The 260,633-nt window shown below is 44.7% G+C and overlaps 1 protein-coding gene and 2 pseudogenes across 6 annotated transcripts; 2 read left to right on the top strand and 1 right to left on the bottom strand.

Annotated features, from left to right (window-relative positions):
• The first annotated feature begins 18,628 nt into the window (after positions 1 to 18,628).
• LOC140462764 (large ribosomal subunit protein uL10-like) lies at positions 18,629 to 23,326 on the top strand (annotated as a pseudogene).
• Positions 23,327 to 37,723: 14,397 nt separating this feature from the next.
• tox2 (TOX high mobility group box family member 2) lies at positions 37,724 to 254,886 on the bottom strand. Of its 6 annotated transcripts, XM_072556125.1 has the most exons (10): positions 254,727 to 254,827; positions 122,044 to 122,164; positions 114,999 to 115,064; positions 75,492 to 75,737; positions 61,126 to 61,377; positions 56,954 to 57,181; positions 42,821 to 42,901; positions 40,831 to 41,262; positions 40,218 to 40,357; positions 37,724 to 38,770 (listed from the first exon to the last, which is right to left on the bottom strand). In XM_072556125.1, the coding sequence occupies exons 2-10, from the start codon at positions 122,065 to 122,067 to the stop codon at positions 38,734 to 38,736; spliced, it is 1,506 nt and encodes a 501-aa protein (XP_072412226.1). In that variant the 5' UTR covers positions 122,068 to 122,164; positions 254,727 to 254,827; the 3' UTR covers positions 37,724 to 38,733. The 6 variants fall into 6 exon arrangements, with proteins under 6 accessions (XP_072412226.1, XP_072412224.1, XP_072412228.1 ...); XM_072556123.1 differs by lacking the exon at positions 122,044 to 122,164 and having other exon boundaries at positions 254,727 to 254,886; XM_072556127.1 differs by lacking the exon at positions 122,044 to 122,164 and having other exon boundaries at positions 61,249 to 61,377; positions 254,727 to 254,886.
• Positions 127,831 to 128,892, top strand: LOC140463206 (general transcription factor II-I repeat domain-containing protein 2A-like; annotated as a pseudogene).
• Positions 254,887 to 260,633: the final 5,747 nt, after the last annotated feature.

The raw sequence follows: 260,633 nt of genomic DNA, 5'->3' as shown, positions 1-260,633 counted from the left end.
AGATGAAGGAGCTTCACAAGAATTGTCCCAGGAATGAAAAGCTTTTGAGGACTCTGGGTTTATACTCGATGGAGTTTAGAAGGATGAGGGGTGATCTAATCGAAACTTACAGAATACTGAATGACCTGGACAGAGTGGATGTTGGGAAGATGTTTCCATTGGTTGGAGAGACTAGGTCCCGAGGGCATAGCCTTAGAGTAAAGGGAAGACCCTTTAGAACAGAGATAAGGAGAAACTTCATCAGCCAGAGAGTGGGCAATCTATGGAATTCATTGCCACAGAGGCTGTGGAGGTCAAGTCATTTAGTATATTTAAGATGGAGATAGATAGGTTCTTGAGTATTAAGGGTTACGGGGAGAAACTTAACAGCCATGATTGAATAGCAGAGCAGACTTGATGGGCTGAATGGCCTAATTTCTGCTCCTATGTCTTATGCTCTAAGAAGAGGGGTGGGGCATTGTCCTGAGGGAGCTGGTTAGTATTTAATCATAGAACCTGTACAAGTCCAGACTGACCTTCAGAAGAGTATCCCACCCAAACCCATTCCCCTACCCTATTACGATACATTTACCTGTGACTAATACACCTAATCGACACATCCCTGAACTCTATGGGTAATTTAGCATGGCCAATTCACCTGACCTGCACATCTTTGGACTGTGGGGGGAAACCAGAGCACCCGGAGGAAACCCACGCAGACACGGGGAGAATGTAAACTCCACACAGATTGTCATCTGAGGCAGGAATCGAACCACAATCCCTGGCACTGTGAGGCAGCAGTGCTAACCAATAAGCCACCCCTGCTCAATCAACAGCCCATTTAACATGGATCATCTGATAGTTACACATCGATGCTTGCCGGATTTTATAATGATACGTTTAATCTATTACAACAATGGCTGTACATAGAGTCATAGAGATGTACAGCATGGAAACAGACCCTTCGGTCCAACCCGTCCATGCCGACCAGATATCCCAACCCAATCTAGTCCCACCTGCCAGCACCCGGCCCATATCCCTCCAAACCCTTCCTATTCATATACCCATCCAAATGCCTCTTAAATGTTGCAATTGTACCAGCCCCCACCACATCCTCTGGCAACTCATTCCATACACGTACCACCCTCTGTTTGAAAAAGTTGCCCCTTAGGTCTCTTTTATATCTTTCCCCTCTCACCCTAAACCTATGCCCTCTAGTTCTGGACTCCCTGATCCCAGGGAAAGGACTTTGTCTATCTATCCTATCCATGCCCCTCATAATTTTATAAACCTCTATAAGGTCACCCCTCGGCCTCCGCCACTCCAGGGAAAACAGCCCCAGCCTGTTCAGCCTCTCCCTGTAGCTCAGATCCTCCAACCCTGGCAACATCCTTGTAAGTCTTTTCTGAACCCTTTCAAGTTTCACAACATCTTTCCGATAGGAAGGAGACCAGAATTGCACTCAGTCTTCCAACAGTGACCTAACCAATGTCCTGTACAGCCGCAACATGACCTCCCAACTCCTGTACTCAATACTCTGACCAATAAAGGAAAGCACACTAAATGCCTTCTTCACTATCCCATCTACCTGCGACTCCACTTTCAAGGAGCTATGAACCTGCACTCCAAGGTCTCTTTGTTCAGCAACACTTCCTGGGACCTTACCATTAAGTGTATAAGTCCTGCTAAGATTTGCTTTCCCAAAATGCAGCACCTCGCATTTATCTGAATTAAACTCCATCTGCCACTTCTCAGCCCATTGGCCCATCTGGTCCAGATCCTGTTGTAATCTGAGGTAACCCTCTTTGCTGTCCACTACACCTCCAATTTTGGTGTCATCCGCAAACTTACTAACTGTACCTCTTATGCTCTCATCCAAATCATTTATGTAAATGACAAAAAGTAGAGGGCCCAGCACTGATCCTTGTGGCACTCCACTGGTCACAGGCCTCCAGTCTGAAAAACAACCCTCCACCACCACCCTCTGTCTTCTACCTTTGAGCCAGTTCTGTCCAAATGGCAAGTTATCCCTGTATTCCATGAGATCTAACCTTGCTAATCAGTCTCCCATGGGGAACTTTGTCAAATGCCTTACCGAAGTCCATATAGATCACATCTACTGCTCTGCCCTCATCAATCTTCTTTGTTACTTCTTCAAAAAACTCAATCAAGTTTGTGAGACATGATTCCCCACGCACAAAGTCATGTTGACTATCCCTAATCAGTCCTTGCCTTTCCAAATACATGCACATCTTGTCCCTCAGGATTCCTTCCAACAACTTGCCCACCACTGAAGTCAGGCTCACCGGTCAAGAGATTAGGTTACTTACAGTGTGGTAACAGGCCCTTTGGCCCAACAAGTCCACACCGACCCACCAAAGCACAACCCACCCAGACTTATTCCCCTACACCTAACACTACGGGCAATTTAACATGGCCAATTCACCTGACCTGCACATTTTTGGACTGCGGGAGGAAACCGGAGCACCCGGAGGAAACCCACGCAGACACGGGGAGAATGTGCAAACTCCACACAGTCAGTTGCCTGAGGCGGGAATTGAACACGGGTCTCTGGCGCTGTAAGGCAGCAGTGCTAACCACTGTACCACCATGACGCCCACCTATAGTTCCCTGGCTTGTCTTTATCGCTCTTAAACAGTGGCACCACGTTTGGCAACCTCCAGTCTTCCGGCACCTCACCTGTGACTATCGATGATACAAATATCTCAGCAAGAGGCCCAGCAATCACTTCTCTAGCTTCCCACAGAGTTCCTGGGTACACCTGATCAGGTCCTAGGGATTTATCCACCTTTAACCGTTTAAAGACATCCAGCACTTCCTCCTCTGTAATCTGGACATTTTGCAAGATGTCACCATCTATTTCCCTACAGTCTATATCTTCCATATCCTTTTCCACAGTAAATACTGATGCAAAATATTCATTTAGTATCTCCCCCATTTTCTCTGGCTCCACACAAAGGCCGCCTTGCTGATCTTTGAGGGGCCCTATTCTCTCCCTAGTTACCCTTTTGTCCTTAATATATTTGTAAAAACCCTTTGGATTCTCCTTAACTCTATTTGCCAACACGATCTCATGTCCCCTTTTTGCCCTCCTGATTTCCCTCTTAAGTATACTCCTACTGCCTTTATACTCTTCTAAGGGGTTTTGAGGAATATGGACTGATGCTAGCTGGCTGGAGTTGATACACAGATTAACCATGATCTGACTGAGTGCTGTAAGAGTGGAGGGGCCGAACAGCCTCCGTGTATTTAATTTGAGAGCACCTTCTGCTGAATCAGGTCCCTTAGACACAGCTGATGAAATTTTCTCAAACTCTTTAGCAACAGAAAAAGTTGTTTACACAAAACAGCTAATGTATCAGAGATTATCCCAAAATCCTTCACTCAGGTAAGGCTGGATACTCCCAGCACCTTCCCCTGCAACCGCAAGAAATGCAAAACTTGCGCCCACACCTCCCCCCTTACTTCCCTCCAAGGCCCCAAGGGATCCTTCCATATCCGCCACAAATTCACCTGCACCTCCACACACATCATTTACTGCATCCGCTGCACCCGATTTGGCCTCCTCTATATTGGGGAGACAGGCCGCCTACTTGCAGAACGTTTCAGAGAACACCTCTGGGACACCCGGACCAACCAACCCAACCACCCCGTGGCTGAACACTTTAACTCCCCCTCCCACTCCACCAAGGACATGCAGGTCCTTGGCCTCCTCCATCGCCAGACCATGGCAACACGACGCCTGGAGGAAGAGCGTCTCATCTTCCGCCTAGGAACCCTCCAACCACAAGGGATGAATGCGGATTTCTCCAGCTTCTTCATTTCCCCTCCCCCCACCTTATCTCAGTCCCAACCCTCAGACTCAGCACCGCCTTCTTGACCTGCAATCTTCTTCCCGACCTCTCCGCCCCCACCCTCTCTCCAGCCTATCACCCTCACCTTAACCTCCTTCCACCTATCACATTCCCAACACCCCCTCCCCCAAGTCCCTCCTCCCTACCCTTTATCTTAGCCTGCTTGGCACACCCTCCTCATTCCTGAAGAAGGGCTTATGCCCGAAATGTTGATTCTCCTGCTCCTCAGATGCTGCCTGACCTGCTGCGCTTTTCCAGCAACACATTTTTCAGCTCTGATCTCCAGCATCTGCAGTCCTCACTTTCTCCTAAGGGTGGATACAGACAGTATCCTCCCAACATCCTTCACTCAGGTAAGGGTGGATACAGTGAACCGCACACCACAGGAGCTGACCCTTTGGCCCCCCCAAGCCTGCACTGACACATGATGCCTCTCTAAACTAAAAACCTTTTCCTCTATGTGATCCCTCTATTCCCTGCCTATTCCTGTATCTATCAAAATGCCTCTTAAATGTTGCTATTGTATTCTCCTCCTCTGGCAGCTCAATCCCAGGCACTTACCTCTCTCTGAAAAAACCTCTCACATCTCCTTTAAACTCTTCCCCAGTCCAAAGATGTGCAGGTCAGGTGAATTGGTCATGCTAAATTGCCCATAGTGTTAGGTAAGGGGTAGATGTAGATGTAGGGGTTTGGGTGGGTTACACTTTGGCGGGGCGGTGTGGACTTGTTGGGCCGAAGGGCCTGTTTCCACACTGTAAGTAATCTAATCTAATCCTTTTACCTTAAGTCTATATTCCCCCAGTAATTGACATTTCTATCTTTGGACTATCCATTCTGTCCATGCTTCTCACAATTTTATAAACTTCGATCAGGTCATCCCTCATTCTTCAACATTCACATGAAAACAAACCAAATTTATCCAATCTCTCCTCATAGCTAATACCCTTCAGTCAAGGCAAAATCCTGATAAACCATTCCTGTACTCTTTCCAAAGCCTCCACATCCTTCTGGTAATGTGGTGAAATATTCAAAATGTGGCCTAACTGAAGTGTCATACAGCCACAACGTGACAGGCTAATGTTTATACTCTATGCCGGATGAAGGTAACCATACAAACACCTTCTTGACCACCTTTATCCACTTATGTTTCCACGTTCAGGGAACTGTGGATCTATACGCCTAGATCCCTCTGTATATTGATACTCCTAACGGTTATGCCATTTCCTGGATACTTTTCTGCATTAGGCCTTCCAACATGCATCACCTCGCATTTGTCCGGATTAAACTCCCTCTGCCATTTCACTGCCCAAGTCTCCAGCCTATCTACATCCTGCTGTTTCCTCTGGCAATCCTCCACAAAAAGTCCACAGCTCCCCCAAACGTTGTGCCGCCCACAAACTTACTAATCAGGCCACCTGCATTCTATTCCAAATCATAATATCACTTATAACAGGAGTCCCAGCACTGATCCCTGCAGAACACCACTAGTCACAGATCTCTATTCTGAAAAGCACCCTTCCACCACGCTGTCCTCTATGAGTAGACCAGTTCTGTATCCGTCACACCAGATCACCACAGATCCTATGTAACTTCAGATTCTATATCAGCCCAGAGGGACCTTATCAAAGGCCTTGCTAAAGTCTACACTGACATCATCTACTGAGCTACCCTCATTCAACATCTCTGTCACTTCCTCAAAAAACCCAATCAACTTTGTGACACACGACCTTCCCTACACAGAGTCATGCTGCCTGGTGCTAATAAGTCCATATTTTTCCGGATGTGAGTAAACTCCATCCCTGAGAATTTTCTCCAATAATTTCCCTACCACTGACGCAATGTGCAGTCGTCTGTAATTTCCCGGATTATCCTTGTTGCCCTTAAACAAAGGAACAATGTTGGTCATTCTCCAGCCCTTGGGGACCTCTCCTGTGATTGAAGAGGATACAGAGATCTTGTACAAGGACCTGGTAATTTCCTCACCTGCCTCCCTCAGCATTCTGGGATTGATCCCGTCAGCTCCTGGGGACTTACCTACCTTCAAAACATGCAGCATCTTTTTTATATTGACATAATCCAGAATATCAACATACCCTCCTGAGACTCACCGTCTACCGCCCACTGTCCTTTCCTTGCTGAGGACAAATGCAAAATATTTGTTAAAGACCTCACCCACATCCTCCAACTCCAAGAATAAATTCCCTCCTTTGTCATTGAGTGGATCTATCTTTTCCTTAGCTATCCTCTTGCTCGTTATAAAGCGCCTTGAGATTTTCTTTAATCCTTACCTGCTTTCCTAAACCTTATGTATACCCCGTTTTCCTTTTTGACTAAGCTCACAATTTCTCTTGTCATCCAAAGTTCCTGAATCTTGCCACCCTTATCCTTCACCTTCACAGGAACATGCTGGTCCTAAACTCTAATCAAATGGTCTTTAAAAGATTCCCAAATGCCAGATGTAGATTTACCCCCAACATCTGCTCCTCCCCAATCTCAATTCCCAGTCCTCCCTAATATTGTGGTAGTTAGCCTTTCCCCAATTCCACCCAAGGATTCCTTTTATCCTTCCATAATTAACTTCAAACTTACAGAATTATGGTCACTGTTGCTAAAATGCTCCCCCCACTGAATCTTCGATCGCCTGGCCGGGCTCATTCCCCAGTACCAGGTCTCGCATGGCCATTCTCTTGTTGAGAATTTGAATATCATGATGTTATCAGATTAGACACAAGCCAGTTACTTGGATATTGTGACAGTGTCAGGTGTTATACCAGGATGGTTTCTGTCTACTCCCAGCCTCAGGCGGTGAGTTCCAGGGTCCCCAGCATCCTCTCAGTGAAAAGAGTTCTCCTTCTGCCAATGATCATGAATCACTCTCCCTGCACTACTGATCTCCATGCTGAGAGAAATGGATTGTCCCTATCCACTCAGAACATTACAGACGTCAACCAGATCTCCCCTCAACCTTTTCTGTTCTAAAGAGAACAGCTGTGTGTCTTGTATACCTTGGCATTACAAAGTGCACATCTAAATACTTCTTCAATGTTATGAGGGTTTCTCTCACCATACCCCCTGGTCACTGATCCCTCCACTAAGGGGAACAGTTTCTTCTGTGTACCCTGTCTAACTCCCTTATAATTTTATACAACTCAATCTTGTCCCCTGTCAATCTCCAATGCTCAAAGGGAAACTACCCTAGTCTATCCAATCTTACTTCATAACTGAAACTCTCCAGACAAGGCAACATCCTGGTAAATCTCTCTGCGCCCTCTCACATCCCTCCTATCATGTAGATTTCAAAGCTGCACACAATACTTCAGCTTGGTCTAAACATCATCTTATACAGTCCCAGCATCACCTCCCTGCTCTTAACCCCACACCTTGGCAAATGAAGGCAAGTATCCCATATTCCTTAGCCACTTTATCCAACTTAAGGAACAGGTCCTTACAATCCTCAGAGCTCCCCCAGGACCCTACCATGTGTCATGTGCTCCCTTGCCCTGTTTGTTCTCAAAGTGTTTGAAAGCCAATGAAATATATTTCAAGGGTAGTAAAGGAATCAAAGGAACCCACTTGCACACAACAAGAAATAAACTGAGGGACACAAACTGTCAAAGACACTTGCTCAAGTTCCAAAAAAAAGAGTCTTACTGACCTTGAAATGTTAACTCTGCAGACCTGCTGAGTTTCTCCAGCATTTGGGTGAAGAAGATGATCTTATCGAAATATGTGAAACCTCGAGGGACTGGGCAGGAAGAGCTCCGGACCTTGTTTCCAATCGTGGGTGAGATTGAATCCAGGGAAGATAGTTTTTTTAAAGACAGAGATGAGGAGCATGTTTTTTTTCTCTCAAAGGGCCAGTAAACTGGGCAGTTCTCTTTCCTAGAGAGCAGTGGGGCTGAGTCACTGAACTTAGTCAATGACAGAGACAGGAACTCGGCAGGTCTGGCAGCATCCGTGGCGAGAGAGACAGAGTTAACGTTTCAGATCCAGTGACCCTTCCTCAGAATTGCTTTCTCTGCTTCTCTCCTCAGATGCTGCCAGACTTGCTGACTTTTTCCAGCATTTTCTGACTTTGTTTCTGATTTCTAGCATCCACAGTTCTTTGTCATTTTGAAATCTAGCTCTATTGGACAGTTTATTGATGAACAAGAGAGAGAAGGATTTTCTGGGCAGACAAGTCAATCAGCCCAAATACATCGAGCTGCAGATCAGATTTCAGGGTCTAATGGCCTACTCCACTGTTAGCTCTTACACTCCTTGGCTGTCTTTTTCCATTTTTTTCTCTCTGCTTTGTGTTTTTAGAAATTAGAGTCATAGAGTTGTGGAAACAGACCCTTCGGTCCATCCCATCCATGCTGACCATGCTAAACTGATCTAGATCCTGAGGTAGCAGGAAGTATAGAGTCAATGGATGGAAGGCTGGTCTGTGTGATGGACTCTCTGTAATTTCTTGTGGTCTTGGAAAAAGCAGCTGCCATACCAAGCTATGATACACCTTGGTGGCTGGTGGGATGTAAATTGGCGGCTATGTTTCCTACATTGTGACATTGACTGCATTTCCCAACTACTTCTTCAGCTGTAGAAAGGTCCTGATTGCCCTGAAGTCATGAAATATATAAATGCAAGCCTTTTGTCCTTCGATTCTGCCTGGATGTGTAATGTGGAGCTACTGCCAGCAGGTGGGGCTCCTGCCTCAGGAGTGACGCAATGTGGGGAGAGTTAAAAATCACACAACACCAGGTTATAGTCCAACAGGTTTAATTGGAAGCACTAGCTCATTCATCAGGAGGTGAAGGAGTGGCGCTCCAAAAGCTAGTGTGCTTCCAATTAAACCTGTTGGACTATAACCTGGTGTTGTGTAACTTTTAACTTTGTACAGCCCAGTCCAACACCGGCATCTCCAAATAATGTGGGGAGAGCCGTATTGAGAAGGTTAACTCCAAACAGATCTCCATCTTCAGCAACTGTGACAGGATCTAAGGAATGGGAATATTCAGTATCACTGCAACAAGGTCCTGAGCTCTGAAAACAAACTCGCGGCTGGCAATGATTGGGGATTACAAAATACACAAGGCAGACATCAGAATAAAGCCATTCTCTGAATCTCAGGTTTAACTATTATAAAGGAAGGTCAAAAGTCACATGACACAGGTTACAGCCGAACAGGTGAACTTGAAATCACAAGCTTTCAGAGTGTTGCTCATTTGTCAGGCATGACTTTTGACCTTGTCCACCCCAATCCAACTCCAGCATCTCCACATCGTATTTTAAGAAAATGAGGGGAATCCAATTTGCAAATTTGTAGGTTTCCTGCTGTGGTTTACAAATAAGGTCTATTAAGACAAAGATGCAGAAACATGTCTTTTTCTCAGAGGCTTTTTGGAACTCCCCTCATCAAAAGGCAATGCATGAAGAATCTTTAAATATTTTGCAATGAATTGAATTGAATTTATTGTCACGTGTCATGAGACACAGTGAAAAGCTTTGTCTTGTGAGCAATACAGACAGATCCCAGAGTTAAGTAGCATAGATAGTAAATAATAGGTAAACAGCAGCAAAAACAAAAACACAGGTACAGGTGAATGTTAAGAGTTTGTGAGTCCATTCAGTATTCTAACAACAGGCTGTTACAAAACCGGCTGGTGCGTGTGTTCAGGCTTCTGTACCTTCTCCCCGATGGTAGAGGTTGTAGAAAAACGTTGCCAGGGTGGGATGGATCTTTGAGAATGATGGGGGTCTTTCCTTGACAGTGGGCCTGGTAGATGGATTCTATAGATGGGAGGTTGGCCTTTGTGATTGTCAGGGCCAAGTTCCCCACTCTCTGTAACCGTCTCCGATCTTGAATGGTACAGTTGCCATACCAGGTAGTGATACATCCAGACAGAATGCTCTCAATGGCACACCTATAAAAGTTGGCAAGGGTATTCGCCGTCATGCCAAATTTCCTCAGCTGCCTGAGGAAGAAGAGACATTGTTGGGCCTTTGTAACCAGTGCGTCCACATGAAGAGTCCAAGAAAGCTTGTTGTGGATGACCACTCCCAGGAGCTTGACACTCTCCACTCGTTCCACCTCTGTGCTGTTAATGTGTAAGGGGGGGCATGAGTAACATCCCACCGAAAGTCAATAATGAGTTCCTTGGTTTTGCCGGCATTGAGAGCTAGGTTGTTCTCAGTGCACCATTTTTCCAGGTCTTCCACCTCTGTCTGTAGTCTGTTTCGTCGCCATCTGAGATTCGACCGACAATGGTGGTGTCATCAGCGAATGTGTAAATGGCATTAGTCTGGTATTTGGTGACGTAGTCATGGGTATACAGTGAGTACAATAGGGGGCTGAGTACACAGCCCTGGGGGGCTTCAGTGTTGAGTGTTAGTGAGGATGAAATATTGTCTCCAATCTTCACTGATTGTGGCCTGTGGGTCAGGAAACTGAGGATCCAGTTGCAGAGAGTGAGGCTTAGTCCGAGATCACTAAGTTTAGTCATCAGTCTCGAGGGGATAATAATGTCGAAGGCTGAACTGTAGTCAATGAGTAGGATTCTTACGTAGCTGTTCTTGGTGTCAAGATGTTCTAGGGAGAAGTGAAGGGCAAGTGATGTGGCATCTGACGTGGATCTGTTGGTCCGATAGGCAAATTGGAGTGGGTCAAGATTAGTGGGGAGGCTGGAGTTGATTACTGCCATGACCAGCCTTTCAAAGCACTTCATGCCCACCGAGGTTAGGGTCACTGGGCAGTAGACATTGAGACATGCTGCATGAGCCTCCTTAGGCACAGGGATGATGTTGGCCCTATTGAAACAGGCCGGGACAGTGGCCTGCTGCAGGGAGAGGATGAAGATGTCCGATCTGTTGATCTGCGCATACTCTGAGTGCACAGCCTGGTACTCCATCTGGTCCCATCACTTTCCTTGGACTCACACAAAGGAAACCTGATCTGCCCTCTGATGCAGTGACTGTTGGGATAGGTTTGTCAGGACTTGTTAGAATAAGTATTACCTCTCCGCCGAAATTCTGCTCAAAACAAGTATAGAAGGCATTGAGGCAATCTGGTAGTGATATGTCATTGTCTGCTGTCTTGCACTGAAGGCAGAGGGAGATAGATTCTGGAGTATTAAACAGAGGAAGGATTATCAGGGAAATACAGGAATTAGAATTGATGTTACAATCAGATCAGTCACAATCTTATTGAATCACAGAGTAGGATTTGGGGGGTCAAGTTGCTTTCTCTCATTGCTTGTTCATGCTTTCATAATCGAGTGAACAGCAAAATTTACAACCAGTAAGAGTCAGTCTGGAGAATTGGTTCTGAAATAAGGAGAATGATCCAATATAGAGGGAAGTCATTCAACCCATTGTGCAAGTACTGACTCTTTAACAAAACAGTCCCAATCCTCCTGCTCTTTCTCCATGAACTTGGAAATTTAAATAATTGGCCTGTTAATTGCACATTAGCGGAATTCAAGATTGAATCTACTTTCAATTTACTTTCAGGTCACTGACCTAAAATAAACTCCTCACTCACTCTCTGGTTCTTTTGACAATTATCTTTAATTTTTTTTAACAAATGAATCACCAATTGTTCTTTCTGGATAACTTTGCACTTTTGAAGAAGTAACGAAGAGCATTGATGAGGGTAGAGTGGTGGAGATGATCTATATGGACTTCAGTAAGGTGTTTAACAAGGTTTTCCGTGGGAGACTGGTTAGCAAGGTTAGATCTCATGGAATACAGGGAGAACTAGTCATTTGGATACAGAACTGGCTCAAAGCTAGAAGACAGAGGGTGGTGGTGGAGGGTTGTTTTTCAGACTGGAGGCCTGTGACCAGTGGAGTGCCACAAGGATCGGTGCTTGGTCCACTACCTTTCATCATTTATATAAATGATTTGGATATGAACATAGGAGGTATAGTTAGTAAGTTTGCAGATGACATCAAAATTGGAGGTGGAGTGGACAGCTAAGAAGGTTACCTCAGCTTACAACAGGATCTTGATCAGATGGGCCGATGGGCTGAGGAGTGGCAGATGGAGTTTAATTTTGATAAGTGTGAGGTGCTGCATTTTGGAAAGGCGAATTTGGGTTGGAATTATACACTTAAATAGGTCCTGGGGGGTGTTGCTGAACAAAGAGACCTTGGAGTGCATATTCATAGCCCCTTGAAAGTGGAGTCACAGGTAGATAGGATAGTGAAGAAGGTGTTTGGTATGCTTTCCTTTATTGGTCAGAGTATTGAGTACAGGAGTTTGGAGGTCATGTTGCAGCTGTACAGGACATTGCAGTTTAATTTATCAGTCCTATTTTGCTCTCTGCTTTGTGCAAGCCTCCCTTGACTGTTTGACTTGTTCCTTTCCCAACTGTACCAGTCTCAGACTTATCCCTTTCTCCTCTATCTCCCTGGGCCTCCCATGCCCTGACCAGCTCTAGTAAATCTCCCTGCCAGTATATTAGTCCCCTTCCAATTCAGGTGCAACCCATCCTTCTTGTACAGCTCACTTCCACCCCAGAAGAGATTCCAATGATCCAAAAATGTAAATCCTTCTCCCATACACCAGCTCCTCAGCCATGCATTCACCTGCTCTATCCTCCTATTCCTGCCCTCACTAGCTCGTAGCACCGGGAGTAATCCAGATATTACTACTCTCGAGGACCTCCTTTTTAAATCCCTGCCTAATTCTCTATATTCTCCCTTCAGAATATCATCCTTTTGCCTTCCTATGTCATTGGTTCCAATGTGTACAATGATCTCCTGCTGGTCCCTCTCCCCTTGAGAACATTCTGCACCCTCTCTGAGATATCCTTGATCCTGGCACCAGGGAGGTAACACACCATTCTGATTTCTTGTTGTTGGATGCAGTAACATCTGTCTGTGCCTCTGACTAGAGTGTTCCCTATCACAATCAATCGCTTGAACCTGATGCACCCCTCGTTACATTAGAGCCAGTCTCAATACCAGAAACATGGCTGTCCGTGCTACATTCCCCTGAGAGTCCACCACCCTCTACATTTTCCAAAACAGCATACCTGTTTGAAATGAGGATAGCCACAGAAGACTCCTACACTAACCACCCCCCCCCCCCCCCCTTACCTTTCCTGGAGGTAACCCATATACCTGATTGTATCTGTGGTTTTCTCCCTTCCTATGACTACCATCCATCACACCCCTAGCTCCTGTAAATTCCTCATTGTTTCTAACTGCTGCTCCAACTGATCCATGCGATCTGATAGGATCTGCAACCAAAGAGACTTCCTGTAGACATAATCATCAGTAACATGGAAACTCTCCCTGATCTCCCACATCCGACAGGAAGGACACAGCACTGTACTATAGGCCATCTCTGCACCTTAACAACCTCCAGAAAATACCACACTCTTACTGCTCTAAGAAACACTACTCCAGCCTAGCTTAGTACCTTTGTTTTATATTTTTAAAGTTTAATCAAGAGACAGATCTCAGTAAAACATATAATCGAAAAAGACCCCACTCTACTCAGTATTGTACCTTTTAAAAATAGTAAAGTTACACTTTAAAAAGCCACTTAGCTGCTCTCCTGTTGTGAGCTTTCCCACACTGGGTTTTTCCAAAGTCAGCTGTGAATTTGTTGTTTGTTAGTTTTTCTTAGACATACTCCGATGTCCAGAGATATTTAAATCCAGTCGCAGAGGCAGCAGCTGTGCAGATTCACCGCTGGGTCAGACAGCAGTGCAGGTTTATTTCTGTTTGATTCACTTCCCATGTGGTCACTGCCTTTGTCTTGGAGACAGTGAGGATTATAGATGCTGGAGAACCAGAATGGATGAAGAGTGGAGCTGGAAAACGCACAGCAGGTCAAGCAGCATCAGAGGAGAGGGGGAGTCGACCTTTCAGAACCTAAGGAAAGGTTCCAACCTGAAATGTGGACTTTCCTCTCCTCTGATGCTGCTTGACCTGCTGTGCGTTTTCCAGCTCCACACTATATTCACACAGCCTTTGTCTTTTTAAAGTGCTGTTGCTTTGATCTTTTTTCCCCAAAGTTCCAAAACAATGTCACAGCATCTACTGCTTCTAGATTTTGAGGAAATCAGCTCCAAGACTGAAAATACCTCAAAAAGGAGCAGCTCTTAGGGCCACAAACTTCTCCTGTCCTCCATCTTAGATGATCCAGAGTCCTAAACTTGAAAGGGTTCAGAAACGATTTACAAGGATGTTGCCAGGGTTGGATGATTTGAGCTACAGGAAGAGGCTGAACAGGCTGGGGCTGTTTTCCCTGGAGCGTCGGAGGCTGAGGGGTGACCTTATAGAGGTTTATAAAATTATGAGGGGTATAGATAGGATAATTAGACAAGGCCTTTTACATGGGGTGGGGGAGCCCAAAACTAGAGGGCATAGGTTTAGGGTGAGAGGGAAAAGATATAAAAGGCACCTAAGGGCAACATTTTCACACAGAAGGTGGTACGTGCATGGAATGAGTTGCCAGAGGAAGTGGTGGAGGCTGGTACAATTACAGCATTTAAAAGGCATCTGAATGGGTATATGAATAGGAAGGATTTGGAGGGGTATGGGCCAAATGGGTTTAGATTAATTTAGGAAATCTGGTCGGCCTGGATGAGTTGGACCGAAGGGTCTATTTCCGTACTGTATATCTCTATGACTCTATGTCTTTGCATATTTATTTCACACTGACTTTGAAACATCTAAAACAAAAATCGAAAGTCTTTTCTGTGATGAATATAGAAACAATTTCCCTGCTTTTTCTTAAATAAACCAGTACACACTAGTCTCAGCTCTCAAAGGAAATTAACAAACAACAAAATCAAAACAGTGGAAAATGTGAAGAGAAACACCCAGTAAAACTGCCGTTTCTGTATTGCCCAGAAATATTTACAGAGAAACAATCATCACCTATTTGTGAACAGATTTTTCATGGTTTTAATTGATAATAATTTAGTTGAACAAATAATTTTTAACCATAAAAATACAAACATTCTGTGACTAACATTGCAAACAAGAAGCTAAACTCTGTCCCACTGATATCCGTGAATTTAGGTTGAACCAAAGATGGTTTATTATGACTTGCAATATAATTACTCTTCGCAAAGCACATTGGATCTTCCACATTGAATTCCAAGAATTATTTCCTTGTTTCATTCCGACAGGGTCATATCACTGGCAAGCTCTGGACGTGTTATCCATTCGAATTGTCCTTTGGAATGTGTTGGGGACTCGGGCCGGGTGGCTCACTAGCTTCAGATTCTTCCCAAATGACAATCATCCCAGATAGGAAGATTTACATTTATATATTTCCCTGTACTGATCGTGACAGTGCGGCACTCCCTCAGCACTGACCCTCCGACAGTGTGGCACTCCCTCAGCACTGATCCTCCAACAGTGCGGCACTCCCTCAGCACTGACCTTCCGACAGTGTGGCACTCCCTCAGCACTGACCCTCCGACAGTGTGGCACTCCCTCAGCACTGATCCTCCAACAGTGTGGCACTCCCTCAGCACTGACCCTCCAACAGTGTGGCACTCCCTCAGCACTGACCCTCCGACAGTGCAGCACTCCCTCAGCACTGACCCTCTGACAGTGCAGCACTTCCTCAGGACTGACCCTCCGACAGTGCAGCACTCCCTCAGCACTGACCCTCCAACAGTGCGGCACTCCCTCAGCACTGACCCTTCAACAGTGCAGCACTCCCTCAGCACTGACCCTCTGACAGTGCAGCACTTCCTCAGGACTGACCCTCCGACAGTGCAACACTCCCTCAGCACTAACCCTCTGACAGTGCAGCACTTCCTCAGGACTGACCCTCCGACAGTGCAGCACTCCCAAATGACAATCATCCCAGATAGGAAGATTTACATTTATATATTTCCCTGTACTGATCGTGACAGTGCGGCACTCCCTCAGCACTGACCCTCCGACAGTGTGGCACTCCCTCAGCACTGATCCTCCAACAGTGCGGCACTCCCTCAGCACTGACCTTCCGACAGTGTGGCACTCCCTCAGCACTGATCCTCCAACAGTGCGGCACTCCCTCAGCACTGATCCTCCAACAGTGTGGCACTCCCTCAGCACTGACCCTCCAACAGTGCGGCACTCCCTCAGCACCGGCCCTCCAACAGTGCAGGACTCCCTCAGTACAGACCCTCCAACAGTGCGGCACTCCCTCAGCACTGACCCTTCAACAGTGCAGCACTCCCTCAGCACTGACCCTCTGACAGTGCAGCACTTCCTCAGGACTGACCCTCCGACAGTGCAGCACTCCCTCAGCACTAACCCTCTGACAGTGCAGCACTTCCTCAGGACTGACCCTCCGACAGTGCAGCACTCCCTCAGCACTGACCCTCTGACAGTGCGGCACTCCCTCAGTGCGGCGCTTCCAGGGAGGTGTTGGCCTTGTGATGTTAGCACAAAATGATTAATTCAGAAAGGTAGCTGTTGTTCTGGAGAACTAGGTTCAACACCCACCATGGTCCTTCAATTAAAACAAACTTTGATGACTATGAATCCATTGCCAAATGTCAGAAAAACCCATCTGGGTCACTAATGTCCTTTATGGAAGGAATCTGCCATCCTTACCTGTTCTGGCCTACATGTGACTCCAGATCCACCAACCAAATGTGGTTGACTCTTGACTACTCTCCGGTCAATTAGGGATGGACAATAAATTGCCCTCAGAACTGGCCGAGGAAAAAGATGCCTACAATTAACTCTATCTGTACCTCTCATTATTTTATAAACTCCCACATCCACTGCTCTACCTTCATCAATATGTTAAAGAACAAAGAACAAAGAAGATTTACAGCCCAGGAACAGGCCCCTCATCCCTCCAAGCCTGAACCAATCCAAATCCACTGTCTAAACCTGTCGCCCAATTCCTAACCATCTGTATCCCTCTGCTCCCCACCTACTCATGCATCTGTCCAGACACATCTTAAATGAATCTACTGTGCCTGCCTCTACCACCTCTGCTGGCAACACGTTCCAGATGCCCACCACCCTCTGTGTGAAGTACTTGCCGCATGTATCCCCCTTAAACTTTCCACCTCTCACCTAGAAAGCATGATCTCTTGTTATTGAATCCCTCACCCTGGGAAAAAGCTTGTTTCTATCCACCCTGTCTGTACCCTTCATTATTTTGTAAACCTCAATCAGGTCCCCTCTCAATCTCCATTTTTCTAGTGAAAATAAACCCAACCTACTCAACTTCTCTTCATAGCTAGCACCTTCCATACCAGGCAACATCCTTGTAAACCTTCTCTGCACCCTCTCCAAAGCGTCCACATCCTTTTGGTAATGTGGCGACCAGAACTGTACACAGTATTCTAAATGCGGCCGAACCAATGTCTTGTACAATTTTAACATGACTTGCCAGCTCTTATACTCAATACCCCGTCCAGTGAAGGCAAGCATACTATATGCCTTCTTGACCACTCTATCCACCTGTGCAGCAACCTTCAGGGTACAATGGCCCTGCACTCCCAGATCTCTCTGCCCATCAACTTTTCCCAAGGCTTTTCCGTTCATTGTATAATTTGCTCTAGAATTAGCCTTGCCTAAATGCATCACCTCACATTTGTCTGGATTGAAATCCATCTGCCACTTTTCCACCCAACTCCCCAGTCTATCTATATCCTCCTGTATTGTCTGACAGTCCCCTATGCTTTTTGCTACTCCACCAATCTTTGTGTCATCTGCAAACTTGCTGATCATACCAACAGTGCCCTCTTCCAGATCATTTATGTATATTACAAACAACAGTGGCCCCAACACTGACCCCTGTGGAACATCACTGGTCACTTTTCTCCATTGCGAGAAACTCCCTTCAACTACTACTCTCTGTCTCCTGTTGCTCAACCAGTTCTTTATCCACCTAGCTAGAACACCCTGCACACCATGTAACTTCACTTTCTCCATTAGTCTACCTTGGGGAACCTTATCAAACACCTTACTAAAGTCCATGTATATGACATCTACAGCCCTTCCTTCATCTATCAACTTGATCACTTCCTCGAAGAACTCTATTAAGTTGGTAAGGCACGATCTCCCCTGCACAAAACCATGTTGCCTATCACTGATAAGCTCATTCTTTTCTAAATATAAATAGACCCTATCCCTTAGTACCTTGTTTTGTCACATCCTCAAACAATTCAATAAGGTTTGTGAGACATGACCTGCCCCTCACAAAGCCATGATGACAATAGGCAAGGAGGGCTGCAGACAAGTGGATCATTGGGATACCTTCTAGGGAAGAGGGGACCTGTACAGGAAGGATGGGTTGCACCTGAACAGCAGGGGAACCAACATCCTGGGTGGGAGGTTTGCTTGAGCTCTTTGGGAGGGTTTAATCTAGATTGGCAGGAGGGTGGGAACCGGAGCTACGGATCAGATGATGGAGTAGGAAATGAACAGCAAGACACAGTGTGCAGAGAGTCTGTGAGGAGGGATAGGCACTTGATAGGGCAAAGGTGCAGGCAGTGTGATGGGTTGAAGTGTGTCAATTTTATTGCAAGAAGTATCAGGAATAAGGGTGATGAACTTGGAGCATGGATCAATACTTGGAGCTGTGATGTTGCGGCCATTATGGAGACTTGGATGTTACAGGCACAGGAATGGTTGTTGAAGATTCCAGGGTTTAGATGTTTCAGAAGGAATGTGGGAAGGCAAAAGAGGTGGAAGAGGGTTGTCTAGTGAGTCAGTATGGGTGGACGTCAGAAATAGGAAAGGAACAGAGACACGGAGAAGCAGATCAGGAGGCAGATTTTGGAAATGTGCAGAAGTAACAGGGTTGTTGTCATGGGTAACTTTAACTTCCCTCATAATGATTGGAACCTCCTTAGTTCAAATAACTTGGATGGATCAGCTTTGTCAGGTGTGTCCAGGAAGGGCTCTTGACTCAATATGTAGATAGGCTGACTAGAAGGGAGGCCATATTGGATTTGGTGCTTAGCAATGAACCAGGTCAGGTGTCAGATCTCTTGGTTGGAGAGTATTTCAGTGATAGTGATCACAACTCCCTGACCTTTACTATACTCTTGGAGAGGGTTGGGAGCAGACAATATGGGAAAATATTTAATTGGGGGAGGGAAATTACAATGCTATTAGGCAGGAAATGGGACCTAGATTGGGAACAGATGGTCTCAGGGAAATGCACAACAGATTGTGGAGGTTGGTTAGGGAGCACTTGTTGATTGTGTTGGACAGGTTTGTCCCACTGAAACAAGGAAGGGATGGTAGGTTGAAAGAACCTTGGCGACTTGGGATGTGGAACATCTAGTCAAGAGAAAGAAGGAAGCTTACTTAAGGTTGAGGAAGCAAGGATCAGACAGGGCTTTAGAAAGTTAACAGGTAGCCAGGAAGGAACTGAAGAATGGACTTAAGAGAGCTAGAAGGGGACATGAGAAAACTTTAGTGGATAGGATTAAGGAAAACCCTAAGGCATTCTACACTTATGAGAGGAACAAGAGGATGGTCAGAGCGAGGGGAGTGCTGATCAGAGATAGTGGAGGGAACTTGCACGTGAAATCAGAGGAGGTAGGGGACATCCTTAATGAATACTTTGCTTCAGTATTCACTACTGAGAGGGACGTTGATGTTTTTGAGGGCTGTGTGAAACAGGCTGATATGCTCGAACAGGTTGATGTTAGTGAGGAGGATGTGCTGAAAATTTTGAAAAACAAAAGGATAGATAAATTCCCTGGGATATATCCACGGTTACTACAGGAAATGAGGGAAGAGTTACTGCGCCTTTGGCGATGATCTTTGCGTCCTCACTATCCATCGGAGTAGTGCCAGATGATTGAAGAGTAGCAAATATTATTCCCTTGTTCAGGGGTGACAGAGCTATGCAGAAGTCCAAGTATTTTTAGAAAATTATTCAAATGGTGGTTCAGCATCAAAAATGTTTCATTGTTGGTGCAGATGATGTTGGACCCAAACAGATGCAACATTTCTGGATATCATAGAACATAGAACATAGTAAAGTACAGCACAGAACAGGCCCTTCGGCCCACGATGTTGTGCTGAGGATTATTCCTAATCTAAATTAAAATAACCTATGCACCCCTCATTTCATTGCTGTCCAGTGTGTTAAGGTTGCTGTGTTGATGGGCAGAAAGACCATGATGCACAAAGCCATCTGAGGCCACCTACAAAGTAATCCTGCTCCGGCAAACCCTCTGCCACATCTCCGTAGAAACGCTGGTTTTGGATTCACCAGGGTGGATTTGTGTGAAGACCATAACCTGACCAACAAGGGGTCAGTTGCTGCATGTGTCGGTGTGATTGCTCCTCACAGGGCTCACTGTACCAAGGCAAAGGCTGAGGCCCTGAGAAGACCACCTTCTTCCAGGATTTGGGCATCACCATGAAGATCTCCTGAGATACCAGTGATGTCACTGACAAGGCAGGAGTCAGTGAAACCTGCTGAACAACTTAAATATCTCTCCCTTCTTCCATGGGTTAGCAATCATTCACCTTTATCACAATGGCATCATATACAAACCTCAGGTCCTGGATATTGCTGAAGAAGGCCATGCTTCTTCTCCCGGCTTACAGGCCAAAGCTCAAGCAGGAGACTCCCCCTCGCAGACACAGGTCCAGCGCTGGTCGGAGGAGGCAGAGGATCGACTCCGGGGCTGTCTGGGATCACCTGATTGGGCCGTGTTCAAACAGGCCACAGGTACCTTGGCCGAGTACACCACCACCATCACAGACGTGATCAGCAAGTGTGTGGAGGACTGCATACCGAGGAGGTTAATCTGGGTGTTCCCCAACAGGAAACCCTGGATGAATCAGGACATCCAGAACTTGCTAAAAACCAGGTGTGAGGCCTTCAGACCAGGAGACCCACTCAAATATAAGGAATCCAAGTATGACCTTCACAGAGCCATTAGTACAGCCAAGGACCAATACTGATCCAAACTAGAGACCCAGACAGACACCCAGCAACTACGGCAAGGACTGAACGATATCACAGGTTCAAAAAAGAGACAATGCAAGATAGTAGACGATGATACATCCCTCCCAGATCGTCTCAACACTTTCTATTCTCGCTTTGAGCAGAATTTCAGTGGAGAGGTAACACCTATTCCAACAAGTCCTGACGAACCGATCCCAACAGTCACTGCATCAGAGGGCAGATCAGTTTTCCTCCATGTGAATCCAAGGAGAGCGATGGGACCAGATGGAGTACCAGGCTGTGCACTCAGAGCATGTGCAGATCAACTGGCAGAGGTCTTCTCAGACATCTTCAACCTCTCCCTGCAGCAGGCCACTGTCCCGGCCTGTTTCAATAGGGCCAACATCATCCCTGTGCCTAAGGAGGCTCGTGCAGCATGTCTCAATGACTACTGCCCAGTGACCCTAACCTCGGTGGGCATGAAGTACTTTGAAAGGCTGGTCATGGCATCAATCACCTCCAGCCTCCCCACTAATCTTGACCCACTCCAATTTGCCTATCGGACCAACAGATCCACGTCAGATGCCATATCACTTGCCTTCACTCCTCCCTAGAACATCTTGACACCAACAACAGCTACGTAAGAATCCTACTAATTGACTACAGTTCAGCCTTCAACACTATTATCCCCTCGAGACTGATGACTAAACTTAGTGATCTCGGACTAAGCCCCACTCTCTGCAACTGGATCCTCAGTTTCCTGACCCACAGGCCACAATCAGTGAAGATTGGGAACAATATTTCATCCTCACTAACACACAACACTGGAGGCGACTGATCGCGTGAAGCTGACGCAGAGTCCAGTTCTCCGCCCACTGCAACACCTTGTGGTGGAGATGAGAATTCCTCCGACCTTCATATCAGCAAACGGTGGTTCACTTTGTAAAAAGAAAATGGTTGGCAAATCACGAATCATGTTGTAGACAAATCGCGTTTAATAAACACATTGTAGGAAAACCATCTGTGTGATTTAAATGGAAGAGCCTCCAAAAAAGTGCAGTGCAGAGGGATCTGGGTGTTTTTGTGTGTGAAACGAAAAGGTCAGCATGTCACTAAGAACACAAATGGAATTTTGGCCTTTATTGCTAGGGGTTGGAATTTTAAAAAGCATGAAGCCTTATCACAGTCTTACAGATACTAGGAAGACTGCAGATTGAGGACTGTGTACAGTTTTGATTCTCATATTGAACTAAGACATGGGCAGCATTTCACAAGAGGTTCACTAGGGCTAGTCCCTGGGACAAAGAGGTTGACTTGTTCACCCAGAGGATGATATAAATACAGAACATGCTGCCTGAGAGGGTAGTGGGAGGAGGTACTCTCACAGCATTTAAGGAACACCTTTATGCACACTTAAAGTACCAGAGCCCAGCAGGTAAAGGACCAAGTGCAGGTAAATGAGATTAGTGTAGTTTGGTGTTTGCTAGTCAGCATAGACGTGGTGGGCCGAATAGCCTGTTTCTATGCTGTGCGTCTCTATGAATTATCAAGAATAGTTAGACAGGTTAGGCCTTTATTCATCAGAGTTTAGAAGAATGAGGGGTGATCCTATTGATACATACAAGATTCTGAGATGGGATTGACAAGGTCAATGTTGAGAAGATGTTTCCACCAGTGGGGGAGTCTGGAACTAAGCGACTGAGTTACGGAATCAGGGAACACTCCATTAAAACTGAGATGGAAAGGAATTCCTTCTCTCAAAAGGTTATGAATGTCTGGAATGCCCTACTCAAGAGGGTTGTGGAGGCTAGGCATCTGAATTGGTACATGAGTAGGAAGAAGGGTTTAAGAGGATGTGGACCAAGTGCTGGCAGGTGGGACTAGATTAATTTAGGATACCTGGTTGGCATGGACGAGTTGGACCGAAGGGTCTGTGTTCATGCTGTATGTCCCCATGACTCCACAACTCACTGAAAGTATTTAAAGAGGAAATGGATAGATTTTGGAAATATCAGGATGTTGATGGAGATGCTGTATTGTTATGGAAGAGGAATCCAGACTTAGGGCAAGTCAGCCATTGATCACATTAAATGGTGATGCAAGCTTGAGGGACTGAACAGCATATTCCTGCTCTACTTCTTATGTTGGGTGTTTGTATAGATTCGAACTGTATTTCATGATCACCATTCGATGACTGAAGAATGATGCTAGATAATAACGACATACCAATGACAGATGACATACTTCAACCCATTATTGTACCAGACAGCACACTGTGGAGTGAGGCGACCGTCTCATCATGAAGACTATGTAAGGACTAGCTTAGGATGTACTGTACATCCACTAAAACATTATCTAAAAGAAACTCAACAGGTCTGACACTATCTGAAACAGAGAAACAGAGGTAACATTTCCAGCCTGAAATGGGTCTTCTCTGAGTTATCTCTTGCATTATCTAACCCAACAGATACACTCTACCTTTATATATCCTTGTGTATTTTATTAGATAAAAACTCCCATTCTTTAAAGGGGAAAGTTTCATTATGTCAGAGATTGCAGGCACTGAGAATGATATCAGGCACCGCAACATTTAACAGTTCAGTATAAAAGTTCCCACCTCATCTTCATGGAGTCAGTTTAATGTATTCAGTTATGTAGTTTTAACGTATTGTAATAATCAGTAAGCTCAAAACCTAGACTATATGTATATATATCATATACTATAAATATAATAGGCCTGTGTTATTATAGCAATTTAAATGGGTAGTGATATTACTAAACTTCATGACATCTGTCTCATTAAGTACTTGAAACTTGTGGTATATCTTACATGGGCTGACATATAGGACAGCACTCAGACTGTATCACACTGGGAATAATGTTCAACCCAAGAAACCATATCATGAGGGCATGCCGTGACCGCACTGTGAGTCACACATTGACGAAAGATGAATGGTGTGAGGACATGAGATATATCTTTATCCCCAGCTCAAGGAGAGTATTTTAGCACCATCTCAATGAAGTCTCATATCCACAGTGCATTATAAGAATATGTGAGTTAGGGAATGGAGCAGACTGTTTGTTCATTGAAGAGAAGGCTGAGAGGAGATTAGATGGAGGTTTCTAAAGCATGAATGGGTAGGGTAGAGTAGATAGGGAGAAGCAGTTCCCGCTCATAAAAGCAAGAAGAAAGAGGAATTGATTTAAAGCAATTTGCAAAAGAAGCAAGAGTGATGTGAGAAAATACATTGTCACTATGGGTCTGGAATGCATTGCCTGAAGGCAGGCTCAACTGAGGCATTCAAGAGGGCACAGGATGGTTTCTTGGTTTGAAGTAGTGTGTAGGGATTTGGAGAAAGGGCAAGAGATTGGCACGAGGTAATAGAACCAGTGCAGGTATGATGGGCTGACTGGCCTCCTTCCATGCTGTGATAGTACTGTGATTCAACCACTTCAGGCAGCTCCCCCACCATTGTCCCAGAGTACCATAGGGCCTGCTGGAACACTGGAGACTGATGTCTGGTAGTGAATTAAACCTGAGGGCTAGCACACCTCAGGTAAGGAATAAGAGGATAAATCCTTCAGGGTGACTTCAGCCAGGATAAGGATTGAAGCCACTCTGTTGGTGTCACCCAGCTTTACAAAGCCACCATCCAAATGAAATAACCGGGAGTTGGGGGGTGGGGGGGGGGGGTGCGAGGGCATGAGCAGGCAAGAACATGGTGGGCAGAATTACTTAGGGACCCAGGCATCTGATGAAAAGGCCATCAATGGTGGAGAAATTCTGGTTGCCCTTCTGTAGGAAAGATGCTGTTAAACTTGAGAGGGCGGAGAAAAGATTTACAACAATGTTGCCAGGGCTGGAGGGTTGGAGCTATAGGGAGAGGTTGAATAGGATGGGGCTGGTTTCCCTGAAGTGTCGGAGGCCAAGGGATAACATAATAGAGGTTTATAAAATCATGAGGGGCTTGGTTAGGATAAATAGACAAGATATCTTTTCCCAGGATAGGAGAGTCCAAAACTAAGGACATAGGTTTAAGGTGAGAGGGGGAAGATGTTAAAAAAACCAAAGGGGCAACTTTTTCACATGGAGGGTGGTGTGTGTATGGAATGAGCTGGCAGAGGAAGTGGTGGAGGCTGGTACAATGACAACACTTAAAAGGCATCTGGATGGGTATGTGAATAGAAAAGGTTTAGAGGGATATGAACAAAGTCCTGGCAAATGGGATATCTGGTCAGCATGAATGAGTTGGACTGAAGGGTCTGCTTCCATGTTATATGACTCTAAATGAAAGTGGGACCTGGACAAGAAGGAAACATCAAGAATGGTGAAGTCTCTAACAGGTAACCTGTGATCATTTCAATTCTTGTTGAAGACAGACCCTACTTCAAGAGAATAAGATATCTGGCAGCTTAATGCTGAAGGTTGGCTGGCTGCCCTTTAGTGAACATTCTTTGTCTGTGCACATATTTAATTCTGAGTGTGAGATAGCTCCTCATTCGCGTTGTGAACCTTTTTAGATGCTGGTGGAACATTTTTGTAACCACCCACTGATTTCCTGCTTGAGTTCTCGCCACAACGTTTGCAATAAACTGCCACGTAGTCATTCAGATTTTACAAATATAGCAGTGCATCAAGTTGCAAGAAAGGTTGTGATGACCTATAGATCACATGTGGTTAGAGAATGGTGTTGGTTTATCGCTGCTGCCTCCACCAAGCTGTGTGTTGTAACCGGATCTCAGTGGTTGGTTATTGCATAACCACGACCAAAAACAAAGGTATTTACAATAAACCCTTTCATTGATTGTTTACTGTAAGAATGAGTATTTTGCACGTTAAACCACACACTAACCCAAAGGAAAGTACACATGGAAACCTACCTTACTTTCAGATTCAGCATGAGCTCCCTTTGTAAGGAAGAAGGGCTTGTACCAGGGTATAGCTGGGGCCACAGTTAGAACTGTATGTGACACTAAGGGCAGTCCATTTGCAGAGAGAAATGGAAAGGTTCAATGTCAACTGATGGGTGATACCCGAGGAGGGGGAAGAACCTTTCATCCAACTTCAATCAGAGGAGATGAAGAAGGAAGGAGCAAAGGGTAAATGCTGAAGAGGACATTTCCAACAGTTTGCTGAATTGATTCCATGGACAAATACACACTCAATAACTTTAGAGAAGAAGAAAAGGGAACATTTTATTGCAAAGGGTTGGGGTTGCTGATGTCCATTGCCATTGAGTGCTCCTGCAGATGATCTTTCTGAATGGCAATTAAAGGAACTTAAGAACAGGAGGAGGCCATTCAGCCCTTGACCCCAATCCCAGAATTCAATGAGGGCATGATGACTATGATCCAACCTGCCTTCACCCCCATATCCCTTAACACCATTGAATAAAAAAAATCTACCAATCTCTGATTCAATGAACAATTGATCTTGCATGGATTGACGTTTGTAAAGTGTTCCAAACCTCTCAGTTTGTGTGTCAAAATGTTTCCTAATTTCAATCCTGAAAGGTCTGCCTTGATATATTTGCCTATGCCTCTACTTTTAGACTCAACCTACAGAAATACCTTCCTACCTCCTATTTGGGATATTCTCTCTTTGTAGATCTTTGAAAGGCTAGAGGCAGGGGTCAAGGGCTGAATGGCCTCCTCCTGTTCTTTGGCGGCATGGTGGAACAGTGGTTAGCACTGCTGCCTCACAGCGCCAGAGACCTGGGTTCAATTCCTGCCTCGGGTGACTGACTGTGTGGAGTTTGCACATTCTCCCCGTGTCTGCGTGGGTTTCCTCCGGTTTCCTCCCACAGTCCAAAAATGTGCAGGTCAGGTGAACTGGCCATGCTAAATTGCCCGTAGTGTTAGGTGAAGGGGTAAATGTAGGGGAATGGATCTGGGTGGGTTGCTCTTCGGAGGGTCGATGTGGACTCCTTGGGCTGAAGGGCCTGTTTCCACACTGTAAGTAATCTAATCTAGATGGGTCCCATTCTGGGGAACTGAGACACCTCTCCCTCCAAGATCAGTCTTTCCTTCCTGAGTGTGGGCCCAGAGCCTACTCTGATTCCAGGGTATGGCCTAACCAGGGCTTTGTATCACTGCAGGAGGATTTCTACTCCCTTGTCTTCTCGGCTTCCAGCCAAAGGCTAACATTCCAGTTACCTTTTCAATTATTTTCTGTAACTGTTCCTGACTTTTTAATGATCCACTCAATGGTGGACTCAACAACACAACCAGTTCTGGGGAGCGGTCACTTGACCCGTAACGTTAACTCTGATTTCTCTTCACAGATGCAGAGTTTTTCCAGCAATTTCTGTTTTTACAGCTGAGTTTTTCCAGTACTTTGAAACTCCACTGCCTCTAGCCTTTTATCTTTAGAAAATAGATTGATCCATTATTGAAGCTTCAACATAAAAACCTCCCATTTGCTGACATATAAATCCATTTGCCACAGTTTGCCTTTTTAATTTCAGAAACCTTCATCTTAATCTCTCTGTACCTTTCCATCTACATTTCTTGTATGCTAAAATTGGCAAGTAAAGTCTTGAGGTTTTCTCCTCCATCCTCTGAATCATTAATAAACATGATGAATAGTTGAGGCTCCAACACAGATCCTTGTGGGAGACCACACACAGGTTCAGCCAATTTGAAAATGTAGGAGACAGTGAGGTCTGCAGATGCTGGAGATCAGAGTTGACAGTGTGGTGCTGGAAAAACACAGCAGGTCAGGCAGCATCTGAGGGGCAGGAAAATCAATGTTTCAGGACTGGAGCCCTTCATCAGGAATGAGGAGAATTTGAGAAGGTGCCCATTCTATCCCATCTACCACCCCCTGAGAAAAAGAACAGGAAGTGACTTTACCACAGGAAATGACATCACCAACCCAAATAAATCCAAACATATGAATAGAAAGCAGGAATTTTCAGCATTGTTTCGCATGAGGCCCACTGAAGATGTTACCTAGTCAGGTAACGAAACGTCTGGAAATGAACCTTTCAGCTCAGCGAGCAAACCTACATCCAAAACCTCAACCTGAGCTACAAATCTTCTCAAAATTTGCTGTGCCCATTTTGCCTCTGTTTCTGTAACTCAGTCCCATTTCCAAACCTGCTCAATATGTCACCTTCAATCCCACGAGGAGAGAGTTGGGGTTGGAATGGAGAGTTCCTGTTGGGACAGAAGGAGGCGGTTAGAAATGCAGTTAATGTTTTTGTAAGAATCAGGAGTTGGAGAGTTTGAAACCTCTGAGTTTGTGCACTGTGCTGGTAATAGGGTCTGCAGGGATCAGGCACAGTCCAGCTTCAACAATGTCTCTGTCAATTTTCCACATATCATCCATTTCTCACATCATCTGTCCTTTATTTTTTCCCTTTATTTTGGCAAGATACCTGTGGTTGACTTAAGGCTGTAGGGATCATTTTATATATTTGTTCAGACATGCTCTGACACATTTCTGGAGCAGGTGGGACTTGAACCCACACCTTCTGGCTCAGAGGTAGGGACACTGTAACTGTGCCACAGAGTTCTTTCTTTTGACCTTTAAAAAAACTATTCTTCTAATCAACCAGTTCAATGATGTTATTACACACCCCTGGAGCAGGTGGGACTTGAACCCAGGGGGTAGGCAGTCCACCATTGCACCACAAGAGCGTCACCTTGCCATCTGTCTGAGTGAATGGACCCATTAGTATGAACTAATCTCTCATGACCAGAGGTTCTGTTCTTTGTTCTGACATCTGTTGGGGCCATGGCCCTAAACCTAGCACAACTCATTTCATTTGTAACAGAGGGTGTACCTTCAGGACTTCTGTCTGGGTTGGATCAAGAGCCAAGTCCCACAGTGAAGACAGTATTTACAGTGACTACAGAAAGCGTAACATTGAGTTTTGTTTTGTAACGTTGTGTAGAACACAAGGTGACAGAAATGTTCAGAGATTGTCTTGACAGAACAAAGGCCATGGGCTGAAGCTGCAGCAACAAATTTCTGATGGATTTTACAAATAATCCAAGATTCATTTTAAATGCTGCACTCTCCTGAAAATCCCAAATAGATCAGATCACTCTGCTCATGTTTTCTCCAGATTCCCATTTTATATCAAGCTCTCTATTTTAAAATTATCAGCGTACTTTCAAATCATAACAACATAGGAATTAGGAGCAGGAGGAGGCCATTCAACCCCTCAAGCTTGCTCCTATTTAATACAATCATTGCCTCATTTCGGCCTCAGCTCCACTGCTCTCTATTATCCTCCAACACATTAGTGATTAAAAATCTGTCCAGCTCCTCCTTAAATTTACTCAATGTCTTAGCATTCATCGCAGTCTGGGAGAGTGAATTCCACAGATTCACGACCCTTTGAGAGAAGTAATTTTTCCTCATCATGGTTTGAAATCTGCTACCAGTTGTCCTAAAACTGTGACCTCTCGATTACCCCCATGAGGAAACATCCTCCCCATGTCTATTTTGTCAAACCCCTTTAACAGCTTATTTACCTGTAAATCCCTCCAAAATCTCACCCTTCCCTCCAAAATCTCACAGCAAACGGGGAATGCAAATTCAATTTATAAAATAATTAAATCTTCAGTAATAGTGATCACCAGACGATTATTAGAAAAAATAATATACATAGTTCACGACTGTCCTTCAGGGAAGGAAATCTGCCATCCTTACCTGGTTTGCCCTACATGTGAGTCCAGACCAATAGCAATGGGACTGATTCTGCAATGGGAAAGCACACCTTTCAGTTGAGCCAGTTCCTTCCTGAGGGCAGTTCAGGGCGGGTAATAATGTCAATCCTTGACACAATGCACACAACCTATGAATAAATCTTTTAAAACTCTATTGCTTTGTGGGATGAACCATTTCCTAAGTTTTTTCCCTCAATGGCCTGTCTCTGATAATCAGATGATAAATCCTTAACCTAATCTCTTCATTACTGGAGGATGTTCCCCTCTACTACCTCATCAGTTCCTTCAAAAGTCCATAAAACCTCAATCAGCTCACTGTCCATATTCAGGAACTAAAGATCCAGCCTTTGTAGTCTGTCAAACCAAACCCTTAGATACTCACCGAATTTCAACACCCTTCCTCAATATCTTCCACTGCCTTTTTGCTGTCAAATTGCACATTCCAAATAAATGCAAGAAGTAATAGCTGTTGTTGAAATTAGTACTATTATTACAATGAGCAATTGAGAGAATGAGATGTGTCAACAATTTCAAGATTGTCAGAAAGAGAGCTAGGAATGTGAGATGAAGAGAAACTTCAGTACTCAGAGAATTGTTTGGATTTGGAATGCGCTGCCTGGGAGAGTGGTGGAGGCAGATTCCATCACAGGTTTCAGAAGAGAGCTGGAGATATATTTGAAAGGGATTAAATTAGAGGGTTACAGAGATAGGACTGGAGAGTGGGACTAGGTGGAAGTGGGTACTGCAGATGCTGGATATTAAGAGTCAAGATCAGAGTGGTACTGGAAAAGCACAGCAGGTCAGGCAGCATCTGAGGAGCAGGAAAATTAATGTTTCTGGCCTTTCATCAGGAATGAGGCTGGGGACCTCAGGGGTGTAGAAATAAATGGGAGGGGGGTGGAGCTGGCGGGAAGGTAGCTCAGAGTGTTATATGCGGATGGAGGTGGAGATGAAAGTGATAGGTCAGAGAGGAGGGTGGAGTGGATAAGTGGGAAGGGAGATTGGCAGGTAGGACAGGTCATGAGGGCGGTGCTGAGCTGGAAGTTTGGAATTGGGGTGAGATGGGGGGAGGGGAAATGAGGAAACTGGTGAAGTCCACATTGATGCCCTGGGGTTGAAGTGTTCCGAGGCGGAAGATGAGGCGTTCTTCCTTCAGGCGTCTGGTGGTGAGGGAGCGGCGGTGGAGAATGCCCAGGACCTGCATGTCTTCAGCAAAGTGGGAGGGAGAGTTGAAATGTTGGGCCACAGGGCGGTGTGTGGTTTCTTTGGCGTGGGTGTTCTGGAGATGTTCCCTAAAGTGCTCTGCGAGGAGGTGTCCAGTCTCCCCAATGTAGAGGAGACCACATCGGGAGCAACGGATACAATAAATGATATTGGTGAATGTGCAGGTAAAACTTTGATGGATGTAGAAGGCTCCTTCAGGGTCTTGGATGGAGGTGAGGGAGGAGGTGTGGGCGCAGGTCTTGCAAATCCTGCGGTGGCAGGGGAAGGTGCCAGGATGGGAGGGTGGGTTGAAGGGGGGGCGTGGACCTGACCAGGTAGTCACGGAGGGAACAGTCTTTGCAGAAGGTGGAATGGGGTGGGGAGGGAAATATATCCCTGGTGGTGGGGTCTGTTTGGAGGTGGCAGAAATGGCGGAGGATGATGCGATTTATGCGGAGGTTGGTGGGGTGGAAGGTGAGCACCAGGGGGATTCTGTCCTTGTTGCAATTGGAGGAGTGGGATTCGAGGGCGGAGGTGCGGGACATGGATGAGATGCATTAGAGGGCATCTTCAACCACGTGGGAAAGGAAATTGTGGTCTTTAAAGAAGGAGGTTATCTGGTGTTGGTCTGTGGTGGAACTGGTTCTCCTGGGAGCAGATGCAGTGGAGGCGGAGGAATTGGCAATAAGGGGTAGCATTTTTGCAGAAGCCAGGATGGGAGGAGGTGTAATCCAGGTAGCTGTGGGAGTCGGGTTTGTAGAAGATGTCAGTGTTGAGTCGGTCACATAGTTCACGAATGTCCTTCAGGGAAGGAAATCTGCCATCCTTACCTGGTCTGGCCTACACGTAACTCCACCCAATGTGGTTAACTCTTAACTGCCCTTTGGGCGATTAGGGATGGGAAATAAATGCTGGTCCAGCCTGTGATGTCACATCCCAAATCCCATTGAATTTAAAAAAGCTCATTGGCCGCAATTTTACATCAAGCTCTCTATTTTAAAGTTCTCATCCTTGCTTTCCTTCTGTCTATTTTCCATGATTGCTGTGTAACTGCTGCGGCTAACGTTGAGGGCACTGGTTGGAGACATGAGCCACTTTATTTTAAACTGAGTTTGACATTCTGCCATGTAATGATTGCTACCCCCCTGGAGGATTCTCTGGGAGCTCTTTATACCTGCCCTCGTTACCCATCACTAGGTCGGAAGGAGACTGGGTATTGGGTGCTTGTGCAATGCATTGTTCTCAGAAACAATCTGATGTACTGTAGAAATTTCTTCTCCATGTTACCCTTGCCCATTTGATTTTTCCTCCAATATGCAAATTAAAATTATTAATGAGAATGTTAGTCCCCTTCTTACTTGCCCCCATTATTTCCTGATTTATATTTTGACCTAGGTGAAGCAACTCTTTAGAGACCTTTAGGTAATTCCCACACCTGTATTCTTTCCCTTGCTATTCCCTTATCCACCCAAGCTGACTTCACCTCAATCTATGACCCAACATCAGCTCCCATTACCCATCACCAACTCCCATTACCCAACACCAACTCCCATTACCCAACACCAACTCTGATTACCTAAAACAAACTCCCATTACCCAACACCAACTCTCATTACCCAACACCAACTCCCATTACCCATCACCAACTCTCATTACCCAACACCAACTCCCATTACCCAACACCAACTCCCATTACCCAACACCAACTCCCATTACCCAACACCAACTCTCATTACCCAACACCAGCTCCCATTACCCAACACCAACTCCCATTACCCAACACCAGCTCCCATTACCCAACACCAACTCCCATTACCCAACACCAACTCTCATTACCCAACACCAGCTCCCATTACCCAACACCAGCTCCCATTACCCAACACCAACTCCCATTACCCAACACCAACTCTCATTACCCAACACCAGCTCCCATTACCCAACACCAACTCTCATTACCCAACACCAACTCCCATTACCCAACACCAGCTCTCATTACCCAACACCAACTCTCATTACCCAACACCAACTCCCATTACCCAACACCAGCTCCCATTACCCAACACCAACTCCCATTACCCAACACCAACTCTCATTACCCAACACCAGCTCCCATTACCCAACACCAGCTCCCATTACCCAACACCAACTCCCATTACCCAACACCAACTCCCATTACCCAACACCAGCTCCCATTACCCAACACCAACTCTCATTACCCAACACCAACTCCCATTACCCAACACCAGCTCTCATTACCCAACACCAACTCCCATTACCCAACACCAACTCCCATTACCCAACACCAGCTCTCATTACCCAACACCAACTCCCATTACCCAACACCAACTCCCATTACCCAACACCAGCTCTCATTACCCAACACCAACTCTCATTACCCAACACCAACTCCCATTACCCAACACCAACTCCCATTACCCAACACCAACTCCCATTACCCAACACCAGCTCCCATTACCCAACACCAACTCTCATTACCCAACACCAACTCCCATTACCCAACACCAGCTCCCATTACCCAGCACCAACTCCCATTACCCAACATCAGCTCCCATTACCCAACACCAGCTCCCATTACCCAACACCAGCTCCCATTACCCAACACCAACTCTCATTACCCAACACCAACTCCCATTACCCAACACCAACTCCCATTACCCAACACCAGCTCTCATTACCCAACACCAACTCTCATTACCCAACACCAACTCCCATTACCCAACACCAGCTCCCATTACCCAACATCAGCTCCCATTACCCAACACCAACTCCCATTACCCAACACCAACTCTCATTACCCAACACCAACTCCCATTACCCAACACCAGCTCCCATTACCCAACATCAGCTCTCATTACCAACACCAGCTCCCATTACCCAACACCAACTCTCATTACCCAACACCAACTCCCATTACCCAACACCAGCTCCCATTACCCAACATCAGCTCCCATTACCCAACACCAGCTCCCATTACCCAACACCAACTCCCATTACCCAACACCAACTCCCATTACCCAACATCAGCTCTCATTACCAACACCAGCTCCCATTACCCAACACCAACTCCCATTACCCAACACCAACTCCCATTACCCAACACCAACTCCCATTACCCATCACCAGCTCCATTACCCAACACCAACTCTGATTACCCAACACCAACTCCCATTACCCAACACCAACTCCCATTACCCAACACCAGCTCCCATTACCCAACACCAACTCTCATTACCCAACACCAACTCCCATTACCCAACACCAGCTCCCATTACCCAACACCAGCTCCCATTACCAACACCAGCTCCCATTACCCAACACCAACTCCCATTACCCATCACCAGCTCCATTACCCAACACCAGCTCCCATTTCCCAACACCAACTCTGATTACCTAAAACAAACTCCCATTACCTAACACCAGCTCCCATTACCCATCACCAACTCTCATTACCCAACACCAACTCCCATTACCCAACACCAGCTCCCATTACCCAACACCAGCTCCCATTACCCATCACCAGCTCCATTACCCAACACCAGCTCCCATTACCCAACACCAACTCCCATTACCCAACACCAGCTCCCATTTCCCAACACCAACTCTGATTACCTAACACAAACTCCCATTGCCCAACACCAGCTCTCATTACCCAATACCAGTTCCCATTACCCAACAGCAACTCTGATTATCCATCACCAGTGCCCATTGTCCATCACCAGCTCCCATTACCCATTACCAGCTCCCATTACCCATCACCAACTCCCATCACCCATCATCAGCTCCCATTACCCATTACCAGTTCCCATTACCCATCACCAACCCCCATCACCCATCACCAGCTCCTATTACCCAACACCAAATCTGATTACCTAACACAAACTTCCATTATCCAACACTAGCTCCCATTACCCAATACCAGTTCCCTTTACCCAACAGCAACTCTGATTATCCATCACCAGCGCCCATTACCCATCACCAGCTCCCATTACCCATTATCAGCTCCCATTACCCATCACCAGCTCCCATTACCCATTAGCGGTTCCCATTACCCAACACCAACTCCCATTACCCAACACCAGCTCCCATTACCCAACACCAGCTCCCATCATCCAACAGCAACTCCCATTACCCATCACCAGCTCCCATTATCCAACACCATCACCCATTACCCAACACCAACTCCCATTACCCATCACCAGCTGCATTACCCTACACCAGCTCCCATTACCCAACACCAACTCCCATTACCCATCACCAGCTGCATTACCCTACACCAGCTCCCATTTCCCAACACCAACTCTGATTACCTAACACAAACTCCCATCACCAGCTCCCATCATTCATTACCAGCTCCCATTACCCAACACCAGCTCCCTTTACCCAACACCTGCTCACATTACCCATTACCTGTTCCCATTACCCAACATCAACTCTAATTACCCATCACCAACTCCCATTACCCATCACCCATCACCAACTCCCATCATTAATAAAGCTTTCCCATATTTCTTTCCTTTGTGTCTGCTCTTTGGAAGTATTGAATACTGCGTTCCCAGTCTCGGTCACCTAGCTACCACATCACTGTAATAGCTCTCAAGTGATATCCATTTATTTCTACTTGTGCTGTCAAATCATCAATCCTGTGGCAAATGCTGCATGCCCTCAGGGGAAGAGCTTTAAACTTCGGGTTTTGCAGATGGCATGGTGGCTCAGTAGTTAGCACAGGTTCAAATCCATCTTCAGACGATTGTTTGTGTAAAGTTTGCATGTTGTCTACCTGGGTTTCCTCCCACAGTCCAAAGATTGTCGGCATGGACATGTGTTTCCGTGCTGTACATCTCTGTGATTCGACATGCAGGTTGGGTGGATTGGCCATGCTAAGTTAGGCAGGGATCTTCAAACTCAGTGGATTAGCCATGAGGAAAAAACAGGGTTACAGGGATAGAGTAGGTGTGGACTTGATGGACTGAATGGCCTGCTTGCATACCGTAGGGATTCTCGGTTTAATTTCTGCTGCACTCTTCTGTTTATATGTTCTGCTCCTTCCTGTCACACTTTGATTTCATTTGCCACTTTGGTATCAGGCATTTCTGATCTCACGTCTTTTTGATTTAAACAAAAAATTACCCTCAGTTGAATCCTCACTCCCCTCCCCCCACTGATCTGTTACCCATCTATTCATTTAAAGTTCTACCTATAACCGTACCTGTACAATTTGCCAAAACTGGTTCCATCATAGTTCACATTGTCGATCTCTTCAGAACCTTTCAAATTTATCATTACAGGAAATGCAAAAGAGTATTGAGTTTTGATCAGTTCCAACAAAGTTATGTGATTACACCTATTGTTAGAATTCTTTAGCTAACAAGTTGTGTCTCAATGATTTCATTCAGTCCACATTCCAATGTCTGTTAATTTCTGTATTAATTCCTTCCTGTAATGATCAGGAAGCTGTGTTTACTGTCTGAATGTGATTTAAATCTTTTCCTCTAATGCATTTAGTGATTTTTTTGAATATATGTGGATCTATAACTACTTCAGAATCTATATCTATGATTAGCTGAAGAACTCTAACTAAAACCTATTGTAAATATTATAACAGATTGATTAAATACTTCAAGAGAAACAACTAATTAGTGTGAAATGCTTTTATCATGTCTTATGCGTAAGCAATTGCAGCTGCACATTCTGTCTTGGCCAGTATCCTTGGGTCTACAGAGCTGCTGCTGTTCTACTTGTGAAGAAGTAAATATTTTCTCAAGTGCTCTATCTGCAGTCAGCCATGTTCTGCCTCATTAGCCATGGGCAGCACCAACCATTTTGTGCCACTCAGTCATGCGCAGCTCTAACACTGATTTTGGAACTCTCTGCCTCAGAGATAGTGGAGGCAGGGTCATTGAATATTTTTAAGTTGGTGATAGTTAAATTATTGTAAGGCAGAGGAATAGAAGCCTATTGGGGGTGGTTGGAAATGTGGAATTCACAGCCCAGTGAAACAGATTCAAGTTGTCAAACGTCCTTCACCTGTTCCATGTTTGTTTGTTTGTGTGTTTAATGATTTGTTACAGTAAAGATCATAAAATATGAAATCTTGCCACATCATCCTTTTAAACTGTTAATTGGAAGCTTAAAGTTCTTTTGTAATGTTATTGGTCTCTAAAGGGATTGTAAGTACTGAGTGAGATTGCTGGTTCAGGTCACCTGAGGGTAAACGATAAACTGGGCAGGTACTTGCCAGCAACTGCATTGAGACCTCTTCAAAATGATGTCACGCTGCATTCTGACAGGCCCACAACTGAGGAGACAGTCTCTAATCGAACTGACACTAAGGAGCTGAAACAACAGTGTACTAACCATTCTCTGCCATAGAAACTAGGGGCAGCAGTAGGCCATTCAGCCCTTCAAGCCTGCTCTGTCATTCAATGTGATCATGGCTGATCATCTAACTCAGTACCCTGTTCCTGCTTTCTCCCTTAGATCCTTTGATCCCTTTAGCTCTAAGAACTATATCTATCTCCTTCTTGTAAATATTCCACATTTTACCCTAAACCACTTTCTGGGGCAGAGAATTCCACAGGGGGAAGACATTTCTCCTCATCTCAGTCCTAACTGACCTACCCCATACCCTTATACTGTGAGCCCTGGTTCTGGAAACTCCCCCCCCACACATTGGTCATTGGGACCACCCTCCTAGTGTTTACCCTGTCTAGTCCGGTGCGAATATTTCTCCAGTGAGTATGGTCCTGACAGATCCAGCCCTCTTCATATGTCAGTCCCACTATCCTAGGGGGGGATGGGGTCCCAGTCTGACTGACCAATTCTCCAAAGAAAACAATGAGAATACCACAAACAATGTGAACAATCACTGCCTGATCTTGTAAAGTGTGTATTGCTCCCCTTTGCAAATGCCTCATCATAGCATAACATTTCTGTTCTTTTTAAGTTTAAATGGAGCTAAGAAAGCATTCCAGTGAATTAGTCTCAGGGGGACAAATGGTCTTAACACACAGAACAAAACATACAAAGTACCTTTAATATAATCGAGTGCAAGTGTTGAAAGGAAGAAGTGACCTTTACACATTCAATGAGTATAAAATTATTATTTTTATTTACTGACGGGGAAAATATAAAAATCAGACAAGAAACATAAGAACATAAAATCTGACAGTTGGTGCTAAACCTGATGGTAAAATACCTCCACAAGGTCACCAACCTATTAGGAACATACTGATGTGTCCTTTTTTAAATAGACTAAACATTGTCAGTCAAAAAATATTAAATAATTGAGCACATGGCAGAAAATTAATATTAAAAGCTACAGAATGCAACTATAAAAGGCCCCAGTCAGTGGTCTTTAAGGAAAACAAATACATTTGGCATTTTATACACAAATGTTACCTTCCCAGCTAAACAGTGATCCAAGTGTGCTACAATAAAATCAGAGACAAAAAAAAACTCTCTTTTCTATAAAGTAAATCACAGAATAATCTTCCAACACACAAAGCTTCTGTAATTATCAATACATCTAGAACATTTAATAAAACTACAGAAAACAATATCCTAAATATACGCTTTCTTCAACAAACTGTTTCACATTTAATATTTTACGTCCTCAGCATTTCAATTTATCAGGACTCTGGTGGTAGAAAAGGCATCTTGATCGTATTTAAGGATCCACTTTGTGGCAGGACCAATGTGGACTGTGTATTCAGTCTGCCTGCCTGCAGAGTCATCTTAATTATTGTAATAATGTCCCACACACATTAGGCCAAGGGTCCTATATTAACCACAAAAGCCAGTTTACTACAGTAGAGGGCCAGGCTTGGGGCAAGCAAAAAATATTTCCTTGATAGGATCCAATTTATTTTCCCCCCTTTACTTTAATTTAAACTTTTTTTTTTGGAAAGAAAGAGGGTGAGAATTGGATGATAACGTGAGGGAGCTCACAGGCTGGTGTTGTGTCAATGATTCCAAGTCCTTGGCAATTGGCTCAGCTAAAGTCCTCACTGCTACTGATGTGGGTGTTTGAGGGGTCGGGCATCTTTTGGGCTGGTGACTCCCTTGGGAAAGTCCAAATACAGGAGGTCGTGTGGGCTCAGGTGAGGTAGAGTGGCTTGTCCCTTGGTAACATGCTTCATCAAAAGAAGAAAAAGAAAATATTAGTTTCAGTGTATCTGAACAAAACCCAACAGAGATCTGTACCTCATGACCATACTGTGTTACCGTATGAACATTTCATTAGATAGGAACAGGAAGATGCCTTTCAGCCCCTTTGAGCCTGCTTTCTCATTCAAATAGATCATGGCTGATCTTCAATCTCAACCGTTCTCCTTCACTATCCCTGTATCCCATGATGTTTTTAATTTGTAAAATTCTATCAATCTCAGTCTTGAACATACTCAATGACAGAACCTCCACAGCTTCTGGCTCAGGGAACTGCAAACTTGCACCCCGATCTGATTGAAGAAATTCCTCCTCATCTCACCCGTGATCCTCATTCCGAGATGGTCTTTCCTGGCTTTAGACCACTTCCTCACCCCACCCAGGGAGAACACCTTGCTGATATTTACCCCATCATACTCTGTATGAATTTTGTTCATTTGAATGAGATCACCTCTTTCTTTGAAATTCCGAAGAGGATAGGACCAATCTCCTCAATCTTTCCTCATTGCAGAATTCCTCAATCCCAGCAATTATCATGCGAGTGTTCAGTTGCCCCTTTGTTGATATTTTAACAGAGGTTTTAATGCAATTATAAAATGCAGCAAAGATGAATTGACCACAGCCAGGAAGAAAGTAAGACTAATTGTTGCACTTTGTTGAAACAGCAGACTGTGTGAATTAGATTGGGAACGCAGTAAGTGCTCTTAGGATCAAGTTACAGACCAGCAGTTCCAGTCCATACTGTTAACCATTTCTACATTTTGGAGAGTCTTATTACATTAAATTTGTCACCACCTTCTGGTCATAAATATTACTCAGTGGATACCACAAAGAAGATATCTGGAAAACTGCAAATGAGTTCCTTATTGCCTTTAACAGTTAGTCTTTCTTAAAGATTTTCATCTTGCATTCAGCAGGTTAATCTTCAAGAACGCCATTGAGGTGGGAAGTGAACCATTTGTATGGCAAGTGGATTCTGATTGGTAGAGTTGCTATGAGGAATGCACCCAGTAATGAAGATTGATAGTTAACAGCCTGGTTTTGTTTACGTTTTGAATCAGGCAAGTTGACTGTGATTGGTCAGGCAGCATCCTGAGGAATCTCCTCTGCACTCCCTCCTGTGCAATCACGTCCTTCCTATAGCACGGGGACTGAAACTGCCCACAGTTTTCCAGCTGTGGCCTGACCAAAGTCCCATACAGCTCTAACATAAACTCCCTGCTCTTATAATCCAAGGCACGACTGATAGGCAAGTGTCCTGTATACCTTCTTAGCCACCCTATTACTCTATCCTTCAGAGATCTGTGGACAAGTATCCCAAGATCCCACTGTTCCTCTGTTCCCCTTGTCTAAGTCATTAATATAAATTGCAAAAAGGTTGATTGGATGACTCAGTCACTATTTACTGTCATTTACCTGCAGTGGTTAATGACACACTCATTGTTGCAGTATTCATTCTCCCACTCGCTGCTCTGTACGTTCGGATTCGAAACACTTGGACCAGGAGACTGGGCACTAACCGTGTTCTGAAATTCCGACTGCATGTGAGCATATCCCTGTAAGAGAACAAGAGGAATTTCAGAGACGTCAGCGTTTGTATTTCTGGAATTCCTAGTCATTGATACTTGATGGACCTTTGAGTAAGAAGAAAGGAGATCTTTGAGTCACTTGTTTTTGCTTGAGGAACATTTAAAACGTGTTTCAGTTGATGAATTGCATGCCTGGGGCTCTAAATCCATACAATCTTCCATGGTGAACAAATCCTGACACTTGCCTAATATCGAAGAAGGCTCCTGCCCGAAACGTCGATATTCCTACTCCTCGGATGCTTCCCAACCTGCTGTGCTTTTCCAGCACCACTCTAATCTAGACTCTGATCTTCAGCAACTGCAGTCCTCACTTTCACCCAATAATAGTGTGCAGCAGGTCAGAGAGTGGGGCTCCTGTTGAAGGGAGTTTCCCAGTCACTGGGCTGCAGCTGATGAAGGATATTCTCATAGCTCTCTCTCTACCATCCACCGAACCTCACCTGCTGGCCTGCTGGAGAATGAAGCTGCGATTGGACTTGCAATGGCATCTGGTGAGAGATGATTGGCTGGCTCTGCACTGACTGCATGGAGATAGGCTGCTGGAGGACGTTAGCCTGTTGCTGCTGTCCCTGATGGTGATGGTGCTGGAGGGAGAGCTGCTGGTGCAAGGGGGGGCTGATCTGCAGCGAGGGGGGTGGAGAGCCACTCAGGGGCATCTGTGACATGACCGACTTGGAGCTGAGGGTCCGAGAAAGGCCATGGTGGGAGGGGCCCGAGTACGTTTGCAACTCCGACTGAGGGAGGAAGGAATTTGGTCCAATGTAAGGCGCTGAGGTGTGGGGGGGCAGGCTATAGAGAGGCTGCTTAGGGGGAATCATGTGCGATTGTTGAGATGTCTGGCCATTCTTTGTTTCCACTTGGTCACCATAGCTCTGCAGAAGGGAGACAAATGAGAAAGGTTGTTAGATTACTGTGTCTTTTGAACAGGAAAACCTGTGGGTTACAGTGGACAATGATAATTCGATTCCTGTCAGGAGTTAGCCTGATGCTCTCCTCAATCAGAGAATGTTCTGGTACAGAGAATGATTCATTTTAAATCTTTCCCCTCTCACCCTAAACCTATGCCCTCGGTTTTGGACTCCCCCACCTCAGGGTAAAAAAAGTCTTGCAATTCACCTTATTCACGCCCCTCATGATTTTATAAACTTGTATATGGTCACCCCTCAGCCTCTGACACTCCAGGGACAAAAGTCCCAACTTATCCAGCCTCTCCTTATATCGCAAACCTTCCAGTCTCGCTAATATACTTATAAATCTTTTTTGCACTTTTTCCAGTTTAATAACATCCTTCCTACAGCAGGGTGACCAGAAATGCATGCAGTACTATAAATGTGGCCTCACCAGTGTCTTGTACATCTATAACATGACCTCCTAACTCCTGGACTCAACACTCTGACTGATGAAGGCAAGCATGCCAAACACCTTCTTCACCACTCTGCCTACCTGTGACACCACTTTCAAGGAACTATGTACTTGCACCCCTAAGTCTTTCTGTTGAGCAACACGCCCCAGGGCCCTACCATTAACTGGGCAAGTTGTGACCTGGTTTGTCTTCAGTGAACATTTATAATCAGCACAAGGCAATGTTTCCATTGGCTAGTCAACCTTGGCATTTCTGCTTGTTCCACAGGTGAAAGGACAAATTGTGTTGATTCACCTTCAACTGTAAAATACAACAAAGAGCTGTGGATGCTGGAAAAACTCAGCAGCTCTGGCAGCATTTGTGGAGAGAGAATCAGAGTTAATCTTTCAATTCCAATGATCCTTCTTCAGAAAGGGGTCATACCAGTCTCAAAACGTTACCTATTTCTCTCTCTCACAGATGCTGCCGGAGCTGTTGCGTTTCTCCAGCACTTTCTGTTTTTGTTTCAACTTCATCTTTTTAATTAAAAGGCATCAATTTGAAAGGACATTTCTTCAGAAAACTTAGTGTCTTTGAGTCCGGTGTAAGTACTTTCCCATTGAGGAGGTTATAGCCTAGAGGCATTGTCAGGGGACCAGAGACCAAACAAATATTCTGGGGCCCTGGGTTCAAATTCTGGTGAAATCTAAATTCAATTTAAAATAAACTGGAAAAACAAATTTCATGTTGACCATGAAACAGCTGTCATATAAACATATCTAGTTCGCTAATGTCCTTTGGGGAAGGGAATCTGCCATCCTTACCTGGTCTGGCCTTCATATGACTCCAGACCCACAACAATATATATAGCTGACTCATAACTGTCCTCTGAAATGGACTATAAAACAAATTGAAATTGCTCTCTGGAGTTCCTGATTGTATTTATTAGTGACTGTCTTGTGTTCATGGTCCTGATTTTTGACTCAGTGTGAGGTTTCTGCTGAAGCTTGAGGCTGTAGGAAAGCGGGGTTTTTTTCTGGCGAGTGACTCCTGTCTGTAATCTTGTTGAACTATCTGCCATTGCTTACCTTGGACACTAAACTGGCTCTATAGGCAGCAAGTGCTTTCAAATATTCCTTTTTCGCAGCCTCGGTTTTTCTCTTGTATGCCTGTAAAAACAACATAGAGTTCCATCGTCATCATTTTAGTTTCTACTGAGAAAACCATGACTCACAAGAGCAGGACAGAGACTGAGTTCAGTCTCACACAGTCTTTGGATGATTGAATGGATTGAGTTTTAATTAACTGGGAACAGGGAGGCCTGAGAAAGGAAGGACCCTCCAGCATTTTAACTTTAGGGAAGACAAACGGAAGAGAGGAACCAAAGGGAATAAGTTGGATAAAACAGCGGAGAAAAATTAATTAAGGTAAGACGGAGCATAAGAGAGTGAACAGAGTAAAACTATTAGAAGAGTATAAAGGAAGTAGGAGTATACTTAAGAGGGAAATAAGGAGGGCAAAACGGGGACATGAGATAGCTTTGGCAAATAGAATTAAGGAGAATCCAAAGGGTTTTTACAAATACATTAAGCACAAAAGGGTAACTAGGGAGAGAATAGGGCCCCTCAAAGATCAGCAAGGTGGCCTTTGTGTGGAGCCACAGAAAATGGGGGAGATACCAAATGAATATTTTGCATCAGTATTTACTGTGGAAAAGGATATGGAAGATATAGACTGTAGGAAAATAGATGGTGACATCTTGCAAAATGTCCAGATTACAGAGGAGGAAGTGCTGGATGTCTTGAAAGGGTTAAGAGTGGATAAGTCCCCAGAACCTGATCAGGTGTACCCAAGAACTCTAGAAGTACCCGGGAAGCTAGAGAAGTGATTGCTGGGCCTCTTGCTGAGATATTTGTATCATCAATAGTCACAGGTGAGGTGCTGGAAGACTGGAGGTTGGCAAACGTGATGCCACTCTTTAAGAAGGGCGGTAAAGACAAGCCAGGGAATAAGAGATGGGTGAGCCTGACCTCAGGGGTGGGCAAGTTGTTGGAGGGAATCCTGAGGGACAGGATGTGCACTTATTTGGAAAGGCAAGGACTGATTAGAGATAGTCAACATGGCTTTGTGTGTGGGAAATCGTATCTCACAAACTTTAGATTAGTTTACTTACTTACAGTGTGGAAACAGGCCCTTTGGCCCAACAAGTCCACACCAAACCGCCACTCACCCAGACCAATTCCCCTACATTTATCCTTCACCTAACACTACAGGCAGTTTAGCAAAGCCAATTCACCTAACCTGCACAGTTTTGGACTGTGGGAGGAAACCCACACAGACAATGTGCAAACTCCAAACAGTCAGTCGCCTGAGGTGGGAATTGAACACGGGTCTCTGGCGCTGTGAGGCAGCAGTGCTAACCACTGTGCCACTGTGCTGCCCACAAACTTGATTGAGTTTTTTGAAAAGGTAACAAAGAAGATTGATGAGGGCAGAGCAGTGTTGTGATCTATATGGACTTCAGTAAGGCATTCGACAAGGTTCCCCATGGGAGACTAATTAGCAAGGTTAGATCTCATGGAATACAGGAAGAACTAGACATTTGGACAGAACTGGCTCAAAGGTAGAAGACAGAGGGTTGTTTTTCAGACTGGAGGCCTGTGACCAGTAGAGTGCCAGAAGGATTGGTGCTGGGTCCTCTACTTTTTGTTATTTACATAAATGACTTGGATGCGAGCATAAGGGGTACAGTTAGTACGTTTGAGATGACACCAAAATTGAAGGTGTAGTGGACAGCAAAGAGGGTTACCTCAGCTTACAACAGCATCTGGACCAGATGGGCCAATGGGCTGAGAAGTGGCAGATAGAGTTTAATTCAGATAAATGCAAGGCACTGCATTTTGGGAAAGCAAATCTTAGCAGGACTTATACACTTAATGGTAAGGTAAAAACAATGACTGCAGATGCTGGAAACCAGATTCTGGATTAGTGGTGCTGGAAGAGCATAGCAGTTCAGGCAGCATCCAAGGAGCTTCGAAACCGACGTTTCAGGCAAAAGCCCTTCGTCCTAGGGAGTGTTGCTGAACAGAGACGTTGGAGTGCAGGTTCATAGCTCCTTGAAAGTGGAGCGCAGGTAGATAGAATAGTGAAGAAGGTGTTTGGTATGCTTTCCTTTCCTGGTCAGAGTATTGAGTATAGGAGTTCGGAGGTCATGTTGCGGCTGAACAGGACATTGGTGAGGCTACTGTTGGAATATTGTGTGCAATTCTGGTCTCCTTCCTATCGGAAAAATGCTGTGAATCTTGAAAGGGTTCAGAAAAGATTTACAAGGATGTTGCCAGGGTTGGAGGGTTTGAGCTATAGGGAGAGGCTGAACAGGCTGGGGCTGTTTTCCCTGGAGTGTTGGAGGCTGAGGGGGTGACCTTATAGTGGTTTACAAAATTATGAGGGGCATGGATAGGATAAATAGGCAAAGTCTTTTCCCTGGGGTCGGGGAGTCCAGAACTAGAGGGCATAGGTTTAGGGTGAGAGGGGAAAGATATAAAAGAGACCTAAGGGGCAACTCTTTCACGCAGAGGGTGGTACGTGTATGGAATGAGCTGCCAGAGGAAGTGGTGGAGGCAACATTTAAGAGGCATTTGGATGGGTATATGATTAGGAAGGGTTTGGAGGGATATGGGCCAGGTGCTGGCAGGTGGGACTAGATTGGGTTGGGATATCTTGTTGGCATGGACAGGTTGGACCGAAGGGTCTGTTTCCATGCTGTACATCTCTATGACACTATGACTCTATCAGCTCACTGATTGGTTTATGTTCTCAGTGTCTGTCATTCACACATGCCCAATCACATCCAAACACACACCCAAACAAACACACACAGACACACACCCACCCACTCACACATACCCACCCACTCAAACACACCACACACAACCACTCACAACCACTCACACACACACACCCATACACAACCACTCACACCCACATACCCACCCACTCACAGACACCCACTCACACTCACACCCACCCACTCACAAATACTCTCTCACACCCACCCACTCACATCCACCCCCACCCCCACACACACACACACTCATACACAGATGCACACACACAGCCCCCTCCTACACACTCACATATCCCCACAAACACTCCGCACAGACTCATTATTCTGAAGAAAACTACACCATTGAGTCCATCCAGGCTATGTTTATTGTAAAATTAAAACACAATTCACCCTATACATCCCAACAGTGGCACTCCAATGATACTGCTCCGCCCGGAGCCTCTGAAGGCAGTGTGGAGCTCTATAAGGTTTCTACAAGTTTTTATCTCACTCTCTGCCTCCCCAGGGATGCTGCAAAGTGATGTAACACCAGGAATGATCCATTATTCCAATTTCTCAGCTAGCACATGACTTCGTTCATTATTACAGGCCATGTATATATGATAATAAGTTCAAAGTTAAGGAGGGTGAGAGATGCTGTGATAAGGAGTGCCAGAGATTCCCAATGGTGTTAATAAGCAGTGCACTGAAGTATCTGTAATTGAGTGTGACATTTACTCTAAAATAAAACAAAGAACTGCAGATGCCAAAGATCTGAAACAAAAACATAAAGTGCTGGAGAAACTCAGTAGATCTGGCACTGTTTGAGGATCATAAGACCATAAGACATAGGAGTGGAAGTAAGGCCATTCGGCCCATCGAGTCCACTCCGCCATTCAATCATGGCTGATGGGCATTTCAACTCCACTTACCCGCATTCTCCCCGTAGCCCTTAATTCCTTGTGACATCAAGAATTTATCAATCTCGGCCTTGAAGACATTTAGCGTCCCGGCCTCCACTGCACTCTGCGGCAATGAATTCCACAGGCCCATCACTCTCTGGCTGAAGAAATGTCTCCGCATTTCTGTTCTGAAATGACCCCCTCTAATTCTAAGGCTGTGTCCACAGGTCCTAGTCTCCCCGCCTAACGGAAACAATTTCCTAGCATCCACCCTCTCCAAGCCATGTATTATCTTGTAAGTTTCTATTAGATCTCCCCTTAATCTTCTAGACTCCAATGAATACAATCCCAGGATCCTCAGTCGTTCCTCGTATGTTAGACCTACCATTCCAGGGATCATCCGTGTGAATCTCCGCTGGACACGCTCCAGTGCCAGTATGTCCTTCCTGAGGTGTGGGGACCAAAACTGGACACAGTACTCCAAATGGGGCCTAACCAGAGCTTTATAAAGTCTCAGTAGCGCAATGGTGTTTTTATATTCCAACCCTCTTGAGATAAGTGACAACATTGCATTCGCTTTCTTAATCACAGACTCAACCTGCATGTTTAGCTTTAGAGAATCCTCAACTAGCACTCCCAGATCCCTCTGTACTTTGGCTTTACAAATTTTCTCACTGTTTAGAAAGTAGTCCATGCTTGTATTCTTTTTTTCCAAAGTGCAAGACCTCGCATTTGCTCACATTGAATTCCATCAGCCATTTCCTGGACCACTCTTCCAAACTGTCTAGATCCTTCTGCAGCCTCCCCACTTCCTCAGTACTACCTGCCTGTCCACCTAACTTTGAGGAGAGAGAATCAGAGTTAATGTTCTGAGTCTGGTGATTCTTCCTCAGAAACTTTCTGAAGTTGAGTTTTTCCAGCACTTTCTGTGACATTGAAGCAGCTCACTCTGGCTGGAGAAACCATCTCACAGCAGCAGAGAATGGGAGCTTTATATTGAAGAACTAAGATTCTATGTTAACTTTAGACTGTTGGAGAGCTAATGACTGAAAATCATTTTCTGCTCTTAAAAGGACTACCTCCTTTCCAGAATTTTCTTTTGCTGCGTGGCACAGAAATAATGAGTACAGAATTAGAAAGAGCTCTCGAGGTATGGTATCAGATGCAGCAGAAACTTGAAGACCCTCTGCCACAGCCTGATACCCCTTGGGATTTGCTTGAAAGTCAATACTTTCAAAATCTGGTTTATGTGAGGGATGGGCTGAATTGGGACAAACATGCCACCATGTGGAGACCACTCCAGTCCTGAGTGATAGGTCTCCAATTCAATGAGATCATGGCTCATCTCTGGACTAACTCCATTTACCAACTGGAGCCTCGCATCTTCTTAAAACCATTAGTTGACAAGAATCTATCAATTAACAATTGCTTTAACGTCAATTGCCAATCATGAAAGTGGGTTCCAAACCTCTACCACCAATAATAGGAATGACCTCTTTTCGTTTTGGAAAGGACAGGGTCTAATTTTTAGATTGTACACCCCATAGTGCTGGGCGTACCAAGGTAAAGTAGTCTCCTCTCGACCTACCTGAGGACGAAAACCTCACAGCCTTCAGAAAGTCCTTGGATGAGCATTTGAAATGTCATTCTGGAAAGTGGGACCAGTGTAGATGGTCGTGTATTTTTGGCGGTACAGTCTTAATGAACTGAAAGGCCTCTTCTGTACTTTATTCGAAACACAATCTATTCAATGGCATGCCCTGTGACTCATCACAGGAGGGTCCTGGATGGCTGTTGAGAAGTTTAATCTCACATAAGCCATCTGTCACAGGAGTGACACAGAGGCTGTGGATTTGGATGAGCAGAGACCCACCCCCAGAGGTGGCTCTGATGGTGAGTGTGGGTACCTGCTGTTGTAGGTGACTCCTGGCTTGCTGGCAATCTGGTGATATCTCTTGAGTCTCTGAATGAACATTACTCATGTTTAGAAAGTGCCTGGTCACACTGAACCATCTCACATCACTTTCCACGACCATCTCCTTGCTGTCCTTTGCTTTTCTCCTATTGAGCGGATGTGGATGGTGAACACACACAGGGATAGTGTGTACTCAGAAACTTCACACCACAATGATCCAGCACTCCCGTCATAACACACAGGGTCACCACAAGGAACAGAAGCAAAGGAAAAGCTGACCAAATCAGGTTGAGTTAGAGCTCACTAACAAACAAGCACGGGGTGGGCCACACTGTCTCCTGAGTAGGGACTTATGCCCATTGGAATAGAGAAGAATGAAAGGTGACCCTATTGTAATGCACAGGATACTTAGGGGGCTTTAAAGGGTAGATGTGGGGAGGTTGTTTTCCCTTGTGAGAGAATCTAGGACCAGAGAGCATCATCTCAGACATTGAAGACAGAGATAAGGAGGAATATCTTCTCTCAGCGGGGAGTGAATCTGTAGAACCTGAGGCTGAGTCATTAAGTATATTCATGGCTGAGATAGGAAGAGGAATTGATAGTTATGAGGAAAAGGCAGGAAAATGGAGTTGAGTATGATCAGATCAGCCATGATCTCACTGAATGGCAGAGCAGGACTCGATTGGCTGAATGGTCTGGTTCTGCTCCCATATCCTATGGTCTGGAGAACTCATTGAGATCCATACTGCACCTCATGTGCTGGGATAGAGAGTGCCTGATCCACAATTAGTTTGAATGTAAGGATCTCCATCTCTCCAGCTGCCGAATGGACAGGACATTTTGTGATAGTGGTCATTTCCTGGCCACCATCATACCCAACAACCCCACACAGCCACAATATCCCTGAGGGTATACTGGTGCCTTCTGTCACCATCAACAGGGAGTCAGTGTCTGAAAAGGTTGGTTTTTTTGGATTGCTGAGGGTGACAGGTGGAAATCAAAGCTGATCAATTCTGAGCCCAATGTGGTCCATACACACAGTATCTGTTTGGGCTTATTATGTCCCTTCAACTTCTCTTCTCTGAGGGAACTATCTCCAATCTACCAAAGTCCCTCGAACCACGTTTGTAAATTTTTTTCTACATCCTCTCTGACGTCTTCCCTTGAGGGGTGTCAAGGTGGCTCAGTGGTTAGCACTGCTGCCTCATAGTGCCAGGGACCCAGGTTCGATCCCACTCTCAGGCGACTATCTGTGTGGAGTTTGCACATTCTCCCTGTGTCTGCGTAGGTTTCCTCCCACAATCCAAAGATGTGCAGGTCGGGTGAATTGGTTATGTTAAATTGCCCATAGCATTAGTCAGGGGTAAATATAGGGCTGGGTGGGTTCCTGTTTGGAGGGTTGGTGTGGACTTGTTGGGCCGAAGGGCCTGTTTCCATACTGTAGGGAATCTAATCTAATTCCTAAGTATTTCTCAGAATGCATTCTGCGACATGCAAGCGAGGCAAAGGTCACATAAACTGATGAACTCCACTCATCAAACTGTGCTCCTGACAGAGAACTGTCATCTGGCTGGTCAGCGGATGGATGGTTGAATCTTTACCATCAATGGATTCTTTTTTATCCAAAAGGACACTGAACCAAAATGAATAAATCGTGTTGCTACATTTGCAGACCAACAGGTCATCGTGGATGAGATTTGGGCACAGGTAATGAGTCCATGGATTGTGGGAGTGGGACAGACTGAACAGTGAAATTCTCCACATAGCCCCTCACAGTGCAGCGGTGGAAATAGTAGACGGTTTCCCATCCCATAACTGTTAGGAAATAAACACCAGCTCAATAAAACTGACATAAACTGAACACGTTTTAATTCCAAAATTGCACGGTGTAACTAATGAGATTCAGAATGACAGAATGTTCCCGTAAATTATCATGCCTGATGGTTTCTAATTAGAATGAAGCAATGCAAATCATCACAAGGAGCTCCACCACCAAAGGGTCACTGAGTACAGGGTAAAACACAGCTGAACTGAGCATATGCTGGGGTCACATTGCTGATCTGATAAAATCTCCATAGAATTACCTGTTAATTAGAGTTTAATGAAATGTTCTTGTTTTATGATATATTAATTAAACAGACAGTGTTTCTGGATCTGAAATAAAAGGTACATGACTTTGTGTGATGTGCTGCTGTCTGAAGTGGGGATTTAACATGCAGCCAGTCACCCTGTGCTGACAGGACATATCCAGTGAACGCAAAAGACAACTTACTAACTCTAAGATCAGACAACACTTGTGGAACCCCCTACATCTGAACTGAAGCCTTCAACCATTCTCTTCTGTTATTCTTTCAAACTGACTCAGTCCTAGGACTCATCAAGTTATGATTAACTTTATAATCTTTGGTCTAGTTCTCCAGAAGGAACACGTGTAGTTAGCAGCATGAGAGACCTGGGCTCAGAGCTGACAGCAGATGCACCGAGCAGCAATCACTTTAGTGGGGACTGAAGCCTCAATGATCACTTGGCTTGAGTTTGAGATGGACCAGGTGTGGGACAGAGACAGCAGAGAGCTCACTGCTCTCAGTATTAGGGAGGATTTTAACTTCTGGGTGAGCATTTGTAAAGTGTGTAGAATGACATTCCCCTATATCTGCTGTCTTTGTTTATCGAAGTGATACAGGCTACAAGATTGGGTTGTGTTTTCAGAGAAGCCTCAGGGAGTCGTTGCAGTGCATCTTGTAAGCAGAACACAGTGTGGTCACAGTGCATGGCGAGGGGTCTGGGGTGAATGTTGAAGGTAGTGGGTGGAATGCCAATCAAGTGGGTGGCTTTCATTTTGAATACTCTCAGTTTCTTGAGGAATGAGGAATTTCTTCCCTCGGGGGTAGTGAATCAATGGAATTCTTTACTTCAGAGGGATACAGATGGATCCAGAAGCATATCAAATGCTGAGATAGACAGATTTAATCAGGAAGGGAATCAAGGGCTACATGGAAAAGGGCTGATGCCCGAAACGTCGATTCTCCTGCTCCTTGGATGCTGCCTGACCTGCTGCGCTTTTCCAGCAACACATTTTCAGCTACATGGAAAAGGCAGGAAAGTGGATTAAAGGATTACCAGATTATTGAACGGTGGAGCAGACTAGATGGGCTGAATGGCCTATTACTGCTCAAATATCTTTAACGGTCTTATAGTTTAAAGGATATATTTGGTAAAGGATTGAATCTTTCATTTTGCTGTTTATGATAAGATCTTGCAAAATTATAATATATAGGTGTGCATATATGGATAGCTTTGTTTTTTATCTTTTATTTTGAGCAATAAACTAATGATTTTTCTTGATAAAAGTACAGTGGCAGCCTCTTGTGTTCAGTGATTGAGCACCGCCCTAATGAAATTTCAAAAATAAAAATGCTAATCTATCTGGCCAGGTTTTACTCTGGGATCAACATGTTCAATATGATCATCTGCTGGGAACATCACAGGTTAGAGAAAGACCGAGGAGCAAGTGTCTCAGAAGGAAAAGTCAGAGAAAGATCAGAGCACAAGGAATATTCGACAATAGAGACATGAGACAGTTACCAAGCTTCGGGTCCAAGCAGCTGAAGGCAGGCAGAGTGATTAAAAATGCAACAAGTGCAGGTTGCTCCAGAGAGAGTGAGATTCAGGAAGCTACCACTCGCCATTCTCTAGGGATGAAGATAAGGATAACGGAGCTCACACACAAACACACGACAGAGTCTCATTTACAGGTCATCACTCTGACTATTAGCTTCAGCGATCAACTATAACCAGCCTGACTGAAGGTCCAAATATTGTCAGTACATCTGCATCGCTGAGAGACGATGGACTTGGAGTAAACCCATTGATTAGGGGGAGCTTTGTAATGTTGGCAAACGCTCACTGATCAAAGCCAAAATGGATCCTTCAGAGGCAGCCTGTGCCAATACTGCTGCCCTTAAGCTAATACTGTTGGTGGTGAGGACTGAAGCCACACTGCAACATATTCTCACCATTGAGCTAACTGAGCTAACCGTCACTGGGAGCTGACTGAGCTAACCATCACTAGGAGGTAACTGAGTTAACCATCACTGGGAGCTGACTGAGCTTACCATCACTAGGAGGTGACTGAACTAACCATCACTGGGAACTAACTGAACTGCGCAGGCCTGAAATGGTTAAAAAGCTGCAGAGTGTAATTTCCAGAACAGGTGTCCTTGAAGAGAATGGAAGGGCAGGCAAATTGCTAATCCCGTATTCCTGAGCATGAATCAAATCACTAGGCAACAGCACAAATAAAAACCAGGGAATGAGGACATTAGCAGAGTCTCTCAGGACAAACTTGAATCTTTGGTGAGAAAGATTTGGCATGCTGGAGTATAAGTGAACAATGCATGGACGTGACTGTGCAAATCTACCCTGTGTAAACACAGCAGTTAATGAGGGGCAATGGACAATGTAGACAGACAGAAAAACAGAACACGCAGATTGGCCTCATTCTGCTTTCGAACAAAGACAGGTAAACATTAAATAGACACACTCAGTACCCAGCAGGCACTGGGAAAGTGGTTTTTGTGACTAAGACACATCGTCACACAGGGGTTGTGTACCTGCTAAACCAACTGGAAAATTCGAACAGAAATTGCTGGAGAAACTTAGCAGGATCGGCAGCATCTGTGGAGACGGTTAATGTTTTGAGTCCGGTGACTCTTGTTCAGAAAATTAATCTCTTCATTATGCGGTGGTTTCTCAAATGTGTGACTGAATCAACAAGGAAGGACTCAAAATCGGAATCATACCAAGACAATAGTCTGCTGATCACTGGGACCTGTGAGGCTTATCCAGTCAAACCCAGCTTCATACTGCTGACCTGGGTGATGGAAGCAACTGCCTCAGGAGTGGGACAGCTCAGGGATTGTGGGATTGTGGGGTTTCAGGGTGACAGTGAGCTGTATAACCAATGCTGGAGTTAGAGGTGGAGGCCAAACCCCGAGGTAATGTGTTGGTGGGAACAGAGCTAATGAGAAGAGAGAGTGTGATTGGACTGATTGAATATTGACCTGGTTTCTGTTCTGTTTTGGTCAGGTTCAGGTGGCATTTTGTGTCTGCTCAGTTACTCTCAGAGATATTCCACGGGGAAAAAGGCAGGAGCACCTAAATGCTTCAAACAGCTGTTTCAAAATAGTTTGAATAGCCATTTCTAAGATTGGAGGTGGACAGCGCCTAGAGCACCCATACCCTACCTTCACACCTTCACCCTGGCCCTATGCCCTCTTCCTGAGCTGGGACAGGTTAGGGAAGGAGCTCAGGGCTAGAATTACCTTGACCCCCCCCGCCACATCATGGCTTCTACCAGAGAGAGCTGGTTGCAAAGGCCATTGTCAGAACACTGGGGGAGGCGTGTCTCAAGTGTGAATCCCCTTCTCTCTCACTGTGAGCCAAGTGACACGCTTTTTCACTGGGGGAAAACTTCAGGATCCCCCAGATAAATCCCTCTCCCACATAAGGGGTGACCTTATTGAGGTGTATAAGACCATCAGGGGCATAGATAGGATGAATGCATATAGTCTTTTTTCCTCAGGGATGGATTATTTAAAACTCGAAGGCATAGGTTTAAGGTGAGAGAGGGGAATGATTTAAAAAGGACCAGAAGGGCAACTTTTTCACACAGAGAGTGGTGCGCATATGGAATGGGCTGCCAGAGAAAGTGGTTGAGGCAGGTACAGTAGCAACATTTAAAAAAAACATTTGGATAGGGACATGGATGGGAAGGGTTGAGAGGGATATGGACCAAATGTGGGCAGTTGGAACTAGCTGAGTGGGCACCATGGTTAGCACGGTCCAGTTTGGGCCGAAGGGCCTGTTGTACTACTCAATGATTCTATGTCATCACAGAGTTATGGCCAGGAATCACTCAGCTTTAAGTGAATTCCTTGCTTACTGTTTCTGCAGTCAGGTAGCTTCAGGATGATGGTGTCACTTCACTCCCACTCCTCACTCCCAGGAGGTCAGTCAACTGCCTTTGAATGTTGGTTCTGGGAGCTATGGTTTCCAGTGCTGGTACAGGACTGAGGGAGGACTGTGATTTGTAAGTGCCATTTTTCAGGTAGGACATTCAATTGAGATCCCACCAATCAGTGTTACTGAACACAGAACACCATCTGGTCATGCCTGAATGCTAAAATCCTCATTGTTGCTTACAAATCCCTCCATGGTCTTATCCTTCCCAAGAACTGTGATCTCCCTGGTTCTTCACCCCTACGAGACCCCCTCTGTGCTCCTGTAAGTCTGGCCTCCCAAGTAGCTGTAATTATATCACTCCAGTATTGGTTAAAAATCATACAACACCAGGTTATAGTCCAACAGGTTTATTTAGAAGCACTAGCTTTCAGAGTGCTGCTCCTTTGTCAGGTGGTCATCAGGCAACCACCTGATGGAGAAGCAGTGCTCTGAAAGCTAGTGCTTCCAAATAAACCTGTTGGACTATAACCTGGTGTAGTGTGATCTTTAACTTTGTCCACCCCAGTCCAACAGCAGCATCTCCACATCAGATCAAATATTAGTGCCTACGCTGCCAGTGTCTCAAACTCCTCCTTAAACCCCTCTGCCTGATGTCAAATGGTGCTTTGGGAAGCATCTTAGAAAGTTCCTTTGTAAGATAAGCACTTCATGAATGCAAGATTGCTTACTGTATATTCTCCCTTTGCTATTAATGCTCAGTAGCAGCAATGTGTACTATCTACAAGATGCACTGCAGAAATTCACACAAGATCCTCAGACAGCACCTTCGAAACCCACGTCTACTTCCATCTAGAAGGACAAGGGCAGCTGATACATGGAAACACCACCCTCTGTGTAGTGACTGTAATGAGGTTAGCCAGTTGGACCTCATAGAATGATTTCCCTGATCGGGGCTGTTAATCTGGTCCAATCGGGGAGCCCTGGCTGACAGATATAAGGAGGATCAGAGGTTCTGTTCACTCTGAGAGCTGGTTCTGAACAGACAGTACTAGAATTAGGGACCATTTTGTATAAAGAGTGATTTGGTAACAGAATACCAACCTCTGTCACAGGTTCCCCTCCAAGCCACTTACCATCCTGACTAGGAAATATATCACCATTCCTTCGTTGTCACTGGATCAAATTCCTGGAAATCCCTCCCCCAAGGGCATTGTGGGTGTATCTACATCCCATGGACTGCAATGGTTCAAGAAGGCAGCTCACCCCCACCTTCTACATACAAGATGATCAGAGGATTAGATAGGGTAGACAGTGAGTCTTTTTCTGAGGATGATGACGTCAGCTTGTACGAGGGGGCATAACTATAAATTGAGGGGTGATAGATTTAAGACAGATGTCAGAGGCAGGTTCTTCACTCAGAGAGTGGTAAGGGTGTGGAATGCCCTGCCTTCCAATTCAGCCACATTAGGGAGATTTAAACAATCCTTGGATAAGCATGTGGATGATGATGGGATAGTGTTGGGGATGAGCTGAGAATAGTTCACAGGTTGGCGCAACATTGAGGTCTGAAGGGCCTGTTCTGCGCTGTATTGTTCCATGTTCTATGTTCTCGAGGGACAACTAGAGACTTGCAATAAAATACTGTTCCAACCAGCGACACCTACAGCACATGAGTGAATTTTAAAGAAAACACGGCAGTCTTGTTTGCCCGTTGACTGTGAGGTTTGTGTTTTGGGATATGATATGATTTGATATTTAAATGTAACGCCTTCCATCTGTCTCCACTCCAGCTGAGGGAATAAGCTCAGTTCCTGCAACCTGAGGTCACCTCAGTCTGTGAGATTGCTGCTTCTCGTGATAGGCTCCTGTTATGGAATTAATTCTCAATCACATTTATGAAGATTATACAATGATGTTTCCTGTATCTGTCTCATTCATTCAACAGATGTAAGTGCTCATAATTTTGTAACCAATCCCTCTTATTGATTATTAAACACTTACACTCAAACAGATTCAACCACCACAGAGAGTATTGGTTGTACAATTGACTGGACTAATCCTTAGTTCACTTAGTGCATTATCCAGTCAGTTCGCCTCATGCTTCAATCTTTCCAAACCTTCATTCCTGTACTATCTGCTGAGTTGATGTATCAGGTTAATTTCATTAATGTGGACATTGGTTAATCGTTGATTTTGATATTTCCAGCATTGAAATACTCCAAGCACTGAAAACTCCTTTCTGTTTTCCTGTACCACAGGGCAGCTTGAATATTTCTGAGTGAGTGCCTTTGTTTTGTATCTCTTCATACCCTTTCTACTGCCTGGAGCACAGTAATGAGCGTGCAGATTGATCGACGACCCACATTCTGTGGCCAATAAGGGAACCTCAAATCCAGAGTCTTCTGCCTCAGAGAGCATAATCACATCGAACAGAGCAACTCAGAGACACTGGTGTCCATGTCTGAGGCTGACTGAGGGCAATGGGTGCAATGGCATTGAGCTTTTACTCTCCCAGTACCTGTTTTTAATACCTTTCCGTTTCCTGTTTTGCACAGATCTATAATAAGCGGAACCCAGAACAGAAGCTTAAGCATTCCTTCTTTTCTCTCCCTACCTGTTTTTGCTCCTCTCCAAGACCATCCCACATTGAGGCGACAATTTTAGAAACATCTCCGAAGGTGGCGTTGGGATTTTGTCCTTTAATTGCTGCTTGTGTATCTCGGAAGAAGAGAGCGTAGGCAGAGACTGGCTTCTGTGGCTCATTTGGATCCTTCTTCTTCTTCTTTTTCTGTGTCTTCATCTTCTTCCCGACGTCCATGGACGGTCTCTTCTCTCCGGTAATCTGTAAGGGAAGGAGTTGATTAATTTTGACCTGATCCCTTTCACTGTGATAGCTCTCAGTGGATGGGTTAGTTTATAATGCTGAGGTGGTCTTGCTCTCCACTGAGACACCAGCCTCCAACTTCCCTTCCACCCTCAATGCTCCCACTATTCAACCATTTCAACCCTGTCCGACTTCTAAAACCCACAGGAAAGTGAAGAGGTTCTTCATAAATTGAAGATCTAGGAGACTCCTTCCCTGGATAGGAGCACAGTCCTGTGAGGGGAGATCAGCTAACTTGAATCTGTAACCCCGGGAATTTTGAGGAATGAGCGGTGATCTCACTGACAGCTACAAAATACAGAAAGGGATTGACAGGCCTGATGCAGGTCAGAGGTTTACCGTTACCTTGGTCGAAGGGTCGAGAAGCAGGGGGCCCAAGATAAAAACAAGGAGATGCCATTTCAGATTGAGAAAGGTTTTTACTCAGAGAGTTGTGACACTTTGAAATGGTCTACCACAGAGAGTGTGGAAGCTCAGACCCTGAGGTATATGTAACCTTATGGTTAAAGAACAGATTGATAGATTCCTGACTATGGGAATAAACTGAGAGATTCCTGACTAATGGAATGGTGTGGGTAAGAGATATGTTTGATCAACCACGATCATGTTCTATGACATTGCATCCCCAAGGGGCCGAATGGTCTACTGATGTTACTTTGTTCATAAATTGATTGCTAATTGACTCTGCACTGTGGAGGGGAATCCATGAGTATATGGGATAGCCCTGTCACCCTCATCCCCTCCCATAAACCAATCACCCATAACCCCACCCTCATCAGCTCCCAACCTCAACCCATCACCACCATCCCCAATACATCACCCCACTCGCCTATCACCTACTTCCTCAACTCCACCCCTCATCACACCCATCACTCCTCATCCACATCAACCCACACCCCCACTCACACCCACCGCCCCCTCACCCATCAAAACCCACCCCGTCATCCCCCTTACCCAAAACCCCCTCACCCACCACCCACCTCACCCATCCCCCCGTCACCCATCACTCCACCACCCACCATCCCCTCACCCATCACCCCCTCACCCCATCACCCACCTCACCCATCACCCCACCCACCCCATCTTCCTCACCCATTACCCCCTCACCCAACACCCCTGCAACTCATCACCCCGCCCACACAACATCCCCCCATCCCACCCCCGCCCCCCTCCCCCCCCAACCCCTGGCAATTCTTAGAAACCCCTGGCCATTCTGAGAGGGCTGGCCACATTGATTGCATTTTAATCCCAGAAAAGGCAGGCCTTTCAAAACTGTGTCTCTGTTTCCACAGGTAGTGACTTCCCAGCCTCCAGTTTGCTGACATGTCAGGTTGGCACTGTCTTCCTCTGGTGTACCTAATGCTTTATCTTCACTGCTCCTGAGCCAGTAATGGAGCTGAATCAATCGCACACGTGGAGGATTTATGGTCTACTTTAATTTATCCTGCTCTTCCCCCATTCATCATGTGCTTTCCTCACTGTGGTCGGTGCTTTCTTATCCTCGTTTCTTGCCCCATGTACACTCCCCAACTTCAATTCACCCTGTCACCCTCAATCAAACCCATTACACAGAAGGCCAAATCTGATCACTTCCTTCCCCCAGTCTCTGCCCACATGGTGCAGGTGGGTGGTAGGTGAGGGTCAATGCAGAGAATCATGAGGTGATGAGGTTTTATAAAACAATGAGAGGTATAAATAAGGTGACATTCGGCCTGTCAGGTCCACACTGACATTTTGAAGAGCATCCCACCTAGAAGCTGCCCCCTACCCCATCCCTGTAGCCCTGCATTTTCCGTGACTAACCCACCTAACCTGCACATCCCTGGACACTATGGACAATTTCCCATGGTCAATCCATTCTGACCTGCACATCTTTGGACTGTGGGAGGAAACTGGAGCACCCGTGCAGACATGGGGAGAATTTGCAAACTCCACACAGACAGTCGCCCAAGGCTGGAATCGAACCCAGGTCCTTGGCGCTACGAAACAGCAGTGCTAACCACCCTATGAGTGTTTGGACAAAGTCATAGCAAATGGAGAGTGTAAACTGGGAAAATGTGAAATTGTCCATGTAGGCAGAAAGAATGAAAACATATATTATGGAAATGGTGAGATTGTAAAGTGCTGAGTTACAGAGTGATCTGAGTGAACTAATGCATGAATTACAAAACGGTTAGTACGCTGATGCAGCAAGTAATTAGAAAGCTAAAGGAATATTATCACTTATTGCGAGGGGAATTGAAGAATAGAGATTCTGCTTCAGTTATACAGGACATTAGTGAGACTGGGTACCGTACTGGTCTCATTGAGGGAAGGACACGAACATGTTGCAGGCAGCTCAGAGAAGGATCACCAGCCTAATATCCGGAGAGGGCGGGTTTTATGAGTAATGGTTGGACAGACTGGGCTTGGGTAAGAGTGACTAAGGGCCCAGGCAGATGTGGAAAGCATGCTTCCTCTTTTGATGGAATCCAGAACTAGGAATTAGAGTTTAAAAATATGGTGCCGTCCATTTAAAACAAAGATTACTCTGGCTAGTGTGCTAAAATACAAATATTCTTCTAAAAAGCAAAACTAATTTATTGAATTTGACAAAAAAATGCTCTATTTGCTACTTGCATGAATGAAGCTTATGGATTAGAAAATTCTCTCTGAGCAGCAGAAAATAATTTGTGACTGGAGAAAAGAGACACAGTTTTTTAAAGTGTCTAACAAAGAAAACGAAAGCACTAGCCTCTCCCTTTTCCCTCCTCTCCCTTTCCCTTCCCCTCTCTTTCCAACACTGGATCCCTTTCCTACTCTAATGATGTTGTTAGAGCTCCCCTCCAATAGGACATTCCTGCTCTGAGTGACTGCAGCTCGTGACTTGCAGCTCCTGGGAGATCCAGGTCAGGTGAGGGCTGACAGGAGAGACCGCACTAATCGACATCTGAAAGCCTGATGAATATGACACAAAAGCAAGAATTGTGAGAAAAGCTCAGCAGGTCTGGCTGCATCTGTGGAGAGAAATCAGAGTTCACATTTTGGATCGAGAGAACTCTAAGGAAGGGTCACTGGACCCGAAACGTAACTCTGCTTTCTCTCCACAAATGAGGCCAGACCTGCTGAGCTTTTCCATCGATTTCTGTGTTTGATTCTGGTTTCCAGCATCTGGAGTTCTTTCAGTCAGAGCTAGTGGATCTAACCAGCTGAAGAGTTAGCCCAGCAGTACTCACTACCAACACCAAACGGGAACTGTTCCAACCTGTGACATTAACCTCTGGTGTCTTACTCAGTATAAATTAGACACAACATAAAAAGAATCTGTCTTATTCAAATAATGTGTCAAAGAACAAAGAACAAAGAGATGCCCAGCACAGAAACAGGCCCTTCGGCCCTCCAAGCCTGTGCCGATCATCATGCCCAATTTAAACTGGGAAACAAACCTTCTGCCCTTATTCAGTCCATACCCCTCTATTCCCTCCCTATTCATGTAACCATCCAGATGCCTCTTAGATGTAGCCAACGTGCCTGCTTCCACCATCTCTTCGAGCAGTGTGTTCCAGACTTCTATCACTCTCCGCGTGAAAACCTTCCCTCGCACATCTCCCGTAAACCTTCCCCCCCTCACCTTGAACCTGTGTCCCCTTGTAATTGAAACTTCAACTCTGTTCCAATTTTGGAATTTAGACCCTAATGTATTATGAATATTTATAGCACTTTATTTCTGAGAAGAGATTTAACATTCTACACTCACGATGTTTACAAAGGATTCAGAAATGACTGAACTCAATTATGGAGTGAGCTAGAATAGCAGGCCTTGTCCTTGCCATATCCTCAGCATGGTGATGTTAGGACAGGTATGCACACAGTGGCTAAGGAACAAAGGAACGAGGCAGGTAGAAGCAAAGATTGAGTTGTACCTTGGACAGATGGTCAGACTCCTCTTCATGTGCTGAGCTTGAGGGCGAGGGAGTGGCAGAGTTGCTTCCAGGGGGCGAGGGAGAGCCGTGAGTCAGAACGCTCCTAGCTACATTCAGACTGACCTGTGCATTCAGTTGTGAATGGCTAATGGCAGACATGTGACTAGGCGGCATGATTCCTGACCGACTGACCAATGGGTGTTGAGGTCCTGAATCGTATTGAGGACCCTCTGGATGACCCATTCCATGCATCTGGAGAATAAAGATGAATTTTTAACAGCACATTAGTTGCGTGGGCTAGGAACTGGTTTCTACATGCTTCTGAAAAAAAATCATTATCGCAAAAAGTTCACAGCGATAAATTGAAATTCAAAATGATCACTAGCTCAATCCCAGAGTTGTCTGAGGTCAGGTCACTATCTGGACGATGGCTGAGGGATTACAGTGCTCTCTCTCAGGCTTCGGGATGGTTCAATCGATTGAAATTACCTTGGAGTTTTCAGGCTGCTATGACAATAGGTTCTGAAGAGGTTTCCAGAATTGGCCATTTTGCCTTCACAGTATGTGTTTGCAATTGGGATAAGCATTTGAGAAACATCTGACAGGATCTGGTGCCCAGTGTGAAACTTAACTGTTCATAACTATTCATCGATAGTCAATTGGTCGATTTTTAAAAATGGTATTGAAGCAGTTGGAAGAATGGTTTTAGGAAAAACATTTTGGACAATTAGCCTTTCCTAGATCTACCCCACACTGCCTGTCCCTTCATCAGTTCCCTCATTTCTTTCTCACACCTGAATACACCGACTCTCAGTGATACCTGCACCATCTAATTCCAACCTTTCGAGCACCTCCTTATTATAACGATCGAGCTATTTATGGCCATGCCTTCACTATCTCTGCCCTAAGCACAAGACCTCAGTCCCTAAATCTCTCTAGCTCCTTAAGAGCTAGCTCATTGTTTAAGCTTATTGTTCACTGTCCTAAATGAATATAATCTGTTGTTACTTCACTGAGCTGCCCTGAGACCTGGATCATTAATGCTGTAGCCCTTCATATAAATGACAATTTCCAGGCTCTACACTCTCCAGTCTGACTCTGCAATGTTGGGTTTGTGTTGTGGTCTTTCATCCTTTACCTCGGGAAACAGGTTCCTGGATTCACTTCAGTATCTCCCCCGTTGGTGGTGAGAATGGCCCTGACAACACCTTGACATCTGCTTTTTGTTGGCGTCTGCAGACTGAACACCTTTAGAAGCTGCTCATGACAGTCGATTCCTGCCTTTGATGTCCAGCTGAATACCTGACCTCTGTAAGCTCTCAAGGACCATCCTGTGATGAAGTGGTCAGAACTATGTACCACATTCCAGCCCAGGCTCTGATCCAAGCCTGAAGCATTATCAATGCAAACGGTTCTGATGTAACACTCTCTCGGTCCATAACCCAGCTGTTATACAGCTCAGTGACAATCAGCTTCCTGACTGACAACATCAATCACTGCTCTGATTCCCTCTTCTTTCAGAATATTACACACAGAAGTCAAAGCAGATGCGTCTGTTGTTATCTTGCTTGCATTAGTGTGCCTACAGTTGGCACAGTACAGGCAGACCCCATGTTATGAAAGGGATGTGCTCCAGTGTATGTGTGTAAGTGGGTTTGTACACAAGTTGGAACACTATATAGTAAACGATAAAATAGCCATTTGTAAATAACCGGAGAGCATTTGCATATTGGATCTTTAAAATTAATATTAATACACCCCTTTATGGGATCTTGTTCTTAAAAATGAGAGTTCTTAAGTAGGACAATTGCAAATCAGGGATCTCCTGTACACTCTAACAGAGGATTCATTAACAAACTGATAGTTTTTCAAATTTCTCCAAATATAATCTCTCAACCACTCCTCTATAACTGCTTCACTGAACACAAAAATGCTGCTTACCTCATTGTCTTTCCATTTGTAAATCTGCAGGGATATAATGTTTCTTCTTCAAAGTATAAATTGTCATTAGATTTGATTTGCTCGGATTTATTGGTGAATTATTAGTAAGGGGAGCGATGTTTATACATTGGGTCATCAATCTGAGTTTCAAGTTAAGGGTCAAAGACAATGTGGTCTTGTGAAAGGGGGATCATGTTTGAGGATGCAATAAGCAGAGTGGGGAAAAGGGAAACTGGTAGAGGTAGTACATTTGAATTTCCCAAAGGTTATTACACTAATTCAGAACTCAGGGTGCTGGGGGAATTTATATTGGCATGGATAAAGAATTCATTAACTAACAGGAAACAGAGTTGGGATAAACGGGTAATTTTCAGGTCAGCAAACTTTAATTAGATTAGATTCCCTACAGTGTGGAAACAGGCTCTTCAGCCCAACCAGTCCACACTGACCGTCCGAAGAGTAACCCACCCAAACCCATTTTCCTCTGACTATCAACTAATGGTAACAGCAAAGATATCGGAGCTGCAATTCCTTACAGTCTGCATCAATAACTTGGATGAAAGGCACAGCTCTACTTTATTCTTTCATGGGATATAGATTAGATTAGATTAGATTCCCTACAGTATGGAAACAGGCCCTTAGGCCCAACAAGTCCACACAGACCCTCCGAAGAATAACACACCCAGACCCATTCCCCTATCCTATATTTACCCCTGACGAATATACGTAACACTATGGGAAATTTAGCATAGCCAATTCACCTGACCTGCACATCTTTGGGTTGTGGGAGGAAACCGGAGCACCCGGAGGAAACCCACGCAGACATGAGGAAAATGAGCAAACTCCCAGCTGGGTCAGCAGCATTTATTTCCCACCTCCCATTGTCCTTGAGAAAGTGGGGGTGAGCTGCCTTCCTGAACTGCTGCAGTTCACCTGCTGTGGATTGACCCACAATGCCCTTAGGGAGGGAATTCCAGACTTTTGACCCAGTGACACTGAAGGAACAGGGATATATTTTCAAGTCAGGATGGTGAGTGGCTTGGATGGGAACCTGAAGGTGGTGGTATTCCCATGTATCTGCTGCCCTTGATCTTCGAGATGGAAGTGGGATAGGAAGTACACCACAGCATTCGAGATTACAGCAGTGCTGAAAATGGAATTGGAGCAGACAGGTGCTCAATGATCAGCACAAACATGACAGAGTCTCTTTCCATTCAGTAGCACTCTATGACACTTGCTGCTGGTGAGTGTGGAACCCGGGGTCACTGTCTCAATCATTTTTGACTGAGATGAGAAGGAATTTTGTTTTTGTAAATCTTTGGCATTCTCTCCCCAGAAAGCTGGCTGCCTGGCTGTGGAATTTGATCAAGACTGAGCCTGGTAACTGTGAGAAAACTGGCAGAATCAGTGGGTATGGGAAAAGGAGGTTGTCTGGAAGATCAGTCACAGTCTGACTGAGTCTAGATCAGAGTGGTGCTGGAAAAGCACAGCAGGTCAGGCAGTATCCGAGGAGCAGGAAAATCGACTTTTCAGGCAAAGGCCCTTCATCAGGAATGAGGCTGGGAGCTTCCAAGGTGGAGAGATAAATGGGAGGGGGGTGGGGCTGGGGGGAAGGTAGCTGAGAGTGTGATAGATGGATGGAGGTGGGGGTAAAGGTGATAGGTCAGAGGGGAGGGTGGAGCGGATAGTTGGGAAGGAAGATAGGCAGGGGTAGGACAGGTCATGAGGGCGGTGCTGAGCTGGAAGGCTGGAACCGGGGTAAGGTGGGGGAAGGGGAAATTAGGAAACTGGTGAAGTCCACATTGATGCCCTGGGGTTGAAGTGTTCCGAGGCAGAAGATGAGGCGTTCTTCCTCCAGGCGTCGGGTGGTGAGGGAGCGGCGGTGGAGGAGGCCCAGGACCTCCATGTCCTCGGCAGAGTGGGAGGGGGAGTTGAAATGTTGGGCCATGGGGCGGTTTGGTTGATTGGTGCGGGTGTCCCGGAGATGTTCCCTAAAGCGCTCTGCTAGGAGGCGTCCAGTCTCCCCAATGCAGAGGAGACCACATCGGGAGCAACGGATACAATAAATGATATTGGTGGATGTACAGATGAAACTTTGATGGATGTGGAAGGCTCCTTTAGGACCTTGGATGGAGGTGAGGGAGGAGGTGTGGGCGCAGGTTTTGCAATTCCTGTGGTGGTAGGGGAGGGTGCCAGGCCGGGAGGGTGGGTCGTAGAGGGGTGTGGACCTGACCAGGTAATCACGGAGGGAACGGTCTTTGCAGAAAGTGGAAAGGGGTGGGAGGGAAATATATCCCTGGTGGTGGGGTCACCCCTCCAACCTCAACAAGGACAGAATACACTGGTCCTCACCTTCCATCCTATCAATCTCTGCATAAACCGTATCATCCGCCAACATTTCTGCCACCTACGAATGGACCACACCGCCAGGGATATATTTTGCCAGCTCAGCACCGCCCCCGTGACCTGTCCTACCTGCCTATCTTCCTTCCCACCTATCCGCTCCACCCTCCTCTCTTACTTATAACCTTCACCTCCACCTCTATCCACCTATCACACTCTCAGCTATCTTCTCCCCAGCCCCACCCCCTCCCATTTATCTCTCCACCCTGGAGGTTCCCTGCCTCATTCCTGATGAAGGGCTTTAGCCCAAAACGTTGATTTTCCTGCTCCTCGGATGCTGCCTGACCTGCTGTGTTTTCCAGCACCACTCTGATCTTGACTCTAACCTCCAGCATCTGCAGTACCCACTTTCACACAGTCTGACTGTACTGAGCAGCAGGCTTGAGGGGCTGAATGGCCAATTCCTTCTGTGTCTTTGTTTCACACGATCCACCCATTAAATCTCTCACCGTTTTGTTGAGATAATTCAATGCATGGAATGCGTTACCAGCGGTGGTGGTGGAAGCAGAGTCATTAGGGATATTTAAGCAGCTGCTGGGCACAGGTTAAGTTATTGTATTTTACATTCGGATTAAACCTCGGCCAAACATCGTGGGCCAAAGGGCCTGTTCTATGTTCTAACGAGGTGAGTGAATGAGACTGGAGAATAATGTTCTCATGCAACACTCTCTAACCTGCTCAATCTTTACTGATAATGACCTCACTCTCTGATTCATTCCAATTGGAAAGTGTTTCAGTATTTTCCTTACAGTCTTTAAAACAATCACCATGGTGCCTAATTACTGTTAAAAATATTGTCTAGAAGCTGGTGTTGGACTGGGGTGTACAAAGTTAAAAATCACACAACACCAGGTTATAGTCCAACAGGTTTAATTGGAAGTACAAGCTCCGGAAGCTAGTGCTTCTAAGTAAACCTGTTGGACTATAACCTGGTGTTATGTCATCTTTAACACAGTTAAAAATGTTAACCTTGTTATAACATGTTGCCCATGGAAGGGAGAAAGCACTGGTACTTGGTATTACTGGGCAATATCTCCAAATATCTCAGGAGGGGAACTCCCTCAAGCAGCTTCCCAAGTTTTTAATTCCAATCAAGACAGGGCACAGCAAATCAGAATTGGGAATGAAGCAGCCTTGGAATGTCGGGCATCACAGAGGTTACCCTTTTCAATGCTGATGCACCCAGAATCTGGCTAAACCAGCACCTGGCTTCTTACTGAGCAGAACTAATCACACACCTACACACAGCTCCTCAGATACTGAACCAATCACACACCTTCATACAACTCCTCAGATACTGAACCAATCACATGCCTTCACACATCTCCTCAGATACTGAAGCAGTCCTTGTCCAAATGCTGGACAATATCTAGGTCTGGGCTGTCTAGTGGTAAGTAACATTCGCGCCACACAAATACCAGGCAATAACCATCTCCAATAAGAAACAATCTAACCACCACTCCTTGACATTCAAAGGTGTTACCATCACTGAATTCCCCACTATCAACGTATTGGGGATTACCAATGACCAGAAACTCAACTTGACCAGCCGTATATATATTTCTGGATCAGTGGTGCTGGAAGAGCACAGCAGTTCAGGCAGCATCCAAGCAGCTTTGAAATCGACGTTTCGGGCAAAAGCCCTTCATATTCCTGATGAAGGGCTTTTGCCCGAAACGTCGATTTTGAAGCTGCTTGGATGCTGCCTGAACTGCTGTGCTCTTCCAGCACCACTGATCCAGAATCTGGTTTCCAGCATCTGCAGTCATTGTTTTTACCTCAGCCGTATATATAGTGTGGTTACATGAACAGGTCAGAGGTTAGGAATACTGTGGTGAGCAACTCACCTCCTGAGTCCCCAAAGTCTGTCCACCATCTACACGACACAAGGCAGGAGTGTGATGGAATACTTCCCACTTGCCTGGTTGGGGGCAGCTTCAACAACACTCAAGAATTTTGAGAAGATTTGTAGCTCGGGTTGACATTCTGGATGTAGGTTTGCTCGCTGAGCTGGAAGGTTCATTTCCAGGTTCATCACCCTACTAGGTAACATCTTCAGTGGGCCTCTGGGTGAAACACTGTTGATAATTCCTGATTTCTATTTAAATGTGTGGGTTTCTTTGGGTTGGTGATATCATTTCCTGTGGTGATGTCATTTCCTGTTCGTTTTCTCAGGGGGGTGGTAGATGGGGGTCTAACTCGATGTGTTTGTTGATAGAGTTCTGGTTGGAATGCCATGTTTCTAGGAATTCTCGTGCATGTCTCTGTTTGGCTTGTCCGAGGATGGATGTATTGTCCCAATCAAAGTGATGTCCTTCCTCATCTGTATGTGAGGATACTAGTGAGAGAGGGTCATGTCGTTTTGTGGCTAGTTGATGTTCATGATCCTGGTGGGTAGGACAAACAGGCAGAAAACTAGCCACCAGGATACATGAACACCAACTCGCCACAAAACGACATGATCCTCACTCACTAGTATCCTCACATACAGATGAGGAAGGACACCACTTTGATTGGGACAATACATCCATCCTCGGACATGCCAAACAGAGACATGCACGAGAATTCCTAGAAACATGGCAGTCCAACTGGAACTCTATCAACAAACACATCGAGTTAGACCCCATCTACCACCCCCTGAGAAAAAGAACAGGAAATGACATCACCAACCCAAAGAAACCCAAACATATAAATAGAAAGCAAGAATTATCAACAGTGCTTCACCTGGAGGCCCACTGATGATGTTACCTAGTAGGGTGACGAAATGTCTGGAAATGAACCTTCCAGCTCAGTGAGCAAACCTACATCCAGAACACTCAAGGAGCTCGAGGCCATCCAAGACAAAGCAGCCACTTGACTGGCATCACATCCACAAACATTCACAAGCATCCAATCCCTCCACCAATATATAATGCCCACAGTAATCTTCAAGTAGCATCAACTTGTACACATCAAGATACAAGACACAGTCCAGCACCTGACCAAGGCTCCTTAAACAGTAAACCTGTAAGCTCGACCACAGGGAATGAGATACATCAGAACACCACAACCTCACGTTTCCATCTAAGTCATTCCCTATCCTGACTGTGGATTGTATCGCTATTCCCTCATTATTGGTGAATCATAATCCTGGAATGTTCTCCCGAACAGCATTGTGGTGTTCCTATACCACATGGACTGGGAGTTCAGACAAGCAGTTTGGCGGCTAACTATCAGCCATCATTAACCCATTCATTTTGAGCTGCAATCCCTCGAACAGTCAGTGGGCATTTTCCATCAATTCAGCTCTGTCCTCTTGTGCAGTGTGAATGCTGCTTTCCTGTTAATTTGGTATTTCTTGCCAATCATCCTGATGAGTACAAGATGGAAAATATAGACAAAATGTACCTTTCTTTCAGTAATACTCAGGTTCTGCACAAACAAGTGACTATCTGAATTTTCACTTAATACACTGTGTAAAGGGTAAAGCCCCATCAGGCTGTTCTCATGTTAGAGAGAGGGGGAGGGGACTGGTTTAACCTGGGGGTCAGCATGCCTCAGGTGAGGGGAGAGGTTGAGGGTGAGGTAACCTCAGCCAGTGCAGGAATAGAACCCACACTCTGTATCAGACACCAGCTGTCCAAGTGACCAGCAGTGGCTGAGGGATTGGCCAATCAAAATAAACTGCAATTTGCCCCAAACTAGTTTTTTTAAAAACTAAAACAATGTCAACAATGGTCTTTATCAAATGATGAGGTTGCAGGGTTTTAAATATTTATTTTATGGGGAGGTGTAATATTGAGTGTCCACCATCAGAGGGCAATGTTGTTGTGGATTGTCTAAAGAAGCTCCTCATGAATCTTCTCAGAGTTTTCAGGGGAGCCCAGTCAATGAGAAACCCTTCCCCCCAGTTCCAGTGAAAGAAGGAAGTGGGAAAATATATTAAACTAACACAGAACCTTAGTTACATCTCACAGGTGCACATTTATTGTTTCAGTACCATATTTTAAAATGTACAGGGGGGCACAGGGGGAATAGACTCACAAGAGTGAACTGAGAGAGAACAGGGTTTCTCTAGCAAACATTAAGGTTGAGGTTTGGAGATGCCGGTGTTGGACTGGGGTGTACAAAGTTAAAAATCACACAACATCAGGTTATAGTCCAACAGGTTTAATTGGAAGCACATTAGCTTTCGGAGCGATGCTCCTTCATCATGTGATAGTGGAGGGCTCAATCTTTTTTTTCAATGTATAATTTCAGTTACATCACACTGTAAATTTTTGCTATAAATTCTGTGTTAGGATTGAGCCCTCCAGTATCACCTGATGAAGGAGTGTCGCTCCGAAAGCTAATGTGGTGTTGTGTGATTTTTAAGGTTGAGGAGTGACTTTATGGAGGTCTTTAATACAATGAATCTGTTTGACAGGTAGATGAGGGGAGGATCTTTCCATTTACGGTGACCCTAATAAATCAAACAGGGAATTCAGGATAAACCCTCCCCCCCCCCCCACACCAGCCCCCCCCCCCCCCCCTCCCCCGGGGTGGGGTAATGAGTAATAAGTTTTCCCAGGGAATGGGTGAGGTGAATACTATGGATACATGTTAGGGAAAAGCTGGATAAATACATGTGGAAGGGAGGGACAGAAGGGATAGGGTGAGGTGAGGAGTGGGTGGGAGAAAGTACAGGAGAATGGAGCAATGGAGCAGGATGTGTTGTTTCTCTATAAAACAGCATAACCTGAATTGTTGAACCCCAATCCATTCAACCCCGCCCCACAGCCTGAATCAGTTAGGATTATATTCACTGGAGTTCAGAATATTGGGGGGGGGGGAGCACTGATAGAAACCTAGAACATTCTAACAGGATTAGACAGGATAAACACAGAAAGGATTGATGAATTGATTTATTCCCATGTGTACCAAAGTACAGTGAGAAGCTTGGTTTGTGATAGATCATGGGAAGCAAGGATATACAGATCTGAGAGATTTAGATATGTAGGGTACATTGCACAGGCTGCAGAGGAGAGATGAACATTTGCAAGATAAGCATTATTGGAGGCTAGAGAGTCTATTCAATAGTCTAATAACTGCAGGGAAGGAGCTGTTCCTGAACCTGCTGGTGTGTCCATTCAGGTTCCTGATGACCAGAACTAGAGGTCAGAGTTTACAGAAATGAGGTAGGCTGTTTAGGACCGAGATAAGGAGATATGTCTTCACCCAGTACGTGGGGAGCCTGTGGAATTCTCTGCCACAGAAACGGTTTGAGGCCCAAGTCACCGAATATATTCAAGAAGGAACCAGATAACAGTTCTTTGGCCTAAAGAGATCAAAGGGTATGGGGGAGAAAGCAGGAACAGGGGTCTGGGTTGGATGATCAGCCACAATCATATTGAATGGGGGAGCAGGCTCGAAGGGCCGAATGGCCTACTCCCGCTTGGATTTTCTATGTTTTGATCTAGCGTCAAATCATTGAGCTTTGTCCAGGATTGCCGTGGATGGGAAGTGGCCTGTCTCCTCATTCTGAAATAAGACGCTGAGTGAAGTGGTGAGGGATAGGACAAAGCTAAGCTGGACTTGGGCCATGTGAGAGGTCATTAACCCTCCTGGAGCTACATTATACATTCAGGTATATAGTATATCTTACCACAGATTTCTTTCTGAAACTCTGCTGTGTGTTCCCTGGAGGCTTTTCTAACAGTATTACATGGCGACAGTAGTTTAATTAATCATCTGGTGGGCTAACAGTCTCCAATAATTAAAACTGATATCTCATGAATATGGAAATCATAAAATGAAGGCTAATTGCAAATGCTCCTTAAAAAAATGTAACACGCAGCAACTTCCTAAGTCTGGACTCTTGGGAAGATGGGAATGTTGTTGAAGTGGAGAGCTGAGGAACTGCCGTCTTACCTCGTAGAATGTGCTGGCTACAAGTGAGGCTCAAACTGAGACGGCTGCAGCTTTAAAGAGGAAATTGGATCAATATCTGATGGATGCAGAAACGCAAAGATATAGAGGGGGGAGGCAGTAGTGGAGTGGTCATGTCACTGCGCTAGTGATCCAGAACCCCAGGGTAATGCCCTGATAACATGGGGGTTTGATGGTTAAAACTTGAATTCAATTTAAATATAGAGAGCTGATCTAATTGTCCGCGAAAAGTGAATCAAAGCTTAAGGGGAGAATGTAGTGAGGGAACATGAGGAATGCCAGACCAGCTTTGATCATATGGAATGGCATAGCAGACTCAAGGGACTGAATGGCCTACTCCTGTTTTGATGTCTAATGATGACTGTGAATCCATTGCTGATTGTCATAAAAACCCATCTGGGTCACTAATGTCCTTTAGGGAAGGAAACTGCCATCCCTACCTGGTCTGGCCTACATGTGACTCCAGACCCACAGCAATGTGGTTGGCACTTAACTGCCCTCTGGGTAATTAAGGATGGGAAATAAATGCTGGGCCTAGCCAGTGACACCCTCATTCTGTGTATTAATTGAAAAGAAAAGAGATCGCAGGACAGATTACTCCTTTGGAATGCTCCTGTAAGGAGATAGTATTGACACAATGGGATGAAGGGCCATCTTGAGTGCTTTGAACCTCTGTAGTTTTGTTCTGGATGACTTTAGACCATTTCAACCATTGTCCATGTCTAAACAAAGTCAGTGATTTTCAGCAGGTCAGCCAATCAGTGCAGCATCACGAATGGTGCCCGATCCTTTGCTTTGCCAGTGACGAATGTAAGCACCACAGTGTGCTTCCTGACACTTGGAAGGGAGAGACACTGAGACTCTGTGCAGCAGACTGAATATTCAAATAATCCAGAGATTTATCTTTGCACCAGTCCCACTCAGTCACTGAGACCAGCCACGCCCACCCCTATAGTAAAGCCTGAAGCTGTCCTATCTCCGTTTGCTGTATGAACACTCAGGACCGCCTTTGGACCCCATGCTTTTCTGATAGGCCTGCCCTTCTTGTCTCTGTAAAAATCCAATGCTCTTCTGACCATTATTTTCACCAGATCCTTTCTGTCCATCACCCCGGGTCTACTCCTTGCTGACCAACATTGGCTGCCAATGCACCAGTGCTTCCAATCTGAAATTCCCACTCTCATTTTCAAACAGCTCCCTGCTCTTGTACCTGTGTCCGATGCTGCAGCTGTCTGGAATTCTGACATTCCTCTACCTGTAGTCTTACAAACATCCTCCACTCCATCGTTAGTGTCCATGTTCCCAGCTGCCTGGGACCCCTGTATTCTGGAATTCCCTGACAAAGCCTCTTAGTCTCTCTATCTTGCTCAACCTCTTCAAAATATTTCTTAAAATTGGACTAACACCTGGAATGGGCTGGTTGTCTGCAGAAGATGGACATGACTTGGTTTATATCGATTGGGGTTTAGAGGAGTTGGAGGTGACTTGATTGAAACATAGAAGGTCCTGAGGGATCTCACAGCAAATCTAGAACTTAGGGTCACTGTTTAAAAACAAAGGGTAATTCATTTATGACAGAGATGGGGAGGATCGTTTCTCTCAGATGGTTGTGGATCTTTGGAACTCTCCATGTAAACACGGGAAGCAAATTCCTGGAAGACTTTTAAGGCAGAGGTGACTAGCTTATGATTAAACAAGAGGGTTGAAGGGAGTAGGGCCAGCCAGGGACGTGAATTTGAGTTTACAATCAGACCACCCACAATCCTGTAGAATGGAAGCAATGGCATAATGGTACCATCACTAGGCCCCCTGGTCTGGATAATATCCAGGATTCACATCCTACCATGTCAGATTGTGAATTCAATTTTTTTAACAAGTCTAGGATTAAGTGTCTAATGGTGACCATGATGGAATCATTATTAAAGAAACTATCGCTGATTGTTGTAAAAATCCATCTGTTCACTAACATCCCTGAGGAAAGGAAATCTGCCGTCCTCACCAAGTCTGACCTACATGTGACTCCAGACCCATAGCAATGTGGTTGACTGTTAACTGCTCTCTGGGTAATTAGGGATGGGCAATAAATACTGGCCTGGCCAGAGGTGCCTACATCTCGTGTATGGATAAAATAATGAATTGCCAACTCCTGCTCCCAACTTGTACAATTTTATCTGCCCTTTTGACCAAGTTTTTAATCGCCCTTCCTAATGTCTCCTCCCAGCCTTTTGTCAAATTTTGTTTGTGAATATTTCTATTGGATTGTTTTCCAACATTAAAGATGCTGTATAAAAGTGAATAACATGTATTGTATTATTTGTAGTAGAGTGTGTGCGTGTGTACGTGTGCATGTGTGTGTGTAAGTGCACAGGAGAGACAGACATTTTCCTAATCAGAATGATCACTGTCCTCTGTTGTTGCCCATGGTAACAAGAAAAAAATATTAATGTTGGCTTTTATAAGCAGACCCTTACTAACAAAGCAATAAAATGGAGAATATTAGCACTTAACCTAAATTTTCAGGACTCAGAGACTGCACACAGTCCTCTCTCTGTATTGGTAAATGATTTATTGGAGTGATGCTTCATTTACAATAAAGAGGAGCTGGAAATGAGAAAAGGTACATTACCCTGAGGACTGGGCTCCAATAAATGGATTCAAGGCAGAAAAAGGCTGTTACAGTGATGGAATATGTGTAGAAATCAGTTCATCCAGCTCCCCTTCTGTTCTGTTGTCTTAACTGTTGCTGGTCTCCAAAAGGTTGCTTTATTTTACATATAATTTGCATGAAACTTAAAACTGGGCCGTGTCCCTGTGTCAATGAAACTGGGGGGTGTGGGGAATGGGGAAAGGAGTGAATCACAGACCTGAGGGGAGCTCCCAAGCTTGGTTCATCAAACCAGAAATCGACTCACCTAAAAATGTCTTTTCATTCAGCATTTCAAATGAGGAATTATTACAGAAATATGTTATCTGACCTGACTTGTTTTCAGAAGCGGGTTTGAATTAAATAGTCAACACCCTATCAAGGGTCGAGAGAATGTAACAAGATCATATTTGCGGGGACATAGGAAATGGGAAATGAGAGCAGGGCCAAATTACCCAACCCCTCAAAGCTTATTTCATATTCAATTTAATCATCGCTGAACTTTGAACTCAACTTTGCAGGAATGTGCACTTACTGTCTGTATGGCACTGTCTCCAGGTAGGACTGTGCATATATTCATAGAGCAGTACAGCACAGGACAGGCCCTTCGGCCCACAATGTTGTGCTGAGCATTTATCTTAATCTAAGATCAACCAAACCTACACCCCCTGCAACTTACAGCTGTCTTTGTACTTGTCCAGCAGCTGCTTAAAGGTCCCTAATGTATCTGACTCTACTACCACCGCTGGCAGTGCATTCCATACCCACCACTTTCTGTATAAAAAACCCACCTCTGACATCTCCCCAAACCTTCCTGCAATCACCTTCAAATTCTGATCCCTCGTGACAGCCATTTTTGCCTTGGGGAAACGTCTCTGGCTATCCACTCTATCTCTGCCTCTCAATAACTTGTACCTCCCTATCAAGTTGCCTCTCACTCTTCTTTGCTCCAGTGAGAAAACCCAAGATCCCTCAACCTCTCTTCATAAGATATGCCCCTCCAGTCCAGGCAGCATTCTGGAAAATTTCCTTTGCACTCTCTCTAAAGCTTCCACATCCTTCCTATAAATGAGGCGCCCAGAACTGGACACAATATTCCAAATGTGGTCTAACCAGAGTTTTATAGAGCTGCAGCATAACCTCGCGGCTCTTAAACTTAATCCTCCTGTTAATGAAAGCCAAAACACCATATATGCCTTCTTAATAACCCTATCAACCTGGGTGGCAACTTTGAGGGATCTATCGGCATGGACCCCAAGATCCCTCTGTTCCTCCACACTGCCAAGAATCCCGTCTTTAATCCTGTATTCAGCATTCAAATTTGATCTTCCAAAATGAATCACTTGGCATTATCCAGGTTGAACTCCATGCTTGAAATCAATGTTTGAAATATTTCACACAAGCTTCCAAGAGAGATCCCACCAGCCCATCCCTCCTGCCCGCCAGTTCCTACGAAAGGGTTGACACTGACCATAGGTAGTTGGTTTGACAGCGGATGGCCATCCTGGCCCAGCATGTTGGATACCATGACTGCTGGGAGGTCGATGCCCTGGTAAGGGTACTGAGGAAGCAGCCCATTGGGAGGTACTGAATGACACAGTGAATGGTAACCCACATGAGGATCCATCAGATGAAGAAAGGATGGGTCTCCCAGGTTTGGAGGAGTGATTGGTGGAATCTCGTAGTCTTCATCACCAAGTCCCTGGCCAGCAAAGGACTACAAGAAGGAAAAAGAAAAGAAGTGACGATTTATAATAGAGCATATATCTGGAAATATCTTCACTAAGACAAAATTGTTTCAAATACAGAATTCCATAATTGAATTAAATTTAAAATTGTTCAATGTTTAAAAATATCTAAAGGAATAGAGCTTTAATTTTTAAAAAATCCATTAATGAGATGAAGATGTCACTGGCTGGGTTATCCTTAACTGCCGCTTGACTTGAGTGACTTGCCCGGCCATTTCAGAGGGCACTTAACAGGCAACCACATTGCTGTGGGTCTGGAGTCACGTATAGGCCAGATCAGGTAAGGAGGGCAAAGTATTAGAATCTCTATCTCTGAAGCAGAAAGACTAAGTTCAAGTCTCACCCATGCAAGAGGTGTGTCATAACACATTGATTGTTTTAAATTTCATACGAAGAAAAAGAATGTTTTTGTTTCTTTGAAATTTTCATTGAGTAAAAAATGTAAAAACTGAAAGAACTGTGGATGCTGTACATCAGAGACAAGAATAGAAATTGCTGGAAAAGCTCAGCAGGTCTGGCAGTATCTGTGGAGAGAAATCAGAGTTAATATTTCAGGTCGAGTGACCCTTCCCCAGAATGTCCCAAGGAAGGGTCACTCAGCCCAAAACATTAACTCTGTTTTCTCTCCACAGATGCTGCCAGACCTGCTGAGCGTTTCCAGCAATTTTTGTTTTGAATAAAACATGTACCAGTGCAAGATTTCTTATTCCATAACATTGCACACAGGAAATCAGAAATAAGCATACATATCAGGTGAAATGGATTCTAAATGTTGGATAATCATTGGACCCGATACACATTGTTAATCGGGTGCCATTTTTACCACTTTGTTCTTTGTGTTAATATATTCCCATTAGAAATGTCTAGAAACAGCCTCTGTAAATGCACCAGTACCTTGATCAGGGAAAGGTTGCAATCTCAGGGTGACATATATTCTTGTAATTCCCATTATAAATCTAGACTTAAGAATTTAAAATGGATCACAACAGAAGCATACAAAATAAGATAGTTAATATAGGAATATTAGGAGGAGAAGTCATGCTCCAGCCATTCAAAGTTACGTGCACACAGTTCTGGGCACTGCAACATTGCAAATACAAACTGGTCTTGAGCAGAGTGCAGTGTAAATTGGCCGGAATGATACCTAAGTGCAGTGTTAAATCACAAAGAGAACACACAAACTAGGGGTGTATTTCCTGGAATTTTAGTAAGTTAACGAGTGATTGGGTTGAAGATTTTTAAGATCTTAAGGCCAGTTGATAGTGTAAATCAGGAGAAGTTGCTTAGGAAGCCACGGATGAGGAGACTGTCCGAATTTTGGAGACTGTCTTTCAGGAGTGAAATTAAAAACATTTGTGCACACCGAGGGGGTAGTTTAAATAATCCACAAATATCAGTTGATATTAGATGAATAGAGTTTTGTTAGTCAAAGATATTAAGGGACATTGAACAAAGGTGTGGAAATGGGAGTTGGCACACAGATCAGTTATTACCTAAATAGCCTCCACTATTCCAACATTCCTAATGTTATTGCAAATCAGCCTTATTCATGGCAATACATTGAGAATATTTTTTATCATCCCTTGTGGGTGCACCACAGTTGTTTTTTTTATTGTAAAACATTGAGGGAATAACTTGTTGAGAAAACTGTGGTACAAACTGGTGAAATGATGTGTGTGGCTGTACAGGAATTAAACCACTTCCGGATTGTGAGGCTGTGTAACTGCCCGAGGTCGTGGTCTGAGGTTATTTCTTAAATTGATATTTCCTCAGAAACCCCACAATGATTCACATTCGATCTGCAGAATCCAGATTATAAGCAGCAATCTAATCCTTCTCAAATCATTCCTTTCCGATTTCTGTGCCTGACTTCAATGGTGTGTTATTATTGTGAAATGGACAGGCAAATGAATTGTGTTGAATCTCTGCTTGTGGAAGGGCACTTGGGATTCACATCTTTTGTGCTTGACAGATTGAGGCGCACTACATGAGAATGAAAACCTTTCACTCCTTATGTAGGTGTGTCCACATGTTCCAACAGACAGTTCTTGGTCAATTAGGAGAGAAATGACAAGTTAGTACTTGCAGAGAAGGGACTGAAAAAGTGCCCGACTACAGGCAACATTGATGAGAGAGATGGACACATGGGAAAGAGTAAGGAAACATCTGGGCGGTGCTTCGGCTTTGTTTTAGACTGAGACTATTCCTCAAAAGGATATATGCTGTAACTGAGCACTATTTTCAGAAGCAGCATGAGGGAGGGTGGCTCTAATGTCAAAGACTCTTGACCTGACGAGACAAAATATCATCCGAATGGTGTTGCTCAAGTGTGAATCTATCAGTGAGGGCCTCGTGTTCCTGATCACAGACAACCCACATCTATACAATGCCTGATTTTCTGGTGTTGCTCACTGACCGCTGCTCTGGAGCAGGGAATTCTAGTCGATTCCCATCTTTTGGCCCCAGGAGACATCTGGGTTTACTGACAACAGGAATCAAGGAATAAGCCTAACCCCTCCTTTTGTCTGAGACTCAGGGCAGAGTTTTCCTATTTTGCAGTTCGAGAGTTTTTTGTCGAATCAGCTTCACGAAAGGTCCACCAGGCTCAGAGTGACTCCCTCTCATTATCTGCCACTCATCACCTCCACGATAATCAGCCAGGCCCCTGGGTACCACTCTTCAGAGAATCGTGTGGTGGGGGGGGAGGAGGTGGGTATACTCACCTTCCCTGGTACCCTCCAGCGTTCACGCCTCTGGCACCATCTCGATAGCCCAGCTGGGGAACACATCAAACACTGCGATGCAGGAACAGCCCCTCCCTCTGTTCCAACCAAGGAGATGTCCCAGGGAAAGGGAAGCTCAGAGCCTGCTCCATGGACAGGGACCTGGAGGTTGGGATGGACAGCTGCTGGAGAAGAGGCCAGGACCTTTTCCTGTGGAGCACCACAGGAGGCCAGAGCCTCTGAGCCAGTCAGCTTGGATCCAGACTCCAACCTGGGTCGGTCCCTGCTGAGACCCAGGACAATCAGGACAAGTAGCAGACCAGGAGCAAGGTCACTGACCTTCCACACTCAGTAAGGGGAAGGGTCACTACCATCTCTCTCTCTCTCTCTCTGTCTTTCTCTGTCTCTGTCTCTCTCTGTCTCTCTCTGCTCGTTCCCACTCCTTCACTGGGACATCACTCACTGATACTCCCTCCTCACACCTCTCCCTAATCCTCCTGCACTCCCCCTTTCACTACAGAACAGTACTACAAATTTATTTTAAAAACAAAGTTAAGAACTAAGTAATTAAAACAGAGAGGCCAGATCAGGCAACATGTCGTGGCCTGTATGATGTGAGAGATGGTGAACCCCGTTGGGGTTCAGGGTGACCACAGCTGGAATAAGTGCTGAGTGCCTGAGGAACTCCGGCTCCAAGTGTATGAGCCGCAGTCTAAGCATCGAACTCTGCCACACATCAGGGAGGGGGAAAGAGTTACTTGGATGCTGTGTTTCAGGAGGCAGTTACATCCCTTACATTAACTACCTCAAATCCAGTCAGTGATCAGGGACAGGAGACTGCGACTACCAGCCAAGCAGGTAGAGGGATCCGGGAGGTAATGATGAAGGAGCCTCAGCTCTTGAGCTTGTCTGACAGGTTTGAGATTCTTGCCCCATGGGGGAGAGAGTAGGGGCTGCAGGGAGGATGAACAAACTGACCGCAGCAACAACATACAGGGAGTCATTCAAGAGGTGGGAGAAAAGAGAAATGATTTTGTGACCAGGGAGAGTATAGTCAGGGGAATAGGCACTGTTCGCTGTGGCCAGGATCGAGAGTCCCAAATACTGTGCTGCCTACTTAGTGCCCTGGTTCAGGATGTCTGATCTGGGCTGCAGAGGATCTTGGAGTGGGAGGGGGAAGATCCAGTTGTGGACCATGTAGGTACCAATGATATTGGCAGGAAGAGGAAAAAGATTCTGCTGAGGGAATATGAGTAGCTCAGACTAAATTAAAAAGCCGAACCAGAAAGGTAACTGTTGCTGGGTTACTACCTGCACCACAAACAAATTGGCAAATTTTAGGGAACTTAAGCAGTTGAGGTGGAGAAGTTGTTTCCCCTTTTGGGAGAGTCTTGGATCAGAGGATTTAAACTCAGTGTGAGGGGTGACCCATTTAAGACAGAGATGAAGAAGAATTTCCTCTCTCAGAGTGGAGTGAATCTGTGGAATTCTTTCTCATAGAGGGCTGTCGAGGCTGGCTCATTCAGGATATTCAAAGCTGAGAGACAGATGTTTAATCAGGAAGGGGAATCAAGGATTCTGGAGAAAAGACAGGAAACTGGAGTTGAGGGTTATTTAGTGTTGATTTACACTGTCTCTTTGTTTTGGATTTCCTTTCCTAGATAGCATGTAATCCACCTCTCATTCTTCTCTAGTCCAATGAGTACAAGCCCAAACTACTCAAGCCCACCTCACCAGACATGTCCTCCAGCCCTGGGGTAAGCTGTGTGCACCTTCTCTGGATTAGTGTTCTCTCAATTGATATTCATGTCTCACGTTAGTGAGGAAGAAGGAGGGTCATTCCCCACCAGGATAGCCCAAATATGGGGCAGAGTTATACTTTAAGTCTTTTTTAAATTCACTCTTGGGATGTGGGTAATGCTGGTTGGTCCAGCATTTATTGCCCACCCCTAGTTGCCCCTTGAGAAGGTGGGGTGAGCTGCCTTCTTGACCCACTGCAGTCCATGTGCTGTGGATTGACTCTCAATGCCCTTGGGGAGGGAATTCCAGGAGTTTGACCCAACAACAGTGAAGGAACGATGATATATTTCCAAGTCAGGATGGTGAGTGGCTTGGAGGGGAACTTGCAGGGGTTTCTGTTCCCATGTATCTGCTGCACTTGTCCTTCTAGGTGGAAGTGGCCGTGGGTTTGGAAGGTGCTGCCTGAGGATCTTTGGCGAATTTCTGCAGTGCATCTTGTAGATGGTACACACTGCTGCTACTGAGCATTGGTGTGGGAGGGAGTGGATGCTTGTGGATGTGGTGCCAATCAAGTGGCTGCTTTGTCCTGGATGGTGTCGAGCTTCTTGAGTGTTGTTGGGGCTGCCTCCATCCAGGCGAGGGGGGAGTATTCCATCACATTTCTGATTTGTTGTGGTTTTATTTTCATTGAATGCATACAGGGCAGGAATTAAATGAGTCATTGCTAGCATTGTAACTCACACGTTGGATTGAGGGACGCGAGTTCCAAAAATGGCAGAATTCTAAAGTTATTTTTGTTGGTATGTGCCAAATGTTCCCTGCATGAGCAGAGCTTCAAATTGCTGACAACAAAAAGGGAAAAGCCTTGGTTTGTAATTCCACCAAGTTATTTCTCGAATCCTATTGAAGTACATATTAAAATGTCCAAATTTAAAATAAGAATGTTAAGAATCTAGCACAGGTAAATTATTCATCAGCATCAACACGTTGGCTTTTAAAGAAGTTAAAACACATTAAAAATTCTGGAAAACTAAAAACAATGAAGCAAAAAATTTAGCATTTAGCTAATCTGAACCTTCCAGATCAAATGAAAATGCATTAAAATTGTGGAGAAGTCAAAAACTGCAAAGAATTATCATGAATCCAATTAATTCAGAGATACAGGGGTTAGCTTTTAAAAAGGTGTTCTAAAAATGTTAGAACTTAAAACTATAGTGAACAATTATTATAATTACAGCAAATTCTGTCCGGAACAGCTGAAATTGAAGAGAATCGGTTCAGAATTCAGCTCCAGGCATTCTGAACAGGTTCTGCTCCTCACAAGACTTCACATCTGAGTAAATTATTTTGGAGCTGGTCAATCAAGGATTACATATTTTAAAAAGTATATGATTTGCCATGAAGCTGTCGAGTTTAATGTTTAGTGTACAGTACTGTCTCAGTATATCAAACTACCAAAATTATCTTTATTGATTTAAAATCAGGTTACTCGCAGGTCAAGAACAGAATATGAGTTTAAATGCTTATTTTTTTGTGGTAAACCTATTTCCAGTTTCACTAATAAAGCCAAAGCAGGTTACTAATCTTAAATACATTAAGGAGATCGGTTTAGTGCAAATAACAAAACAGGAGTTGGGAGGTCATGTTGCGGCTGTACAGGACATTGGTAAGGCCACTGTTGGAATATTGCGTGCAATTCTGGTCTCCTTCCTATCGGAAAGATGTTGTGAAACTTGAAAGGGTTCAGAAAAGATGTACAAGGATGTTGCCAGGGTTGGAGGATTTGAGCCACAGGGAGAGGCTGAACAGGCTGGGGCTGTTTTACCTGGAGCGTCGGAGGCTGAGGGGTGACCTTGTAGAGGTTAACAAAATTATGAGGGGCCTGGATAGGATAAATAGAGAAAGTCTTTTCCCCGGTAGTCCAGAACTAGAGGGCATAGGTTTAGGGTGAGAGGAGAAAGATATAAAAGAGACCAAAGGGGTTTCCTTTTCACACTGAGGGTGGTACATATATGGAATGAGCTTTCAGAGGAAGTGGTAGAGGCTGGTACAATTGCAGCATTTAAAAGAATCTGGATGGGTATATGAATAGGAGGGGTTTAGGGGGATATGGGCCGGGTGCTGGCAGGTGGGACTAGATTGGGTTTGGATATCTGGTCAGCATGGACGGGTTGGACTGAAGGGGCTGTTTCCATGATGTACATCTCTATGACTCTATGCTCCTGTTGTGCTGAGAGAGCGCAATGGCTTATGGAAGATTTTAGGTTTGTGTTTTTGCTAATGGATATTCCAATTCTGAAGCTCAGCGTCACTTTTTTCTGGCTGTTCACAGAACTTGGCTGTTGTTGGCTAGGTCAGCATTTAATCCCTGTCCCTAATTGCCCCTTGAGAAGGTGGGGGTAAGCTGCCTTCTTGAACCGCTGCAGTCCATCTGCTGTGGGTTGACCCACAATGCCCTTGGGGAGAGAATTCTAGGATTTTGACCCAGTATCACCAAGAGAACGGTAATATATTTCCAAGTCAGGATGTAGGTTAAAAACAAGGACTGCAGATGCTGGAAGCCAGATTCTAGATTAGAGCGGTGCTGTGCTTTTCCAGCACTACGCAAGTCAGGATGTAAGTTAGTTTGATGTTAGAGTAAGATAAAAGGTTGGCACAATAACAAGGGCTGAAGGGCCTGTGCTGTGTTGTACTGTTCTATGTTCTATGTGAGTGGCTTGGAGGGGAACTTTCAGGGGGTGATGTTCTTGTGTATCTGCTGCTTGTCCTTCTGGATGGAAGTGGTCTTGGGTTTGGAAGGTGCTGGATGCTATTGTGATCTGTATTGGCCAGTCTCATTTTACATCCCTGGGCTCCAGGGTCTGAGAACAAAATAGTTGGGATGAAATTCAGAACCTGTCCTACGACAACACTAGCAGCTGGTCAAAGGGATACTGAACACATATGTTAGCTTCAAGGTTTAGTATTGAACTGGGCCTTTCTAAAGACTGTGTAAATACAGTTAGATTGAACACATCTTGCAGGGCTGCAGTGCTCAGGGAGATCTCAAAACCACTGCCTGTCACTCTCCAGTGACCGAAATGGAAAGATAGAGGCTACAAAATGTTAACCACAGCTCCCTGTGACTACGAGACCACAAGGAGATCAGATCCCAGTTTGAAACCTGAGTACAGACTGCCTGAAAGAAGGAAACATTCTGGCTTTTATTGTGAATATTTCTTTACTCTGTGTTCTGTCTCAATATCAGTACTCACTAAAGGGAGAGCTGTTTATCCTCCCTTGGTTGTGAATATGGGTTTGTTATCTATTGTTTTGAGACACTGTTGGTGTTGTTGTGTTTTTGTAGGTGCAGCACCATTGGACCTCCTTGCTTTGTTGGCCGTGCCTCTCTGACAGAGGTGCTGCAGTGTTGGTGTTGTCAGTTGTCCTCAGGCACCAGTGTGCCTCAGTGTTAAAGACCCTATTTCAGAGAGTCATGGGACAGACTCTGCATTGAGCTCTCATCAACTCTTCAACCGACTCACAGCTGGGGAGCACCTGACTCTCAGAAATTTGGTTTTCACATCACGGTGGCTCAGTGGTTAGCACTGCTGCCTCACAGTGCCAGGGACCCGGGTGCAATTCCAGCCTCAGCAACTCTGTGTGGAGTTTGCACATTCTCCCTGTGTCTGTGTGGGCTTCCTCTAAGTGCTCTGGTTTCCTCCCACAGTCCAAAGATGTCCAGGTTAGGGTGGATTGGCTGTGCTAAATTGCCCATAGTGTCCAGGGATGTGCAGGCTTGGTGGGTTAGCCAATGGGAAGTGCAGGGTTACAGAATAACGTTGGAGGGGTGGTTCTGGGTTGGATGGTCCTTAAAGGGTCAGTGTGACTCGATGGCTGAAAGGCAACCTCCACGCTGTGGGGATTCTATGATACAATGATCTGCCACAACCATGCAATTCATTGGTAACCCTTTCAATGCCAATTCAACCGGTTTGAATCTTCAATTTACAACGGCCCTCTGCCAGCCCTTCCTCATCCCAATATTTATTTTTTCCTTTAATTCAGTGTTTATTCTAAAGGTCCATTATTACAATGGACGAAACACTATCACACAACGACGCATGTGCAGGTTTGTACGGTACTAAGCTCTAGAATGCTGTGGTGTACAATGCTGAGGTGTACAGTGCTGAGGTATTCATTGCTGAGGTGTACAGTGCTGAGGTATTCATTGCTGAGGTGTACAGTGCTGAGGTATTCATTGCTGGGGTGTACATTGCTGAGGTGTACAGTGCTGGGGTGTACAGTGCTGAGGTGTACAGTGCTGAGGTGTACATTGCTGGGGTGTACAGTGCTGAGGTGTACATTGCTGGGGTGTACAGTGCTGAGGTGTACATTGCTGTGGTATACAGTGCTGGGGTGTACAGTGCTGAGGTGTACATTGCTGGGGTGTACAGTGCTGAGGTGTACAGTGCTGGGGTGTACAGTGCTGTGAAACCAGACTCCTCACCTTTCAATCCAGCTGTGTGGATTGTAATGGCTGTTGCTTAATTATTCATGTGCATTTGACATGGATTAGATTAGATTAGAGTCCCTACAGTGTGGAAACAGGCCCTTCAGCCCAACTAGTCCACACTGACACTCCAAAGAGTAACCCAAATAGACCCATTCCCCTTAATTAAGGCACTTAACACTACGGGCAATTTAGCATGACCCATTTGCCTGACCTGCACATCTTTGGATTGTGGGAGGCAACCGGAGCACCCAGAGGAAACCCACACAGACATGGGGAGAAGGTGCAAACTCCACACAGACAGTCGTCCAAGGCTGGAATTGAACCTGGATTCCTGGAGCTGTGAGGCAGCAGTGCTAATTACTGAGCCACTGTGCTGTCCCTGACAAAAGCAAGAAACAAATAAGAATAAACAAGAAAAGGGATTGACTTGCGGGAATGAAATTTACCATCCACCTAAGGAAGGGAGTTCAAAGCAATATATTGTGAGCTCAGACATTAAATAGGAGGAAGATCTCTAAGTCACATGAAGGGATGTATCAATATTGTTAAGTAAGAAAGGAAGTGAGACTATTCAGCCCATCGAGTCTGCTCTACCATTCAGTGAGGTCTTTTTAGATTACTTACAGAGTGGAAACAGGCCCTTCAGCCCAACAAGTCCACACCGACCCACACTTACCCCTTACCTAACACTACGGGCAATTTAGCATGGCCAATTCACCTGACCTGCACATCTTTCGACTGTGGGAGGAAACCGGAGCACCTGGAGGAAACCCACACAGAACATGCAAACTCCACACAGTCAGTCGCCTGAGGCGGGAATTGAACCTGGGTCTCTGGTGTTGTGAGGCAGCAGTGCTAACCACTGTGCCACCGCGCCGCCCACCATCTATCTTGGATATAGGATATCTTGGTGATCTGATCATCCTCATCTCCACTTTCCTGCTTTTTTCCCCTGACCTTCGATCCCCTTCCTGAATAAAAACCTGTCTCTTTCAGCCTTAAATAGACTGAATGACCCAGACTCGACAGCTCACTGTGGAAAAGCATTCTACAATTTGGGGTTTTCTGTACTATGTTGGGTACAGGTGACTCACTGTAGGGAATGCCCATTGATTTCGAATGTAAGGCTGTAGAGAATCCAGTGAACTCTGAGCCAACAGAATGAAGCGAAGTCATTGTTTCCTTGCTTTTACTCACCTCCCCTCCATGTCAGTCACCCTGTCACCCTTCCTGAGAGCTTGGTCTTTATGGTTTCACTTGGAATGTCCCTGGGTCAGTTAACAGCTGATCTGTATTCTCTCCTGTTTCTCACAACAGCATGGACCAGCTTTGTGTCATTGGCAGTTGGATAATGATCAAGTGCAGGAACATGAGAACATAAAAACAAGGAGCAGGAGGAGGCCATTCAGCCCCTTGAACCTCCTCCTTTTTAATGCAATCATGGCTGATCTCATCTCAGCCTCAACTCCACTTTCCTGCCCGTTCCCCATAACCCGTCACTAATTAAAAATCTGTTTATCGCCTCCTTAAATTTACTCAATGTCCCAGCATCCACTGCACTCTAGGGTGGTAAATGCCATCGATTCACAACCCTTTGGGAGAAGTAATTTGAGAGAACCCAGGTTGATATTGAAATTGACTCTACATGGGCTTTTGAGGATTAGATATAGTGGACAGTGAGGGCCTTTTTCCTTGGATAGTGATGGTGAGCACAAGGGGGCATAGGGATAGATATAGGACAGATGTCAGAGGTAGTTTCTTTACTCAGAGAATAGTAGGAGCATGGAACACACTGCCTGCTACAGTAGTAGACTCGCTAACTTTAATGGCATTTAAATGGTCATTGGAAAAACATATGGATGAAAATGCAATAGGGTAGGATAGACAGGCTTCAGATTTGTTCCACAGGTCGGCATAACATTGAGGGCCAAAGGGCCTGTACTGCACTGTAATGTGCTATGTTCTGTGCTCTATGATATCCTGTCACCCTGTATTTATACATGAATAGTCCCTGACGATAGTACTGCCTCACTCAGAGTCACAGTCACAAAGGTGTCAGAATCTCTGACTGTCAACCTTTTTATGTGTTAGCCAGGGCTCCCTGATTGGACCAGATAAATGCCCAATCAGGGAATGGCCAGCTGGCTGACCTTATTACAACCATCATGCCTTTCCTAACTTTACTCAGGGTCACTGATCCCAGACTGTCCACGTTACTATAGGCACTGTATACTGGCTGCTTTTGATTCTGTTATAGCCAAGTATCTGCAGAGGTCATTTCGGGTGGAGATTTGATCGTTTTGGGATGTTAGATTGTTTGTCTCCTTTCTCAAAAACACTGCTGTTGGCACTTTCTCAGAAGTTTCTGAGTAAGTGGATTCTACACTTTGCATCCACACTATCTGTGGACACAAGTCAAGGCCCACAATAACCAATTGCAGGAAAAAGCTGTTGGCTTTAAGAAGCCGTTGAATTGTGGAGTGGAATCAGCTGTTGCCATAGTGATTTCAGGCTCTTGATGCAGTGTGTGGACGTAATTGGAAAAGCAAAGCGAATGGGGGAGGTGCAGAGAAAAACAACAAAAAAACCCCAAACAGAACAGACATTCGGAGAGAGTCGAGAGTGAGGGCCCTCCCCACTACAGGCTTAAACAACAAGAACTAAATTAGTGGAAAATTGTCATCAAATGGAAAATTTAATTCTGTTAACACAGATCAATTCTCTGCTACATTGTCCGTTCCAATTGTGAACACTCCTCAAAATATGTATGCAAATTGGAGGCTCATTTGTGCATATATCAGGGCGCGGTTAAGATTTCAAATAATTCCCTGGGTTTTTCAGGAAAGACAGATGAATACAAAGAAGTCATTTTGTTGGTAACAATCTGACTCTTAATATTGGCTCAGTCACATAGATCACCAGCAATGAATTCTCTGCTCACTCATTCAAGTGTTTTTTAATAGAGTTTTTTCAATTCAGCCCACGCAGATTGGGAATTGCTGTGTATCACTGCAGAGCACATATCATTTCGATTGTGCCATCTTGTAGATGCCTGATATTGTTTTTCATTTTCGTTCCCAGATTATTTATATTTAGCCAGGCAGCTTTGATGTGCTCACTTGCCATTTAAGTAAATATGAATCGTAAATTTTAAAATCTTCAATTTAAGATTTAACCTTTTTGTTTGAAGGTCAGAGCTCTCCAGGGAGCTGAATCCGTTCTCTTTGCCCAGTGTAAGGCTTCCCGATGCTGCCCTGCTTGCTGTTTTAAACACTTTGCTCTCATTGTGCAGGAAACAATCTTTTCCCATTGTGTACCTCAAAAGAGATCCTGATGTTGGGAACTGAGAGGCTTGTGCAGGAGATAGTGGGAGTTAGAGAGGGATGGTTTTTTCATTTTTCAAACTCATCTCAAATTTGTTAAATTTGAAAATGAAACCAAACCAGGAGTACACTGGAAATGACAAGAAGAGTTCAGCGATGATAGAATACAGAGGGAGGTAGGGAATGGGAGGGAGAATGGCAGGTGGAATTTAGAGGGAGGAGTAAGCCATTTGACTGCTTGAGCTGACTGCACCATTCAATAAGGTCATGACCTGGTTGCAGGGCAAGTGTGGGTCCAGTGATAAAGAGTTAGTGACTGATGTAAGGCAACTCCTACATTGGGGGTGGGGGTGGGGGCTGGGGGAAGCAGGCAGTGGGGGTTTCCCTTCGGGCTCGGTGCTGGCACAGACAGGCTGCGAAAGACTGATATTCTGAACTTCTTCTTTATTTTTCTAATTTATTCTTATGACCTAAAATGCTAGGCTATTTATTTCTTTACTTCTCTAATTTGTTTTTGTTTCCCAGGAATTTAATCTTAAGTATCTGTAGCTAGGTACCTTTGTACCTAAGATGGTGCTATAATGCGACCTGTTCACTGTTCTCATCTGAGTACATGTGACAATAAAGTTAATTCTATTCAATTCGACTGATCTGATTGTGTCCTCAACTCCACATTCCTGTCAGTTCTCCATTGTCCTTGACTCCCTACTCGGTCAAAATTCTGTCTCACTCAAAATTACACATTTAGAGATGATGGAGGTAATGTCCCTGGACAAGTAATCCAGAGGCCTAGCTTAATGTTCTGGCGTCAATGGTCTGAATCACACCACAATCACTGGAAGTATTTGTTCATATAAATTATCTATATAAATTCAGTTAATAAATCTAGAATATCCCTCGGGGAAGAAACAGTAACATTTGTGAATGATGTGTACAGATCTAAATTACACTACATTCCTCAAAATGGAGGCCCAGTTTGACCAGTACATTCATTTCCAAGTTTTATCTTCATTTTTAAATCGGCTTTTTCCCTTGAGTATAAAAAAGCAGCTAGCCTCCACAATGATGATCATAAAGATAAGTTATTTAAAAAAAAAGCCCATCTAGTTCATTAATGTCCACTAGGGAAGGAAATCTCCATCCTTACCTGGTCTGGCCTACATATAATTTCAGACCCACAGCAATGTGGTTGACTGTTAATAGTCCCTTGGAATGGTTGAGCAAACCCACTCCATTCAAGGGGCAATTAGGAATGGGCAACAAACACTGGTCTTGCCAACGATACCCACATCCCATGAAAGAATAAAAATTTCTGTGATCTTAGCCCCCATTGCTCTCTGTGGAAGAGAGTTCCAGAGAGTAATGACACTCAGAGGAACTTTCTGCTGGGAGAACACTTATTCAGAAACTGTGCCCAGTTCAAGATACCCTCATGAGGAGCAAACAGCCCCTCAGCATCCATCCAGTCAGGGCTGGCTGAATTGTTTCAGCACAAAAAGACTCCATTCAGCCCATCTTGTCTACACCAATACTTCAGAGGGCTATTTCACTTAGTGCCATGATCCTGTGCATTGTACAAATCCTAGATGACATCCTTTAATGGCTTAATTGAACTGCCTCTCCCACACTCTCAAGACCTGAACCACTCACTGTGGGAGAAAGGGTTTCCACATATCACTTTAACTTCTTTGATTATTTCCTTTAAATCAGTGAAAAAACCTTAAATCTTCACTTTTTAAAGGTTCGTCATAACTTGCTTGTATTTGCACTCTGAGCCTTTAACAAGACAAGATGCCGCACAGGAGGCTGCTGAGTAAGGTAAGGGCCCATGGTGTTAGAGGCAAGGTGCGAGCATGGATAGAGGCTTGGTTGTCTGGTAGAATGCAGAGAGTGGAGATAAAAGGATCTTTCTCAGGATGGCAGCATGTGGTGTTCCACAAGGCTGTGTTGGGTTCACAACTTTTCACTTTATACATTAACGATCTGGATGAAGGAACTGAGGCCATTCTGGCTACATTTGCAGATGATACAAAGATAGGTGGAGGGACAGGTAGCATTGAGGAGGCAGGGAGGCTGCAGGATTTGGACAGGTTAGGAGAATCAACAAAAAAGTGGCAGATGGAGTACAAGGTGGGAAAGTGTGAGGGTATGCACTTTGGTCGGAAGAATAGAGGCATGGACTGTTTTCTAAATAGGGAGAAAATTCAGAAATCTGAAGTGCAAAGAGACATGGGGGAGTTCTAGTCTAGGATTCTCTCAATGTAAACTTGGAGGTTGAGTAAGTAGGAAGGCAAATGTAATGATGGCATTCATTTTGAGAGGACTTGAATATAAAAGCAGGGATGTACTTCTGAGGCTCTAGAAGGTTCTGGTCAGACCACGTTTGGAGTATTGTGTGCAGTTTTGGGCCCCATATCTCAGGAAGGATGTATTGGTGCTGGAGTGTGTTCAGAGGAGGTTCACAAGAATGGTCCCAGGAATGAAAAGCTTAACACATGAGGAACATTTGAGGACTCTGGATTTATACTCAGTGGAGTTTACAAGGATATGGGGGTGGGGGGAGGTCTAATAGAAACTTACTGAATAGCCTGGACAGAGTGGATGTTGGGAAGATGTTTCCATTGGTAGGAGAGACTAGGACCTGAGGGCACAGCTTTAGAGTAAAGGTAAGATCCTTTAGAATAGAGATAAGAAGAAACGTCTTCAGCCAGAGAGTGGGGAATCTATGGAATTCACATAGGCTGTGGAGGCCAGGTCATTGAGTATATTTAAGATGGAGATAGGTAGGTTCTTGAGTATCAAGAGGATCAAGAGTTACAGGGAGAAAGTGGGAAAGTGAGATTGAGAAATTTACCAGTCATGATTGAATGGAGGAAGAGACTCGATGGGCTGAATGGCCCAATTTCTGCTCCTATGTCTTATAGTCTTATGGTTTTAAAACAGTTATCAGCCTCTTTATCCAGTCCTCCACCCTTCCATACCACATTCAACAATTTGAGAAGTTTTTTTAATGCATTCATGGGTCATGGGCACCACTGGCTGGGTCAGTATTTATTGCCCATTACCAGTTGTCCCTTGAGAAGGTGGGGGTGAGCTGCTTTCTTAAATCACTGCTGTCCACCTGCTGTAGGTGGATCCAGAACGCCCTTAGGGAGGGAATTCCAGGATTTTGACCCAGTGACAGTGAAGGAATGGCGATATATTTCCAAGGCAGAATGGTGAGTAAATTGGAGGGGAACTTGCAGGGGGTGGTGTTTCCATGTATCTGCTGCCTTTGTCCTTCTAGATGGAAGTATTCTTGGGTTTGGAAGGTGCTGTCTTGAGAAACCTTGGTAAATTTCCACGGTGCATCTTGTAGATAGTGCACACTGCTGCTACCGAGCATCAGTGGGAGAGGAAGTAGATGTGGTACCAGTCAAGCAGGTTATTTTGTCCTGGATGGTGTTGAGCTTCTTGAGTGTTGTTGAAGCTGCCCCCATCCAGGCAAGTGGGAAGTATTCCATCACACTCCTGACTTGTGCCTTGTAGATGGTGGACAGGCTCTGGGGAGTCAGGAGGTGAGTTTCTCGAAGCACTATTCCCAGCCTCTGACCTGCTCGCGTAGCCAGTGTTTATGTGGCAAGTCCAGTTGAGTTTTTGGTCAATGTTAACCTCCAGTATATTGTTAGTGGAGGATTCAGTGGTGGTGACACCTTTGAATGTTAAAGGACAGTGAATAGATTATCTCTTATTGGTGATAGTCATTGCCTGGAATTTGTGTGGTATGAATCTTACTTGCCACGTCTCAGCCCAAGCTTCGATATTATCCAGATCTTGATACAATTGAACATGGACTGCTTCAGTATTTGAGGAGTAATGAGTGGTACTGAACATTGTGCAATCATCAGTGAACATCCTTATTTCTGACCTTATCTTGGATGGAAGGTCATTGATGAAGCAGCTTTTGAACAACAGTCCTTGAAGATCAGACAGTCCATTAGACTGACCAACTCCAGGCAACGAATCAGACAACACAAGGAATGTATTGAAGTGATGCAGACAATGAGAGAAGAGGCTGAACTACAGAGTGAGGAGGATGAATTATGGGAAAGGCCTGCAGAAATCAGGGCTATTCAGCCAGGAAAGGCACTGAGAGCATTTGGATAGAGTCCTTAGTCATTTCTCCCAGGCAGATGTACACCTTAGAAGGGAAAATGTGTTCAAGACACCTCAAGTGGTCCTACTTTTGGCTACAGAGTTGACAAGGCTGTGTTACACCCATTGGAATATAAAGTGAGGGTGATCAAAGGAGCCAGGTCTGTGCCAGAACTTAGGTCCCTCTTTGGTGAACTATAATGGAAAGTTCACATGTAGGTCTCTAACCCCGGCCTCCACCCCGGCCTCTAACCCTGGCCTCTAACCCCAGCCTCTAGCCCTGGCTTCTAACCCCGGCCTCCACCCTGGCCTGTAACCCCGGCCTCTAACCTCGGCCTTCACCCCGGCCTCTAACCTCGGCCTTCACCCCGGCCTCTAACCTTGGCCTTCACCCCGGCCTCTAACCTCGGCCTTCACCCCGGCCTCTAACCTCGGCCTTCACCCCGGCCTCTAACCTCGGCCTTCACCCCGGCCTCTAACCCGGCCTCTAACCCCAGCTTCTAACCCTGGCCTCTAATCTCAGCCTCCACCCTGGCCCTTTACATCTGCTATTGAAAAAGCTTCAGCCTTGGAAATGGTCTTGTAGCCAAGATATAGCCTTTAGAGAAATGAAGAAGCGGCTATTGTTGTCTAAGGTGTTGGCACAAAGTGATCTCAAGCAAGAAGTGGCGGGATAGTGTTGGCTCACAGATGGCCCATCAAAGAGGAACATCTCATAGCGTATTCTTCCTGACCTGCAGAGCGCAAATACACCCAGATAGAGAAGGAAATGGCCAAATCAGTATGAATAAAATTGTTAACACTGTAGAAAGCGTTAGTCTAGAATATTTCTTTGAGGTATAGGAGCAGAACTGGAGAACACAGATCCAAACGAATACACAGTAATCATAGACTAATAGAGTCATAGAGATGTACAACACGGAAACAGACCCTTCCAACCCATCCATGCCGACCAGATATCCCAACACAATCTACTCCCATCTGCCAGCACCCGGCCCATATCCCTCCAAACCCTTCCTATTCATATACCCATCCAAATGCCTTTTAAGTGTTGCAATTGTACCATCCTCCACCACTTCCTCTGGCATATACGTACCACACTCTGCTAAAAATGTTGCCCTTTAGGTCTCTTTTATATCTTTCCCCTCTCACCCTAAACCTATGCCCTCTAGTTCTGGATTCTGCCACCCACGGAAAAGACTTTGTCTATTTATCCTATCCATGCCCTTCATGATTTTATAAACCTCTATAAGGTCACCCCTCAGCCTCCAATGCTCCAGGGAAAACAGCCCCAGCCTGTTCAGCCTCTCCCTGTAGCTCAAATCCTCCAACCCTGGCAACATCCTTGTAAATCTTTTCTGAACCCTTTCAAGTTTCACAACATCTTTCCGATAGGAAGGAGACCAGAATTGCACGCAATATTCCAACAGTGACCTATCCAATGTCCTGTACAGCCACTTATCTGTTTCCGTGCTGTAACCTCTCCCAAACAGGTTCCTCCAAGATTAGTTGTGTATTTTACTGTTTGTTAATTTTCCTAGATGCACTCTAATGTCCAGTGATACATGAATTCAAACTGTGCAGGTTCACTGCTTTGTCAGTTAGCAGTGTGGGTTTCTTTCTTTCTCTCTCTCTCTCTTGCGTTGACTTCACCATGTACTGCCTTTGTCTGTACCTCTCCCTTTTAAAACTGCTGTTGTTTGGACTTTTTTTTCCAAAGTTCCAAAACAATGCAACAGCATGTAAAACAGTAATTACTGCTCCTGGAATTCGAGGAAATCACCTCCAGCACCTAAAATACCTCAAAAAAGGAGCAACTGTTACAGCCAGATATTTTTCCCATCCTCCATCTTGGATTACCCAGAATCTCTAGGACAGAAAGGAGGAGATTTCACACAAAAGCCAACGTTTCCAGAGACACCAATTTCTCTGCACAGATGCTGCCAGACCTGTGGAGCTTTTCCAGCAACCTCTGGTTTTATTTTCCCAGAAAGCTGCAGTGTTGCAGAGCCACATGCCCAGCAACACTGGGGATTTTTGATTGTATATCGATGGGAACTTGTGACTTACGTCAGGTTTTTGTTGAATTTCCACGCTAATATTTTGAAATCTTCACTGTAACCTTTGAGCACACAATTTCATTTTGGTGCAACTTGCAAGTTCCACCATTTTAGGAAATTCCTAGCCAGGGTGTGAAATCATAGCACAGAGAAGCTCCTGAATTCATACCAAGATCTAGTCGATGTTACAATGAAGCACAGATTGGGATCTAATGAATAATACAGGCCATATGGCGTTCATAATCTCTGTGCCTTATAAAGTCTGGGGCATAGTGAATGAAGGAGACATTTATGCTGCAGGCAAAATTCACTTTCAAATAGAATATAGCAGGAAACAGAATTACCCTGTTGCTTGTTTAAATTTCTAACAGAGAGGGCTACAGCACAGAAAACAACCCTTCAGACCAACCAGCCTCCACTAGTCAAAAAACAAGCAGTTACAGATAATGTGTGTTCATTGATACTTAATTAAAGTAGGCCATCCTCAAGTAACCTTTCTTACAAAACTGATGTTTATGAGATGGACCAAATTCTTTACGGCAGTTTCAAACTGGTGAAGTTTCAGACTTTCATCCAAACTCAGTGAGTCACTTCCCATGTCCTCAATCTGAATACGTTTCCAGTTTAATCAGCAGATTCTGTGCAAACACTTGCAGAGAGAGATTCCAGCTTTCAGCTGAAGAAAGATTGGCAAAGTGATGAGAATGTTTGCATACAACAGTGAGGTTATAATTCCGCTATAAAATGCCCTGGAATCGTGAAGGGAAGAGTCAGGCATATTGCACTCAAACACAGTTACTGTGTCATTTCCAGTTTGCTGCTGGTTTTTGATTAGTAAATTGGAAATGACATTAAGTGGGCTTTACCACAATGCATCATTGTGAAGGGTTCAGCAAGTGGCCATTTTGCTCACAAATTTCCCCTCTAAAACTCTCTCTCCTTGCTGTTTCCTAGTGCTCTCTGCTGTATTGTATTGGTCCTAATTTGTTTTTGTTCATTCATAGGATGCAGGTTTTGCTGGCTGGGCCCAGTTTTTATTGCGCGTCACTAGTTGCCCCTTGAGAAGGTGGGGGTAAGTTGCCTTCTTGAACCGCTGCAGTCCATATGCTGTAGGTTGAACTACAATGCCTAAGGGAGAGAATTCCAGGATTCTGATCCAGTGACAGTGAAGGAATGGCGATATATTTCCAAAGTTAAAAATCACACAACACCAGGTCATAGTCTAATAGGTTTAATTGGAAGCACTAGCTTTCGGAGCACTGCTCCTTCATCAGGTGCTCTGAAAGCTAGTGCTTCCAAATAAACCTGTTGGACTATAACCTGGTGTTGTGTGATTTTTAACTTTGTACACCCCAGTCCAACACCGGCATCTCCAAATCATGATATATTTCCGAGTCAGGAAGGAGAGTGGCTTGGATGGAACGTGCAGGGGGTGGTGTTCCCATGTATCTGCTGCCCTTGTCCTTCTAGCTAGAAGCGATGGTAGGATTGGAAAGTGCTGTCTAAGGAACCTGGGTGAATTACTTAATTAATTGCTTCACTAATAACTTCACAAACAGAATGTTGCTAAGGATTAAATAATTTATGTCCCAGTGTATGTTAAACATATCATAGAGTGTTTACTTCCAAACCCAACATTGGTCATGATGTTTTGGTTAAGCAGTAAATCTTTCCTGAGAATTGAAATATGATATCACAAAGGAGATTCTGGGATTAGTTTGACAGAGTTAATTATTCCCACTCCACCCACTCCACATGTCTACTGGTACTTTACTTGAAAAACTTGAAAGTTTTACATATAAAGGCATCAAAGTGTATAGGGAGATAGTGGGAATGGGGACTGAGTTGGATGATCAGGCATGATCCTGTTGAAGGGAGGAGCAGGCTTAAAGGCCAATGGCCTACTCCTGCTCCTATTTTCTCTGTTTCGAAAACATTGAGAAAGTGTACCTTATCAAAATGCTTTCAGAACTTTTCAAACCTGAAGTCAGAGGTTGACCTCTCTCTGACTATCCATCGGTCATCCAAAAAATCCTCCCCCAAAACACTGCCTCCCCTCCCCCAACACCCTGTCACCCCTCCCCCAACAACCTGCCTCCCCTCCCCCAACACCCTGCCTCCCCTCCCCCAACACCCTGTCACCTCTCCCCCAACACCCTGCCTCCCCTCCCCAACCCCCTGTCACCCCTCCCCCAACACATTGCGAACCCTCCCCCACCACCAGGCCTCCCCTCCCCCACCACCAGGCCTCCCCTCCCCCAACACCCTGCCTCCCCTCCCCCAACCCCCTGTCACCCCTCCCCCACCACCAGGCCTCCCCTCCCCCAACACCCTGCCTCCCCTCCCCCAACATGCTGCCTCCCCTCCCCACCACCAGGCCACCCCTCCCCCAACACCCTGCCTCCTCTCCCCCAACACCCTGCCACCCCTCCCCCAACACCCTGCCTCCCCTCCCCATTCACCTTGCCACCCCTCCCCCAACACCCTGTCTCCCCTCCCCCAACACCCTGCCACCCCTCCCCCAACACCCTGCCATCCCTCCCCCAACACCCTGCCTCCCCTCCCCATTCACCTTGCCACCCCTCCCCCAACACCCTGCCACCCCTCCCCCAACACCCTGCCACCCCTCCCCCAGCACCCAACCACCCATACCCTGCACTATCACACTCCCAGTTAACCCCAATGGCACTGGATATGGTTCACTTTCTCACCCTTAAATCTATTCACAAAGTACAAAAGCATAGGGAGAAGCTGATGTAAAATTTATATTTTGTGTTCTATGAAAATACTCCTTGGCATATGAATGTGAATTTCTCAGAAACGATTCAGTAATATCCTGGTAATCAGTCAGTAATTGTGAGGTGGGGGTCACTCAGAGGTTGCTTAGTCAATAGGCTCAGAGACGGTCAATGCTAGCAAGTCACATGACTGCAATTGTTGACATCATCTGTCAGTGAAGATGGATCTACATTAATGTGTCACTGCTGTCAATCACAAACACTGTCTCCATGGCAACATGCAAGCAATTTAGTTTTGGATGTGAATGAATGTCAGATATAAAACACTCCAATGGTCCAGTGAGCTCCTGATCAATGTCACAATGGAACAACTGCTGAACCTTCTCGAACTGAAATTTGCTCTTCAAAGTTGAATTTAAAGATAAACATTTCATAAAATGTCCTTCCTCAGAACACTGGCTAGAATTTATTATCCATCATTAATTGCCCAGAGGACAGTTAAGAGTTAACCACATTGCTGTAGGTCTGGAGTCACATGTAGGCCAGACCAGGTAAGGATGGCATTTTCCTTCCCTCAATAACATTAGTGAACCAGGTGGATTCATGGTCATCAGTAGATTCTTAATTCCAGATTTCAAAGTCCACTATCTGCCCTTGTTGGATTCGATCTCCAGTTAGAAGATTACCTGGGTTTCCGGATTAAGATCTAATGAGAATATCACTAGACCATCACCTCCCCATAAGCAACTGTGTTTACCTTTCAGTGTTAGGTAGACTCAGTGAATAGTGTAGTGCTGTAGGGGTTAGTGTTGTTGTTAATGTGTAGCCCCCAGGAAAATCCAGCCTGGGGGAAGGGTGGGGGGGGGGGGGGGGGGGGTGGGAGTGGGAACAAAGGCCAAGACGTTTCTGTTGAGGCTATTACTGAGAGTTGAGTAACTTTGAGTGGTCAGGGAGATTGGAGGTTGGCTAACATGGTGCCACAGTTTAAGAAGGGTGGTAAGGACAAGTCAGGGAACTATAGACCAGTGAGCCTGACATCAGTCGTGGGCAAGTTGTTGGAGGGAATCCTGAGGGACAGGATGTACATGTATTTGGAAAGGCTAGGACTGATTAAGGATAGTCAACATGGCTTTGTGCGTGGGAAATCATGTCTCAGAAACTTGACTAGGTTTTATGAAGAAGTATCAAAGAGGATTGATGAGGGCAGAGCAGTGGACATGATCTATATGGACTTCAGTAAGGCATTTGACAAGGTTTCTCATGGGAGACTGGTTAACAAGGTTAGATCTCATGGAATAAAGAGAGAACTAGCCATTTGGATACAGAACTGGCTTGAAGGTACAAGACAGAGGGTGGTGGTGAAAGGCTGTTTTTCAGACTAGAGGCCTGTGACCAGTGGAGTGCCACAAGGATTGGTGCTGGGTCCTCTACTTTTTGTTATATATGTAAATGATCTGGATGTGAACATAGGAAGTAATATTAGTAAGTTTGCAGATGACACCAAAATTGGCAGTGTAGTGGACAGTAAAGAAGTTTACTTCACCTTACAATGGGATCTTGATCAGATGGGCCAATGGGCTGAGGAGTGGCAGATAGAGTTAAATTTAGATAAATGTGAGGTGCTGCATTTTGGAAAGGCAAATCAGAGCAGGACTTATACACTTAATGGTAAGGTCCTGGGGAGTGTTGCTGAATAAAGAGACCTTGGAGTGCAGGTTCATAGCTCTTTGAAAGGGGAGTCGCAGGTAGATAGGATAGTGAAGAAGGTGTTTGGTATGCTTTTCTTTATCGGTCAGAGTATTGAGTACAGGAATTAGAAAGTCATGTTGTGGCTGTACAGGTCATTGGTTAGGCCACTTTTGAAATATTGTGTGCAATTCTGGTCTCCTTCCTATCGGGAAGATGTTTGAAACTTGAAAGGGTTCAGAAAAGATGTTGCCAGGGTTGGAGGATTTGAGCTATACGGAGAGGCCGAACAGGCTGGGGCTGTTTTCCCTGGAGCGTCAGAGGCTGAGGGGTGACCTTATAGAGGTTTATAAAATTATGAGGGGCATGGATAGAATAAATAGACAAGATCTTTTCCCTGGGGTGAGGGAGTCCACAACTAAAGGGCATTGGTTTAGGGTGAGAGAAATACACAAAATGTATGTAAGGGGCAACGTTTTCATGCAGAAGGTGGTGCGTGTATGGAATGAACTGCCAGAGGAAGTGGTGGAGGCTGGTACAATTGCAACATTTAAAAGGTACTTGGATAGGTATATGAATAGGAAGGGTTTGGAGGGATATGGGTCAAATGCTGGCTTAGGGACTAGATTAGATTAGGATATCTGGTTGGCATGGACGGGTTGGACTGAAGTGAATGTTTCTATGCTGTACATCTCTGATTCTATGACTGGAGTGACCTCTCCAGCCTTTAAGGCTTTTAATGTTTGTTTCTGTTGTAATTAACCAATAGATTTCCTCATTAAACAGATATTAATGACGGATTGGCATAACTGACAATGAGACAGTCACTCAATTTAAACTGTCCAGTTTCTGCCAGGCTAGAGAATCAATATCAATATCTCATCTTGGATCAGCAGTGAATAGGAATACACTGTCCGCACACCCATCAGCATTGAATTAAAATTACCTGCAGAACCATCACTCTCTGCTGAACAAATCCCAAACATATCCCTCTCTCCCCATAGCCATGTATCAATTCCAAACTAACCTCTCTGTCCTCACTCTCAGTATAGCCATGCACCATTCTCTGGCACACACATTTAGACAGATTTCTCTTTATGGTCTCTGCCTCAACTAGTTCCTCTGGCCTTACACACACAACATGCTTTTGATTTGTCAGTGTCTGTTCATTGAAACTTTGCATTTGCAATTTCAGATCTCGAAGTGTGTTTGAATATTGAGGTCAAACACAAACCAAGCACTGTCCCCAGTCTGTGCTACACTGTCTTACAGTCCTGTGGAAACTAATACACAGACACTTGGTTTCTTTGGCGAGAGAAATGGAGTTAACGTTTCAAATTTTGTTCTGAAGACGGAATCATACTAGACTCGAAATGTTAACTCTATTTCTCTCCACCAATGTTGCCACACTAGCTGAATTTCTCCACCATTTGCTGTGTTTGTTTTTGATATCTGGCATTCTCAGTATTTTGCCTTTATTACTTTGTTTCTTGTTCATCAAATAATTTCTATGCTCTTGATTAGAATTTTTATGTCTATCTACATTTATCTAAATAGCCTCTATTGAGATATCTCCCGAGATGCCATCTAAAATTGAATGTGTTCCATTCTGATGTCTGATAATTTCCTCGATCAATCTGATTACTTGTTTCTATGAAAGTGCTGTTAACACTTGTCAAGGTTTATGTATCTCCACTCCAAGCTAGCTGCTCATCCCCGCGTTTTATTTCAATTTTATTATCTAGAGTCTGCAAAACGCAGCAAGATTGACACAATTCCCTTTCTTATTTCTGAACACTATCTGGATAAACCCTGCCTTAATTCTGCACTCGAGCACAATGTGACATATAAGCCCCATGAAGAAAAGCCTTCACTAACATCAACTTCCTCCTTTTTGCTCCACCCTGGACACGGTGGTACACTGATTAGCACTGTTGCCTCACAGCGCCAGAGACCTGGGTTTGATTCCTGCCTCAGGTGACTCTCTGGGTGGAGTTTGCACGTTCTCCCCGTGTCTGCGTGGGTTTCCTCCGGGTGCTCCGGTTTCCTCCCACAATCCAAAAAAAAAATGCAGGTTAGGTGAATGGGCCATGCTAAATTGCCCGTAGTGTTAGGTGAAGGGGTAAATGTAGGGGAATGGATCTGAGTGGGTTATTCTTCAGAGGGTCGGTGTGGACTTGTTGGGCCGAAGGGCCTGTTTCCACACTGTAAGTAATCTAATGTAATCTAAATCTGTCCAAACCAGAGCCCTAAGGTTTAGTTAAAACCCCATAGAATGAAGTGCGTTTGAATGTATTAAAATCTCTCATACAGTCTCCGTTGTCATACCACCCTAGGGTTAGTATCGCCTGCACCTCTGCAGGTTTCATTTGTGCATTCATGCATAGAACTATAGAGTATACAGAATGCATAGAGTAGACAGTCAGAAACTTTTTCCCCGGGTACAACAGAGTGTTACAAGGGGACATAAATTTAAGGTGAAGGGTGGAAGGTATAGGGGAGATGTCAGGGGTGGGTTCTTTACCCAGAGAGTGGTGGGGGCATGGAATGCGCTGCCCGTGGGAGTGGTAGAGTCAGATTCATTGGCGACCTTTAAGCGGCATTTGGATAGGTACATGGATGGGTGCTTAATCTAGGATAGAAGTTCGGCACAACATCGTGGGCCGAAGGGCCTGTTCTGTGCTGTATTGTTCTATGTTCTATGTTCTAACTACTCAATCCTGACATCAATTCTTTGGAACATTGACTCCAGTTGTCTTCCTGTTATTTTAATATTCATTGTCCCTTACTGCAACAACTTTAAATAAAATCTCTTAGCATTCCCCCAGACCCTCTTTTTTCTTTTTCTTTATTTCCAGCTCATTCTCCTGCTTCTATCTCTTCAATATTATGAGCCCTGCTCCCCCTTTTGAGTCTGAGACTTTCTCCATCTCTCGCTCCATCATTTAAGTCCTCTCCACAGCTAGTTTTTGTTGGACTGTTGTAAGAACATCTGAGTCAATGTTGCCAGCCTCCTCAGTGGAAGTGGAGCTTTGAATCTGGGCATGTGATTCATTCGGAAATCATGAACTCTCAAATCACATCGGGTTGAGTTCACTTCTCTGGTCCATGCACCACTTGTGATGTACCCTGTCGTGAGAGGTGGCTGAGAGCAATTTCATCTTTTCTCTAATCATTGTTTGGGATCAGGGAAGCACTGAAGCTTGGCCCATGCTTTGTCCAGGGAAGGTGAAAATGGCCCATCTTCCCAAACAGTTAAAGTTTGCGTGTGCCATCAGGAACAAAGTTCTGGCTTTGGAAACTGACTGGACCAGTGTGAGCCAGCATTCTATGAGTGCTGGATTGTTGCATTGATGGAGAACTCAAGTTATTGGATTAATAACCCAGAGGCATGTAGTAATGATCTGGAAATCCTACTGTTGGAAAAAAAATGGATGAAAATGAAATAGTGTAGGGTAGATAAGCTTCAGATTGGTTCCACAGGTTGGCGCAACATTGAGGGCTGAAGGGCCTGTACTGCACTGCATTGTTCTATGTTCTATGTAAGTTCCCCTCCAAGCCACTCACCATCCTGACTTGGAAATATATTGCCATTCCTTCACTGTTGCTGGGTTAAAATCCTGGAATTGTCTCCCTCAGGGCATTGTGGGTCAACCAAGCACATGGACTGCAATGGTTCAAGAAGGCAGCTCACCCCCACCAAGAGATGGACAATGAAAACTGGGCCCAGCCAGAGATACCCTCATCTCATGAATGATTGAAGAGAAAAGAATATGAATGGAATGTGCCAATTAGTCACATGAAAGAGTTAATGGCAATAATGAAACTTAAAACTGCAACCAAACAAGAGGCAGGAAGTAAATCCTTTCACTTTATTCCCTGTCACATTGTCTGGAAGATATTTGAAGTCTCTCTCAGTAAAGTGGTTAACGTTGCTGTCGGACAGAAACCATTGTTTCATCTAATCCTGGAGAAAACAACATTTCCTGAGATTGAATTTTTCTCATAATTCTTGGAAGGAAATAGAACTTGCCCCTTGTGAGCACTTCCTGAAGAGCTTGTAGTGCCTCAGGTTCCGTTTGGCAGCTCTGAGCTATTTGTCTCTGCGGAGGGGAGCAGTTGGTCTCCCTGGAACTGGGGTCTCAGTGAGTTACAATCTCTCAGAGTGATTTCTGGGGTGGATCCCTATCCCCAGCAGAAAGGTGGAGAATGGAGCTTCGATCTGTGCCCAGAGACGATGGGCTCGCTAAAACAGAAGCGAGGCTCATTGGTGAATTCTCATGTCAATTCTGAATATCCTGAGCTGACATTTTGATTTCTGAGCCTCTGAAATATTTGCGAGGCTGGACATTCCACAGGGTTTGTTTGATAATCAGAGCCACATTAAAATTCAAACTTGGCATGTGAATGTCAAAGTCAAGGCTGTTCCTTATGCCCAAAACATTGACACTCCTGCTCCTCAGATGCTGCCTGACCTGCTGTACTTCTCCAATGCCACACTTTTCGACTCTGACTCTCAAGCACCTGCAGTCCTGGCTTCCTGTTTGGAAATATATCGGACATTCCTTCACTGTCACTGGGTCAAAATCCTAGAATTCCTTCCCTAGGGGCATTGTGGGTCTACCAAGAGCATACGGAAGGCAGCAGTTCCAGATGTCAGTGCATCACCACCTTCTTGAGGGGCAACTAGGGATGGGCAATAAATACTGGCCCAGCCACAACACCCACATCTTCGTGAATGAATTTTAAAAAACTACAAGATTTGTTTCTTGTCTCAGTCCCTGAAGCTCTCCCGCTGTTCTGCTGCATGGCCAGGCAATTTTTAAAAAATGTCTCCTGACTTGGACAATAATAATTAAAGTCTTGTGATGTGTAGAAGATTAGATTGTTTCATGTATGTTTTGAAAAACATGATCTCAGCTGAATGAGAAATGGATATTGTCTTTTGAACTGACATTTGACATTTCAAAGACTGATTTGCTGAAAATACCAGAGTCCCTCTGGGCAGGAACAGTGCTTTGTTTAACCCTGAAACCAGATCCGAGATGGAATGGAACTCCCAACTCAATATCCCATTTTCTGCTCACTCTGCTTGTCCTGCCACAATCTTGTCATCCCTGTAACATAGACTCTGATATCTCCCCACAGATGCTGCCAGACTTGCCGAGTTTCTCCAGCAATTTCTGTTTCTGTCCCTTATCTACCATGTTAATCTCATCCTCAAATTATGCAGTGAGGTTCATTTGGCTTAATTCATCCTTTACAAATCTGTGCTGATTCCAATCAGCTCCTACTTGTTCAAGTTTTCATTCACTATGTCCTAGAACAGTTACTGGACTAAAAGGTCTATCAATTCCTGGTTTATCTTTCCCACCTCCTTATACAGGGGGACTGAGGAGTTCTGAACACAATGGTGTAGAAGGAACCAATTGAACAATGAAATACAAGTGGCACAGAATTGGTAACATTAACTGAGATAAAACCTCCTTTTATTTGGATTAATTGGGATGGATACAGGGTAAGCTTCCATGATTGACATTGTTGTCATAGCAACCCTGCTCCAGCCTCAGATGCACTTCAATGACTATGGGTATCTTGGGGAGAGTGGGGTTAAAAGTTCACCTTAATTTGATCAGATGTCACTTCTGATACTATCAAGAGAGATTCTTTCTCAAACTGTCATATCTGATTTTACGAGTCAGTCAATTCAGAGACCCAAGATTCACAAAGACTTAATTGGGTTACTCGAGATGATATCATTGCCATTTAATCCTAGGATTGGTCGAGAAATAATCTTACAGTTCCTAATGTTTTGTGAGATAAACAGCGTTCTTCTCCATGTTAAGGTGACCATTCATCACAAACATGCTCTGGTGGAATAGTGGTAGTGTCCCTACCTCTCAGCCAGGTGGTCTTGGCTCATTTCACAATACCTCTGAACAGGGTGGTTTGGAAATATGCTTTTGGAAGGGCAACATTTTAATTAATTCCATTGTCTTACGAAGAGGGATTGAGCAGTTTAGGCCAATACTCCCTGAGGTTTAGAACAATAAGAGGAGGTCAAATTGAGAAAAAGGGGATGGTAAAGACAAAGTAGGTGCAGAGAGGATGGTTCCTCATGTGGGGCAATCAGAACAAGAGGTCATTGCTTTAGGACAAGGGGCAGTAGATTTCAAACCGAGATGGGGAGGAATTACTTCTCTCAAACAGGAGCGAATCTGTTTTAATTGATTACCCAGAGTGTGGTGGATGCCGGGAGATTGAGTAAATTTAAGAGAATTTACGGAGGTATGGCATTGAGGGTGAGTTGGAGGTTTGGATTAGGAATTGGCTCTCTGGAAGAAGACAGAGGGTAGTAGTTGATGGCAAAGGTTCATCTTGGAGTGCCGTTACTAGCGGTGTTCCACAAGGATCTGTTTTGGGACCATTGCTGTTTGTCATTTTTATAAATGACCTGGAGGAAGGGTTAGAAGGTTGGGTGAGCAAGTTTGCGGATGATACAAAAGTCAGAGGAGTTGTTGACAGTGAGGAAGAATGTGGCAGGTTACAGCGGGATATAGATAAGCTGCAGAGTTGGGCAGAAAGGTGGCAAATGGAGTTCAATGTGGGTAAGTGTGAGGTGATTCACTTTGGTATGAGTAACAAAAAGATGGGGTACTGGGCTAATGGTCGGATACTTGGTAGTGTGGATGAGCAGAGGGATCTTGGTGTCCATGTACACAGATCTTTGAAAGTTGCCACCCAGGTAAATAGTGCGGTGAAGAAGGCATATGGCGTACTGGCTTTTATTGGTAGAGGAATTGAGTTCCGGAGTCCTGAGGTCATGTTGCAGTTGTATAAGACTCTGGTGCGGCCGCATCTGGAGTATTATGTGCAGTTTTGGTCGCCATACTATAGGAAGGATGTGGAGGCACTGGAACGGGTGCAGAGGAGGTTTACCAGGATGTTGTCTGGTATGGTAGGAAGATCGTATGAGGAAAGGCTGAGGCACTTGGGGCTGTTTTCATTGGAGAAAAGAAGGTTTAGGGGAGATTTGATAGAGGTGTACAAGATGATTAGGGGTTTAGATAGGGTTGACCGTGAGAACCTTTTTCCACGTATGGAGTCAGCTATTACGAGGGGGCACAGCTTTAAATTAAGGGGTGGTAGGTATAGGACAGATGTTAGGGGTAGATTCTTTACTCAGCAAGTCGTGAGTTCATGGAATGCCCTGCCAGTAGCAGTGGTGGACTCTCCCTCTTTATGGGCATTTAAACGGGCATTGGATAAGCATATGGAAGATAGTGGGCTAGTATAGGTTAGGTGGGCTTGGATCGGCGCAACATCGAGGGCCAAAGGGCCTGTACTGCGCTGTATTCGTCTATGTTCTATATTCTATTAAGATAGATCTTTAATTAGAAATGGGTTAAAGGGTAATGGGAAGCAGGCTAGAAGGTGGAGTTGAGACTAAGATGAGATCAGCCATGATCGTATCAAATGATGGAACAGGCTTGAGGGGCTGAATGGCCTAACCCTTCTCCCAGCTCAGCAAAAGCTGGTCTTCCCTGCATTAACGAAAGATGGTGCTCACTCTGTATGTGTGAGGCTGGGCTGTGATGTTCTCGGAGTGGACACGTCAACACCAACGTCATTCCCGATCACATCCACAGATACATGATGATGTATTGATGAAGGTGAGGATTGCACCAAGGATGGATCTGGGGCTGATCAACACATGGGCACGGGAGCCAATACCACCAGCAGGAGGCAGCAGTTAGTCCCAAACCAGGCCTACCACACCATGGAGAGAGACTGTGCATGGGTTTCAATTTGGGTATGAGGGCAGGAGCATGGCTGATCAAAAAAGCAGCATATTCATAAGATGCAAGAGCAGAAGTAGGCCATTCAGCCCACCAAGTCTGTTCTAGCATTCACTGAGATTATGGATGATCTGATAATCCTTACGCCCACTCTCCTGCCTTTTCCCCATAACCCTCAATTCCCCTTCCTGATTAAACATCTGTCCATCTCAGTCTTAAATATATTTAATGACCTAGCCTTGATAGCGCTCTGCAGCAAAGACCTCGACAGATTCACTCCACTCTGAGAGATAGAAAATGTATGGCGATTTGTGAGCTTTTGTATGTAACTTATCATTAACCTGTTGAGATGCATGATGACAAAGATCTGGGGCAGGTGGGATTTGAACCTAGACCTTCGTCATAACAGAACACTACCATTGAGCACAAGATCCCTTTTGATTTCTCCTTTGATTATAATTCGTAGTGTTAGCTAGTTTTGAAAAGATTTGTAGTAAAGATTGAGGTTCTGGATGTAGGTTTGCTCGCTGAGCTGGAAGTTTCATCTTCAGATGTTTCGTCACCATACTAGGTAACATCTTCAGTGAGCCTCCGGATGAAGCACAGGTGGTATGGCCTGCTTTCCATTTACGTGTTTGAGCTTACTACGGTTGGTGATGTCATTTCCTGTGGTGACATCATTTCCTATGGTGATGTTATTTCCAGTTTTTTTTCTCAAGGAATGGTACTTGGGATCTAAGTCAATGTGTTTGTTGATAGAGTTCCGGTTGGAATGCCATGCTTCTAAGAATTCTCGTGTGTGTCTCTGTTTGGCTTGTCCGAGAATGAATGTGTTGTCCCAGTCGAAGTGGTGTCTTTCCTCATCCGTATGTAAGGATACTTGTGAGAGAGAGTCATGTCTTTTTGTGGTTAGTTGATGTTCATGTATCCTGGTGGGTAGTTTTCTGCCTGTTTGTCCAATGTAGTGTTTGTTACAGTTCTTGCAAGGTATTTTGTAAATGACATTAGTTTTGCTTGTTGTCTGTATCGGGTCTTTCAAGTTGATTAGCTGCTGTTTTAGTGTGTTGGTGGGTTGGTGGGTTACCATGATGCCAAGGGGTCGGAGTAGTCTGGCAGTCATTTCCGAGATGTCTTTGATGTAGGGGAGAGTGGCTCGGGTTTCTGGATGTGTTTTGTCTGCTTGTTTGGGTTTGTTGCTGAGAAATTGGTGGACTGTGTTCATTGGGTACCCATTCTTTTTGAATACATTGTATAGGGGATTTTCCTCGGCTCTTTGTAGTTCCTCTGTGCTGCAGTGTGTGTCGGCTCATTGAAATAATGTTCTAATGTAGCTTTGTTTGTGGATGTTGGGATGATTGCTTCAGTAGTTCAAGCACTTGGTCCGTATGTGTTGTTTTCCAGTAGGTGCTGGTTTGAAGTTCCCCATTGGCTGTTTGTTCTACTGCGACATCTAGGAATGGCAGTTTGTTGTTGTTTTCCTCCTCCTTAGTGAATTTTATGCCAGTAAGGGTATTGTTGATGGTCTTGAAGATTTCCTCAAATTTGTTTAATTTAGTGATAACAAAGGTGTCATCCACCTAGTGGACCCAAAGTTTGGGTTGGATGGTTGGTAGAGCTGTTTGTTTGAGTCTCTGCATTACTGCCTCTGCTATAGGCAGTGTACCTCCTCAACACAGCTCAGCTCACAAACCCTAAAACAAGCTGTCTGCTGTTAGAGATGGTTCCGTGACTGAGAACATTTGCCAAGTAATCCTAAATGCACTAAGAGCTACATTAACAACCAATTAAATATCTTTCGTCAAGCTCATTAACATGTGTTCAAAGTGATTTCTTTCAAACGTAGACACTCATTCTCTGAAAACAAAAGGAAAATGGCCAAGCCTTGCACTTATGTAAAAAGTTACCCTGCAGTTTGGGGAGTCCATAGATCCCCATTACTTTCGCCATAGTAACACCTTGGCCAATTAGAGCTGACCTGGTAACCATTCAGCATCCTTTTCTCTGGTATTATAACTTATAATGATGGTCTGAAATTTGGCATTCTTGTATTCGTCCTGATGAATGTAAGACAATTATTTTTGACAAGATGTCCCTTTTTTCAGTGAGCTTCAGTACATTTCTTAAAAAGGGATTCAAAGAGGGAAAGGTTTGCAGTGGGAGGGAACCAGGAAAGGAGGACTCATTGATGAGTTCCTTCAAAGGGCCAGCACTGACATAATGGACCAAATGGCCTCCATCGCCTATAATATTAATGGGAGCAGGCGATGACAGTGTCTTGGAGCTGGGCAGGAGAGCAGGGTGGGCCTCATGAAAGAAAAAGTCAAAAAGAATGAAGAGGAATGGCGAGCCCTCAGTCTCTGCTGGATGTTTTACACCAGGAGATTGTTGTTGCAAGAATAAACGTTTGGAACTGTTCCTACTTCCCAGCAAAAAGGTCAATCATTTTGGTTGAATTGCTTAAAGGAGAGAGAAAAGACTGCAGCAAGGTCATAGAAATAATTAGTAAGTCTCAGTGGGTTGCAATTTACTGAGATTTAATCACCCATTTTCCACAAGGTGGAGTTGAAGGTACATTAATGTCCCTTTCTGTCCCAGGAGAGAACAGGGAGTGGACCAGGAGGAGGGCTCTGTAGCACACTCTGGGTCTGCTTTATCCAAAGGAATTGCTATGATTTTTTTCAGCAGATAAGCAGGGTAACTGTTCCAATTTATTAACAATATCGATCTGATCATTTCTCACATTTTCCTGCCAATTTTTAAACCTGTGGACGGCCTGTATCTTTCGAAGTTGAGTGAAGTTTAAACGGTTGAATTGTGAGTCCAGGTGGTATTTGGAGATTGGGTGCCCAGGTCAGACATAGAAACAAAGGGTCAGCTCCAGGGGGAGGAAGGGCAAGGGTCTGTTTGATCCTCCAATGTTGTACTCTGTTTGCGCCAGATTCAAAGCAAGGCAAGGCAAGATCCCCAGCATGCCCTCTTCATTGTCTGACAAGTGCTGGTGAGGTTACCTCCAATCAGGCTGCCTGCCCAATCATCAACCCGTTTCATTATCCTTCTTATCCTGTTTCCCCCATTCTACACCCTTGTGTTGAAGGCACTATACAAATGCAGTTTGTACATTTGCCAACACAGGACCCTAGTGACACCGACTCCAGACTACACAAGCTCCTGATCTGGCAGAGTGTGGGTGGGGCTCTGGGGTTTGTAGGGTGGGTAATGTGGGGTGATGGTGGTGGTTGGGGGGTGGTGGTGGGGAGCAGGGGAATGCAGTCTCATTGGCCCAAAAGCTCTGGCAGCCTAGTGGTGAGTGCCAGGACTGCAGGCAGGCTCAGGAGACCATGGCCCCATGGATTCAGATCCATCGGGCTCTTTGGTCGGGGCTTGTTTCAGCATGTTGGGGGGGAGGAAGGGGGCAGGGGCACGTATGGAGGGTGCTGGGTGGAAGGAAGGGTTACCCTTCTGGGTAAGGACCATCCTTCAGTGATAGTACCCCAACTCATCTCATTGTTTTACAGTTTGAAATTAGTGGGCATGGATTTAACATAATGTGCAAAGGAAGCAAGGGAGATGTGGAATAAACACTTTCACGCAATGAGTGGTTAGGAAATACACTGCCTGGAAATACGGTGGAGGCAGCGAAAAAGGCATTGGATGGCTATTTGGATAGAAACAGTGAGCAGGAGCATGGGGAAAAGGCAGGAAATTGGTACAAGGTAACGATGCTAGTTTGAAGAGCCAGTACAATAGGACAATAGATCTCCTCCTGTACCACAAGATGACTGTGATTCGGAGATTCTGAAATGGATGGACTATTATTCAGATAGAACTGATGTTTAATCTTCAACACCAACAACAATCTTTATGAACATGCTTGTATTATTATTAAACTGACAACATGTCATAAAGTCATAGAGATGTACAGCATGGGAATAGACCCTTTGATCCAACACGGCGACCAGACATCCCAACCCAATCTCGTCCCACCTGCCAGCACTTGGCCCATGTCCCTCCAAACCCTTCCTATTCATATACCTATCCAGATCCTTTTAAATGCTGTAATTGTACCAGCCTCCACCACGTCCTCTGGCAGCTCATTCCATACACGTACCACCCTCTGTGTGAAAACGTTGCCCCTCAGGTCCCTTTTATATCTTTCCCCTCTCACCCTAAACCTATGCCCTCTGGTTCTGGACTCCCCCACCCCAGGGAAAAGACCTTGGCTATTTATCTTGCCTACGTACAACAGTGTACATTTGTTTGGGATTTTTTTTTATTTTTGGAAAATGGGAGAAGTGTTATATCTCACAGTCAGCATAACCAGTATATAGTTAAGAGACATGTTCATGATAACATTACTATATCTTAGCATGTGAACTGAGCATGTTAAAGGTCTCATTCTCCACCTTACCTCAGATCACTTGAAGCATGGAAAGTTGAGATTTTCTCAACAGCTGAGAAATTAGTTGAGAAGCCAACAAAAACTCAGACTAAAGCTTCAAGAAATTTGCACACATTTCCAGGCAATGTCAAAACAATTCAGAAATTACAAACCAGTTAGGGTGACGTTACTCTGTCTGGAATCTATTCTTAAGGGTGTTTTAATCTATTTTTGTTCATTCATGGGCATGGGTGTTGCTGACTGGACCCAGTAGTTATTGCCCGTCCCTAGTTGCCCCCTTGAGAAGCTGGTGGTGAGATGCCTTCTTGAGCCACTGCAGTCCACTTACTAAACCATTGTGCAACCAGTCAAAAATCAATACAGCTTTCCAAGGGGAGAATTATGTTAACTAAATTTATTAGCCTTTTGTTAAGGACGTAATAAGATGGTTAGATAAGGGGGAACCAGATGATGTAGTACACTTAGAAATCCCAAAAGATAATGGGTAAGGTGCCACAAAAGATTAATTCACAAGATATAGGTTCATGGACAAAACCAGAAATTGCTGGAAAAGCTCAGCAGGTCTGACAGCATTTGTGGAGAGAAATCAGAATTAATGTTCTGGGTCAATTGTGAGCTGAAACGTTAACTCTGATTTCTCTTCACAAATGCTGCCAGACCTGCTGAGCTTTTCCAGCAATTTCTGTTTTAGTTTCTGATTTACAGCATCCTCAGCGCTTTCGGTTTTTATTAAAGGTTCATGGAATTGGTGGTGGGGTGATATCTGAGCAAGACTAAGAGGATTGGTTAATGGGCAGGAATCAAAGAGCATAATAAATGGGCAGTTTCAGGTTTATAGGATGTGACTGGTTGAGTGCCTCAGGGAGCAGAGCTGCAGTCTGAGATACTGTTCGACGATAATAATGACACAGATGAAGCAGACACGAGTAATGCACCAGGTTTACTGGAAGACAAAGCCGTTAAGTACACACCTGTAAGGAGGCTGCAAAAAGAGATATCAGCAACTTAAATGAATGTGCGAAGTGAGTTGCCAGTAGAGAATAGTATGGGGAAATATGACTCGATTCACTTAGGCAGTAAAAATAAAAACGTAGACGTGGACTATTTTTCAAAGCTATAAATCTTCTAAATGTTGCTGTTCATATAAAGGTACATATAAGCAATACTGCAAATTTGCAAGCAATTACAGAAATAATCAGGAAAACAAACATCAGGTTTCTAAAGGATTTGAGTACAGATCATTCTGCTATAATGCGTGTTTCGTTAACATGAATTTGCTGTAACACGATTGATGAACTGGGGACACCGTTTCTAAAGTGTGAACTTTTAAAATGCACGCTGGCTGTAAGACAATTACTTCACGCTGTTTCTAAAGTGTGATTTTTCTATATCGCGTGGTTGCACAAGAACACAACTATCGCACTATAGAAGAACAGACTGTATGAGAAAAAGGAGGTCTTCCGACAATTATACAGTGTTATGAGCAGTCCTTGGCTTTCTCATCTTCCGGCTTGACAGAGTGGGCAGTTAACACTGTGATCATTCAATTGCACCCCCATGATTGGCACCACATTCACAAACTAAGGCAAGAGAGCCGGCCAGGCACCCACTGTTACATGCTCCCCCGTCCCTTGTCAAAATCACAGCTGACAACAGCATGGGGTATGCAGCCTGTCATCACAGTCAGATTCTGGCAGATGAATTCTCCAGGGTACTGCCAGCAACAGGATGTGACTGCATGGATGAAATGTTTGGGTATCCCTGTTTAATCTATGGGACCTCTGCCATTGTGGAACCTGTCATTCTCCCTCATTGGAGACAGAGGGAGAGAGGGACTCAGAACAGAAATCACTGTGTGAATGGGAACGGGTTCAATCCACATGAGGGACTGAATAAACTATCATCTCGACCCAAACTTGCAAAAATGCCATGTTTTTAAAGCCAAAGTCATAAAGTCATAGAGATGTACAGCACAGAAACGGACCCTTCAGTCCAACCCGTCCATGCCGACCAGATATCCCAACCCAATCTAGTCCCACCTGCCAGCACCTGGCCCATATCCCTCCAAACCCTTCCTATTCATATACCCATCCAGATGCCTTTTAAATGCTGCAATTGTACCAGCCTCCACCACTTCCTCTGGCAGCTCATTCCATACGTGCACAACACTCTGTGTGAAAAGGTTGCCCCTTAGGTCTCTTTTATATCTTTCCCCTCTCACCCTAAACCTATGCCCTCTAGTTCTGGACTCCCCCACCCCAGGGAAAAGATTTTGTCTATTTATCCTATCCATGCCCCTCATGATTTTATAAACCTCTATAAGGTCACCCCTCAGCCTCCGACGCTCCAAAGAAAACAGCCCCAGCCTGTTCAGGGTCTCCCTGTAGCTCAGATCCTCCAACCGTGGTAACATCCTTGTCAATCTTTTCTGAACTCTTTCAAGTTTCACAACATCTTTCTGATAGGAAAGAGACCAGAATTGCAATATTTAAAAAGTGGCCTAACCAATGTCCTGTACAGCCGCAACATGACCTCCCAACTCCTGGACTCAATACTCTGACCAATAAAGGAAAGCATACCAAACGCCTTCTTCACTATCCTATCTACCTGCGATTCCACTTTCAAGGAGCTAAGAACCTGCACTCCAAGGTCTCTCTGTTCAGCAACACTCCCTAGGACCTTACCATTAAGTGTATAAATCCTGCTAAGATTTGCTTTCCCAAAATGCAGCACCTCACATTTATCTGAATTAACTTCCATCTGCCACTTCTCAGCCCATTGGCCCATCTGATCAAGATCCTGTTGTAATCTGAAGTAACCCTCTTCGCTGTCCACTACACCTCCAATTTTGGTGTCATCTGCAAACTTACTAACTATATCTCCTATGTTCATGTCCAAATAATTTATGTAAATGATGAAAGGTAGTGGACCCAGCACCGATCTTTGTGGCACCCCACTGGTCACAGGCCTCCAGTCTGAAAAACAACCCTCCACCACCACCCTCTGTCTTCTACCTTTGAGCCAGTTCTGTATCCAAATGGCTAGTTCTCTCTGTATTCCATGAGATCTAACCTTCCAACTCTTCCAAATCTAAGATCTAAGTCTTAGATCTGAGTCTTAAATCTAAGATCTGAAATCTAAGTCTTCCAAATAAACTTTCTTAAGTGCAGAGGAGTACAGACAGCTCCCTGAAGGCAGTGTGTAAGCACAGAGAAGACGACCCAGAAACTCACATGGATTTTAAATTACTGATGATGTTAGTTGTTTGCACTAATCCCTAGAGGTGCACACTCCCCACCACTGACCCCACTGCCTCCCCCCCAACATCCCCGACACTGCCCCTCCAGCCATCAGTCACGCACGCCCCTTCCCTGGACATTGGAAACCAAGCCGACTGATTGGAAATCTTGTACTTTGGAGATAAGCGAGCTTTATTGGATTGCCAGTTTATTTATAACCACAAGCCAAAACTGTTTGGCGAAAAAAAGATGCCAGTTTCTTTAGTGCCTGATCTATGGTTTTCTTCACCATGTTTGTGGTTCCTGCAATGTATCTTTAACTCCTGGAGATTCCAGGGCAGTTCTGGAGAGTTAGCACCCTGATTAAGGAGAGAAAACCTGCAAATCTTGGTTCTGGAGGCTGGATTGATGAGCAAGTGCTGGAGACGATTCAACCGGGATACTGATGGAGATTGGTCCTTTTGTTTCACACAGATCAGGTCCTGTGCCTGTCTGGCCCATACACAGCCCCTTTCAGAGTGGGTTAGCTGAGCCGGTTCTTGGCTGGGTATGGACAGTAATTGTGGAGCGAGGTAACAGAGGGTCACAGAGGGTAACAGTGTGTGCAGCAATTTGCTGCACATTATCAAAGTGCTTTGAAGTTGCTTTTCTTTAAGGATGCAAAGCCCTGATCTTTAGGAACCTGCGGATTAATCTAAAAACAAGATGCATGAGTTGCAGCAGCTGGACTTGCTCCCAGTTGGACTGAATGTGGTGTGTCCCGCTGTGAAACTGATCCACACTCCAACCAAACAGGAAACAGGAACTCCTCGGAATTTACACAATGTGGATTCTACACGAGAGAAGGAAAGAAGACTTGGGAAGGATGGGAATGATGAGCTTCTGTTCACTCACCTGATTGGCAGGAAGGTAATCCTGGTTTGCATCAGTCAGACTCATGTACATATTGTCCCCATCAAACTGAAATTAGAATAGAAACAAAAAGGTTTCAGCATTTGAGGAACCACAAACACATCATGTTTCAGAGAATGAACATCATTAAAATTTTCCTGCTCCATTGAGTGACTGAGAACCACAAACAGCAGTTCACATGCAACTAACCCAGTGAATCATTACTCTCTCTGTAATATTCTCACTAAACACTTAGACAGATTACCTAGTGTTAAATAACTGTGAATCAATAATTGGAGTTCATTAAACAGCCATGTAATTACAAGCTTACAGAGCAACAATGAACAACTTCCCTGCAAGCAATTATCTACAGCGAGTGGGTAAGGTTGAGTCACAGTTTGCAAGGATTCCCATTGCAACTTTCTGAATCATGACAGGGGAATGAAGAAACACCTCTCACACAACAGAGAGGAACAAATCACAGGTATCATCAGGAAGAAGAGTGCGATCATAACATCACAGCAATCCCAACCAGGTATCACACACACACACAGTCTCTCTCTCACACACATACATAAACATACACTCTCTCTCTCACACATAAACACACACTCTCTCACACACACATACATTAACACACACTCTCTCTCACACACATAAACATACACATAAACACTCTCTCTCACACGCACATACATAAACACTGTCTCTCACACACACACACATAAACACTCTCTCTCACACGCACATACATAAACACTGTCTCTCACACACACACACATAAACACTCTCTCTCACACGCACATACATAAACACTGTCTCTCTCACACACACACACATAAACACACTCTCTCTTTCACACACAACACACACACACATGCATGTACAAAACCCTCACACCCTTACTCACCCACACATTCTCTTAGCCACACTCTCACACTCATATACACACACTTTCAAATATATATACACACACACACACTCATGCACTCACACACACATTCACACAGGATGGAGCAGAAACTTTGGATCGACCTGTGCATGCTGGAAATATGAAATCAAAACAGAAATTGCTGAAGATAGCCAGAACAATTCTGACTGGCTCACTATTTCCAGACTGTTTCATTTTTAACGTCACTACCTTGAAAGCAGCCTGACAGGAAAGCCTGGTTCTGTTTCTAGACTTTGACAGCTGTTTGGTTTGGGTCTTGTTTTCTATTGTATTAGTGGACAATAACTAGAGATAGTCCCTCTGATAAAGCAGCCATGTTCTGTGTAGTTTGTGGTTGGGCAAACATGCTGATTGTGTGGTGCCTGAGCTTGAACGATAATGAGAGATTTTACCTCCATGTTGGAATTCCCTTCCTACACCTCTCATTCTCGCCACACACTAACTCCCTCTTTGAGAAGATTTGATAAAACCTAAGCTCTTTAACCACACTTTTGGTCACCTCTCTTAATTTTTAAAAATTCATTCACAGGATAAGGGTGCTACTGGCTATGCCAACATTTATTAGGCAAAAGTGAGGATGAAGGGAATTTTGCCCGAAACATCGATTTTCCTGCTCCTCGGATGCTGCCTGACCTGCTGTGCTTTTCCAGCACCACTCTGATCTAAGCACTGATGCCAACATTTATTGCCCATCTAGAGGGTGGTTAAGAGAGAACCACATTGCTGTGAGTCTGGAGTCACATGTAGGCCCCACATCTGCCAGGTGAGAATGGCAGATTTCCTTCCCTAAAGGACATTAGTGAACCAGATGGTTTTTTTCTGACAATTGATAATGGATTCATGGTCATTGTTAAGACTGTTCATTCCTGAATTATTTTTATTGAATTCAAATTCCACCAACTACCATGGGAGGCTTTGAATCCATATTCCCAGAACATTCCTTCCATGTCTGGTTTAACAGTCCAGTGATTATAGCACTACACCATCTCCTCCCCAGTATGCTTTTATCTGTGACATTATATCATTGTTTGATTCATAATGTTTTATGAAACACTTTGGGATGTTTCCTTGTAATAAAACTGTGATATTAATATAAATTGTTATTGGTTTTAAGGATTAAACATCAGTCCTATCTGAACAGTAACTTATTCACATAGATGTGACTCACAAAAAGTGAGAAGGTTTAATTCCTGGAAATTGGAAACCCAGTGGGATGCAATGATTGACCTGTGAAGAGTTTCTAAGATGTCATTATTATAAGATTGTATTTTGAGTTTGTGAACAATGGTAAGGGTGAACAATGCCAGGGAGGCAAACAGATTTGTCCACCCCCCCCCTCAGATACATCTCTCTCCCCCTCTCTCCCACCCCTGGCTCTATGACAGTATATTTTGGGATACACTCAGACATTAAGGGGTAGCAGGAATCTCCCTCATGAGGCTTCATCAATCAGTCACCTTTTACTAGAATGGCAGTCCAAGCAGAATCTATTGACCTGTCAGGCTTGCCCTGCCCATTTTACTCTTGCTGTGCTGCTGATCATTCATAGAGAAATGCTGTGTGAGAAACTTGCAACTTGCGTGTGAAACTCATCGCAGAATGATAATTTACAGGATGGTGGCAGCAGATCCAACACTACCTTCCAAAGTACTAAGTACTTCAAGAGAAAGAATTCCCAGGGTAATTGAGAGAGAGCAGTGGGAGTGGGATAATTGGATGCCTCTTTCAAAGTGCTGGCACAGACACAAAGGGCTGAATGGTCACATGCCGTGCTGTAAGGTTCTTTGATGGAATATAAAATTTTGTTGAGGTTCCTGCAACCTTGCAGAGTTGGCTCACAACCAGATGAGCAAGCAAACACCCACGGAGTTGTGGGTTGGGTGAGCGGTAAACACTGATGGGTGCAGTACAATGTGGGAACATGTGGAGTGTTCACTTTGTCCGGAAGAATAAGAAAGTATTACTTAAACAGAGAAAGACTGTGAAATTCTGAGGTGCAGAGGGACCTGGATAATAGACAATAGACAATAGGTGCAGGAGTAGGCCATTCTGCCCTTCGAGCCTGCACCACCATTCATTATGATCATGGCTGATCATCCTCAATCAGTATCTTGTTCCTGCCTTATCTCTGTAACCCTTGATTCCACTATCCTTGAGAGCTCTATCCAACTCTTCCCAAAATGAATCCAGAGACTGGATATGTCAGTAATGAAGGGCTGGCATTGCATATGAGACCAGAAGGAGATGATGTGTGACTGGGAAGGGAACGTGGGTTGTGGCTGTTTCCACGTGACTGGTATATTGGGAGGCCAGAAACATGATGGGATTGGGAGATGCTGCCACAGATTCCACACTAGTCTGTACGACCATTCCCATTGCCTGGAGATAAGCGTGAGGGGACCAGCTGATTTAGACTGGGCTGTGTGTGAATTCCCCATGGTCTGAACTGCACGCTGGTTTCACAGTCAATGTAGTTTGGTGAGATTTACACCATTGCAACATGCTCTAGAAAGCAAACAAAATCCTTTGCACCAACTGCTTCCAATGCATTTTGTCATATTTAACCAGAAATTAGTAGAACCTGTCCTCCCAGGTATCAGAAACTATCAAGTAGTGAGCCACAGGTACAATGACTGCATTCTCTATATAACTTTATTTTCACACAGAGTTTGAAGTGTTTTTCAATTCTTTGTTCGATTGTGTGGAGTGGGGGTGACGAGTCATGCAGCTAGGTTTGTGGTTATACTCAACTGTGTTTTTTTGCAGGTATGTAGCAGCACCAATGAAGCATGAAAGCTTCTCTCATATTCATATTGGTTTCTACATGACTCAAGGTAACAAAGCCCTCAATGAGAGAGAGATTTTCACTTTTATGTCACCCCTCAGCCTTTTCCCCACTTCGTCTGAAGACAGTTACCCTTTGGTCCATCGTGCTGGTGATAGCTCTCTGAAAAAGCTCTCCAGTCAGACGTGTGTAGCCCTGCTCTTGCCTCAGAAACCTTCAAACATCTTTTTTTCTAAACCCCCACAGCAATTAGCGGCTCCAAGGCACCGATATTTGGGCATCACGTTAGGCAGAGAGAGCTACTGAAAGTGATTCTGCAAAACTCTCAGCCCAACTCCAACCTCTGCTGACAGATCTTTACTTTGCCATAGTGACAAACAGCTGGAAATATTCTGTCCAGCCACAAGCTGAGACAATTGGAGTTTGGAACAACACGATGCAGAATGGTATTGCTGAATGCTGAAATTAATCAAATGTTTCTTTTGAGAGTCTCACCATTAATCAGCACTAAAGCCCCAGAGGTGCAATATGCTGTTCTGCAAAGTTACATCTCCCTGAATATTGCAGAATAACGGGCTTTCTATTTATTTCAGCCACTATGTTGTATGTGTTGAAGTGAGTGTTTATCTGTAAGGATTCCATGTGTTGTGAGTATACAATGTTGAGACTCTGCCTGGCAGGTAGTCTAAGAGAGCTGTGTAATCTGCCGGAAGAGACAAGTTGGTTTTCTGTAATGTCTGCTTCATATCCTTACAACGTGTTTTACTGTTTCAAATAAACTAACGCACAGACTTAATCAATCCCTGATGAGCAATTGGTTATGAGCCAGTTATCACTAACCTGATAAATATAGGGTAGGTAATGTATCATACAAACTGTCAATGCATTTGCATTTATGTAGTACCTTTTGCATCCTTAGGACAATCTAAAATGCATCAAAACCAATGGGTTACTTTAGAAGTGTAATCACTGCTGTCTTTCAGGAAATAATTAAGAGATGTTTCTAAAAGGTAATTGTGTTCCTGAAACAGGAGTTTGATTGCAGGAAAGCCAATTGCCTCCAATATCATTTTGTGTTCAACTTTGCTGTGTGTCTGTTTTGGATTCAGGTCTGTGGTCTGTGATTAAGTTTATGATGACAAGGTAAATGGCTGGAAGAGTAATTTTCTCACATTTAAATTATAAGTTATTAAATAAAATAGCATCGCGCACAGCATGAATTGCTATGTGATAATTGGTTGTGGCGAACCACAGCTGAAAAAATATCCTAAAACACCAAGAACGACAGGCTGGTAAAACAGTCTGTTCCTGGAAAATACCTTAGAAGATGGAAAAGTCTGACTTTCTACCAAGAAACCAAGAGTGATAATTATGTTTTTGCTTCTTTATTCATGACAGAGGCACCCAATGTATGAAGAAAGTATGAATGTTTTTAATCAGCTTCCTTCCTCTCCTGAGTGGGTTGTGGTTGTTGGGTGTAGGTCCCATGGTCTGAGGCCATTCTGTAGTGTCTTGTTAGAGGAAATAATTACTGCTGAGTGCATCGCTAGACAGGTTTCCAGGAACAGGTATCCAACCAGGGGGCTGGAATGGGACTGTCTTCAGTTATTTGTGCCTGTTTCTCTGAAACTACAGCAATATCAACCAGCCCTGTCAAGCCCAGCCAGAATCTCCTGATAGATTACAATAAATCCATGCAGTTTGGGTGTTTGTGAGGGGAGGGGAGAAATTCCAGTAACTGGAAAATTCCCGATTATAAGCTGAAATTCCATCCGTTTGTTCACTCCCTTGACAATGGCTGCTCACGTCCACATTACTATCAACCTGATTAACAAACACTAGACTATAACAATGTACGGAAGAATGAGTATAACAGAATTGAATTTATTGTGGGTCTTCAGAGATCAACGTGAGCAAGCAGAAATTTGTGCAAATCATTGGGAAACCAGTGTGAGGAATTGGAAATCAGCAAGTAACTGAGAACCTGTGAGAATAATTTTAAAAAGCAGTGTGTATAATTGACAGCCAGTTTGAAAACTTAAAAAAGTGAATGATAGGAAATCAGTGTGAACAAGTGAAATAATGAAAAAATAAAGCACTGAAATTAGTGTGCTCAAATAGAAACAGCTGAACCCACATGCTTTCTTCCTTCAATTGGAGACTCCGATTAAAGCCATTCCTCATTCACATTAGGCACTATGTTCACAAAAATGTACAATTTATGACACTGTAACCCAAACCTTTTCTGAAGGGTCACATTCATAGAAACAGAAAGTTCTGAGTCTCTGTGAGAATCATTCTTTCTGAAATGCTTTAAATAGTAGCAATAAAATACCACAAGAATGTTTCAGTCTGTGTTATGATCTCTGCACTGATATCTGCACCTTTACAGCTAGTTCCCTGGAGGCAGAGTTCCTTGAGCCCAGTGTAATCAGGGGCAGGTCAACAGACAGGGGTCAAGGTGTAAACAGGAGATCTATCAGGCCGTAATAACAGGTGTAACTCACTTCCACCTGAATTTCCTTCATCTATAAATCGCACGACACCAGGTTAAAATCCAACAGGTTTATTTCAAATCAGAAGCTTTCAGACCCCTGCTTCACCTGACAAAGGGGTAGTGCATCGAAGGTTTGTGATTTCAAATAAACCTGTTGTCATGTAGCTTCTGACTTGGTCTACCCCAGTTCAACACCAGCACCTCCACATCATCCTTAATCCATGACATCGAGTATCTGCTTTACTTATGGATATCTCTGCAGGAGTCCCTCACGGTAGTGTCCTAGGCCCAACCATCTCTGGCTGCTTCATCAATGACCTTCCTCTACCGTAAGGTCAGAAGTGAGGATGTTTGACAATGATTGTACAATGTTCAGCACCATTTGTGACCCCTCAGATACTGAAGCAGTCCATGTTCTAATGTAACAAGATCTGGACAATATCCAGGCTGACGAGTGATAAGTAACATTCATGCCACACAAATGCCAGGCTATTGTCTTCACGAATAAGAAACAATTTAACCACCGCCCATTGACAATAGATGGCATTACTATCACTGAAATCCCCCACTATCAACATCCTGGGGTTTCGTATTGATAGTGAGAACACTGTGGTCCAGGTCAATAGGCTGGTTAACATCCTGGGGTTACCATTGACCAGACACTCAACTGGACTCACCACATAAACTCAGCGGCTACAAGAGCAGGTCAGAGGCTGGGAATACTGCGGTGAGTAACTCACCTCCTGAATCCCCAAAGTGTGTCGATTACCTACAAGTTACAAGTCAGGAGTGTGATGGAATATTCCCCACTTGCCTGGATAGGGGCTGCTCCTAACATTTTCTTATTTTAAAGGTAGACGTGAAGTGGTGTGTTTCCAATGCAATGCGACTGGTCAATCCACTCGACGTTAAACCAAACACAACTTATTTAAACCCTATTGTTAAAATACAAAGAAAAAAGAGGAATTTAGAATAACTTAACTATTAGAAAACCTGATCAAATAATAGATACGGTACTTATTACTAATTAATTGCGTGCAATACTCCAGGTGTGGCCTTAGCAGTGTCTTGTCCAGCTGAAGCATGACCTCGAGGCTCTGAAACTCAATCCCCCTACCAATAAACACCAACACACTACATGTCTTCTTAACAACCCCATCAACCTGGGTGGCAGCTTTCAGGGATTCATGCACCTGGTCAACAAGATCTCTCTGTTCATCTACACTACCAAGAATTTTACCATTAGCCCAGTACTCTGCATTCCTGTTACTTATTCTGACGTGAACTACCTCACACTTTTCTGCATTAAACTCCATTTGCCACTTCTCAGCCCAGCTCTGCATCTTATCTGTGTCCCTCTGTAACCCACAATATCTTTCAGCACTATCCACAACTCTGCCTATCTTAGTGTCATCTGCAAATTTACTAACCCATCCTTCTACACCCTCATCCAGATTATTTATAAAAATGACAAACAGCAGTGGCCCCAAAACAGATCCTTGCAGTACACCACTGGTAACTGTGCTCCAGGATGAACATTTCCCATCAACCACCACCCTCTGTCTTCTTTCAGTTAGCTAATTTCTGATCCAAACTGCTAAATCACCCTCAATCCCATGCCTCCGTATTTTGTGCAATAGCCCACTGTGTGGAACCGTATAAAACGCCTTACTGAAGTCCATTTACACCACATCAACTGCTTTACTTTCATCGTCCTGTTTGGTCACCTTCTCAAAGAACTCAATAAGGTTTGTGAGGCATGACCTACCCTTCACAAAACCGTGTTGGCTATCCCTAATCTAATTATTCCCTTCCAGATGACTGTAATCCTTTTCCAACACCTTACCCATAACCGAAGTAAGGCTTACTGGTCTATAATTACTAGGGTTATTTCTACTCCCCTTCTTGAATAAGGGAACAACATTTGCCATTGTCCAGTCTTCTGGCACTATTCCTGTCGACAACGATGACATAAAGATCAAAGCCAAAGGCTAAGCAATCTCTTCCCTGGCTTCCCAGAGAATCCTGGGATAAATCCCACCAGGCCCAGGGGTCTTATCTATTTTCAGATCTTCCAAAATTGCTAAAACCTCCTCTTTGTCAACTACAATCCCATTTAATCTTGTAGCCTGTATCTCTGTATTCTCACTAACATCGCCCTTTTCCAATGTGAATACTGACTAAAGGTATTCATTAAGCGCTTCCCCTATGTCCTCAGATCCTACACACAATTCCCAGAACTGTCTTTGATTGGCCATAATCTTACTCTAGTCAATCGTTTATTCCTCACATCGCTATAGAAGGCCTTAGGGTTTTCCTTGATCCTATCTGCCAACAACTTCTCATGTCCCTCTTGGCTCTTAGCGCTCTGTTTAGATCTTTTCTGGCAAACTTATAACTCTCAAGCCCCCTAACTGAGCCTTCATGCCTTATCCTCAAAAAAGCCTTCTTCTTTCTCTTGACAAGAGCTTCAACTTCTTTAGTAAACCAAGGCTTCTTCTCAACACCTACCTCCCTGCCTGACAGGTACATACTTACCAAGGACCCACAGTAGCTGCTACTTGAATAAGCTCCACATTTCAAGTGTGTCCATCTCCTGCAATTTCCTTCCTCATCCTATGCATCCTAAATCTTGCCTAATTGCACCATAATTATAGTCATCCCTGATCAGTGGATTATCTTTGTTAACTGCCCTCATTATCTCTTGATTTATTCTCTGTCCCCTTGTATAGTTACTGTTAGGGACCTATAGGCTATTCCGACTGGAGTCTTCTTTCCCTTTATACTTCTCACCTCCAACCATATGGATTCTACATCATCTGACGCAAGATCATTTCTTGCTGTTGTACTTATACCAACCTGTACCAACAATGCTACCCCTTTCACTTTTTCCTTCCTGCCTCTCCTTTCAAGAAATGACATGTCCCTGAATATTTATGTAAAGGCCAAGAGTGGGTCAACAGGTTTCCTTCCAAAATGAAAGTTAATGAGCAAGTTAGGTTTTAGCAATACTCTGGGAGATTGGGGAGGGGGGGGGCAGGGTTGAGTGGGGGTTGGGGGTTTGGGGCTGACTGGTGTCCAATTGCAGGGAAACATTGGCAGCAGAAAACTTCAACTTTGTGCAGCACTGAGAGAGAAAGAGTGAGTTGCAAATTCACTGAAAAGTCAATCAAGTTGTTTCCCTGATGAGGGAAAAGTGTATGGTATTCATTATTTCAGTTTTAATTATGCAAAACAAGGTGTTCAAATTGAACCAAGTCACTGCCATTGTAGTTGTAAAGTAAAACAACAGAACCAGTCTGTGTGAGTCACCTTCACAAAGAGGAAGAGGGATATTCAACAGACACTCAACACCCAGTCCCGAATCCAGGCGGGCCTTTTTGTTAAACCCCCATGTCACACAGTTGCACAAGACAGTGTGTGCCAAATCCCATAAAAGTCAGCTCCAGACTGTTTAAAGGAAAGCTTCATGTCACCAGGTGAGTGCAGAAACCTCTCTGTGGGAGTCCGCATTTGTAACAAAAAGTGTGACAAGTTAGCAATGAAAATATCAATCCGATTCCAGCCAAGTATAACATTTCAAAAGAGCCTCGTCTGGTTAACTTTGGCCAAAAAGTTAATGAAAACAGTTGGGTTAATTCTATTCAGTTGAAAACCTAGTTCCAGTGTTTGATGAAAATCTCCAGCCATGAAGACATCATAAATCATTGGTCATTTTGGCACTTGTCAGTTATCCAGTCGCTCCCCCTTGTGACGTTTATCTATTTAACTTCTGACCATGGCACATGCTCTGTATCAGCCTCATGACTGAGCCATTGCTGTCCTGGTCAGACAGAGACCACTAGTCAGGGCCAGGCAGGGGCTGTGCTGATGAGGCATTATTCTGCTGCTTTCAGAATCCTTCAAAGTCAGCATCAATTTGTCAGGATTCAGCAGAAACCTGTGATTCTTTTCTGGAAAGACCTCTCTGAAATGGTTTGTGCCATCACGGTTTGGCTTTGCTAAGAGTCTAGGTTTGCTTCCACTTCGTCAACAATGGCCCACGCCTACCAGCCCTCCCTCGTCATACAAGGTGACAGCGTTCCCTCATGCTACTTTCACACGGGCAGTGGTCTCATGGCAGAAGGTGCCTTTCAGTGCTAATTACCCCCCTTACATCCCGAAGGGCAAAAGGAGAGAATTCTTCACCAAAGAAAGGGGGGAGCCTTTGGAATTCTCTACCATAGAAAGCAGCTGAGGCCAAAATATTGAATGTTGTTCCAGAAGGAGGTAGATACATTTCAAAGGAATCAAAGAGAAAGTGGTAACTGGCTACTGAATTGGATGATAACCAAAGTTCCTTAGATTGTAGCTTTCAAATCTAATTTCATCTGGAAGGAGACACATGGGAACACCACTCAAATTCCCCTACAATTCATTCACCAGCCTGACTTAGAAATATTTCGCCGTTCCTTCAATTTCACTGGGTCAAAATCCTGGAATTCTCCAACTGTCTCCAACACTCAAGAAGCTCGACACCATCCAGGACAAAGCAACCCACTTGATCGGCACCACATCCACAAGCATCCCCTCCCTCCCCCACTGACGCTCAGTAGCAGCAGTGTGTATCATCTACAAGACGCACTGCAGAAATTCACCAATGATCCTCAGGCAGCACCTTCCAATCCCAAGACCACTTTCATTTAGAAGGACAAGGTTGGCAGATACATGGGAACATAACTCCCTGCAAATTCCCCTCCAAACCACCCACCATTCTGACTTGGAAATATATCACCATTCCTTCAGTGTCACTGGGTCAAAATCCTGGAATTCCCTCCCTTGGTGCAGTGTCTACCAATAGCAGTACAAGAAGGCAGCTCACCTCTACCCTCTCAAGGGGAAACTAGGAATGGGCAATAAATGCTGGACCAGCCAGAGACACCCACATCCCATGATCATATTGAATGGCAGGCCAGACTCAGAGGGCTGAATGGCCTACTCGTGCTCCAAGTTTCTGTTTCCATGGCTTTTAGAATGGCTGCTGTCCAATCAAAATCCAAGATTACCAGCTTGAAATCACAGACACAACTAACTTTCAGAGTTTTACTCTTTCTCATGAAGTCCATTTGAAAGTTCAGATATTCTCAACCATTCTCTCCCTGAATGTCCAGGCTAACAGACCCAACAGCCTAACTGCACTGGTACTGTCTCCATGCTTGATCGGCCATGGTTTTATAAGTACTGACTTTTCAGTTGGACGTTGTGTTCATCAGCTGGGGAGCAGTGCTGAATTTCACAAAACACCTTCAGAGTGAAAGCTGCCCCAAGGTGATGCTGGATGGGAAATGAGGCAGGAATTGAATGTAAAGCAATGCAGACGGGTTACTACAGGCTGAAGGATGTGATACACTTTATCTGCATCACATGGACAGGATGGTGTTTGGTTTGAAAGTGACAAGAGTGAGTCATTCTGCAAATCAAATCACTAAATTCAGAACTGAATTTTTTAAAAAATCTGATGGATAGATTTCAAACCCATTTGACACATAGAAACATTTCACAGCCACACAAACACACACACAAACATATACACGCACACACTCACAGACACATACTCACACTCTCACAGCAACATACACATACTGCACAAACACACACACAGACCCACACTCACAGACACACACACACAGTCACACATGCACTCACTCACAGACAGATACATACACAGACACAGACAGATTTCCTGTCAACTTCTTCCACTTTCAGTTCCAACCTTTGCATTGATAATGGATATTGCTATGTAAATATGTCACAGTGCAATTACATCTTCCTGCCAGTGTGGTCACCACAGCATCATTATGACATAAACTGGGAATTACAGCTGACAATCTAACACCGATGATTTCCATACACACAGGAATTCATATTTTAAACCAGACCTGGGCATTTTACAGCCCACGGGCCATATCCGGCCCTTTGGTCATTCCTGTCCGGCCCACATGAGGTCAATCTTAAATTAGAACATAAATGAAAAAGTATTTCTGCCATGCACACAATACAACTGTGTTGCTTTTGTTTTGAAAAGGATGTTTTTTAAATTTATGTATGGACGCACATGCGCGTGTATGTGCGCGAACAGCTAAAAGTGATGCTTGCTGGCTAGTCCTCAAAATGTCAGCTCACACCAAGACAAGTCATGTCATATCCCACAAAATCGGCAGAAACAGTAAACCGTTTTCTGATGGAGAGTTTATTTAGGAGCGCTTGTTGGACTCTGCAGAACTAATATGCCCGGAGAAAAAGGAGGCATTTGAGAATGTGCCCCTCTCCTGATGCACTGTAACGAGAAGGACTGGGGACATCGCGAGAAATCTGGAGCTTCAGCTGCAGCACACAGCGGTCAACTTTGACTTTTTTTCCTTGGCTTTGGATGAGCGCTGTGACGTACGTGACACAGCCCAGTTACTCATCTTCGTACGTGAGATAACTACGGACTTTAAAATCACGGAGGAGCTGGCAGCCATGCAGTCAATGAAAGGAACAACAACTGGTAATGATTTGTTCAAGGAGGTAAACGTTGGACACGTTGGGACTAAAATGGGACAAGCTGGCGGGTGTGACAATGGATGGTTGTCCAAATCTAACGGGAAAAAATGTTGGACTCTTAAAGAGAATGTAGGATAAAGTGACAGAAATTGACCCTGAACAGAAATTGGTATTTTTGCATTGTATTATACATCAGAAAGTGCTGTGTAAGTCAGTGTTAAAAATGAACCATGTGGTTGATATTGTAACTAAAATAGTTAACTTCATCAGGGCAAGAGCTTTGAATCACAGGCAGTTTGTTGCAGTTTTGAAGGAAAATGAGACTGAACATCGTGACATAGACTACCACACAGCTGTCAGGTGGTTCAGCCTGGTCAAAATGCTGAAAAGTGTATGGGACCTGAGAGAAGAGATTCAAGATTTCTGTGTGAAGAAAGGGAATGGCATTCCACAGCTTTCAGATGCAGACTGGATTGCAGACCTTGGTTTTGCTGTTGATGTGACTGCACTTATGAATGAACTAAATGTGAAACTGCAGTGGAAGGGCCTTTTTGTGCATGAAATGTACAACTTGGTGAAGGCTTTTAGGAGAAAGTTGCACCTTCTCTCAAGCCAAATGGAGGACAACATTCTCACTCACTTGCCAACACTGAAGGAAGCTGCACCTTCAGCTGATCACCTCCACAGGTACGCATCTCTGTTAGAAGCACTGCATGGTGAATTTTCAAGGCGATTTCAAGACTTTAAAACGGTTAAGAATGAAATGCACATGACTTTTTCCCCATTTACATGCAATGTGGAGAATGCACCTAGTGATGTTCAGCTTGAACTCATTGACCTGCCGTCTGACACACTTCTGGCAGAGTACTTTAGGTCAGTCTCACTGCTTGATTTTTACTCTTCCCTCAAAGAGGAGAACTTTCCCCACATGAGCAGGCATGCTCAGAAGATTCTAGTCCTCTTCGGATCTACCTATATCTGCGAGCAGACATTCTCAGTGATGAAGTTCAACAAATCCAAATCCCCATCCTCTATCACTGATAATCACCTCTCAGCTGTCCTTCGCATATCCACCTCAGACATTCAGTGCACTTGTTCAAGCCCAAAACAGACAGGAGTTTTCTCACTAAACAAGTAAAATGAACTGAAAAATGTCAAAAGCACTTATTGCTTTTTGTATAGAGTTGTTTGTTGTTTGTGATACTGAACAATAATGAAACAACTTTTCAATATTGATTTGTGAGATTAACATGTTAAAAATAAAATGAAATACTGAAATTATTGTTTTTACTACTTATTTCTTCTATATTTGACCTACTCCACAATTTCATATCTTTATTGTAACAGAATATCCTTATTCTTTTGATTATAAGTTTCAGTGCAAAACAATATAATTTAGTACTTTTTACAATGGGAGAAAATTAATACTGAGCAAAGTTATGTTTAACTTATTGTTGTTTCAGCCCTCCAACACAACTCAGGTTTCTCATGTGGCCCCCTTGGAAGAATTAATTGCCCACCCCTGTTCTAAACTAAGGTAACAAAGTAAGACTTTAAACTAAGGCCTACAATTTATCCACACACCCTGGAGCAATTGTTCCCCCACTTCTTCAATCTTGCTTTACCTGATTGGCTGCTACAGGAAGTCAGACTGGGTTCCAATCTATCTCCTGAAGATCAGGCAGAGAGGATGGAGGAGCAGACCAGTTGAGTTACATTGCTTTAAGATACAATCTGTCAGTATCCATTCAGATGGTGCAGGTTGAATCCTTCACAGCCCAATGATCAGACACACACACACACACACATACAGGCACGCACACACACAGATACAGGCGCACATGCACACACATACAGACGCACACGCGTGCGCACACACACAGATACAGGCGCACATGCACACACACACTCACGAATACAGACGCACACACACACACACACATAGAGGCGCGCGCGCGCAGACACATACAGGCGCGCGCACAGACGCACACACATACAGGCGCGCACACACACACACCACACACAACAAACATACCACACATACACACGCATATACACACACACCACAGCATCAGGCATTCAGAGAAAATCAAATGAGACTCAGGTTGAAAGGGATGGTGTAAGATGCAAAAGCTGAGAATCAACATCTTCAGCACAGGTTCAGGCAAAGGCACAAACAGCTGTCCCCCATTGTTCGCAACCGTAAAATGAACAAGAATGTTATAAGTACAGGTTGTACTGGTGTAACACGTGTGTTGTCAAAGCAAATTGGCTTTAATACGATTCACAAATTGTGGACACTTTGGAATAATGCAAACGTCCTGCTGAAAAAGTATCGTGATTTTCTACAGCGGGGTTTTTACAGAGGGGTTTTAACAGCGGGATTTTTACAACATGGTTTTTAGAGCACGTTTTTTACAGTGGGGTTTTTACAGCACAGTTTTTAGAGCATGACTTTTTACAGCGGAGTTTTTACAGCTCGTGCTTAATGGTGGGGTTTTTACAGCACGGGTTTTATGGCGGGGTTTTTACAGTGGGGTTTATACAGTGTGCTTGTTACAGCACGGTTTTTACAACGGTGTTTTTACAGCACAGTTATTACAGCGGGGTTTGTACAGCACAGGTATTATAGCGGGGTTTTTACAACGGGGTTTTACAGCATGGTTTCATGGTGGGGTTTTTACAGCGGGGTTTATACAGCACTGTTTTTACAGCGGGGTTTTACAGCACGGTTTTTTCAGTGGGGTTTTTACAACGGGGTTTTACAGCACTGTTTTTACAGCGGGGTTTTTACAACGGTGTTTTTACAGCACTGTTTTTACAGTGGGGTTTTTACAGCATCATTTTTACAGTGGGGTGTTTACAGCACAGTTTTAACAGTGGGGTTTTTATAGCACAGATATTATAGCGGGGTTTTTTTCAACGGGGATTTTACAGTGGGGTTTTTACAACATGGTTTTTACAGCACAGTTTTTATGACACGAGTGTTACAGTGGGGTTTTTACAGTTCCTGTTTAATAACGGGGTTTTTACAACAGTGTTTTTACAGCACAGTTTTTACAGTGGGGTTTTTACAGCATGGTTTTTACAGCACGGTTTTCAGAGCAGGGTTTTTATAGCACGGGTATTATAGCAGGATTTTTACAATGGGATTTATACAGTGGGGCTTTTACAGCACGTATTTTGCAATGATATTTTTACAGCGGGGTTTTTACAGTGGGGTTTTTGCAGCACAGTGTTTACGACACGCGTGTTACAGTGGGGTTTTTACAGCTCGTGTTTAATAGCGGGGTTTTTACAATAGTGTTTTTACAGCACAGTTTTTACAGTATGTATTTTGCAACGGTATTTTTACAGCGGGGTTTTTACAGTGGGGTTTTTGCAGCACAGTTTTTACGACATGAGTGTTACAGCATGCTTTTTACAGCACGTATTTTGCAATGGTATTTTTACAGCGGTGTTTTTACAGCACGGTTTTAAAGCGGGTTTTTAACAGCATGGTTTTTTACAGGACTGTTTTTACAGCGGTGATTTCACAGCATGGTTTTGAGGCCAGGTTTTTACAGCGGGGTTTCTACAGCACGAGTATTACAGCAGGGTTTTTACGACGGGGTTTTTACAGTGGGGTTTTTACAGCACAGTTTTTAGAGCATAATTTTTTACAGCGGAGTTTTTACAGCTCGTGCTTAATAGTGGGCTTTTTACAGCAGGGATTTTACAGCGGGGTTTGTACAGTGTGCTTGTTACAGCACGGTTTTTACAACGGTGTTTTTACAGCACTGTTTTTACACTGGGGTTTTTACAAAGGTGTTTTTACAGCGGGGATTTTACAGCATCATTTTTACAGTGGGGTGTTTACAGCACGGTGTTTACAATGGTGTTTTTACAGCACTGTTTTTACACTGGGGTTTTTACAAAGGTGTTTTTACAGCGGGGATTTTACAGCATCATTTTTACAGTGGGGTGTTTACAGCACGGTTTTAAAGCGGGGTTTTTACAACACGGTTTTTACAACAAGGTTTTTACAACAAGGTTTTTATAGCACGGGTATTATTGCGCAATATTTGCAATGGGGTATATACAGCGGGGTTTTTACAGCACGGTTTTCAGAGCACGGTTTTTATAGCACGGGTATTATAGCGGGATTTTTACAACGGGATTTATACAGTGGGGTTTTTACAGGACGGTTTTTACGGCACAAGTGTTACAGTGGGGTTTTTACAGCTCGTGTTTAATAGCGGAGTTTTTACAGCAAGGGTTTTAAAGCACTGTTTTTACAGAGGGGTTTTTACAGCAAGGTCTGTACAGTGGGAATAGTACAGCCCGGTTTACAACGGTGTTTTTACAGCGGGGTTTTTACAGCGGGGTTTTTACAGTGGAGTTTTTGCAGCACAGTGTTTACGACACGCGTATTACAGCGGGGTTTTTACAGAAAGGTTTTTACAGCACTGTTTTTACAACACGTATTTTGCAACGGTATTTTTACAGCGGTGTTTTTACAGCATGGTTTTTACAGGACTGTTTTTACAGCGGGGATTTCACAGCATGGTTTTGAGGCCAGGTTTTTACAGTGGGGTTTTTGCAGCACGAGTATTACAGCAGGGTTTTTACAACGGGGTTTTTACAGCAAGGGTTTTATGGCAGGGTTTTTACAACGGGGTTTTTACAGCACAGTTATTACAGTGGGGTTTGTACAGCACGGGTATTATAGTGGGGTTTTTACAATGGGGTTTAACAACACGTTTTCATGGTGGGGTTTTTACAGCAGGGTTTATACAGCGTGCTTGTTACAGCACGGTTTTTACAACATTGTTTTTACAGCACTGTTTTTACAGCGGGGTTTTTACAGCATCATTTTTACAGTGGGGTTTTTACAGCACGGTTTTTACAATGGTGATTTTACAGCATCATTTTTACAGTGGGGTTTTTACAGCATCATTTTTACAGTGGGGTGTTTACAGCACGGTTTTTACAATGGTGATTTTACAGCATCATTTTTACAGTGGGGTTTTTACAGCATCATTTTTACAGTGGGGTGTTTACAGCATGGTTTTTACAATGGTGATTTTACAGCATCATTTTTACAGTGGGGTTTTTACAGCATCATTTTTACAGTGGGGTGTTTACAGCACGGTTTTTACAATGGTGATTTTACAGCATCATTTTTACAGTGGGGTTTTTACAGCATCATTTTTACAGTGGGGTGTTTACAGCACGGTTTTTACAATGGCGATTTTACAGCATCATTTTTACAGTGGGTCTTTACAGCACAGTTTTTACAGTGGGGTGTTTACAGCATCATTTTTACAGTGGGGTGTTTACAGCACAGTTTTAACAGTGGGGTTTTTATAGCACAGATATTATAGCGGGGTTTTTTCAACGGGGATTTTACAGTGGGGTTTTTACAACATGGTTTTTACAGCACAGTTTTTACAACACGAGTGTTACAGCGGGGTTTTTATAACAGTGTTTTTACAGCACGGTTTTTACAACATGGTTTTTACAACAAGGTTTTTACAGCAGGGTTTTTATAGAATGGGTAATATTGTGCAATTTTTGCAACGGGATTTATACAGCGGGGTTTTTACAGCTCGTGTTTAATAGCGGGGTTTTTACAACAGTGTTTCTACAGCACGGCTTTTACAGCACGTATTTTGCAACGGTATTTTTACAGCACTGTTTCAAAGAGGGGCTTTTACAGCTCGTGTTTAATTGCGGAGTTGTTACAGCACATATTTTGCAACGGTACTTTTACAGCGGGATTTTAACAACATGGTTTTTACAGCACTGTTTTTATAGCACGGTTTTTACAGCACGGTTTTTACAGCACGTATTTTGCAACGGTATTTTTACAGCACTGTTTTTACAGTGGGGATTTTACAGCACAGTTTTTACAATACGCTTTTTACAGCATGGTTTTTACAGGACTGGTTTTACAGCGGGGTTTTTACAACAGTGTTTTTACAGCACGGTTTTTACAGTGGGGTTTTCACAGCTCGTGTTTAATAGCGGGGTTTTTACAGTGGGGTTTTTGCGGCACAGTTTTTACGACACGTGTGTTACAGCACAGTTTTTACATCAGTGTTTTTACAGCACGCTTTTTACAACAAGATTTTTACAGCACAGTTTTTACATCACGGTTTTTGTAGCACGGATTTTACAGCGGGGTTTTTACAGCACGGTTTAAACAGCGGGGATGTTACAGCATGATTTCTACAGCGGACTTTTGCAGCACGGTTTTTACAGCACGGTTTAAACAGCAGGGATTTACAGCAGGGTTTTAACAGCAAGGTTTGTACAGTGGGGATATTACAGCACGGTTTACAACAGTGTTTTTACAGCACGGTTTTTACAGTGGGGTTTTTGCAACACAGTTTTTACGACACGAGTGTTACAACGGGGTTTTAAAGCACAGTTTTTACAGGGGGGTTTCTACAGCATGGTTTCTACAGCACAGTTTTTATAGCATGGGCATTAGAGTGGGGTTTTTACAGCGGGATTCTTGCAGCATGGTTTTTACAGGGGGGTTTTTATAGCATGGTTTTTACAGGACTGTTCTTACAGCGGGTTTTCTACAGCACAGTTTTTATAGCACAGGCATTACAGCAGGATTTTTACAACGGGATTTATACAGTGGGGTTTTTACAGCAGGGATTTACAGCACGGTTTAAACAGCGGGGATTTTACAGCATGATTTCTACAGTGGACTTTTGCAGCACGGTTTTTACAGCGGGTTTTTAGCAGCACGGTTTTTACAGCAAGCTTTTTACAGCACGGTTTTAAAGCGGGGTTTTTACAGCTCGGTTTTTATAGCACGGGCATTAGAGCGGGGTTTTTACAATGGGATTCTTACAACACGGTTTTTACAGCATGGTTTTTACAGTGGGGTTTTTGCAGCACAGTGTTTACGACACGCGTGTTACAGCGGGGTTTTTACAGCGGGGTTTTTATGACACGTGTGTTACAGCGGGGTTTTTACAGCAGAGCTTTTACGACACGCGTGTTACAGCGGGGTTTTTACAGCAGGGTTTTTACGACACGCGTGTTACAGCAGGGTTTTTACAGAAAGGTTTTTACAGCACTGTTTTTACAGCACGTATTTTGCAACGGTATTTTTACAGCGGTGTTTTTACAACATGGTTTTTACAGGACTGTTTTTACAGCGGGGATTTCACAGCATGGTTTTGAGGCCAGGTTTTTACAGTGGGGTTTTTGCAGCACGAGTATTACAGCAGGGCTTTTACAACGGGGTTTTTACAGCAAGGGTTTTATGGCAGGGTTTTTACAACGGGGTTTTTACAGCACAGTTATTACAGTGGGGTTTGTACAGCACGGGTATTATAGTGGGGTTTTTACAACGGGGTTTAACAACACGTTTTCATGGTGGGGTTTTTACAGCAAGGTTTATACAGCGTGCTTGTTACAGCATGGTTTTTACAACAGTGTTTTTACAGCACTATTTTTACAGCGGGGTTTTTACAGCATCATTTTTACAGTGGGGTTTTTACAGCACGGTTTTTACAATGGTGTTTTTACAGCTCTGTTTTTACAGTGGGGTTTTTACAAAGGTGTTTTTACAGTGGGGTTTTTACAGCATCATTTTTACAGTGTGGTGTTTACAGCACAGTTTTAACAGCGGGGTTTTTATAGCACAGATATTATAGCGGGGTTTTTTCAATGGGGATTTTACAGTGGGGTTTTTACAACATGGTTTTTACAGCACAGTTTTTACAACACGAGTGTTACAGCGGGGTTTTTATAACAGTGTTTTTACAGCACGGTTTTTACAACATGGTTTTTACAACAAGGTTTTTACAGCAGGGTTTTTACAGCATGGTTTTTATAGAATGGGTATTATTGAGCAATTTTTGTAACGGGATTTATACAGCGGGGTTTTTACAGCACGGTTTTAAAGCGGGGTTTTTACAGTGGGGTTTTTGCAGCACAGTTTTTACGACACGCGTGTTACAATGGGGTTTTTACAACAGTGTTTCTACAGCATGGCTTTTACAGCATGTAGTTTGCAACGGTATTTTTACAGCGGGGATTTTACAGCATGGTTTCAAAGCGGGGCTTTTACAGCTCGTGTTTAATTGCGGGGTTGTTACAGCACGTATTTTGCAACTGTATTTTTACAGCGGGATTTTAACAACATGGTTTTTACAGCACTGTTTTTATAGCACGGTTTTTACAGCACCTAATTTGCAACGGTATTTTTACAGCACTGTTTTTACAGTGGGGATATTACAGCACGGTTTTAAAGCGGGGTTTTTACAGTGGGGATTTTACAGCACAGTTTTTACAACACGCTTTTTACAGCATGGTTTTTACAGGACTGGTTTTACAGCGGGGTTTTTACAACAGTGTTTTTACAGCACGGTTTTTACAGTGGGATTTTCACAGCTCGTGTTTAATAGCGGGGTTTTTACAGTGGGGTTTTTGCGGCACAGTTTTTACGACACATGTGTTACAGCACAGTTTTTACATCAGTGTTTTTACATCACGCTTTTTACAACAGTGTTTTTACAGCGGGGTTTTTACAACAGTGTTTTTACAGCGGGGTTTTTACAGCATGGTTTTTACAGCGGGGTTTTTACAGCATGGTTTCTACAGCACGGTTTTTATAGCACGGGCATTATAGCGTGATTTTTACAACGGGATTTATACAGTGGGGTTTTTACTGCACGGTTTTTACAGCAAGATTTGTACAGTGGGGATACTACAGCACGGTTTACAACAGTGTTTTTACAGCACGGTTTTTACAGCGGGATTTTTACAGCATGGTTTTTACAGGACTGTTTTTATAACACGGTTTTTACAGCGGGATTTTTACAGGACTGTTTTTACAGCGGGGTTTTCACAGCATGGTTTTAAGGCCGGGTTTTTACAGTGGAGTTTTTGCAACACAGTTTTTACGACACAAGTGTTACAAGGGGGTTTTAAAGCACAGTTTTTACAGGGGGGTTTCTACAGCATGGTTTCTACAGCACAGTTTTTATAGTATGGGCATTAGAGTGGGGTTTTTACAGCGGGATTTTTGCAGCATGGTTTTTACAGGGGGGTTTTTATAGCATGGTTTTTACAGGACTGTTTTTACAGCGGGTTTTCTACAGCACGGTTTTTATAGCACAGGCATTACAGCAGGATTTTTACAACGGGATTTATACAGTGGGGTTTTTACAGCAGGGATTTACAGCACGGTTTAAACAGCGGGGATTTTACAGCATGATTTCTACAGCGGACTTTTGCAGCACAGTTTTTACAGCGGGTTTTTAGCAGCACGGTTTTTACAGCAAGCTTTTTACAGCACGGTTTTAAAGCGGGGTTTTTACAGCTCGGTTTTTATAGCACGGGCATTAGAGCGGGGTTTTTACAATGGGATTCTTACAACAGTGTTTTTACAGCATGGTTTTTACAGCACGGTTTTTACAGTGGGGTTATTACAGTACGGTTTTTACAGCACCGTTTTTACAGTGGGGTTTTTACAGTGGGGATTTATAGCAATGTTTAAACAGCGGGGATTTTACAGCACAATTTCTACAGCGGACGTTTTGCAACACCATTTTTTCAGCACGGTTTTTGTAGCACGGACTTTACAGTGGGATGTTTACAGTGGGGTGTTTACAGCGGGGTTTTTACAGTGGGGATTTACAGCACAGTTTAAACAGCTGGGATTTACAGCACGATCTCTACAGCGGACTTTTGCAGCACGGTTTTTACAGCGGGGATTTACAGCAGGGTTTTAACAGCAACGTTTTTACAGCGGTGTTTTTACAGCACGGTTTTTACAGCACAGTTTTTACAGCATGGTTTTTACAGTGGGAATTTTATAGCATGGGTATGATAGCGGGGTTTTTCAGCACGTGCTTTTACAGAGTGGTTTTTACAGCGGGCATTTACAGCAGGGTTTTTAGAGCACTTTTTTACGGCGGGGTTTTTACAACTCGTGCTTAACAGCGGGGTTTTTACAGCACAAGTTTTATGGTGGGGTTTTCACAGCATGGATTTTATGGCGGGGTTTATACAGCGGGGTTTTTACAACATGGTTTTTACAGAGGGATTTTTATAGCATAGTTTTTACAGCACGGTTTTTATAGCACGGTTTTTACATCGGGGTTTTTAACAGCGGGGTTTTTATAGCACGCGTATTGTAGCTGGGTTTTTACAATGGGGATTTTATAGCCCAGTTTTTACAGCATGTTTTTTACAGCACAGTTTTTACAGCATGGTTTTTACAGTGGGGATTATACAGGGGGTTTTTACAACGGGGTTTTTACAGCGGGGATTTTTACAGCACGTGTTTTATAGTGGGGCTTTTATGGCGGTGTTTTTTACAGCACGGTTGTTACAGCGCAGTTTATACAGCGGGGTTTTTACAGCACGGTTGTTACAACACGGTTTTTACAGAGGGATTTTAATAGCACAGTTTTTACAGCACAGTTTTTATTGCACGGTTTTTACAGCAAGGTTTTTACAGCACGGGTAATATAGCGGGACTTTTACAGTGGGGTTTTTACAACACAGTTCAAACAGCATGTTTTAAACAGCACGATTTTTACCTCGCTGTTTTTACATCAGGGTTTTTCAAACTAGATTTTTACAGCACGGTTGTTACAGCGGGGTTATTACAGCACGGTTTTCACAACACAGTTATTAGAACAGGTATTTGTACAGCAGGAGTTTTACAGCACTGTTTTAACATCATGGTTTTCACAGCATGGCTTTTACAGAATGGTTTTTACAGCGTGATTTTTACAGCATGGTTTTTACAGTGGGGTGTTTACAGCGGTGTGTTTACAGCGGGGTGTTTACAGTGGGGTGTTTACAGCGGGGTGTTTACAGTGGGGTGTTTACAGTGGGGTATTTACAGTGAGGTGTTTACAGTGGGGTGTTTACAGTGAGGTGTTTACAGTGGGGTGTTTAAAATGGGGCGATTACAGTGGGGTGTTTACAGTGGGGTGTTTACAGTGGGGTGTTTACAGCGGTGTGTTTACAGTGGGGTGTTTACAGCGGTGTGTTTACAGCGGTGTGTTTACAGTGGGGTGTTTACAGTGAGGTGTTTACAGTGGGGTGTTTAAAATGGGGCGATTACAGTGGGGTGTTTACAGTGGGGTGTTTACAGTGGGGTGTTTACAGTGGGGTGTTTACAGCGGTGTGTTTACAATGGGGTGTTTACAGCGGTGTGTTTACAGCGGTGTGTTTACAGTGGGGTGTTTACAGCGGGGTGTTTACAGTGGGGTGTTTACAGTGGTGTGTTTACAGCGGTGTGTTTACAATGGGGTGTTTACAGTGGGGTGTTTACAGTGGGGTGTTTAAAATGGGGCGATTACAGTGGGGTGTTTACAGTGGGGTGTTTACAGTGGGGTGTTTACAGTGGGGTGTTTACAGCGGTGTGTTTACAATGGGGTGTTTACAGCGGTGTGTTTACAGCGGTGTGTTTACAGTGAGGTGTTTACAGCTGGGTGTTTACAGTGGTGTGTTTACAGTGGGGTATTTACATTGGGGTGTTTACAATGGGGTGTTTAGAAATGGGGCATTTACAGCGGGGTGTTTACAGAGGTGTGTTTACAGTGTTCTGTTTACAGTGTGTGTTTACAGTGGGGTGTTTACAGTGGGGTATTAACAGCAGTGTGTTTACAGTGAGTGTTTACAGTGGTGTGTTTACAATGGGGTATTTACATTGGGGTGTTTACAATGGGGTGTTTACAAATGGGGCGTTTACAGCGGGGTGTTTACAGAGGTGTGTTTACAGTGTGTGTTTACAGTGAGGTGTTTACAGCGGGGTGTTTACAGTGGGGTGTTTACAATGGGGTGTTTACAGTGGTATGTTTACAGTGGGGTATTTACATTGGGGTATTTACATTGGGGTGTTTACAATGGGGTGATTACAAATGGGGCGTTTACAGCGGGGTGTTTACAGAGGTGTGTTTACAGTGTGTGTTTACAGTGAGGTGTTTACAGCGGGGTGTTTACAGTGGGGTGTTTACAGTGGGGTGTTTACAATGGGGTGTTTACAAATGGGGTGTTTACAGTGGTGTGTTTACAGCAGTGTGTTTACAATGGGGTGTTTACAGCGGTGTGTTTACAGTGAGGTGTTTACAGCGGGGTGTTTACAGTGGTGTGTTTACAGTGGTATGTTTACAGTGGGGTATTTACATTGGGGTATTTACATTGGGGTGTTTACAATGGGGTGATTACAAATGGGGCATTTACAGCGGGGTGTTTACAGCGGTGTGATTACAGTGGGGTGTTTACAGAGGTGTGTTTACAGTGGTGTGTTTACAGTGGGGTGTTTACAAAGGGGTGTTTACAGTGGGGTGTTTACAAAGGGGTGTTTACAGTGGGGTGTTTACAGTGTGTGTTTACAACAGGGTGTTAACAGTGGGGTGTTTACCGCAGTGTGTTTACAGTGGTGTGTTTACAGTGGGGATGTTTACACTGGGGTGTTTACAGTGGTGTGTTTACAATGGAGTGTTTACAGCGGGGTGTTTACATTGGGGTGTTTACAGTGGGATGTTTACAGTGGTGTGTTTACAATGGAGTGTTTACAGCGGGGTGATTACATTGGGGTGTTTACAGTGGGGTGGTTACAGTGGGGCATTTACAGTGGGATGTTTACAGCGGTGTGTTTACAGTGGGGTGTTTACAGCGGTGTGTTTACCGCAGTGTGTTTACAGTGGGGTGTATACAGTGGGGTGTTTACAGTGGGGTGTTTACAGCAGTGTGTTTACAACAGGGTGTTTACAACAGGGTGTTAACAGTGGGGTGTTTACAGGGGTGTGTTTGCAGTGGGGTGTTTACAGCGGTGTGTTTACAGTGGTGTGTTTACAGTGGGATGTTTACAATGGGGTGTTTACAGCAGTGTGTTTACAGTGGAGTGTTTACAACGGGGTGTTTACTGCGGTGTGTTTTCAGTGGGGTGTTTACAGCGGGGTGTTTACAGCCGTGTGTTTACAGTGTGGTGTTTACAGTGTGGTGTTTACAGTTTTGTGTTTACAGTGGGGTGTTTACAGCGGTGTGTTTACAGTGGGGTGTTTACAGTGGGGTGTTTACAGTGGTGTGTTAACAGTGGGGTGTTTACAGCGGTGTGTTTACAGCGGGGTGTTTACAGTGGGGTGTTTAAATTGGGGGTGTTTACACTGGGGTGTTTACAGTGGTGTGTTAACAGTGGGGTGTTTACAGCGGTGTGTTTACAGCGGGGTGTTTACAGTTGGGTGTTTAAATTGGGGGTGTTTACACTGGGGTGTATTTACAGTGGTGTATTTACAGTGGGGTGTTTACAGTGGGGTGTTTACAGTGGGGTGTTTACAGTGGGGTGTTACAGCAGTGTGTTTACAGTGGTGTGTTTACAGTGGTGTGTTTACAGTGGGGAGTTTACAGTGGGGATGTTTACACTGGGGTGTTTACAGTGGTGTGTTTACAATGGAGTGTTTACAGCGGGGAGTTTACATTGGGGTGTTTACAGCGGGGTGTTTACAGTGGTGTGTTTACAGTGGGGTGGTTACAGTGGGGCGTTTACAGTGGGATGTTTACAGCGGTGTGTTTACAGTGGGGTGTTTACAGCGGTGTGTTTACCGCACTGTGTTTACAGTGGGGTGTTTACAGTGGTGTGTTTATAGCGATGTTATTACAGTGGGGTGTTTACAGTGGGATGTTTACAGTGGTGTGTTTACATTGTGTGTTTACAGTGGGTTGTTTACAGCGGTGTGTTTACAGTGTTTGTTTACAGTGGGATGTTTACAGTGGTGTGTTTACAGTGTGTGTTTACAGTGGGTTGTTTACAGTGGGGCGTTTACAGCAGGGTGTTTACAGCAGTGTGTTTACAGTGGGGCGTTTACAGTGGGGTGTTTATAGCATTGTGTTTACAGTGGGATGTTTACAGTGGTGTGTTTATAGCGATGTTATTACAGTGGGGTTTTTACAGTGGCGTGTCTACAGTGGGGTGTTTACAGTGTGTTGTTTACAGTGGGGTGTTTACAGTGTGTGTTTACAGTCGGGTGTTTACAGTGGGTGTTTACACTGGGATGTTTACAGTGGTGTGTTTACATCATTGTGTTTACAGTGGGATGTTTACAGTGGGGCGTTTACAGTGTGTGTTTACAGTGGGGTGTTTACAGCAGTGTGTTTAAAGTGGGGTGTTTACAGTGGGGTGTTTACAGTGTGTGTTTACAGTGGAGTGTTTACAGTGATGTGTTTACAGTGGGTTGTTTCCAGCAGTGTGTTTACAGTGAGGTGTTTAAAGTGGTGTGTTTACAGTGGGGTGTTTACAACGGTGTGTTTACAGTGGGGTATTTACAGTGTGTGTTTAGAGTGGGGTGTTTACAGTGGTGTGTTTACAGCGGTGTGTTTACAGTGGGGTGTTTACAGTGGGGTGTTTACAGTGTGTGTTTACAGTGTGGTGTTTACAGTGATGTGTTTACAGTGGGTTGTTGCCAGCAGTGTGTTTACAGTGAGGTGTTTAAAGTGGTGTGTTTACAGCGGTGTGTTTACAGTGCGGTGTTTACTGTGGGGTGTTTACAGTGGGGTGCTTGCAGCGGTGTGTTCACAGCGGGGTTTTTACAGCGGTGTGTTTACAGTGGGGTGTTTACAGCGGGGTGTTTTCAGTGGGGTGTTTACAGTAGAGTGTTTATAGCGGTGTGTTTACACCGGAGTGTTTACAGTAGGGTATTTAGAGTGAGGTATTTACAGTGTGTGTTTACAGTGGGGTGTTTACAGTGGGGTGTTTACAGCAGTATGTTTACAGCGGTGTGTTTACAGTGGGGTGTTTACAGCGATATGTTTACAGTGGGTTGTTGCCAGCAGTGTGTTTACAGTGAGGTGTTTAAAGTGGTGTGTTTACAGCGCGGTGTTTACTGTGGGGTGTTTACAGTGGGGTGCTTGCAGCGGTGTGTTCACAGCAGGGTTTTTACAGCGGTGTGTTTACAGTGGGGTGTTTACAGCGGGGTGTTTTCAGTGGGGTGTTTACAGTAGAGTGTTTATAGCGGTGTGTTTACACCGGAGTGTTTACAGTAGGGTATTTAGAGTGAGGTATTTACAGTGTGTGTTTACAGTGGGGTGTTTACAGTGGGGTGTTTACAGCAGTATGTTTACAGCGGTGTGTTTACAGTGGGGTGTTTACAGCGATGTGTTTACAGTGTGTGTTTAAAGTGTGTGTTTGCAGTGGGGTGTTTACAGTGTGTGTTTACAGTGATGTGTTTACAGTGGGTTGTTTCCAGCAGTGTGTTTACAGTGAGGTGTTTAAAGTGGAGTGTTTACAGCGGTGTGTTTACAGTGGGGTGTTTTCAGTGGGGTGTTTACAACGGTGTGTTTATAGTGGGGTGTTTACAGTGGGGTGTTTACAGTGTGTGTTTACAGTGGGGTGTTTACAGTGGTGTGTTTACAGTGGTGTGTTTACAGTGGGGTGTTTACACTGTGTGTTTACAGTGGGGTGTTTACAGTGGTGTGTTTACAGCGGTGTGTTTACAGTGCGGTGTTTACAGTGGGGTGTTTACAGTGTGTGTTTACAGTGGGGTATTTACAGTGGTGTGTTTACAGTGGGTTGTTTACAGTGGTGTGTTTACAGCGGTGTGTTTACAGTGGTGTGTTTACAGTCGGGTGTTTACAGTGGGTTGTTTACACTGGGATGTTTACAGCGGTGTGTTTACAGCAGGGTGTTTACAGTGTGTGTTTACAGTGGGGTGTTTACAGTGTGTGTTTACAGGGGGGTGTTTACAACGGGTGTTTACAGTGGTGTGTTTACAGTGGGCTTTTTACAGAGTGTGTTTACAGTGGGGTGTTTACAGTGTGTGTTTACAGTGGGGTGTTTACAGCAGTGTGTTTACAGTGGGGTGTTTGCAGCAGTGTGTTCACAGCGGGGTTTTTACAGTGGTATGTTTACTGTGGCGTGTTTACAGTGGGGTGTTTACAGTGGAGTATTTACAGTGGGGTGTTTACAGTGGGGTGTTTACAGTGGGGTGTTTACAGCGGGGTGTTTACAGCAGTGTGTTTACAGTGGTGTGTTTACAGTGTGTGTTTACAGTGGGGTGTTTACAGTGGGGTGTTTACAGTGGGATGTTTACAGCGGTGTGTTTACAGTGGTGTGTTTACTGTGGGGTGTTTACAGTGGTGTGTTTACAGCGGTATGTTTACAGTGCGGTGTTTACAGTGGGGTGTTTACAGCGGTGTGTTTACAGCAGTGTGTTTACAGTGTGTGTTTACAGTGCGGTGTTTACAGTGCGTCTTTACACTGGGGTGTATAACGCAGTGTGTTTACAGTGTGTGTTTACAGCGGGGAGATTACAGTGGGGTGTTTAGAGTGTGTGTTTACAGTGGGGTGTATAACGCAGTGTTTTTACAGTGTGTGTTTACAGTGGGGCGTTTACAGTGTGTGTTTACAGCGGTGTATTTACACTGGGGTGTTTACAGTGGGGTGTTTACAGCAGTGTGTTTACAGTGGGGTGTTTACAGTGTGTTTACAGTGGGGTGTTTACAGTGAGGTGTTTACAGCGGTGTGTTTAAAGTGGGGTGTTTACAGTGGGGAGTTTACAGTGGTGTGTTAACAGTGGGATGTTTACAGTGGTGTGTTTACAGTGGTGTGTTTACTGTGGGGTGTTTACAGTGGTGTGTTTACAGCGGTGTGTTTACAGTGCGGTGTTTACAGTGGGGTGTTTAAAGTAGGGTGTTTAAAGTAGGGTGTTTAAAGTAGGGTGTTTACAGCGGTGTGTTTACACTGGGGTGTTTACAGTGGGGTGTTTACAGTGGGGTGTTTACAGAGGGGTGTTTACAGCAGGGTGTTAAGAGCGGGGTGTTTACAGTGGAGTGTTACAGTGGGGTGTTAACAGTGGGGTGTTTACAGTGGGGTGTTACAGTGGGATGTTTACAGTGGGGTGCTAACAGTGTGTGTTTACAGCGGGTGTGTTTACAGCGGTGTGTTTACAGTGGGGTGTTTACAGTGGGGTGTTTACAGTGTGTGTTTACAGTGGTGTGTTTACAGTGTGTGTTTACAGTGGGGTGTTTACAGTAGTGTGTTTACGGCGGTGTGTTTACAGCGGGGTGTTTACAGTGGATTGTTTAGAGTGGAGTGTATAAAATGGGTTGTTTACAGTGGGGGTTTACAGTGGGGTGTTTACAGTGGAGTGTTTACAGCAGTGTGTTTACAGTGGTGTGTTTACGGCGGTGTGTTTACAGTGGGTTGTTTACAGTGGAGTGTATACAATGGGTTGTTTACAGTGGGGGCTTTACAGTGCGGTGTTTACAGCATTGTGTTTACAGTGGGGGGTTTACAGTGTGGTGTTTTCAGTGGAGTGTTTACAGCAGTGTGTTTACAGTGGTGTGTTTACGGCGGTGTGTTTACAGTGGGTTGTTTACAGTGGAGTGTATACAATGGGTTGTTTACAGTGGGGGCTTTACAGTGCGGTGTTTACAGCATTGTGTTTACAGTGGGGGGTTTACAGTGTGGTGTTTACAGTGGGGTGTTTATATTGGTGTGTTTACAGCGGGGTGTTTACAGTGGGGTGTTTACAGCGATGTGTTTACAGTGGGGTGTTTACAGTGGGGTGTTTACAGCGGGGTGTTTACAGCGGTGTGTTTACAGCGGTGTGTTTACAGTGTGTGTTTACAGTGGGGTGTTTACAGTGGGGTGTTTACAGTGTGTGTTTACAGTGAGGTGTTTACAGCGGTGTGTTTAAAGTGGTATGTTTACAGTGGTGTGTTTACAGTGGGATGTTTACAGCGGTGTGTTTACAGTGCGGTGTTTACAGTGAGGTGTTTACAGTGGTGTGTTTACAGCGGTGTGTTTACAGTGTGTGTTTACAGTGGGGTGTTTACAGTGCGTCTTTACACTGGGGTGTATAACGCAGTGTGTTTACAGTACGTGTTTACAGCGGGGAGATGACAGTGGGGTGTTTAGAGTGTGTGTTTACAGTGGGGTGTATATCGCAGTGTTTTTACAGTGTGTGTTTACAGTGGGGCGTTTACAGTGTGTGTTTACAGCGGTGTATTTACACTGGGGTGTTTACAGTGGGGTGTTTACAGCAGTGTGTTTACAGTGGGGTGTTTACAGGGGGGTGTTTACAGTGAGGTGTTTACAGCGGTGTGTTTAAAGTGGGGTGTTTACAGTGGGGTGTTTACAGTGGTGTGTTTACAGTGGGATGATTACAGCGGTGTGTTTACAGTGGTGTGTTTACTGTGGGGTGTTTACAGTGGTGTGTTTACAGCGGTGTGTTTACAGTGCGGTGTTTACAGTTGGGTGTTTAAAGTAGGGTGTTTACAGCGGTGTGTTTACACTGGGGTATTTACAGTGGGGTGTTTACAGTGGGGTGTTTACAGTGTGTCTTTACAGTGGGGTGTTTACAGTGGGGTGTTTAGAGTGTGTGTTTACAGTGGGGCGTTTACAGTGTGTGTTTACAGCGGTGTGTTTACACTGGGGTGTTTACAGTGGGGTGTTTACAGCGGTGTGTTTACAGTGGGGTGTTTACAGCAGGGTATTTACAGCGGGGTGTTTACGGTGGTGTGTTTACGGTGGGGTGTTTACAGTGGGTTGTTTACAGTGGGGTTTTTACTGTGAGGTGTTTACAGTGGGGTGTTTACAGGGATGTGTTTACAGCGGTGTGTTTACAGTAGGGTGTTTACAGTGGGGTGTTTACAGTGTGTGTTTAGAGTGTGTGTTTACAGCGGGGTGTTTACAGCGGGATTTTCTACAACGGGGTGTTTACAGTGTGTGTTTACAGTGGGGTGTTTACAGTGGGGTGTTTACAGTGGGGTGTTTACAGTGTGTCTTTACAGTGGGGTGTTTACAGTGGGGTGTTTAGTGTGTGTGTTTACAGTGGGGCGTTTACAGTGTGTGTTTACAGCGGTGTGTTTACACTGGGGTGTTTACAGCGGTGTGTTTACACTGGGGTGTTTACAGCGGGGTGTTTACGGTGGTGTGTTTACGGTGGGGTGTTTACAGTGGGGTGTTTACAGTGGGGTTTTTACAGTGAGGTGTTTACAGTGGGGTGTTTACAGGGATGTGTTTACAGCGGTGTGTTTACAGTGGGGTGTTTACAGTGTGTGTTTACAGTGTGTGTTTACAGTGTGTGTTTACAGCGGCGTGTTTACAGTGGTGTGTTTACGGCGGTGTGTTTACAGTGGAGTGTATACAATGGGTTGTTTACAGTGTGGTGTTTACAGTGGGTTGTTTACAGTGGAGTGTATACAATGGGTTGTTTACAGTGCGGTGTTTACAGTGTGGTGTTTACAGTGGGGGTTTTCAGTGCGGTGTTTACAGTGGGGTGTTTACAGCAGTGTATTTACAATGGTGTGTTTACGGCGGTGTGTTTACAGTGGGTTGTTTACAGTGGAGTGTATACAATGGGTTGTTTACAGTGGGGTGTTTACAGTGTGGTGTTTACAGTGGGGGCTTTACAGTGCAGTGTTTACAGCATTGTGTTTACAGTGGGGGATTTACAGTGGGGTGTTTACAGTGGAGTGTTTACAGTCGGGTGTTTACAGTGGAGTGTTTACAGCAGTGTGTTTACAGTGGGGTGTTTACAGTGGGGTGTTTACAGTGCGGTATTTACAGCGGTGTGTTTACAGTGGGTTGTTTACAGCGGAGTGTATACAATGGGTTGTTTACAGTAGTGTGTTTACAATGGGGGGTTTACAGTACGGTGTTTACAGTGGGGTGTTTACAGTGGGGGATTTACAGTGGAGTGTTTACAGTGGTGTCTTTACAGTGGGGTGTTTACAGCGGGGTGTTAAGAGCGGGGTGTTTACAGTGGGGTGTTACAGTGGGGTGTTTACAGTGTGTGTTTACAGTGGTGTGTTTACAGGGTGTGTTTACAGTGGAGTGTTTATATTGGTGTGTTTACAGCGGGGTGTTTACAGTGGGGTGTTTACAGTGTGTGTTTACAGTGGGGTGTTTACAGTGGGGTGTTTACAGTAGTGTGTTTACGGCGGTGTGTTTACAGCGGGGTGTTTACAGTGGGTTGTTTACAGTGGAGTGTATACAATGGGTTGTTTACAGTGGGGGCTTTACAGTGTGGTGTTTACAGCATTGTGTTTACAGTGGGGGGTTTACAGTGTGGTGTTTACAGTGGGGTGTTTATATTGGTGTGTTTACAGCGGGGTGTTTACAGTGGGGTGTTTACAGTGGGGTGTTTACAGTGTGTGTTTACAGTGTGTGTTTACAGCGGCGTGTTTACAGTGGTGTGTTTACGGCGGTGTGTTTACAGCGGGGTGTTTACAGTGGGTTGTTTACAGTGGAGTGTATACAATGGGTTGTTTACAGTGCGGTGTTTACAGTGTGGTGTTTACAGTGGGGGTTTTCAGTGCGGTGTTTACAGTGGGGTGTTTACAGTGGAGTGTATACAATGGGTTGTTTACAGTGGGGGCTTTACAGTGCGGTGTTTACAGCATTGTGTTTACAGTGGGGGGGGTACAGTGTGGTGTTTACAGTGGGGTGTTTACAGTGGAGTGTTTACAGTCGGGCGTTTACAGTGCGGTATTTACAGCGGTGTGTTTACAGTGGGTTGTTTACAGCGGAGTGTATACAATGGGTTGTTTACAGTGGTGTGTTTACAGTGGGGTGTTTAAAGCGCAGTGTTTACAGCGGGGTGTTTACAGTGGGGTGTTTACAATGGGGTATTTACAGTGGGGTGTTTACAGTGGGGTGTTTATAGCGGGGTGTTTATAACGGTGTGTGTACAGTGGGGTGTTTACAGTGAGGTGTTTACAGCGGTGTGTTTACAGTGGAGTGTTTACAATGGGGTATTTATATTGGCGTGTTTACAGTGGGGTGTTTATAACGGTATGTGTACAGTGGGGTGTTTACAGTGAGGTGTTTACAGCGGGGTGTTTACAGTGGAGTGTTTACAGTGGTCTGTTTATACCGGTGTGTTTACAGTTGGGTGTTTACAGTGGGGTGTTTAAAGCGCAGTGTTTACAGCGGGGTGTTTACAGCGGGGTGTTTATAGTGGGGTGTTTATAACGGTGTGTGTACAGTGGGGTGTTTATAGCGGGGTGTTTATAGCGGGGTGTTTACAGTTGGGTGTTTACAGTGGGGTGTTTAAAGCACAGTGTTTACAGCGGGGTGTTTACAGCGGGGTGTTTATAGCGGGGTGTTTATAACGGTGTGTGTACAGTGAGGTGTTTACAGTGGGGTGCTTACAGTGGGGTATTTACAGAGGGGTGTTAACAGCGGGGTGTTTAAAGTGGAGTGTTTACAGCAGTGTGTTTACAGTGGGGTGTTTACAGTGTGGTATTTACAGCGGTATGTTTACAGTGGGTTGTTTACAGCGGAGTGTTTACAGCGGAGTGTTTACAGTGGTGTCTTTACAATACGGTGTTTACAGTAGGGTGTTTACAGTGGGGTGTTTAAAGCACAGTGTTTACAGCGGGGTGTTTACAGCGGGGTGTTTATAGCGGGGCGTTTACAGTGGGGTGTTTATAGCGGGGTGTTTATAGCGGGGTGTTTACAGTTGGGTGTTTACAGTGGGGTGTTTAAAGCACAGTGTTTACAGCGGGGTGTTTACAGCGGGGTGTTTATAGCGGGGTGTTTATAACGGTGTGTGTACAGTGAGGTGTTTACAGTGGGGTGTTTACAGTGGTGTGTTTACAGTGGGGTGTTTACAGCGGGGTGTTTACAGTGGGGTGTTTACAGTGGTGTGGTTTACAGTGGTGTGTTTACAGTGGGATGTTTACAGTGAAGTGTTTTCAGTGGGGTGTTTACAGTGGGGTATTTACAGAGGGGTGTTAACAGCGGGGATTTTACAGCGGGGTGTTTACAGTGGGGTGTTTACAGTGGGGTGTTTACAGCGGGATTTTTTCAACGGGTTGCTTACAGAGTGTGTTTACAGTGGGGTGTTTACAGCAATGTGTTTACAGTGGGGTGTTTACTGCGGTGTGTTTACAGTATGGTATTTACTGCAGTGTGTTTACAGTTGGGTGTTTACAGTGGGGTGTTTACAGCGGGGTGTTTACAGCGGGATTTTCTACAACGGGGTGTTTACAGTGTGTGTTTACAGTGGGGTGTTTACAGTGGGGTGTTTACAGTGGGATGTTTACAGTGGGGTGTTTACATTGGGGTGTTTACAGTGGTGTGTTTACAGTGGGGTGTTTTAAGTGGGGTGTTTACAGTGGGGTGTTTACAGTGGGGTGTTTACAGTGGGGTGTTTACAGTGGTGTATTTACAGTGGGGTGTTCACAGTGAGGTGTTTACAGCGATGTGTTTACAGTGGGGTGTTTAAGGTGGAGTGTTTACTGCGGTGTGTTTACAGTGGTGTGTTTACAGTGTGGTATTTACTGCAGTGTGTTTACAGCGGGGTCTTTACAGTGGGGTGTTTACAGTGGGGTGTTTACAGTGGGGTGTTTACAGTGGGGTGTTTACAGTGGTGTGTTTACGGCGATGTGTTTACAGTGGGTTGTTTACAGTGGGTTGTTTACAGTGGAGTGTATACAATGGGTTGTTTACAGTGGGGTGTTTACAGTGTGGTATTTACAGTGGGGGCATTACAGTGCGGTGTTTACAGCATTGTGTTTACAGTGGGGGGTTTACAGTGTGGTGTTTACAGCGGGGTGTTTACAGTGGAGTGTTTACAGTCGGGTGTTTACAGTGGAGTGTTTACCACAGTGAGTTTACAGTGGGGTGTTTACAGTGGAGTGTTTACAGCGGTGTGTTTACAATGGGTTGTTTACAGTGGAGTGTATACAATGGGTTGTTTACAGCGGTGTGTTTACAGTGGGGGGTTTACAGTGTGGTGTTTACAGTGTGGTGTTTACAGTGGGGGGTTTACAGTGGGGTGTTACAGTGGGGTGTTTACAGTGGTGCGTTTACAGTGTTTTTATACAGTGGGGTGTTTATATTGGTGTTTTTACAGCGGGGTGTTTACAGTGGGGTGTTTCCTGTGGGGTGTTTACAGCGGGGTTTTTGCAGTGGGTTGTTTACAGTGGAGTGTATACAGTGGGTTGTTTACAGTGGGGTGTTTACATTGGGGGTTTTCAGTGCAGTGTTTACAGTGGGGTGTTTACAGCAGTGTGTTTACAGTGGTGTGTTTACGGTGGTGTGTTTACAGTGGGGTGTTTACAGTGGAGTGTATACAATGGGTTGTTTACAGTGGGGTGTTTACGGCGGTGTGTTTACAGTGGGGTGTTTACAGTGGAGTGTATACAATGGGTTGTTTACAGTGGGGTGTTTACAGTGTGGTGTTTACAGTGGGGGCTTTACAGTGCAGTGTTTACAGTGGAGTGTTTACAGCGGGGTGTTTACAGTGGAGTGTATACAATGGGTTGTTTACAGTGGTGTGTTTACAGTGGTGTGTTTACAGTGGGGTGTTTACAGTGGGGTGTTTACAGTGGAGTGTTTACAGCGGGGTGTTTACTGTGGGGTGTTTACAGTGGGGTGTTTATACCGGTGTGTTTACAGTTGGGTATTTACAGTGGGATGTTTACAGCGGGGTGTTTACTGTGGGGTGTTTACAGTGGGGTGTTAACAGCGGGGTGTTTAAAGCGGGGTGTTTACAGTGGAGTGTATACAATGGGTTGTTTACAGTGGGGTGTTTACGGCGGTGTGTTTACAGTGGGGTGTTTACAGTGGAGTGTATACAATGGGTTGTTTACAGTGGGGTGTTTACGGCGGTGTGTTTACAGTGGGGTGTTTACAGTGGAGTGTATACAATGGGTTGTTTACAGTGTGGTGTTTACAGTGGGGGCTTTACAGTGCAGTGTTTACAGTGGAGTGTTTACAGCGGAGTGTTTACAGTGGAGTGTATACAATGGGTTGTTTACAGTGGTGTGTTTACAGTGGGGTGTTTACAGCGCAGTGTTTACAGTGGGGTGTTTAAAGCGCAGTGTTTACAGCGGGGTGTTTACAGTGAGGTGTTTACAGCGGGGTGTTTACAGTGGAGTGTTTACAGTGGGGTGTTTACTGTGGGGTGTTTACAGCGGGTGTTTACTGTGGGGTGTTTACAGTGGGGTGTTTATACCGGTGTGTTTACAGTTGGGTGTTTACAGTGGGATGTTTACAGCGGGGTGTTTACTGTGGGGTGTTTACAGTGGGGTGTTAACAGCGGGGTGTTTAAAGCGGGGTGTTTACAGTGGAGTGTTTACAGTCGGGTGTTTACAGTGGAGTGTTTACAGTCGGGTATTTACAGTGGAGTGTTTACCGCGGTGTGTTTACAGTGGGATTTTTACAGTGGAGTGTTTACAGCAGTGTGTTTACAGTGCGGTGTTTACAGTGCGGTATTTACAGTGCGGTATTTACAGCGGTATGTTTACAGTGGGTTGTTTACAGTGGGTTGTTTACAGCGGAGTGTTTACAGTGGTGTCTTTACAGTGGGTGTTTAAAGCGGGGTGTTTACTGCGGTGTGTTTACAGTGTGGTATTTACTGCAATGTGTTTACAGCGGGGTGTTTACAGTTGGGTGTTGACAGTGGGGTGTTTACAGCAGGATTTTCTTCAACGGGGTGTTTACAGTGGGGTGTTTACAGTGAGGTGTTTACAGTGTGTGTTTACAGTGGTGTGTTTAAGGTGGAGTGTTTACAACGGGGTCTTTACAGTGGGGTCTTTACAGTGGGGTGTTTACAGTGGGGTGTTTACAGTGAGGTGTTTACAGTGTGTGTTTACAGTGGTGTGTTTAAGGTGGGGTGTTTACAGCGGGGTCTTTACAGTTGGGTGTTTACAGTGGGATGTTTACAGTGGTGTGTTTACAGTGGTGTTTACAGTGGGGTGTTTACAGTGGTGTGTTTACAGCGTTGTATGTACAGTGGTGTGTTTACAGTGGGGTGTTTACAGCGGTGTGTTTACAGTGTGGTGTTTACAGTGGGGGCATTACAGTGCGGTGTTTACAGCATTGTGTTTACAGTGGTGTGTTTACAGTGGGTTGTTTACAGTGGGGTGTTTACAGTGGTGTGTTTACAGCGATGTGTTTACAGTGGGGTGTTTACAGTGGGGTGTTTACAGTGGGGTGTTTACAGTGGGTTGTTTACAGTGGGGTGTTTAAAGGAGGGTATTTACAGTGGCGTGTTTACAGTGGGGTGTTTACAGTGGTGTGTTTACAGTGGGGTGTTTATAATGTTGTGTTTACAGTGGGGTGTTTATAACGGTGTGTTTACAGTTGGGGGTTTACAGTGGTGTGTTTACAGTGGGATGTTTATAACAGTATGTTTACAGCGGGGTGTTTACAGTTGTGTGTTTATAACGGTGTGTTTACAGCGGGGGGTTTATAGTGGGGTGTTTACAGCGGTGTGTTTACAGTGGGTTGTTTACAGCGGGGTGTTTACAGTGGGGTGTTTACAGTGGGGTGTTTACAGGAGGGTATTTACAGTGTGGTGTTTACAGTAGTGTGTTTACAGCGGTGTGTTTACAGTGGGGTGTTTACAGTAGTGTGTTTACAGCGGTGTGTTTACAGTGGGGTGTTTACAGTAGTGTGTTTAGAGTGGGGTGTTTACAGTAGTGTGTTTACAGCGGTGTGTTTACAGTGGGGTGTTTACAGTGGGGTGTTTATAGTGGGGTGTTTATAATGGTGTGTTTACAGTGGGGTGTTTATAACGGTGTGTTTAAAGTGGGGGGTTTACAGTGGTGTGTTTACAGTGGGGTGTTTACAGTGGGGTGTTTACAGTGCGGTGTTTACAGTGGGGTGTTTATAGTGGGGTGTTTACAGTGGGGTGTTTACAGCGGTGTGTTTACAGTGTGGTGTTTACAGCGGGGTGTTTACAGTGGGGTGTTTATAATGTGTTTACAGTGGGGTGTTTACAGTAGTGTGTTAGAATGGTGTGTTGACAGTGGGGTGTTGACAGTGGGGTGTTTACAGTGGGGTGTTTACAGTGGGGTGTTTACAGCGGTGTGTTTACAGTGGGGTGTTTACCGCGGAGTGTTTACAGTGGGATGCTTAGTGGGGTGTGTACAGCAGTGTGTTTACAGTGGGGTGTTTACATTGGTGTGTTTACAGTGGGGTGTTTATGACGGTGTGTTTACAGCGGGGTGTTTACAGTGGGGTGTTTACAGTGGGGTGTTTATAACAGTGTGTTTACAGTGGGGTGTTTACAGTGGTGTGTTTACAGTGGGGTGTTTATAACGGTGTGTTTACAGCGATGTGTTTACAGTGGGGTGTTTACAGCGGAGTGTTTTCAGTGGGGTGTCTACAGCAGTGTGTTTACAGTAGTGTGTTTACAGTGGGGTGTTTACAGTGGGGTGTTTACAGTGGGGCATTTACAGCGGGGTTTTTACACTGGTGTGTTTACAGTGGGGTGTTTAATGTTGGGTGTTTACAGTGGGGTGTTTACAGCGGTGTGTTTACAGTGGGGTGTTTACAGTGGGATATTTGCAGTGGGATGTTTACAGCGGTGTGTTTACAGTGGTGTGTTTACAGTGGTGTGTTTACAATGAGGTGTTTACAATGAGGTGTTTACAATGAGGTATTTACAGTGGGGTGTTTACAGCGGAGTGTTTATAGTGGCGTGTTTACAGTGGGGTGTTTACAGTAGTGTGTTTACAGTGGGGTGTTTACAGTGGGGCATTTACAGCGGGGTTTTTACACTGGTGTGTTTACAGTGGGGTGTTTAATGTTGGGTGTTTACAGTGGGGTGTTTACAGCGGTGTGTTTACAGTGGGGTGTTTACAGTGGGATATTTGCAGTGGGATGTTTGCAGTGGGATGTTTACAGTGGTGTGTTTACAGTGGGGTGTTTATAGCAGTGTGTTTAAAGCAGGGCACTTACAGTGGGGTGTTTACAGTGGTATGTTTACAGTGGGGCGTTTACAGCGTTGTATTTACAATGGGGTGTTTACAGTCAGGTGTTTACAGTGGTGTGTTTACAGTGGGGTGTTTACAGCGGGTTGTTTACAGTGGTGTGTTTACAGTGGGGCGTTTCCAGTGGGGTGTTTACAATGGTGTGTTCACAGTGGGGTGTTTACAGCAGGGTGTTTACAGTGGTGTGTTTTTACAGTGGGGTGTTTACAATGGGGTGTTTACAGCGGGGTGTTTACAGTGGTGTGTTTTTACAGTGGGGTGTTTACAATGGTGTGTTCACAGTGGGGTGTTTACAGCAGGGTGTTTACAGTGGTGTGTTTTTACAGTGGGGTGTTTACAGTGGTGTGTTTACAGTGGGGTGTTTACAGCGGGGTGTTTACAGTGGTGTGTTTACAGTGGGGTGTTTACAGTGGGGTGTTTACAGTGGTATGTTTACAGTGGGGCGTTTACAGCGTTGTATTTACAGTGGGGTGTTTACAATGGGGTGTTTACAGTGGTGTGTTTACAGTGGGGTGTTTACAGCGGTGTGTTTACAGTGGGGTGTTTACAGTGGGGTGTTTACAGTGGGGTGTTTATAGCAGTGTGTTTAAAGCAGGGCACTTACAGTGGGGTGTTTACAGTGGTATGTTTACAGTGGGGTGTTTACAGTGGGGCATTTACAGTGTTGTATTTACAGTGGGGTGTTTACAATGGGGTGTTTACAGCAGTGTGTTTACAGTGGGGTGTTTACAGCGTTGTTTTTACAGTGGGGTGTTTACAGAGGAGTGTTTATAGCGGTGTGTTTACAGTGGGGAGTTTACAGTGGAGCGTTTACAGTGGTGTGTTTACAGCGGTGTGTTTACAGTGGGGTGTTTACAGCGTTGTGTTTACAGTTGGGTGTTTACAGTGAGGTGTTTAAAGTGGGGTGTTTACAGCGGTATGTTTACAGTGGGGTGTTTACAGTGGGGTGTTTACAGCGGGGTCTTCACAGTGCGGTGTTTACAGTGGGGTGTTTATAGCGATGTGTTTACAGTGGGGTGTTTACAGTTGGGTGTTTACAGAGGTGTGTTGATAGTGGGTTGTTTACAGTGGGGTGTTTACACTGTGTGTTTACAGTGGTGTGTTTACAGCGGGGTGTTTACAGCGGTGTGTTTACAATGGGGCGTTTACAGTGGGGTGTTTACTGCAGTGTGTTTTCAGTGGGGTATTTACACTAGTGCATTTACAGAGGTGGGTTTACAGTGGGGTGTTTACACTGGTGTGTTTACAGTGGGGTGTTTACAGTGGTGTGTTTACAGAGGTGTGTTTACAGTGGGGTGTTTACAGTGGGTTTTTTTCAGCGGTGTGTTTACAGCGGGGTGTTCAGTGGAGTGTTTACAGTGGGGTGTTTACAGTGCGGTGTTTACAGTGCGGTGTTTACAGTAGGGTGTTTACAGTGGGGTGTTTACAGTGGGGTGTTTACAGCGGTGTGTTTACAGTGTGGTGTTTACAGCGGGGTGTTTACAGTGGGGTGTTTATAATGTTGTGTTTACAGTGGGGTGTTTACAGTAGTGTGTTAGAGTGGTGTGTTGACAGTAGTGTGTTTACAGTGGGGTGTTTACAGTGGGGTGTTTACAGTGGGGTGTTTTCAGCGGTGTGTTTACAGTGGGGTGTTTACCGCGGAGTGTTTACAGTGGGATGCTTAGTGGGGTGTGTACAGCAGTGTGTTTACAGTGGGGTGTTTACATTGGTGTGTTTACAGTGGGGTGTTTATGACGGTGTGTTTACAGCGGGGTGTTTACAGTTGGGTGTTTACAGTGGGGTGTTTATAACAGTGTGTTTACAGTGGGGTGTTTACAGTGGTGTGTTTACAGTGGGGTGTTTATAACGGTGTGTTTACAGCGATGTGTTTACAGCGATGTGTTTACAGTGGGGTGTTTACAGCGGAGTGTTTTCAGTGGGGTGTCTACAGCAGTGTGTTTACAGTAGTGTGTTTACAGTGGGGTGTTTACAGTGGGGTGTTTACAGTAGTGTGTTTACAGTGGGGTGTTTACAGTGGGGCATTTACAGCGGGGTTTTTACAATGGTGTGTTTACAGTCGGGTGTTTAATGTTGGGTGTTTACAGTGGTGTGTTTACAGTAGTGTGTTTACAGTGGGGTGTTTACAGTGGGGTGTTTACAGTAGTGTGTTTACAGTGGGGCATTTACAGCGGGGTTTTTACACTGGTGTGTTTACAGTGGGGTGTTTAATGTTGGGTGTTTACAGTGGGGTGTTTACAGCGGTGTGTTTACAGTGGGGTGTTTACAGTGGGATATTTGCAGTGGGATGTTTGCAGTGGGATGTTTACAGTGGTGTGTTTACAGTGGTGTGTTTACAATGAGGTGTTTACAGTGGGGTATTTACAGTGGGGTGTTTACAGTCAGGTGTTTACAGTGGTGTGTTCACAGTGGTGTGTTTACAATGAGGTGATTACAGTGGGGTATTTACAGTGGGGTGTTTACAGTCAGGTGTTTACAGTGGTGTGTTCACAGTGGGGTGTTTACAGCGGGGTGTTTACAGTGGTGTGTTTACAGTGGGGTGTTTACAGTGGGGTGTTTACAGCGGGTTGTTTACAGTGGTGTGTTTACAGTGGGGTGTTTCCAGTGGGGTGTTTACAATGGTGTGTTCACAGTGGGGTGTTTACAGCGGGGTGTTTACAGCAGGGTGTTTACAGTGGTGTGTTTTTACAGTGGGGTGTTTACAATGGGGTGTTTACAGCGGTGTGTTTACAGTGGGGTGTTTACAGTGGGGTGTTTACAGTGGGGTGTTTATAGCAGTGTGTTTAAAGCAGGGCACTTACAGTGGGGTGTTTACAGTGGTATGTTTACAGTGGGGCATTTACAGCGTTGTATTTACAGTGGGGTGTTTACAATGGGGTGTTTACAGCAGTGTGTTTACAGTGGGGTGTTTACAGCGTTGTTTTTACAGTGGGGTGTTTACAGAGGAGTGTTTATAGCGGTGTGTTTACAGTGGGGAGTTTACAGTGGAGCGTTTACAGTGGTGTGTTTACAGCGGTGTGTTTACAGTGGGGTGTTTACAGCGTTGTGTTTACAGTTGGGTGTTTACAGTGAGGTGTTTAAAGTGGGGTGTTTACAGCGGTATGTTTACAGTGGGGTGTTTACAGTGGGGTGTTTACAGCGGGGTGTTTATAGCGATGTGTTTACAGTGGGGTGTTTACAGTTGGGTGTTTACAGAGGTGTGTTGATAGTGGGTTGTTTACAGTGGGGTATTTACAACGGTGTGTTTACAGTGGTGTGTTTACAGCGGGGTGTTTACAGCGGTGTGTTTACAATGGGGCGTTTACAGTGGGGTGTTTACAGTGGGGTGTTTACTGCAGTGTGTTTTCAGTGGGGTATTTACACTAGTGCATTTACAGAGGTGGGTTTACAGTGGGGTGTTTACACTGGTGTGTTTACAGTGGGGTGTTTACAGTGGTGTGTTTACAGAGGTGTGTTTACAGTGGGGTGTTTACAGTGGGTTTTTTTCAGCGGTGTGTTTACAGCGGGGTGTTCACAGTGGAGTGTTTACAGTGGAGTGTTTATAGTGGGGTGTTTACAGCGGGGTGTTCACAGTGGAGTGTTTACAGTGGAGTGTTTACAGTGGTGTGTTTACAGTGGTGTGTTTACAGCGATGTGTTTACAGTGGGGTGTTCACAGTGGGGTGTTGACAATGGGGCGTTTACAGTGGGGTGTTGACAGTGGGGTGATGACAGTGGGGTGTTTAATGTGGGGTGTTTAATGTGGGGTGTTTACAGTGGGGTTTTTACAGTGGTGTTTCTCCAGCAGTGTGTTTTCAGTGGGCTGTTTACAGTGGGGTGTTTACAGTGGGATGTTAACAGTGGGGTGTTTACAGTGGGGTGTTTACAGCGGGGTGTTAACAGTGGGGCATTTACAGTGGGGTGTTTACAGTGGGGTGTTTACAGTGGGGTGTTTACAGCGGGGTGTTAACAGTGGGGTATTTACAGTGGGGTGTTTACAGCGGGGTGTTTACAGTGGGGTGTTTACAGTTGTGTGTTTACAGCGGTGCGTTTACAGTGGTGTATTTACAGAGGTATGTTTACAGTGGGGTGTTTACAGTGGGGTGTTTACGCTGTGTGTTTACAGCGGTGTGTTTACAGTGGGTTGTTTACAGTGGGGTGTTTACAGCGGGGTGTTTACAGTGGGATGTTTACAGCGGGGTGTTTACACTGTGTGTTTACAGCGGTGCGTTTACAGTGGGGTGTATACAGTGGGGTGTCTCCAGCGGTGTGTTTACAATGGGGCGTTTACAGTGGGGTGTTGACAGTGGTGTGTTTACAGTGGTGTGTTTACTGCAGTGTGTTTTCAGTGGGGTATTTACAGCGGTGCATTTACAGTGGGGTGTTTACAGTGCGGTATTTACAGCGGGGTGTTTACACTGGTGTGTTTACAGAGGGGTGTTTACAGTGGTGTGTTTACAGTGGTGTGTTTACAGTGGAGTGTTTATAGCGATATGTTTACAGCAGGGTGTTTACAGTGGAGTGTTTACAGTGGTGTGTTTACAGAGGTGTGTTTACAGTGGGTTGATTACAGTGGGGTATTTACTGCGGCATGTTTACAGCGGGGTGTTTACAGCGGGGTGTTTACAGTGGGGTGTTTACACTGTGTGTTTACAGTCATGTGTTTACAGTGGGGTGTTTACAGCGTTGTGTTTACAGTGGGGTGTTTACAGTGGTGTTTCTCCAGCGGTGCGTTTACAGTGCTGTGTTCACAGTGGGGTGTTTACAGTGGTGTGTTTACAATGGGGCGTTTACAGTGAGGTGTTGACAGTGGGGTGTTTACAGTGGTGTGTTTACAGCAGTGTGTTTACAGTGGGGTGTTTGCAGTGGGGTATTTCCAGTGGGGTGTTTACACTGGTGTCTTTACAGAGGGGTGTTTACAGCGGTGTGTTTACAGTGGTGTGTTTACAGCGGAGTGTTTACAGCCGTGTGTTTTCAGTGGGGTGTTTATAGAGGGGTATTTACAGTGGGGTATTTACAGTGGTGTGTTTACAGTGCGGTGTTTACAGTGGGGGTGTTTACAGCGGGGTGTTTACAGTGCTGTGTTTACAGTGCTGTGTTTACAGTGGGGTGTTTACAGTGGTCTGCTTTTACAGTGGGGTGTTTCCAGCAGGGTGTTTACAGTGGGGTGTGTACAGTGGTGTGTTTACAATGGGGTGTTTACAGTTGCGTGTTTACAGTTGCGTGTTTACAGTGGGGTGTTTACAGTGGGGTGTTTAGAGCAGGGAGTTTACAGCGGGGTGTTTACAGTGGGGTGTTTACAGTGGGGTGTTTATAGTGGTGTGTTTACAGTGGTGTTTTTACAGTGGTGTGTTTACAGTGTGGTGTTTAGAGTTGGCTGTTTACAGTTGGGTGTTTACAGTTGGGTGTTTAGAGCAGGGTGTTTACAGTGGGGTGTTTACAGTGGGGTGTTTACAGCGGAGTGTTTACAGTGGTGTGTTTACAGTGGGGTGTTTACAGCGGAGTGTTTACAGTGGGATGTTTACAGTGGTGTGTTTACAATGGGGTGTTTACAGTGGAGTGTTTACAGTGGGGTGTTCACAGCGGGGTGTTTATAGCGGTGTGTTTACAGTGGTGTGTTTACAGTGTGGTGTTTACAGTGGGGTGTTTATAGCGGTGTGTTTACAGTGGGGTGTTTACAGCGGCGTGTTTACAGTGAGGTGTTTACAGCGGTGTGTTCACAGTGGGGTGTTTACTGCGGGGTGTTTACAGTGGGGTGTTTACAGTGGGGTGTTTACAGCGGTGTTTTTACAGTGGGGTGTTTACAGTGGGGTGCTTAAAGTGGGGTGTTTACACTGAGTGTGTACAGGGGGGTGTTTACAGTGGTGTGTCTCCAGCAGTTTGTTTACAGTGGGGTGTCTCCAGCGGTGTGTTTACTGCGGTGTGTTTACAGCGGGGTGTTTACAGTGGGGTGTTTACAGTGGGGTGTATACAGTGGGTTGTTTACAGCAGGGTGTTTACAGTGGTGTGTTTACAGTGGTGTGTTTACAGTGGTGTGTTTATAGTGGTGTGTTTACAGTGGTGTGTTTACAGCGTTGTATTTACAGTGGGGTGTTTACAGTGGGGTGTTTACAGCAGTGTGCTTACAGTGGGGTGTTTACAGTGGTGTGTTTACAGTGGTGTGTTTACCGTGGGGTGTTACAGTGGGGTGTTTATAGCAGTGTGTTTAAAGCAGGGCACTTACAGTGGTGTGTTTATAGTGGTGTGTTTACAGTGGGGCATTTACAGCGTTGTATTTACAGTGGGGTGTTTACAATGGGGTGTTTACAGCAGTGTGTTTACAGTGGAGTGTTTACAGCAGGGCGTTTACAGCGGGGTGTTTACTGTGAGGTGTTTACACTGGGGGTGTTTACAGCGGGGTGTTTATAGTGGAGTGTTTACAGTGGGGTGTTTACAGCGATGTGTTTACAGTGGTGTGTTTACAACGATGTGTTTACACCGGGGTGTTTACAGTTGGGTGTTTACAGTGGGGTGTTTACAGTGGGGTGTTTATAGCAATGTGTTTACAGTGGGGTGATTGCAGTGGGGTGTTTACAGTGATGTGTTTACAGTGTGTGTTTACAGTGGGGTGTTTACAGTGATGTGTTTACAGTGGGGTGTTTACAGCGATGTGTTTACACCGGGGTGGTAACAGTGGGGTGTTTACAGTGGTGTGTTTACAGAGGTGTGTTTACAGTGATGTGTTTACAGTGTGTGTTTACAGCGGGGTGTTTACAGTGATGTGTTTATAGTGGGGTGTTTACAGTGGTGTGTTTACAGCGGTGTGTTTACAGCGGGGTGTTTACAGTGGTGTGTTTACAGCGGTGTGTTTACACCGGGGTGTTTACAGTGCGGTGTTTACAGCGGGGTGTTTACAGTGGTGTGTTTACAGTAGGGTGTTTACAGCGTTGTATTTACAGTGGAGTGTTTACAGTGGAGTGTTTACAGTGGAGTGTTTACAGCAGGGCGTTTACAGCGGGGTGTTTACTGTGAGGTGTTTACACTGGGGGTGTTTAAAGTGCGTGTTTACAGTGGAGTGTTTACAGTGGGGTGTTTACAGCGATTGTTTACAGTGGTGTATTTACAACGATGTGTTTACACCGGGGTGTTTACAGTGGGGTGTTTACAGCGGGGTGTTTACAGCGGGGTGTTTATAGCAATGTGTTTACAGTGGGGTGTTTACCGTGGGGTGTTTATAGCGATGTGTTTACAGTGTGGTGTTTACAGTGATATGTTTACAGTGGGGTGTTTACAACGATGTGTTTACAGTGGTGTGTTTACAGCAGGGTGTTCACAGTGGGGTGTTTACAGTGGGGTGTATATAGCGATGTGTTTGCAGTGGGGTGTTTACAGTGATGTGTTTACAGTGGGGTGTTTACAGCGGGGTGTTTACAGTGGTGTGTTTACAGCGGTGTGTTTACAGCGGGGTGTTTACAGCGGGGTGTTTACAGTGGTGTGTTTACAGCGGGGTGTTTACAGCGGGGTGTTTACAGAGGTGTGTTTACAGTGGTGTGTTTACAGTGGTGTGTTTACAGTGGTGCGTTTACAGCGGGGTGTTTACAGTGGTGTGTATACAGCGGGGTGTTTACAGTGGTGTGTTTACAGCAGGGTGTTCACAGTGGGGTGTTTACAGTGGGGTGTATATAGCGATGTGTTTGCAGCGGGGTGTTTACAGCGGGGTGTTTACAGCGGTGTGTTTACAGTGGTGTGTTTACGGTGGTGTGTTTACAGTGGTGTGTTTACAGTGGGGTGTTTACAGCGGTGTGTTTACAGTGGTGTGTTTACGGTGGTGTGTTTACAGTGGTGTGTTTACAGCGGGGTGTTCACAGTGGGGTGTTTACAGTGGGGTGTATATAGCGATGTGTTTGCAGTGGGGTGTTTACAGTGATGTGTTTACAGTGGGGTGTTTACAGCGGGGTGTTTACAGTGGTGTGTTTACAGCGGGGTGTTGACAGCGGGGTGTTTACAGTGGTGCGTTTACAGTGGTGTGTTTACAGCGGGGTGTTTACAGTGGTGTGTTTACAGTGGTGTGTTTACAGCAGGGTGTTCACAGCGGGGTGTTTACAGTGGGGTGTTTACAGTGGGTTGTATATAGCGATGTGTTTGCAGTGGGGTGTTTACAGTGATGTGTTTACAGTGGAGTGTTTACAGCGGGGTGTTTACAGTGGTGTGTTTACAGCGGTGTGTTTACAGCGGGGTGTTTACAGCGGGGTGTTTACAGCGGGGTGTTTACAGTGGTGTGTTTACAGCAGTGTGTTTACAGTTGGGTGTTTACAGTTGTGTGTTTACAGTGGTGTGTTTACAGTTGTGTGTTTACAGCGGTGTGTTTACAGCGGTGTGTTTACAGTGGTGTGTTTACAGTTGTGTGTTTACAGTGGTGCGTTTACAGCGGGGTGTTTACAGTGGTGTGTTTACAGCGGGGTGTTTACAGTGGGGTGTTTACAGTGGGGTGTTTACAGCGCTGTGTTTACAGTGGTGTGTTTACAGTGGGGTGTTTACAGTGGTGGGTTTACAGAGGTGTGTTTACAGTGGTGTGCTTACAGTGGTGTGTTTACAGTGGGGCGTTTACAGTGGGGTGTTTACAGCGGGGTGTTTACAGTGGTGTGTTTACAGTAGGGTGTTTACAGTAGGGTGTTTACAGCGCTGTGTTTACAGTGGTGTGTTTACAGCGGGGTGTTTACAGTGGTGGGTTTACAGTGGGGTGTTCACAGTGGGGTGTTTACAGCGGGGTGTTCACAGCGAGGTGTTTACAGTGGGGTGTTTACAATGGGGTGTTTACAGCGGGGTGTTTATATTTGGATGTTTACAGAGGTGTGTTTAAAGTGGTGTATTTACAGTGGGGTGTTTACAGCGGTGTGTTTACAGCGGGGTGTTCAAAGTGGGGTATTTACAGTGGGGTGTTTATAGCATTGTGTTTACAGTGGGGTGTTTATAGCAATGTGTTTTTAGTGGGGTGTTTATAGCGATGTGTTTACAGTGGAGTGTTTACAGCGGGGTGTTTACAGTGGTGTGTTTTCAGTGGGGTGTTTACAGCGATGTGTTTACAGCGATGGCTTTTGCCCAAAACGTCAATTTCGCTGCTCCTTGGATGCTGCCTGAACTGCTGTGCTCTTCCAGCACCACTAATCCAGAATTTGGTTTCCAGCACCTGCAGTTATTGTTTTTACCCTGTTTGCAGTGGTGTGTTTACAGTGGGGTGTTTACAGTGGTGTGTTTACAGCGATGTGTTTACAGTGGGGTGTTTACAGCGGGGTGTTTACAGCGATGTGTTTACAGCGATGTGTTTACAGTGCTGTGTTTACACCGGGGTGTTTACAGTGGTGTGTTTACAGTGGGGTGTTTACAGTGGGATATTTACAGTGGTGTGTTTACAGCGATGTGTTTACAGTGGTGTGTTTACAGAGGGGTGTTTACAGCAGGGTGTTTACAGTGGTGTGTTTACAGTGGGGTGTTTACAGTGGTGGGTTTACAGAGGTGTGTTTACAGTGGTGTGTTTACAGCGGGGTGTTTACAGTGGTGGGTTTACAGAGGTGTATTTACAGTGGTGTGTTTACAGCGGTGTGTTTACAGTGGGGTGTTTACAGTGGGGTGTTTACAGCGATGTGTTTACAGTGGTGTGTTTACAGAGGGGTGTTTACAGCAGGGTGTTTACAGCGGGGTGTTTACAGTGGGATGTTTATAACGATGTGTTTACAGTGGGGTGTTCACAGTGGGATGTTTATAACGATGTGTTTACTGTGGGGTGTTTACAGCGATGTGTTTACAGTGGTGTGTTTACAGCGGGGTGTTTATATTGGGATGTTTACAGAGGTGTGTTTAAAGTGGGGTGTTTACAGTGGGGTGATTACAGCGATGTGTTATAGTGGGGTGTTTATAGCGATGTGTTTACAGTGGTGTGTTTACAGTGGGGTGTTTACAGCGGGGTGTTTACAGGAATGTTTTTACAGTGGGGTGTTTATAGCGATGTGTTTACAGTGGGGTGTTTATAGCGATGTGTTTAAAGTGGGGTTTTTATAGTGATGTGTTTACAGTGGTGTGTTTCCAGCGGGGTGTTTCCAGCGGGGTGTTTACAGTGGGGTGTTTACAGTGGGGTGTTTACAGTGGGGTGTTTACAGCGGCATGTTTACAGCGGGGTGTTTACAGTGGAGTGTTTACAGTGGTGTGTTTACAGCGGTGTGTTTACAGCAGGGTGTTTACAGCAGGGTGTTTACAGCAGGGTGTTTACAGTGGTGTGTTTACAGCGGGGTGTTTACAGCGGGGTGTTTACAGTGGTGGGTTTACAGTGGTGTGTTTACAGCAGTGTGTTTACAGTGGGGTGTTTACAGTGAGGTGTTTACAGCGATGTGTTTACAGTGGTGTGTTTACAGAGGGGTGTTTACAGCAGGGTGTTTACAGTGGTGTGTTTACAGCGGGGTGTTTACAGTGGGATGTTTATAACGAAGTGTTTACAGTAGGGTGTTCACAGTGGGATGTTTATAACGATGTGTTTACAGTGGGGTGTTCACAGTGGGATGTTTATAACGATGTGTTTACAGTAGGGTGTTCACAGTGGGATGTTTATAACGATGTGTTTACAGTGGGGTGTTCACAGTGGGATGTTTATAACGATGTGTTTACAGTGGGGTGTTTACAGCGATGTGTTTACAGCGGTGTGTTTACAGCGGGGTGTTTATATTGGGATGTTTACAGAGGTGTGTTTAAAGTGGGGTGCTTACAGTGGGGTGATTACAGCGATGTGTTATAGTGGGGTGTTTATAGCGATGTGTTTACAGTGGTGTGTTTACAGTGGGGTGTTTACAGCGGGGTGTTTACAGGAATGTTTTTACAGTGGGGTGTTTATAGCGATGTGTTTACAGTGGGGTGTTTATTGCGATGTGTTTAAAGTGGGGTGTTTATAGTGATGTGTTTACAGTGGTGTGTTTCCAGCGGGGTGTTTACAGTGGGGTGTTTATAGCAATGTGTTTACAGTGGGGTGTTTACAGTGGGGTGTTTACAGCGGTGTGTTTACAGTGATGTGCTTACAGTGGGGTCTTTACAGTAGTGTGTTTACAGCCATGGCTTTTGCCCGAAACGTCAATTTCGCTGCTCCTTAGATGCTGCTTGAACTGCTGTGCTCTTCCAGCACCACTAATCCAGTATTTGGTTTTCAGCATCTGCAGTTATTGTTTTTACCCTGTTTACAGTGGGGTGTTTACAGTTGGGTGTTTACAGTGGTGTGTTTACAGTGGGGTGTTTACAGTGGTGTGTTTACAGTGGGGTGTTTACAGTGGGGTGTTTACAGTGGGATCTTTACAGTGGTGTGTTTACAGCGGTGTGTTTACAGTGGTGTGTTTACAGCGGTGTGTTTACAGTGGGGTGTTTACAGTTGGGTGTTTACAGTGGTGTGTTTACAGTGGGGTGTTTACAGTGGGGTGTTTACAGTTGGGTGTTTACAGTGGTGTGTTTACAGTGGGGTGTTTACTGCGGTGTGTTTACAGTGGGGTGTTTACAGTGGGGTGTTTACTGCGGTGTGTTTACAGTGGGGTGCTTACAGTGGGGTCTTTACAGTTGGGTGTTTACAGTGGGGTGTTTACAGTGGGGTGTTTACTGCGGTGTGTTTACAGTGGGGTGTTTACAGTTAGGTGTTTACAGCGGGGTGTTTACAGTGGGGTGTTTACTGTGGTGTGTTTACAGTGGTGTGTTTACAGCGGTGTGTTTACAATTGGGTGTTTAAAGTTGGGTGTTTACAGTGGTGTGTTTACAATTGGGTGTTTACAGTGGGGTGTTTACAGTGGGGTGTTTACAATGGGGTGTTTGTAGCGATGTGTTTACAGTGGGGTGTTTACAGCAGTGTGTTTACAGTGGGGTGTTTACAGTGGTGTGTTTACAGTGGGGTGTTTACAGCGGGGTGTTTACAGCGGGGTGTTTACAGCGGGGTGTTTACAGTGGGGTCTTTACAGTTGGGTGTTTACAGTGGGGTGTTTATAGTGGGCTGTTTACAGAGGAACACACCTGCCGTGTTTTGGCGGAACAATTTGTCCAAAGCTGATGATCAATCAGTATGTTTAATGCTGATGGTTCCAGGTGTGTTCGCAAAACCTTGTCTCAAACTATTGGAATGGAAGGTCCTTAAAGTCATTCAAAGGCAAGAGTGTGACATGGTGAGAGTGTGATGCAGATTGAAGCCCAGATTCAGGGTTCAGTCCTTGTTCAGATTGTAGCCATTCATAGACACCCTAGCTCCTCACTTTGCCACATCAATGATCTGGAGTTGTCGGTTACCAATTGTCAGACTTGGCTCTGCCTGTTGTGGACTATAGCTCATCCCTGTGATCATCTCACAGCGTCTGGTACGGCACTCTTAGACTGAACGAAACAAGCCAATGGTTTCCCGTTAATTGAATGATAATTGGGTGGGAACTAGGTGTATGAGGAGGGGATTTTGTGGCACAGCAGTAGTATCCCTATCTCTGAGCCAGAGGACATCAAGTCCAAACATTTGTCTGAAGGTGTGTCTTACCATGCCCCAATAGATTAAACAAATAGAAAATCAATATAACTAAGAACAGTAAGTAAACATTATGTTGGAGTTCTATGATGCATAGGTCAAAATACAACTCAGACTGGAAAAGTACCTGCTCACACTCTGTCTAAGCGACCTTTCACCTCTACTGTTTAACACGCCACCTCATCCAGAATCATCTTTACACAACCTGTCCGGAGCAGCCATTTACACTTGGTATGACTGTGGGCAGTGTGCACCTTTTTTCCTATTTCCAATGTGAAACAATTGAATTTAAAAAGATTCACAAAGACTCAGAAAATAGGAGCAGGAGTAGGCCATTCGGCCCTTTGAGCCTGCTCCTCCATTCAATAGGATCAATTCCTCTGATCCTGCTCTCTCCCCCCCCATACCCTGATCCCTTTAGCCCTAAGAACTATATCTACCTCCTTCTTGAAACATATTAATGTTTCGGCTCAGCCACTTTCTGTGGCAGAGAATTCCACTGGCTCCCCACTCCCTGGGTGAAGACACTTCTCCTCATCTCAGGGTGAGACAGATACAGAGAATAAATTAATAAAATTGAACAGTGACAAACACTGTTGTCCTAATATGCAAAACACCAATTGTAAACAGCATGAAAGCAACAGCCTTATGATGTTAGTGTGATCAACAACCAGCTGGATTACCCTCTCACACAGCAGTGTCCATCCTTAGACACTGAAAACAAATCAGACATTCATTCCAAATAACTGTTTGGAAAGCACAAGCTCATTCTAATCTGACGTACTGTTCAATGAAAGGGTCACCCTCCAGGTTGAATAGCATTTTGTAAAAAAAAAAGTTGCACTTTGGTTATGAATATATTTGCACAAAGATGGTGCCACACTTAGTAAGAAATGACCAGAACATTGTTCGAATCTCTGAACCACCAAGCAACCTGATGGATTGCCCCCACCCTATTTGGAGTCAAGCTTGTCTCTGGGATATTACAACAGAGAGACAGCACAATCCCTAGTGAGATTGAATACTGCACTGTCTCAGTAAAGTTTTGGAGCCTTCTGAAAGGCCGTCCTGCTCGGGCTGCTTTTGAAATGACTGCTCACTGTGTGAAATCAGAGGGCTTTGTGAGGGGTCAGTCCCAGCTATTAGGTCAATGTACTTAAATAATGAGCAGCACAGAAGGTCTTTGAGATCATGACACCTAGATGAGCTATCCTAATGAATTCAATAATTTATTGTCGCATATACTTTACAGTTAGAACGCCTAACCAATTCCTTCAAGTTTTTTTGCTTCAGTAACTACTTATGGTTAAAAACAATTATGAGACTTCTCAAGTTATTAAATTCTCTGATGTTAACGATTGTCATTTTACCTTGGCACAATTTTTCCTGCTTGATTTCTCCTGGTGGTTATTACTGGCCAATGACCAGTCAGTACATGTGACAAGCTATAGCAATGCTAACTGGAACTCAGAACGTACCATCATTACCCTGAATATAACAAGTCTTCCAGGGTGTTGTGGTGCATGAGGCAGTGTCCCTGCTTCTAGGCCAGAGGTCTAGTCTTAATCCTCACCTGGCATAGTGGTGTGTCATAACACATCTAAATAGTCAATTAAAAACACCTGAAGAGCTTTCTACTGTCACTGGAGGGTTTAATACATTTAGCAGAATCCCAGGCTGGTATTACAACATCAACTTTCACTTTGGTGCCTGCTATCTTTCTCCATGCGTGAGAGGGACTGCAGTTATCAGTAAATCATTGGAATATCCGGGATTAACAACTAAAACCAATCCTATTGTTCCCCAAAAGGATTTTTAATTGCTTTCTGAACATTAGTGTCCTCAGCTCAGGTCTGGACTGTGTGTGTCAGATAATCTCAGCCACAGCGAGATTTCAACACTCAGTGTCTTAAGGAGAGAAAGGACACTCCCGGAATCTTGTCCCTGAGCATTACCCCATGAACACCTTCTGAAAATGTTCAGCTGTGTGGTGCACTAGAACAATGTGACAGCGACAGACAAAACATACACACACATGCATGTGCACAGACATACGCACACACGCACGCACACACACACGTACACATGCACACACACACACAGTAGCTTTCCTGCGTAAATCATTATCTTTCTGAGAGCAAAGCAGAAGAAATGTAATCTAATCTGTAAAATGACTCATTGCAGCTTATTCTGAAACAGCAGTGGCATGGGTTGAAATGACAATAAATTTTCAGAAGTTTATGCGCATGGTTTATGATATTAACTTAACCTTTCAAATGATCACAAACAAGGAACTAAGAGAATGCCCACCAGAGGTAAAGTTCATCTTGTTTGGAAGTACATTCTGGACATCAGTAATTCAGGAGCTCAATACAGGCTGAAAGGAGCCCCCTCCCCCTGATCACAATTGATGCTGGATCAATTTCTAATTTGAAATCTGAGGTCAATAGATTGTAGGTACCAAGAGTTTATTGTGGGATAAGAGACAGAGGGAGTGATATGAGGTAACTTTGCAAATTAGCCATCATACTTTTTAATATTAGAACAGGGTGGAACAGCCTCTGATGTTACTAATGCGATTGTTTATACAATGATATCGGGTTAGTGTTATAGGCCAGGCATTACTGGGGGAGGGGCAGGGTGGAGAGCGGCAGGAATGTTGGAGGGGCAGGTTAGTCAATGGGCAGATTGGGGGAGGGGCAGGTTGGTGTGGGGCAGTTTGATGGAGGAGCAGGTTGGGGGATGGGCAGTTTGGGAGAGGGGCAGAATGGAGAAATATTTAAACCATCAAATGATTCGAAGAAGACAAATGGTGAACCTCTGAATAAAAGCAAAATCCTGCAGATGCTGGAAAACTGAAACCAATGCAGAGAATGCAGGAGAGACTCAGCAGGTCTGGCAGCATCAGTGGTGAGAGAAACAGAGTTAACATTTCGAGTCCACCACTGGGTTCTCCAGTCGTGGGGAAGAATTATACCAGACTTGAAACATTCATTCTGTTTCTCTCCACAATCACTGCCAGACCAGAACATTCGTTTTTTTTAATGATGGCTGGGAGCAGAGGCTCAAAATCAAAATCCATCAGAGTTCAATCATTCGACGGAAACAAAAGTTGATAAATTCCTGAAATGTATCTTCAGCTGGATGCAATGAAATGCAATTCTCCAGCCAAAGTGAACAGCAACAGCAAACGACCTTAACTTTGGCTTCAGGTTTTTTTTATCCAACGCAGAACTTTGTTTTAAAAATTAAACCAAAGCTCTCAATTTTGATTGAAATTCAGTCACAAAGACTGAAAGGGTGAGGCTGGTGGGGAAGATTGTGAATGACATTCAATACCGAGCACTCAGTCTCTGCAAAGCAGATGGGCTTTGTTGCAAGCTGTAAACAATTGCGTTTACTCCAAAGAGTTAACTGGTCAGGGAAAAGATGTCGACAAACCACTTTAACTGAATTTGGTAAACAGAGATGCTGTGATAAGCACAGAGGGTGACTGTGATGGCACTTGGAGTTACTGTGTATTGGGTTGTTAACCACACACATCTGATAAACTAAATGGAAAAAGTTTTGGTTTCCTTTAACATATAATTGGTTATCTTAATATGATCTGCACGTTTTACAAAAAGCTGAAAGATTAGCTGCACAGTTACACTGTCACGTGATTAACATGATTGCAGCTGAGCTGTTTTTGTTGCGACTGTTTTGAGTGAAGAGTGAAGCAGTTTAATTGAGTTTTAGTCAGGGACAGTACCGTAATATTCCCTGGGAGCTCTGCAACCGCTGCCAGTTGAAGAAAAATACTGAAAAAACGCTGAAAATGCTGTAATATTGAAAATGCTGTAATATTGAAACAAAATCCATCAGTATGTCAGCCTCCATCTCTCTCTCTAGGGAACAGACTGTCAAAGTTTAGGATTGGATCTTTTTTATTTGTCAAAGTTGTGTATTTCAATGTAGAGAATGACTCTGAAAAGGTGACAAACTTACTTCCTTCTCTCAGCAGGTGACTGATCTATTGAGTGTTTCCTGCTCTTTTGCTGTTTTTCTGGTTTGGACACCACCTTCTCAAGGGGCAATTAGGGATGGCCAACAAATACTGGTGCAGCTAGTGACACGTAACTTCCAGAAAGAATAGCAAAAGATGCAAATCTGTTGGATCTGATGGAACCAGAGATCATGTCCTATTGGCACAGACAGCACCAACAACTGGTCCCAGACACTTCTGAGTCCACTCTTGGTTAAAGACTATAAGCTCCATCAGAAGTCAAATGACACCAGGTTATAGTCCATCAGATTTATTTGGAAGCACTAGCTTTCAGAGCACAGCTCCTTCATCAGGTGACAAACAAGCAGCGCTCTGAAAGGATATGATTTCAAACAAACCTGTCAGGCTATAACCTAGTCCACTCCAGTCCAACACCAGCACCTCCACATCATATAAACTCTGGGGCAGCCTGGAGTGAACAGGGAAAATCCCTTTGCTTGCACTCACCCACAGAAGCATTCTCGAGTCGATGTGCTGGTCTCTGCCACTTCAGAGATCACAGAACACAGGGCTATAAATGAGTCACTTCTTAATTGCACATCCAAGCTGTGTCAGTGCCTGATTTAATTGGTCGGTTATACCTGTTCCCTTCGATAGACATCGCCAGTTGGAGATGTTTGACCTTTTACACCCACTCCCTCAGTTTAGGTTATGTTAAAAAAATAACAATTCCTTCAGTTTCTTCCATAGTCTCTCAGTGTCAGAGTTATGTTGGTATATTAGCTGGGAACTGACCAATCAGACATGAGCTTGCTTTTCTATGTAACAGGATTATGACTGATCTTGCCTTCACTTCCATTTGATCTCTATCCTACATTCTTGATGCCCTGACAAACCACAAATCTACCAATTCCCAACCGTTTTGGAGCTTGGGAGGGGCTTATTGAATGATGTTCCTCTGAGATATTCCTAAACACCGCATCATCATTCATGTCACATGTTTTCCATTTGTTTCTCTTTCTGGATCAGAAAAACTGAGATAGTGTCTCAGCCCCAAAATGTGTTCAGAGAAAGGGTCACTCAACCCAAACGGTAACTCTGATTTCTCTTCATATATACCAGATCTAGTGTGCTTTTCCAGCAATTTCTAATTTTGTCTCTGACTTTCAGCATCTGCATTGTTTCCATTTTTATTTAGTGTCTCAGCCCAGTCAGCGCCAAAACAGAACCCAAGTTAATCCTTATTTGATCTTATTTTCAACATTTTTAATGGTCAATGGCAGGTTTGAGCTTGATGATATTATAATAAATGTAAATGTAGGGGAATGGGTCTGGGTGGGTTGCGCTGCGGTGGGTCGGTGTGGACTTGTTGGGCCGAAGGGCCTGTTTCCACATTGTAAGTAATCTGATCTAATAATGTAACCTCTGGTAAATATATTCTATCCATGATTTGGAGTGACTGAGTTGGGAACTCTCTCATTCCTGGGTCAGATGTTTTGGATTGAAGCTGCCAGTGCAGGATTTTAACTTCTCAATTCTCTGTGCTCATGGAGGGGTGAATTGTAAACAGTTTCGGTCTCTACATAAGATGCTCAGTTTTAATACAAGAGAGAGAGATTAATCTTATATATGCAGTCAGGGAATCAAGGATTATGGGAAAACACAAGAAAATAAACTTGAGGAATGTCACATCAGCCATGATCCCATTGAATAACAGAACAGGAGTGAAGGACCGAATAGCCCACTCCTGTTCCTATTCCCTGTGGTCTTATTGGAGGTGTTCATCCAGTTCCATTGTCCAATCACAGATGATCTAAACAGCTGGAAGAATGAGATCAATCCAATCCATTGGGAATATAGATTGACCAGTGGGTATGATTAATTCCATAATTTTCAATCCTAGTCCTCAAAAAATGCTCTTCGTTACTCCTGAGACGGTATGAAGTCTACTTTTGAAACAAAGCAAACATTTACAAATTGGAGGCAAGAGCCTGAAAAATGTCGGAGGATTATGGAACCATGAAATAAAGGAGTATTCAGCCCATCAAGTCAGATGCCAGCGTACTTCAGCAATAATCGGCTTAAAGACCCTGATGAGAGTGATGTACAGGCCTTTGATCAGTAGGCAAGATGTGGGCAAGAAAATAAATCAAGAGATAGAAAAGGCAGATAAGAAAGGCATTATTACAGTAATCAATATGCAGCTGGACTGGGAAAATCAGGTTGATTAGGAGATCCCAGGAAAAGGAATTTGTGGAATGAATACATGATGTTTTTTTGCAGCAGCTTTAGATTAGATTCCCTATAGTGTGGAAACAGGCCCTTCAGCCCAACAAGTCCACACCAACCCTCCGAAGAGCAACCCACCCAGACCCATTCCCCTACATTTACCCCTGACTAATCTACCCAACACCACAGGCAATTTAGCATGGCCAATTCACCTAACCTGCACATCTTTGGACTGTGGGAGGAAACCGGAGCACCCGGAGAAAACTCACACAGACACATAGCAAAATCCACATAGACAGTTGCACAAGGCGGGAATTGAACCTGGGTCCCTGGCGCTGTGAGGCAGCAGTGCTAACCACTGAGCCACCATGCCACCCTTTTTTAAAAGTTTGTATCTCATCATCCATGTTCCCCAGTTAATGTGAACATTTTGTTTTCATTTACCTTATCTGCACTAATCATAAGCCCATAAACTCTGTCAAATCTCCCTTCAACTCCAGTTTTTAGGTTAGATTAGTTGTAGAGCCCAACAGGGAACAGGTAATTCTGGATTTGGTGATATATAATGACTCAGAGCTGATAAAGGAGCTTAAAGTGAAGGAACCCCGAGGGGGCAGTGACCGTAACATGATAGACATCCCCCTGCAGTTTGAGAGGGAGAAGCTGGAATCAGATGGGACGGGATCACATTTGAGTAAAGACATGAAGGAGGAGCTGGCCAGAGTTGACTGGAAGGGAAGCCAAGCAGGGAAGATGGTGGAGCAGAAATGGCAGGGGTTTCTGGGCGTAATTTGGGAGGCCCAGCAGAAACTCATCCCGAGGAAGAAATAACACACTAAGGGGAGGATGAGGCAACCGTGGCTGTCAAAGGGAGTCAGAGACAGCAAAACTGAGGGCTGTGCAGGACGAGTCATTGAGTGTGTGTAAGACAGAGATACATAGGGTCTTCATTAATAAATGGATCAAGGGTTACAGGGAGAAGGCAGGATAATAGGGTTTGAAACATATCAGCCATGATGGAATGGAGACAGACCTGATGGGCCGAAAGGCATAATTCTGCACCTGTATCTTATAGTCTTACTCCCAGCCATTTATTGTTTAGCAAATATAAATATATGTATAATTTATAAAATTTATAAATATACAAATCCCAAAGCCAAGCAGTAACCTTCTAATTTGCTGGGTATTGGAGTTGGGTGTGCAGAAGGGATAGTACTCAGTAAAGAGCAGCATTATCTGTGTCTGTCCACACCGGGCCTGTGCAGGGGCCCAGCTTGTCCTGAGGCTGTTTAGCAATGACCACTCTCACTGAGACAGACCCATAGCACAACTACAGCTCTGAGTGTGCACTGAGAGCCCATAGATCCTGGCTAAAATCTCAGCTCTTCGTCACAGAGCCCATTATCATGCCCACAACAAACAGCAAAGGTAGCTCACGGTGATGACGGTGAAGCAATTCTGTCTTTGGAATTTCCTGTTGGCTCACACGGTTAACGTGTGCTGAGGGTTGAAACAAATGCTGGAATCTGGAAAAGGTGCTTCCGTGAAAGCCAGAGGAAACAAGTAAAGAAAAGCTGGAATAAGATGAGAAAATGGAGCAACTAATGTTATTGCAGAGGTTTAGCATTCCTTTGTAAATGCATTTTTAATCATCTTACAAGGCAGTGAGTCATGTTGGTGTATAATTAATTAACTCACCTTTGTTGACTACAAGATAATATTAATCAGGGACATTGTACAACTAAAGGATCAATTAGATTACATGCTTCTCGGAACAAAGCCAGAAGCAAAATATTAAAACAGGACTCCAGAGAAACTGATGACAAGCACTAGGCCTGTCAGTCACTTCTTGCCTGGGAATCACTCCTGTTCGGTATAGTTGGACGTTGAACACAGTTATTCCATCCCGTTCTCTCTATGAGAATCAGCTAATTTCTTCCACTTTGTCCAAATGGTTACATTGGAAACCAGGCAGCAGGGAGTCATCGGGACATTTCACCAGGGAATTTCACAGCTCAACCCACTGGTTGCTGTTTGTTAGGGACGATCTGGGTTAATACAACCCTTTCACTGGCCTGTGTTCTGTGGGGAGTGTCCACCACATCGCTACAACTCAGTGTCCTCCATGTATAGGGAGGGTTTTCAAGAGTAAGTTCCTGCCTCCAACTCCGAGGACCACACTTTGGGAACAAAGGAATGGAAATCCGTGGACAGGAAGGATTTGAAAATGAGCTTTCCTGTTTTGGGAGAATTGAGAACAAGGGATCACTGTTTAAAAATCAGGTGTTCCCCATTTCAAATAGAGTTGAGACAATCTTTTTTCTCAGGGTCATGAAACTTTGGAACTCTCCTCCTGAAAAGATGGTGGAATCAGAATGTTTGAATGTTTTTAAGAGAGAGATGGAAGATGATCTGGTGTAGGTGGCAATGAAGAGTAATCAGACCAGCACACAATTTCAAGGGGCGGAGTGGCCCAATCCTAATTTGCCTATTTGCATATGGTGTCATTCTCTGTTTGCTGTCAGGTGATTTTATAAGAATATATACTTGCTACATGTGGCTCAATGACATGTAGCCTAATAAACCACATAGTCATAGAGATGTACAGCACGGAAACAACTCTTCAGTCCAACCTGTCCATGCCAATCAGAAATCCAAACCCAATCCAGTCCCACCTGCCAGCACCCGGCCCATATCCCTCCAAACCCTTCCTATTCATATACCCATCCAAATGCCTTTTAAATATTGCAATTGTACCAGCCTCCACCACATCCTCTGGCAGCTCATTCCATACACGTACCACCCTCTGTGTGAAAAGGTTGCCCCTTAAGTCTCTTTTATATCTTTCCCCTCTCACCTTAAACCTACGCCCTCAACTTTTGGACTCCCTTACCCCAGGGAAAAGACTTTGTCTATTTATCCTATCCATGTCCCTCGTGATTTTATAAACCTCTATAAGGTCACCCCTCAGCCTCCAACGCTCTAGGGAAAACAGCCCTAGCCTATTCAACCTCTTAGAGTCATAGAGACATAGAGATGTACAGCATGGAAACAGACCCTTCAGTCCAACCTGTCCATGCCGACCAGATATCCCAACCCAAGCTAGTCTCACCTGCCAGCACCCGGCCCATATCCCTCCAAACCCTTCCTATTCATATACCCATCCAAATGCCTTTTAGATGTTGCAATTGTACCAGCCTCCACCACATTCTCTGGCAGCTTATTCCATACATGTATCACCCTCTGTGTGAAAAGGTTGCCCCTTAGGTCTCTTTTATATCTTTCCCCTCTCACCCTAAACCTATGCCCTCTAGTTCTGCATTCCCCCACCCCAGGGAAAAGACTTTGTCTATTTATCCTATCCATGGCCCCCCATAATTTTGTAAACCTCTATAAGGTCACCCCTCAGCCTCCGACGCTCCAGGGAAAACAACCCCAGCCTGTTCAGCCTCTCCCTATAGCTCAAATCCTCTAACCCTGGCAACATCCTTGTAAATCTTTTCTGAACCCTTTCAAGTTTCACAACATCTTTCTGATAGGAAGGAGACCAGAATTGCACGTAATATTCCAACAGTGGCCTAACCAATGTCCTGTACAGCCGCAACATGACCTCCCAACTCTTGTACTCAATTCTCTGACCAATAAAGGAAAGCATACCAAACGCCTTCTTCACTGTCCTATCCACCTGCGACTCCACTTTCAAGGACCTATGAACCTGCACTCCAAGAACTCTTTGTTCAGCAGCACTCCTTAGGACCTTACCATTAAGTGTATAAATCCCGCTAAGATTTGCTTTCCCAAAATGCAGCACCTCACGTTTATCTAAATTAAAATCTATCTTTCACTTCTCAGCCCATTTGCCCATCTGACCAAGATCGTGTTATAATCCGAGGTAACCCTCTTCGCTGTCCACTACACCTCCAATTTTGGAGTCATCTGCAAACTTACTAACTATATGCTCACATCCAAACTATTTATATAAATGATGAAAAGTAGTAGACCCAGAACCGATCCTTGTGGCACTCCACTGGTCACAGATTCATTTTCATCCTGTGGATGAACTGGAAAGGTTGACCAAGTGGTACTTTGACTGGTCTAGCAATTCAGAGACCCTGGTAATGGCCTGGGATCATGGGTTCAAAACCCACCACAACAGATGATGAAATGTGAATTCAATGAAAAGCTTCCTTAGAAAAACTGTCCCTAATGTAATCAGGAAACTACCATCAGGTGGTGCAAAACCTCTTGGGTTCATTAATGTCCTTCAGGGAAGGAAACTGCCATCCTTACCTGGTCTGGCCTACTCATGACTCCAGACCCACGGAAATGTGGCTGACTCTTAACTGCCCTCTGGGCAATTAGGCATGGGGCAGTAAAGGTTGGGCTGGATAAATGGTGCCCACATCCCAAGAACAAATGGAATAAAGTTTGGACAATTTTTCTGACAGCCAGATAGATATTGACGTTAGGAGGGGGTGCTGATAAAGGAGGAACAGTTTTCCCCAGCAGGACGATCGGTAACCCAGACAACACAGGGGGAGTGGGAATGATTATTGCACAGTACACATACTGCAAGGTGACAAAATAAGGCTGTGAATGGGGTAGAGAGAGTAGAGGGCTCTTTCCAAAGGTCAGAGATGATATGAAGCATGAGTTGTTCCCGTCCGTGTTTTATGATTGCTTAAGGCAGACGATACCATTTTGAGACAATCTCCTCAGTTCGACAGGATTACAATGGAATCCACAGGACAGAGTCAAAAAAGTCTGGTGCTGGAAAAGCACAGCCGGTCAGGCAGCATCCAAGGAACAGGAGAGTCGATGTTTCGGGCATAAGCCCCTCATTGGGATTCCTGATGAAGGGCTTATGCCTGAAACATCGATTCTCCTGCTCCTTGGATGCTGCCTGACCAGCTGTGCTTTTCCAGCACCACACTTTTTGATTGTGATCTCCAGCACCTGCAGTCCTCACTTTCTTGTATACATAGGACAAAAATAGGCCATTCGGCCCAGCTATTCCATGCTTTTTTTAATGTTCCACTCCAGTCCCTCCTGTCTTTCCTCATCAAAACCTACCTTGAAACCATCTGCTCTCTTCAGCCTACTGTGCACTTGTCTTGTTTCCCCATAAATGGATCAACAGAATTCACTTCAAACCTTCAGATACTGGAAAAGTCCATGTCCAGATGTGACCAGACTTGGACAATATTCAGATTTGAGCAACAAACATTCACACGACACAATGACCATCTTCAATAAGAGAGAATCTATTCATCATCCCTTAACATTCAATGATGTTATCAGCACTGAATCCCCCACTAGCAACATCCTGGGGCTACCATTGACTAGAAACTGAACTGTCTGCCATATTATTACTGTAGCTGCAAGAGCTGGTCAGAGGCTGGGAATTCTGTGGTAATTATGTCACCTCCTGCCTCCCCAAAGCTTGTCGACCAGGCACAAGTCTTGGAATACTCCTCTCTTTGAGACATCTCCAACAACATTCAAGAAGCTCGACACCATCCAGGACAAAGCAGCCCACACTTGATCAACACCCCCATCCACTACCTTCAGCATCCCCTCCCTCCCCTCCACCCCGATGCTCAGTCGCAGCAGTGTGTACTATCAACAAGCTGCACTGCAGAAACTCACCAAAGACCCTCAGACAGCACCTTCCAAACCCACGACCACTTCCATCTAGAAGGGCAAGGGTAGCAGGTACATGGGAACACCAACCCCTGCAAGTTCCCTTCCAAGGCACTCACCATCCTGACTTGGAAATACATTGCCATTCCTTTACTATTGCTGGGTCAAAATCCTAGAATTCCCTCCCTAACAACACTGCACACTGTTATACGTCCCGTGGACTAGTATCCAGGAGACTACTCACACCACCTTCTTAAGGGATGGACATAAATGGCACCCACATTCCATGATTTAAAACAAAGCCCCTCCCTGTGGGTTCTGCTGTCTGGGTAATAAAGCTTTTGTTAGATTAGAATAGATTCCTTCCAGTGTGGAAACAGGCCCTTTGGCTCAACCAGTCCACACTGACCTCTGAAGAGTAACCCACCCCCTCTGACTAATGCACCTAATACTATGGGCAATTTAGAATGGCCAATTCACCTAACCTGCACATCTTTGGATTGTGGAGGGAAACCCACACAGAGAATTCGCAAACTCCACACAGGCAGTCGCCCGAGGTTAGAATCGAACCTGGGACCCTGGCACTATGAGGCAGCAGTGCTAACCACTGAGCCACCATGCCACCCTCTTTTTTTTTTTGAAAGCTTCTTTTAAATTAGAACCTAAAACAGAAAATAGAATTGCCTGCTGGATTTCTTGCTGACTATCTTATCTTGATGGCCTCTAGATTCATCCTTCCCCTCGCAGGGAAACATTCCCTCTGTATCCACTTGATAAAATCTTTTCACCACTTTAAAGGCCTGTGTAAGCCAGCCCTCAGCCTTTATTTTGAGAGAAGAGGGAGCCAGTCTGTCAGTCCTGATAGGTGTACCCACACATTACTGCTATCAATGTCGTTAATCTTCACTGCACCCTCTCCAGTGCCCCACATCCTTTTTATAATAGAATGAGTCGACCTGTACTCAGTATCTAAGTGTGGTCTAACCAAGCTTTGATACAGATTTAGCACAACTTCACCACTTTTGAATTCTTTTCCATTTCTATATCATTGTGTCTAAATTCAGCAGATTCTTTTTTTGTGCTCAGAAGTATTCTGTTCCTTGATTTTCCTGATGTGTGGCATGGGGGTCACTCAATTACAAAGTATTGATTAAATGCAGAGAGCAAATGAGGGCTATTGGGTATGCATTAGAGTGTGATAGTAGGGTCTAAAAGCAATGGGAATTTTAAAAGAGATGTTACTCCAGTAATTAGATGATTCTATAAATTGTCTGACCACACATTACTGTGATGACAATAGACCAAATCCCTGGGACATTGGTTGAATGCAGTCTGTTAGAATTTAGATGCTCCATTATCTTCATCAGGAAGGGTTATAGTGGTAGGATACAACTCATACCTACCTGGCGTGTCCACACCATCATTAACAGACCCAGAAACTACACAGCTAACACAGTCAGTCTTTCAATCTCATCCTCTTCCAATGCAAACTCAGGCAGGTGTTCCGTAGCCAGGCAACCGCAAACAAATAGCATGGAAAAAGGTCACATTGAAAACCCATCAAAAATAAGTTATTTGTGAGGATTTCATAAGAGCAAGGAGACAAACAAAAAAAAAATTCAATCAGTGGATCAACGGTTTTACTGGACATTGTGTTGTATAAAGAAATGACTTTGTACAGGTTGCCTCTCCCTGCATCTCAAAATAAATACACTCATTCCAAAACTATTGCATTCTCTCTGATTTGATATCAGATATTTGAAACAAGCTTTTGGAAGTTAAATAAAATATTCAATCTCCTGCCTTTTACAATTTCACCTCCAGTGACTCTTGTTTTGGAAAGCCAGTTGTATTTATGACCTTAGTCTTTGTCATCAGACCCTTTCAGTTGCCCGGCTCTAATCAATACAATTATGTTCATTGTCACTCTGAAATCTCCTCCCATTCTCCCCTGAGGATAAAACCATACCAACTGACATTTTCTTGGTGTTTCTCTGTCTTCTCAATAGTATTAAAACCAAGATTGTTCATTGTTCTGTCCTCAAACTCATTCTTTCACAAGATGACAAAACTGTCCATTCATTTCTTTCAGATTTTTCTTCATTTCACTGACTTGGAAAAACAAATCATGGAGCTGATGTATTCTTCATATTTACTTGTCTTTTCTTTCAATTTCCTTTGGGAATCAAAAATGGCCAAAAGTTGTGACTTTGCTCGCCCTCAGGTGTTGTCATCATCAATCATCCTTGTTTAGCTCTGACACACAATCTGAGGTCGTGCTGGAGTTAGGGACTGGATGAGAGATTGAAGAGATGGTGTGACTACCTTCTCACTTATTTCTATCACATGACCAACCTCCTTCACCCTCAGCCTTCTTAAAAATTCCCCCGAATAAACCAATTGGCATGTGAAGGTTTCTTCTTCTTCGGTCTCTTTATCCAACTATCATTGTCTATCTTAGCAGTTTTCCAACAGAAATTCATGGGGTTATAATATTTTGCTTTTTAGCAAAGGGTTACCATGATTGGAGTAATATTCTGAATGATGTCTGGTAAGTCATCATTTTGTCCTGTTATTTTCTTATTATAAAGCCAGATGTTTCTCAGCTCCACGTTATGTTTAAGTATTTGAAATCACGTTTTTTGAAGGGAAGTTATCAGTGCAACCTTTTATTGACCAAACTCTTCTTCACTGATAGGGTCTACCAACATACAAACTTCCTCTTTCTGTGGCTTCAGCTCATTTCCTTATCAGAGGGGGGTGTACCTGATGATGCAGATAAGGCCAAGGTACTTCCCATTACAGTGGCTCGGCAGCTTAGGACATACCCCCAGTTTAATATCAAAAGTAATGCGAGCTCAGGGTATGCTAGTACCAGGGTATCTCTCCATTGTTAACACTGGGAGATTGCAACATCAAGTAGCCATTCCTTGCATTGAAATGGCATGAGCTTTGAAACCAGGGTGGCTTTGGGGATCTGGGGATGTGTGCTCCGGTGGAACACGGAACACAAAGAAATATTCATTCCTTTGAGGAATTGTGATTCTGCAGCCACTGATGGTTTCCCCAGCTGGGAGTCAGGCTGAAAGTCAGCAGGGCATGGCCTCCAGTCTGAGGGGTTTGGAACAGATTGTAGGATCAGCTAGCTTCAACACTTGACACTGCAGGCTAAGTTGGGGGAAGCTGAGTCAAACACTGTGTGAGGGTCTGAGAGATTTTCCAAAGGCTCTCAACCTCTACCTGCAATTTCAGCACTTTCTGAAGCAGGTTAACCCTCAGGCTTTCAGAGTACCAACAAATATAAACTGATGTGGAACTGCCAGTGTTGGACTGGGGTGGACAAGGTCAGAAGTTACATGACACCATGTTATAGTCCAACAGGTTTACTTGAAAACACTCCGCCTTCACCTGACAAAGCAGCAGTGCTCTGAATGCTTGTAATTTCAAATAAACCTGTTGGATTATAACCCAGTGTGGTGTGACTTCGGACTTTGGAAAAATGTTCGAGTCCATTATAAAGGATGGAGTAGCAGAACATTTAGACAGACATCGTATGATCTAGGTAAAAACAATGACTGCAGATGCTGAAAATCAAATACTGGATTAGTGGTGCTGGAAGAGCACAGCAGTTCAGGCAGCATCCAACGAGCAGCGAAATCAACGTTTCGGGCAAAAGCCCTTCATCAGGAAAGGCTTGATGAAGGGCTTTTGCCCGAAACGTTGATTTCGCTGCTCGTTGGATGCTGCCTGAACTGCTGTGCTCTTCCAGCACCACTAATCCAGTATCGTATGCTCAAACAGAGTCAGCCTGGCTTTATTAAAGGGAAACCATGTTTGACAAACATATTAGAATGTTTTGAGGAGATCACATGCAGGGTAGATAAAGAGGAAGCTGTGGATGCAATATATTTGTCTGTAATATTACATTTATATTGTAAATTAATACTTGTAATAGCAATGTAGAGTTTGGAAACACAAGCTGCTCTGAAAGCTTATGATTTCAGCTAAACCTGTTGGACTGTAACCTGGTGTCATGTGACTTCTGATCAAAGCTAAATTGGTAGCACACCTCCTGGGTGTGGGTTAGCTGCCCCCAGCACATTGGTCCACCTCAGGGGAACATTGGTCATTTGGATACTGCTTGCTATGTGCTTGAATTTTCTGCCTATTGATCTCCCCAGCCAAATCTGATCCACCCAACTCCTTGCCCCCATTACTCATCTATATTAAAAATCCTTCCTGCTCTCAAGTCTATGCTCTGGGACTGCCAGTAGAATGCAAACTCTCCACACATCTTCACCCAATCAGAAGAGACAACAAAGGGTAAAATGTTCACAAATTTCCTTGCACGAATGAGGTCCTGCAAAAGCTGCCTGACTCCAATATCCAGTTCATTTTCCTCATTGGCATAAGGATTGCCTGTGACTCTGAATGACAAGCTTCTTTCCATTAGACAGCAAAACCGCCACCAACTATTTGATGGAATTGTAAAGGACTTCACTCAATCAAACATACATTATAACTTGTTGTCCTTGACATTTAGATATCTGTTGCTTTTTCACAGGAGATAAAATCCACAAGATAAAACTGTCACTGAGCACTCGCAAGGGCAGAAAGGACAAGGGATTTCAGTTTTACTGTTGTGCTTGCTATAGTGGCTCAGTGGGTATCACTCTTACTACAGAGTCAACACCTTGTGAGATTGCATCCCATTCCAGACAAGAACACCAAACGATTCCTGACATTTGAGCACAGTACTGAGGATGCGTTGCGTGGTCAGAGCCACTGTTCTTTAGATGAAACATTAAACGGAGATTATGCTTTATCAAAGACCTCATGGCACCTCATGGAGAACAGCAGGGAACTTCCTGTCTTGCTCTCCCCACTAGTTAGCTCTGTGTAAATTGACAACCATTCTAGACTCCACCAGTGACTACACTTAAAACATAATTCACTTCAAAACCTATGAAGCACTTTGGGATCTCCAAAGGTCATGAAAGAAGTGAATATAAAAGCAAGCCTGTTACTTCAATGATTTAAGCTTCCACACCGTCTCTTTAGATTAACCTTACTGGTAATGTAGAGAACACATCAATCAGTATTTACATCTTACACTCATCAGTCACCCATATTAAACATCTAGGTTGTTACCATCTTAAAAGTGAAATTATATTTATTCTCTATTTTATCTTTCTGATTCATTGCTCACCTCATCGTTCCCTCTTGTTTAGTTTCTTGTCTTGCAGCCTTCTGATTACACTCCCTCATCATCCATATCTTTCATGCCACAGCTGCCTCAGGGTGTGTGTGGCAATTTTTTCCACATGCCATGTTTAATTATCTTTTATGACCTTCCATTAGCCTGTTCCTGCACTGTTCTCACAGAGAAATTGCTCTATTAATCGGAGGTGATCTTTCCCTGTCTCCCCATCATTTGTCATTGTGTAATTTTTCCCTGAATATGTTTTTGTATTAAACAATCATAGTTGAACATAGTTGCTCTTGATCTGCTTAATGTCAGAAGCTTTGTTTCTGTCCCTTTCCACAGGGGAATGATGGGATTGAATATCCTGTTCAAAAGATCTCCATATCATCATTTTAAGTGTGTATCTTCTTTATAGCTGTTTCTCACCAGGTGATTCAACCTTCTTATGCTGTTATATCAGAGCATTTCACTCTCACCTCAGGATATTGCACATAAGTTGAGATGAAATACCCAATTCCTTTCAAACTAACAACAAACACAAACCAGCTGCTCAATTGTAACTGCTCTGCTCAATATCGATAGGCCCAGGAAATGCACACTGAGGTTGTAGGTAATCCCAGCTGGACAGGATCTCCTCAGCCATGATCATTAACCTGAGAACCTGACCGTGTGCCTTCCCCTTGAACACTCTATAGCAGCTTGATAGAACCTTGAGGCTTATTGGGAGACTTTTACCAGAAGACCATATGACATAGAAACAGAAGGAGGCCATTCAGCCCATCAAGTCTGTTCTGCCATTCAATAAGATCAGCATTTTAAAAAAATTCAACCACGGGAAGTGGATGTCGCTGGTTGGGTCAGCATTTATTTCCTGCCCCTAATTGCCCTTGGGAAGGTGGTGGTGAGCTGATAAATTCGCAATTCCACTTTTCTGCTTTATTGCCATAATCCTTGATGCCCTTACTGATTACAAATCTGTCTCTCTCAGCCTTGAATACCCATTATGAGCCAGCCTTGACAGCCGTCTGTAGTAAAGAATTTCACCATCCTCTGAGAGAAGAATTTCTCCTCATTACTGTCTTAAATCTGTAACCGCTTACTCTGAGGTTATATGCTCTGATCCGAGATTCTCCCATCAGGGAAAACAACCTCTCCACACCTACTCTGACAAGTTCCCATAGAACCATGTATGTTTCAAAAAGGTCACCTCGCGTTCATGAGTGGCCTACCATCTACAAGGCACAAGTCAAAAGTCTGATGGAATATTCTCCACGTGCCTCCAACAACACTCAAGAAGTTTGACATCACCCAAGACAAAGAAGCCACTTGATTGGCCCCACATCCACAAGCATCCATTCCCTCCACCACTGACACTCAGTAACAGCAGTGTTTACTACTTACAAGATGTACTACAGAAATTTACCAACGATTCTCAGGCAGCACCTTCCAATCCCAAGACCACTTTCATCTAGAAGAACAAGGGCAGCAGATACATGGGAACACCACCCCCTGCAAGTTCCCCTCCAAACACGGCCCATTCTGACTTGGAGATATATCGCTGTTCCTTCATTGTTGCTGGGTCAAAATCCTGGAATTCCCTCCCTAAGGGCAATGTGGGTCCACCTACAGCAGGTAGACTGCAGCAGTTCAAGAAGGCAGCTCATCCCCACCTTCACAAGGGCAACCAGGGATGGGTAATAAATACTGGCCCAGCCAGTGGCACCCACATCCCTCTCTGTCAGCAACAGACAGGACCCTGTATCATAATACATTCAGCTCCCAAGATGTGCCGGTGAACAATATTTGACAGTTAACTATCAGCGTGCATGGAACTGTTGTAATCTCCATCTCTTCCACTAGACAGAGTCATCTTGCCAAACAGTTGGTACTCTCTTCTCAGTCAGTTGAAAAGGTCCATTTGCCTTTACATTGATATTTCTTGCAAAGTGTCCTGATGAGTTGCAGATGAAAATCTCAGCAAAATCCTTCTGTTTAGCAATATCTTATTAAGGTTAAGGATAAAAAGGGATGTTGATTGATCGATTATGTTGAGCACATATTAAAAGGGCAGTTTGCAGACAACATTACCTTTTGGTGGAGTTATGGACAGTAGGAAAGATCGTCAAGGGATACAGCAAGATATGGATCATTTGGAAAGTCGGGCGGAGAAATGACAGATGGAGTTTAATCCAGAGCAGTGTGAGGTGATCCATCTTGAGAGGTCAAATGCAAGAGGAAAGTATACAGTAAAAGGCAGGATCCTTAGGAACATTGATATACAGAGGGATCTTGCGGTGTGAGACCTGAGCTCCCTGACAGTGGCAACACAAGGGAATGATGAGGTAAAGAAGGCACACGGCATACTTACCTTCAATAGTCAGGGGATAGAGAATAAAAGTTGACAAGTCGTGCTGTAGCTGTATGAAACTTCAGTCAAGAGTGTGCTGCTGGAAAAGCACAGCAGGTCAGGCAGCGTCCGAGGAGCAGGGGAATTCGGGTAAAAGCCTCAGGAATGAAGCTGGGAGCCTCGGGGATAGACAGATAAATGGGAGGGGGGTGGGGCTGGGGGAAAGGTAGCTGAGAGTGCAATAGGTGGATGGAGGTGGGGGTAAAGGTGATAGGTCAGAGAGGAGGGTGGAGCGGATAGGTGGGAAGGAAGATTGGCAGGTAGGACAGGTCATGAGGGCAGTGCTGAGTTGGAAGGTTGGAACTGGGATAAGGTGGGGGAGAGGAAATTAGGAAACTGGTGAAATCCACATTAATGCCATGGGGTTGAAGGGTCCTTAACAGTAACCCTAACCCTCCAACCCTATCACTTTCATCCCCACCTTCGTCTACCTATCACATTCCCAGCTACCTTTTCCCCAACCCCAACCCCTCCCATTTCGATTCTCCTGCTCCTCAAAGTTTGAGAGAAGATTTGTAGCTCGGGTGCTCGTTGTTGTGGTTCTGTTCGCCGAGCTGGGAATTTGTGTTGCAGACATTTCGTCCCCTGTCTAGGTGACATCCTCAGTGCTTGGGAGCCTCCTGTGAAGCGCTTCTGTGACCTTTCCTCCGGTATTTATAGTGGTTTGAATCTGCCGCTTCCGGTTGTCAGTTCCAGCTGTCCACTGCAGTGGTCGGTAATGAATACCGAAAGAATCGAATCCTTCTACCATGTGTCAGATACAGACCACCAGTCATCAATCCACAAGCCAGGGACACAGCCAGACAGAACGGATTCAGGATGATCCAGGTAATGATTACAGACGCTCACAACAGACTACACAAATACAGATAAGAAATTGCACGCCAAAAATCGTTAATCTCAAAAATCACCAATCAGGAATGGACCTGAACCATAGAACAGGCCGTCACCATAGGACAGAACAGGACAACACACCGCAAAAAAACGGCACTAAAAGAAAAAATGGCCAAACTAATACACAATGAAGAGGACACCACAACACACACCTGGGTTAAAAACCTCTCCCACAGACAGCTCACAGACACAGAAAGAACAATACTGGCCAAGGGACTCAACTACAACCACAGGGATGCCAAGACAGCAGACTTCCTAGCAGCACTAGAATGTACACTAAGGAACAATGGATTGACAGAAGAGACACAACAAACAGTGAGACAAAGTATCGTACCTCTTATAACAAGGAAAAGACAAACACATAACCTCAACACCAAGGAGAGGGAAGCACTAAATTCACTCAGAAACGATAAGAACAAAATTATACTACCAGCAGACAAAGGCAGAATGACGGTCATCCTGGACAACACAGACTACATCCAAAAAGCGCAACAACTACTTGCAGATACCAACATCTACCAAAAGAGGGAGTTTGACCCCACCCCACAGCTCACCAATAGGATAAACAACACACTGAGGAATTTACAAAAAATCGGACAGATAACCAGGTCTGACCTACAAAGAATGAAAACTGAAAGCAACAACACCCCCAGATTCGATGGACTACCCAAAGTGCACAAACCAGACATCCCACTCAGACCCATAGTATCACTACCAGGGACACCATCACACAAACTGGCTAAAGAACTACAGCAGAAACTGAAACACCTGATCAGCGGATCCAGACACTCTATACAGTCAACACAGGAATTCTTGGACATCATCAGAAATATACACATAGACAAGGAAGAAACTATGGTCTCATTCGATGTAACGGCACTGTTCACCTCTATCGACAAAACCCTAGCCAGAGAAACAATAGCCAACCTGCTGGACATACAGAACAAACAGGACGGTGAATCCATCAACCAAGACAGCACACTCAAACTACTGGACTTGTGCCTCACAACACACTTCACATTCAACAACCAGATATACAAACAAATCAACAGAACACCCATGGGCTCACCCATCTCTGGACTCATAGCAGAAGCAGCAATGCAAAGGTTAGAACAAACAGTCTTACCGCAAATTCAACCCAAACTCTGGGTCAGATATGTGGATGACATCTTTGTAATTATTAAAAACACAGAAATAGAGAACACACACCGGATCATCAACGCCACACTCACAGGAATCCGATTCACTCGAGAGGAAGAAAAGGACAACCAACTCCCATTCCTGGACGTGATGGTACAGAGAACACCGAACGGAGAATTCACCACAAAGGTCTACAGGAAAGGCACACACACAGACCAAGTCCTAAACTACGAAAGCAACCACCCAACACATACAAACGAAGTTGCATCAAGACACTATTCAAAAGGGCCACAACACACTGCAAAAAGAGGAAGAAGAACACCTTTACAATGTATTCGCCAAAAACGGATACCCTCGCAATTTCATCAACAGATGCCGAAGGGAAAGACAACGGAACGAGGACATGCCGCAACCCAAAGGACTAGCCACACTACCATACATCAGGAGCATTTTCGAACTGACAGCCAGACTACTGCGACCACTAGGACTCATAACAGCACACAAACCAACAGCCACTCTCAGACAACAACTCACCAGGACAAAGGACCCGATACCCAACATGAGCAAAACCAATGTCATGTCCAAAGTCACATGCAAGGACTGTACAAAACACTACATAGGACAAACAGGAAGACAGCTAACGATCCGCATCCATGAACACCAACTAGCCACAAAACGAAACGACCAGCTATCCCTAATAGCCACACACGCAGATGACAAGCAACATGAATTTGACTGGGACAACACTACTATTAAAATGACAAGCCAAACAGAGAACAGCCAGGGAATTCCTAGAGGCATGGCACTCATCCACAGATTCAATCAATAAGTACATCGACCCGGACCCAATATACCGACCACTGCAGTGGACAGCTGGAACTGACAACCGGAAGCGGCAGATTCAAACCACTGTAAATGCCGGAGGAAAGATCACAGAAGCGCTTCACAGGAGGCTCCCAAGCACTGAGGATGTCACCTAGACAGGAGATAAAACGTCTGCAACACAAATTCCCTGCTCCTCGGATGCTGCCTGACCTGCTGTGCTTTTCCAGCACCACACTCTCTACTCTAATCTCCAGCATTTGCAGCTCTCACTTTCTCCTGTATGAAACTTCAGTCAGGCCATATCTGGAATACAGTGTTCTGGTCACCACGATACAGGAAGGATGTGGAGGTTTTGGAGAGGGGGCAGAACAGGTTTACCAGGAAAAAGCCTACATTAGAGGACATTAGCTATAAGGAAACCTTGGACAAACTTGGATTGCTTTTGCAAAAGTGGTGAAGGCTGAGGGCGACTTGATAGAAGATTATAAAATTATGAGAGGCACGGACAGGGTAGATAATTGGGGTCCTTTTCCCAGGGGCATAAAATTAAGGTGAGAGGGGCAAGATTAAAGGAGATGTGCAGGGCAATGTTATTACACAGAGGATGGTGGTGCCTGGAATATACTGCCAGGGGAGATGGTAGGAGCAGATACAATAGCAATGTTTCAGGGGCATTTAGACAGAGATTTAAACAGGCAGGAAATAGAGGCAAATAGACCATGAGCAGGCCAGTGGGATTAGGTTAGAATGACATCACAGACACGGTGGGCCGAAGGGCCTGTTCCATGGCTGGTAGCCTTGTAGAGCGAGCACAGGATGTCTGCTAGCCCCACCTTCCAACAACATCACAGAGTGGGACCGGTGATGTTGTAACAATGTCACTGGGCTAGAAATTCAGGTGCTCAGGTTGATGCTCTGAAGGCATGGATTCAAGTTCCCACCACAGGTAGATTTGAGTTCAATTTTTAAAAATTGGCAATTTAAAAAAAAGCTGCCCAATAGTGACAAGGATACAGAAGTTATGCTGCAGTTATACCAAACCCTGGTTAGGTCTCACTGGGAGTACAGTGAGCAGGTCTGGGCACCACACCTTAGGAAGGGAAATTTGCCCTCAGAGAGAGTACAATGCAGGTTTACAAGAATGACTTCAGGGGTTAAGTTTTGAACAGAGATTAGATAAATTTTTCTCTAGAATTTAGAAGATTAACGATTAATCTGACCATAGTCTTCAAGATATTAGCAGGAAAAGGCAGAGTCAATAAAGATAAATTATTTCCACTGGTTGGGGATTCTAGAACTAGGGGAGCAGTCTGAGAATGAGGGCCAGACCATTCAGGAGAGGCATTAGGAAGCACTTCTACACACACAAAGGGCGGGAGAGGTTTGGAACTCCCACAAACAGGAGTGGATAATGGTTCAGTTGTTAATTTTAAATCTAAGGTAGATAAACATTTGTTAAGCAAAGGTATTAAGGGATATGGGTCAAAGGCAGGTATGTGGAGTTAGGCTACAGATCAGCCATGATCTCATTGAATGGTGGGACAGGCTCAAGGGGCTGAATGGCCTACTCCTGTTCCTAAAGTCCTTTTGGCATGGAAATCTGCCATCCTTATCCAGCCTGGCCTACATGTGCCTACAGAACCATGCCAATGGCATTGACTCTTAACCTCGCCCTGAAATGGTATAGCAGGTCATTCAGTCCCAAGGCAATTAGGGATGGATAAGAGATGCTGTCCTTATACCAGTGATGGCCCACAACCCAGGAACGAACAGAGGAACAATAAAAAGCACTTGGAGAAACATTGTTTCCGAAAAATAAACTCTGGTTAACCTTGCTACAGCGTTGTTGGATATTAGAACTTCAGGAACAAAGCATTACAGTATTACAGCAACACATTTATCACACTGCACATTAACTGCTGCACAGTGTCAGATTCTGTAAATGTAACCAGCAATGGAAAGTGACTGGGAGAAAGCATTAACCAATGTTCTTTTGTTTTTAAAGTGCATGAATCTTTTATAACTGATTGGAGCAGCTTTTAACGGCCCCACAAGGCAGTTGACCCAGTTTCTTCATTCTTGCTTTCGTCAATTTGATTATCTGTCCCAGTTCCCAAGCTGGCTTCTGTCATGCTGTGTTAGAACATTGTCCTTTAACCTGCCTGAACTTTCTGGGGTACGAGAGAGCCCAGTTGTGACAAGAGGATGAAAGCGGTAGAAAAGTGATCAAGTGGCAAACAAGCAGAAAATCCACTTTAATTAACTTGACAATTCTATTCACAAAAGTAAGATGGATAAGTTAGCCTAGCAATCTTGTGGTGCAGTGGTAGTGGCCATACCTCTGGGCTAGAAAGTCTGGGTTCAAGTTCCACATAAATAGGAGGTGTGTAATAATGTGTCTGGTTACAAATAATAATTGTTGTGAGGTGTGGTGGATGTCAATTGTTGAGGTAATGCTGCACCATTATAGTTTTAAAACTGAGTCTAAGTTCTGTAAAAAGGTTTAATTATTAATGACAAAATGTCCTTTTCAAAAATGAATCATTCATTTCTTGAAAACACTTTGTTCAGTAAACCGAAGTAGACCATTGACTTCGCTGAGGAGCAGCCGGGAGAATTTGTTTTGGTTGATGAAGTGATGGAGATAAGAGCTGGCTGGTTCATCTGAGCTTCACCATCCAGAGCAACCTCAGGCCCTCACCCCAAGTGTTGCTTTTAATTGTTTCCTGAATATTGCATGAGTTTTGCCTCTATCTGAGAGACTATTCTGAGTATTGGTTGCTCTTGGTGTGAAGAGGCATCTCCTGGTATCAGTTCTAAATTTGCTCTCTATGGTTACCGAGTTTGCCTCACTGTCTGCTTTCATGGATATTTTAAAGATCATTTACCAGAATATACCATTGTTGCCTCTCACCTGCTCTCATTACTTGGACTTATGACATTAACTGATGGTGCTTGCCTCTAATGCCTGGATGCTCTGGCAACTGAACAAAACACAGCATACTCAATATGTTTCCCATATTCCACTTTGGGAATATTTCATTGGCTACAAAGTGCTGAAGTACATCCCGAGATCGTGAAAGGTGCTATGCAAACACAAGTCAACCTTTCCTTTTCACTGACTCACTAAAACACTATCCAGTTTGCATTTGTTTAACTCTGACATGCTGTACTGTACATGTGATTACATAGAATTTACAGAAAAGGTCATTGAGCCGAATCAATCTATTTTCAATATTCCATTCATGTAATTTGTTTTTCTGTTCTGATATTTTGAGAATTCTGACTCTCTCCATTCCTTGACTTCAGTACTTCACATCATTCATAAAGTGCACATGTTGTCAATATTTTTCCTTTCAATACTTTACCTTCACCTGCATTGAACTGCATCTGCCACAGATCTGCCCACCTATACTTTCCATTTCAATTGCTGTTGTATTTCTCAAGTTGTCAGGCCCCAGCCCTTGATTGGTTCTGATGCCGAATTTGACTTTGAGAGCGGTTCTGACAGATTTCCCAAATGAAAAGTTCTGTAAATTTTCTTGAACCTCAATTTTGGAAAAAAAATTAACAAAGCCAACCTAACATTACGTGTAAGGTTAAATTCTGCGGTGCACATCCCCCCCACTCCCAAGGGATGGTATTTAATGGGAGAATACTTACTTAAAAATACCAATATCTAAAGCACAAATCATAGAATCTCTCCAAAAGTACATAGAATCCCCAGACCATTCAGCCCATCAAGTTCACACCAACTCTCCAAAAATCATCTCACCTAGATACCATAACCTTGCATTCTCCATGGCTAGTCCGCCTGGCCTGCCCATCTGTGCACACTATGGGCAATTTCCCATGGCCAATGGACCTAATCTGTACATCTTTGGACTGTGGGAGGAAACCAAAGTGTGCAGACAAAAGACAGACACAGGAAAAATGTGCAAACGCCATACAGGCAGTCACCTGAGGCTGGTATCAAACCCAGGTCCCTGGCGCTGTAAGGCAGCACTGTTAACCACTGAGCCTCTGTGCCACCCAAAATGAAGTGCAAGGTACCCAGTTCTACCACATGATGCTCAGTTCTCTCACATGACGCTGAGAACTAAATGGAAATTGAATGAACTGTACACTGAGGGCACTCAATCAGTTGGGAGGTACCATGACATGATACATTGAAGCCCCAAATATAGGTTGAGCAACAAAGTAATGATTGAATTATACAGCTTTTCCAACACAATTCAGATGCCCATACCTCCTCAAAACCATCTTATGAAAGGATGCATACTGTCTGCAAATGTTAGAGTCTTAGAGTCATAGAGATGTACAGCATGGAAACAGACCCTTCAGTCCAACCTGTCCATGCCGACCAGATATCCCAACCCAATCTAGTCCCACCTACCAGCACCCGGCCCATATCCCTCCAAACCCTTCCTATTCGTGTACCCATCCAAATACCTCTTAAATGTTGCAATTGTACCAGCCTCCACTACATCCTCTGGCAGCTCATTCCATACACATACCACCCTCTGTGTGAAAAAGTTGCCCCTTAGGGCTCTTTAATATCTTTCCCCTCTCACCCTAAACCTATGCCCTCGAGGTCTGGACTCCCCGACCCCAGGGAAAAGACTTTGCCTATTTATCCTATCCATGCCCCTCATAATTTTGTAAACCTCTATAAAGGTCGCCCTTCAGCCTCTGACGCTCCAGGGAAAACAGCCCCAGCCTGTTCAGCCTCTCCCTGTAGATCAGATCCTCCAACCCTGGCAACATCCTTGTAAATCTTTTCTGAACCCTTTCAAGTTTCACAACATCTTTCTGATAGGAAGGAGACCAGAATTGCACGCAAGATTCCAACAGTGGCCTAACCAATGTCCTGTACAGCCGCAACATGGCCTCCCAACTCTTGTACTCAATTCTCTGACCAATAAAGGAAAGCATACCAAACGCCTTCTTCACTATCCTATTTACCTGCGACTCCACTTTCAAGGAGCTATGAACCTGCACTCCAAGGTCTCTTTGTTCAGCAACACTCCCTAGGACCTTACCATTAAGTGTATAAGTCCTGCTAAGATTTGCTTTCCCAAAATGCAGCACCTCACATTTATCTGAATGAAACTCCATCTGCTACTTCTCAGCCCACTGGCCGATCTGGTCCAGATCCTGTTGTAATCTGAGATAACCCTCTTCACTGTCCACTACACCTCCAATTTTGGTGTCATCTGCAAACTTACTAACTGTACCTCTTATGCTCGCATCCAAATCATTTATATAAATGACAAAAAGTAGAGGGCCCAGCACTGATCCTTGTGGCACTCCACTGGTCATAGGCCTCCAGTCTGAAAAACAACCTTCCACCACCACCCTCTGTCTTCTATCTTTGAGCCAGTTCTGTAACCAAATGGCTAGTTCTCCCTGTATTCCGGGAGATCTAACCTTGCTAATCAGTCTCCCATGGGGAACCTTGTCGAACACCATACCGAAGTCCATATAGATCACATCTACTGCTCTGTTCTCATCAATCCTCTTTGTTGCTTCTTCAAAAAACTCAATCAAGTTTGTGAGAAACGTAAAAAAAACGTGGGTGGCACGTGGCACGTGGTTAGCACTGCTCCCTCACAGCGTCAGAGACCCGGGTTCAGTTCCTGCCTCAGGCAACTGACTGTGTGGAGGTTGCACATTCTCCCCGTGTCTGCGTGGGTTTCCTCCGGGTTCTCCGGTTTCCTCCCACAGTCCAAAGATGTGCAGGTTAGGTGAATTGGCCATGCTAAATTGCCCGTAGTGTTAGGTGAAGGGGTAAAATGTGGGGGTATGGGTAGGTTGTGCTTCAACAGGTCGGTGTGGACTTGTTGGGCTGAAGCACCTGTTTCCACACTGTAAGTAATCTAAAGGAGTGAGACATGATTTCCCACGCACAAAGCCATGTTAACTATCCCGAATCAGTCCTTGCCTTTCCAAATACATGTACATCCTGTCCCTCAGGATTCCCTCCAACAACTTGCCCATCACTGAGGTCAGGCTCACTGGTCTATAGTTCCCTGGCTTGTCCTTCCTAAACAGTGGCATCAAGTTTGCCAACCTCCAGTCTCTAGCTTCCCACAGAGTTCTCAGGTCCACCTGATCAGGTCCTGGGGATTTATTAACTTTTAACCGTTTCATGACATCCAGCACTTCCTCCTCTGTAATCTGGACATTTTGCAAGATGTCACCATCTATTTCCCTACAGTCTATATCTTCCATATCCTTTTCCACAGTAAATACTGATGCACGATATTCATTTAGTATCTCCCCCATTTTCTGTGGCTCCGCACAAAGGCCAGCTTGCTGATCTTTGAGGGGGCCTATTCTCTCCCTAGTTACCCTTTTGTCCTTAATATATTTGTAAAATCTCTTTGGATTCTCCTTAACTCTATTTGCCAAAGCTATCTCATGTCCCTGTTTTGCCCTCCTGATTTCCCTCTTAAGTATACTCCTACTTCCTTTATACTCTTCTAAGGATCCACTCGATCTCTCCTGTCTATATGTGACATATGCTTCCTTCTTTTTCTTAGCCAAACCCTCAATTTCTTTAGTCATCCAGCATTCCCTATACCTACCAGCCTTCCCTTTCACCCTGACAGGAATATACTGTCTCTGGATTCTCGTTATCTCATTTCTGAAGGCTTCCCATTTTCCAGCCGTCCCTTTACCTGTGAACATCTGCCTTCAATCAGCTTTCAAAAGTTCTTGCTTAATACCGTCAAAATTGGCCTTTCTCCAATTTAGAACTTCAACTTTTAGATCTGGTCTATCCTTTTTCATCACTATTTTAAAACGAATAGAATTATGGTCGCTGGTCCCAAAGTGCTCCCCCACTGACACCTCAGTCACCTGCCCTGCCTTATTTCCCAACAGTAGGTCAAGTTTTGCACTTTCTCTAGTAGGTTCATCTACATACTGAATCAGAAAATTGTCTTGTAAACACTTAACAAATTCCGCTCCATCTAAACCTTGAGCACTATGGCAGTCCCGGTCGATGTTTGGAAAGTTAAAATTCCCTACCATAACCACCCTATTATTCTTACAGATAGCTGAGATCTCCTTACAAGTTCGTTTCTCAATTTCCCTCTGACTATTGGGGGGTCTATAATACAATCCTAATAAGGTGATCATCCCTTTCTTATTTCTCAGTTCCACCCAAATAACTTCCCAGGATGTATTTCCGGGAATATCCTCCCTCAGCACAGCTGTAATGCTATCCATTATCAAAAATGCCACTCCCCCTTCTCTCTTGCCTCCCTATCCTTCCTGTAGCATTTGTATCCTGGAACATTAAGCTGCCAGTCCTGCCCATCCCGAGCCATGTTTCTGTAATTGCTATGATATCACAGTCCCATGTTCCTAACCATGCCCTGAGTTCATCTACCTTCCCTGTTAGGCCCTTGCATTGAAATAAATGCAGTTTAATTTATTAGTCCTACCTTGTCCCTGCCTGCCCTGACTGTTTTGACTCACTTCTGTTCTCAGCTGTACCCGAGTTAGATCGATCTCTTTCCTCACTATCTCCCTGGGTCCCACCCCCCACCTTACTAGTTTAAATCCTTCCAAGCAGTTCTAGCAAATTTCCCTGCCAGTATATTAGTCCCCTTCAAATTTAGGTGCAATCCATCCTTCTTGTACAGGTCACTTCTACCCCAAAAGAGATTCCAATGATCCAAAAAAGTGAATCCTTCTCCCATACACCAGCTCCTCAGCCATGCATTCATCTGCTCTATCCTCCTATTCCTGCCATCACTAGCTTGTAGCATTGGGATTAATCCAGATATTACCACTCTTGAGGACTTCCTTTTTAAATTTCTGCCTAACTCTCTGTAATCTCTCTTCAGAGTCTCCACCTTTTCCCTTCCACTGTCGTTGGTTCCAATGTGGACAATGACCTCCTGCTGGCCCCTCTCCCCCATGAGAACATTCTGCACCCTCTCTGAGACATCCTTGATCCTGGCACCAGGGAAACAACACACCATTCTGCTTTTTCTCTGCTGGTCACAGAAACGCCTGTCTGTACCTCGGACTACAGAATCCCCTAACACAATTGATCTCTTGGGAGCAGACGTACCCCTCGTTGTACTTAAAGTAAAAGATTGAAAGCTTAGCCCTGGGAATAAAATATTTCTGTTTGAGCTGAGCAATGTCTGCAGGATGCACTCATGAGACTGGACAGAGGGGTCAGTGAGTCTGGACAGAGGGGTCGGTGAGACTGGACAGAGGGGTCGGTGAGACTGGACAGAGGGGTTTGTGAGACTGGACAGAGGGGTCGGTGAGACTGAATGGAGTGGCCGATGAGACTGGACAGAGGGGTCTGTGAAACTGGGCAGAGGGGTCTGTGAGACTGGGCAGAGGGGTCTGTGAGACTGGACAGAGGGATCAGTGAGACTGAATGGAGTGGTCAGTGAGACTGGACAGAGGGGTCAGTGAGACTGAATGGAGTGGTCGGTGAGACTGGACAGAGGGGTCTGTGAGACTGGACAGAGGGGCCTGTGAGACTGGACAGAGGGGCCTGTGAGACTGGACAGAGGAGTCTGTGAGACTGGACAGAGGAGTCTGTGAGACTGGACAGAGGGGCCTGTGAGACTGGACAGAGGGGTCTGTGAGACTGGACAGAGGGATCGGTGAGACTGAATGGAGTGGTCAGTGAAACTGGACAGAGGGGCCTGTGAGACTGGACAGAGGGGCCTGTGAGACTGGACAGAGGGGCCTGTGAGACTGGACAGAGGGGTCTGTGAGACTGGACAGAGGGATCGGTGAGACTGAATGGAGTGGTCAGTGAAACTGGACAGAGGGGCCTGTGAGACTGGACAGAGGGGCCTGTGAGACTGGACAGAGGAGTCTGTGAGACTGGACAGAGGGGTCTGTGAGACTGGACAGAGGGGTTTGTGAGACTGGACAGAGGAGTCTGTGAGACTGGACAGAGGGGTCTGTGAGACTGGACAGAGGGGTTTGTGAGACTGGACAGAGGGGCCTGTGAGACTGGGCAGAGGGATCTGTGAGACTGGACAGAGGGATCAGTGAGACTGGACAGAGGGGTCTGTGAGACTGGACAGAGGGGCCTGTGAGACTGGACAGAGGAGTCTGTGAGACTGGACAGAGGGGTCTGTGAGACTGGACAGAGGGGTTTGTGAGACTGGACAGAGGGGCCTGTGAGACTGGGCAGAGGGATCTGTGAGACTGGACAGAGGGATCAGTGAGACTGGACAGAGGGGTCTGTGAGACTGGACAGAGGGGCCTGTGAGACTGGACAGAGGGGCCTGTGAGACTGGACAGAGGGGCCTATGAGACTGGACAGAGGGGTCTGTGAGACTGGACAGAGGGATCAGTGAGACTGGACAGAGGGGTCTGTGAGACTGGGCAGAGGGGTCTGTGAGACTGGACAGAGGGATCAGTGAGACTGGGCAGAGGGGTCTGTGAGAAGGGTCATTTACTCTGCCTCGTATCCAGGTCATAATCCTTCTGAACAGGCACAATTTGAACCAAGGGACACGTCAGCATTGTTGAGTTACAACATGCATTTTGTATTTACACGGTGTGTACTAAGTGAGATAGCTTCTCATTTACAGTCAGAACTAATTATATCTGAATGGCATATGAACGTTCCAGTTTGACAATTAATATTCCATTTGATTTTCCAGGAAGTGTGCAATTCTGCTGAGATTAACTGACCTTTCATGTTATTTTGCAATGACTCATGTGGATTATTTAAGGTGAGCTGCAATTGAAGAGACACAGATAATTTTTAAAGTGTGTTCCTGAAATGGGCATTTAACCAACCTTTCAGACTTTTTCATTGTTAAAGTTACAATCATCCTGGCTGGGTGAGAATCGATTCTCTTCCTAACGTCACAGTGCATGCACCTATCCCTCAGGGACCACAGCAGTTCAAGCAGATTTACTCTTATAGGATGGACTATTAGTTACTTTCAAGAGGCACCCCATCAGATATTCTTCTGCACACAGTCACTGAGAATCAGTAACATCTTGGCTGTAAGGAACTGCCTATGAGTATCCTGTAGGCAGTTTCCCACTGGCACTAGCACAAAACTGCTTACACAGAGGGTGGCACGGTGGGCATGGTGGTTCAGTGGTTAGCACTGCTGCCTCACAGCGCCAGGGACCTGGGTGTGATTCCACCTCAGGTGACTGTATGGAGTTTGCACATTCTCCCCGTGTTTGCATGGGGTTCCTGCGGGTGCTCCAGTTTCTCACACAGTCCAAATGTGAGTAGTCACGGGGAGTGCAGGGTTATAGGGTGGGTCTGGGTGAGATGCTCCTTCAGAGCATCAGTGTGGACTCGCAGCCAGTTGGCCTAGTTCCACATTGTAGGGTGATCTAACAACACAACCAAATTACTCACAATTACAACCTACTCAGAACCTTATGAAAGTTCAGAAAGGATCTGTGAAATGACCCCAAGGTTTGGGAATCTCAGCATTGGTGCTGCCTTTTCCAGATCATACAATCATAACCTACAGACAGCCACTCATCCCATTGTGTCTGTGTTGACTCTATGGAAGATGTTACCAATTATTCCAAATATCTTCTCCCTACTTACTCTCCCTGAACTCTTCAATCATTTTGAACTCCTCAATTGAATCTCCCTTTCACCTTCTTATCTCTAATGATAACAATCTCAGCTTCTCTGGGTGCTGAAATCTCTCATCCCCATGACCATTGTAGTCAATCTCTGCCGCACATTCTCCAAGGCTTTGACATTCTTCCTCCATTCTCTGACTCCTCTGAAGATGGACACAATTCTCTGGACTGGACCAGATCAGTGATTTATAAATGTGCATCCTAACTTTCATGCTTTTGTACTTTATATCTTTGCAAATAAAGTCAAACATCCTGTAACTACCTCATCAACCCATCCTGCTCCTCTCTCAATGATTTGTTTACATACACCAATCCATATCACCCACAGACAAGGACTGCAGTCAGTCAGCTCAGTCAGTTGGATAGCTGGGTATGTGTTCCAGTGTGACACTAACAGCATGGGTTCAATTTCTGCTTCGTAAAGTCTCTCCTTCTTCGCCCCTCCCCTTGCCTGAAGATTGCTGATCCTCCAATTAAACCACCACTAGTCATCTCTCTTTACTGGGGGGACTGTGGCTATGGTGAAGTCACTGTTCCTGAGCTCACTATCCATATTAACCTTGGCATCTCTGGAACAACAGTATACTTGCCATTAATACTAAGAGGCAAATGTAACTGGGACATGTGCAGAGAAGTGTTCCACTCCACTACCATTGAAAATAAGGTGAATCGATGTTACTTGTCAGCAATAACATTGAGAAGAGTTTTGAGAGGATTATTAACTAAGGCCTAAGCCAATCAGACCTGTTGTGATATATAGATGGGTGGAGCAATCTCTACATCTTGTTTTATATCCAGTCAGTCAACAAATATCCTTTTGAGGTGATCAAATTATCTCTCATTTTCTCCCCACCAAATTTCGCCCCTCCCCTCTCCTCCCCAGAGTCATTTTGTCACATGGTTCTAAATATCAAAGGCTCATCCTATCTTATAAGTGTATGGAGACTGGAAGTCCTTTAAGACCTTACTGACATGATCATTCTTCTCAGAAGAACACTGACAGAGATTGCTGTTGAGCTTATCATCGACAGGGTATTGAGATGAAGAGGTTCCCTGTCTTCACCCAGTGTTTATTTTCCAATATAGAATGGCTCACAGTCGACAGGTAAACATGTTAGTGAGTGGTCCCTCTTTATTCCAGGACCAAAGGCTGATTTTAGCAACCTCCTTAACCAGTCTGGATAAAACTGGACTCATCCCATCCCTCAACATGTCAAAGATCTCAAGATAATGCAACTTACAGCAACAAGAAGCTCAAAACGCTATCATTATCCTAGAGGTCACTATTAATCAGATCTGAATTGGACCAACCACATAAACAGTGTCTACAAGAGCAGGTCAGAAGCTAGGAATACTGCAGCCAGTAACTCACCTCCTGACTCCCAAAAGTGTGTCCACCATCTACAAGGCACAGGTCAGGAGTGTGATGGAATACTCCCCCCTTGCTCTGGATGGGGGCAGCTCCAACAACACTCAAGAAGCTCAATACCATCCAGGACAAAGCAGCTACTTGATTGGCACCACATCCACAAACAACCACTCCCTCCACCACCGATGCTCAGTAGCAGCAGTGTATACTCTCCACAAGATGCACTGCAGAATTTACTAATGATCCACAGAAAACACCTTCCAAACCCATGATCACTTCCATTTAGAAGGACAAAGGCAGCAGATATATGGGAACACCACAACCTACAAATTCCCCTCGAAGCCACTCACCCCCTCTGGAAATATATCAGCCATTCCTTCACTGTTGTTGGGTCAATATCCTGGAATTTCCTCCCTTAGGGAATTGTGGGTCATCCTACAGCAGGTGGACTGCAGTGGTTCAAGAAGGCAGCTCAAGGGGGCAACTAAGGACGGGCAATAAATGCCAGTGACACCAATATGATGTAATTGAGTAAAAACAAATATTGTTGGAACCTTAGCATATGAGGAAATGTCACACTGAATCATCAACAATGATCAGTGAAATATAAATCATGCTAGTTTTCTCATTAAGGCAACTTAAGCAAACATCAATTACACAACATGTTCATCACTTACCTACAAGAACACCAGGTAAATGTGTCAGTAAATGCTTGGGTTAACTGCACTAACCTTTCTCTCATCTCTCATAAACAGCAATGAAAATTGAGCAATGAGTGATTGTTGAATTGCCACTTGCTGCAGATACCTAAACGGTGTAAAGCTACCACTGACTATATATAAAACTTCTAAAAATAACAACATCCTCTTGCAAAGCAGCAACAAGCCCTGTGACACAACTGCTGCCCTCTATCTGGTCTATATAATGACATAGATTTCTTCTGAAACCTTCAGAAAGCTTTGCCATTTATTCCAATTGTATAAATATAGGTTTATTTAAACACTCACTGTTCACTGAAAAGTATTTCTCTTTGTCAAAAAGCAACACAACTCTGCTTTTATTTATCTGGGACTATAAGAGTCAATGTTAATTCTGAATTTCATTTCCCGTAGCCAATTGTGAAACCTATTTGTGTCTCAAAATATGAAAACCAAAAGGCAAATGGTGACCAGTTTGAGTGATGGGTATATTGGTGAGTGCAAATAAAAGCAAAATATTGTGGATGCTGGAAATGTGAAATAAAGACAGAGAATGCTGGAGAAACTCAGCAGGTCTGGCAACATCTGTGTAGAGAGAGAGAGAGACAGAGTTAATGTTTCAAGACTGATATGAAGCTCTGAAGAATTACACAGTTGTGAAATGTTAACTCTGTTTCTCTCGCCACAGATGCTGCCTGACCTGCTGGATTTCTCCAATATCATTAAGTTCAATGGCAAGGTATGTCATAGATTCACTCTGTGACCTTCCAGAAGTGCTGTTCCCAAACGTAGTTGTGTTCCCATGAGGTGAGAGCATGGACTGTCTATTGGAAGATCAAATTAAGGGGATGTTATCTGGGATCAATCCTAGTTCCTCTTCTCACAGTGAGATTGATAAGAAAGGGGATTACTGCTTACCATCCACTACCCACCTACTCCCCTCTCCCTGGTCAGAGATGGGGATTCAACAAAATGAAAGGGAAAAGCAGTGACTCAGTTTGACATGCCTCAATAGAGTTTTGTTTATCAGTGATCCAGCAATAAGAAAGAACATCACTCACTGAGTTGATGTACAATTTTTACAGATGCTGTACATGTTTTACAATTTTTAAACAGGACCTACACAAATAAACTCAAGAGTTCAATATTGAATTAAAACTTCCACAATGCACCTTATTAATTGTTGTTGTTTAACAAGTAAGTATCCCATTAAACTACAAATCCCAGCCCTGGGTTACTGACTAACCACTCTCACCTCAGAGGCACGTGGTTGTGGCTGAAGTTTTATTCTGTGAGAGTTGAGTTCACTGTTCCAGCTCAACTTTCAGGTAGCCTTGACAGAGTCACTGCTAACATAGGGACCCAGCGTTCAAATGGACAACAAACTAAAGCCCTGTCTGTCTGCTTAGCTGGCCAGTTTTTAAAAATTCTTTCAACAGATGTGGGCTTCATTGAGTGGGCCAGCATTGATTTCCCCTCAACTGCCCTGGAGAAGGTGGTGCTCAGCTGTGCTCTTGGATTATTTCGGTGTGTGTGGTGTAGGGACCCATTACAGTGCCAGGGACAGGGACAGAGGCAGGGACAGCAAAGGCACATTCCAAGTCAGGAATGTTGGTTCAAGTTGGTGGTGTTCCCATGCGTCTGCCAGGCTGGAAAGGTCAGAGGCCCGGCAGGCTTTGTTGAGGGAACGTTGATGAACCATCTTGGAAATGGTAAACACTGCTGCCACTTTGCGCTAGAGGTGTTGAGAATGCCAGACAAGCGGGGGCTGCTTTGCCCTGGATGGTGTCAAACGTCTTGAACGTTGTTGGAGTTGCTTCCATCCAAGTAAGTGAGGAGTATTCCATCACACTCCTGACTTGTACCTTGTAGATGGTTTGGGGATTTGGGGATCAGATCCCGTGTAACTATTTCAGCGGGAGGAGTTTTCCCTGCTGCCCCAGAGTCTGACAATGATATTAGTTGGGTGATAAAGCAGTTCTGGACATTCTAAATTACTGCTAGGAGGACAAATTCATTCTTTCTGCTGTTTGAATTTCCTTTTGGTGACATCATCCATTCAATCAGTACTTTCCCAAGTTAGCAAACCAATGAAACCAAATAAATTAAATTATCAGAACACGTTTCCTTCCATGTGACTGGTTATAGACAACATTCTCACCTTCAACTACACTAAATAAAGAGTGAGGAACACTAAATTGGAACCTTCTGTGCACAGAAAGTTGCTGAACTGTTATTTTTGCTTCTGGTTTTGATAGCACTACACGTTGCATGCAGCAGAAGATCCATCCAGGTTTGCTGCAGATAGATTAACGCTGTTGTGGCTTTTCTTACTGAATCATGAAGTAACTGTGGACGATTTTAAATAAACAATTGGAGTTCAGAGGGCAGACCCTGACCTTTAGTAAGCATGTGCCTTTACTGAACAAACAGGAGGTAGCCATGAAGCCTAATCTGACAGCATCTTCCAAATCCACGACCACTTCCACCTAGAAGGACAAGGGTAGCAGGTACATGGGAACCCCACCCCCTGCAAGTTCCCCTCCAAGCCACTCACCGTCCTGAACTGGAAATATATCGCCGTTCCTTCACTGTCACTGGTGCAAAATCCTATAATTCTCTCCCTAAGGGTATTGTGGGTCAACCTACAGCACATGGACTGCAGCAGTTCAAGAAGCAGCTCACCCCTTACCTACTGAAGGGGCAACTAGGGACAGGCAATAAAGATTGACCCAACCAGCACAACCACGTCCCATGAATGAATTTTAAAATCTGCCGTCAGAAATGGTGCCAACAAAATGAGTTGGCAGTTGAGAGGGGAAGAGCAGTGCTGTGACTGCATAGGTACATTTACACTTTCCTCTGTTGGCTGCTCATTTTAGCAACATTAACTGAGTGGCGAGGAGCAGGGAATAGGGACAGATCAGTCTGACACAATTTGGGTCACTTTCTGCTGCAGCTTCCACTCCCTCCCCCTTCCCCCACCAAGAACACGAATAGTTAAACCATTGGACTTTGGCTGAAGCTTCCTTTTCACAGGACAAAGATTGTAAATGCACGTGGAAGGGGCTGCCTGCGTTTAGCTCATGGCTGAGAGTATCTTCACTTGGTGAAGCTGAATCAACTGAAACAAGACTCAAACTCTCGACCCCAGGTGAATATTTAAGGCTCATTCCTGGAAGCTGAGCTTGAATGGCCACACATTCAGGGGTGAAAGAGTTAACTTTCTTATCTCAGGCAAGCAGAATAAATTCCAGTAAAAAAAACAGCAAAGATTTCCTGCTCTCGTACCATACATCCTATTTTTACTCAGTCCTGTGACAGCTCTTTCCTTCACATTGTGGGGTTTTCCTGGTACTTTATCTCGAATGGTCATAGTGTTGCTGCCAGGAGGGAGTCTCTCAGAGTGAGAGGACTGAACCTCAAATATAACAATAATCTGGTTACAAATTGAAAACCACAGGTTGCCTTTCCTTAGGTTCCTCAAATTTTGAGAATAGAACAGGAACTGCTTGACAATGTCTAAACAGCAGTAAAACTACACGAAGGCACTTGGTCCCTTTACACTGCGCAACAAATAATCTGCAGCAGAACAGTGACAGATTTTGGTTTGCAACCCTCAATACCAATTTCGGAACAATCGTTTCTCCGTGATGTAAAAAAGAAAGAACACCTGCTTCACTAGAAATGTTTCTCACATTGGAATTGATCTGAATCCATTATCAGACAAACGTCTGAAAATCCCAATGTTCATTCCAGGGACTGGACACTCGGATTAGCAGCTGAGTTATCCAGGGCGAAAGTGGGTACTGCAGATGCTGGAGATTAGCGTCAAGATTAGAGTGGTGCTGGAAAAGCACAGCTGGTCGGGCAACATCTGAAGAGCAGAAAAATTAACATGTCAGGCAAAGGGCTTTTACTCCTCAGATGCTGCCTGACCTGCTGTGCTTTTCCAGCACCACTTTAATCTTGACTCTGTTGAGTTATCCAGTCACCTCTGGGAGCTGGCTTTAAATGCAAGGCATTATATAAATGCAAATCCTTCCTTCCTTTCTCCGTTTTAAATACATCAGCACACAGTCAATGGGCAAAGGGCCTTTCTCTGAGTTGTAGACCTCTCTAACTCAATGAGCTCCACATACACTGGCAGTAAGATTAGGCCTTTGGAGAACATCGATGAGAAAAAATGGCCAGGGATTGGAAATTTGCCAAAAAAGGTTCTCATGTTGCAGTGGTAGTGCTCCTGCCTCTGGCCAAAAAGTTCAAATCCCATTTGCTCCATGAATGTGCTGTAACATGTCTGAACAGGTTGGTTAAAAATAATGGTGCAACATTGGAACTCTGCCTCTGATGTGAAGCCTTTGAACAGTTTAGCTGGGCTATGGTGGTGCAGAGGAACAGGAGTAGCAGTAGGCCATTCGGCCTCTCAAGCGTGCTCCCCCATTCAATACGAACAGGGCTGATTTGACAACATTCCTCACAACCACTTTCTTGATCTTTCCCCATAACCCTCGATTCCCCGACTGATCAAGAATCTTTCTCGGCCTTAAATCTGCACAAGGATTCTGCCCCCACAGCTCTCTCTGTGACAAGGAATTCCAAAGACTCACAAGCCTCTGGGAGAAGAAATTCCTCCTCATTTCAGTCTTAAATTGGTGCTCTTGTATTCTGAGACGATGTCCTCTGGTCTTTGACTCCCCTAAAGAGGTACTTAATCTGTTGTTGTCTTGCTGTAAACATTTTGTATCCCTCTAGCAACTTGCCTTTCCACCTCTTTCTGCAAATTTGGCTTCAGTACATTCACTTCTCTCCTCCAAGTCATGGAGGCCTGGTAGTGTCCCTACCACTGGACCAGGAGGCCTGGGTAGACGTCCCACCTGCTCCAGAGGTATGTAGCATCTCTGAACAAGTTGATAAGAAAATATCTAGAAGTTGACAAAGCAATTCTGAGACTAAGAGCATGTAGCACCAGTACAGTGTCACAACTACAGTTACAAGCCCATCTCAGAGTGGACAGCATAACTGAGAGGCCAATATCTTTTTTCCCTGTCAGTATCCCAACAGGAAGTTCAAATCACCTTTAAGGGTCAAATGCTTCACTGCTACTTTGAACAGAACCAGGTGTTCCACTCAAAGTCCATCATTTTGGAATTCCTCAGAGAGTGACTGTGTTCCGATTTGGAAACTTCTAACTGTGCGGTTGCATGTGGCACTTGAAATCCCAGAACATGCTGTAGAACAGAAGCATCATTCAATTTGTTTAATCAGTCCTTGATTTTGAACATCAGTGACAGTAATCTCGAGATTAAAAGAATGAGTGAAGCTCTCTGAATAGTCATTGCTGTGCACCCATGAAAGAAAGTAATAAAAAACCTGACAATTTATAATTTTAAATCCATTTACTGTCCAATTAAATCCATTAATAATATGAGCATGCAAAGATGTAAATGATTGGAGCGAATTTGCATTTTTTAATAACAGAATGTGGTTCCAAAACTCTGGAATGGATCAGAATAATTCTGATGGACAACCACTCTGCTACTAAAATGTAAATGCAATTTGCTTTTAAACAGCAAGAAAACTGTAAAGGACAGAAAATTAAAGCTATAATGATTTTTTTTTGAAAAGCACAATATTTGAATAAACTCTGCTATAATCTCAAATATGTCATATTCATATTTTCCAATTTGGAGTGAGCTACAAATGCAGCCTGTGTAACAGCCCCTAGGGGAGGGGCAATGGTGGCATTGTGGCTATATCACTGGGCTAGTAACTAAGCAGCCCAGGCTAATATTCTGGGAGCATGAACTCAAAGCCCATCTTGGCTCATGGTAAAACTTTAATTCAATGGAAATCTGGATTGAAGAGCTCACCTCCTAGTAACCACATTATTGCCACTGATTGTCATACAAACCCTCTGGGTCACAGATGCCCTTTAGAGAAGGAAGCCTGCCATCCTTACCCAGTTTGTATGTGACTCCACACCCAAAGCAACATGATTGGCAAAGCCACTCAGTTCTTGGAAACAACTCCTGGCCTCACCCAACGACTCCCACATCCCATAAACAAATCTTTTAAAAAATATCCCAAATTTGAAGTAAAATGGTTTGTGCAATGTGCCACTATCCAATGACAATACAATTGAATCCATATATAGATCAGAGGAAAATATCTCCTGAATGATATTAATCTTCATGTACAATAACTTTCCTGTTTTTGCTCAGTTAATCCGTTTGCCCTTTCCATGCTTCTGTTAGTAAACAGCACAGCAATCAGATGCCATTTGTTGAGAAAGAGCAGCATCTGAGAAAACTTAGATTCACCCCATTTCAATGCCCTGAGCAGGTTTAATAACCTCACAGGAAATTTCAAAGCTTGGCAGCATTTGAGAAAAAGTGAGTGAAATGAAATAAATTACCTATCGCGATTTAGATCTCAGCTTTCTACTGCCTCTCTATCTGACAGCAACTGTTGCTGTGGTTGCACCTGATTCTCTCTTTACCTCATGTCCAGCTTTACAACCGGCTCTGGGCACTGTGGCCATTCAGCCCATTGTCCAGCCTAACTGGTACAGCACAGCTCTGAGTGGCTCCTGATCTGTGCCATCCTCAAGAATACGTGGACCCCTTTTGGATTTATGCTGCAGTTGGAACCTGACTGTTTCTTTACTAACCTTCAGCTTTGTAATCATCTGAATGATGGGAAATACTCAATAAACTCATTGACTGGTATCCAACCAATCTGTCCTCTTCCAACACTTACCATAAATATCAAATATGTCAAAAATTACACATGCCGTTGTAGTGTGTTTATTTCACTTTACTGTCAAATTAAATGGATTGCAATAGACCCTATTAGTAATTATTTAAAGAGGTGATGACTTTGCTAAAATCAGATGTCTAAACCTTCCCTTCAATTAGAAAAAGGGAGAAGAGGTTAGTGACAGCTCTCACCTCAATGATATCACCAGTAACCAAATTGGTGTTGGGTTTTAAATTAACTTGAATTATTTTTTTGTGCATGAAAGTTGATGGACAAACATTTGACTTTTTTCTGAGGAAGGCATCTGATTAATTTCCTTTAAAAGCTGTTATTATTAAAACAGGTGATTGATAAGAATCGGTCACATCTTGAGTTTGCTGTATCTCTCACACCCACTCTCTTCAATCTTTTATACAATGTCAGACATGAGCTAATCACTGCCACCACCAGGTGGGGCCACACTCACTCCTGGTGCTGAAGTAAGACTCATGCTATTCAACAGCGCTGGAGGTCATCTGGCCAATGTAAAGTAGGGAGGCAATGGTCCACTGGCATTATTACTGGAAACTGTTAATCTAGAAACCCAGGTAATAAGCAGGGGCGGCACAGTGGCTCAGTGGTTAGCACAGCTGCCTCACAGCACCAGAGTGCCAGGTTCGATTCCAGTCTTGGGCGACTCTCTGTATCTGCGTGGGTTCCTCCGGGTGCTGCGGTTTCCTCCCACAGTCCAAAGATGCGTAGGTCAGGTGAATTGGCCATGCTAAATTGCCTATTGCAATAGGTGTATTAGTCAAAGGAAAGTGAGTCTGGGTGGGTTATTCTTCAGAAGGTCGGTGTGGACTGGTTGGGCCGAAGGGCCTGTTACCACACTGTAGGGAATCTAATCTAATCATGATCAGCAGAACTAGATTCAAGTCCCACCATGGCAGCTGGTGGTATCGAAATGCCATAAAACCTTGGAATTAAAAGTCGAATGGTGACCATAAAGCGATTGTCAATTGCAGGAAAAACCCACCAGCTTCACTAAGGTCCTTTAAGAAGGAAATCTTCCATCCTTGACACGTCTGGCCTATATGTGACTCCAGACCCACAGCAATGTGGTTGACTCCTAATTGCCTCTGGAAAAGTCAATACTCACTTTGACCAATAAAACTGACATCCTGTGAATGAGCGAAACAAAGTACCATTCATAGGATCAGGAGTAGGTCATTCAGCTCCTCCAGCCTGTTCCACCATTCAGTGAGATCATGGCTGCTCTGTGGCCTAACTCCACATACCTGCCCATGGTCCAGATCCCTTAATACCTTTGCTTAACAAAAATTATCTCAAATTTACAATTAGCAACTAATCCAGCAAATCTGTCATTTGTGGAAGAGAGTTTCAAACCTCCCCCACCCTGTGTGTGTCGAAGTGCTTCCTCACATCGTTCCTGAACGGTCTGGCCCTCATTCTCAGACTCTGCTTCTAATTCTAGAATCCCCAACCAGTGGAAATGGTTTATCTTTGTCTACCCTGCCTTTTCCTGGCAAGATCTTGAAGACTTCGATCAGATTAACCCTTAACCTTCTAATTTCTAAAGAAAACAGATGTAATTTGTGTAATTCCACCTCCTAACTTAACCCCTGAGGTCCAGGAGTCATTTTCTTGTACTATGCTGTGGTACCTCCAAGGCCTGTATATCCCCTTCCTAAGGTGTAGTGCCCAGATCTGCTCACAATACTCCAAGTTGGGACTGACCAGGGTTTTGTATAACTGCAGCATAACATCTGCATCCTTTCTTTCCAATGCTCTAGATGTAAAGGACAGTGTTCCACTAGCTTTCATGATTATTTTCTACACCTGTTTGTGACATTTGAAAGATCTCTGCACCTGAATCCCAAAGTGTCTTTGGACATCCATTGTATTTAACTTCACACCATCCAGAAACTACCCTGATCTATCTTGTTTTTGCTCCAAAATGGATAGCCTCTACATACATTGAACTCCACCTACCACAGTCCTGCCCATTCACTTCGTCTATCAATATCTATGTAATTTCATGCTGTAGTCTACATTATCTCTCATGCCTAACTTTATATCATCTGCAAATTTGTATATATGACTTTCTGTACCATTATCCAAATCGTTAATAAATAATGTTATTAATAAGTCATTAATAAAATTAATGGGACTCCACTGGCCACACCCTGCCAATTGGAGTACTTACCTGTTATCCCTACTTTCTGTCACCTGCCAGTCAACTAATTTCCCAACCAGGTCAGTATTTTGCCCTCAATCCTGTGGGCTTCTATCTTTGGTAACAATCTCTCATGTGGGACTTTATCAACTGCCTTCTGGAAAGCCATATAGACAACATCCGCCCATCACGTCTCACCAACCTTTCGAAGGGGTTATCCAATTGGTTGCACTCCCTATGTTTTTCCTCCATAGCCCTTCAAATTTCACCTCTTCATCAACTGGTCCAACTGCCCTTTGAAGATAATATTCCTGGACCAGGAACTGTGATTGATTGATTGATTGATTGTTATCACATGTACCGAGATACAGTGAAATGTGTTGTTTTACATGCTATCCAGGCAGATTGTACAGGTGGACAATCCTTTATCCAAAACCCGCGGGACCAGCTATCCTTCGGATTTCAGAAATTTTCAGATAAAGGATTAAATGACATTTTCATAGTAAAATAAAAGAAAAATGACCAACCAGCAGACCCACCTGTGATTACTACGAGCACTGAGACAGAATTGACACCTGCTAGTGCTGGGCCACACTGCTATGTCACATGTGAGTGATGTGGGCCGAGTGAGTGTGGAGTTGCGTTAACTGCACGCCAAACAACCTTGTTAATGAGAAAAAAATACTTTAGGACAAAACTTCGGATTTTGAGCTTTTCGGGTTTTGGAATTTTGGATAAAGGATTGGCTATCCTTAAGAACAGAGTGTAGAATACAGTGCTGCAGCTGCAGAGAAGATGCAGAGAGAGAGATCAGAATTAACATTTAAGAAGTCCATTCACAAGTCTAATAATAGCGGGGAAGAAGCTGTTCTTGAATCTGTTGGTATGTGTTTGCAAATGTTGTATTTTCTGCCCTGGGGACGAGGTTGGATGAGAGTATAACTGTGGTGGGAGGGGTCTGTGATGATGTTGGCTGCCTTCCCGAGGCAGTGGGAAGTGTAGACGGATTCAATGGATGGAAGGTTGGCTTGTGTGGTGGACTGGGCTGTGCAGTCTCAGGCAGAACAGTTCCCATACCAAGCTGTGATACGTCCGGATAGGTGGCTTTCTATGGTGCATCTCTAACAATTGATACGAGTAATTGTGGACATGCTGAATTTCCTCAGCCTCCTGAGGAAGTAGAGGCATTGCTGTGCTTTCTTAACCATCGTATCGACATGGCTGGACCAGGATAGATTGTTGGTGATTGTCTCTCCCAGCAACATGATGCTCTCGATCAGCTCCACCTCTGGCTCATTGATGTAGTCAGGGGCTGTCCTCCACTCCACGTCTGGGAGTAGATTCTGTAATCTCGAGGCCTAGATTTGAACTCGTACACCAGCACAGCAGCTGGAATCGAAACCTAGTTTTAATGATAGTGAGGAGAAAGTGAGGACTGCAAATGCTGGAGATCAGAGTCGAGAGTGTGGTGCTGGAAAAGCACAGCAGGTCAGGCAGCATCCAAGGAGAGGGACAATCGACGTTTCAAGCATAACCCCTTCATCAGGAATGTGGCTGTGACCTGAAGGGGTTAACCTGAGAGATAAATGGGAGGGGGTGGGGCTGGGGAGAAGGTAGCTGAGAATGTGATAAGTTGATGAAGGTGGGGGGGGGCAAGGTGATAGGTCGGAGAGGAGGGTGGAGCGGATAGATGGGAAAGGTGATGGACAGGTCACGAGGGCAGTGCTGAGTTGGAGGCTTGAGACTGGGATAATGTGGGGGAGGGGAAATGAGGAAACTGGTGAAATCCACATTGATCCCGTGTGGTTGCAGGGTCCCAAGGTAAATGTGAGCTGTTCTTCCTCCAGGCGTCGGGTGGTAAGGGTTTGGCGATGGAGGAGGCCCAGGACCTGTATGTCCTTGATGGAGTGGGAGGGGGCGTTGAAGGGTTCAGCCACTGGGCAGTGGGGTTGGTTGGTGCGGGTGTCCCAGAGATGTTCTCTGAAACAATCCGCAAGTTGGTGTCCTATCTCCCTGATGGAGAGGATACCACATCGGGAGGAACGCATACAGTAGATGACGTAAGTACAGGTAAATCTCTGTCGGATATGGAAGGATCCTTTGGGACTTTGGAAGGAGATAAGGAGGGAGGTGTGGGTGCAGATTTTGCACTTCTTGCTTTGGGAAGGGAAGGTGCCAGGAGTGGAGGATGGGTTGGTGGGGGCCTGGATCTGACAAAGGAGTCGCAGAGGGAATGATCTCTCCAAGCACAAATAGGGAGAGAAATATATCCCTAGTGGCGGGGTCCGTTTGGAGGTGGTGGAAGTGGCAAAGGATGACGCAATGTATCTGGAGGTTGGTGGGGTGGAAGGTGAGGACCAGGGGAGTTCTGTCCTTGTTGCGATTGGAGGGATGGGGCTTGAGGGCGGAAGTGTGGGAAGTGGAGGAGATGTGCTGAAGGGTATTGTCAACCACATGGGAGGGGAGATTGCAGTGGTGACCATGACAACGATACTTAATTGTCCTAAAAGCTGATCTAGTTCTTTAGGGAAGGAAATCTGCCACTCTTACCTGGTCTGGTCTACATGTGACTCCAGACCCATAGACAGTAAGACATGGGCCACATTCAGTTCCTTTGTTACAGGTGCCAACAGTACATGTGTACTGGCACAAAATATTCAAACACCCTGCTGGAGGCAACATCCAGTGGGCCCACAATGCTCACACCACGGTGGCAGATCAAGAGGCAAACAGGTGCCCCTCTGAATGGCATTGCCCGAGCACAACAAAGTACATAATTTATTTAAATATTCTAACAATATGCTTGTTTTAATATCGTGGAGCAAACAGTGAATGAGTGGGTAAGTGCAGGATAACTGGACTAGAAATTACAAGTCTATAAATCAACACAAACCACATTCATTAGGCAATTTTAGCTGAGGTTCCTGGGTGGCACCCTGGGGATTAGATGGAACAGTGGTTCATCCTCATCTGATATTCATCCACCGATAGTGAAATCAGACAGAACACTAAGTGTCGATGCTAATCTGATCGACTCAATTCAGATCGCTCCCTTAGAGCATTCTGCTGGATTTTACTGACTGCCTAATCACAAACAAACCTACATTAGAGCAGGGAACATAAACTAGATTATTACAAATTAAACAGGTGCAAGACAATCCCATCACAAAGGGCTAGTTAACACAAATCCAGTTAATTCCTTTGTTTGCTGAGTACAACAGAACTAGAGCATTTAAAAGGAGAGCGTTGAGATAGAAACATAGGCAACGATATTAGAGAAAAAGTCTTTGAAATAGAATGGTGAACATTTGCCAAACTGGATGCAAAAAGCTTTAGATTATTTAGTATTTAACTGAATATCAGGATCCTCATGAATTAACTCGGCTTTTCGCTGCCTTTTCTTTCGTTCCTGTGTGATAGCAAACAGACCAATAGGAATGCCAAAGACAAATTTGACCCTTGTCCTGATTTAATGTCCACATCACACACACATACACACACACATACACAAATCACCTTTACATACACACACTCTCTCACACACAAATCACCCTTACACACTCACTCTCTCACACACAAATCACCCTTGCACACTCACTCTCCCTCACACAAATCACCCTTACATACACACACATCTCTCACACACAAATCACCCTTACACACTCACTCTCTCTGTCACACACAAATCACCCTTACACACACACACACACACACACACTCTCACACAAACACACACAATCATCCTGATCACCTTTACACACACACACTCTCTCACACACACGCACTCTCACACACACATACACACATCCCTTCATCGCAATGATAATGGGGGTGATTTCCCCAATATATTTTACCCTTCAAAGTCAGGCCAGTTGGGTTTGAAACTGAAACACACACAGATTTAGCCACAGTTTACAGCAAGACATTATCTTACTGATCAATTATCAGGCAACGCTGCAGTGATGAGACTTGAGTTTAAAAGTTTGAGCATGATCTAATTGCAATGTTTCAGATGATTGAAGGATTTGATTGAGCCCATAAAGAGAAAGGGTTTCTGCTGTTGGGGAGGTGGGGGCTGGTACAGTACAAGGGGGCATTAAAATCCAAAACAGGCCATTGTGGGGCAATGTCAGATCACGTCCACACCCACAGGGTGAAGCTGGGGTGAGGAAATTTAAAACTCCAGAACTCAGTCCTGCAAGCTTTGTGGAGGCTGGAGACAAGCTGAAAGTTTAAACAGCAAGGTGAGGTCAGGTGAGGTACAGGGCCCTGGAAATCCAGGAAGCAGATGATTACTCCATCAAACAGCCAGTAACACATGCGAGCAAGGCTAGGGTCTTGTGCTGCAGTGGTAGTGTCCTTACATCTGAATCAGGAGCACAGATTCAAGTCCCACCTGCCCCAGAGGCGGATCATAAACATGTACGAACAGGTCGCTTCAAAACAAACTCTCCAATAAAAAAGCCAAAATAACTCACTCTCCTAAAATGCAGCCGATTGGAAGGGAAATTGTTCCTGAGGCTTCCAAGGGCATGTTAATGGTAAATTACCTTTCACTGTTCACTCCTGCCTGGAGACCTTCACACAAAAGATCTCTAGTCCCATGCCTGAGAATCCATGCACCCGATCTCTCAGTCCCTGGACTGGCCGCAGTGTGTCAGGCTCCATGGGGAGTACTGGTGGCCCTCACACAAATACCCTTGCGCTACCCTAGGTTAATTAGCTGAGGGTAAACTCTGCAGCAACACCACAAGTTCCAAGTTATCTTCATCAGGAATTAACACCAGAGATTGTGTTTAGGTGGAGCTTTCAAATAGAGTTGCCTTATTAACAGAGAACTCAGTTAACTCAGTTTCAATCTTTCACCGACATCACTCAGTCCTGGTCTATATCACCTAGTCCAGTGAATTGTCAGACATACCAACATCTCAGAATGAGGAATCACCCATTTCAGACAGAGATGAGGAGGAATCGCCACTCTCAAAGAGAGTGTATCAGTGGGATTCTGTACAGAAAAAGGCTGTCGAGGCTGAGTCATTACGTTTATTGAAGGCTAAGATAAACAGCTTTTTAATCAGTATCAGGAGTCAAGAGCAATGGGGAAAAGGCAGAAATGTCAAGTTAAGGATTATCAGATCAGCCATGATCTCATTGAATGCTGGAGCAGACTTGATAGGCTGAATGGACTTATATCCCTCAGACTGGGTCACTATCGCTCAATCCCATTTATATCTCTCAATCACAGATATCGCTTGGTTCACACCTCTAGTTTTGGATTGTATCTCTCAGCCTTAGGCCATTCTATTCGATCCTGGTCTCCATTTCTAACTTCTGGTCCATATCATTGCCCTGGTCATTATCTCCAATCCCCATCTACATTTCTCACTGTGGCCAACATCTCCCTGCCCCTGGTCTATATTCCTTAAAATTGCTCTATGTCTTTCAGCCCTGGCTTGTAGCTCTCAGTCCTATTCCATACAGTTTAGTCCTGGTCTCTATCTCCTAGTCCTGCTTTATGTCTCATTTGTAGATTAGATTGGACCCTAAGCCACCACTGTTTGAGTGAGATTGGACTGGGACAGTGATATTAACAGAAGCATTGCAGACTATCCTTAGACGATGCCTTTTTTTAACAAGATTTTATTGATAATGTTCACCATACACCAGCTAATTATGTGCCAAACACGTAAAAAGAAATTTAATTAAAATATAATTGAAATTAAATTATCTGCGCTTTCTCAGTGCGGAGCAGCTGCTTGTTAGTCATTGAAGTCAATTTGAATGTTTTTTTTAATTTTCTGTCTCTGTTTGTGTTTATTTTCTGAAGATTAACATGCTGGGTTCCTCTCTCTTTCAATAATTAACATTGAGATTCGAGCTTTATTACTTGCAGCCATTTAACAAGTGTCTCCAGGACCATTTCCCTCTGTTTACAAATGTACTGGTTTGTTCACTGTGAATTAACTCTCATTTTAATCTCATTTAACGATTCCAGTTGAGGCAGATTAGCAAAGTGGAATATGTTTTGGCTGAAAGAAAAATGGTCCAAATGATAAGCAAAGTCGATAATTTCTGGTACTGCAGGGCTTTCCTCTTGTGTGAGACAAAGGGGAGCTAATATTTCATGACAATTAAACACTTTATTAAGAGTTACTGGGATTCGAAAAGTAACTGTATCCATTTGTGTGTGGAATGAGACTGTTGGAAGATGTCACTGGCCTCGCTCACATTATGATTTAGTGATTTATCTGGAATCAGGAATCACTCCAGGATTCAGTTACACTGAGGTGGCACTTAAATCTAACATTGATAGGAACCCAAAGGTCAGTGCTGAGGGAGTGGGCACTGTCAGAGGGTCAGTGCTGAGGGAGTGGGCACTGTCGGAGGGTCAGTGCTGAGGGAGTGGGCACTGTCGATGGGTCAGTGCTGAGGGAGTGGGCACTGTCAGAGGGTCAGTGCTGAGGGAGTGCCGCACTGTCGGAGTGTCAGGACTGAGGGAGTGGGCACTGTCAGAAGGTCAGTGCTGAGGGAGTGGGCACTGTCGATGGGTCAGTGCTGAGGGAGTGGGCACTGTCAGAGGGTCAGTGCTGAGGGAGTGCCGCACTGTCGGAGTGTCAGGACTGAGGGAGTGGGCACTGTCAGAAGGTCAGTGCTGAGGGAGTGGACACTGTCGGAGGGTCAGTGCTGAGGGAGTGCCGCACTGTCGGAGGGTCAGTGCTGAGGGAGTGCCGCACTATCGGAGGGTCAGTGCTGAGGGAGTGCAGCTCTGTCGGAGGGTCAGTGCTGAGGGAGTGCCGCACTGTCGGAGGGTCAGTGCTGAGGGAGTGCCGCACTGTCGGAGGGTCAGTGCTGAGGGAGTGCCGCACTATCGGAGGGTCAATGCTGAGGGAGTGCCGCACTATCGGAGGGTCAGTGCTGAGGGAATGCCGCACTGTCAGAGGGTCAGTGTTGAGGGAGTGCTGCACTGTTGGATGGTCAGTGCTGAGGGAATGCCGCACTGTCAGAGGGTCAGTGTTGAGGGAGTGCTGCACTGTTGGATGGTCAGTGCTGAGAAAGCACTGTGCTGTCGGAGGGTCAGTGCTGAGGGAGTGCTGCACTGTTGGAGGGTCAGTGCTGAGGGAGTGCCGCACTGTCGAAGTGTCAGTGCTGAGGGAGTGGGCACTGTCAGAGGGTCAGTGCTGAGGGAGTGGGCACTATCGGAGGGTCAGTGCTGAGGAAGCGCCGCACTGTCGGAGGGTCAGTGCTGAGGGAGTGGGCACTATCGGAGGGTCAGTGCTGAGGGAGCGCCGCACTGTCGGAGGGTCAGTGCTGAGGGAGTGCCGCACTGTCACAGGGTCAAATTGAGGGAAACTAAATGTTGAAGCAGTGCCTGTAATATTATCAACTGTCTAAAACCTGTAGACTACATTACGTTTTTATTATTATAGGTTTTGATCAGTGGCCAATAGTATAAAAACACTCTCCACTGATTATAAAGCAAAATGGAAAATCACCAGGTTTCTGGTCACCCGTAAATTTGATTATTTTCTCAATTCTTTTTGATGAAATAATTAAATTAAAGGAATCCGTAACTGTCAATACTCATCGTTCAATATTGTACACAGCACTCACAATCCCTGAGGAAGTGAATACATTGTACCTTAGTAAACTCTGAGTCACACGATTAGCTGTTTCCTCATGGCAGACTTAAAATGGTTCAGTTGTAATCATCCAGGATTTATCACTTTTGCAAACAGCACTATCTTGTTTGATCTTCAAAGATGTCAAGATTACAATCACATCTAATTGATTTCAGGAAAATCATTTACACTTTGGAAAGATGGGAGGTTAGCCACTTGATGGGAGTACCAGAAAGCCAAAATATTGTTGACATGGTCAGAGAGAGCAGACTGCTGTCATACACAGAGTGTAGGGTGCCCTTGTACATTAACACTCTGCAAATTAGCAAGCCAGTGCAGCAAGTAACTGTGACAGCAGCTGGCTGTTATTGCAAAGAGGATGGAGTATAAGAGTACCAGTCTTCCGACAGCTACTCAGGCTTTGATAAGACCATACCTAGAGTTAGTGCTAACCTCAGTGCATTGCAGCCTCACAGCGCCAGGGACCTGTGTTCGATTCCAGCCTCGGGCGACTTTGTGTGGATTTGCACAATCTCCCCGTGACTGTGTGGGTTTCCCCCAGGTGCTCTGGTTTCCTCCCACAACCCAATGATGTGCAGGTCAGGTGAATTGGCCATGCTAAATTGCCTGTAGTGTTAGGTGCCTTAGTCAGAGGGAAATGGGTCTGGGTGGGTTACTTTTCGGAGTGTTGTTGGGCCAGATGGCCTGTCTCCACACTGTCGGGAATCTAATCTAGAGTCCGGAGCAGTTCGTGTCTTCATATTTAATGATGGATATATTTGCATACAAGGTCGTTCAGGAATGAAGGGAGTTGCCACGTGAGGCGTTTGGGTCGATATTCATTGGGGTTTAGAAAAGTGAGAGGTGATCTTATTGAAAAATATATCCTCCACATGTTTAGCATCAGAAATTGTTACTAATGCTGCTCGCTAGAATCAGGGGAAACAGCCTAAGGTCAGGAAGTGAGAGAAGGTGGACTGAGTCATTTAGGATTAATTAATAAATACCAAGTTCAGGATTTGTGTGGAAGAAATTTATTGACTACGTCAAATGTGCTGGCTCTTCATTGTCACTGGGAGTTCAGCGTGTGGACATTTTGCAAAATTGCCCACTTAGATTTTGAGAAGCTGCAGATTTCATGGTTACAGATGTGGATTTGAATAGCGTGGTTATCAAGAGCAGAGTTTTGACAAACCTTAGGCAGTGAATTACAACGTTGTCACAAGAGAATCACAATCTGAAATACTATTAACTTTTGTCAGCATTTCTTTTGTAATCGTAACTAATGCCATAACGTCCTAAGACACGGAACATAGCTCTAGAGTTCTAAGTGCAGAAACTGGTCAGTTTGCTTAACAATCACACAGCTCTCCATTGGGCTCCCTGACTAACAGTAATCTAATTAATCTCAACAACTAAACATTTTGGGTTATATTTTAAGAAACCAGGTCAACCATACCTCACACTGTATTAGTGACAATGCTGCAGAAATATACAGGTCAGCCAGAGAAACCGGTATCAGTTTCAGGAAGAATCCTTTCATTCTGATTTACCGGGGCCTCAGGAAGATTTCTGAGAACATTGGTAAGAAGCTGGTTAATTGAGGGAAGTATAGCAAGCAGCACAACAACCTCTGCCCCAAAGCAGTGCACAGTTGGGTCAGGATTAGGAAGGCACAAGTGTGAATGTATGAATCATCCAACTGCAACAAACTCGATTAATATCAGTTAACAAGTCACTTTGAATAACACTCTTCTTTCTGAAAGTGTCATGTGGATACTGCCATTTCTCAGACTCACTAACTTTCTGAGATTGTTGGCTTGCAAGCAATTAGATTAAAACATTTCAGTCAACCTTCTCTGTGGGTTATGGGCTCAGGTGGGACTTTAACCCAGGCCTTTCTGACCCAGACGTAGGGGCATTACCACTGCAATGATTAAAACACAAATCACACAACAGATTTATTTGGAAGCATTAGTTGTCAGAGTGCCAGACCACCTGATGAAGGAGCAGCACTCCAAAAGCTAGTGCTTCCAAGTAAACCTGTAGGACAATAAGCTGGTGTTGTGTGAATTGTAACTTTGTACAGCCCAGTCCAACACTGCTTCTCCACATCATGATTAAATCAGACGTTCCTGCAGATTATTCAATAAAGAGGTGTTTTTAAACACCAAACCTTGGTGATTCATGTTCTAGGACCACAAACTGACAATAATGAAACTATTGTGTTTTGAATACCTTTCATTAACAGCCCTGTGTATCAGAATGGCACTGACAGCAGAAACGAGAGAGTGTTTCACTCTGCAAAGTTACTCAGTGTTCCCAGTCCGTTTCATGAAACTTTAAGTTTACTCTTTTCAGGCAGTGACACAGAAACAGGGGATAAGGATGTCCCTGGCTGTCATTGTGGTCACAGGAAGCAATAATGTGAACAGTGGGGTTTCTCTAGCAGTCAGATACCGAGAGGAAGAATCTATGTCATGGTGAAAGGTCAGGCTGCATCTCTCACACTTAGATTGAGAGAGCAAGACAACAGGAATTTAAAACTCAGATCTCCTGGAGTTGAGGAAGGAGATGTGCTGTTGGTTTACAGGAGAGAAAGAGACTGAGGAAGCTCACAAAGAGCCTCAACCAACTCACCATCCTCTTCCTGAGGATTCCGAGGATGACGATGGGGTCATTTCTGACTCTCCTGCTGTGTTAACAGAATAATATCAGGCCTCGAATGGAGGTGGATAAATTCCCTGTGGAAGGAGCTGTGTGAATCACAACAGAAGAAGGGATCCCTGCAAGAAGAGGTCTTTCACAAGACCCCCTGCATCTGGGGTTCATGGGGAGAAGGCTGGTGACTAGCACTAGGTAAAAGAGTCAGTGCAGGGCCCAGGGGGTTTCCTTCTACACAATAATCATTCTGTGATCTGAGGATCACACACCAGTCCCAGCCCAGGTTGGGGAGCTGTGACAAACAGGAATGACCTGGTCACTGCTCTTTTTGTGTGAATAACCTGTTCAGAGATGTAATGAAGTAGGTGGGACTTGATTCTGGCTCTCCTGTCTCAGAAGTAGGGCACTACCACTTTGCCACAATCATAGAATCCCTACAGTGTGGAAACTGCCCATTCGGCCCAACAAGTCCACGCCGACCCTCTGAACAGTAATCCACCCAGACCCATTCCCCTACATTTACCCCTGACTAATGCACCTAACCTACACATCTCTGAATACTACATGCAATTCACCTAACCTGCACTTCTTTGGACTGTGGAAGGAAACCAGAGCACCCGGAGGAAACCCGCACAGGCACTGGGAGAATGTGCAAACTCCACGCAGTCGCCCAAGGCTGGAATCGAACCCAGGTCCCTGGTACTGTGAGGCAGCAGTGCTAACCATTGAACCACCATGCTCCCCTGACCCACAAGTGCCCCCATTCAGCTTGATCAGAGTTGATTTAAAACAACTATGCACTCTTCTCTACTCCATCTCTCTCAATCTCCTGACAAACTCCTGTCGACCCTCCAGAATCCGGAATTTTCTGGGGAGTGAGAGTTCCAGGTTTTCACTGCTCAAAGATGAAAGGTCTGCCCCTTGTGATAGACTGTTGCCCCCAGCCTCCTCCAGCTGCCCTGAGAAACCTTCCAACGCTTTAAACTCCTCAGTAAGATCACTCTTCACACTGTGAAGGGAATACAAACCGAGGTTATATCATCTGTCCTGAAAATGTAACCCTTTAAGGCCCTCACCACCCCCAAAGACTGAAGAACAGGAAAAGATGTTGAAAGCTGAATTTTAGGAACATATTCCCTACATGTGCCTTAACTAATTCCACAGAGGTTGGTATCCCGTCACCAAGTCCCCCTTTATTTGCACAGGGAGAGTCCATGACACTGATCCAGCTCCCTCAGAACCAGCTCTCAGAGTGAACAGAACCTCTGACACTCCTGTTTATATCTGTCAGCCAGGGCTCCCTCATCGGACCAGATTAACAGCCCCAATCAGGGAACTCAGAGTCTCTGAGGACCAGCTGACTGACCTTGTTGGAATCACAGCCATTTCTGGGACAGTTTCATTTTAAATGGTCATTTTAGATTTACTCTTTATTACACTTGTGCATGATCAACATTAGCCAGATCTACCCTTCTGAATAATCTGATTGGCTCTGATACTCATTCTCATCTGATACATACGCCCATTCTCTATCTCTAACTAGTTCTGATGAGTAGACTCCCACTTTCCCAATATAAGCTTTAAGACATATGAGCCAAAGCAGGCCATTCAGCCCATCAAGTCTGCCTTGCCATTCAATGAGATTGTCGCTAATGTGATCATCCTCAACTCCATGTTCCTGCCTTTTCCCCATAACCCTCGATTCTTCTTCTTGATGAAAAATGTATCGATCAGCATTGATCAACTAAACTGATTGGTTCTCATGCCTCACTGTCTTTTATTCCAATTGGTCCATGCACCATCTGCAATTTTTAAAATCCAACAAACTCAACTCTAGTAATCTCAGAAGTGACCAGTTTGTCTTTGGAACCTTCTCCAAAGACCCTCCAGTAGTCTATTCAGCTCAGGCCAAGCAGGTTTTCCTCATGGCTGATGGGTTTCACAGCCAGAGGCCAGGCTACAATCCAGGAGCAGGAGAATCCATGACAGACTCTGATACTCTGACACCCTGGAGCCCATTGATCACTCCCTGATGGTTCTATAGCCATAATTAACAATCCCTTTCAATATTAATGCAGCCATCTGTGGCTATTGGATAATGACCAGAAGGGTTGAATTGTTCGAAAAGTCACAGGACTCAAAACATTAACTCTGTTTTTCCCCCTCCACAGAAGCCACCACACTTGCTGAATTTCTCCAGTAATTTCCATGTTTATTTTGGAACAGATCTGTCTGATATTTAGCACTTGGAATCCTGACAACATTCGTACTCTGGGCTGATGCAAACTTAACTCAAGTAGGTTCCAGGCTCAGTGCTGGATACATGAAGGCTACTCGATGTAGGGAATGATCTCCTCCCAGTGTGGAGCTGGCCATGAAGGCTTGGCTCCAATGGTAAACGACAGCAGGTACCACTAACCAGACAGCACTGCCCATCCCCCGGTCTCAGCTCACTGCCTCCCAGGTTCCAAACTCTGAGAAGTTTTTTATCAATTCTCTTTGACTCACCAGCTGTTCCAATAGCAAGTCAATGTCATAAAGCCAGCTGCTATTTGTTTAAAAGTTTTTATAGTGTCTTGTACAAACAAACGGCCCTGTACCTGCTGTTAACGCGAGTCACTGTGATTAATATCACAAGATAAACCAGTTATCATTTCACTGTCCATGAACAGGGCAACTTTCAATTTATTTTTCACTGATTACAATAAAATGGAGCAGTTACAGCAGGTATTCAAGTTATATCCCAAATATTTCAAAATGAGCATTTTGTTTTTACAACAGGAGTGCCCTTGGCTTAATCGTTGTTTGCATTTGTACAATACAGAACTAATTTATAGCCTCGGTGAGTCCTATTCACCTCTGGCCTTCCTGCAGCAATAGTCTGGCTAAGTTAGTATCACCAGCAACATTGAGTCCAAGTTCAAATCCCACTCAAGGGGTTACTTAACAATCCAAACTATCACCTCCAATGCAGAACTGCTGATGGGTCAGTAATGAGGGAGCACTGTGCTGTGGGAGGGCCAAATACAGTGCCCTGGCAAATGGAGTTCAATCTGGATAAGTGTTATGTGATGCCCTTGGGCAGGACAATCAAGGCAAGGATAAAGGAGGAACACTAAGAATCTGAGGTGTGTGGGTACACTACTCCCTTCAGGTATTGGGACAGTGAGAAAGTGATTAAGATGGCATAAACTGGCAGAATGCTGAAATCAGAAAATACCGAAGAAGCTCAGCAGGTCTGGTGACATCGGTGGAGAGACAACTCTGTTTTTTCTCCACAGATGTTGCCAGACCTGGTTTTAATTTAAGAACGCAGTTGGGATACTTGCCTTTATTAGTTAAGATGAGGAGGTGCCAGTGTTGGACTGGGGTGGGCAAAGTTAAAAATCACACAACGTCAGGTTTTAGTCAAACAGGTTTATTTGAAAGTACTTCCAGAGAAACCTGTTGGGACTATAACCTGGTGTTTTCTGATTTTTAACTTCATTAGTTAAGGCAGAGTTTAACAGCAGGGAGATGATGCCGGAACTGTATAAAACACTGATTTGGCCACGGATAGAATATTGTGTGCAGTTCTGCAATCCACATTATAGGAGGGATGTGATAGCATTGGAGAGGTTGCAGAGAAGGTTCAACAGGATGCTGCCTGGGCTGGAGTTTCAGTCCCAAAGAGAGATTGGATTGACTGGGATTGTTTTCTTTGGAGCAGAGCGGACTGAAGGGGGATGTCATTGGGATGTATAAAATGATGACGGGTAGAGATTGATTCTTTGTTCCAACACACTCCTTTCACCTTGCACACTTCTCTTTCATTTCCAACTTGCCCTGATCTGATAAAAGATTGATGTGAAGAGTTAACTCTGTTTCTCTCTTCACAGACACTGCCAGACCTGCTGAGTTTCTCCATCATGCTCTATTTTTATTTCAGATCCCCAGTGTCTGCAGGATTTCATTTTGATACAGACATTTCGACACCATTTGATGACACACAGTGATATCATGGATTTACTATCATTCTGCAGAGTCTCAATTTGTCTTGTGATGTCATAATGTCAAAGGAAAATATCTAATTTGATTTTTACGGCATGGTAAAATTCTATTTTTTTTCCTGATATTTAATTGGGTTGTGTCAGTGCAGAGTTGTGAAGGGGTTCCCACTTTGGTGGTCAATGTGTGTACTAGAGAGAGAAAAACAAGGGTTTGGAGTCTGTGACACATCCTTCCTGACCTCCTGAATGTTCTCATCATTTTCTGTTTTGAGCATCTACTCCAGTTTGGTTTTCTAAATCAGATGATTTTCTGAATCTACAGCCAACGCGACTGGGTGAAAAGTGACTCTTCTTCTGTGCTAGCTAAACCTTTTGGCTTTAGATTCTTGAGTACTTCTCCTCCCTTTATCTACTTTTCCATCCCTCACTCTCTCTGTGCCTCTACCTGTGACTCACCTTCTTCTCTCTCCTTACACCTGTCAGTTCATCCTCTCTGTAGACCCTCTTTTCCACATCCTGTCATACAGCACAGAAACACACCCTTCGGTCTAACCAGTCCATGCTGACCATAATCCCAAACTAAACTATTCTCCGCTGCCTGGGCTTGGCCTATATCCCTCCAAACATTTCTTGTTCATGTACTTATCCAAGTGTCTTTTAAATGTTGTAACTGTACCCACATCCACCACTTCCTCTCGAAGTTCATTCCACACATGAACCACTTTCTGTGTAAACAAATTGTCATTAGTAGTTTTTAGATCTTTTACACCTCATTCTCTCACATTTAACTTTATAATCACTCATGTCACTCTTCAGTGAAACACACAATATAGATGATATACAATGTACACTGCATACACTAAGTAGAATATATACAATATTTACAATACATACTGTACATAAGAAACAGTACAGAGAATGTACATTATATGTACACACACTATATACAACATACACAATTAAGTCCTTCACAAAAATAACTTAGAAAGCCCCTCCCATGCCGTGCTGCAGTCTAGACTATAAAACATTGACATTCAGCAGCTGTAAACATCCATATGTTGCAATTGTATATAGTTCAGGTATCTGCACTACAGGAGAGGTGTGATTGCACTGGAGAGGGTGGAGAGAGAGAGAGAGAGAGAGAGAGAGACTCACCAGGATGTTCCCTGGGGGAATGGAGCATTTCAGCGATGGAACGGCTGGATATTTTTCACCCAGAGGGTGGTGCGAATCTTGAACTGACTGCCTGTAAGGGTGGGAGAGGCAGAAACCCTCCAAACATTGAAGGAGTATTTAGATGTGCAGTTAAATGCCAAAGTATACAAGGTTATGGAGCAAGTACTGGGAAATGGGAGTGGAATAGTTAGGTGGATGTTTTTGCCCTTGCGCACCGTGATGGGCTGAAGGGCCTTTATCTGTGCAGTAGTTTCCCATGACTATGACTAACTCTGGTCTGCCGACCATCCCCTCAGCTGGGGTCAGCTGACTCAATACAGAATCCACATGTCTCTACTCTCCGAGGCTCAGTTTCACTATCTCCTCCTTCTCAGTGATTTCAACACTAGCTCTGGGCTCGGAGGTCAAGGTTCAAGTCCCACCTGCTCTTGAGGTGTGTAGTAGCATCTCTAAACAGATTGACAAGGTGAATCATATGTGTGTTGTGCAAACTGAGGAACTGAGCAAAGTGCACTCAGTATTTACAGATTATTAAAAAGTTTCTGGTTTATAGCTGACACCTTCTATTTAACAGGTAAACAGTTAAACTGAATACAGGTGCAACAAAATGAGAAACTTGTGTGATCGTGTTTCCTCCCATTAACCTCTTCAGGAACATACAGAAACATTCCCCAAATGACTAAGAGCTACTTGGGGGTGACATTGGACATGAGCCAAGCATGAAACAGGGAGTGTCACAGGCAATGCCACACCAGTCACCCAGTCTCAGACGTGTTGTTAGGGCCATTTGCGATGCCATGGTACTGCCCCTGCCTCTGGGCCAGGAGGCCTGCGTTCAAGATCCAACTATTCTGGAGGTGTATCAAAACATCCTTGAATAGGTTCGGAGGTGTATCAAAACATCCTTGAATAGGTTCATTAGGAAAACATCCAAGAGCTGGGTCATTGGGTATCTTTTCCACTAGACAAAAAGTACTCAGATGGCTTGTTCAAGAGGTGGTCAATTTTACTCCAAGGGGCTCCTAAACACAGAGGTGTGGTGGCAAGACAGACACTTTATAGAATATCGCTAACAATATGGGCACACATCTGGAAACGGAAGATGACAATGGAGGGAAAATATCTTTGGACAGCAATGCTGATAGTGTAAATTTATCCTCAGTCTGAAAATAGTCCCCTTTAAATTGTCAATCTTGCTGAGTAAGGACATTGCAGGATGGAGTGAGCCATGGATAACAGGTTCCTGGGTGTTTTAGGCTGCAGTATTCTCAGGGTGATACACAGATACACTATTGAACAATCTATCCCTGAACAAGTTATTTAACTAAAAAAGCTAGGATCGAAGCCATTCAGCCCATCTAGAGTCTGCTCTGCCATTCAACGCAATCACAGTTGATCTGATCACCCTCAATTCTACTTTCCTGCCTTTCCCCCATAACCTCAATTCACTTCATCATTAAAAATCTGTCCATCTCAGCCTTGAATATACAGAGTGACCCAGCCCTGATAGGCCTCTGCAGCAAAGGATTCCACACATTCTCTCCCCTTTCGAGAAAAAAATTATCCTTATCTCAAATCTTAAATGTATGTTTCAATGAGATTGCCTTTTATTATTCTTTTAGTTCCAGACTAGAAGATGTTACATCTAATACATGCTTGTACCTGATCCTGAAGTATTTGTTGAACAAATGAAGAAGATGTCTCTCTATTAATTGAAAGTCATGAGAAGAATCACAGTATTGATCACCCCTCCTCAACCATTCATTTTGGCCAAACCCCCACTGCCCAGAGTGACCAACTGTGTGAAATACAATGGAGATCACATTGGCTGAGGTGTGGCCACATTTAAACAGTATCTTCAAGGTCAAGGTGGAGTTATAGAGACAAAATTCCAGAACCTGGGCCCACTCGGTTTGAGTAATTCAAACTGAGGAGGTACAAAAAAATCAGACTTTGAGGAGCACAGGAGACTCAGACGGAGATTACAGAGATAGCGAGAGAGGTGAAGGTGAGAATTTTAAAATCATCTCTGTGCTTGATTGTGAGCCAATATAGTCAGAGAACACAAAGGTAATAGGGGAATAGGACTCACCGCAAGTTAGGACAGAGTTTTAGATGACATTCAGTTTACAAAGAGATAGAAAATGGGACATGGAGCCCGCAAAGACATGAATTAGGCTTTCATGCAATGGCCGAGCAGAGGCAGCAATGGAAGTGGATAATATTACAGAGGTAGCTCCAGCCATTGCACATACATGAGGTCAGAGGCCTATCTCAGGGTCAAGTGTGAGATGGAGGCTGCAATCCGATTAATATTGATTATTGCTAGTAGAGGTATGGAGTCACCGACTAGAGTACAGGAACTTCAAACAATTGGCATCAGGCATTTTGTTTGTTGTTGAAGCTGCCTCCACCCAGTGCAAGTGGAGAGAATTCCCTCACACTCCTGACTTGTGCCGTGTAGATGGTGGACAGGCTTTGTGGAGTCAGGAGGTGAGTTACTCACTGCAGTATTCCTGGCTTCGGACCTGCTCTTAAAGCCACTGTATTTGTACTGATGTACTTACTTCTGTGTAATTATTTCATCCTCAATAGCATTCTGTTTTATAAACTGAACTTTCTTCCCATGAACAGGAATGTGGATTGTCCCCGAAATTCAGTGAGAGGTGTTGGACTGGATTTGTGTTGTTGAGGTGCATTTGCCAATATTTAATGACATTGCAGAGATCCCGGAGTCAGTTCAATACACAGTCCATCCAATCCCAGCACAGTGCATCTTCATACAGTTGTACGTGGAGCCTAGGCTCCAACAAAATACTGCCCTTTCGATGGTAATGTTTTCCCTCATCCCCTTCACACTCTCAAGAGTCAAAGCTCTCTCTCCACTGTCTTTGAAAATTCTTGCCTCAGTGTCTACCTTTCGGGGATCTTTTTTTGTCAATGTTGGTGCATTGGGTTTCGCTGACCCCTTCACCGTGGGGCAATGTTTCCACCAGGTAAACACGTTTGATTTTCTTCATTAATTTTCAATGTTTGAGTTAGAGAAGGAGGTACAGTTGAAATTCTGTCTGCATCCTCAACCAGGGACCAACGTTAGAGAATAGGCTTTGACTGATTTTCCTTCCTCAGATCTCTCCCTTGATCTGGATGAGACCCAGAGCAATAAACGTTATGTTCACACATTGATCTCTCACAAGCTACATCAAAGTGATACAACTCTTTCATGTCCTGTTGAACTAACAGAAGATGAGAATTGCCTGATCTAGCTTCACAGTTCATAAGCCTTACAATATCACTCATGGACCAGCCAGGATTGTTGATTCTGACAATGAAGCGGCGTTTTAAATCAAAATTCTGTCTGACTTCTCTGCTGGATAGTAAAGATCCCAGCATAACAAAAGCAAGTCCTGGCCAATATGTAGCCACAACCAATAAGATGGAAACAGAGTAAATAATCATTGTTTCACTAGTGTTTAAATTGGTTGCAAATCAGGTTAGGGCATCCCATAATCATGCTATATGACTGCATCTTCTATCTTCCTTCTTTCCAAATAGTATTCTCCAGAAATAAACTCCCAAAAAGATCTGTCTAAAATAAAGTGAAAAATCACATAACACCAGGTTATAGTCCAACAGGTTTAATTGGAAGCACACTAGCTTTCAGAGCTAAAAATTCTGTGTGTTAGGATTGAGCCCTCCACTATCACCTGATGAAGGAGCGTCACTCCGAAAGCTAGTGTGCTTCCAATTAAACCTGTTGGACTATAACCTGGTGTTGTGTGATTTTTCACTTTGTACACCCCAGTCCAATACCGGCATCTCCAAATCATGACTAAAATAAGTTTACAATAGAAAGTTGTGAATTGATCCCAAGGACAGTCTGAAATGCTCATGTCAACTATTCGAAGCATCTCTTCCCCCTTTACTGAGAAGCACACTTGTGATTTTCAACCACCGTTTCTAACTGCCTCGCTTTGACAAGAATGTTCCCATTCTGGCGTCTGTGCTACAGTAGTACCTAGGGACTGATATTGGGTGACACTGTGTTTTTTAATGGGAATCAAACATTAGATGTAATCTTCCAAAAATACTTGGACTCTAGAAATGTCCCGGAGAGTTGGAGAACTGCCAATGCATCTCCCTCATTCAAATTCGCAAGAAGACAGAAATAGGCAACTATAGGCCAGTTACGGTAACATCTGTCATTGGAAAAATATTAGCCATGATGTGGAGGTGCTGGTGTTGGACTGGGGAAGACAGTGTCGGAAGTCACACCACACCAGGTTATAGTCTAACAGGTTTATTTGAAATCACAAGCTTTTGGAGTAGCGCTGTATGACTTCTGACTTTGGAAAAATGTTCGAGTCCATTATAAAGGGTGGAGTAGCAGAACATTTAGACAGACATCGTATGATCAAACAGAGTCAGCCTGGCTTCATTAAAGGGAAACCATGTTTGACAAACATTTTAGAATGTTTTGAGGAGATCACATGCAGGGTAGATAAAGAGGAAGCTGTGGATGCAATATTATTTATATTGTAAATTAATACTTGTAATAGCAATGTAGGGTTAGGATTTCCAAAAGTGTTCAATAAAGTACTGTGCATGAGATAACTTAACAAGATGGTGTTGGAGATAATATATTAGCTTGGACAGAGTACTGGCAGACTAATAGCAGACAAAGAGTCAGGATAAGGAGGGGCAGTTTCATGATGGTATCCTGTATCTAAGGGAGTGCCACAGGGATCAGTGTTGGGGCCACAATTGCTTACTATGAGGAAAGTGAATGTACTATCATCAAGTCTGCAGGTGACACAACAATGTGTCAATATTGACACTGGGAGAGATTGATGATGACATTGTACAGTCACAATGGAAATGATTCCACTCTCTAACAGCGATGGTCGAAGAATATATAGCCTGAATATTAATGGGCAATTCATCTCACAAAATGGCTCATTTCTAGAGAACACTGATTGTAGCCATCAGTTGCCCCCCTGAGGCAGGGTTTGTGGATTGATCTTTGGTTATTTAATCATCACCAGGCTCTCAGCTTCTGAGTGAAAGGGAAGTTACCCTCAATCCTGAGGGACAACTCAGATAAAGTAGGATAGTGAACTAATGTGTCTTCTGGACCAGCTTTTACAACAGCTAAGGGATACTCTACATAACATGTTCTGCCCCAAGGTCCATTCTAACCATTAACCACCACCAACTGCAGAAACACCAGTATTGACCAGTTGGGGCCAATTGCCTGTTTCTGTGCTGGAAACTCTACATATGAAGTGTCAAAGTTCAAAGCCTTCCAGGCAACAGGAAAAGAAGGGAAAAAAATGAGGGAAGGATTGCTTCACGGGAAATTGTCCAAACACAAACTGGAACTGATGTGAAAGCAAATTATTCAGTTTAATGTTTGGAAAGTGACCCAGAGAATGCCCTCTGCAGCCTACAATATTCTAGAAGATTCAGTATCATTAGTCCCTACAGAACAGCAATGAACATCAACGAGATGAGTCAGCGCTACCTCTGAGGACGATCCCAGCAATTTCTCACCAGCCAATAAATGATGCATTAATTTCATTTCCCTCTCCCCTCTTAGTTACATTTCACAAAAAGTGTCACTGCTAGTCTCTGTTTTCACTAACAGAGGTGGGACGGCCCAGCAATGGCATTTATTAAACTGCTGCTAATGTTTTGTTAACTATTTACCATTTTATTGCCCAATGAGAAGGTAATTCATTATTAATATAATTAATTATATGACATCCCGGAGTCTGCTGACAAAACATGCTAAACCCATTGAGTGAAATAATCTGTGAGAGTGGGATGAAAGTAATTTGCTCAGGTATTTACAGCAAAGAACGAAAGCCGGTGGTAAGTAAAGCAAGGCCTGAGATTCGAACAAGCTTCTTCAGAAAACACCCAGGGAGAGAACGGGGAGGGTGTCAGAAGGATATTGACAATCAACAAGGATTACGAATGGCTGCAGAAAGTTAATTTGTTGCTAACATTTCGTGCAACTGACCCATTCATTCAGTGACTTAATACCAACACCCCGGTAAAGACCAACACACACCCCCGGGGACCCCTGTAAATACCAACACCCACCTCCCCCCTCCCCGGTCCCCTGTAAAGACCAACACCCACTCCCCCTGTGGACACCTCTAAAGACCAACACCCACTCCCCCCTGGGACCCCTGTAAATATCAACACACTCCCCCCTGGACCCCTGTAAATACCAACACACTCCACCCGGACCCCTGTAAATACCAACACACTGCCCCCGGACCCCTGTAAATACCAACACACTCCCCCCCGGACCCCTGTAAATACCAACACACTCCCCCCCGGACCCCTGTAAGTACCAACACACTCCCCCCTGTACCCCTGTAAATACCAACACACTCCCCCCGGACCCCTGTAAGTACCAACACACTCCCCCCCGGACCCCTGTAAATACCAACACACTCCCCCCCGGACCCCTGTAAATACCAACACACTCCCCCCCGGACCCCTGTAAATACCAACACACTCCCCCCCGGACCCCTGTAAATACCAACACACTCCCCCCCGGACCCCTGTAAGTACCAACACACTCCCCCCTGTACCCCTGTAAATACCAACACACTCCCCCCGGACCCCTGTAAATACCAATACACTCCCCCCCGGACCCCTGTAAATACCAACACACTCCCCCCCGGACCCCTGTAAATACCAACACACTCCCCCCCGGACCCCTGTAAATACCAACACACTCCCCCCGGACCCCTGTAAATACCAATACACTCCCCCCCCGGACCCCTGTAAATACCAATACACTCCCCCCCCGGACCCCTGTAAATATCAACACACTCCCCCCCGGACCCCTGTAAATACAAACACACTCCCCCCCCGACCCCTGTAAATATCAACACACTCCCCCCGGACCCCTGTAAATACCAACACACTCCCCCCAGACCCCTGTAAATACCAACACCCACCCCCAAGACTCCTGTAAATACCAACACACTCCCCCCAGACCCCTGTAAATACCAACACACTCCCCCCAGACCCCTGTAAATAACAACACACTCACCCCGGACCCCTGTAAATAACAACACACTCCCCCCAGACCCCTGTAAATACCAACACACCCCCCCAGACCCCTGTAAATACGAACACCCTCCCCCCCGGACCCCTGTAAATACCAACACACTCCCCCCAGACCCCTGTAAATAACAACACACTCCCCCCAGACCCCTGTAAATAACAACACCCTCCCCCCTGGATCCCTGTAAATACGAACACCCTCCCCCCCCGGACCCCTGTAAATACCAACACACTCCCCCCTGGACCCCTGTAAATACCAACACACTACCCCCCCAGACCCCTGTAAATAACAACACACTCCCCCCGGACCCTGTAAATAACAACACACTCCCCCCTGGATCCCTGTAAATACGAACACCCTCCCCCCCCGGACCCCTGTAAATACCAACACACTCCCCCCTGGACCCCTGTAAATACCAACACACTACCCCCCCAGACCCCTGTAAATAACAACACACTCCCCCCGGACCCTGTAAATAACAACACACTCCCCCCTGGACCACTGAAAATACCAACACACTACCCCCCCAGACCCCTGTAAATACCAACACACTCCCCCCTGGACCCCTGTAAACACCAACACACTCCCCCCGGACCCCTGTAAGTACCAACTCACTCCCTCCTGGACCCCTGTAAATACCAACACACTCCCCCCGGACCCCTGTAAATACCAACACACTCCCCCCTGGACCCCTGTAAATAACAACACACTCCCCCCTGGACCACTGAAAATACCAACACACTACTCCCCCAGACCCCTGTAAATACCAACACACTCCCCCCTGGACCCCTGTAAATACCAACACACTCCCCCCGGACCCCTGTAAATACCAACACACTCCCCCCTGGACCCCTGTAAATACCAACACACTCCCCCCTGGACCACTGAAAATACCAACACACTACCCCCCCAGACCCCTGTAAATACCAACACACTCCCCCCTGGACCCCTGTAAATACCAACACACTCCCCCCGGACCCCTGTAAGTACCAACTCACTCCCTCCTGGACCCCTGTAAATACCAACACACTCCCCCCGGACCCCTGTAAATACCAACACACTCCCCCCTGGACCCCTGTAAATACCAACACACTCCCCCCAGACCCCTGTAAATACCAACACACTACCCCCCCAGGCCCCTGTAAATAACAACACACTCCCCCCTGGACCCCTGTAAATACCAACACACTACCCCCCCAGACCCCTGTAAATAACAACACACTCCCCCCAGACCCCTGTAAATACCAACACACACCCCCAGACCCCTGTAAATACCAACACACTCCCCCCAGACCCCTGTAAATACCAACACACTCCACCTGGACCCCTGTAAATACCAACACACTCCTCCCTGGACCCCTGTAAATACCAACACACTCCCCCCTGGACCCCTGTAAGTACCAACACACTCCCTCCTGGACCCCTGTAAATACCAACACACTCCCCCCAGACCCCTGTAAATACCAACACACTCCCCCTGGAACACAGTAAATACCAACACACTCCCCCAGACCCCTGTAAATACCAACACACCCCCCCCCAGACCCCTGTAAATACCAACACACTCCCCCCAGACCCCTGTAAATACCAACACACTCCCTCCAGACCCCTGTAAATACCAACACACTCCCCCTGGAACACAGTAAATACCAACACACTCCACCTGGACCCCTGCAAATACCAACACACTCCCCCCAGACCCCTGTAAATACCAACACACTCCCCCCAGACCCCTGTAAATACCAACACACTACCCCCCCAGACCCCTGTAAATAACAACACACTCCCCCCGGACCCCTGTAAATAACAACACACTCCCTCCTGGACCCCTGTAAATACCAACACACCCCCCCCAGACCCCTGCAAATACCAACACACTCCCCCCAGACCCCTGTAAATACCAACACACTCCCCCCAGACCCCTGTAAATACCAACACACTCCCCTCCCCCCCCGGATCCCTGTAAGTACCAACACACTCCCCCCGGACCCCTGCAAATACCAACACACTCTCCCCCGGATCCCTGAAAATACTGATACTCTCCTGCCTCCCTGAGATGAAGGGCTTTTCCCCGAAACATCGACTCTCCTGCTCCCCAGATGCTGCCGGACTCTGACTCTCCAGCATCTGCCATCCTCACTTTCTCCGTAATGTAGTCACTGTCCTTTGCAAAAGCAGAAAGTGCAACAATTGGTTTGATTGATAAGGGCTGCAGCAATGTGGAACCAGGCAGACAATGTAAATTATTATAGGCTCTTTAAATTCCAGCAGGGGTTGGATAGGCCCAATGGCCTGTCCCCATGTTGTTATTTCCCTGCAGTAGTTTCACTTCAAAAGGAAAGTGGTAATCAGAACATTATGGGACCTCAAAAAGCTCCACTGTTTGTATACATCTGTTTCTTTCAGGCCTACCAATAATAAAGCATCAATCTGGCCAATACAACAATCTTTGTTATTTTTCATTTGGATTTCTCATCTCGTACCTCTCCGTACAGATCACCCTCACAATCAAACCTCACATATATCACCTTTACCTGTGTTTCATTTTTTTTCAATCAACAGACCACCATGTTGTACAACCTCAATGGAATGATAAATGGGCTCAGCTGATCTGAGGAATGTTTGCACAGATTTTAACTCTGCTGTGATCCCAGCTGATGGCAATACCGAAAAGTCAGATCCCAGAATGAAATCACACTTGATACATCAGGTCATTAAGCTGGACTACGTTTATACCCTCTCAAAACCTGAAGACTTCACAGAATCAAACTATTCCTGCCAACGTGACTGGTGCTCCTAAACTTACAATATAGTTCTTCATTCTGAAATTAAGAAACCATACTTCCGCACTGAAGTCAAACCCTGAAGTAATGACCTTAGTTCTGTTGTAAACTCAGCAGTATAAATACACTATCCATTAACATTTTTGATGTTCTAGCAAGCACTTATCTTCTTGGAAATGATGTATTTAGGTCACTGTTCTAAATGATGTTCTCACTTTTAAAAACAAAGTTATCTTCACACAACTGAAACTGCTGACCTGCCTCTACTGTAAAATGCAAATCTCAGATGATAATCCACATCTACATGTTTACCACAACAGGTCCTTCACAGGTAGCTCCATGAACTTTGTGAGGCCAGGGTGAGGTGAGACAGCATGTCGGTGCTGTGTCCCCCGACCCCATGATCCTGTCGACAATGATGGTCCTCATCACATCCCTTACTCCACTCCCACTTGTAGCCAAGAGCAGGATCTCCAAGTGACAGCTCTGGATTGTCACCCCATTGTATCCTGTATCTTACCTCTTCCCTATGCCTGACTGGCATCTCCATGTCCACACAATGCCAGGGTAAAGCCTGGAACATTCCAGCTCTGTCTATCACTAGCCCAGCATGCAACATCTTCTTCACTCCAAGAAAAACAAACATACCCTGATATTGCAAACAAACTAAACCTCACTCTGTCTAAATTTTAGACAGAGATCAACTGGCTCATACACATGCTCACACACACACTCCCCCTCTCTCTCTCTCTCTCTCTCTCTCTCCCCCCCTCTCTGTTGACAACAATGGTTTACATCAGGTCCCTAACCCCACGTACAATTGTAGCTAAGAGCAGGACCTCTGAGTGGGATATGCTGTTAGTGCAGGAGGGTGATGTTGAAATAAAAGATTGGCCATGATCCTTTACAATGGCCGAGCAGGCATGAGGGGCTGAATGGCCTATTCCTCATTTGTACGTTATTGTGTTCTTAAATAATTGTAATTATTCTATCCACTGCCTGAAGTTGTGTTGTTGATACAAGAAATAGATTTCTGCTTCACCCAATGACACAAAATGTTCATTTCAGGAGATTCCAGATGAGTGTACTCCAGGATTATCATCAAGGAGCATTGGCAAGATTTCTGAGAAGTTATTATCTTCTTTAATAATTGCATGTTTTTTTGTGAATGAAGCTTTTGTACCAGAGAAGGCAGTGCCTCCTGATGAGTAAAGAACTAAAAAGAAAATGTTAGAATTAATTTCTCTCTGACAATTCCACACAGGGTAAGAGGCAAAATGGAAAGTAAAACAGAGAGTCTGCGAGTCACCTGGTCACACATTTCAGATGCTTACTAGCTGTCTAATGCTGATTTGGAGGAATTTGTATACCAGTTTCCAAATCTATTTCATTCTCACAAAAGACCTAAACCAGGAAATGTTAATGTGCCAATTGCCTCTACGCTGCTGAGTATTTCCAGTGAGCTCTTGTTTAATATCTGTTTATCTGGATTTAAACATTCAGTGGTGGATAATAAACTGCATCTTGAGCCAATTTTCTAGGATTGAAACAAGTTGCAAAACCCAATTTACGAGGGCAGGCATGGCAACCTTCATGGTGATGGATCAACGTTGCTGCTCTCTGTAACACATACATGCACATGTACACACACTCAGAAAGACACAGACACACACGCATGTACACACACGCATGTACACACACGCATGTACACACACGCATATACACACACGCATATACACACACGCATATACACACACAGACACACTCACTCACACACACACACTCACAGACACCTTGTCTCTCTCTCTCTCTCACACACACACACACACTTGCACAGAGACATACACACACGCGCGCACGCATGCACACACACCAACACATTCACACATACACACACACACACACACACAGAAACCCTCACACACACACCCACAGACACACACATACATTTACACACACACTCACAGACACATTCTCTCTCTCACACACATGCGCACGTGCGCACACACACACTCACACTCAAACACACACACCCACACTCACAGACACACACACACAAACGCACAGACACACACACACTCACACACACACACTCACAGACACCTTGTCTCTCTCTCTCTCACACACACACACACTTGCACAGAGACATACACACACGCGCGCACGTGTGCACACACACCAACACATTCACACATACACACACACACACACAGAAACCCTCACACACACCCACAGACACACACATACATTTACACACACACTCACAGACACATTCTCTCTCTCACACACATGCGCACGTGCGCACACACACACTCACACTCAAACAAACACACCCACACTCACAGACACACACACACAAACACACAGACACACACCCACACTCACAGACACACACACACTCACACACACACACTCACAGATACATTCTATCTCTCTCACACACACACGCGCGCGTGCACGCACACACACACACACATGCACACAAACACACGTCCACATGCACACACACACTCACGCCCCCAACTTAATCACTATTAATCATCGTTAAGGATACAGGGTGTGCCAGTTAGGATTGAGGTGAGGAGACATTTCAACCCCCACAGAATGGGGAGCCTGTGCAATTCTCTGCCACAGGAAGCAGTTGAGGCTGCAATATTAAATTGTTTTCAAGAAGGGATTAGATCCACTTCTCAGGGTGAAAGAGATCAAAGGGGATGGGGGAGACAGCAGGAACAGGGGACTGGGTTGCAGGATCAGCAATGATCATATTGAATGGGAGCAGACTCAAAGGGCCGAATGGCCTATTCCTGCTCCTAGTTTCTCTCTTTCTTGTGATGTAGCAAATAGGGATGTGGATGTGTTCCACATTTGAGAAACTAAGTGAATAAATTGACTGGAAGTGTAACCAGCCTCGGTCATCCTGACAGAAAGATGGTCTGACTGTGCTTCAACCCAGGAGGATGTCGTCACACAACTCTGCACCACGTGTAGGGGTGGGAGGTATAGGACAGATGTTAGGGGTAGATTCTTTACTCAGCGAGTCATGAGTTCATGGAATGCCCTGCCAGTAGCAGTGGTGGACTCTCCCTCTTTATGGGCATTTAAACGGGCATTGGACAGGCATATGGAGGATAGTGGGCTAGTGTAGGTTAGATGGGCTTGGATCGGCGCAACAGAGGGCCAAAGGGCCTGTACTGCGCTGTATTCTTCTATGTTCTATGTTCTATGTTCTATGTTCACCCCCAGGTTGACCCCCAGGTTGACCCATCTCCATGCAGCATGCAGCAACCAGAAACAAGAAAGAGGACCCTCTCCAGAATGCAATGAGTATTTGCAAAATTGTCATTCAAGCTCAATTGCTAATTCCCAATTCTCCCAGCCATGGACAGTAGTATTCCAGACGTGGGTTTATTCTCTGAGTAACTGCTTCAATATTTCTCACTGCTCAGCAAAAAGTAATTGTCCTTTGGACACCATCTGCAAGCCGCTATCCACTATCCTGATTCCAAATTACATCCCACTCCTCACTCCTCACATTCCCAAGTAGAACTAGCCTGGGATACATTCTCATAAAGAAGGTGCTGATTAAGACATTAAGGCAGATTCTCTCTCCACAGGAGCTGCCAGACCTGCTGGGTTTGTTTTTGTTTCAGATTCCCAGCATCTGCAGTACTTTGTTTTCACATTTCTGTTCCCGTCCTCACTGATCAGAATGATAACATACATTGCTGTCAAGTTCTCATTAACCATTTTAAAAAATTGCTAAGTCTGTACTTGCTCTGAACTAATTCACCACATCCTTTGGCTGATGGTAGCTCGTTTAAATTCACTCTAAAGCTAATTCCATGGCTTCGCTGTCGGGTGAAGTGTGAGAAATGGCTTACCTCAGGTTACTCATCACAGCTTTTCTCCTTTAAACTATTGAGACAATACAACAGGCAACATGTATAAACTGGTAGATCACTGCCGTATAGAATCAGAAGATGCAGAAGTCAAGCCACTACCCCAGAAACCGACCCCGGATGGACTAAGGCAGAGCTGGTCATGACCCTTATCCATCTAACCCCTGAAACCATTCCTTCAGCATCTCCCCAAAGGAAAGACAGGAATCATCACAGACAGTAAAGCAGGATGCTTTATCCCTATGCTTCCTGCTTACCAAACAGTAAGAGCAGTGTCACAAAATCATACAGCACGGAAACAGACTCTTCAGTCCGAGCAGTGCACACTGACCAAATTACCAGACTGAACTAGTCCCCCCTGCCTGCTCCAGGCCCATATCCCTCTAAACCTTTCCTATTTATGTACTTATCCAAATGTCTTTTAAACTTTCCAACTGTACCCCCATCCACCACTTCCTTACACGATTCCACACACGAACCATACTCTGTGTAAAAATGTTACCTTTTTTTAAATTGTTTTCCTCTCACCTTAAAAATATGGCCCTGAGTCTTGAAATCCCCCACCCTAGGGAAAAGACACCTGCCAATCGCCCTATCCATACCCCTCATGATTCTAATAACCTCTACAATCAACCTCCCACACTCCAATGGAAAACATCCCCAGCCAATTCAGCATCTCCTTATGACTCAACCCCTCCATTCCTGGCAACATCCTGGTAAATTTGTTTCTGAACCCTCACCAGCTTTAATAATATCTTTTCTGTAAGCAGGCTGCTTCCCAAACACACAGACCATCAAACTGAATGCAGTGGCGATGAAGCAGGACCATTTTCGATTCAGAGTGGGTGATTTTGTGAATCAGATGTCAATCCTCAGACTTTCACCAAAGTGATCTTTCTAATCGCAATGTTCTCCCCGTCTTCCTGTCTCATCCTGAAGTTTGCTCCATTGGGGCAGCAGTCACATTTTCCAAAAGGTTCATTCGTGGGATGTCAGTGTCACTGGCTGGGCCTGCATTTATTGCCTGTCCCTAACTGCCCCTTGAACTGTGTGATTTGTTGGAGCCACACATAAGGCAGACCAGGGAAGGATGACAGATTTCCCCTACTGGTTTTAACAACAACTGACAATGGTTTCACGGTCACCAGTCAAGAGTATTGAGTACAGGAGGTCATGTTGAGGCTGTACAGGACATTGGTTAGGCCACTTTTGGAATATTGCGTGCAATTCTGGTCTCCTTCCTATCGGAAAGATGTTGTGAAACTTGAAAGGGTTCAGAAAAGATTTACAAGGATGTTCCCAGGGTTAGAGGATTTGAGCTACAGGGAGAGGCTGAACAGGCTGGGGCTGTTTTTCCTGGAGCATTGGAGGCTGAGGGGCGACCTTATCGAGGTTTACAAAATTATGAGGGGCATGGATAGGGTAAATAGACAAAGTCTTTTCCCTGGGGTCGGGGAGTCCAGAACTAGAGGGCATAGGTTTAGGGTGAGAGGGGAAAGATATAAAAGAGACCTAAGGGGCAACTTTTTCACGCAGAGAGTGGTACGTGTATGGAATGAGCTGCCAGAGGAAGTGGTGGAGGCTGGTAAAATTACAACATTTAAAAGGCATTTGGATGGGCATATGAATAGGAAGGGTTGGAGGGATATGGGCCGGATGCAGGCAGGTGGGACTAGATTGGGTTGGGATATCTGGTCGGCATGGACGGGTTGGACTGAAGGATCTGTTTCCGTACTGTACGTCTCTATGACTGTATATTTTAGTTTAGGTTGAATTTAAAGTTTCACTATCTGTCATGGCAGGATTTGAACCCATGTACCAAAACACTGGGATTGGGATGACCAGTGATGTGAAATTACCTTGACAGCAGCAGCTCCCTGACTGACAGCACATGGTCACCCCTCCCTGGTAAGGATGGACAGTGGGTGTGAGGGGAATTGAACCACCTTGAGGACTAGGTTTGTGTATACACATACATACATATATATAGCTCAGGAAGCTGATAGTGTGGCAATGTGGAAATATTAACCCTTTCTTGCAACATTCACACCACAAGGAGCGTGAATGTAACTTGGAGTTATCCTTTCCTTAGCTTGGTGTAACAGACTTATCTGATGGAGAGCATCAAGTAGTTTCTGTGTTTTGTTAAAATTGTTAAAACAGTAAATAAGAAATTTTGGGGAGGCAATGACTGATGCTTACTTCACAACACAGTCAATATTTTGCATCTTCAACACACCTGGTCTGCCCCCGTTGGATGACTAATACCTGCCAGGGCAGATTCTCTGGTGCAGTGAAACAGTGCTGACTAAAGCCTACTGTGTCACTCACACCCACATTTATTACATTCTGGGGTATCTTCAATTTTTATACAACTGACTGTTTTGTTGCTTCCCCCTCAAATTGCCAACAATTCGTTCGTTTTGGGTCACTTTTACAGAGCGAAGGTCTTTCCCAACATAATGTGAAGTCACAGCTCCAGGTGGTTTAACTGAGTACCTCTGGAGGTACAGAACATGGAGGTAACTGTGCAACCCCACACGCATTGCCAACCATGCAACCCTACACGCATTGCCAACCATGCAACCCTACACGCATTGCCAACCATGCAACCCAACACACACCACCAACCATGCAACCCTACACACTCTGCCAACCATGCAACCATACCCACACCGCCAACCATGCAACCCAACACACACTGCCAACCATGCAACCCTACACGCATTGCCAACCATGCAACCCAACACACACCACCAACCATGCAACCCTACACACTCCGCCAACCATGCAACCATACCCACACTGCCAACCATGCAACCCAACACACACTGCCAACCATGCAACCCTACACACACTGCCAACTATGCAACCCAACACACACCGCCAACCACACAACCCTACACATACCGCCAACCATGCAACCCTACACACATCACCAACTGTGCTACCCCACACACACCGCCAACTATGCAACCCTACACACACTGCCAACTGTGGTACCCTACACACAGCGCAAACTATGCAGCCCTACACACACCGCCAACCATGCAACCCTACTCAAATCGCCAACTTTGCAACTCAACACACACTGCCAACCATGCAACCCAACACACACCACCAACCTTGCAACCCAACACACATCGCCAACCATGCAACCCTACACACACCACCAATTGTGCTCTCCAGTGAAGGAGAGAGACATTCCCAAAGTGTACAATACAATCTGACAAAATAATCCACATTTTGTGGAAGTCTGAAAATAGATAATAGGGATGATATCCTTCAGGGGCAAGTGTAACTTTGTCTTTCACTGCTGAGCATTCCTCTCCAATCTGAACCTCTCTGTGTAATCAGAAAGTGCAATCTGTCAGGATAGCCTTTAATTTTCATCCTTTCCCTCAGACAAACCATGGCAGGATAAAATTTTATAGCACCGGCCACTGTCCAACAATTCGTGTTAATGTGTGTGGGAGTGTGTGTGGGAATGTGTGTGGGGGAATGTGTGTGTGTGTGTGTGTGTGGGTGTGTGTGTGGGTGTGTGTGTGGGTGTGTGTGTGGGAGTGTGTGTGGGTGTGTGTGTGTGGGAGTGTGGGTCTGTGAGTATGGCAGTGTGTGTGGGAGTGTGGGTCTGTGAGTGTGGCAGTGTGTGTGGGAGTGTGTGTGGGAGTGTGTGTCTGTGAGTGTGGCAGTGTGTGTGGGAGTGTGTGTGGGAGTGTGTGTGGGAGTGTGTGTGGGAGTGTGTGTCTGTGAGTGTGGCAGTGTGTGTGGGAGTGTGTGGCAGTGTGTGTGGCAGTGTGTGTGGAAGTGTGTGTCTGTGAGTGCGGCAGTGTGTGTGTGAGTCTGTGAGTGCAGCAGTGTGTGTGGAAGTGTGTGTGGAAGTGTGAGTCTGTGAGTCTGTGAGTGTGGGAGTGTGTATCTGTGGGTATGGGAGTGTGTGTGGGAGTGTATGAAGGAGTGTGGGAGTGTGTGTTGAATTGTGTGTGGGAGTGTGTGTCTGTGGATGTGAGAGTCTGTATGTGAGTGTGTGTAGGAGTGTGGGAATGTGTGTCTGCAGGTGTAGGAATGTGCATGGGAGTGTTTGTAAGAGTGTGGGAGTGTGTGTCTGTGGGTATGGGAGTGTGTGTGGGAGTGTATGAAGGAGTGTGGGAGTGTGTGTGTGGGTGTGTGTGTTGGAGTGCGTGTGGAAGTGTGAGTCGGTGAGTGTTGGAGTGTGTGTGGGAGTGTGTGTCTGTGGGTATGGGAGTGTGTGTGGGAGTGTATGAAGGAGTGTGGGAGTGTGGGTGTGTGTGTTGGAGTGTGTGTCTGTGAGTGTAGGAGTATGTGTGGGAGTGTGTGTCTGTGGATGTGAGAGTCTGTATGTGAGTGTATGTAGGAGTGTGGGAGTGTGTGTGTGTTGGAGTGTGTGTGTGGGACAGTAGCTATATGTGGAAGGATGTGTGCGTATATGGGAGAGATACCAAACTACACATTCACACGTGCACACACAAACCCACAGGCACACACTCACATGCATACACAGCATTCTTCCTAATTAATAATCTCCCTCATGTAATATACCAATTTAAAAATGTGATGAATTGTAATGGTTCTTAAAGGGTTAATGTGGGTGGTTTAAATCTGCAATTGTTATCGAGCTCACTGAGCAGTCCTGCAACACTAAACAAAGCTGACAGGTTATTTTGACAATCCTTACAGAGTGAAAGTACAGGTTTGCAGGATACAATTAACTGCAATAAAGATATATTCTTCCCTTCTCTCAGTGCAGTATTGGCATTTAATCCATGTTTACACTCTTGAAATAACTGGATTTATATCCGTATAATGAAGAAACAAAGCTATTACATCGGACCCTGTTATTCATCAAACAGAGACTTGGCATAGCCAGTGTTAGTACACTTTATCTGGAAAACAGCGCTGTTTTGAATTCTATAGATAGGTGCATTTGAATTTGCCTCAAAATAATTGATTAAAGCACGTCTGGAGACCAGCGTACCACAATTGATCAGAGTGCGCGCCAAACCCATCCAGAGAAACAGACACTCTGTGAGCATTAAAGGAAATTATTTTATCATGAGTTCCACGTTCAGAAATTGTACCAGTATTCCTGCATAGCGTGCAGGATTACACACAGTGTGTATATTGACTGTCTACAGATATGGTGCAAATTACCGATAGAAATGACACGCGCGTGTGCGCGTTCACACACTCTCATCCATGTACACACACATACTCACCCATGCACACACTCACACACACACATACTCACCCATGCACACACACACTCACCCATGCACACACTCACCCATGCACACACTCACACACACACTCACCCATGCACACACACATACTCACCCATGCACACACTCACACTCACCCATGCACACTCACACACACACACTCACCCATGCACACACTCACCCATGCACACACTCACACACACTCTCACCCATGCACACACACATACTCACCCATGCACACATACACACTCACTCACCCATGCACACACACACACACTCACCCATGCACACACACACACACACTCACCCGTGCGCACACACATACTCACCCATGCACACACTCTCTCTCTCACACACATAAAGACACCCACAGATGCTCCTGATTACAGACACACACTCAGCAATGAGCGTACACAACACTTGCACACTGACATTTTTGTAGTTAGACACACAACCACCCTATGAAGAGGAAATCCACTGCTGTTCCATTGAGGAACTTTTACAGAATTCATGCTGAAGTATTCAAATCAAACAAAGGTAAGAGAACATGATTTCTGCTGGGTCACAGTCATGCACCCTGGGTTTGAACTCTGTCTGTATCAGACAGGGTTTCTCAGTACAGCATAGAGGCTTTCAAGATTGTGTATTTCACCAACTCAACCTGCTTTGAGCAAATGCAGATCAAAACTTTAAACACTGTGCCATTTTACGAGAACAGCCCAGAATGATGAAAGGACAGGACAGGTTTGATAGAAAAAGACTGTCTCTAAAAGTTGAGAGGTTAAAACAAAGGTGGGGGATAGATATATTTAAACGTCAGAAATTGAGAAGTGAGAATTGGCAAACAAATTCACAGCCCCTACACCCCTTACTACCTGGCTCCTGTTGGTAGTTACCAAGCAGATGAATGTTTCTGGGAGGTATATTGAAGTCATCCTCTATGAAGCAAGATGCAATGGAAAGCGGGTGGATCCGAAAACAACAACAACAGATCTAAAATGTTATAGAGCAGCTTCAACATGAAGTAGCCCCTTAATAACCGTGCAACATGACAGCAGATTGCTGATCCTTTAGTACTGGCAGAATGTACTTCAATTCATTACATTATTAGACATACAAAACTGTCTTTTGGCTAAATAGTGTGTCAAAAGCAAGACAGTGTTTTCAAATGTCGTACAACTAAACCTTTCTGTTCTTTAGTGAATCACAGATTGCACTTCAAGTGAACTCTGGATAGAATGGTTTGAGATGTCCTGGTTTGAAAAGATGTTGTATACTGCAATACTGTTTATATGGAGAATATGTTTCTTTTTGTACCTGTTTCTGTTATTACAATCTGCTGAATAACAACCCCATTCTCCCACCACCACTCACCTGCACCAACTCCTTGGTGCTAAGTACCTTTGTTCAAAAATTCTCATCCTTGAGTTTATGGCATCACATTTCCTGTCCCTGTGACCTCCTCCAGCTCTGCAACATTTCAGGATCTCTGCATTCCTACTAGTCTAACCCTCTATGCATCTGATCATTGGTTACCGTCCCTTCAACTATCTAGACGCTGACCTCAGTACCCTAACTTCCTCCTGCTATCCTAACCCTTTCTCCACCTCTGGAAACCTAGCTGGTTTGTGACTTTTGCATTTTTGTCACAGAGAGTCACATTCTGTCTGGACTCTAATCATGACAGAGTGATGTTGCAGCTGTAATGAGCCCTGTCCACACTCCGCTGGGAGGAAACAGGTTCCGCTTCGAGGGTTAGTTACTGAGGCTAAGTTGCATAAACTTATCCAATAATACACTGAGGTCAAGAGATTGAGAGGAGATCTGACAAAGGTGTTTGAAAATATTAAAATAAGTAAAAATGATAACCCTTTGTGGGCAATTCAATTAGTCATCTTGCACTTAAATAACATCTTTAACATAGTTAGATGTCTGGAATCAAATTAAGGGTTAGGCCACTTGTGAGGAAAGTCAGTAAGCACTCTTTCACATAAACTTCAATTAATCTCTTCCCCCGACTATTGTGGATGAGAGAGGTTAATTGGGATTTTCCAAAATGCTGGGTAAGATTTGAAGGATTTGGAGGAAAGGCAGGAGGTACCGACCAGCCACTGAATGGTGTCACTGACTCGATGGGCTGAATAGATTCCTCCGATCACAGGAGAGAAACCAGTAGCTGCTTCAGGAAAGGCAGGTCTCCCAGCGAGCTCACTGTTTGTGAACGAGGTGTAAACCATTTCAGAATCATCAACATTTCTCACCATCCTCCTGACAGTGACTGGTTCTGGATGTAGTGACTGCCATATGAGAAAATATGGCCATCAATTGTGCAAAAACCACAGAATGGGAGTGAAAGATCACAACCTTATCTCAGTGATACTGGCCCTGGGTGGAATGTTAGCAGGGGCTGCTTTATAAAGTGAAATAGTCATTCTCTTCTCTCGACAGACAAGAATGAAACATATGCAGGTTTAAACGTACAGAAGATTCCAATACATCTATGAATAAAAATATATCAATAAAATATGTCAAAAAGTGCATTGATTGCTATTGCTGAGTGTGACATTCACTGAGATATCATTAAACACACAAAAGGATGTCAGACACAGGTCGGGGGATGGGGAGGAACCTGGTTCACTCAGCTTTTGCAGTTCTGGGAATATTTCTGTTCTGATCTCACAGGTGTAGTTTCCCAGGGCTGAGATCCTAATTTCTGATTTCATTTCTTGGATCAGTTTGAGATGAGTTTATTAAAACAGTACAAACCTTCATCAAACCTTCTTCGTTGCATTATCCTCACTCTGATGTGCCCAAGCTTCATAACACATTGGATCCAGTCTGTGTTCAGTTTGTTTGCTGAAGGCATACCACCAGACACTAAGGGCTGCCGTTTACCCACTCTCTGCGTCTAGTAAGACAGGGCCTCATACAGAGCCAGCTGCTAAAGAGAATCTCCTGAACCAGCCTGTAAAGGCCGGACACTAGCTGTCGTCATCCAAAATCAAATTTGTTTTTGAGTCATAAACATGGGCTGATAACTGCCCCTTGAATAATTACAACTTTCTAAAACAAAAAAATGTATAAAACATTCACATCAAAACACACAGACACAAAAATGTGCAATTAAACTCATCATATATACGCACATGTCATATGCATGCACTGCACGCACATAAACCTTACAATAATGCACATGCCATTCACGCGCCCCATACATACACCATACACACATGCACTATGCTCACATACCACAAAGCGTGTACACATTGCATATACACGCCAGCAACATGCACACACATATGCACTCACCCACACACATGCATACACACACTCACACTCAAACACACGCTCATACATTTGCACACATATATACATATACACGGGCACATACAAAATACACTTCTTTGGATGTGGTAATCTGTCTATTTTAAAGAGTTGCTTTATACAGTTGAACTGTTTCACCAACAGGGGTGTGCTGTACTTCTGTAGCTGTGGAGCCTGTTCTGTTAAAGTACAAAGAATACTCTACACCAACACAAATGCATCATTGACAACATTTCTTGAACAAAAAGTAAATCTTGCACCAAGTAGCAGTTGGGAGACTGGCTCTCTGCAGTGGGCTGTGGGCAGCACAGTGATCTCCAACTATTTAAGACTGTCCCAGAGTCCCCATGAATTAACAAGTCACCTCTCAGGTAGACTTAGGCAGGAGAAGAAGCACTTCCTTTCCTTTCTCCTGTATACGTTAATTGATCAGTTATAAAACTGTTGGAAATGGGGAAAAATAACTGACAGTCAAGAGTCATCTAACCTGATCTGTGCAACTGACAATCCAATTTGCGGAAGTGGCCATTTTGTTACACTTGATGCATTGGACATACTCACACACTCAACAACTCCTGTCAGTGCAACACCTTCCCAAGTTCCAGAATATACACAGATTAAAACACACACAGAGATACTGATGGAGCAGCACACACACAGACCAAGTTCCCAACTTTTCCCAGATTCTCCTGCTTCCTACGTTGGCTGCACCTTTTCCTACTCGGTGGCCTTTCCCCCGCCTTTTGTCTTGTGCACTTTCTGATCTCGAATCTCCCTCACTCTCTGACCATCCCCCTAGTCTTCTCTTCTACTTGCTCCTCCTTGAATGCAGATTTGAAATTGCAGCTAATTGCACTCGGTGCTCCACTGCTCAAAGGCTCTGGCTGTTAGAGGCTTTTGGTTTTCCCATTTTTGTAATGATTTTGAAAAACAATAGATACTTTATAAATATGTTGAGCATCTTCATTACAATTACAATATAAAACCCATCACTTTTCACCTCTCTGCAGTTCTGAAGAAGGGTCACTTGATTCAAAACATTAACTCTATTTCTCTCTCCACAGATGCTGCCAGACCTGTTGAATTTCTCCAGCAATTTCTGTTTTTGTTAATTGTTAGGACATTTGTGTTACTCCACTCAGCTGTTCCATTGCAACTCCCATCTGCTTCTTACAATAATACAATAAAGTAACTTGTAAATTTAAGTTTGAACTACTGCTTAGCAAAGGAAGTGGTAGTCTGTTTGAGTGGCAGTGTCTGCTCAAGTAGCAAGGCATTACAGACAGCAACTTCTGCAGGCTCCCAGCTAATAACCAAAAACAAAACACACACATTACACATGAAACAAATGATGTGAAGGCTTCCTGTATCTTGGATGAGCTTGGCCATTACCTGAGCCCTGTGGCAGTCTGCAGATAGTCCAGACAACATTGTGTACTGCATTCAGAGGTCATTGAGGAGGACACAAAACACTTTCAGAAACATTCTTCACACGTACACCCAGAAAGATCATTGCATCTGCTGACATAGTGTACAATCCTCTGGCTGAGTTTATTTTACAAATCTGCATTCCGCATACTCTGCTCTGCAACGAAACTGTGCATCTGCAAATTACCTGTGTTCACTTGTACAGACGTGTCTACACACAGATATCTTCATATTGATGTCCAAACATTGCTTTCTGCACTTTGATATCTTCACACTGATATCTGTATGCTGCTATGTGTACACTGCCATTCTCACACTGATTCCCACACACTAATATCTGCACACTAATACGCACACTGTTGCCTGCATTTATTATTAAATATGAAATATGTACTTTCGTATTGGCATCCAAATGCACTCCTGTGTTTGTAATTATGTATACACTGATGTACTTAAACAGATTACACACGTCTTATCACAGTTCCATGTTATTTTGGCCCCTGTTTACAGTATGTATGGGGTGTATCTGGTACAAGCAGTCCTTCATTGCTCAGAATGCAGATTTGAAATTGCAACTAATTGCACTCGGTGCTCCACTGCTCAAAGGCTCTGGCTGTTAGAGGCTTTTGGTTTTCCCATTTTTGTAATGATTTTGAAAAACAACAGATACTTTATAAATATGTTGAGCATCTTAATTACAATTGAATTTTAAAACTGATTATCACATTTACTGTGGCTTGTTCCCTTCAACAGATCATTTTGGTTGGTGAGATCACATCTGGCACCTATTGTCTCCAGTTGCTGCTTAAGGTTCAAGTTCATAAACAATACACAGTTATCACTCCTCAAGTCAACAGGACTCAGATTTAGAAAGCTGGCCAATGTGGTAATATAGGATTTGTTCACTGCTCTGCATGTCTTTTAATTATATTCTGACTGCTACTGATAAAACACTTTGTCTCAGATCATGAAAGTCCATAAAACCATAAGAGGTCGGAGCAGAATTAGGTCATTCGGCCCATCAGGATGCACTACCATGCAATCTTGGCTGATATGTTTCTTGTCTCCATTCTCCTGCTTTCCCACTGTAACCTTTGACCCCCCCCCCCCCCCCCCCCTTATTAACCAAGACCCTATCGATCTCTGTTTTAAACACACTCAATGACTTATCCTGCACAGCCCTCTGCGGCAATGAGTCCCACAGAGACCCCACCCTCTGGCTGAAGAAATTCCTCCTCATCCCCATTCTGAAGGGTCGTCCCTTCACTCTGAGGCTGTGCCCTTGGGTCCTAGTCTCTCCTACTGGTGGAAACATCTTCTCCATGTCCCCTCTGTCCAGGCCCCTCAGTATTCTGTAAGTTTCAATCAAATACCCCCCCCCCCCATCCTTCTAATCCCCATCGAGTACAGATCCAGAGTCCTCAACCACCCCTTAAATGACTGGCCCTTAATCCTCGGGATCATTCTTGTAAAACTCCTCTGGATCCCCTCCAACGCCTGCACGTCCTTCCTTAGTTACGAGGTTGAAAACTACTCACAATATTCCAAAAGTGTTCTGACCAGAACCTTACACAGCCTCAGCAGTACATCCCTGCTCTTCTATTGTAGACCTCTTGAAATGAATGTGAACATTGCATCTGCCGACTGAACTGAAATATAAGGTGTGCATGAATCTTAACCAATTCTGCGGCTACAAGAGCAGGTCAGAGGCTGGGAATACTGCAGTGAGTCACTTACCTCCTGACTCCCCAAAACCTGTCCACGATCTACAAGGCACAAGTCAGGAGTGTGATGGAATACTCCCCCCTTGCCTGGATGGGTGCAGCCCCAACAACACTCAAGAAGCTCAACACCATCTAGGTCAAAGTAGCCCACCGGATTGGCACCACATCCACAAGCATCCACTCCCTCCACCCCTGACGCTCAGTTGCAGCAGTGTGTACCATCTTCAAGATACACTGCAGAAACTCAAAGATCCTCAGACAGCACCTTCCAAAACCCCAACCACTTCCATCTAGAAGGACAAGGGCAGCAGATACATGGGAACACCACCCCCTGCAAATTCCCCTCCAAACCACTCACCTTCCTGACTTGGAAATTCCATTGTGGGTCAACCTACAGTTGTTGTTGAAGACACATCCCCACCACCTTACTGAGGACGATGAGGAACAGACAATAAATATTGGCCTGACCAACAATGTCAATATCCCATTAAGGAATAAAATGACCTCCTGTTACCTGTACCATTCTCCTTCCCTCACATGAGTGACTGATCCAACATGCTGCCGTGGGGAAACGGGACAATGGCATTGTTTGTAGTTGTAGCTCTTGGTGTCAGTGAAGGTGTGGGCTCTGTGCAGGATCTCAGTGTAATACCAGGCCATGGGGGACTGTTGTTACAACCACAGCTGGCCTAGAATCCCCACATAGAGAGCAACAGTGAGCTTATCACACTCCCAGGACAACTCTTCTCTCTCTCTCTCTCTCTCTCTCTATCTCACACACACACACACATATACAGAGGGACAGTCAGCGTAGCTCTCACACGTACACACACACGCGTGCACACACACACACACAGGAGAAGTCAGTATATCACACACAGGGGCAGAGGGACAGTGAGTGTGTCTCACACGCACACAGGGACAGTGAGTGTGTCTTACACACACACACACACACACACAGGGACAGGGGGACAGTGAGTGTGTCTAACACGCACACAGGGACAGTGAGTGTGTCTCTCACACACACAGGGACAGTGAGTGTGTCTTACACACACAGGGACAGGAGGACAGTGAGTGTGTCTCACACACACAGGGACAGTGAGTGTCTTACACACACACACGGGGTCAGGGGGACAGTGAGTGTGTCTCACACACACTCAGGGGCAGAGGGAGTGTAGGCTGCTGTGAGAATACAGCTGTAGAAGTTGAACGCTTGCTTACTCTCAGCCCAGTCTGCCCCATCCCCGTTTTACAGTGGTGGCAGGTTTGAACCTGTGTGCCTGACGGTCTCTGGTTTTACTGCGCAGCCCCGGGTCTCAGGCCCTTCTCCCTCTCCAATTCTTGTCCTCCCCACAAAGTTTGTTTTTCTTGGAATTACTTTTTAACAATTAATTAAAACAAAAACAATATTTCCAGTAGCCAACTGGTTCCAAAACCTTGTCAGGACGATGCAGTGGAATTGAACACGGAGTTAAATCCCGTTTATGAATGAATATTGTAAATCTTTCTCTCTCTCGCCACTATGGTCCTGTTTCATCCCTCGTGGGCTTCTCCCTGAGAACAAAGCTGCTTACACACTCGCTCTGTCTCGATCAATTCGCCCAGAAATTGATGCTGCAGAGAAATATTAATACTTTAAAAAGATTCCCCCGAATTTACTCCTTATCGATTTGGGTTTTTCTTGCTCAGAGACCAGATCTTGTTACAAACCTGCAGCCTGCTGCCGCCCAGAGAGAGAGAGATTCTGTTAAACACTGACCTGATCACAGTTCACAGCAGCTGAAGATGGGAATGGACTGGCAGATTCAGACAGATTCCCCGGGGGATTACTGCTGGCCTCTGTGTCAAACACAAACTCCGGGATTTGCCAGCAGCGCCGGTCCGAGCGGGGGATTGAAGGGGATGGCAGGAAGGAGCAGCAGAATCCGCTTTCTAAGTTACACAGAAGTCACTGGGGGTAGAGAGAGCTCCGAGCCGCTACTGTGTCATTCAGAGAGAAGGAGGAGGGTCCCAGCTAACAGCCCGGGGACATGACTGCTCCCATCCAGACTAATTCATCATCAGAACTGACCACATCGAACATCCTCACACTGCCATACACACACATACATGCACACACTCACTCTCACACACACACATATACACTCACTCTCACACACATATACACTCACTCTCACACACACACACATACACTCACTCTCACACACATATACACTCACTCTCACACACATATACTCATACTCTCTCTCACACACACAGACACATACGCACATATACACACACTCGCACACACATTCTCGCACACACTGACACATATACACACACACATACTCACACACACTGACACACTCACACATACATACACATACTCACACATATTCTCTCACCCACACATACTCACACACACAGACACTCACCAAAACATATACACACTCACTATTCTCTCTCACACACATATACACGTGTGAGAGATATACAAACACTCTCACATTCACATACAAACACATAACAAACTTATATGTTCACACCCATACATACTTCACCACACAGACACACAAATACACACTCAACACCTCACACTCAGATACACACACAGCAGTCCCGTACGAAACATACACAGGGAACACATTCCATTTGTGTATTCACACACCCATATACACCCGAGCAGGGATGTATACACACACACTCACGCACACACACTTAGACACACTATTACACACACTGTCACACACACAGCCTGGGGTATACACTAATGCAGAGGCACAAACGGCCAGCCCCTGCACACACGGTGTAGTTTCTCGGGATGAGTTCCGAACCGTTCTGAAAAAGCCCAGCTCCCGGTAAACCCGGTGCAACAGCTGGCAGCAGGAAAAGCCCCGGAGTTTGAGGAGGTTACCTTATTGCAGTAATAATGTTCCAGGCAGGATGCCGATGTTAGGCAGGCTGGTTCAGCGGCCAGAGTACCCACTGGCGCTGGAGCTGTCGGGTAAAATCTCACATTCATCTCACTGAGTGGATCACCAAGCGCATGGAAGCAGATGTTGTTTTAATGACTATTCTCTCCCTCTTGCTCTCCCGTCTCTCTCTCTCTCTCTGCCTCTTATTGTCGGATGGAACAAAAAAAAGAGAATGGGGTAAGATTCAATTCATCCTTGCCTCACATCCGTTTTGTGGTCTGCGATAGTTCAGCCTTCATAGAGTCGCCGATGCACAGACTTTGAACAGTCTTGTCAGAAGCAACTCAGCAAAGTCGTGCAGAAAACTCTCAAGCTGCAGAGAGGCCCAGCTAGCACATTACCACAGCTCAGTGTTGAGGGTTGCTTCCCCCATTTCTGGGCTGCTGTGTCTGTTTTCTTTGTCTCTCTCAGTCTGTCTCTCCCCCACACTCCCTTGTCCCTCCGCTGCCTTTACTCAACATGCCTGGGAATATTTACCCATGCATTGAAGCGAAGGCGATGTGCAGTTTCCCTCTCCACATTCAAAACCAAGCGACCTCTGCTGATAGTACAAGGGACATGGATGAGTGGGGGAGGGGGCGAAATCGCCTGTTAGACTGCTCTGAAGGTGAGAGAAACGGATTCAATTGCTGACCGTCCCCCACCCCCCACCAGCCAAGGGCCACAAACACATGGGGGGAGAGTTTCTAGTCCGCCGGTAACAGGGCACATCCCTCAGGTTCACCTCCTGGACTGGCATTTCCAAACCCAGTTACAAGACTCAACCAGGAACAGAGAGAGAGAGAGACAGAGACACTCCCTCTTTAACAGGGGTCCCTGTCAGAGACCGAGACAGAGTTGAGTGTTTCTTGGTTCAAAGTACTGGGACAATGTCAAAGTATTTCTGTCACTTCATTGGAAAGCTGGACCGAACTGGTATCAGGAGTGAGTAAACACTGTCCACACATCCTTACAACATGCACAGCCTGTATCCCCCGAGAAGTTCATGTGTGTGAAATAATGCTTCTGTTTTTTTGCTGTTAGTCATTAGTAAACGACAGGAGAAAGGGGGTAGGTGCAGTGGGTGAGAGGTTGGGAGTGGGAGAAAGGGTTTCGGTTCAGACAATGGAATAGCATTCATTCTTTCTAAAGTTTCTAATTCCCCAGGCAAGACGTAACTGAGAGAGAAACCCATCCACTCTGCAAAGCAACACAGCAAATTCAGAGCTGCAGCTGGCCATGACTTTCCCAACAGGAATACAGACCAAGTCACATCAAAATATTCTTGTACTTCCCACAGGATTGGGACAAACAAGGATTGCATTCCCAGCGGGATTCACAATGGACACTGCCGGAAAAGCCTGGGAGAAGTATTTCGAGAATTTGTTTTGTCCTGTAAGGGATACCATCCTGGTGCTTTGTGTGGTGGGGGTGTGGGGGAAGGAGATTGTGGGGAGGTCTGAATGATTGGCTGATAACAGAAAGTGCATTGTTTTATCGTTTTTACACACTAAGGTATAAAAAGTAAAATAGAACTGAAAGGTATCAATAATGGAATAATTATAAGATTGGAGTAAAAGAAGATAATAAGACCTCAAGTGTTTGTATCAGGTTACATTTACAGAGCATGAACTATTCCAATATCGAAGGGTAAATTGGTGCATTTGTTTTGAAAGCTGTTTCTTCACTCTTTCCATTCTGAGCTGTGTAGTTTCAGATTGGGGTCTCTGATAGCTGGCTGCTGTCCTGATCTGCGCTTGTTGGACAGTGCAGCTGCTTTCTTCAATAACTTTCACATCTGACAGATCTCCAACAAACCTCTTCATCAACAACTTTTGAAATTGTGTCACTGTAAGTGCAGCAACCAATTGGTGCAGCAAAAGCTCATTAATAGCAAAGTGATAAGAGATCAGCTAATTGTTTTGATGATGTTGTTTCAGTGATAAATGTTGGCCGTAACCCCAGACACTCTCCTGCTCTTCCAGGAATAATTCAATCTTTTACATTCACCCAGACACACAGGCTTTTAGATTAAACAGGCAGTATTTCTGATAGCGCCGTTAAGACAATTCTCAGTTCTTTCCTCAGTTTTTTCTGTATTTACTTCGGGGATCTGAGTTTTGTTGGCTGGGTCAATATTTATTTGCCCATTTCTACTTGTCCTTGTAAGGATGCCTTCTTGAGCCGCTGCAGTCCAAATGCACTAGGTAGACCCACAATGCCCTTAGGGAGAGAATTCCAGGCTTCTGACCCAGCGACAGTGAAGGAACGGCGATATATTTCCAAGTTGGGATGATGGGTGGCTCAGAGGGGAACTTGCAGGGGGTGGTGTTCCCATGTACCTGCTGCCCTTGTCCTTCTAGACAGATGTTAAAGGGGAGGACCTCAAAGGTAGTGATCTTGGGATTACTACAAGTGCCACATGCTAGCCAGTGAAGAAATGAAAAAATAGGCAGGATGAACACGTGGCTTGAGAGGTGGTGTTCAGATTTGTTGGACATTGGGACCGAGAAAGGTGGGACTATTACAAAAGGGATGGTCTACATCTGAACCAGACCGGAACCAATGTCCTTGGGGGAGTTTTTGCTACTGCTGTTGGGGACGTTTTAAACTAATGTGGCAGGGGACTGGGAACTAGCAGAGAAAACAAGTAGGCAGCGAGGTGGAGACTGGAGACTGTAAGAATCATGAAGATAGCATTAATAAAGGGGAGAATAGGCAGAGAGCAGGTGAGTGCAAAAGAACTGGTGGCCTGAAATGCATCGACTTTAATGCAAGGATTATAGTGGGTAAGGCAGATGAACTTAGGGCTTGGATTGGTGCCTGGGGGTACAACATTATTGCCATCACACAGACTTGGTTGAAGGAAGGTCATGATGATTGGCAACTAAATGTTCCAGGATATAGACGCTTCAGACAGGACACGGAAGGAAGTAAAAGGCGGGGTGGAGTTGTATTGCTGGTCAGGGACGATATCACGGCTGTGCTAAAGGAGGACGCTATGGAGGTATTGGGTAGTGAGGCATTATGGGTGGAGCTGAGAAATAAGAAGGGTGCAGTTACATTGTTGGGGCTGTATTACAGGCCTCCCAAAAGTGAGCGTGAGATAGAGGAACAAATAGGTAAACAGATTATGAATAGATGTAGAGGCAGTAGGGTAGAGGTGATGGGAGATTTTAATTTTCTCAACATTGACTGGGATGGGGTAGAATTTGTAAGAAGCGTCCAGAAGAGTTTTCTAGTGCAGTATGTCAATAGTCTGATGAGGGAAGGGGCCATACTGGACCTGGTACTGGGTAACGAGCCAGGACAAGTGGTAGAAGTTGCAGTGAGGGATTTCTTTGGGAACAGTGACTACAATTCTGTAAGTTTTAGAATACTTGTAGATAAAGAAGAGAGTGGTCCTCAGGGAAGAGTACTAAACTGGGCCAAGGCCAATAATATCAAAATTAGGTACGAGCTGGGAAATGTGGATTGGACACAGTTATTTGAAGGGAAGTTCACATTGGAGATGGGGAAGCTTTCAAAGATAGGTTAACAGCAGAACGGGCCCTAGAGGAATATTGCAAGAGTAGGACAAGTCTTAAACAAGGAATCAAGCAGGCTAAAAGGGGTCGTGAAATAGCTTTAGCGAGCAGAATTAAGGAGAATCCCCAAAGCATTTTATTCTTCTATAAGAAGCAAGTGGGTAACTAGAGAAAGGATTGGCCCATTAAAAGGAAGGCTGTGTGCTGAACCTGAGAGAATGGGTGAGATTCTGAATGATTACTTTGTATCAGTATTCACTGAGGAGAGGGACATGATGAATTTTGAGATTAAAGACAGAAGTTTGATTAGTCTGGATCACATTGGCATAAGTTGGGTCTGCTAGGGGTTATTAAGGTGGACAATTCCCCAGGACCGATGGGATCTATCCCACGTTGCTGAGGGAGGCGAGAGAGGAAATAGCTGGGGCCCTGACAGATATCTTTGTGGCATCCTTAAATACAGGTGAGGTGCCGGAGGACTGGAGGTTGCTCATGTTGCCCCCTGTACAAGAAGGGTAGTAGGGATATTCCGGGTAACTACAGACCAGTGAGCCTGGCGTTGGTGGTGGGAAAGGTGCTGGGGAGGGTACTAAGAGATAGGATCTATTTATATTTAGAAAAGAATGGGCTTATCAGTGATAGGCAACATGGTTTTGTGCGGGGGAGATCGTGCCTTACCAACTTAATAGAGTTCTTTGAGGAAGTGACCAAGTTGATAGATGAAGGAAGGGCTGTTGATGTCATGTACATGGACTTTAGTAAGGTGTTTGATAAGGTTCCCCATGGTAGACTAATGGAGAAAGTGAAGTCACATGGTGTGCAGGGTGTTCTATCTAGGTGGATAAAGAACTGGTTGAGTAACAGGAGACAGAGAGTAGTAGTTGAAGGGAGTTTCTCGAAATGGAGAAAAGTGCCCAGTGATGTTCCACAGGGGTCAGTGTTGGGGCCACTGTTGTTTGTAATATACATAAATGATCTAGAAGAGGGCACTGTTGGTATGATCAGCAAGTTTGCAGATGACACAAAGATTGGTGGAGTAGCAGAAAGCATAAGGGACTGTCAGAGAATACAGGAGGATATAGATAGACTGGAGAGTTGGGCAGAAAAGTGGCAGATGGATTTCAATTCAGACAAATGTGAGGTGATGCATTTAGGCAAGTCTAATTCTAGAGCAAATTATACAATGAACGGAAAAGCCTTGGGAAAAGTTGAAAGGCAGAGAGACCTGGGAGTGCAGGCCCATTGTACCCTGAAGGTTGCTGCACAGGTGGATAGAGTGGTCAAGAAGGCATATAGTATGCTTGCCTTCACTGGATGGGGTAAAAACAATGACTGCAGATGCTGGAAACCAGATTCTGGATTAGTGGTGCTGGAAGTGCACAGCAGTTCAGGCAGCATCCAAGTAGCTTCGAAATCGATGTTTCGGGCAAAAGCCCCGGGGTATTGAGTATAAGAGCTGGCAAGTCATGTCAAAATTGTACAAGACATTGGTTCGGCTGCATTTAGAATACTGTGTACAGTTCTGGTCGCCACATTACCAAAAGGATGTGGACACTCTGGAGAGGGTGTAGAGAATGTTTATGAGGATGGTGCCTGGTATGGAAGATGCTAGCTATGAAGAAAGGTTGAATAGATTAGATTTGGTTTCATTAGAAAAAAGGAGATTGAGTGGGGACCTGATTGAGGTTTACAAAATCATGAAGGGTATAGACAGGGTGGATAGAGATAAGCATTTCCCCAGGGTGAAGGATTCAATAATGAGAGGGCTTGCTTTCAAGGCGAGAGGTGGAAAGTTTAAGGGGGATACATGCAGCAAGTACTTCATACAGAGGGTGGTGGGTGTTTGGAACTCGTTGCCAGCAGAGGTGGTAGAGGCAGGCAGGTAGATTCATTTAAGATACATCTGGACAGATGCATGAGAAGGTGGGGAGCAGAGGGATACAGATGCTTAGGAATTACTTGTTGTACGTACAAACTAACCTTCTAGTGCAAGATAGCAGACATCCCTACCAAATCGTCTCAATGCCTTCTATGCTCGCTTTGAGCAGAATTTCGGTGGAGAAGTAACACCTATTCTGACAAGTCCTGATGAACCTATCCCAACAGTCACTGCATCAGAGGTTAGATCAGTTTTCCTTCATGTGAATCCAAGGAAAGCGATGGGACCAGACAGAGTATCAGGCCGTGCACTCGGAGCATGTGCAGATCAACTAGCAGAGATCTTCTCAGACATCTTCAACCTCTCCCTGCAGCAGGCCCCTGTCCCGGCCTGTTTCAATAGGGCCAACATCATCCCTGTGCCTAAGGACGCTCATGCAGCATGTCTCAATGACTACCGCC

The sequence above is a fragment of the Chiloscyllium punctatum genome, chromosome 37, assembly GCF_047496795.1.
Source record: "Chiloscyllium punctatum isolate Juve2018m chromosome 37, sChiPun1.3, whole genome shotgun sequence".
In the NCBI taxonomy this organism is placed as follows: Eukaryota; Metazoa; Chordata; class Chondrichthyes; order Orectolobiformes; family Hemiscylliidae; genus Chiloscyllium; species Chiloscyllium punctatum.
Note: the sequence above shows the minus strand (reverse complement) of the source record. Positions and strands in the feature narration are given on the sequence as shown.

Bases quoted from the DNA above. Each gene is read 5' to 3' on its own strand.
- tox2 (XM_072556123.1), bottom strand. From the start codon at position 254,834: ATGAATGTGAGATTTTACCCGACAGCTCCAGCGCCAGTGGGTACTCTG. The intron at 57,182-61,125 runs GTACAACTCAAT...CTTCCCTTACAG, and splicing joins AGTCTGACCATCTGTCCAAG to ATTACCGGAGAGAAGAGACC. The intron at 40,358-40,830 runs GTGAGGTTCGGT...GTTCTCTTACAG, and splicing joins ATTCTCCAGCAGGCCAGCAG to GGATATGCTCACATGCAGTC.